General features: G+C 38.1%; 1 protein-coding gene and 1 pseudogene across 2 annotated transcripts; both read left to right on the top strand.

The window, feature by feature from the left end:
- Positions 1-32,647: 32,647 nt before the first annotated feature.
- LOC308348446 (heterogeneous nuclear ribonucleoprotein C-like) lies at positions 32,648-33,540 on the top strand (annotated as a pseudogene). Its single transcript has 2 exons — positions 32,648-32,937; positions 33,025-33,540. The product of its transcript is annotated as a heterogeneous nuclear ribonucleoprotein C-like (transcript).
- A 73,947-nt stretch (positions 33,541-107,487) lies between these two features.
- CHL1 (cell adhesion molecule L1 like) lies at positions 107,488-274,661 on the top strand. Its single transcript, XM_080826350.1, has 26 exons — positions 107,488-107,568; positions 185,787-185,967; positions 191,857-191,962; positions 195,290-195,477; positions 208,382-208,504; positions 209,642-209,812; positions 210,763-210,810; positions 212,526-212,646; positions 224,118-224,302; positions 231,219-231,350; positions 236,779-236,919; positions 237,473-237,584; positions 239,563-239,729; positions 242,426-242,591; positions 245,291-245,415; positions 250,682-250,783; positions 251,012-251,209; positions 252,697-252,767; positions 255,799-256,021; positions 257,233-257,348; positions 257,478-257,682; positions 257,903-258,025; positions 261,628-261,807; positions 266,158-266,289; positions 269,031-269,103; positions 273,296-274,661. Exons 2-26 carry the CDS (start codon positions 185,877-185,879, stop codon positions 273,510-273,512), a joined length of 3,516 nt encoding a protein of 1,171 aa, XP_080682476.1. The 5' UTR covers positions 107,488-107,568; positions 185,787-185,876; the 3' UTR covers positions 273,513-274,661.
- The last annotated feature ends 13,697 nt before the right edge of the window (positions 274,662-288,358 follow it).

The following is a 288,358-nucleotide window of genomic DNA, read 5'->3' as shown; positions in this document are numbered from 1 at the left end:
GAGCAATCAATGCCATCCCGATCGAAATTCCACTGGCATTTTTCAAAGAGTTGGAACAAACAACCCTAAAATTTGTATGGAACCAGAAGAGAGCCCTAATTGCTAAGGAAAAGATGAAAAAGGGAAACAAAACTGGGGGCATCAAGTTGCCTGATTTCAAGCTTTACTACAAAGCTGTGATCACCAAGACAGTGTGGTGCTGGTACAAAAACAGGCACATAGACCCACGGAACAGAGTAGAAAGCCCAGATATGGACCCTCAACTTTATGGTCAAATAATCTTCGACAAAGCAGGAAAAAACACCCAGTGGAAAAAAGACAGTCTCTTCAATAAATGGTGCTGGGAAAATTGGACACGTGTGTATAGAAGAATGAAACTCAACCATTCTCTTACACCATAGACAAGGATAAACTCTAAATGGATGAAAGACCTCAACGTGAGGCAGGAATCTATCAAAATCCTAGGGGAGAACATAGGCAGTAACCTCTTCCACATCGGCCACAGCATCTTCTTTCAAGACAGGTCTCCAAAGGCAAAGGAAACAAAACAAAAATGAACTTTTCGGACTTCATCAAGATCAAAAGCTTCTGCACAGCAAAGGAGACAGTCAATAAAACAAAGAGGCAACCCACAGAATGGGAGAGGGTATTCGCAAATGACACTACAGACAAAGGGCCGATATCCAAGATCTATAAAGAACCCCTCAAACTCAACACACAGAAAACAGATAATCACGTCAAAAAAATAGACAAAAGACATGAACAGATGCTTCTCCAAAGAAGACATACAAATGGCTAACACACACATGAAAAAATGTTCATCATCTCTAGCCATCAGGGAGACTCAAATCAAAACCACATTGAGATACCACCTTACACCAGCTAGGATGGTCAAAATCAACAGGACAGTAAACAACAAATGTTGGAGAAGATTTGGAGAAAGGGGAACCCTCTCACACTGTTGGTGGGAATGTAAGTTGGTGCAGCCACTTTGTAAAATAGTGTGGAGATTCCTCAAAAAATTAAAAATAGAGCTACCCTATGACCCTGCAATTGCATTACTGGGTATTTATACCAAAGATACAGATGTAGTGAAAAGAAGGGACAATTTTACCCCAATGTTCTTAGCAGCAATGGCCACAAGAGCCAAACTGTGGAAAGAACCAAGATGCCCTTCAACAGATGAATGGATAAAGAAGATGTGGTCCATATATACAATGGAATATTACTCAGCCATCAGAAAGGATGAATACCCAACTTTTGAATCAACATGGATGGGACTGGAGGAGATTGTGCTGAGTGAAATAAGTCAAGCAGAGAGAGTCAATTGTCATATGGTTTTACTTACTTGTAGAACATAAGAAATAACATAGAGGGCATTAAGAGAAGGAAAGGAAAAGTGAATTGAGGCAAATAGACAGGGGAGACAAGCCATGAAAGACTGTGGACTCTGAGAAACAAACTGAGGGTTTTAGAGGGGAAGTGGGTGGGGGGCAGGTGAACCCAGTGGTGGGCATTAAGGAGGGCACGTGTTGCATGGAGCACTGGGTGTTGTACATAAACAATGAATTTTGGATCACTGAAAAAAAAATAAATAAAATTAAAAAAAAAAGAAATTAGAGAGCGAGGCACATTTTAATAATGATAGTATGTTGAAAGGCACTAGAGTAAGTCTCAGCTTATCTAGAAATATGACAATTTCCATAATTCACATTGATATGTTATCTCACAAGTATTAGGAAAGAAGTCTTCATTTTTCAACATTGGTTGGTAGTCATATGTAAGGAATAAGTTATAATAAAATAATTAAGGAATAATAATAAATAAATAAATAGTAATAAAAGGAAACAGATCTAGCCATAATTTATAACAATCTTATTTATTTTTAATTCCCAACAGCAATTTATCACATCAAAAAAAGCTTTAACATTACAGAGTGGGTCATACAGTACATTATATAATGGGATTTTACTTATTAGAGCTTTGAAACTATTAAGAACTCAGTTAGCACTTTATATTTTTGCAAATATCTTTTTGTGTGTGCATGTGTGTGTGTGTGTGTGTGTGTGTGTTTCCGGTGAAGTGAATCTATTTCAATGTTTAATCACTGTCAGAATTTAGCAGGTACATAAGATTTATGATCTTATCTCATTTCTTTATATTTATGGAGGTTTTTTTTTTTTTCTTCTTTCATGAGTGCCCAGGCTAAACAAAATGGAAGAATAATAAAATCCAAAGTGGAGAGGTACTATCTTTTTTTAAAATTTTCTTAGAGTTAGCTTATTTCAGGAGGAAATTAGATTCTAATACTATTAGTGTCAAGTGTATACCACTTAAAAAAAGCGTTTATTATATATCAATTATAACTATTCCTCTCACAGTTGGGTTTTTGATTTATGACTTCATTTTATTGGGTTTGGAGACCCTTACCAAACATGCAATTAGAAGACCGAAGCTCAAATCCCTAGACCTTCTTACTAATGTTTTTCCTTCCAATTTAAACCCAGCACACAAAAGATCTCTGTTCTTCCACAAACAAGGAAAAATAATGACTTAAGATGAGTGTATTGAAAATGTGTTCATAGAATTAAAATGCTGGCAAGGTTTTCCTCCCTTTCAATGCACTCTGGCAAGTTTAAAGAATTCCCCAGTCATTGAGCACATTCAGTCACCTCTGGGCCTGTGCTGTCCCCCTCACAGCTTCCCGAGTTCCTTGTGAATTCATCAGCCGTATCTCATTATAGCCCCTAGTAGGCCAGAGTATTACTAAAGCAGTGCAAAATAATATTTGGCAAAATCACTCCCAAACGACTGAAATGATAGTCTCTATTTATGCAGATTTCCTGTACACCACCTAGTCATTGTTTCAATTTGAAACATTGTCATTTTACTAAAAAAATTTTTTTATTATGTTATGTTAGGTTACCATAAAATACATCATTAGTTTTTAATGCAGTGTTCCAAGATTCATTGTTTATGTACAACACCCAGTGCTCCATGCAATACACGTCCTCCTTAATACTCACTACAAGGCTCACCCATTCCCCTCATCCTATACCCTCAGCTTGTTTCTCAGAGTCCACAGTCTCTAATGGCTTGTCTCCCCTGCCTATTTGCCTCAATTCACTTTTCCTTTTCTTCTCCTAATGTCCTCCATGTTATTTCTTACTTTCTACAAGTAAGTAAAACCATATAATAATTGCCCCTTCTTTTCACTACATCTGTATCTTTGGGATAAATACCCAGAAATGTAATTGCAGGGTCATAGGGTAGCTCTATTTTTAAATTTTTGAGGAATCTCCACACTGTTTTACAAATTGGCTGCACCGACTTGCATTCCTACCAACAGTGTAGAGATGGTTCCCTTTCTCTACATCCTCTCCACCATTTGTTGTTTCCTGCCTTGTTAATCTTTGCCATTCTAACTGGTGTAAGGGCCCTGTGGTTTTGATTTGAATTTCCCTGGTGACTAATGATGATGAACATTTTTTCATGTGTCTGCTAGCCATTTGTATGTCTTCATTAGAGAAGTGTCTGTTCATGTCTTCTGCCCAGTTTTTGACATGATTATCTGTGTTTTGGGTGTTGAGTTTGAGAAGTTCTTTATAGATCTTGGATGTCGGCCCTTTGTCTGTAGTGTCATTTGTGAATATCTTCTCCCATTCCGTGGGTTGCCTCTTTGTTTTATTGACTGTCTCCTTTACTATGCAGAGCTTTTGATCTTGATGAAGTCCGAAAAGTTCATTTTTGTTTTGTTTCCTTTGCCTTTGGAGACCTGTCTTGAAAGAAGATGCTGTGGCCGATGTGGAAGAGGTTACTGCCTATGTTCTCCCCTAGGATTTTGATAGATTCCTGCCTCACGTTGAGGTCTTTCATCCATTTAGAGTTTATCCTTGTCTATGGTGTAAGAGAATGGTTGAGTTTCATTCTTCTATACACACGTGTCCAATTTTCCCAGCACCATTTATTGAAGAGACTGTCTTTTTTCCACTGGGTGTTTTTTCCTGCTTTGTTGAAGATTATTTGACCATAAAGTTGAGGGTCCATATCTGGGCTTTCTACTCTGTTCCATGGGTATATGTGTCTGTTTTTGTGCCAGCACCATGCTGTCTTGGTGATCACAGCTTTGTAGTAAAGCTTGAAATCAGGCAACTTGATGCCCCCAGTTTTTTTCTCTTTTTCAACATTTCCTTAGTGATTCGGGGTCTTTTCTGGTTCTATAAAACTTTAGGATTGTTTGTCCCAGCATTTTGAAAAATGCTGCTGGTATTTTGATTGGGATGGCTTGAAGGTACAGAGTACTGAAACATTGTCATTTTAAAACTAAAATCTTAAGTGTTTTGTTTCCTCTTCTGCACTCTCCCCCAAATCTTCTAAACTCATGCAAAAAATTTAGCCACACTGCAGCCTTCATTTAGTGTTTGTATTCTTGGTATTATTGGGTTTAAGAGATGAAACATGATCAGAGAAAGTAAGTGCTTTGTAAAACACTAGGGTTTTGCTAATCTGCAGCAGTGGAGAGGATTTGAGGTGAGGAAGATTGGGTGTTCTGTACTTGGTGGATGTAAATTATGGTCACTTGCTGTTGGGATATCCCAGGTCCTGATTATCCTAGCAATGTCCCTCTCTTCCCATTTCAGTGCTCCTTCAGCACCTAGGGAGGAATCGAGCCTTATTTGTATGTTTCTTATCTCTTCCACCAACCACTTGTTGAAATTCATGATCTATGACCCATTTTCTTTGGACACTGTTTTCTAAATCTGTGGACAGGTATTCCCTAAGGATGTGTTAATGGATGCCAGTGGATGAATGGATGATACTCTATTAATGGGGTTAGGTGCAAAGTGACCTCGCCTTAAATGTAAGAAGGGACACAAAGAGTGGGCATTTCAGGCCAGGTAGACTTAGAAGGCCAGCACTTAGAAAACAAGATACTTCTGATAGCCTCAATTATTCTGCTAGCAATGAAAGCCAGTCCAAGGAGAAAATACTTCTTTGTCCAAAAACTAACCGTCTTTATGTTTTTTTTTTTTAATTGTGGTGAAATACACACACATAGAACTTATGATTTTAGCCATTTTTGTGTGTACAGTTCAGGGATACTAAGTACATTCATACTGTTGTGCAACCACCACCATCCACCTCCAAAACTCTTTTCATCTTGCAAAGCTAAAACTCAAAAACTCAGTTTTCTTGTTGAGCAGAACAGATAGCCTTGTGTCCAACTGAGGCAGTAGAGACAGACTTCCAGGGTTCAAGTCCTGGCTCCCCACTTTTCCTAGCTGAGTGACTGAACTCATCCCTTTGGTGCCTCAATGTCACACCCCAAGATGCAGAATCACCAGACAAGTTGTATGAGGAGAATGTCAGAAACTATTGTTTTTAGTGGCAGAACAATGCTTTCAACAAATAAGGAAGATGGTAGAGGGGATGCTGGAAAAGACTGCCTGAATTTAAATTCTTGTCCATCCACTGCAATAAGTAAGGTGTTGGTAAAACTACCTCTGTAGTGCTTTAGTTTCTTCATCTGTAAAACTAGAATTATTATATCACCTCCTTCACGGGTTTACTAGGAGATTATGAAAGTATATATAAAAATACTTGACATCAGGGCACCTGGGCTGCTCAGTCGGTTAAGCATTGACTCTTGATTTTGGCTCAGATCATGATCTCAGGGTCATGCTCATGTGCTCTCTCTCTCCCTCCCTAGGAAAAGAAAACACTTGGCATCACCTGCCCCATAGTGGGAGTTCAAGGGACATTAACTGTAACAATGGAAACACCAAAATCAAATAATGATAGTATACTTCACTAATCAATGTACCCAAGCAGATGGAAGAGAGAAATGGTAATAAATATTGTCTATCTAATGCGTTACATTATCTTTTAGCTCACGCTTTGGGTGTCTTTTTTTTCAAAGCAAAAATACATCAAGCAAATAAGTTTTTTAAATGTAAAAGTTCTTTACAACAAGAGCAATGTTGATGAAGAAAAATGCATGTGAAATCCAAATGCATTAATTTCAGAATTGGTTCTGAAAGGGCCAATTGTAAGTCATTTTTCTACATGTGTTGTGTTCATAGGTGGTAAATGTGGCTTTAATCAAAAAAGACCACATGCAAAGCACTATAGATTCTCTGCCAGAATGAGTTTGTATGACCGTTGTAAGAGCCGAAATAATAACTTTAAATTTGATTAAAGTATTTAAATAAGGAGGTCATACAGTGAGGTGGCTCTAATGCCTTGCTAACCTATACAAGCTAACCAAAATCTAAGCCAGAATCAGTGCAATTGAATCTAAGAAAATAGAACTTAAGAGCAGCAAGTCACAAAATATCAATTCAAACAAGGCAAATTATTTGCCAACAACAATCAAATAATTGCTTTGCTTCCCTTTAATGTCTTCTCTGTAAAAACCTTGCCCCTTGCTTCTGTTGGTGGAGCACTCCAGATCACCTTGGGTTTGGTACTGTCCCAGTTCGAACTGATACATGCTTAAGGAAACTTAAAAATTTAAATGTGCCTCAGCGTACCTTTTAACAGTTCTCATACCTTGTTTGAAAGCAATGCTTTTCACAGTCGTTGGGCCAAAGGATATTTCTGTTTCCAGAAAGTAAATTATCACCAAAAAATCGGACTTTTAATGAAATATTTGCCATTGACATGAACCAAAATGTTGTTTTTTATTTTAAGTTCATTTGAGTGGTAGGATAGAGAAAGGCAGGGTCCTGCAATTTTAAGAATCTTGTATTGATACATAAACTACCTTGTTGGACTCAGGAAAGTAAAAGACAAAGTCCTATTGCTGCTGTTACTCTATTACAGCCATTCAGATCTCTTCTACCTACTATGCATTAGTCATTTATAATGAACTATATATTGTGTTAGGCACTTCACTCATATTAAATCCTTTAATTATTATATCAACTCATGATGTAGAATCCAGTATTATTCCCATTTTACAGATGAGGAAACTAAGAAATCAAAATCCAAGCATTGAATGCTTTGCCCAAGGGCCCCCATAAAACAAAATCAGACAGTCTGTGGATCCAGAGTATTTTTTTTTTTAATTTTATTTATTTATTTGACAGAGAGAGAGAGAGACAGTGAGAGAGGGAACACAAGCAGGGGAAGCGGGAGAGGGAGAAGCAGTTTTCCCTTGGAGCAGGGAGCCTGATGTGGGGCTCGATATGGGGCTTGATCCCAGGATGCCGGGACCACGACCTGAGCTGAAGGTGGATGCCCAACGCCTGAGCCACCCAGGAGCCCCTGATCCAGAGTATTCTTATGCTGTATTACTTCCCTACATTCAAGTTGGGACATGCTGAGTAATGAAATCTTCTACTGTCCTTGATTTTCTTCTCTTATTTTTTTCTAGCTCAACAAACACACTGTTCTTTCAAGAGTTATGTGCATGTGTATGTATGTAAAAATTTTATAGCTTATGACAATAATGTCTATTTGCTGTTCAATGGTATGTGAAATCAGCTGGTTGTCTTGGTCTAGTAACTGAGACACAGGTGCTCACATTACAAATAAATAGTGGCACAGATTTAATGGGCGTTTAAGTTAACAGGCACAGGGAAGAGGGGAAGAAAGGTGGGGACACTATAAATTGAATACTTTCACCCTTTAGCAGAGGTCTCTTGTCTGGAGCCACGAATTAGTGGAATAAGGCTCCTCTTCTTTTTGCTTTATGAAAGATTGCCTTTGTATCTTTCTTCCTTTTTAAATACTTAATTTTAAGAGTTTTTAGGTTTACATCAAAACTATGAGGAAGGTACAGAGATATCCCGTATGCCCCCTATCTTCACACATGCATGGCCTCCTCATGATCAACGTCCCCCACCAGAATGGTCCTTTTTTTTAAAACCAAGGATGAACCTACATTGACACATCATAATCAATCAAAGTCTACAGTTTACCTGAGAGTTCACTCTTGGTGTTTATATTCTATGTGTTTGGACAAATTTATGACATATATCCATTATTATACTATCATACAGAGTATTTTCACTGCCCTAAAAATCTGTGCTCTGTCTACTCACCTCTCCTCTCCCCCCGCCAACTCCTGGCAGTTGCTGATCTTTTTACTGTCTCCATAGTTTTGCCTTTTCCAGAATGCCATATGGTTGAAATCATATATTATGTAGCCTCCAAAATGGCTTCTCTTTTACTTGGTAATAGGTACTTAAAAGTTCCTCCAGGTCTTTTCATGCCTTGGTAATTGATTTCATTTTAGTGTTGAATAATACTCCATTGTCTAGATGTACCACAGTTATTTATCCATTCACCTACTGAAGGATATCTTGGCTGCTTCCAAGTTTTGGTAATTATGAATAATGCTGCTCTAAACATCCGTGCGCAGGTTTGTGGGTGAACATAAGTTTTCAAGTCCTTTCAGTATGTTCTAAGGAGTGTGCTTGCTGGAGCATATGATAAGACTATGTTAAGTATGGTAAGAAGCCTCCAAATTGTTTTCCATTCTGTATCTTACCTGATGTACAATTGTAATTATGCAAAAAATATGTCCTTATCTGAGAAAAAGAGTAGCAAGGTAGAGATGGGGGGTAGAAAAGCCTCTCTTAGAACCAATTAGTGTCTGATTAGTTTTGAACAGAAATATTTTGGTATCCAATATCTGTCTACTGCCCCATAGCAATTGGTATGACTATGACAGATTAGAAATAAAAACCTTAAAAAAAAAAAAGAAATAAAAACCTTCCGTTTGACAAGGAAGCTAATTGATGGTGAAGGCACACTGGCAAGGTATACCAATTCAATCTATGGGTTAGTTCTGAAACTCTCTCACCATCAGTGTAAATTTTTTTCTCCTGTAAGTCCCCACATTACAAAGAAAGCAGAAAGGGAAGGAAACAGTCTCCGTAGAGTAATTTCTTAGCATAGCTCAAGTCTGTGCAAGAATGTGAACTATCCCTTCTGTGAAATGTCTTTTAATATATTCAAGTGAGTTCTTCCAAATCCTCATGTTCTTTCTGAGCTGATTCAGTTGCACATTGCTCCTGGGAAAAAACCAGGAGGAGGGTTCGTAAACCACATACATCTCTATTCCAAATGATAGCAATTTGGTGTGAAATGTTTGACAAATACTGGCAGGCTGATTATTTACCAAAAGCTATTACTGCTTTTGGATCAAAAGGGGACAATTTATTAATTAAATTGGAAGACAAAGGCTTCATTACCCTGTTATTATTAAAATGTGAGAAACCACCTGTTTTCTTGCATTTTAATCTCCTCCAAGGTTCTCATTAAGAATAACAAAAGCATAAAAAAAACTGTACAGTTTTAACAGCAAAAAAAAAAAAAAATAGGAAGAATAACAAAAGCATTGTAATCAGGCTATGACAAAAGGGAATTGGCTGGTTCTGTATATGCCCTACAAATTATCAAATACTTGATATAATAGAAGTGTGAAGGTTTAATTCATGATGCTATTTACATACTTATAGGCAAGAATTCATTAGTTAAAAAAACTATTTTATTTTCAAAAGCCATCATTTGTCTCTATTTTTAATCCATTGACTAGATAGTATTATGAGAACAGCCAATACTTATTAATAAGCACAAAAGTCATGCCATGTAGAAGATTGACAGGATTAAATTCATTTACTCCTCAAACAATTGTGTTTGAGTAGTAATACTATTACCCCCAATTTTACAGATGATGACACCGTGGTACATGATAATTAAATAACTTGGTCCAGGTCACCTGGAAATAATGATCAGAAAAGGGCTTAGAACCAGTCTTACTCTAAGCCTCACCTTTTTTTTCCTAAGTAAATTTAGCTTGTTTGTTTTAATTTGAATATAGCTGACACACAATATTACACTAGTTTCAGGTGTACATTATAGGGATTCAACTTTTTTTTAAAAGATTTTATTTATTTGCTGTCAAATTTTATTTGTTTATTTGACAGAGAGAGAGATCACAAGTAGGCAGAGAGGCAGGCAGAGAGAGAGGGAAGCAGGCTCCCCGCTGAGCGGAAAGCCCGATTCGGGGCTCGATCCTAGGACTCCCAGATCATGACCAGAGCCAAAAGCAGAGGCCCAACCCACTGAGCCACCCAGGTGCCCCGCGATTCAACTTCTCTGTGTATTATGCTATGCTCACCACTAGGGTAGCCACGCCGTCACCATACAATGCTATTACAATATCACTGACTGTAATCTCTATACTGCGCCTTTCATTCCTGTAAATTCCATAACTAGAAGCCTCTATCTCATCTTCCCCTTCACGTATTTTGCCCCTCCCCGTCCCTCTGGCAAGCATCAGTTTGTTTTTTGTATATATAGGTCTGGTTCTGCTTTTGTTTATTCATTTGTTTCGTGGTTTTTGTTTTTCTTTTTGTTTGTTTTATAGTCCACATATGAGTGAAATCATGTGGTATTTGTCTTTCTCAGTCTGACTTATTTCACTTAGCATAATACCCTCTCGGTCCATCCGTGTTGTCACAAATGGCACCATATCATCCTTTTTTTTTGAGGCTGCATTATGTGTGTGTGTGTGTGTACATATAAAAAACATATCTTCCTTATCCGTTCATCTATTGATGAATACTTAGGTTGCTTCCATAGCTTGGCTATTGTAAGTAATGCTGTGATTAGTATTTTGGGTTTCTTTGGATAAATGCCCAGTAGAGGAATTATTGGATTATATGGTATTTATATGGTATGGTATATATGGTATTTCTATTTTAATTCTTTGAGGAAACTCCATACTGTTTTTCCCAGTGGCTGTACCAATTTACATTTTTACCAACAAGCAGGAGGGTTTCTTTTTCTCCACATCCTCACCAATAATTATTACTTACTATCTTTTTTATTTTAGTCGTGCTGACAGGCATGAGGAGATATCTCATCATGGTTTTGATTTACATTTTCCTCATGATTAGTGATGCTGAACATCTTTTCATGTGTCTGTTGGCCATCTGCATATCTTCTTTGGGAAAATGTCTATTCAGATCTTCTGCCTAGTTTTTGATCAAATTGATTCCTCTTTTTGTGTAAGTTCTTTACATATTTTGGATTTTGACCCCTTGTCAGATATATCATTTGCAAATATCTTCTCCCATTCAGTGGGTTGCCTTTTTGTTTCGTTGATAGATCCTTTCACTGTGCAAAAGCTTTTTATTTTGATGTAATTCCAATAGTTTATGTTTGCTTCTGTTTCCCTTGCCTTAGTAGACATGTGTAGAAAGAGACTGCTACCACTGCAGTCACAGAAATTACTGCCTGTGCTCTCTTCTAGCATTTGTATTGTTTCGGGTCTCACATCTTTGATCTGTTTTAAATTTATTTTTGTATATGATGTTGGAAAATGATCCAGTTTCATTCTTTTACACGTAGTTGTCCAGTTTTTCCAGTACCATTAGCTGGGAAAACTATCTTTTCCCCACTGTATAGTCTTGCCTCCTTTGTCTTAGATTAACTGACCGTATAACTGTGGGTTTATTTCTTGGGTCTTTATTCTGTTCCATTGATCTATGTGTCTGTTTTTGTGCCAGTACCATACTGTTTTGATTACTGCAGCTTTGTAGTATATCTTGAAGTCTAGAATAGTGATACCTTCAGCTTTGTTTTTTCATTCTTAGAATTGTTTTGGCTATTTGGGATTCTATGCTTTCACTCTTGACTTCAAGCAAAATGTTTTAGGCATTCTGCAAATATTTAATGAGCTCGGTTACTATTTTCTGAACATGGAATCAGGAATGTCAGTCATTATTTAGGACTCTGTTTAGATTTCTTCTGTCAACAGAATAATTTGCTTTTTAAAACCATATAACTATATTTTATTGGTTATTTCTTATTCAATGAAAGTTTCACAGATGTTTCAGAATAGTGGAGAGTAGATATTGGGCTAGCCCATTTTCTTTTTTTTCCCTTGAACACCAATTTCTTGAGAAGACATTGGTGTCCTTTTAGCAAACAATTAAAATATGATTCAAGGAAAATCGTTGTGAAGCACTATCAGCAATATTCTAAAGAAACCTTATCATATTGGGGAGATACCTTGGAAATGAGGTGTCTGGCATTTTCTCATGCTACATTTAATCTCTTAACATCTTTGACAAACTCATCAAGTCAATGGGGGCACTTCCCCATAGGATAGCCATTCCTTCTTTGAATAGTTGTAATTGTTTTAAAAATATCCCTTAAATGAAACCAAACACACCTCTAGTTTCTATCTGTAATGGAAAAAAACTCTAAGATAGTGTCCCTGATCCCATATCCATATTCATATCCTTCTGTAAATTCTCCCCTCCAGTGTGGGTGACACCTGTAACCTCTAACCAAAAGAATCCAGCAAAGGTTATGGGATGACCCTTCTGTGGTTATGTTATTTAGGATTGTAACTACTGTCTTGCTAGTATACTCTCTTCTATACTGACTTTGAGAAGCAAGCTGCCATGTTGTGGGATGCCCTATGGAAAGGGCCACATGGTGGCCTTTACCAGTAGCCCAAAAGAAAGAGAAGGCTGATAGGAATCCAATTTTGCCAACAAACACATGAACCTGGAAGCAGATCCTTCCCTTTAGACCTTGAAGCGGGATCCTAATCCTGGCCAGCAACCTCATCATAGGTTGTAAGAGACCCCAAAGCAGAGGGTCCTGTTAAGCTATGCCCTGATTCTCAAAGAATGCGTGAGACAATAAATGTGTGTTGTTTTTAGCCACTAAATGTGTAGTAATATTGTTATGCAGCAATAAATAACTAATGAACTACACATTTTGGTTTGAATGATAATCCATAAGAGGCTTCATGAAAAGTAATAAAAATATATTAGCATTATTAGTTTTACTACAATAACTACAGAGACTGTCCTTTATTGGTTACCTACTATGTGCCAAACATATTTACTTTACTAGGTTTGCTACATAAATTATCTCATTCATCTTCATAACAGCATTAGAAGAAAGGCATTATTATTTTTAGTTTATGACTCTGAGGCTGAGGGGCGCCTAAGTGACTCAGTTGGTTAAGTGGCTTCCGTCAGCTTGGGTCACGATCCCAGGATCTCGAGATTGAGCCCTGTACGGGCTCCCTGCTCAGTGGGGAGTCTGCTTCTCCTTCTCAGTGTGCCCCTCCCTCTGCTTGGGGTCTCTCTTTCTCTCTCTCAAATAAATAAATAAAATCTTAAAAAAAAAAAAATCAAAAGACTCTGAGGCTCAGAAGACATAGGAACTTGCCCAAGATCACAAAGCTAGTATGTAAGAGAGCTGCAGTCAAAAGCTAAGGTGCATTGACTTGTTCACTGTGGCATCCTTCTTCCTATTTCATTCGGTACGACAACAACAACAAACAGTTATTTCCTGTTTGTTAACATTTTTCTTTATGGCAGACATGGTTCTGGGACCCAGATGGCTACTGCCATATCACAGTCAGGAGACAATACATTTGGATCTGGATGGTTTCTTTTTCACCTTTCCCATCCCTTCACCTAGTCTTACCACCTATAAACTAAGTATTCCTAAGTCTTCACCCACTTCTACCACTTTACATACACTGTGTTTTTGAATGATTTTTACTTTCCTCTGCCTTCTCAGTGTTTTCAAGTTTTTGTTTTTTATATCCCATTTGTAATGCAGAATTTTAATGAACACATAAAATGGAATACTGATTGCCAGACTAATAGAAATAAAAGGACTTGACCACACACAATGAAAGTCATTTTCTTTATTAAAAAATTGACATATCAAGGTGACAATATAAATAAATAAAGAAAGTGAATATGAAAAATATGATCGACAAGCTTCATAAAGTTAATAGACATATCTAGATTTTTTTTTAACTCTAAAAAAGAGGCATAACATATTTTTAAAGACATGAAACATTAGCTAAGAAATGCTCTTAGGTCAAAAGTAAAAATCTCAGCATAGTCTCCAAAGCAGAAATGATATAGTCTAGGTAACTGAATCAAGAGGTAATAAAAGTGAAAAATTAAGAAGTAAAGAATACACAAACATCATGCCTTGGAAGATTATAACAAGCACACATTTGAATAAATCTTAAAAAGAGAGGATTAAGTATATATATATGTATATGTATACATATATATATACACAAAAAAATATGAGAGACACACCAACTGCACATTGACAGGTACAAATATCTCCAACTACCTACTGAATTTGCTGGCACTATTGTTCATATTTCTGTGAGATGTCAGGATATTGCTAGCCTATATCTCGTACACAGAAGCAAGCACAGTGACCACTCGCCTACTATTTCTTGCCATATTTTAATATCAGTATATGAGGAAAGCTTAGAAAACAAGTGTTCTTTGTGTTAATGACTTTTAAACCCTAGGGATTTCAGTTGCTAAAGACCTTTCTTCATTATCAGCCATGAAAATTAGCATTCAGAAGGAATTTTGAAAACCAATTATTCTTAACTTTGATAATTACAAATTGGAAAATGAATTTTTAAAAATCATTGTTCTTAAGATGTTTCTACAAAATACACCGGTGATATTAAATACTTCCATGGTTCTATTTCCTTTTCAAAATGTCCTCCTTTGAGCCTTTTTGTTCCTAAAAAGACATTTTACTTTAACATGAAAGTCATATTGTGTCTCATCTAGAATATTTGCAGATGATTGTCTTCATTTATCAGGAAGCACATATTTAAATAGTTTGCAGTATTTCAGTTTTCCTTGTGAAGCTGGAATATTCATCATACTAGTTAAGGTTTATATTACGCTGTAGCAAAGTAATTTATCATATCCCTACATCAGCAACTTCTTTGATTATTAAAATTCTCTTGCAGAGGTACACTTAGGAGCACACCAAGCTGCTGTCTAATGAATTTTCTTTATTATTTGACCTGAAGAGCAGGAAAAAGATATATTAAGACATATGACTTGAAAACAGTGATAGAGGATGCAGAAGCAGATTAATTAAGTTAGTATCTGGAAATAGCTTACCAGAATTTAACACACTGCATATGTCATGCAAACAACCCTCAGGAAGCACTTGCTAGTGAATCATTTTCCCTCCTTTAGAAAAGATTTTTATTTCCCCAATTCGAGCTGCTCTCACATGGTAATTTTGTGAAGCTCCAGAACCATCAGTTCAATTTTGAATAGTAATTATAATTAAGGAGATGTGTAATTGACTCAAGTTACTAATGACCACTTTCTTCCAAGTTTTTCAGCCATATTCCCATGAATATTTACTGAGCATTCTTTTGTTTGTCTGACAGTGCTGGTTTCTTTCACAGATGTCAAAGAAGTTTATACAGTGCTTCTGGCTTCAAGGAGTTTGCAGTCTAACTGGAGAAGGAAGATTTGCCCTTGTAATCCAGAAGATAACCATTTAAGAAATAAAGTAATTAAATAGCAAAATGTAACCTATCGGGAAGTCAGAAAAAGAATTATCAGAGTAGGGGCGCCTGAGTGGCTCAGTGGGTTAAGGCCTCTGCCTTCAGCTCAGGTCATGATCCCAGGGTCCTGGGATTGAGCCCCGCATCAGGCTCTCTGCTCAGCAGGGAGCCTGCTTTCCTTCCTCTCTTTCTGCCTGCTTCTCTGCCTACTTGTGGTCTCTGTCTGTCAAATAAATAAATAAAATCTTAAAAAAAAAAAAAAAGAATTATCAGAGAATGCTAAATATCAACTGCACAAAGAGGCCCTGGCAAGTAACCTAAACAATGAATCAGAAGCAGTCAAAGTGAGGGAAGTGGCAGGAGGGGAAGGGGCAGGATGTATGGACATTTGTTAAAAAGGGCTACACGGGGTGCCTGGGTGGTTCAGTCAGTTAAGTGTCTGACTCTTGATCTTGGCTCAGCTCTTGATCTCATGGTTATGAGTTCAAGCCCCACACTGGGTTCCACACAGAGCATAGAGCCTACCTAAAACGGGAGGAGAAATGGGGGAGGGGCTATAATTGTGGAAGGCTAGCTCCTGGCCAGTGGAGCTTTACCTCTACAACTAAGTGATTATACAAATGATTGTGTATTTCCATATCAACAAAAATGTCTTATCATTTAAGAGTAGTGGTCATTGATTTATGCTGCATACTAGAATCACCTGGGAAGTTTTTAAAAATTCTAATGGCTAGGATATAACCCTTCTCAATCATATAAGAAACTTTGGGGGTGAAGTCTGGCTATCGGTATTGAAAACCTGAAGTTGATTCCAGGATACAACCAAGTGGAAGAACAGATAATTTAGACCAGAGGTACTCAAACTATGCTGGGCATTAAAGTCGCCTGGAGAGCTTTTAAAATCCCAAATGCTTAGGTCACACCCTGTGTCAGTATTTATTGCTGCATAACAACCCATTCTATAACTTAGTGTCTTAAAATGAAAACCATGTTCATTTGCTGTTTCAACTGGGTTCACCCAGCTGGTTCTTCTGCTTCTCTCATCTGAGGTCACTCTTGTAGTCGTCTGGCAGAATGACTATATGGCCTCATTCGCACGTTCAGTAGTTGACAAATCATCAGACAAGCACACCTCATTCCCCCTGCACGTGACCTCTCTCATAGCCTCGTTTGGATTTGTTCACAGTATGATCTCAGGTTTCTGAAAGGAACCAAAAAGAGCAAAACCAAGGTTCAAGTTTTTCCAAGTCACTGCCTGTAGCAGGTTTCCTAATAACCTACTGGACAAAACAAGTCACGTGATAAGGCTGGGCTTTTACGGGTGAAAGCGTAAACTCCACCTCTTCCTGTGTGGAGTGGCAAATGATCTTGCCCTGGGGGGATGGGAGAATATTGCAGCATCTCTGAGAACAATCTACTATACCTTCTATTCCAACTGAATTAGAATTTCTGGGTGTGGAGCATGGACAGTAATATTTTAAGAACCATTTTAGGCAACTTCAGTTTGCAACAGAGCTGAGGATCAGTTTTGTCGAGTGCTTCTCAGATGTCAGTGTGCATCAGAATCACCTGGAATACTTGGTAACCACAAATCCGTGAACCACATTCTCAAAGAGACTGATTGAGCACCTCTGCAGTGGGGGCCGACACTGCAGTTTTAATAAGCTCTCACATAATGCTGATGGCGCAGGTCCTGTGTCTACAGTTGGAGTAGCATTAATTTGCGTAACAGTGAACATTAACTGTATGCGTGTGTGTATATACATTAACATATTTATATACATATGTCTCTGTGTGTGTTTATAAAGTGGTTTTTACTCATTTGGTTAGATCCATGTTCCCAGTTTGTCAATTCTGCTATGAGTTGGAACAGTTGAACTTCCCACACCTTACACTGGGACCAATCTCGCCAATGGTAAGGGGAAGAATAAAAAAATCCAAAGTCAGTAGCTCAAAGTTGAACATCCTGTAATCCTTGATACCATTCCTACTGTAACCTCTTGTCTGTTGCTTGTAACTCACTGTCCAAGCCCTCTCCTCTTTATCTCACCATTTTGGATCCTGCCCTGAGGATTTCTTATTCTCGGTACACCCAAGCTTTACCTCTGTCCCTAACCGGGCTGTTAGGATTTTGCGTGTTCCCCAAGTTCATTCAAAGAACTAAGCCTTCACAGTTACTTCTGGAATTCTTCCTGCTTTCTGCTACCTACATTCGTACGTGCAAACTTCATATTGTACAAACTTCATATTGTGTTTGTACTTTGGATTTCTTTCATGCTTGTTGATGGTCTCTCTCTGCGCTGGTTATTTTCCGTTGGCTCCCCACAGACTCATACTCATCTCTCTGCTCTGTGCCTGTCTGAGTTGGATGATTGCTTATGCAGTGCAGCACCTGGGCTCTCTTGCTGGCTGGCTTCCTGTAGCCCCTGTTCTCAGAGTAGGATCCCTACCGCAGCAGCATCACCATTGCCTGGGAACTCTCGGTTAGCACTGAAGGTTTTAGGGCCCCCCTCAAAGGCAGGTATATCAGAACTCTAGCCATCTGTATTTCAACAAGCCTTTCAGATGATTCTGATGCATGTTAATGTTTGAGAATCTCTGCCATAGGGTTTGGCCGGTGGCCAGTACTGTCAGGAAACCTATATACAGACAGAGTGGTAGGCTTTGTTCTTTCTGCATTTTACTCCTTCCCCTGAGCCGCATTTTTCGACAAAGGCTGCATGCCTCCGTAATTACAGTGCTCATCTTGTCTGGTGTTGCTGCGTGCTTGATCCCGCTCTGTTCTCCAACCATGTCATTTCCTTCTCCTCCTACTTCAAGCCTGCCTGTGCTAATGTTGTTGCTAAGTTTTAGATCTGAGCATCCAGTGTCCTTTCCCGTAATCTCATCTGTGCACTGATAAATAGCTCCTTCCTAAGATCATCTGATTGGCTTCTGTTTCCCACCGGGATCCCCAGAGAATGCTGCCTGTAGATTTCTCCTTTCTAGGTTTCAAAAGCTGAAGCCACCCCACCAAAGCCCTAGACCAGACCTTGACAGGTGATGGAATTGGAGTAGATACCACTTACTTGAAGATTTGGTTTCAAATAGAGTCAGTATCAAGAGCAGAAAGGTGTTGCAGGTTGTGATATCAGGAAGTCAGGATCCTTACTAGAGTTCCTGAAATTAAATGCACACTTCTCACCTAGTACCTACACATACAGTTACATACATATATCTGTGTATGCACAAAGTGTGTGCAGTATGTAAATAAATAAATAGCTCTTCTGGCAAAATGAGAAATGAAACTCTGAAAATCTCCTGGCAGCTGCTTCCAATGTCAGAATACATTTGTCAGAGAAACAATAGGATCCGGTTTGGAGAGCAGTTCTGTTTGGGGTGGGGAGAAAAAGTGAGATTTAGCAAGAATGTGAACTAGATCATCAACCCAACTGAATGTTAATCAGATGGTCTGCTTCCAAGTTCAGTGGTCTTGCCTAGTCAGCATTGATGTGCTTAGTTATTTGCTGGTGTCTTCGCCTATCCAGGCTGTTACAACAAAAATCCATAGACTGGGGAAAGAAAATTTATTTCTCACAGTTCTAGGGGCTGGACACCTGAGATTAGGGTACCAGCACGGTGAGGTGAGGGTCCTCTTCTGGGTCACAGACATTCTGTTGTAGCCTCATGTCCTGCAAGGGGCGAGCTCTCTGGTGTCTCTTTTATAAGGACACTAATCCCATTCGTGAGGATGCCACTTTATGACCTCATCACTTCCCAAAGGCCCCGCTTCCTAATACCATCACCTTGGGCATTAGGCTTTCAACATATGAATTTTAGGGAGACACAAATATTCAGTGTATAGTAGTTTATTTTGTTTTTAATCTCTTCTGTATGAAAGCACTCAGCACTGGTTACATGTATAATGAACATTCACACGACAGATTCTCTTCTCAAGGTGGGCCATCACTGAGCAGCAAAATGAACTTGACACCATATGTAGAGAATAGGCTTATACATACTCAAACTAAGTATGAACATGACCCTAGCCTAGGATCAAAGTAAGGAAGTGCTATAGGTACAGAAACAGTGTCTTGTAAAGTCTCTATATTCAAAGCAAATAAGACATTTTCCCCCCAAAAGCACCAGCAGTTCTTGCCATGATAGAGACCCATCTCCTAAGAATATAGGATAAATTTGTTGCAATTATGAATCTCATTTCCTAGGTGAGGAATCTGAGAGCAGACAAGGGAAATCCTAGTAGCAAACATTAAGCAGGAAATGCACAGCAGAAATTAATATCAGCCTATTAAGGACTCATATCTCTGATAGGCTTGCCTATAATTTTTCTGGAACAATCAGTATGTTTTTATTTTTGGTTTAATTTGCCAGGGTCTTTATTTTAGTTTTTCTCTGCAAATGTTTCTTATGACAATGTTCTTTTTTTTTTTTTTATTTTTTAAGATTGTATTTATTCATTTGACAGACAGAGATCACAAGTAGGCAGAGAGGCAGGCAGAGAGAGAGGAAGGGAAGCAGCCTCCCTGCTGAGCAGAGAGCCCGATGCGGGGCTCAATCCCAGGACCCTGAGATCGTGACCTGAGCCCAAGGCAGAGGCTTTAATCCACTGAGCCACCCAGGTGCCCCAACAATGTTCTTTTTAAAAAAAAAAATGTTTTGTGTGTGGTAGAAAACACCTGATATAAAATTAACCATTTTAATCATTTTAACTGTATGTTCAGTAATGTTAAGTATATTAACATTGTTCTACAATCAATTTCCAGAATCATTTTATCTTACAAAACTGAAACTCCATGCCCAGCAAACAATTCTCCTCCCCCACTCTGTTTTAAGCATATATTTTAACTCATATTATTCTTTAATTCATATTTTATGTTCTTAAATAACCCACCAAAATTAGGGCTGAGTTTTAAGTAAATATTTCTCTCTACTAAGATACATTTACTTTATAAATATTTTTTAACTTTAACTCTGCGAGACACCATGTCTACAATGGTGAGCAAAACAGATGCATTGCATTCCTTCTCATGATGGGGCAAAATCTAGGAGGCAGTGATGATAAAAACATTAAAAATGATAATTATATTGACTGACATAACAGTATAAATAATAGTGAGAAATAACAATATCGTAAATCCCAGCATTTGTTTTCTCAAGGGATGCTATGAAATTGTGCCTCTTAAATGTTGAAAGTTGTAATTGAACATATCAAGGGCAGATTTTGCCCATCTATTTTAATAGCTCTCGCCTGCTCTAGGGAACTGGTCCTGCATGACTCCTTGATCTGCACAATCGCCTCCTGTCTTCGGCAGTTCCACTTGCAAAGCTATGGAATTTGGCCCCTAACTGGGGCTGGCCGGAGCTGACTTGCCGGAAGACATCTCCACACAGGTATCCGATGGAGCCCAAGAATGTCAACATGATCCCAAAATGATTCACCCGTTTACCACCAAAGGCCTCTAGATCCTCTCATATCAGCATGGATAATGATTGCCTTGCTTCTCCAGACTATAACTCATATACCAATTAAAAAGAAAAAAAAAAACCAAAAAACAAAAAAACAACATTACATAAAGAACAAGAAAACCCAGCCTTGAAATGTGTAAGAGCATAAGATACTGGAGTGAGACAGGTTGCCACGTAGCTCTCACACTTACTAACTGTGTTACAGTGGACAAGTTGTTTAACCTCAGTTTCCCAAACTAGACTTAGGCTAGTTCATAGATGTGAAGATCTTCAAATAATTCCTGGAAGCAGTATGTAAGTATTTGCTACTGGAGGCTCAATGATTTGGTGAACTAGATAGCACTTTGTAGCTGGTGCCCAGCTATAATTCACCATATTCACCAATTCCAGTGCATGCCTACTTACACTCTCTTCAGATGCCTAAGTTTATATAGCTGTTCGTTCCACCTAGACAAAATTGCACTGAGTAGAAAGAAAAAGCTCCTAGCCAGTAAAAAAATCCTTGAGACCAAAAAGTTCTAAGTGGAGAAGGCCAGACCCCCCCTTCCAGATCCCCCTTAAAGCTAGATCACTGTCATAGAAAGGTCTTTGGAGGGACGACCTTGTTACCAAGCTCACAGTGTTTTCATATCTGTTTTTCTTCTAATTATCCCAGGTGCCTAGTAAGAAAGTTCTTGTGCTTTGCCACTCATTTCACTTTGCCACTCATTTCACTTTGTTCAGTGCATGACTGTGGTTACCAAACGTTATCTTCTGGACCCAGGTGTAATGTTCAAGATTCTCATCTATTATGGATGATCTCCAGCCTTTCTTCCAATTAAAATTCCTTTAATTTTAGTAATTCTTGGCATAGCAAAATGCTCCCACAACACCTGTGACTTCTGTATCTGTGTTAATAGCATTTTTGTCTTTGGATCTGAATTTAAAACCATATCCTCTAGAAAGCATATGCTAACTGTGCCCCCAACTCGGTTAGGTTTGGTTATTATACACTCTATAGCTAGCAGTCTGTGCCTCTTCATGGTTACACTGGAGATATTTGCATTATTTATTCTACTCTGTCTTCTCCATTAGAGTCTAAGCTTTATGAAAGATACCAAATTTGCTGGTTTTATTGATCTTCTGTGTGCTGAGACAACTCTACCTTTGGTAATATTTGCCAGGAACTAATGCTTACCTTAATTTTTATAAAATGTTGGCATTTTCAATATTCTTCCAATTATTTTTTCTTGTGATTTTTATTACTTCTTAATGTTCATAACACTTATCTCTAGATTAATTATGTAAGACAGTCCAGATTGTGGTTAATTTTTGAAGAAATATGAACTGAATTCAGGTAATCCTTACAGAAGGTTAGTTACCTGTGAAAGCTCCAGTGGTTTTGCTATTACACTATAATCTCTGTTAAACATCTTACTCTCCATTATGGGAAATTTGCTTTGGCAGAATCCAAACAGAATGAACATAAATCCTAATGAAATATGTTCATGGGACTCATTAGTCCAGCTCCCTTGCCTCACTTAAATATCTAGTATCTGTTAATTCTACTAGGTTTTTTCACAGTTTGAAAGGTATCTGTGGACTCTTACCTTAAACTGTGTACCATCTTCAAAATTCTTTATGGTTTATGCCCCAGTTTTAAATAGAACGTTTTCACATGGCAATAATTTCTACAAAGACATGATTTTTAAAAACGTTACCCCCTCTCTTAAGAGCTTTCCAGAAAATTAGAAATAAGAGGATTATTATTGTTGTTGTCCCTGGTGAGTTATCCATAGGATTATATTTTATGAAATTATTCTTTTTTATTAAAAATAAAACATCGATGATCATAACTGCAACTATCATTTCCTGCACATTGATTAAATGTTAAGGCTTTATTTGAGTTTTATATATATTTTTAAAAGATTTATTTATTTTTTGTTTATTTATTTGAGAGAGAGAGAAAGAGAGAGATCATGAGCAGGAGGGCAGAGGGAGAGAGGGAGTATCCCAAGCTGGTATGTGCTGTGCGGATGTGGGCTCAATGTCAGGACTCTGAGATCAGGACCTGAGCTGAAACCACGAGCTGGATGCTCGATGGACTGTGCCATTCAGGTGCCCCAGAGTTTTATATTTTTCTATGTTCAAATCTCATAACAATTCTGTTATATACATGTTATTGTTACTATTTATACATGAAGAAATTGAGCTGCATACAAGGAGAATTCACTAAATATGAGTTAGTTGATAAATGAACAAAGGAGAACTCAAAACCAGTTCTTTCTGGGTCCATAGTTCGTGTACTTGCACTAAGGGCAGCCTCAAGTGTATAATCTTTATTTAAAGTTAGAAAACAAACTTTGCCTGGGTACTTTGTAAACCTTCACAACTCAGAAAAACAGAGTGACTTAATGTTCACTGAGAAAGGAGAGACTCCATCGGAGCCCAGGATTGGGACGAACCATCCAGATGTGGCTTCTGTGGTATCTTTTTACAGAATGGAAGAGGACAAAGACAGGGTTTTAACTGTCATGATGTAGTGATGTAGTGCCTAATGTAGTCTTAGAACTTGACATTTCATTCTATGCCTATTCTTAACTTTAGAAGGATAAGAAAAGGAAGGAAGGAAGGAAGGAAGGAAGGAAGGAACATGGACCAATATAGCTGTTATGAGAAGTGAACAGTTTCTCCCCTCTTAAAAATTGATGTATTAAGATGAACAATAAGTGAAGAAAAGCAGAATTCTTACTTATAATGAGATAAGGTAACAAGCTAGCATAAGTTAAGCATTTTGCTAAATGAAAAAGAAAAATGAGAACTAAATTAAGAAATGATGGCTAACAAAATGTTTAATTATATACTTAACATTAGATGTCATACTAAGATATTTTTGAGTTTATTTGAGTTGTAATGGTTAGGAATCCATTCAGCTGCAAGAAGCAGAAAACCAACCACATAGAGCTTGAAGCAGTTGTCTAAAGCATGGCTGATTTTGGAGTTTCCCAGACAGCATTTAGAATGACAGTATTGGGCTCCAGTTCTTTCTGTTTCTGATGAAATTGGTCTCTTTCAGGACTACCGCATAGGTAGTTTTTCAAAGTTCCTTCAGGTGTTCTAATACCAGCCTATGTATCTGTTATCTATTGCTGCATAACGAATTACCCTAAAACTTAGCAACTTAAAACAATAAATATGATTATTTTGCATGTTTCAGTCATGAATTTAGGTACAGCCGAGCTTGGGTACCTCTGGCTTAGGCTCTGTGTCAAGACTCTAACCAGGGTGTCAGTTTGGGCTGCAGTGACCTCCAGCTTCAGCTGGGGGAAGATCTATTTCTGGGCCCACTCGCATGATTGTTGGGTAGCCTCGGTCCCTGTGGGTTTTTGGCCAGAGACACCTCTGGTTTTTGCCACGTGAGCCTCTCCAAACAGCAGCTCACCACATGACAGCTGGTTTCCCTTAGAGTAGGCGATCACAAGAGCAAGAAAGAGTACCCCATATGAAAGCCACGGTCATATGTAACCTAATCTTAGAAGTGACATCCCATCATTTTTAACATATTTTGTTCTTGAGAAGCAAATTCACTCTCAAGAAGAGGAGATTACAGAAGGATTTGAGTACCAAGAAGTGGATATCATTGAGAGACACCTTAGAGATGGCCTACCACAGCCAGGAATGAGAATTAGCTTAAATAAAGAGAGTTTCTCTTTTTCACATAAAAAGAAGCCAAACAGATTCAGTAGCTGAAAATTTTCAGGGCTGCCAAGAAAGCTGAATGCCACTCATCTGTTGGCATTTAATAGGGACAAGGGGACAGAGGAAGAAGGAGGTCTGTGACACCTATGCCTCTCCTTTTTATTAGGGAAATAGATATCTTCTCATGTCTTCCTAGAAGACATTTTTTTTGCCTCACCTGGGCTCCCCCAAGTAGAAATGCAAATGGGTGATGGATATTAGCTGTCAACGTTGGTGTAAGAGCAGTGGGGGAGCCTGGGGCTGTGAATAGCTTTTGAGTACCTGCCAATAGTGTTGTACATGCATTGCATACGTATCTTTGTATGTTACTCTTCACTGTATCTTGATTAAAGTTTGTAAATTGAGGTATGAATGAATGCTAGTAGCATAAATGTAATAGACAAACTAATCTGGAGTTCATTATTTCCCATAACTTCAAATGTATCAAAATAAACTCTTAAACCAGAAAGTAGCAAACACCTTTGAGCAGCTGAAAGAGCTCTAATCAAGCTCATGTCCCTAAATTTATGGAAAATCCCTCAGACCTTCACTTTAAGTTTTATTTATGACTTTTTAATTCATAATCGTAACAGATTTAATGATTAACTCATTCCACAGCTTGAAAAATACATTCATCTCAGTTTTCCCCAAAGGGTAATCTCAATATTTTAGCATTATATAAAAGGGCCTTCCTAATCCGGTCACCCTTGTCTGTGGCCTTACTCCTCTCTGTTCCTCCTATACTCTCTTCTCTCCAGCAACACGTGTTCTGAGCGTAACATCTTATTCTCGACCTTCCTGCTCCCTCTCTGCCTGCAGTGTCCTTCCTGACTCATCTTTCAAGGTCTACATCACATCAAAGGATCTCAGATGCCTACAGGGACAGGGAAACAATGGAAATGAGAAGAGTGTGCTGGTGGATGCATATTAAACACATGGAAATAACACTTCCAACAAGAGATGTGCTCCATCTGCCTTTTTAATATTTTCTCTATTCTTGGTTATTCTTTTAGACTAAAGAATTTTGATAGAAATATAATGATCAGCCTAGGTTCATCACTGACATGTGGGATACAGCTACAGTACTACCATATTTTCTCTTTCCTTTTTAAATTTTTATCAGGAGTGATGAGAAATCCATAGTTTAATGTGAAGCATCCCATTTTGAAATCAGAGTGTATGAATATACATATTTACTCATGTAATTATTTCAGTGGAGAAAGACAACATTCTACACAGCACATTAAATACATCTGCAGTCTGGAGTCAGCCTGCTAACTGCTAGTTTGCAAGTCTACGTCAAAATAACTTCCTTTCTGGAGTCTTTCCTAGATGCCCAAACTAGTTTCTTCCCCTGCCCCAGGAGTGGCAGGCTGACCTCCAAAATAACACTTTGTATACTATTCTACTATACCTGTGGTCTATATGTAAGTCTTTACCAGAACTGTAGTATTTAAGGGCTGGATCTGCACATTTTGATTGAATTCCCAGCATAGCACACGCTCTCCTAGTTGACACCTTGTAAATGCTGATGCAGTAATGTGACTTGAATGAATAAATGAATCTAATAAAGAAATGCAATTGATGTGGAAAGGATATAATGTAGTTAGAGAACAAATAGGCTCTGATTTAGCCACAAAATACTTGAAGGGGAAATTTCCTGGTTGGACTCTGTAGACAGAAGTTTTGGATAGTGGCCCAAGATTCATGCATTTCACATGTATGTGTTGAAAACCCATGATTCATCAAGCACTCTTCTTATTCACTGGGAATTCAGAAAACAGCAACACAGAAAAAAAAAAAATCTTAGTGGAAAGGGACAGATAAGAAATAAAAATAAAAAATAAAGCAAGCTAGCGAAATAAGTCAATCGGAGAAATATAACTATCATATGATCTCTTTGATATGAGGAAGGGGAGATGCAAGGTGGGGGGGTTTGGGGGGAGGTAGGAAAAGAAAAAATGAAAAGATGGGATTGGGAGGGAGACAAACCATAAAAGACTCAATCTCAAGAAACAGACTGAGGGTTGCGGGGGGGAAGGGGGACGGGAGAGGGTGGTGGGGAAATGGACATTGGGGAGGGTATGGGCTATGATGAGTGCTGTGAAATGTGTAAACCAGATGATTCACAGACCTGTACCCCTGGGGATAAAAATACATTATATGTTTATTAAAATAAAAAATTAAAAAAAAAAAAAATAAAGCAAGCCACGTTTTCAGTTGTTATCATGTGTTTTGGCGGGGATGGGGGTGGGGAATTAAACCAGAATGGAGGGATATGGTAGTGAGAACCTGATGAATGGGGCTGTTCACAGATTTAAATAGGCTACTCACAATCAGTCTCTGTGAGAAAGGGAACATTCTGGAAGAAATAAGAAAGCCATGCGAGTGGGTATCTGGGGGAGGAGTGATCCAGCAGATGGAATATCAAGTTCAAATCCTGAGGCAAAAGTAAACCTATTCAAAGAACAGCAAGGTGGCTGGGGTGGGGGTGGGGGTAGGGGGAAGAGAAGAGAGTGAAGGAAATAGAGAGGAAGCCTTACTAGATACATTAATGGCAGGATAGGAATGAAGCTCTCTTAGGACGTTAAAAGCATTTTGTGACAATTTTACGTTTTACTCCAAAGTAAATGGAAGCCATTGGAAGAACAGGAGAGTGACATGGTCTGACATATTTTAGTGGGATCCTTCAGGTGGTTCTATTGAGATTGAACTGAATGGGAACAAGAGAGGAGAAGGATGGCCACTTAGACACTGAGGTAATGCAGGCAAAGAAGTTGAAAACTTGAACCAGTGCTGTAGTCACAGAGGTAAAGAGGCTGATTTCAACGTGGTTTCCAAGCTCCTTAGGTTATTCACATAAGACCACTCTTCCTGTAGAGTAATTGGGTCACAGCATGACCGACCAGCTCAGTCCAAGTATATCTTCTCTGGGATCCTTCTAATTTCAGCACAACCAAAATGAGAAATGAAATTGCCTAATTACCATTTATTCCCCCCAACATTTAGCACAACGTCTAGCACACATCCATTGATTGGATGCATGGATGGATAGATAGATGGATGGATGGATGGATGAAAGGATGCATAATCCGATTGACTTAGAGTTTAAGCATTACTCATCTTGCTATTTCTCACCATTCAGTGCAATTTGTATTCTTGGAGGCGTGAATAGAGAACAATCGCAAGTGCTGATTGTTGCAAATGTGCTGCTGTAAAGCTGGGCTACAAAGACAGCCATTTTGTCCTGTCTGGTGATAAATAGGCATAGTTTGAGTAATGGCAATTAGCGCCAGAATTCAACTGGTGAGTCACAGCGAACACCACTTGAGTGAACTGATGGATTGTAATCATGACTGTTCCTCATTTGGAAGCCTGGGGACTTAATGCTTTTGTTTGCCTGTTTTCTCCCTGGCACAGTCTGCGAGCCTAGAATGAAAAGATTATTATCTTTAACCAACATCTCATATTCTTCAATTTTCATCAAGCTTTTCACATTTTCATATCAAGAAAGCTGAAAATGATTTATATATATCTAAGAGTAACTCACTGACATTTTTGCAATGTTGCCTTTAAAAAAATAATATACAGACCTTTTTAGAAAAGTAGTCTTGTGTTAACTTCATAAAGCAAGAATGTATTAGTTCTTTCTCTTCCAAAAATAAATTGAAGCCAGTGTTCCTATTTTGACGAAAATGATTTTATATGCACTCAAATACAATGTTCTCTAACTGGGGGTTAAAATAAAATTCTACCATAAATCTTGAAACTTTATAAATTCTGTCAATATTGGATCACCCGGTTGAAGAACAATGTCTTTTTTTAGACATTCCTCATAAATTTTATCTCTTAACTTTCCTATAAACAGGTTGGTGTTTTTTGCGATCAAACACCTTAAGTGTGTATTTTTATAGGTCTTGGGGTCATTTTAAAATTAGGCTAACAATCAGCAAAGGCAGTTGATGTGGATAAACCTTAGAAGAATAAATATAAGAACAAAGGGAGGAGAAAATAATGTGCATCTGCTGAAAGGAAAGATACTGCTGAATACTGATTAGGAAAGTGGTCTGGGAGTTGTTGGAGAAAACCTCTAAAGCATGCAGCTTAATGTACAGCTGCGTTGAAAGGGCAGGGACAATGCTAGATCATATGGCTGGGGAGAGACAATATAAATTAGATTTTGCATCGTTAATCTAAGCTCAAGTGCTAACGTCACCTAAAGAATTGTTCCCTACTTTGCTCCTGGTCAAAAGAGGCGCAAAACAATGCATTTGCTGCTGAAATGGTGTAGTAAAAAGGCAGCTACCTGAATTTAGTGGTCTGCGGTTGGCAAGTGGGGCAAGGGGTGGGAGGTGGAGAGGAAGATTCACAGCCCTGCTGGTAACTGCAAACTGAGACGGGTGTCGCTGCCCTTTCTCTGCAGATGGGCCACTGGGAGTTAAACAAACAAGAGATATCATCGAGTTCATATTAAACTGAACCCCAAGCCACTTGAGCCAGACTCAACAGAGACTTCCATTTCCCCAAACCCTCAGATTTCTACCCTTTCCAGTTTATCCAGTGTTTCCCCAGAGGATAATTTGCTGCCTCCCTTGACAGGTAGTTCTCTCTGTTTGGTTTTCTTTCTTTCTTCTTTGTTTTATTTGCCTCTTATTTGTTTGTTATGAGAACTAAACAAGATAATAAGTATTTTAAACATTAGCACAATTCCTGGTACATATTAAATGCTTGATTATATGCATTATTCTTCAAACAACCACTAATTTTTACCTTTTCTTTATCTCATTTCAGTCCATTTTACTCTGGCCATTCTTCCAGTGTCTTGTAGGACAGAAACAAAATTTCAGAGCTGAAAGCCTCTACTGATAATATGATTTACAGATATAAAAACCGAGTCTCAAGGGAAAACATAATGAGCCCAAAATCTCAGAGCTGGTGCTTCTATGAGAACTTTCTCTCCCATTTTCTATAACTTGAATCTTTAGTTTACGTTTTGTATATGGGGATAAAGACACCAGGTTCTCTGAATTCTGTCTTGGAAGTGTTTTTCCTATCCATCATGCTGTCATGCCCTCCAACCCCATCCTGCCGCCATAGCAACGTCATGCTTGGATCATTGCAATATCTTCCTAGGTCATTTCTTGGCTCTTCTCTCTCTTTGGATCTTACTCACCATGGAAGGTCACACTTTTGGAGCCATGCCACCTCTGCTGTTACTCCAATTGTTCATGAGTTCCCACCCGGACATTCATATAAACACAAATTCCTTTGCCTCTTTCTGAATACTCATCGTCACTGACTGCCTCTCTTCCTACTACACTCTCCTCCAACACATTCCTCAATGCCAGCTGGCCCACTGCTCTCCGTGTATAATAAGCAACAATTGTGCCTATTGATGTGAATGTGCTTAAGTGTTCCCACTGCTGGATTATGTTATATTTATTATAGTATAGTATGGTTTGGTATAGTTTACCACATTATGTATATGTATTATTATTATATTTCTTTCTTTTCTTTCTTATTTCTCTTGTTCATTCATCTTCAATCCAAGGTAATATAGAATTGAGAAATTGAGTGAAAGTTCCAGAAAACCCCAGAAAGTTGTTATGTGTTTCTCTCTATAAGCATATATATGCTTGTGAACAAGCATGCTAGAATTTTTTTCTCTGAATTATTATGCCAAAAGTAATACCCTTTTTTTAAAAAAAAATTATTTATTTATTTGACAGAGAGAGAGATCACAAGTAGGCAAAGAGGCAGGCAGAGAGAGCGGGGAAGCAGGCTCCCTGCTGAGCAGAGAGCCCAATGTGGGGCTCAATCCCAGGACCCTGAGATCAGGATGTGAGCTTAAAGCAGAGGCTTAACCCACCGAGCCACCCAGGCGCCCCCAAAAGTAATATCCTTAACCATTTTGTAAGTAAAAATTCATATGAGGGTAGGTTCAAAACAAAACAAAAATCAAAGGAATTCTTATCTCTGAAGTTTCCCTACTTGCAGGATCCATTCTTTGATATTTTAAAAAATGGATTTATTTAGCTTGATAAATAAGAGTTACTATCTGATATCCTCTCTGTGCTTGCAAATTGATTTTTTAATGAATTGGTGCAAAATCTCTTTGAATCTTTCTGGTAACATTACCCTTTTCACCTTTGTAAATCGGTGTTGACAGTGCTACACAATGCTGCGGACAGCAGGATGTGGAGTAAAAGATACAGCCCTTGGACTGGTGGTCATATCCATACAGAGCCAGAAGCATCAACAGATCACCAGAGATCTCCCCTTTTGGGAACTTTTGGCATATAAGTGCTTCCTAGTATCTTTATGACTATGTTTCTGGTTTTCAGGTATTATGCAAAATATCACAGCGCTGGATATATTCATAGAGGATGCTTTAGATATCAATGTACCTAACACATGGACCGAATTTAAAATGATCTTTAAAATATTGATAATATTGGCGGGTGGGATGGCAGTTAGGTGAGGCATGCCATGAGCGTCCAGTGCCTCTGCTGCCCCATGATCAAGCCATTGGTGTGGGGACGACCTGGTGCAATGCTCTGATTGTAGCTGCATCCACGTGTTATGATGCTGTCTCCTACCAACCTGGTTTCTGGAATCTCCGGTAGTTAAGTGAAATACTTAAGGCTTTCCAGCACAGATGATGCCTACACATTGGCCGTGAGTTTAAGAAGAAACACTCTTTTAAGATCCCATACGAAACCATTGCACTTACTACAGTGCTGTTTTGATGGGTGCCTTTTTCATCATAGACTCCCTCCTGCTGGCTATATCAACAAAGGGCAGGCTGGGCCATTCGGTCCTGATCATTGGCGTCCTGGTGTTCCTGCCAGAATTTTACCACCTGAGCATCTCCTACTATGCATCCAAAGGCTCCTGGGGTTACTCCTACCGATGACATTCCAGATTTTGACAACTAGTGCCCACCCTCAACACTGAGCAGATGAGTCACAGATGGGAATGAAGCCAGCTTTAAGATATCGAGCAGAAACGGTGGCAAAGGACTGAGGAATTCTGCAGTTTTCAGATGTTAAACAAAAGAATGGCCAGATTTTATGGGTCCATCCCCAAGTTATCACCTGAGCTTATAGTCACAAATTAACTAATCAGGACATGCTCTATTTTTCATCTCCTGGCCCTGGCAACAGCTGACAAGTTTTTCTGCATGCACATGTATCTTGCAAGAGTAGCAGTGTTAATGGTATGGGAAAGCCAGAGGTTATTCCATAGTGGAAGGTGTTATTACCTTTCCTATAGTTGAGCATTTCTTTGAAATAGTCCTCATTGTCAGTTTGTTCTGGTGGCAAATGGAAGAATTCAGTATGCCAATTTCATATTGCTGGTAATTTATTTTGAAACCTGGTAATTTATTTGAAATTTATACTTAGAAAACATCTAAGTATCTTATTCCTACACTCATCTCTAGCTTTGTATTCTAGCGGAAAACCTTGGCAAAATCAAGTACCAGTGTGCGTGTATCTGTAACATTTTTTACTTACTTTCTTACTAACAGCAGCTGGGACTTTTTTTTTTTTAAACCTCAGAGTGAGTTTCCAAAAGGTAAACGCTTCCTCTGTTCACTAGTCATTGGTCAGCTTTGATTTGGTCCACCAGTAAACTGGCCAGCATATAATTTGGGTCATTTTTTTCTTTGTAGATAGAGATGCTCGTGTATCATGCCTTTAAGGACTGGACTTTCAGATGTTTCCTAAGGGGGAAAAATGTAGATAAATCGTTATTATTTAGAGATTATAAGCCCATCATTAGCACCTTGTATCATGATGCCATTCTGCTAGAGATCGCAAGAGTTGTCCTGGATCCCTAGAGGACTAGACTGCTTTAGTTTGGTTCTGTCTTCCTAGCTTGCAAAAGGTGACATATTCAAAAGAAAGTAAAATGCCAAACTCTAGGCCATTTTGTGAAGAGACGAAGACTGAGCAGTGCGGCCGTATTGTCGGCCTCGAGCAGCAGTTGACTTGTCTACGTAGAACCTGGGAGCAGGCGATTCAGAATCCAATCTCTTCTCCCTTCCCTGTCCTCTGAGATTTTTTTGGTCTTCAGCTACATCTTTCGGCTTTGTGAGGAACCTTAACATCAAAGAAGATGGCCAGCAATGTTACCAACAAGACAGATCCTGGCGCCATGAACTCCCGTGTATTCATTGGGAATCTCAATGCTCTTGTGGTTAAGAAATCTGATATGGAGGCCATCCTGTGGGTTCATAAGGGTTTGCCTTTGTTCAGTATGTTAATGAGAGAAATGCCCGGGCTGCTGTGGCAGGAGAGGATGGCAAAATGATTGCTGGCCAGGTTTTAGATATTAATCTGGCTTCAGAGCTTAAGGTGAACTGAGGAAAAGCAGGTGTGAAATGATCTGCAGCAGAGAGGCACGGGTCAGTACCAGAACACCCTTCTCTGTCCCCTCTACTCAGCTCCTCTTATGACTTGGACTGTGACTTTCAATGAGGTTATTATGACAAGATGTATAGTTACCCAGCACGTGTTCCTCCTCCTCCTCCAATTGCTTGGGCTGTAGTTCCTTCAAGATGCCAGCGTGTATTAGGAAACACCTCACGAAGGGGCAAAAGTGGCTTCAATTCTAAGAGTGGACAGTGAGGATCTTCTTCCAAGTCTGGAAAATTGAAAAACGATGACCTTCAGACCATTAAGAAGGCATTGACCCAGATAAAACAAAGAGTGGGTTCTCTACTGGAATCCTGGAAAAAAAAAATGGAGAAAGAACAGAGCAAACAAGGAGAGATGAATGGCCAGTCAGAAGAGAGCAGAGCAGCAGCTCCCCGAAGAAAGAGTAGACCGACGTGAAGACGGAGTCTGGGGGCGGGTGCAGATGACTCTGCTGAAGAGGGGGACCTGCTGGATGGTGATGATAATGAAGATCAGGGGGGTGGCCAGCTGGAGTTGATCAAGGACGATGAGAAAGAGGCTGAGGAGGGAGAGGATGACAGAGACAGCGCCAATGGTGAGGATGACTGCTAAGCACATAGTGGGGTTTAGAAATCTTGTCCCATTATTTCTTTACCTTGGTGCTTGTCTAAGATCAAAATATTCACCAGATCCTCTCCCCTAGTGTCTTCTTCAGCACATGCTCACTGTTTTCCCCATCCTTGTCCTTCCCATGTTCATTAATTCATATTGCCCTGCGCCTAGTCCCATTTTTGGTTCCTTTGACATTCCTAGTAATTATATTAAGTCTTATTTGATACCTCTTTATGACTTACCAACAAAAAGGATGTGTGATTTTTATCAGCTGTCTCCAAAATAATCTCTCGTTATGCAGAGAGTACAGTTCTTTCCATTCATACATGAGCTCAGTAGTTGCTTCCCTAACTGCAGAGGCAGTCGCATTAGTCAAGTAGCACCTGAGAGCAGCTTTGAGTTAGAGGTATGTGTGTTATACCCCGCATAAGAGTGCTATGTGGGGCTGTTCAAAACAAGTGTAACAATGTATTTTTGTGAATGAGAGTTGGCATGTTGAATGTGTCCTCTAGAAAAATAATTAGTGTAATAGTCTTAAGATTTGTTTTCTAAAGTTGATACTCTGGGGTGTTTTTTGTGAATAGCCTGATGTTTGGGACCCTTCTTTCTCAAAATAAACAAGTCCTTATTAAACCAGGAACTTGGGGGGAAAAAACAAACCTGGTTTTAAAAAAATGCCTAAATCTAAAAAGTAAAATAATAAAATAAAATATTGTTAATATTAAAGTCATTATTGGGGCACCTGGGTAGCTCAGTTGGTTAAGCATCTGACTCTTGATCTCCGTTCAGGTCTCAATCTCAGGGTCGTGAGTTCAAGCTCCACGTTGGGTTCCACACTGGGCATGAAGCCTACTTAAAAAAAAATTTAAAAATAAAAGTAAATAATAAAAAAAATAGTTACTATTGACTTCTTCCTATGCAAAGACAGAGATAGCTTCACCTCACCTGAAAGCAAAATTTAAAGGTATGATTTGTTAAACTTATAAAATCCTCAAGTGTTATAAAGTATACTCTGGGATAGTGTGCTAACATAGCAGACCATTCAGTTTGAATCTGGACTGAAGTTCACTGCATGCGGTACTCTGTTTCCAAGTTCTTACTTGCCAAGTGACATGACCTTGAATTGTTCCTGGCTCCAATCTCACAAAGAAAAAGGACTAACTGATACCAAATGAACTCTGCGGTGATAAACTATAAAATAGTTTTTTTGAAAATTCAAAGGATGGTTCTTAACATTTTATCTGACACTGGAAGAAGTGTGCCACAATGTAAAAGTAGACCTTTTGGTCCTTAAATTTTGAAATAATATAAATATTTGGAATGATATAAATGTATCATTCCTATCAACTTAGCAAAATGTATTTTTATTTTGGTATATGATGGTACTTTCCAGGATTGTATTTCACACTGGATTGCAGCAATATCACCAGGATTTCATTACGTGTTCATTAATTTTATTTATAACTAATGCTGTTCTGGGCTTATATTTTCAATGTAAGGTAGAATATGTTTGTACATTTTCTGAATTGGAATTACAAATTGCAAATTTCCCGGATAATATTAAAGAATTATTTAATATATAAGATGTAAAGCATTTTGGTAGTTCAAGGTGTATTTTTTTTTCCTGAATTAAATTAAGTAAATTCTATCCATGTTCTATGTTATTCAGAATTAGAGCCCTCAGTAAGAGAATATCACAGAGTCTGATGTCCTGGATTGAAACCAGTCTCAATAATTTTGTAGCTATGTTACTTTACAGGAGTTACATATTTTAAGTCAACCTCAGTTACTTCTTCTGGGTAGTATATGAAATATAAGTATCTGCCAGGTTGGTTAATTGTGTGCTGCACATAATAGGTTCTCAATAAAATTGGCTACTATAATTGTTTTATTTCTATTGTTTTTTTTTCTATTGTATGCAATCTCAACCTTGTTACTTTTCATTTGCCCTTTGTTTCTACTCATTTTCTTATAATTCTGCATTTTTTACTTATTGTTCCTCCTCTTTGTTTAACTCCTTAAATCTAGAATACAAATTACATTCCTAATTTTTTTCTGCCTTCCTTGCAATGTCTTAGTTATGACAGTCAATGATTTGTTGAATTCAAGTTTAGCCACTGAAATTTAGATGTGGATCATGATGCAGTTCAGTTGTTAACCTGTAAAGGATTGGTAGTTTTAGCACATTTTCCTCTTTCAAGAATATTGCACATTTTCCCTGGTCACAAGGGTAGAATTTAAACTGGGCTGGACCTGCTATATGAAATCTGCCTTAGGTATAAATTTATGTCATGAATTTAGGAAATCCAGGTCGAATAGAGATTTCCCAGATTTTCTAATAGAGTTAGCAAAAAATAGTTTTTCTTCCCTCATCTATAAAATATGAAAAATAATACACCTCTTCATAGCATTCTTTGAATAGGAATGGATGTTAAACAACTTAAAAATGTCTTGGCATAAAGTAAATTTTCAGTAAATATGGTTGAATACCAGCTATTATTACTGCTTCTACCATTGGTATCACCTTTAACCAGGATTGCAAAGATGGCAGGTTATGCCTATGTAGCTTCAGAGACCATCTTGCTCATCACATAAGAAATGTCTGAACAAAAACGTAAAGCCAAGGAAAATAAATTCGTATGGATGAAGAAAGAGATAGTGGCCAAAGCTTACTGCCTGAGTCCATAGATCCAACCATGCCTGAATGCCAGGATATTCTATTGGAATTCTGAAATAAATGAGCCAATAAATGTCCTTTAAAAAAATAATGTGAGCTTTGTGTTTTCTCATTGTCACCAGAAGAATATTAAATGATCTTCCCACTAAACCACGTAACCATCAAATGAGCAATTTTCTGGCAAATTTGATTAATTTGAAAGACAAACTTGATATTCAAGACTGGATCTCTCTCTCTCTCTCTCTTTCACACACATACACACACACACACAAGCACATATGCAAGATATCTTCTGCCTACATTATCCAGATAATCTCTTCAGTTAAATACTTGACTCTATCTGCATAGCCATAGTGAATTAAGAATGGAAATGATGCTGAAATAGATGAAAATTTAGGATCATTACCATTGTTCCATGTAATTAGGAGACCCAGAATGACCAATCAAGATCTGCACTTAACTATCATTGTGACTTGATATTCTGGATGTTCACATTCAGTGTAAACAAAGAAAACAAGCTCCTTTAAAAAAAAAAATAAAACATATGGTGCTTATAGAGATAAAGAATTACAAATCTTCAGGTGCCTGGCTGGTTCAGTCTGTAGAGCGTGTGACTTGATCTCAGGGTCATGGACTTGTGAGTTCAAGCCCCACAGTGGGCATGGAGTATACTTAAAAAAAAAAAAAAAAAATTACAAGTTTTAATATCCCTAGTCCTAGTCTAAGCTTGAGGAAGTAAGTGGTCTGGGGCACAAAGTGGTGATTTGTGTCTTGTGCATATCGCATAACTTGGGTCATTAAACAACTAAAAATAAACCTTCATTTTTCCATTGGTTACTTGGAAATTTCATAATTAATTAAACTCAGGTAAGATATGTTCAGAAGTTTCCTAAATCAACAATTTTCTTAATAACTTCTACATGAATGCTGCTATATTTTAATTTGCATTTATTTTGATTTATGGCCACTCAAGGTAAAAATAGATGATTTGCCATTAGGTAATTTCCACTGTTAACAATGCCCATATTTTTGATTAGCATTCATATACCTTACAGATCTTTAATTCAAAGCTAATTTTACCAGATAAAGATCTTTAAATAGGAATATTTCTATTCTGTACCTTTTCTCAATAAAATTTTATTCATACATATTCATATAATGCCAAAAATTTCTTTGCCAGACATTTCTCTATATAACACTTGGACATTGTCTATGATCTGCTATAATAATAATCTGCTACATTATAATCTGTAATAGCCAATACTGTAAAAAAGCTAATATTTCTCAGAACATATCAGCTAGTTTTTCCCCAAAATTACAAATGATTTAAAAGTTAGTATTATAGGGATGCCTGGGTGGCTCAGTCAGTTAAGCATCTGCCTTTGGCTCAGGTCATGATCCCAGGGTCCTGCGATCAAGTCCCACATCTGGCTCCTGCTAAGCAAGGAGCCTGCTTTTCCCTCTGCCTGCCACTCTCCCTGCTTGTGTACTCTCTCTCTCTCTCTCTGATATATAAATAAATAAAATCTTTTTTAAAAGGTTAGTATTATAAATTGACATAAGAGGTAAATAAAGAGCTACTTTTTCCTAGTGAGTCTTATTTTACGTGTGTGTGTGTGTGCATGTGACTAGAATCAGTTGAGAGGTGGTTTGAAATATCACCTTGAATTAGTCCTTTCACATCTTCACAAATCAGCATGAAAAATGTTTCCAATTATTTGTGAAAAACTAGTCTGCATTTAGCTTGTGGATGCCAGGCTAGCATATTTCCCAAAACATGCAGGAGCTTTTGTTTTTCATTGCTTTCTTCCACGGATTCCCCTCTGTCTCCTTTTAATGCTGTTCTTACTCATTTCTACTTTTTTCCTCGGGTTGGTTCTCTTTCTTTTTCTCTCGCACTATATCATTTTCTCTTAAGACAGTCGGTGGCATTTGAAGACAGGATTTAACTATTAGCACAATCTTGCCTTTGCGTGGCCATCTTTCCCCCAAGGAATTGGCTTTCCTTTGAAATTGGCTTTAGATCTGACAAGGCCTCTGCAGTTTCACATTACTGCGAGCCCAATAGAGAAAATGAAGGCAAGAAATTTGATCAGGTTATCCTAGGGCAAAAGAAAAGGTTGGTTTGGAAAAATGCTTAATTTCCATGATCCAGCAGGGATTTATAAGCTGATTCTCCTGAGGAAATCAGAATCTGGTTTTCCATTTATCCATCCAGCTTTTCCGAATTACCAGCTCTAGGTGGTTTTAAAGATAAGGAATTGGAATGGATTCTGAATGTCGAATTCAATTCCTGATAGGAGGTTATCTTAAAACATGGGTCAGAGCAGCAAGCCCCTTCACCTCACCTCCCCCCACCACCACCTCAACTACCACCACCAAACATTCTGTATCTTTCTGAGGTTTTTAGTAGATTTACCCTAGAAAAATCTTGGAAGTAACTTAAACCCTTCAGAGTAAGAGACAATGTTAACCAAAGGTCAAAAAGGAGATACTAGGTTAATTGAGAAAGGATTTGCAAAGTGTTATTTTTTTTTTCTATCTTGTATCTTTTATTGTTTTTCTTGTTTCATAAGAGGAGTGTTGAACAACAGGCTGTTTCTTTAAAAAATAAGGAGAAAATAAATCTGCACCTTTCCTTACATCATTAAGTGTAAGATGAGCTAATATGCATAGACTCTTGGGGCCTGTTACTGCCTTTGAAAATGATCAACATTCAACACCATGATTTTTCTGCTCTGTGTTTCTTAATGTTATATTTCTGATGAGTAATAGATTCAAGAGTAAATAATTTAATTTTGTAAAGGAATTAGATGTGTTATGTTGTGTCCATTGCCTAGCATTCTTACAACCTTTTAATACAAATTTGAGTTACACGTGGAAAATTGGAAGCAACATCTCTTTCTTCATTTGCACAGAACCAATTTAAATTTGTCATTCTAGTGTCCTCAGTGCAGGAGTTTGCAAAAGGAGTTTGCCTTTTGCATTACTCAGACTATAAAGGCAAATGTGGGGGTGTCACGCCAAATGCAGGTGAAGAGGAGGATGCTAATTAAGAACCATCATTCAATGTCATTTCTACATTAGATTAAGAAAAATCCATTAGAACACTCTATCTTATTTTTCTGGAGAGGTCATGATCCAGGCTACTAACCTCATCAAAACAAACAGCCGTAATCACTCTTTATCCACTTCACCACCATTCAAGCTACATTTAGGTCTCATTTGCCTCTCACCAACATGTTTTCTAAGTGCATTGTAAGCATTTCTTTATTTTGAAGAACTTACCACAATAGCGTCATACATCTTTGCCCACATGCATTTTTGTCAAACTGAGACAGTTCATTGGAAATGTAAGGAAGGATTTTCTCTTTGGGCCCAGAGACTAATTTTCCTTCTATAGACTGCCCAGAATACACCCGAGGAGGAGAAGTTTTATGGATGGAGTCTTTAGCTCTCGTTAACTTGCTAAGATCTCCATGGAAAAAGTAAGATTCAACTGTATTTATGCAGATCTAATTTTCTTACTTAAACCAAATCAATTTGGATAACCATTTGGATTTTTTTTGTTACCACATTGATCATAAAATTAGTCTTACAACAGGGCCAACCCCTTAAGCACATGGTCACCACCTCACTGTGTAATTTTCTATTGAACTCAGAAAATATATTACTAATTAATGATCCAGACTTAATAGTAATATTGATTTAGAAATAATGCTATTTCTACACAAGTAAAGTGAAGTTCAGAGTACAATTAACAGGATCATTTAGAAAGGAAAACTGTTTGAATTTGGTGTGCTAAAATTTGGTATGAATTACTTAGATAACTACCTCTGTTATTTACTTGGTATAGATACAGTTTAAATCATGGCATTAAAATGAATGGCCAGGATTTTTTTTTTTTAAACGAGTAAAGAAATGTAATGTTTCAGATACTTAGTTTAGATAACCTCAAATTCCTAATTTTATGTCTATAGATAGTTTCTAATTTTATATATATGCATTTATATGTGTGTACATATATATGCATATATGTATGTACTATATATATATGTACATACATAGTCAAACAAACATGAATAAGGGGCGCCTGGGTGGCTCAGTAGGTTGGGCATCTGCCTTCAGCACAGGTCATGATCTCAGGGTCCTGGGTTCTAGCCCCACATCGGGCTCTCTGCTCCGTGGTGAGCCTGCTTCCGTCTCTTTCTGCCTGCCTCTCTGCCTATTTGTGATCTCTCTCTGTCTGTCAAATAAATAAATAAAATCTTAAAAAAAAAAAAACATGAATAGGTAATTTGTATAATTGGTGACTATAATACTTTATATAATCTGTTCACTCTGTAAAAAAGAAGCAAAACATTTTGATAGTCATATATGTCTGACATCGTATACAAGAGGAGAAAAATGATTGAGAGTGAAATATGTGTGTATATATATATGTGTGTACATATATACATATATATAATCCAAAATTAAAGTTTGTGTTCTATTTTCACTATATATATATACACATGTATATATATGTACACGTATATATATACATGTATATATGTGTACATATATATACATGTATATATATATATAGTGAAAATAGAACACAAACTTTAATTTTGGATAATTTTTCCTTTCTTTTTTCAGTAAATGGCTGTTCATCTTAATATGTGAGCATGAGGGGCGCCTGGGTGGCTCAGTGGTTTAAAACCTCTGCCTTCGGCTCGGGTCATGCTCCTGGGGTCCTGGGATCGAACCCCACATCAGGCTCTCTTGCTCAGCAGAGAGACTGCTTCCTCCCCTGCTCTCTGCCTGCCTCTCTGCCTACTGGTGATCTCTCTCTGTCAAATAAATAAACAAAATCTCTAAAAAAAAATTTTTAAAAAATACATGAGCATGATAGTCTTCTTAGATAAAGTTGGTAATAGTCACCATTTCTCCATTTGATTTGTGCATCATTTTGTGTAGTATGCACATATGCACCACACAGTAGGTAGTCAACACTATGTGTGTTACAGAGGGAACTGACACATGATTCTGTCATCAACTGAAGGTGAGCGGAACGCTGACAACACACAGAGACTAAGGTGAAACTGCCTCACATGCATCTGCTGGTAGCTGGCAGAACTGATGTGCTTCTGTTCTATGCAATGGCTTTGACTATATCCATGAAGTGCATAAGTGAGATGTTCATGGAGAGACAAATTTCCATGCAAGTATGCAGAGGTTATGTACTGTATGTATAAAATCCCTAGAATCAGCAGACAGACTCAGATTCCTGTGTGCTTTCCACTTTTTAGCTGTTGACTTTGAGGAAGATATGCAACTCTGTAAGTTTCTGTGTGTTTTGTTTTTGTTTTGTTTTGCTTCTGTAAAATGAGGTAAGTACTTGTAGGTATTAAGGATGAATTTGAAGAATAAATGAGGTAACATATGTCACACATTTAGCACAGTACCTAACATAATAATTATTACAGTCATGACAATACAAAACAGAATACAACTAGTATAAATGAAACCCAAATTGCTGTGGAAGTTCAGAGGGGAGTTTCTGTGGAACACGTTGGGAGATCAAAAGCATTCTAGTGGAGAGTTAAAAGGTACACTGACTGAAGATTAATCAATGTGACAGCACAGGTGTTCCAGAAGCAGTGAGTGGAGAAATTAAATGCTGAGTGAGTGTTAGGGAAACCAGATGTGATTTAGGGGACTAAACGTGGTTAAATTTGAATGAAAGCGAATATTAGGACAGAAGACTAGAAACATGAGTTTAAAACACAATCTTCTAGGCTCTTGAATGATAGGAATAAAGGTATGATCTTTATTTTATAGGACAGTTGAAAGACTGTTGATATTCAAAACGTTGGTAGGATGGATTGGAGATGAAGAGAAGTAGATACAGGAGGACAATTTAGAAGACATTTACTAAAGTCTACCCTCAAAGAATGAGGTCACGGACTAGGTGGCGATAGAAGTGGGAATGAAGGGACAGAAATGAAAGATAATTCTGGAATAAAGATAATCAGACTTGGCAAATATGGGAGGCAACGCAAAGGAAGGTAGCAAGGATTAAAGACTGGATGGTTCCTGGTGCCGTTTTGGGCTGGATTCATATTTTGAAGCTTTACCCCCAATACCACAGAATGTGACTATATCTGGAGGTAGGACCTTTAAAGAGGTCATTAGGTTAAAATGAGGCCACTATAGTCGGCCTCCATCCAGTATGACTAGTGTCCCTAAAAGAAAAGGAAAGTTGGCCACACAGAGATACCAGGAATGCACACACGCAAAAGAAAGATCATATATGAATCCAGCAGGAAGGCGGCTGTCTGGAAGCCAAGAAGAGAGGCCACAGAAGAAACCAAGCTCTCAACACATTGAGTTAGGCCTTCCAGCCTCCAGTACAGTGAGCCAACAAACTTCTGTTGTTTAAGTCACCCAGTCTGTAGTGTTTTGATACAGCAGCCTTAGCAAAGTCATACAATGTCACTCACAGAAATAGAGAAAATAGTTGTAGTATATATTCAGATAGATGTAGATAATTACTATAAGCAGAGGCATCTCAACATGACTCATGCTTTACATGTTAAGATATTGAATGACTCTCTTCTTATAATCTTATGGTTATATTAAAAGGTTAAAAGTATAATGCTGTCATTTTATTTTGGGAAGAATGCTTATCTTATAGGCAGAATTAGAGTAATTAATGCTAGCTAATATAACAAAGCTTTCTTCTCCCAATTGCTTCACAGAATAAAAAATCTATTCCTTGTTTACATAAAATCACTATAAATGTTCCAGGTTGGATTCCTTTTCTCTAAGGGTAAATCCAGAGATTGTAGCCCCTTCCTTCTTATAAGACTGTTTTCTTCTTTCCTTCCAGTAGTCTCTGTCTTATGGCCTACCGAACTTTTAGTTTGCAGAGTTATGTATAATAGGGAGAAGGAAAGAGTAGCTAATTTGATGTAGGATACATTTCTGTCAGAGTAATTCAGAAAGCCATCTGGACTTGGGGATTTACTCTTAACAATATAAATATTTGCTAGCAAACTCAAAACTCCAGGGCAGGAGTTAAGAAACAATAAGATAGCAAATATGTCAGGCCCTGAGTACCATATAGTTTCTGTTGAAACTACTCAAATCTGTCACTGTAGCATTAAACCAGGCATAGAAAACATGTAAATGAATGTACATGACTCTGTTCCAAAAAACCTTTATTCATAAAATAAGTAACAGATCAGATTTGGCCAGTGGGCCATGGTTTGTGAACTCCTTATAGAGCAGATTAGGTAATCTGTCATTTGCACGGATTTCAGTCTTATACTCAGCTAACTGTATATAGGCAGTGAGTCTACCTGACTGCCCAGCAGTAGCATCAAAATGGGTTTTGCTGTGCTTTAATTTACCTGGGCAAAGCTCATGGAGTACTACCTGTACAGTAATAAGAACAAAGATACTGTTTGAAAAGTGGCCTCCATAGAAAAGGTAACTACTTGAATTGATTATGAAAGTAAAGAGAAGGTGACAGGTCCAAGGCAGGATGGAATATAGATAGAAGATGCTATATTTGATTTCTGTTTCTTTGATTTGTCTTAGAGGAAGGCTATTTTTTTTTTTTTTTTTTTTAGATTTTGTTTATTTATTTGTCAGAGAGGGAGAAGATGGGCGAGCACATAAGCAGGGGAGCACCAGACAGAGGGAGAAGCAGGACTCTGGAATCATGATCTGAGCTGAAGGCATATGCTTAACTGACTGAGGCACCCGGGCATCCCAGGGCTACTCTTTTTTGATTTCACTATTTCTTCAATCCCAAAGACTCTCATATTCACCCCTGTTTTCAGCTATCATCTCCAGTTTGTCCATCTCTATTGGCCTATCTCCTTCATATTGCAAATGCCATCTGGGGGTATTGCTGTCTCTTCCAGTACATTTTTCAGATCTGCCAGATCATATACTGAAGCATGTGTGAATCAGATGCAGGTTCCAGTCCCTAATCTCTCACTCTCTAGCCATATGCCTCAGCATTTCACTTTGCCTCCTAGAGGCCTGGTTTCCTCATTCTTAAATTTGGAATAATCATGTATCTAACACAGGGGTTTTGTTTTTGTTTTGTTTTCTGTGTAGATTGAATGATTTAAACTATATAGACTACTAAATTCACTGTTTGGTACCCGGTAAGAGCTTAAAAATTGTTGAATAACATTTTAATCCCCATCAATAACTCCATCCATAATGCAATATGATTTCTAAAACCATAATTCTCCCCAAATTTCCCCAAAGTCAATAATTACTTTTTTTTTTTTGGAGGGGGTGTTCCTGAAGCCTTTTATTTATTTGATATTGTTAAACATCATTTTCCTCACATACTTTTCTGCTATAAAGTTCATGGCTTGTACTTTTCTGTTTATCTCTTACTTTTTGATACTTTACTCTTCATATCATTTGATAGTTTTCCTCCTCTGACTCCTAAAGTGTGATGGTAGATGTCTCTTATTCCTGTCCGTGTTTCCCCACATTCATAACCTTAAGGATCCTTTCATAGCAGCAACTCTCCTTAACCCCCAGAACAGTATAAAATAAAATCCTTCATTTCAGTACTTTAAAATCCCACATTTGCAACTCTCAGCCGCATGACAGCATGTCCAAACCCATGACATGGTCTAGAACTTGCCTCGTGTTTCTTACTTGTCGCCATTGCTTCAGCTTTCCAGGCTTCACATTTTAAGTCATTTTCTACTCTCTTGCTTCTTCTTCTCTCATATTTACTCAGTTCTCAAATCCTGCCCTTCTTCCAAAGTATCCTCTCTTCCCTGTCTCCTTTAGAAAAATCTCAGATCTTATCCCTGGATTCATTTGTGCCCTCAGTGTCTCTCCATTTCTTCTCCCATCTGTCTATCCATGCATTTATTCAACAATCATGGAGGCCCTACTGTGGCACCAAGTAGTTTTTGGTCTTTGCTCTGAGGCATACACAAAATGCCAGTCCCCTCCCAGCTTTTTAGAATGTATGCTCTCTTGGGGGACACTAGGACAATAATCATGTGTATATACAATGGAATCAAACTGTCTTATGCTAAAATCTTGAATCCATCACTTCCTGTAACTTTAGACAATTTACTCATTCTATGACTTGTTTTCTCATGTGGAAAATGTGAATAATAATCATACCTACTTGATAGATGCTTTGTGAGTATAAATTAAGTAGTGGCACATGAAAGAATTAACATTGTGCAACACATATAATAACCCTTTAATAAATGTTAGCCTTTATTATTGTCATTATTGTTATTAACAAAAACTGAAAGGAAAGTTGCTGCAACAAGGCTTCACATATTTAGAGCCAAGATGAGTCATCGAGGGTTATAGTGATTCAGGGAAATTGGACTGAGTCATCTAGAGTTAGAATGATTCAGGGAAACTGGGCTTTTCCAGAGCCAGGCTATTGAATACCCCAATGCAAACAAAGCTTCATGTTTTTGAATGTTGCTGGTAAGACTGAATATGGTAGGTAATGGCCTCTAATAATAAGCTAAAACATGTGCATTTCCTCCTGTTCACAATGTGGAGACGTTTTAGCTTTCTGAAAAAAGAATTAAGTAATATGAAGTACTCATGTTTTATTTATTTTTTTAAAGATTTTATTTATTTATTTGACAGAGAGAGATCACAAGTAGGCAGAGAGGCAGGCAGGGAGAGAGAGAGAGAGAGAGAGGAGGAAGCAGGCCCCCCCGCTAAGCAGAGAGCCCAATGCGGGGCTCTATCCCAGGACCCCGGGATCATGATCTCGCTGAAGGCAGAGGTTTAACCTACTGAGCCACCCAGGAGCCCCTCTGTGTTTTATTTTATTTTATTTATTTTTTTGAATCAATGTTTTAAAACAATTTGAAGTATTATAATGATCTTCTTATTTTACTCCTGTATCCATGTCTAATCTGACCTCTATTAAGGCCAATTATATAATTTTTCCCATTTATATATTGCATTGTCCCAAGTGGAATAAGAATGAACTATGTCTTATTTCAGGGTTCTTATTTTTGGTACATAATAAGTATTCAGCAAATACTCGATCATTTCATTGAAATACAACTTTCCTGATCAAAGCAAATGATTTAGAAATTTCTAGATCATTTTATGAAGATATACTCATGTTGTCACTGTATTCTACAGCGAACATTCTGTACCATTAAATCAAGGCTAATTTAAAATGCATGTGTTGTTTTGTCACGAGACAACAAGACTATAGATACCAGCCAAGTCATCTCTACTACTGTAAAATTAAAATACAAAATCAACTGATTAAGATTCTGAGATACGGTCTTCGTGATGATTAAGACCTTGATTATTCTCCTGGATTCTGCTTATATATGAACATCACAACTGTGCTTTCCATTGTGAGAATAAATCACTTAATTTAAATGAAAATATCTTATTTGGCTCCACTCGGGTGATTTTGCTGTTTTGATCAAATACTATGTTTATAAAGGCCATGGAGGTATTTAAAATTGTTTACCTCTCAGAAAAAATATTTGTTTCATAACTTGGCCAGCTACTAAGCTAAGTCCACATTTACACTAGCCCTTAATGAAATGGCTATTTGCAAGAACTGGACTATAACTGCATTGATGCATGAGGAACAACGCGTCAGCCTTGGGGGTTGCATTTTACGGGTATGAGTTTTATGTGCCAGTAATAGGAAAGATCCCTTTGTCTTTGAAAGCTTGGCATTGGCCTGGCAGAGTGGTGAGGATCCCGCCTGTGCATTCCTCAGAGCAGGACACTGCACTTTCATTTTGCACATTCATTTTCTGAGTATCCTGCAGGCAGTACTGTTATCAGAGCTACACTTGAGATGGAAGCGATCCCTATTATGGCCCATACTGAAAATCTCCTCTGGATTCCACTCTGGTAAGAATTAGGCTATTATGAAGGCATTGAATCATTCCAGCTTCAGCTATAGAAAGGAAGTTTCGCTTCCTTATGGTATTCAAGATGGTCTTTGCTATTCTCAACCTTACTGCTTTCATCACTGAGGACATTTTAAAACACACTAAAGTTCCATTTATTCCAAATAGTGGAAAATTAATTATACTGGTTCAAGGGGAGGTGCCATGTTTCATGTTTATCACATGCAGATTCTGTATGTATATACATATGTATGTGTGTATGGAATGATGATTCACGTGGCATTACAGGCTAGCCCTTTCTCCTAAGGTAATTTATGTGAACAGTGATAACAGTAACACAGTTTCATCTGATTCTTCACTTGCAGGGCCCAGGAAATGCCTCTAAACTCTGAGGTTCACAAAATTCATCTGGTTGTCAATTGCATGTGTGCGTATATTTTCCAGTTCCCTTTCAAACTCTTAATGATCTTTTTCAGTTTACCACTTTGACCCCAGAATACCACAGATTTTTACTGACAGGGCTATTTATTTCTCAGGGAATAAGAAATAAAGGTATAAAAATTTGTTTTCTGGATGAAGCCTTCTTTAGTATGCATTATGCGTTTTGTTTTTTGTTTTTTGTTTTTTGTTTTTCCTTTTCTCTCTCTCTACATTACATCTGTATATTTAGGGAAGCAATGCTAGCTCATGTTTTAGTCTTGTTATTTTTCTGACCTTATTATGCATTTTTCTTACTTTAGTATGCACCATAGTTTAACAACACTTTCTGTATCCTTTTATTGAAGTTCAATCTCTTGGGAATCAAGAGGAAAAACAAAGTCATCCATCTTCGACAAATATACAAGATTACACCTACCAACAGTAGTGAGTACAAAATTGGTGATGCTCTCCACGAGTAGAATTCCATTTAACTACCAATTCCCAAGGAAGCCAATGGTATGAACAAAACCACAGTCACTATTTCAGAGAACGTATTGCTTTTTCCTTCTTTGAGATAATTCTAACAAAGGACTGTTTCACCTTACATCTTAGATCACATGATGGTGAGAAAACTCTATAACTTAAAGGATAGGAGTTTATTACGGTAAGTATAAAATAGAACAAACAGTTGGGCTTCTACAGCCTTTTACAGGAAAACCTCTTCTGACCCTTCTATAAACAATCCCTTTGGTAAAGTCCCCATTTTATGTTGGTTTGCTCTGTCATCTGTGTAGAGTTATAGCTTGAATAAATTCTTCTTGAGGGTTTGAAGGTTGGCATGGGAATGCCTTTCTTTTCTAGATCTTATAATGGATGTGTGCAATTCGTCAAGTGTGGAACATATGCCTTGCTTTATTCGCAAACTTTTAGAGAAGTTAATTGCCAGCTATCACCTTCAAAAGCTGGCACCAGATTCTGATATTTAAATCATTTGAGGAAAAATTAGTCAGGAAGCCTTTGCATTTTATTCTTAGTAAATACATTAATTTATTATCAAAATGAAATTTATTTTAAGAGCATTTTAAGTTTTTCAGTGCTTATTATTTCGCTTCATTAAATATCTTGGTGAACATTTAGATTTTCACTGTGTCTAAATTTTGGAGTGGATGTGTGAATTAAAGACAAACAGGGCTGCCAGATAATAGCAGTTTATAAAAACTTTAGTTGCACTTTATTTGTGTAACAGAAATTGCGTAATGGAAAATTGTTTTCTGTATGTACATTAGATTTGTGGTATTTTTGTATATGTTGAAAAGCATACCATCTTACAAATGTTTACTTCATAAAGAAAAAAGTTTAGGACTATAAAACAAACTCACTTTTATTTATTCGGTCTTATTCTCTCTTTTAACTGGACTGTTGACACTTGTCAACACCTTGAAAACTCACTAAAATGCATTGTGCATTCTGTTTTTACAATTTCTGGTTATTAGATCATTATGAAAAATTAAAAATATCATCTTTTTCCTGTTCATGATGTTCAGCTGCTGCATAAAAGAACAGATATGATATTGGATGAAATACTATAAGATAAACCATTTCTTGCTTCATAGTAATTGTTTCTGGGGCTCATGTAATCATTAGTCTCATTTTGAGAATCAAAAATGAGCTGTCCTCAAATGTATTTTTCATTGAATAAAGCAAAGAAAACATGTCTGATGTACGAGAGTTATTGTTAATTACCTTGTATGTAAGATATTTATCAGTTAATCAGTCCTAGCTGTTTTCACCAAAAACACTTTTCCTCTGGGCACGCATAATAGAAAAACCATATTATGTTGGGCAGAGAGTTGTTTTGTACTTCTTCTTAAGCAATTCATTCAAATTTAGATAGATTTTAAATTCTTTTATTATTGAGTGGACTAGCTATATTTATTCCACTTTGTTTTCAGATGCAAATGGTTAACTATTCTGTATTCTAATCAGTAAAGGGCCCAGTGACTAAATCATAATTTAATGATCTCTTCCTAGAGAGATAATGATGCAAAATTTAGATCTGAAAAGAGGATTCTCATTTTTATCTAATTGGGCTGATCCTTTTGCAAAATCTCTGCAGGCTTCTGTAGTTGTGCTAATAATAAAACACTGGATGAAACTGACATAATGAAAGATGCTATATTTTATTCAGGAAATATAGATTATTAAAGCATATCTTCATATATGAGATGACATTTTTGTGCAAGTGGTAATGTTCATTTTCTATTGAATTAGGGGAATTGTCAGTTTTACTGGATGCAAGAGTTAGGCCTTTTGGATTTAAACAGTCTTACATACTCTGAGTAAATTGAAAGAAAAAATAATTTTTTATATTTACCCACTTATTTCCCATTTCTAGTGCTCTTTATTTCTTTCTAAAGATCTGAGTTTCATCTGGTATCATTTCCCCTTGGCTTTAAGAACTACTTTTAGCATTTCTTGTAGTGCAGCTCTGACAGCAATAACCCTCTTTATTTAGTTTCTTTTATCTGGAATTACACTTATTTTGCCTTCATACCTGAAGAGTATTTTCACTGGACCCGGAATTCTAGGTTGATTTCTTTTTTTCTTTCAGCACTTTAAACGTGCTATTCACCTGTATGTAATGTGCTGCTTTACCCTCTGTCTTCTTTTCAGGTTTTCCTTTTATCTTTGACTTTTTAACAGCTTGACTATTGTTCACCTGGGTGGGGCTCACTTTATATTTATCCTGCTGAATGTTCGCTGAGATCCTTGAATCTGTAAGTTTCCGGCTTTCCCCACATTTGGTAAATTTTCTGGCACTATGTCTTCAAATATATATTTTTATGTCTCATCTTTCTCTTCTACTGAGATACCAATTACACAGATATTAAATATTTTGAGTCCATATTCAATTTTCTGCCTCTCTTTCTCTCATGCTGGAAACTGTATATTGATCTAGCTTCAAATCCACTGACTCTTTTCTCTGCCATCTCTAAACTGCTATTAAGCAAATTGAAATTTTAAAAAATTATTTTTGATTTTGTATTTTTTTCAAATCTAGAATTTCCATTTGGTTCTTTTTTTTTTCAGAGATTCTATTTCTTTGCTTTGGTTTCCTAATTTTGTATTCATCATGATAATATTTTATTTCCATGAGCATAATTGTAATTGTGCTTTAAATTCCTTATCCATTATGTCCAATGCATGGATCACCACAGATCACATATATTTTATCATATGTTGAGCCATCTCAGATTGTTTTCTTAGTATTGTAGAGATTCTGGATTCTGTTATGTTCTCCAAATAATATCAATTTTTATTTTTCTTAGCAGGCAGTAAATGTAGCTAAGGTCAAACTATAGTCTCCTTTGTAGTGGAAGGTTGACGTCTCAATTCAGTTCTTTTGAAACCTCAGCATCATTGTTTGGAAACTGTCCTATTAATACATATTTTAGAGGATAGCTGAAGATTGAGCGTCATTAAAACAGAGAATGAGGGGCTCCCTCTCCCTGGCTCTCTCCTCCATGGGATTCCCCCTCTTATTTTTCAGTTGGTCTGGTTGTACAAAATCTGTTCTCTGTTTCTTCAAGACTGTTAAGTCTGCAACTTTTTTTTTCCCTATTTTACCCACTTAGCATGGATAGACTGGGTCCTGTCCTTCAACTTCAACTTGTAAATCAGTAAATTCATCCAGTGTTGTTTCCCTCTCCAAGTATCTACCCTCTCCAGTATCTGTCTGTTTGGGGTCACTACACAGTGCTTTCAGGTATTATATTTTGTCTATACTTTATAGTTTTGACCTGCAGGAGGGTTAATTCTGAAAGTAACCATTACTAGAAGTCTATAACTTTACACTGGAAAGAATTACAAATCCTTATGCTTGTTAACTTCTCTTTTTTTTAAACATTTTTTTTAATTAACATATAATGTATTATTAGTCCCAGGGGTGCAGGACTGTGAATCGCCAGGTTTACACACTTCAGAGCACTCACCATAGCACTTGTTAACTTCTTTATGTCTTCTTCAGATAACTGTTTCAGAATATTTTAGGGACCGTGGAATATTTCAGATTTTCATCATTAAATTCCCTCTTTTACTCATATTTGAGACATTAAAATCTGCTTAATTTTAAAAAACTTTTAAGATGGCTTCTATACACAACATAAGAAATTTTGCAAATGTGTTTCATATTTATATTTGCGTGGATGTACTGAGCTATAGGAAACAGAAGATGAGCTGATAAATTTGGCCTGCCTAAAGGAAACACTATATATGGGCATATAAGTGTTATGTAAAACTCATGCCTGGTGACATCCCTTAAATGTTTTATTATGAGCTGCCAAAAAACTATTTGAGTGAGATCCAGGTTGAAAAAGGCGGTGGAAGCTGGGTCCTGGGTTTCTGGGCTACTAGGTCCGTCTGGGACACAGCTGGGGTGCTCCGCGTCAAGTGTCCTCCACGCGAAGGGTGCTCCCTTGGCACGTGGAAGGCCCTCGCCTACTTCCTAGTGCTACCTGGTGCAGGAGTGAATATGTTGAACATCTTCTTGAAGTCACACTACAGAAGGTAAGAGAAACCCAAGTTCATTGCCTATCCCATCTCTGCCTCAGGTTCAAGCCCTTTCCCTGGGGAGATGGTAATCATATTCTCTTCCGTAACTCTCAATGTGATCCACTTCCACTGGCTATGAAGATGAAGAAAAAGAACCTGGACCTAACTCCCCAGTGGGGACCACAGCAGAAGTTTGGACCGTGAAGCTGCACACAGACCAGAGAGGTACATGGGACCTTAAGCTCTCCTTCCTTACTTGTATCAAATGATGACCAGTATACTGATCTTCTATTCCTTTGGTATGGCAGGAGATGGCTTAAATAAATAACTTAGATCGGTCCATGGGAAATAATAAACAAAAACAAATGCAAAAACACCAAATAACTACCTGAGTGAGGAACCGGCAGAAGATAGAGGAACTAATGCCTATAAGATAAGGCAAATAGTTCTTGTCGATACAAACAGGAGGTTCAGACCCCTTGCTGTGGGTTTATTATACTGTGGTATGGAGTTTAAATGTCTGATTAGATTTGTCTATTAATCATATTCTGAAAAACAACATAAAAATAGATTGATAAAAAATACTAATAATAAAAAAATAGATTGGTAAGTCTCATTTAACTCCTGAAAGACAATAAATTCAATGCAATGCCTGTAAACCAATTGATTTTTCGAAAGAGGGTTTTACCTCCATGTTGACCTTAGTCTACTTTCTAACAGATTAAGTTCTTTCCAGCTAATCTTTTAAACTCAGGCAAAGGACCTGGTGGGGAAAGTATCCCATGATGGGAACCAAAACTACCCCTCGAGCAATAATGACCGCCTTGAGCAAGACCCCACATGACTGACCCTGAGACAATGATTGACCTGACCTTTACTGCTCACCTGCAAGTACCCACTGATCTTTGCCCTATAGATTTCTTATAGAAACCTAGAAGTATTTTCAGCACTTTGGAGACAGTCTTGGGGACATTGCTCCACTGTCTTCCTGCTGTTGGCCTTGCTAAAATAATCCCTTTCTTGCTTCACCACCACTCATCTCTCTGCCTTTGGATTTTGTCAGTGGTGAGCGAATGAACCTGGTTTGGGATGCCCAGAACCAGGTGCTCTTGCCCCCTTGGGCCCCAGTTACATCTGGGTTTGATGTTAATATAGCATATCACATATTAGTGATTTGTGATTTAAATGCATGTCTGCTAATTAATTTGTTTTATAGGGAAATGTCAACTGAAAGCATGAATTATGACCCCTAAGCATTGCATGGAAAGGACAAATTGTTCCATGGTTCTTTTTAAAACTGCTAAAAATATGTTCCCAAAGAATGCATCATCATATTGTAATTTAAAAAAAAAAAAGTCCCTATGCATTGTCTAGACTTATGCCGCACTTTAAGAACGCAAGGATGGCAAATATCCAGCATGTGAGGATCATTCCTTGTGTAATATCACTGATAGACATCATTAATAATCACTTTGTCTTTTCCAGCTGAACTCAGATACAGGGTTGGAATCCTTTGGACATAGTATTTCAAAGAGTCACTACCAATCAGATGGGTTATCTCATGAAAGAAAGACTTTTTGTCATGCACATCTCTTTTACTAAGGAATCTATCCAAAGGGAATAATCTTACCTAGGAATCTATAGTGAATAGAGATGATATTGGGAGCACCTCGCTGACTCGTTCACCTAAGCGGCCAACTCTTGATTTCGGCTCAGGTCATGATCTTAGGGTCCCGGGATTGAGCCTGCGGTTGGGCTCTGTGCTCAGTGAGGAGTCTGTTTCAGTATTCTCGCTCTCCCTCTGTCCTTCCCCCCCACTCCTAAGCTTGCTCGCTCTCTCTCTCTCTCTGAAATAAATAGATTTTTAAAAATTATTTTGATGTCAGGAAACATGAAACTAACTTAAACTATTTTGCTATAATATTTTTTCACTCACCTAGCCACATAGTCAAGATGTATTTCAGTTTCAGCTTTTAATAAACAAGAAGCTTGGGCGCCTGGGTGGCTCAGTGGGTTAAAGCCTCTGCCTTCAGCTCAGGTCATGATCTCAGGGTCCTGGGATCGAGCCCTGCACCGGGCTCTCTGCTCAGCAGGGAGCCTGCCTCCCCGCCTCTCTCTGCCTGCCTCTCTGCCTACTTGTGATTTCTGTCTGTCAAATAAATAAATAAAATCTTAAAAAAAAATAAATAAACAAGAAGCTTTCATCTATTTGAAGACCTAAGTCTTCAAGTAAATGTCAAGTATCTGTCTTTTCTTTTCCCTGCGGTGGTTTTATTCTCAGGCATGCTTTGTCTGAGTGGGGATAAGCAGCCACCTTCCCCTACCTTACGTCACGCCTCCTGAGCAATCCTATGTTTTTTTCCTCATAGTTCAAGCACACATCCCAGGTAGGTCTTTCGTTAGCTCCTTTTTAGTCTGTTGCTTTTCATTGTTCTAATCACCATAGATAGATGGATGGGAAATATGGATTCTATACCTGTGTCACATTTCCAGACCAGTGGTAGATCGGAAGTATTGGCATCAGCCTCGACTCAGTCACATCAACCTAGGAGATGTCATTTTCTAGGATTGGTTACTGGCAAGCAAAAAACAATGGATACCCACTGTACCAGCCATTCTTATTTTTCTTGACTATTCTGAAATGACAGAGATTATAACTGTATTAATTAGGGAAAAGACTAAATAGTTACAATAAAGAGACCTCAAAAGACACTGTCTCAAAGAATAGGCAAGTTCAGTTTTCCATGGTAGTATGTGGGCTCTAATTCCTAGAGTCATGCGGGACTCAGGATAATGGGGGTTCTTTTGTCATCCTCCTATGAATATTTCACTGCTGTAGGCTAGCTAGAAGGAAAAAGAAGAGTGAATCTAGATTACCTTTAAGAAGATGAGCTGGTAGTTGCCAATAGCATTTCTTCTTGTGTCCTTTTGGTGAGAACCTAGCCATGGGGACAAACTTGGTCACAAGGGTGTATGTGAAATGTAGCCTTTAGGTAGGTGGCTATGTGGCCAGGAAGGAGGAAAAAAGAAAGATTGTGGGGTGAGGGGTCAGGGCAGGGAGAGAGGCAACCAGCAGCCTGCCACAAGCACTTATATTAAGAAGACCTACTGGGTCTCTTCCTGTTCTGTAACAAGTTTCCTTTATTCTGAGAATGGGAAAACCATGGGGTGCCTGGGTGGCTCAGTGGGTTAAAGCCTCTGCCTTTGGCTCAGGTCATGATCCCGGGGTCCTGGGATTGAGCCCCACATTGGGCTCTCTGCTCAGCTTCTTCCTCCTCTCTTTCTCCTCTCTCTCTGCCTGCCTCTCTGCCTACTTGTGATCTCTCTCTGTCAAATAATAAATAAAATCTTAAAAAAAAAAGGAAAGAATGGGAAAACCAATTTCCAAAATCAATTGGACAAAACAGACAGAAGAAAAGTATCAACTGAGACCTTTATTTTGACTATTTGTTTCTGTAAAGATCAGCGCTTATTCTCCTGGTATCATTCACCATTTCACTATTCAGCATTTATCTTGTTTGCTGTAGCAAAACTGGAATACATAGAGTTATCTTTCAAGATGATAGTAGTCTGTCATATTCTAAAATCATACAAGAATAAGAATATCTATATATTAATTATTGACAAGATTAAGAATATATTTAGAATTCGGAATATATGTATATTTAGAATTTAGAATATGTGTGTGTGTGTGTGTGTGTGTATAATTCTAGACCACTAACTTGTACAATCTTGAGAAAATTTCTGAACCTTGCCCTCCTCAAGTATAAAAGGAAGCTATAGGAGAATATGCTATCTGAGGTAAATTCCAGATTGAAAAGATTTTGTATTATGTTGGATATAGAAAGATTTAAATGAAATTTCCATCCTCCAAAACTATGAAGACTTTTCCCAACAAATGAATTCATACTATAAACCTATTCTCAGGTCTTTGAGATAAGACTTCACTGCAGAAGACTTTGGAGCAAACTGACCAGTAGGAGAGAAAGGTAGTTATAAGGGGCATTTGAGCATTTCTGATTGGAGGACAAGAAATCTTTCTGACTTTTACAAGTAATCAACAAATGCCTTAAAGCATGAGATTAGATAACACTTAGCATGATTATAGCTACATAACTATAATGTTGCTAATGGCCGTAAAATTACCTAGCCCTTAAAAAATCCAGTGAAAATATCTGGTTCCATGACCTCCTAAGGCTGAATCATTTGTATTAAAGATTCATGACATAGAGTACAAGATGTTACCTTTTTATTTGTTCCAGAATGATTGCCCTTTGATTTGTCATACATGGCCTTTTGTTCTTGTGTTAAAGGAGTATCGATACTGTCAGTTTAACTCTGCAGAATTAATATGATCTTTAGCTTTCTTGATATCTAAGCTGAACATAGCTGCTTTTGCCTTTGAGGACCTACCCCTCAGTGGAACATCCTGCCTTCCTTTAGGACAGTAGTTGGCCAGGAAATCCCTGTGGATCTGTGACTATTCAGAACTGCTAGACTGAAATGCCATTTTGAAAACTACAGCTCTTCCGCTAAACAATTTTTCTAGGAACATTGCCATATCACTAGCTACTCGGCTTTGCCAAAAGGCAATACTCCTCCAAAGTTCCTGGCTCTGGGAATGAAACCAAATGATGGTTCAAGCTAGGGATAGGCAGTAAATCAGCAGTAAAAGCTGAAAAATACCCCAGCTCTTAATACCTTTTCTCTTTCTTCCAGATGACTGGCCTATCTCTCTCACCTTCTGCTTCTACTCATGAAAGACCCCCTCTCTCCCCTTCATTCGTGGTTTGGTAGTCGTATTTTTATTTTACATGGCCTTCCTCAATTGTGAGAGATAAATTCACACCTTTCAAAGCTAATGCAACCAAATTTCCATGTGACTTGTAAGAAATGTAGTCTTTCTTTAGCACTCACGTGCAATTGTGTGATGCCTGATAGATTAGGATTGTTTGTTGAACAAAGTGTCAGACAGGAGGATGGGAGCCAAGAGAGGGTTTCAAAGCGGCAGCAGAAGGTAGCTTCACCGAATTTCCACTCCGGTTGAAGGCTGCCTTCTGGTCTCGGTTCCAGCCTTTCCGGAATCTGAAGCAGTGAGCTGTTTTAAATTCTTTGGGTCAGGAAAGCCTACATTTGTGGCCTGCCTTTGGAAATGTATTAAAACAAAAACAAAAACAAAAACCTATCCTTGGAGATAACATCTAGGAGGTATTTTTTGGATGTGGAAATTTAAGTCTGCTTCTATTTTGCATTTCTTTAAAAAGACTTATTTAGCTGGCCAACAGTCTTTCTCTCAAATACTTTTTTCCCTCTTCCCTTTCTCTTTCCTTTCTTCTTTTTTTTTCTTATGCACTTTTCCCTTTCTCCCTCATTTCAAATTTATTTGCCTGGGGTAGAGCATATTGTATATATACAGACTTAATGGCTGCCCCTAGTTAGCTCTGGGCTTACTATTGGGCTGTTAGTTCCTCATTTATATTCAGTGTCAGAGATGCAGAAGTATGCTATTTCCCTTTCAAGAAAACTCATATTTAAGAACTGACCCTCATCTCTTTGTTTCAGCTATTATGCATTGGTATTCTTTAATATGTTTTTGGATATTTGACTTAAGAAAGAAGCAGCTAGCCTTGTCTATTGTGTTTGCCACTGTACCCTAGTACCTTGAACAATGACTGATAAATACTAGGATCTCTCTCCCTCTCTCTTTCTATATATCTTTTCATAATGATCCTAATGTCAAACAAACAAATCATAGAGAAAAGAAGAGCTGTATATTGAAGAGTATTCTGTTGGTCTGGCCAGGAATGAGTTTTGACTCTTTTGGTCAGAGAATGTTTATCCAGAAATGTTGTCAACTTCTGAGTTCAACTCAGCTTTGTGTCTCCTTGACCATGGAAATGCTTTCTTGTATTTTTCCTGTTAGAATTTCATTCAATATTCTATCTTTGTTTCTACTTTAGAAAATATGCTATGTGAATAATGATGCCTCGGGCAAAGAAATTACTCTAGTAGTACAATTTAAACTCAGGGCAAATCCTGCCCTCACTTGCATTTGCAATTTGCAATGCAGTCAGTAAGAATTGGGCCCACACATGAACTGACAGAATTGGGACTCCAAGGTTAGCAATTATTAAAGTTTAAAAGTCCATTAATTCATTTTCAAAATATTTTATTTAGTTGTTTCTGAGGCAGAATTCTGAACTGCCTTCCCTCTAGTTGCTACTGTAGTGGTATCCAACTCTGAGGGGAGCTCGTAGCTCTAAATGTCCTCATTGTTCAATGTACAAGATGAGAACAAAACCAGACTGTAAAGTCAATCTTACTGCCTTAGTGGAGTAAAAATTAGAAGTCAATGATTCTCTTACCATCAAAGAGAACTTAAATTCAACAGAATTTTTTAAAGTGGTATTGTGTGAAAAATTTGGAAAATATGATCATTATGTGAAAAAAAATGAAAGGGGTATATAAATAACTGATTCTGCAAAAACCTGTAACTTTCCCATATTATTTTGGAATCCTAAAATGAAATTTACATGTTTTGGTGGAATTGACAAGGTATCAGAAATGGCCTTTTGCAGTGGAAATAAGCACACAGGGCTTTCTTCTATTTTATAATAGTGAATTAACGTAGAATAAATGAGAAAAACTTCACGGAACAATGTGGTAAAATTAGACTGTAAGTATTAAGACAAAAATTTTAAAAATGGCTAACAGCGAAAGGTGTCCATATTTATTATGTATGTAATCATTTGTTAGCTTATTGTAGTAGCATCTTTTGTGAATTAAATAACAAGCCTCATCACACCCATAAATAAGGAAGGAAAGCAAAGAGAATATTTTTAATAGGTACATGGCACCACACCCTTCTAACATGCAGCAATGAAGGAAAACCAGACCGGCGACCCGTGTGTGGAATATGTACTGAGTGTAATCACCGGGAGGGGGAGGTTTTTTTGTTTTTTTGTTTTTTTGTTTTTTTTCAGCTGAAAGGGACAGCGATCCTACCTCTTTTGACCATAGATGTTGAATATGACGAGGGAAGTTTTGGCTTCGTCCCTTGCTTTTCGCCGTGAGATAAAAGTCTTAAAAGCCTGTAGCCCTCCCGGTCCTAAAGGAGTGTGCAAAGGGAGGGAAAATAAGCGGCGTGGGTGAGGGGTGGCGGAACAGAACCCAGCAAGAGAGGAGAGGCGCTAGCCAGCCTCTACCCGGAGGGCGTGGATCCCAGCGCAAGCCAGAACAGGTCGGGCGTTCTCGCGGCCACCGCCAGCGGGCGGGAGGGGCCGGGCGGGATCTCAGCCGGCAGACCCGCGTGTGGATCAGCTCCGAGCTTCTGGACACCGCACGTCTCTCCCGCAGCAAGTCGGCTAGAGGGAGAAGTTTCCCTGGGGGAAGGTACGGAACAGATCCAAAGCCAAAGACGGCTCAGGTGTGTCTGGGTGGGGGTTAATTCGCATCTGTTTTGCTAGCCCTACGGCCTCTCGCAGTTCTAGGGGTAGCCAACTCTTTGGGCGTGATGGAAGGCGGGTTAAGGGTTTGCTGCTGGGAGGGGTCAGCTCACTGTGGATAATCAGGGCTCCATCCTTGCCTAAAGTGGGGTGGTCCCAGGTCCCTCAGCCCTAACCCGGGAAGAGACGCCCCCTTTCCCAGCCCCGCCCCCTGGTGGCTGAGTCTGGATTCAAACCCAGCTCCGTATCGGCCGGGTAGACTGAACCCGCTACACGAATCCTCCAGCTCCCACTTTCTCCGCATGGTTACGGGTAGGTTAACCTATGTCTTTTCTCCAGCAACCACCCCCACCCCCCCCGCGCCCCCGACCCTCTGGCGAGCATTCCAAACCCTCCTGGAGATGGCAGCCCTCTCTCCAGTAGGGGGTCTGAGGTCTACCTGGGTTTGGGGTCAGTCCTGGTGGCTCTCCTCCCTGCCCCTGACCATCTTTTGGGTCGTAGCGCTGTATTCTTTCCCGCACCCCACCCCGCCCCTATCTTGCTCCCATTCTCAGGGGGAAGATTCCAGGTACTGGTTGGGATTCGGTATACGCTGCCACCTTGAAAACAGAGATCTGTAGACAGCAGGTTGTGGGGGGCGGGGGGACAGCAAGAAAACGGGGAGGTTTGGGAGTTCCACCGTGGGGGCTAGAGGCCAGGCCGGGGGCGTGGTTGCCATGGCTCCTTGGTAGCTGAGCTGGGGGAGCTAGAGATGCCAGTCACGGATGGTCCCTTCTTTGTGCCTCTCTCTCCCCCCCCTTTTTTTTTTTTTGAGTGAGAGTGTGCGTGGGGAGGGAGAAAGTGATTAATTTGGAGAGCAGGGATTGGAGCCTGGAGGCTGGGAGGCTGGGGAACGCCGGCCCCTTGATTCCCACTCCTCTTGCACGCCGGGTGAGCCGCACTTTCTGTCAGGGGCAGGGCTGAGGAATTCCTGCGAAAACCCAAGGGCCGAAGAAGCCGCTGTAGCGCGGGCCCAGGTACCCACGCCCGGAACCGCGCCTTGGGGCGAGCGCTGGGTGGGTGGTCCGTCTGTCAGCTAGGAAGGCGGGCAGGGGAGGGGGTGGACGGCGAGCGGTGGAGGGCAGGTGTCTAGTGGCACAGCAGGGCGGCGCGACGGGGAGGGAGCCCCGCGGCTCAGCCCTATGCTGGGGGCGCTGGGGTTCGGCCCCGCCCTTGCAAGCTTCTGAGGAGCCCCCGGCCCCGGCAAGTGTCCCCCTGGGCACGCGCGTGCGCGACGGCGCGCTCTCTGGAACGCCCGTGGTGGCTGTGGGGGGCATGTGCGCGTGCGCGCGGAGGTGGGCAACTGGTGAGCCACCTGGGCTCACTCGAGGCAGAGTCTCTCGAGGCTCCCAGGTGGGTTTCATTTGCAGCTCCGGCGTCTCCGTGATGTGTGATTTTGGGCAGGCCGTTTAACTACTCCGTTCCTCGGTTTCCCCTTTTAAATAATAGCGGTAATATCATACCTTGCTTATTAGGTTTTTTCAGGACTGGAATGAGATAATCCTAGAAGACAGTTTAGTTTCGTGTTTATGCTTAATAAACACCCTGTTACTTATGGTTGCTGATGGCGTTACTGTTATTATTAATTAATGCTCAATTTAATTAGATACGGTGCATTCTCATTTCTTCGCATCTTTATATAAGGCAAAATACTATGTTTTCGAATTTTGAAGACTATCAGTGGATTTTAAATATTACTGCCCCGTACAACTCCTACATAGCTCTGGATGGCAGCAGATTGGAAGATATAAACTGACCAACTGCTGGTCATGTTGGCTTGTCAGTACATGGACGGAGAGAGAAGCTTAGAAAGCTATTTGGGGAATCTTAGTGATAAGGTGGGGAAAAAAGAGTTTATTCTGCAGCTTTGTGCGTGAGACTCTATTTCCTCTTTCACAGGCTGATGTTGCAGTTAGGTTTGTTTTAATTTCAGTCTCTTGTAATGAACCACCGTATGGCTTTCATAATTGAACTTGGTTCTAGAGTCTAGTGTATAACCCAGGTTTCCATTTTATGACCTTGAGTGCTGTGGTGTATTTACCTCTAGTAAAGGCAGAGGATAGTATATAATCATTCCTCCCGAGCTCCTGAATATTGTGAATGAATAAATGGAGACAAATAGTTATTTCTTGGCAGGTGTGAGTACTGGCTATGGCAGTTCGTTAAACATCTCTTTCTGGGCATGTTTTTACCCACATCACTGCAGAAGAGTAGGGCTGTGATAATTAATACATGTTTTTTATATTGTTCTCTTATATTGCATCTATGCTTTTGGGTCCTTTAGAGAAAAGACTGCAGGTGTTTATTGCTACCTCATGGTTTTATTATGTGCTCCAGCTTACCTGGTGATGAGCAAAGCATCCATGAACCTAATTGTAAGAATGACAGGATTTGATATTGCCCATAATGTATTTATTACCTTTAAATAATTAATTCCATATGCTGGATTGGTTTTAAGTACAGTTTAAAAATATCATTTGCTTATTAAAATATAGTCGTGTCTTGGTGGATCTGAAGCAGGTAAAACTGGACATATGTTCCCATCACAAAGTTCCTTAAGACTTTTACAAAATAGACCTGACTTCAGAAAATATTCGCTGGATAAGACATAGCTTACTTTTGAAAATTTTGAAGATAGGTTGTTTGACCCAAAATTGCTTTGTTGAAATAATTCGTCTGGTTCATTTTTTTAATGGCGAATTAAATAAGAGTAATGATCAAGACTGATTTATGATTCTGCTAGGTTTTGTTGTTGCTGTTTTTAATTTCATAAAGGAAAATTAAGAAATAGAGGGGGCTGGATGGCTTCAGATTTGAAGGAATGAGTGTCAGGAAGCCCTGTGAATATCAATTCAGATAGTATAGTATTGCTTTAAGTTTGACTTTTGCATGACAACACTCCCTTCTTCACAGTGAATATGTCATCTTTAAAAGGTACCTTGAGGAATTAGTGTGACAGCTTGCCTGAAATTCATGTGATCATTTACATATTGTTTCCCAGGAGCATTGGCATTAAATGTTTCATTTGTTGGAAATTATTTTGCCCTTTGATTTATTACAGCCAACAGTGCCATGGAGTCTAATACATTTTAGAAACAAAAATTTAGCTTTTCACTCTTTTGTATTTTCCCTGGAAAATCTAAGCAGTAATGCACATGGAAAGCTTCAGTTAGGCCAAAGACAAAGGGTGACATAGAAAACCCTGACAGATCTGGAGGAACTGACTCCTGAATTTGGGGAGCTAATTGACATGCAAAGGTATAAGCTAGAGGAGGAAGTTGTCTCTATACTAAGGCTGTTTTCCAATGATGTGCTGTATTATCTGATTCAATCAGTGTTGCTTGTTATTTTTTCAAACCGAGACCGAGAATACTATATTTTCAATTATGAACATTTTGATTACAGCTTCATTGTAACTAACTAATTCAGTCTGAAGAGAATGCAATTATTATGGTGATTTACATACAATATGCTAAGTTAACACAGCTAATGAGTGAAAGCATAATATTCTTTCTATTCATTGCTGGAAAAATATTGTGCTAAGCATTCTTTCAAAGAAAAGATTACATTATTCGCCAGCATTTTATGTCTACCTACAAGTAGAATTGGCATTGAGCCATTTTCTCTGCTACTGAAGTGAAATCTCTCAGATTTTGGCGACCATGCCTCTCCCCCTCTTGGGGTGAGAAGGAGAATGGAAACAGTTCCCAATTTAATTAGATATGGTGCTTTCTCCTTTCTCTACATCTTTATTGGAGGAAAGATTCTGTATTTTCTAATTTTAGAGGCTGGTTAACACCTTAAACATTACTAATTACTGCAGTTTATTGTATGTGTGTCGCAATAGTGTAGTTAGTTAATTATAGCTTTCTCATTAGCACCATGTAGAGAATAATGAATTAACACATTGCTTTGATCGAAAGAACATCTAAGTTTATCTTCTGAGAATAAAAGTGTTATTGTGTTACCGAAAGTCACTATAATTTTCCCAAGAAACAAATTGGTTGGAATTCTCTAGCACTAGGATAGGAAGCTTGATGAATGAGTTGAATTGATCACAAACAAGAGGGAGTAGAGCTGTGGTTGCTTGGCAACCTAACATTATTCTGCAATTTCTTCTGGTATATTTATCCAGTAAACTAGAAAATTCTGTTTTGTTAACGAATGTTTTTAGTCAGTGCACAAATAGACCATAACTAATTGAGATTTTATGTATTGTGGATAAAAAACGATCCTACTTACCTTCCTATTGTGTTTAGATAATAAAAACACAAAGAGAATGCATATTCTGTTTTCAGTTTTTAAAATTTTCTGTGAAAAAATGTTATTTTCATTTTCATAATAGCTTGTTCCTACCAAGAGATTACAACTTGTTTATCTCCTTGTAAATCAAATTATTAGGAATATGTTTGTGTTTATGTGTATATTTATACATAATTTTTCAGTAAGAATCAGAGAGTTTGAACTGAGATGAATTCTTCAGAAATTGTGGTTTGCTGGTTGAACTGACAATGTAGGTAAATTTAAAAGGTATAAATATCCAATCCAAATGATGCTGGCAGATGACGATAATAATAAATGTATTGAATAGGGCAATTATATAAATGCACTCTCTTCTTTAAGCAGGGTTTCTTTTCCTGGTGTTCTTAATTGTTCTCCTTTCTGATGTTTGGGTGCATCTTGTTTTCCCCATAGTTGCAAAGTAGGAACTTTCAAAACCATCAGCTGCCCATCTTCTAATCCAACTCTTCCTAACTCCAGGGACTATAATGTACCACTTTCCTGTCTAACCTGTGAATTTTAGTGTGCATGAAAATTCCCTGCTCATATCTTAACATTCTTTAGGGCACACATTTAGTTTTATGCATCTCACAAATCTTATGTTGTCTGGCACAGTGGGAAGCAAACTGGTGTACTGGCTATAGTAATCAGGCTACCTGGGTACCAAATCAGAGTCTGCTAACTCCTTGGTATATGAGCTTGGCTAAGTCATTTTAATCGAACACTGATTTCTTCTATGGAGTGGGGGTTAATATCCACGTCCAGCTTGTGTGCATTATTGTGAACGCTATATGGGGCAATCTTTATAGACAGCTTAATAGAACTTACTAAGCACTCAATAAATTCTGGTTTTAATTATAATAATTATGCATCTATTCCGTATTCAGTGTATGAATGGATAAAGATAGCCAGGTGTGTGTGTGTGTGTGTGTGTGTGTGTGTGTATCCCTATGCATGTGAATAAGTGTGTACCATCATCATGGCACAATCAAATGGAAAATTCTTGATACCTACATCAGTCATGCACTCATATAGTTGTAGGGATTTTCCCATGTATTTGAAAGATCCTAAGAGTACTTACTGGTTCTCAGGTTGGACTGCAAGGAGAATCACCTGTAGAGCCTTTTAAAACTACCAACCCAGATAAATTCCATCAGAATCCCTGGGGAGGTGACTAAGACTTGTGGATTTTTTGAAAGCTTCTGGTGAGAGTAATGTACCTGGGGGTTTGAGGATCGCCAACTTAGATTGGGGTAGATGTTCTTGAAGATCATGTTGGCCTGAGGCATTGACTTGCAGTTACCTTGGTGTCATGAAACATGGTTGGAAAAGATAAAAAAGAAAGCTTTGGCAAACCTCTAAGGTTTTTCTTACTAATCCCTTTGGTTTAAACACCATTTTATTCTCTGAAGAGCTCAAATGCACTTTTCATTTACTGTGTATTATTTCATTTCTCAGCCAAATGTCTCTGTGAAGATGGTAGGAAAGAAGTCATTATCCTGATTTTGCAGATGAATGGAGTGAGCTATACTGAAATTAAATGATTTGATTAGATTCATACATTTAGAACAGACCCAGATACCAAGATTCCTGTGACTTTCGAGTCTGAGTGTTTCTCTCTTTTGCCTTGAGATTTCAAGTGAGATAGAGAATTATTTTTTTAGAACTAAGTAGTAGTGTAAGAAAAAAGTTGTATAGATGTGAATTTCCACCTTTCTTATAAGTATGCATTGCAACAAAAAGCCAAACTTTTTTTTGTTTTGTTTTTTCCCTAACGAAGAGGCACAATAGTCTATTTAGGATCCAAACTAATGTCCTTTGGACTGAACCTAGCCTACATGTGTGTTTTATTTGGCCCAAGAAGCGTTTAAGAAGTATCTCAGCCAATATTTAAAACCCAAGGCTTTCACATAAAAATTCATACTTCTGCCTTATCTTTAAAAACTTGATGTTCTCACAGTATTGAACCAGAGTGTCCAGAGAGTGCCATTGGCTGGAAGTGGGTAGCGTGTACCCTTGACTGTTTTAAAGGACCCAGAGTTCTGTGTCTACTCTGAGTAAGAATTGGTTTCCTCTTGCTTTTACTTTTATTTTTTTCTTAACGTATAAGCATGCTCAAAGAGGCAATTGAAGGGAGTTTCAAGAAGGAACCACATCTTTTTGGACAGGCTTGAGGGAAACTGACAAGGGCTGCTGAAGAGCTGTTGCCCTTCATCCAGTGGGATGGTAGACAAGAGAAGTTACTAAGGAGGTGAGAGCAGGAGCCCTGGGAAAGGCTGCCAGCCAGGACCTGTAGAGAACAGCCACAGTTAAGTGGCAGATGCAGATCTTCTGCTCCTTCCTTGGAGTGGCTGAACTGACCAGGAATCAGATGGTAGGGGAGCCTGGTTGAGGTGGTCTGCGGAGAGGGTTCCTTCTGCATAGAGTAGGATGGAAGAAGGTGGAGAATGGATTGGAATCTGGCAGGTTAATGAAGAATATCCAGCACACACCTTGAGCCGTAAAATTTATGGAACGCAGGTAATGGGAAAGGAGAAAGTCTGAATTGCCAAAAGTAGGGCAAAATGGAAAATCATTAAATTTGTGTTCTGAACCATCTTCTACTTACCTTTGTCATTCTCTGTCCTTTCATTGCCCTAGATGGGTATGCTCCCATTCAGAGGTGGGTTTCAGGGGCAGTCTCCAAACTTCTAGACAGTTCTATCCATTCTCCTGTATAATCTCTGTCCGAGAAGAGAGCTGAGACAGCAGAGAGACTGATGCAAAAGGCATATTATAGCTTCTGTGGTAACAGGTTTGCATTTTTAGCAGAGGTTCTTCTCTAACTAAAGCTTTTTCTGTTAAGTGGTAAATCTGATGCTAAAGATTGCAGATGTTAATGCCTGTGAAGTGGAGATACCCTCAAATAACAGTCTGACAGCTTAAAGTCACTGTGACCTGGACGTTTGAATCTCCGGAGGGATATCCCTCTCCTTTGGCATAGTGGTATCAGGGTGGAGAGGATAAGGCAATAATCAGGCATGCATTGGGAGCACACTGATAATGAGGCATTCGTGTTCCCCGGGGCTAAGGGATGTAATTCACAGTGTAATGGAAGGCAAGTGGGTAAGAAAAATGTAGTGATTTTTGATCATTTGATACAGTTAGAGTTGATTGTGAATTCAGTTCGTTATTGCATCGAAGACCTTTGCTAAAGAATGTAAAATGACAGAATACAGCTTATTATGGGATGTTTTGTGTACTGATTTGTTCAAAGGAAACAACCCATCTCATGCAAAATTTCAAAAGGAAGACCTTTTCAGACGACATTCCGTCCATTCAAAAGGTTATTTTTGCAGATTTCTTTTAAAAAATTGTCATGTCTTGCAATATTTGGGTGTTTTCAGCATTTTAGAGATTTTTTTTTTTTCCATATCATCTTGCTTGACTTTTACAGTGACATGATGGACAAAGAGGGACAAGTTGTTAGCCCATTTCATAGATGAAATAACAAGCAGGGTCTAATAGCTGGGTAGGCAGTGGTGAAACCAGAATTAAGCCTCAGATACCCTGATTTGCAATCCAGCTCATAGCCCACACTACTGCTTTTGGATTTTCATATTTACTTTTTTTTTTTTTTTGAGATTTATTTATTTATTTGAGAGAGAGTGAGTGGACGGCGGAGGGGTAGAGAGAGAGTGAGAGAGAGTGCCAAGCTGACTCTGTGCTGAGCATGGAGCCCAGAGTGGGGCTCGATCTCATGACCCTGAGATCATGACCTGAGCTAAAACCAAGAGTCAGTCGCCTAACTGACTGCACTACCAGGTGCCCCTAGATTTTCTTATTTGAAACAAACAAACAAAAATAACAATAAAATATTTTTTAAAAAAGTCAGAGTTAATGTGTAAACTGAAGGATGTAATGAGTCTAGGGGAAATACTGAAAACATTACCAGTTATATTTCCAAGGCTGAATGTAGCCCTGCCCAAAGATAAGGAGATCTGATTTTCCATAAATTCTTAATTCTATGATCTATGGATTGACTGATTGATTGATTAATTGATGTAGGTCCTATGAGATAAGGACCAGTCATTTAAAAAGCTTTTATTGAGGGGCGCCTGGGTGGCTCAGTGGGTTAAAGCCTCTGCCTTTGGCTCAGATCATGATCCCAGGGTCAGGATCGAGCCCCGCATCAGGCTCTCTGCTCAGCAGGGAGCCTGCTTACCTTCCTCTCTCTGCCTGTCTCTCTGCCTACTTGTGATCTCTGTCCGTAAAAAAAAAAAAATCTTAAAAAGGTTTTATTGAATAATTAATTGTTTTATACTAGAGACAGGACTAAGGCTGTACCAGGCTGATGCTTAAGTAGCTGCCACTTACTGAATTTTATGATATATTTTGCGTTCTCTGCCTCAGTGAATTGTGTGAAGTACAATTCTTAGAATGCCCATTTTAAGCTGGATGACATAGACATAGTGGGCTTTTTGTCCAGGGTCACCCTCTATGGCTTAGAAGTGGCAGAGCCAGGACTCACCTGTACTCAAACTCAAAAGCATCTGAGTCCCACCCCAAGCCCCTAACTGCTACCCTGTGCTCCCTTTGAGTCTCTCATGCACCTTCTGCACCCTGGGTCAGTTCAGGGTGCGGTAACAAAGTACCACAGCAGAGTGGCTTATCAACAACAGAAATTTATTTCCTGTAGTTCTGGAGCCTGAAAATCTTGAGATCAGGGTGCCAGCATGGTCTTCTTGTGAGGGCCTTCTTCTGGGTTGACTTCTCTTTGTATCTTCCCAACAAGAATGGCAGAAGGAGCACGAGAAAGCTCTCATTTACGGGGTCTCATTTATCAGGGAACTAATCCCCTTCATGAGAGCTTTCACCTCATGAACTAATGACCTACCAAAGGCCATAGCTCCAAATATCATCACATTGGGATTTGGGTCTCAACGTGTGAATCTGGGGGGGGGGGGGGACTCAAACATTTAGTCCTTTGCATGTTCTTTCTCTTTTCTCTTGGACTCCATTTCCCAGGTGTGCAGCATCCATCAGTGTCCCCTCGATGAGCAGGATTCTCTCGTATAGTCCTTATCAGAGCTAGCACCTGTCTCTGTTGTTTACCCAGATTTACCTGTTCTGTGTCTCACTATCTCAGTCAGACATGTGGTAAAATAGCTACGAAGGATTCTTCTTAAGGTATCAGATGACGATGCATACTTACCTCAGGAATGGCAGCATTTAAAAAGACTACTTTTAAAGGCTTTAATGCAAAAGATTAATTGTGAGGGACTTCATGTGGGAGATACATTGGGAGAGGAGGACATTTGTGTTTACTCCAAAATCTTGTCGTGAAAACATTTGGTGCCTGATTCTTCCTAAAGTTGTCCCTGGGCACCAGTATATGTAAAATTCAACCTTTACCCTCCCCAAAGCTTTTGCTTGCCCTCATTACCATTTCTTATTTCTTGGCAGAAATGTTTCTGATGCTCTGTCATATCAATATGCATGGATTTCCCTCACGTCTGGGTGTTATATATAGTCAATTGCATTACACGGTTGGCATTTCCACAAAGGTGCGAGTATCTGCCACTCCAGATTAAGACAGAAATAGTTGGCAATGGCAGATGTCATATACCAGCCTGACTGTTCTTGAAAATGACACCTCTCATCATGATGGCACTATCTTTATTAACAGCTGTCAATTATGATACGGCTTTGAAGGAAAAAGAGATTCAATGCTATTCTAGGCATGGTCAATGTATTTGGGATTTTGAGAGGTATTTGATGTTTTGGTTTGGGGTATTTAGAAGTAAATGCTATTATTATCTTTTAATGTGCAAAATATAAGTGGCATTTTCAGATGCTGAGCAATTCCAGCTCCTTTTTCAGTAAAGGCAAAAATGTTTGCTTTCTGCTTTGGGTAGACAGCCAGTCTCGTTTCCTTGGACTTGATGGAATGGATTTGCTACAGGACTTTTGTCTGACCCATGTCTGCTTCTCTAGAGTGCGGTACTTTGCTTCTCAAGAAATATGTTTGTTTTTGTGTTATAAATCCAGAGACTTTCTAAAGTTGTTCTGTAAAATGGCATCTGGTGACATAGTGGAGAATTCATTTATTAGATTAAAATGTTTAAGACATTGTACAATGGCAAGAAATTGAAAACATTGCCCACAGTGGTAAGCAAATGAACAAAAATAATAACAATTTTAACATCTGTAAAGTACAACAGAATGAGTAGTAGACTCTTTGGATTATTTATTATTGTTCACTAATCTGAAATATATACTATTTTCCATAAAGGAGATCTGAGTGAATGAATAAAAATAGAAAGCCCAAATAAAGATGTTTAAGTTTGACCTTGATTCCATTTTGCTTTGTAACTTCTAGCAATTAATTCTCAGTGGGACTACATTTCAAAGGGTCTCAACAGACCACTTTTTCCATGCATAGAAGCTTCTGCATGTAATTGATTTGGGCTGAATTTTTTAACACAGTTGACTTGCTTGAAATAATACTAAAGGACCACCATTGAGCAATTTGGATACAACTCATGTGTGCTTTTGTGAATCAGGTTCAAATAAACTGGATTTGACCTTAACCACTAATCCTTCAAAAAAGGGCTGGCAGTCATCACAGTGAATGCCATCCAATTATGTATAAAAATTGCTTATGTGTCCACTCTGTGGAGATAGGAGCCATCACCTACTCGGCATCATGGCCACCCTCAGACTTCTGGTGAAGCCCAAGATCATTAAAAAAGGACCAAAAGGGGCACCTGGGTGGCCCAGGTCATGATCTCCGGGTCCTGGGATTGAGCCCCAAGTTGGGCTCCCTGCACGGCGGGGAGCCTGCTTTTCTTTTTCTCTCCCTCTACCCCCACTCCTGCTTGTTCTCTCTCTCTCTCTCTTCTTCTCTCTCCCTCTCAATTAAATACATAAAATCTTAAAAAAACAAAGAAAGAAAGAAAAAAAAAGGCCCAAGAAACTCATCCAGCATCCATCAGACCTGTATGTCAAAATTAAGGGCACCTGGGTGGCTCTGTCATTAAGCATCTGCCTTTGGCTCAGGTCATGATCCCAGGGTCCTGGGATCCAGCCCCGAATAGGGCTCCCTGCTCAGTGGGAAACCTGCTTCTCCCTCTCCCATTCCCCCTGCTTGTGTTCCCTCTCTTGCTGTCTCTCTGTCAAAAAAATAAAAATCTTAAAAAAAAAAAAATTAACCTCAACTGGCAGAAGCCCAAAGGCATTGGCAGTAGGGTGCACAGAGGATTCAAGGGCCAGATCTTGATGCCCAGCATTGGTTACAGAAGCAACAAGAAAACAAAGCACATGCTGCCCAGCGGCTTCCGGAAGTTCCTAGCCCACAAGGCCAAGGAGCTTGAAGGGCCGCTGGTGTGCAACAGTTCTGACCGTGCAGAGATGACTCACAATGTCTCTTCCAAGAACCACAGAGTCATTGTGGAAAGAGCACCCAGCTGGCCATTGGAGTCACCAATCCCAATGCCAGGCTGTGCAGCAAAGAAAATGAATAGACGGATAGCTTATGTGCACATATTGGTTGTGTTAATAAAATCAGAAAACTACAAAAAAAATTATATGAGTTGTTTGAATTGGAAATTGACCTCTATACCTGAAACTGCTTTTGGAAAACTTGATTACTACCTCTATTTTTCTGTTTTGCCAGCTGTAAACCGAGGGTAGAAACATTTACCACTGCCTCCCAGTGGCAGTTGGAGGATTAATGAGCTAATATTTGTAAAGTGCTTTGAAGATAAAAGTGCCAGCTATTATTATTACTAATAAACCATTTTTCTCCAGTGTAATTTTGGACAGCAGCCATTAAAAACTCATTACTGTATTTAACAGTAAAACAATCTGCTACAGCCTTGTATTTACTGCCTCAATTAAGCATGCATTCCACTTCCTTTGCCCCTCGAAATTCAGAGCTGATGAGGAGGGACAGAAAGGTGTGTGTCATCATTTCCCAAGTTCATTTAAATAATGGGTGTAACAGACTGGATGCTTGTAGTGGAGGTAGTTTGTTTCTGCTGAAAACTAGACTGTGTCCTTAAGCGGAGGCTAATTTGGGCTACATTTGCTTCCGTGCTCTGTGAAGGGACTGGAATGCCCAGTTCTAGATTTTTATTCAGTTGGATTTACCTCACATTTACTGCCTTTGAAGATTGTATTCCAGTGTCTTGATGGTTCAGACTGGTTCCACGAATGACACAAGTTTTTTTGCGTGGTTGTGTGGTGTATGTGTGTGCATGGTGAGCAGGGGGCAGGTGTGCGCTGTTTAGAACTCATGCTGAACATGAAGTGGAAAACTGAAGTGATTATTTCAGCTGCTTCTGGTCCACAAATATTAAAAAAAATAAAAGTGGAGGTCTTGAATTATATGGAGTAGTTTATTAATCTGTAATTGATGTGTTGTATTAAATCCCTTCAGTACTAATTTATTTTGATCCGTGTCCATGTTCTTAAATACTGCAGGATACAGGTAGTGTATTTCTCACCTATTGCCAAAACAATGCTTATTTTTCCCTACACTGTTTTACTGCTGCAAATAAGAATAAAAGATATAAAATAAATCAGTGACCATAATCACAAGTAAATATGAAGTCTATTCACTACTACCTCCAGTCTCTAAATCCTAAACCAATATCTAAAGGTTGAACAAAAGGGGCCTCATAGCAATATAAATTCACTGAATTCACTGCAAGCTTTTTGGTATGGAAAGACCTTCCTCACTCAGTTACTAATCACTCTTTTTTTTTTAAGAATTTATTTATTTATTTGACAGAGAGAGACATCGAAGGAGGGAACACAAGCAGGGAGAGGGGCTTAGGGAGAAGCAGGTTTCCCGCTGAGCAGGGAGCCCCATGTGGGCCTCAATCCCAGGACCCTGAGACCGTGACCTGAGCTGAAGGCAGGTGCTTAATGACTGAGCCACCCAGGCGCCCAGTGACTACTCACTCTTAATTTAGAACCTTTCTAATAAGCGTAATTCTGTTTTATTTTAGTGGATGACAGAGTATAAACTGCAAGTTAGAACAGATGATGGAAATTTTGCAGTTTCGTTCACAGACAAAAGAAATTACAGCTAGCATCTCTTCAGCAAGGGAGGAGAATGGAAAGGCTAGAAAGAGGCAACTCAGAAATCATGATGGCCTTATGGGTGGTCCTGAGTTATTAAGAAATTATGAAATAGTTTAAACTAAAAAAGATTTTGGTATATCACCTAGTATAGATCATTAATCTGAAAATCAAGTGAAATAATCTTTCCTAGTGATCTGCCTAAGAATGTTAGATGCAAGTACAAAACAGCAATATTGAAATTCCCCAAACCTTTTACAAGATGTCCTAATAGCAGCACACTAATAACTATCCAAGGTACTATTATTTGCAGATGAGATTTTGCACTGCAAGTGTATCCCAGTGTATTTTTTTTTATTACCAGCACTTAGGGAAGCCATGCTTTGTAAATACTATCACCATTCCATTGACTTCTGAAATTGAACTCACGCTATTTTCATCATTTATTTTGTTGAATCGTGCATGGGGAATTCACCATATGGCTTTAAACTGTTTAAGACCTCAGTAGGAATGTGCTTTGCATATTAGATTCTTGGGGAAAATGCACAGGTTGCTTATCACTTGGAAGAAAAGTACCTGGAGACTTATGTGTAGCTAAGAGGGGAAATGATGAAAAATAAGTTTGAATTGTGACTTTGTAGCAATTTATGTAAAATGTGAAGGGGCACTTTTCGGATCCCTATTTCTGGGTTACTAACCCATAACTGAAGCAACAGCCATTTTATGAAATCTCATGCTTTTATGTATCAGGAACTCAGGCAGGGCTAAAATGGGTGATTTCTTCAGCCCCACCTGGTGACAACTGGGGTGACATGGTAGGTTCAGATGGTGGCCGGGCTTGGCTAGTGCCTCCAGGTAGCCTCACTTGCATGTCTCGTGCTGTGCACGTACAAGCAGGGCTGAACTCAGCTGGGCTAGTCACTGAAGTAGGTCATTGGACTTATTACATGATGGCTCAGGCATCCAGGAGTCCAATTAGAAGATCGTCAGTTCTTGCAAAGACTGGGCTGGAGCAGGTTCAGCATCACTTCTGCTGTAGTCCAGACCATAACACACCAGTCCAGATATAAAGCGATCACTCCTCCGGCTACCCTGCTGTGCTGGAGGATTCGACTAGACAGGGTAGGAAGAACTTGAAAGACATGCTCATAAAGAGGATTGTTAAGCCCGCCGTGACACCGTGTCCTCACCACGTGACTGAGTACCATGTGGGAGAAAACCTGGAACAGGTAGAACACTGTGCTCCAAAGGGGCACTCCTTTACCTTCTTCCTTCCTAGATCTCTTATGCCCAGGAGCACATACGACTTAGAGAAGGGAGTGTGACGGGAGAGTGAACTTTGGAAAGCTGGCGGCACGCGTGTCTGGAGAGGGAGGCTAGAAGTGAGAGGATAGGCAGCTGAGGACACTTCAAGCCGAGATGCCTTAGCAGAATGGGCTTTGCTGATGCTCTGCAAATCCATTTGCATTTATCCTTACTCTTCCATTTAACGTGGACGTGGCTTGGCCTTGGGAGAACTAGGGCTCTCCCAGCAGAGTCCAAAGGACGCTTGGTGAAACTCAAATGCCTGGAAACCGGGAGGTGACCACTCAGATCCCACAGGCACCGGGCTTGAGGAGGGACAGAAAAGAGCCTCTCCTGTGTCCTTTATATTTCTGTTACAACCACAAACGAAAAAGGAAGCAGACTTCTTGCACCAAAATAACAATTGTGCATTTGGCTTCCATCTTTCTTTACTGTAATGTTCAGAAACAGGATTGGAATGCAAAGCGGACTCCTGGGTGGCGAGTGCCATCATTGTTCTCGAATCTTCCTACAGCACTGTGTGAGCGCAGAGCAAGAAGCAGGTCAAGAATATACAGCAAGGCAGCTGTCTTGGGCTGTTTCTTTTCTCTTCAGGTGTTCCCTGATCACGGATGAAGAACAACCGCCGCCGTGTATGCTGTGGGTTCCGTTCGTGCCCTCACCGCCTCTACTTCCTCACGCCTTCGCATCTTCTCCCTTCTGTGGCATGCCATCGTTCTCTCCGCGCCTGGGAGCCCCACGCACCATCATTCTCGTACCTCTGTTACATTATCCCATCCTTCTGATAAACACAGATGTTTTTCTCCCGCAGTCTTGCCAAAAGCATGTACGGAGTATTGCACTACATTTTTCATATCTCAGAAACTAATTCAGCAGGTAAAATGCAATATATGTAACCCTAACCTACTCTGCTCTGGTGAATTCTATAATGGTAGTGCTGAAAATTGCTTTTGAGAGACACACACGCATATATCATTTACTGTGATGCTTATAAGAACTCGGTGTTAAATAAATAAATACATAAATAAAAACTAGGTGTTTAAGCAAGGTGGGTATTAATTCTATTCAGAGAGGTTAAGGGAACTCTTGGCTCCATTGCTGTAGAGTGGGACTGGAAATCCGGTTGTCTGATTTTATCGTAAGTCATTGTCATGACAAACCATTTAGCTGTTGATAAAATATTCCTTTGTTAAATCTTAACATTTTCTGGACAGTTTTCATTTTTAGATGATACAGCCTCTAAAGCTGTATTAAGAACTGTTGGGACTGTTGGAACACAAGCAATCCTTGGATTTTTTTCCTGTGGTTTCTTTTGTTGTAACAAAATACATCTTTACTAGAGCAGAGAGCGCCTTCTGGCCACTGTTGCTTTAGCAGTTGTCCATCTTCTGTCCTCTGCATCCTTTCTTTATTTTTCAATGACCACAAAGCCTGCTTCAACTTTCTCTTTGACACACTGAGATTTATTTCTTATGAACCATTCTGGATAATTCCTCGTTTAGTCTTTTAATTAGTAGACCACTGCAACCTTCCTCTCATTGGATTTCTGCTTTTTGTCACTGCACTTCTCCATGAAGGTCTAAATGTCCCTGTTAAAATCCCCTTTCTCGCTTGTCACTGTGACCATGATGTCACTTACTTCCCGAAAATTTCCCCTGGCTTCCCACTGCTTTGCAGGCCAAGTAACTGTCACACTTGGTTTCCACATTCAGCTGGACTCAGCCTTCATTATTCCCTTCTACTTTCCTGTATCCTTAGAGACCCTCTCCTTTTACCCAACAGCTTGCTGTTCCAGCCTTCTTAAAGCTCCTGTCTTCTCAGACACATTTCCTGCTGTTCTTTCTTAAAATAACTGGTCACTCCATCATATCCTACTCTCTAAGACCCCCCCAAATACACCATCTTTATTATTTCTGTCAGAAGGTACTTAACATTTTTAATAGCACATTCAAAGAAAAAAAGTTTGCCTTAAAACGGGGATTTTATTTCATTACTGTGAGTGAAAGACCAGTGTCAGTGCGAAACAATGAAAGATAATTAAAAATGTTAATACAATGAAAACAGTCCAAGGTCATTAAAGCTAACTGGATACAAATTACCTGCCTACCTGCCAAAGGCTCTGGTTTGAAGTCCTGTTCCCTCTTTCCCGCTATAAAATAGCAAGATTAGTAAAGTTAAAGTGTTGTTAGTGATGCTTTAGGACCTACCTGAGACTTACACTTTTTTTTTTTTTACATTCGGAAGGATTGTAAGACAATTCAAAGGGGATGTTTGCTTACTACTCTAGAATATGCAGCCCACCTCAGGGGATGAAGACATCCCTTAGAGAAATTCATCACATTTCTCTGCCTTTACCCTATTATATTCCTGCATTTAATCATTAAATGAAAATTTGTGAAGTTCTTGTGCGTGAAAATCACTGTGCTGGATAGATAAACAGCAAGATGAATTAGACACAGTAGCCTGAAGATGCTTATAGTTACCACCGAATATATGCCTATAAAATAGTATCAGTATAAACATATATGTGTTTTGGGGGTCTGGCACTCCTGAAATGTTGTAAGCCTCCAGTCTAATTAAGGACATGTACTCAAATAAGAACACTGTAAAATAGAGGACCAAAAATGCCATAGGAATGTATGGATTATATATGCTCAGAATAGGAAAGATTATTTCCAGTTTGTGCACTATTAAAAGTGTCAGGGGGCACCTGGATTGCTCAGTCAGTTAAGCATCTGCCTGCACTGGGCTCGCTGCCCGATGGGGAGTCTGCTTCTCCCTCTCCCTCTGCCCCTCCCCACTGCTGTGTGCGCTCTTAGCTCTCAAATAAATAACATCTTAAAAAAAATATGGTGAAAGGGTTGGGAAAGAGGTAGAATTTAAAAGGCAAAGAAGAAATTCCATTGCAATTACCGTTTCTCTGAAGCAAAATAAATGTGCAAGCCCTACTAAATGAGTAATTAATTTTTAGCAGCATTTATCACACCAGAGTCTAGTGCCATTAGAGAAAAACTTTTTGTGATAAAATGTGATTGATTTGATTACCTGTCTCAAGTTCCAAAAGGCTTTTCCATGTATTATATAAAACAGGAGTCTTCCCCAATTTGGCATAGGCTTAGAGAAAGCCAAACCTAGGTAGAACCAACCTAATGCCTACTTGACTGAGAAGTCAGGGGGTGTGGACATCCGGAGCCATCGTAAGGATGTTTGAGTTCTATGACCTTGGAAGGTGCTTTCCTATTCTGAAATGACCAGGAAATTGATGTTCCCAGCAGAAAAACACAGTGCCTTCCCTGTTTTTCTTTTTTTTTTTTTTTAAAAAGATTTTATTTATTTGACAGAGATCACAAGCAGGCAGAGAGGCAGGCAGAGAGGAAGGGAAGCACGCTCCCCACTGAGCAGAGAGCCCGATGTGGGGCTCGATCCCAGGACCCTGAGATCATGACCTGAGCCGAAGGCAGAGGCTTTAACCCACTGAGCCACCCAGGCGCCCCGCCTTCCCTGTTTTTCAAGAGGTTTTTTTTTTCTCCTGTATGTCTCAGAGTACTGCTGACTCTCTGTTCTGTAGTCACTTCTAGGACCTGGTTCTCAGTCCTAGAAGCTCAGATAATGCAGATCAGGCTATTGTATATTTAGTTCTCTATATTTAATAGGCTTCTGAAATGAGAAGAGAAAAAAAAAAAACAAAGGAAAGTAATGATAAGTTCATCAAATACTAAGAGCTGACTATGAAATACCAGGATTTTCTTAATTATTGTTTATATTTGTATAATATTCATATATTTTTCAAGTGAAAATGTTTTGTGCTTTTTTTCCCTTAGAGACATTGAGGTCACGTGCTATGTTATCAATGTCACTTCTTTTTAATTTTATCTTTTTTATTTATTTAGAAAATTAAAGTTTTATTTATTTAGATAATCTCTACACCTAACCTGGGCTTGAACTCCTACCCCAAGATCAGGAGTCATAAGCTCTTCCAACTGAGCCATCTAGGCACCCCCCCCTTTTTAAAATAACACTTTCTTATTGGCCATACTAAAGCTTACATAATTGACTTATTGAATATTCTGTAAGTTGCATTTTAATTACATCAGTAATTTTACTTTTTTCTTTTTTTTAAAAAGATTTTATTTATTATTGAAGAGAGAGAGCATAAGCAGGGGGAGTGGCAGGTAAAGGGAGAAGCAGACTCCCTGTTAAGCAGGGAGCCCGACATGGGTCTCAATCCCAGAACCCTGAGATCGTAACGTGAGCTGAAGGCAGACACTTAACTGACTGAGCCACCCAGACATCTCCAGTAATTTCACTTAAAAAAAAAAAAAGGTAGGTAAATGAATATCCACAGTATTGCTTAGTGATGGATATTCTTGCTTTTGATAGCACCTTGAATAATGCATCCCTCCTTTTGATTACTGTGGCTATTTCATTAATACCTAGAAATACAGAAAATACAACTTTCCGAAGTTCAAAAGGAAGAAGCATTTGTGCGTTAGTAGAGTTGATAAGGCGATAGTTGCAGTGATGTGAGATATTCTAGCTTTATTTTCTGAGGTTTCTCTTTGCAAATATGAATCACATGCACCTAGTAAGTAACAGTGATGAGGCATAATTTAGAGACTATAAAATGGAGCATTTGAACACATAGCATGTACGGGCATACACATACATATACATAACTGCTCTTTGGTTAATCTACATAACCTCACTTCTGCTGAATTCACTCTCAGGACCTGCTTTCTCATCAAGCATTTATCAGCACAATGAAAAACCTCTTAGAATTGTCACGGATTTGCCTGTACTACCATATGTTAAGTGCAAAAAGTAGCATTTATTTCTTGGCCTCATACTAGGGGACTATAAAACTCTTCTGCGCATTGGAGTACATCTCTCAAAAGCTTTACAGTCTGACTTTTGCTGAAGATGCCATTGACATCTATTGAAGGATGCAGTAGTAAAATTTACTTGAGGTGACCATTCTGTGAATTCAGAATTTTTTTTGACTTTCAGCATTTCTACTCATTTTTTATTTATTGGCTCAGTTTCATCAAATTTGTCAACTGCCAGCCTAAAGCTTTGGAAATTGGTATGATGAAAGTTCTAAGTGGGAATAAATGTCTTTAGAGATATTTTAAATGCAAGAATGTGGGAGGGATCTGAGACCTACCTGCCCAGATATGGCAGAAAATATAAACAAAAAAATGATGTTTAAAAAATACTACCATATTTTATTTGTTTTTTTTTAAATTTTATTTTATTTGACAGACAGAGATCACAAGTAGGCAGAAAGGCAGGCAGAGAGAGAGGAAGGGAAGCAGGCTCCCCGCAGAGCAGAGAGCCCGATGCAGGGCTCGATCCCAGGACCCTGGGATCACGACCTGAGCCGAAGGCAGAGGCCTTAACCCACTGAGCCACCCAGGCGCCCCAAAAATACTACCATATTTTAGAGGAACAGTACTAATCAGATAATATTTAAAAATTCAGGGGTACCTGGATGACTCAGTCAGTGGAACGTGTGACTTTTGATCTTGGGGTTGTGAGTTCGAGACCCATGTTTGGTGTAGAGATTAAAAATAAAAACCTTTAAAATAAATAAAAACTCATGACTGGTGGTACAATTTTGCGTTGAGGTATTATGGGGAAAATATCATTACTGGAGTTTGAAGTTTTCGCTTTTTGAGGGTGTTTGGCAGAATAATTTTAAATGCTACAGTTGTTCGTTTGTTTGTTTTTCTTTTTGATTTCCTGTGAATCCAGGGCTGACTCTCCTCTATGACAGTTGAAAAGAATCTTCTTACTTTTTGTGTATTCTTTTTAATGTGGCCAGAAGAAAGATTAAAGTGAATACTCCCTTTCATAAACCAATTGAGAGTTGATTCTGAATATACCAGACAATGCTTTTAGAGTGAAAGAATAGCCTTGGAGCCCTAAGATAGTCAACATATACCAGACCTGTCTATAAAAATGACATAAAACAGTTTGTGCTTATAGATGCCTTGTGTAAGATGCAGATTTACCAGAAGCATTTGAATTTCCTATTTCCCTATGACTGCTAACTGACCATTGGTGTTGGTAATATATTTAGGAAGTTTATTTCTTCCTCAAGCGTAGGATGCCATTGGACATTCAAGGAATATTGCTGGGGGTGACTTTGCAATTGACAAAGTGGAACATACATTTGGGAAAGGGCTGCTAAATATGACCATTCGTATCCAGAGACCTAGCATTTTCCCATTTGCTAGCAATTTCCTAATTTAATCCAGTGGTTCCTGGATGCCACACCCAGACTTTCTTTAGCAATGTTGATTTATGGAAATGTTTTGATAGAGGCTCAAAAGCTAACACCAAATTCAGCAGTGCAGAAAGACTCCAAATCATATTCTCCTCTTTGTCAATATTTTCACTAGGGCATAAGATATTAAATCACCTGGAATTAGATATGTGCCATTTCAGCAACCTTTTGTGCTCAGTCTGCTACAAGCTGTTTGTGCTGATTAGCAGTTTAAAAGTCTGCAGAGGAAGGAAATTTTCAGTAGCTTTCTTTTTTCTTTCTTTCTTTTTTTTTTCTCTTCAGTCCTGTGTGCACTGGGGTAGGAATTACCCTCTGTGCAACTCCTGAATAACTTGGTTGAACAGATGCATGCTGGAAAGGAACGATATCGGAAAAAATTTACCTATGTGTCTGTAGCTATGCTCCCAGCTACAAAAGAGGAGAAGAACCAGTGATTCCAAGTGGAGTATGTGCATGTGTGTGTGTGTGTGTGTGTGTGTGTGTGTGTGTATGTATGTGTATAGCTCTGATTCCAGGGAGTCCTTCATTCATTCATCAAATATTTATTGAGCTGTTTATAAATCCCAGGCACTGTGCTAAGCATTAAGATGAAGACGAATTCCCTGCCTTCCGGAGTTTACCATTACTGAGAATGTCAGCCAATAAATAAGTAAACAAATAAAATCATTAAATTAAATAAATAAATAAAAATTAAATAAAAAGAAACAAAGGGTGATGGTAGAGAAAAATGAAAGGAGGAACTTACTTTTAGAGAGGGTTTTCTGAGAAGGTGACTTTCAAGCCAAGCCAGAAAGGAAGGAAGGCTCACAGGAAGAGAGCCAGAAGAGCAGGGTTCCAGGCAGAGGGGCAGCAAGCGGAAAGCACTGTGGAAGACAGGAATTTGGCATGGTCTTGAGCTGACAGAAGGCTAGAACCTGGAGCGTAGAGAGCTTGGATGTGATTGGCACAGGAAAGGTTAGGGCAGATCTTGTGAGGCCTCCCAGGTTATGGATAAAGAGAAAATGAATTTAAAGCACAGAATAGAACTTCAAAGGAATCCAAGCACTTAAAGCAAGTGGATCTGATTTATGTTTAAAAAAAAAAAAATCACTTTAGCTGTTGCATGAAGAGGGAATTGCAACAGGGAGCAGGGTCTGTTGGTATTCCACATGGGGAGTGAGAACAACTTGGACTTGAACTAGGGTGCGATAAAGGGGATTTGTGAGACTGTTTATTGTACTTTTAATAAGATGATATGGGTGGTTTGGGGATTGTTGTGAGAAATAGCACACATCCCCTGAAGGCAGAAACCTACAAGAGGAACAACCACAGAATATGGAGCTGTGAGACAAGGAGGTTTAAGATATGTGTTGCCATGCTGCCTCACAGCAGAGGGATTTGGATGAGCCCCAGGAGGGCTCAGGACTGGGGTGAGTGACATTTAGTGAGCTTCCAGTCTGAAAGAGGGCATGCGCTGCTGAAAGAAGGTGCTGCAGTGCACTGGGGGATCCTGCTCATTAATTCTTTCAGCACTTTTGTGTTGGCTGTAGAAGATGAAAGACATTTTCCATTCAATTATTGATCATAAGCATGATATGTGTTGATTAAAATGGCAAGATAATTTGTATCAAATAGAATTCGGTTATCTTTTTTTCCCTTGCTATATTTTAATAAATCATATTTACGTTTCCCCAAGTGAGTAGAGAACACAGTATCTGCCTCCCCCTTTCTAAGGAAAGAACTATTCTATTGTTAAAAGGGTTACTGAATAGCAAGTAAATTATGTTGGTTTTAACCCAAATGCCCGCCCTAATTTTGGGCATATACCTTATTAGTAATATGAAATGCTTCTCAATGTGTTCTTCTAGGAAGATTAAAGTTTAGGCTTTGGAAGTTTATTTTCGTATTTATGTGAAAAAGATACAATTTATTTGTTACTTAGATAATGACAAAGAACAAAGAATAATTTTTAAATTTATAAGAAAAAAGGCAACAAACACAATGGAAAAATGGACAAAGAGAAAGAACATACTTTAGAGAAAAGAAACTCAGTCAGCTAAAAATGCATGTAAAAATACTCAGCCTCACAATAATCAGGGCAGGGCAAATTAAAATATCCTTGAAAACAGACTAGTTCCTCCATACCATGGAATACTACTCAGCAATCACAAAGAGTGGACCATATGCAATGACATGAATGACTCTCAAAAGCCTCATGCTGAGTGAAAGAAGCCAGACACAAGAGGTTAAATACTGTGTGTTTCCATTTGTAGGATAGTCTAGAAAAGGTAAAACTGGAGGGCTAGAAATAAAATCAGTGATTTCAGGGACTGGTGGGTGGGGTTGGGAGTTGAAGTGATCTAAAACTTGTTAATTTTACTCTAGGTAAATTATACCTTAGTAAAGCTGATTAAAAAAAAAAAAGTGAGGATCTGTGTAACATTTATTGGGCTGTAATAGTGAGAATATCTAAACTGAATGTTGTGAAGATATCAGGAAATGGAAGCATTCTTGCTCTGCTGGTGTGAGTGAAAAGTGACAAAAGAACCCCCTTTGGGAGGAGGAATTCACAACAGCTAGGAAGGTTGAAAATATTTATGCCCTGGGATGCCCCAGCCATTCTGCAGCTGCATGATTACCCAAGAGAAGTCTCGCACATGTGCTCAGGGGGACTATACAGTCAGGGAGGAAGAACTTCCTCTGTCATTCAAGGTGCTCCTAGCTGGACTAAGAATCAAATTGACATGAGACAGACTAATGGGAGAAGATCAAATTTAATTTCATACACATGAGAAATCCACACAAACATGGAAATTCCAAAGATAGGCAAAGTGAGGTATATATGTCCTTCTGACCAAGGAGAAGGGAGTAGGGGTTTGCGACTTCAAAGGGAATGAATGCAATCCATAGGAAGATGAAAAGATTAAATGCTTGGTAAAGAAATGCTTCTGGGCCACTCAGAAACAATGGATGTAGAGGACTTTGATCAAACAGACCTTGCTAGTTTTCCCCTTATCTACCATAGTAATTCATATCATAATGTAGTTATGTATGGTGTGGCTCTCTTGGAACAGGTCCTCTATCTGAATTATTATTAGATCGTTGAGGAGGGAAGTAAAGAACTTTTCTTGAATGTGCTGGGTTTTGATTGCTTTTAACTCAGAATAATCTTTATACCAAAGTGGCCCATCTTGGGACAGCCTGCCTTTATCCCCTACAATACAAATACGTTCCATGCAACCATTTGTTCTTTTTTTTTTTTTTTTTTTTTTAGTGGGCTCTACACCTAGCATGGGGCTTGAACTCATGACTCCACAATCAAGAGTTGCATACTCTCCTCACTGAGCCAGCCAGGTGCCCCTTACCTTTTGTAAGAGTAAAAAATGGAAACAACCTACATGTCCATCAAAAGGGGTTAAATAGGGGTGCCTGGGTGGCTAGGTAGTTAAGCATCTGCCTTCAGCTCAGGCCATGATTCCAGGGTCCTGGAATTGGGCCCCACATCGGGCTTCCTGCTCTGCAGGAAGCCTGCTTCTCCCTCTCCCTCTCCCACTCCCCCTGCTTGTGCTCCCTCTCTCTCTCTCTGCCTCTCTGTCAAATAAATAAAATCTTGAAAAAAGGGGGGGTTAAATAGCTTGAAATATTTAAATATACATGTTGACTTCTATGGAACAGTTCAAATGAGTGAACTAAATATAAATGTAGATTTTGAAAACACTTTATGTGGAAAAAAGGAAGTGTCAGAATGACACCTTGTGTATGATATTGTTAAAAAAATAAAACTCAACTGAGTAAATTTTTTAAATCTATGGGCTTTATTCAGTGATTCTTGAATCAGGCAGTATCCCATCTAGCAGATAGAAAAGAGCTCTCAGAAACTGTATAAAATCAAAGACTACTAGGGGCAGAAGGCAGCACATACAAGGATTAATAGCAAAAAAGTGAATTGTTTCAGACAAGGTCACTTTCCTTTAGAAGACCGTAGGGGGTCTATTGGGCAGATTAGCTCTCTAGTGCTGACCAGATGATTCTTGATGACTGGTTAAGATTCAATTTCCAGGATAGGCTGTAACTGTAACCAAGTTAAGTCTTGGTTTGGTTAAGCTCAGCAAAAGCAACTCCATTTGGGGCTTCTTATCTCATTGTTAACAATTCCAATTATGTGAATTAAAAATACTAGTGCAACATTATATTCTCTTTATAGAATAATATAAAAGATGTGTTGCTTACACGTTAAATTAAATATATTGGTTCTTCCTAGGAGTAAAGGGAGATGGAATTTCAAAGAAAAATTTGAGCGACTTTCAACTTAATTTTCTTGTATTTATTTATTTAAACAGTGATTTCTGGGGGTGCCTGGCTGGCTCAGTTGGAAAAGCATGTGACTCTTAGTCTCTGTGTTGGGAGTTTGAGCCCCATGTTGGGTTTGGAGCCTACTTAAAAAAATAAATAAAAATAAAAACTGAGTTCTGAGGCAAATATAACAAAATGTTAATATTTAAAAATTCTAGATGGCAATTACATACGAATTTTTAAATTATATATTCTATATCTAAATTTCTTCATAAAATAAAACCAACTAAGCTACATTGCAAAATTGCCAATGTAGAATTTGTGATTTTTGATCAAGTGGAAACGTTATCACCAAAGACTGATAAATAACTTTGTTTCAGCTTTTTATTACAATGTAGGTCTATCAGAGTGTTCAGAGATAACAGACCCTAAACTCTTTCAGAGATTAACTTGTTTAGATCTAAAAGAAATCTCATATCATTCCACTTTTAATTTCACGGTAGTTGTCAAAGACTAGACAAAAAGTCAACTCAGTCTCCTCTAAACAAGAGTAGAGGTAAACCACATAGCCACACTCTGGTACTTAAGATCCGTACAAAGAATTATTTGTACATAAGTAATACTTAGTATTTCAGGTAAACTTCCTGATGTTTATGTTGGTTCTATAAGTGTTCTTGCTGTTGAAATATAGATGAGCACCCATTCAAGAGGGAGTTTAAATTATGTGTTTAATATTAAGTTAATGAGACAGTAGATAGTATACTTATACAAGATATTACTCTATTGTACCTTAATTTATGAAAATATATTTATGAAAATATATTATAAATATATATTATATATTATATTATATAATTATATTATATATAATTATATATAATTATATTATATATAATTATATAATTATATATAATTATATTTATATTATATATAATTATATTATAATATATATAATATAATATAATAATTATATTATATATAATTATATAATTATATTATATATTATATTATATAATATATAATATTATATAATTATATAATATATAATTATAATATAATTATATAATTATATAATTTATATTATATAATATATATATTATATAATATAAATATATATTATAAATTTATATTTATATATATTATATATTTATATTATTTATATTATATTATTTATATATATTATTATATTATATATATATTTATATTATTTATATTTATAAATATATAAAATAAACACATAATATTTAAATTATGTGTTTAATATTAAGTTAATGAGACAGTAGATAGTATACTTATACAAGATATTACTCTATTGTACCTTAATTTATGAAAATATATTTATGAAAATATATTATGTGCTCAAAAAAAATTTGACACATATGACTACATATGTATCAAATCTTATTTAAAAATTTAGGTTCATTTTAACTTAGGCTTATAATATTATTTCATCTCCTTGCAAAATAATTAGAAAGCTGCGTATATTTTATATCAACCTAAAGGAGTACCAAGAATTGGCCCCTGAAATGAAAATCTAGGTTCTTAATCACACATACCTGTATTACTTGACCTATATTCAATTCTTCTTGTTGCTGTAAACGATTACTACCAAATTAGTGGCTTAAAAGAACATAGATTTGTTCTCTTGAAGTTCTGGAGGTTAGAAGCCCCAAAACAAAGTGTCAGCAGAACTACTTCCCTTTAGACCCTCTAGAGGAGAATCTGTTTCTCTGCTTTTTCTAGCTTCTAGAATCCACCTGCTTTCCTTGGCTTATGCCCCCATCCTTCATCTTCAAAGCCAACAGTGTAGCATTTTCCAGTTGGTCTTTCTCTGCTCTGCTCTTACATCACCTGTTCTGACTCTCACCCTCTGCCTTCTTCCTACAAGGAACCTGTGATTATATTAGACTCATTCACATAATTTAGGATAATCTCTCTATCTTGAGATCCTTAATATAATAACATCGGCTAAGTCCCATTTACCATGTAAGGCAACATTCTCACAGGTTCCAGGGATTAGGATATAGGTTAGGATCTTGTGATGTCTTTATTCCAACAACCACACTGCCCTTCACACTATTTTCTGCTTGACATAACAATGAAATTAAGTGAACTTTTGGTGAAAACATTTTGGTCCATCACTATCACTATATGATACAAAATAGTGATACTTAAGTGGAGTGTTATGGGAACACAAATCTGCATTACAAAGTTAATATTAGAAAGTAAAGGTTCTCTAAGTTTGACCCATTGAGTTAAAATAACTTTTGTGTGGGCAGTATACCATCTTTTGTTTTTAAAGGTGTAATCTGTTCAGAATGTGGTATTTTTGTACTGTAACTACATTGTATCATGGATAAAGAATAGGACATATTTCAGAGTATTGTTGCAATTACTAAGTGAGTTATTTTTAAAACTGTTACAACAGTGACTGGCGTGTAGCTTTTGCTAAATACATCTTTGTTGCAGTTTTTAATACTACTAGATTCACTGGATTATCAAAAACCATATTGGCAACATTAAGTAACAGAATTTAGTGGGAGAGAAAAGTGCAAAAATTGATCAAAATAACTCAAAAGGAAAAATATTTTAAGGAAAAAAATAAAATAGCTCAAAAGGAGTGGTGCAAAAAATTGATTAAAATAACTCAAAAGTAAAAAAATTTGAGGAATAAAATAAAATAACTCAAAAGGACTGTGTCAGGTACTGATTGACTAGAGGGTTAAGTTCATAAATCCTTTATTCGTTCAATAAGCGGTAGTGAGCACTTAGGATACCAAGTTGTCTATTAAGCTCAGAAATAAAGGTGAGCAACTAGAGTGCTATCTACCCTTACAGAGCCTACAGTCTACCTCAGGAAGACTGTTAATAGAGGAAAAATAAGCGTTGGGATGGAAATTGTACAGGGTATCAGATTGTATTTTATTTGATTTTTAGGGTTAAGCCAAATTTAACATCTTTGAAGTCAGAAAATGAATATAAATTAGAGATTCATCCAGTAGAATGGAGTCTAAATCAATTCGTAAAACAAATATATGTATATATTCCCCACCCACCCCCCCTTTATAAGACAGCTTATAAAGCCAAAGTGAAAGCTGGGTCAAGCATGAAACAATTCAGTTTCTTATTCTTGTGCACACACTGATAATCCCATACTCACCACCACCAATGTCTAGGAACTCAACAGTGATTGTGCTTCTCTAGATATCTAAAATCAAGAGAGTGATTGTGAAATAGGTAATGATGGGGTAATTAGTGCTTTTCAGTCTTTTCTGTTCTTAAAGATTTTATTTATTTGTCAGAGAGAGTGAGAGTATGAGCAGAAGCAGGGAGAGTAGCAGGCAGAGGGAGAAGCAGGCTCCCTGCTGGGCAAGGAGCCGGATGTGGGACTTGACTCCAGGACCCCAGTATCATGACCTGAGTGAAAGGCAGACGCTTAACCAACTGAGCCACCCAGGCGTCCCTTTTCTGCCTTGTCTTAAAGTAAAAATGACTTATTAGAGAAAAAAAAATTACCTTATAGTGCTCTTAGTTTTTATCTTTCCCCTCATTTTCCAAAATGCTTCCTCCTCTCCCCAGTGTTTAGTAGACAATCTACTATAAGTAGATCCTTTCTGATAGACTGCACATAGAAGAGTTTTGAAAACATAACAAGAAGGGTGTCTTAGTCCTTGTCAAAATATTTTCCTGTTGAAAACAGAAAATTTTTGGTGAAAGCTGAAATGCATGTCAGTTTAATTCATGCCTATTACTTCAGGTAAATAATTTCACCAGGAGTTCTTCATTGGTAAAATCAGTGTTTATGTCATGTAAGAGAGTAGCAGGTGTAGTTACTACCAGGGTTGAAAATGTGTAAATGTTTTCCGCCTCCTCCCACCCATGTCCATCTTACTTTTACTTTAATAACCACCACCTATGAATTCCCATCTGTTAAAACTAAGCAGGGGTGGGGGCACCTGGATGGCTCAGTGGGTTAAAGCCTCTGCCTTCGGCTCATGTCATGATCCCAGGGTCCTGGGATCAAGCCCCACATCGGGCTCTCTGCTTAGCGGGGAGCCTGCTTCCTTCTCTTTCTCTCTCTGCCTGCCTCTCTGCCTACTTGTGATCTCTGTCTATCAAATAAATAAATAAAATCTAAAAAAAAAAAAAACAAATAAAACAAAACTAAGCAGGGGTGCCTGGGTGGCTCAGTCATTGAGTGTCTGCCCTCGGCTCAGGTCATGATCCCATAGTCCTGGGATGGAGCCCTGCACAGGGCTCCCTGCTCATCGAGAGGCCTGCTTCTCCCTCTCCCACTCCCCTGCTTGTGTTCTGTCTCTTGCTGTCTCTCTCTGTCTCTGTGAAATAAATAAATAAAATTTTTTTAAATGTTAAAAAAAAAACCCAAAAACCAAACTAAGCAAGAAGCAGACATCTATGGCCACAGCATCCTGAATGTTCCCGATCTAAAACTAAGCAGGAAATTGTCTTGTAAATCATTTAAAAAAAAAAAAAATTTCCTGCCTCACCTTTTATAGGAAAGTAACATGAGAAGAAACATGGGAAGACAGGAAATGATCTATTAGTCCCACAAAGGTAGACCTGAATTTGGGGCCCAGAATAGCACTGCATATGTGTGCAACAGTAAGCAATGCTCCTTAGGACGGATTGGGAGAACATTATGCTTCTGAGGTATTCAAGATGGCATGAATTGCATGGAGCACTGGGTGTTGTACATAAACAATGAATCTTGGAACACCGCATCAAAAACTAATGATGTATTTTATGATGACTAACATAACACAATTAAAAAAAAAATAAAATGATAAAAAAACAACAAACAAAAACCCTCTTTTCTCTAGCATTCTTAATTATTTTATATGGAAATAAGGGCAAAAATGTTCATAACACTTTGAAATACAGTTCGTGACATATGTTTGGAGAGAGGAAACAAAAGGCATGGAATAGAAATCAAAAGTTTTCAGAATTAGGGCGAATTCTGGAGACAATAGCATGTGTGGGCCCCGACGATAGCTTTAGTGTGGACGAGTCACAGCAGAAATGTTAGTTTTTTTAGTGTGTAGGGGCTTTCCAGTCTTTTAGATAAATTGCTCTCCTTTGTGCATCCACGGGTGTTTTCTCTTCTGGGATTTTCTTTTTTGTCTCACTTCTCTTTTTACTCTCTGTCCACTCCTGGAGATACCTTCCCTCATTACTTTGGGCCTCCGGTTAGTGATTTTGTTACAGTATCTGCGTTCTGCTATGTTTGCTTCCAGCTGTGAGCCAAAGGAAAGGAAAGCAGCCAGTGCTCATCAGGCGAGGTTATGGACTCATGCTGGGTTCCTTCAGCAATTGACACGGACTCTAGGAAGATGATTGGCAGGACTTCCCATTTTCTCTCTTAACGTTTATCGCAGCTAACGTCCTGCTGTATCTGTCCAATGACCAATGGATAGATCGATCCATCCGTGCATCTGTTTATTTTGGCATGCGGCTTTGCAGTCGAAACAAACAATACCTGAATGGATTTGATCTGTCACAAGACTGCTGTTGAGATTAATGAATCAGGATTTAGAAGAAGTTGAGACCAAGTTTAATGATGTTTTTGGCAGGTGTAGTTTTAATAATGATATGTTTTCTTCAGTGGAATTTCAATTCAGTTAAGTATGTAATGAAAGCACAGGGGAGTGTTTGAAGAATCGTTTAGTCTCTGTCCAGGTGGCATGCTTCTGGATGGAATTACATACAATCTAAGAATTGGAAAAACAAAAGAAGTCCCTTAAAGGATTACCCCAATCACTAAATAAACAAATAAATAAATAAATATTATTTTTGAGAGAAAGAGAGTTTGTATGTGAGCTGGGCAGGGAAGGTTCAGAGAAAGAGGGGGAGAGAATCCTAAGTAGGTTCCACACTCAGCGCTGAGCCCATCATGGGGCTTAATCTCATGACCCTGAGATCATGACCTGAGCTGAAGTCCAGAGTCAGGTGCTTGACTAACTGAGCCATGCAGGAACCCCACCAAACTGCTTAAACTGTGCAAAAATGTGTATTTAGATGTTAAATATTCAGTGAGATACCTACACATCAGTAAGACATCTTTTACATAAACTCGGTTGTGTAAATATACATACATGTGTAACAGGGATAGTATTTTTATTTTTATTTATTTGTTTAAAGATTTTATTTATCTGACAGAGATCACAAGCAGGCAGAGAGACAAAGGGGGAAGCAGGATCCCCACCAAACAGAGATCCCGACACGGGACTCGATCCCAGAACCCCGAGATCACAACCCAGCCGAAGGCAGAGGCCCAACCCACCGAGCCACCCAGGCACCCAGGGACAGTATTTTTAAAGCGATCATACCTAAATAGTTACTTTATTTCTATTTCTTTTTTTTAAATTTTTAGAAGATTTTATTTATTTATTTGACAGAGAGAGATCACAAGTAGGCAGAGAGAGAGAGAGGGGGAAGCAGGATCCCCGCTGAGCAGTGAGCCCAATGTGGGGCTCCATCCCAGGACCCTTAGATCGTGACCCGAGCCGAAGGCAGAGGCTCAACCCACTGAGCCACCCAGGTGCCCTCTATTTCTTTTTGTAGTAGAATTAAGCAGATTATAATTTACATAAACTGGTAGCACGTGGGACTCCATATCTTCCCATAGTGTGTTGTATGGTAATACAATTTTAGAATGGGTCATTAGCCCTTCGAGGTCCAGGGTCATAGGATAGCAATAGATTGCTATCAAAGCCAAGAAGAAGATAAGGTGGCGTCTTTTTCCTGTAGAGCCCTCAATCCTCTATTACTTTGAAATTACCTCAGTAGCATATTTTAAACTCTAGATAGGCTGTCTTTCTGCTTCCTGATGATTGTTTTAGTGGTGGATTTGACCATATGTGTATCAGATATGGAAAGTAATGTCCATTAAATGGAGCAAAAATGTTCTTTTAGAGGGAAAGAAAGTGATTTAAATTTTTAGATTCTCCTGGGATCTCATTAAAGTTCTCTTTCTTTAATAGATTGTGCAGCCTAATAGTTATCAGGAATCCTGCAGTGCACATGGCTGATAGGTTAGTTTACACAGGATTAATTGTGTAATTTTGCAGGCAACCAGCACAGTGAACATTGATTTTTGCATTAGTCCTGTGTGTTGTTTGTAAGAGAGATTCAGCTTTCTATTTTAAGGTGGTGTAACATTTCACTTTTTATTAATTATAATTTCTACCAACATGTTTTATGCCTGATATAATTTATTATAAAAATTTTTCCTAATTTTTTTCCCTAATTGCTCTGTCCTTCAGAAACTTCATTAATTTTGAGCACTGATGTGTAAAAAAGTGACAGGAGAAAATGCCTTTCACAAAACATTTTCTGACTGGCCAGTTTCCCCGTGCCTCCGTCGATAAGTTGCTCAAACCTTTTCTTAGAAAACAGAAGTAATTCAGTTGCATCTATTCCAGCTATACTGTGAATAATTAATGCAAGAAATAACCTGACAGTATTAAATTTCTCAAAGCCCAAAATATGAATGTCCAAAGGAGAGCAGGCTATTCAGAACAGAATCTAGTTTCTAGAATATGTAGATCTCTAGAGTCTCATATTTCCTGAAATATTTCTCCATATGGAAGGAATACAGAAAAGGGTTTTTTGCTTGAATTTTCCAGATAATTAGGTCAGCTCTCAACTACACAGTGTGTCCACTCTCTGTGGGTATAAAATGCCTATTGGGATTTCAGTGGGATCATTATAACTGGGTTTAGAATATACTTTGTTATAATCTATGCGCTTTGAGAAAACAGAAAATGATGTTGATTGCATGCAGTTTAGGCCTTAATCTTTTCTTGTCTTGAACTAGCAAATCAATTACTTGCCTGTGTCCCTCTTACTCCCCCCATCCGAGGCTCCATTTGATAAAATTTTCCTCCCTTCATATCATTGTAGTTCCTCCAGTAAAAGGAGCTGAACACCTCTTAGCTTTTGCTGCTTTTGTTTTGTTTTGTTTTGCTTTGCTTTGCTTTGGGCAGATCCTCCCCCTGCCTTCTCCCCCACCGTGAGTGTCTCAGCATTATGAAGAGCCAACGGGAGCTATACAAAGTGAGTACTTGAAATGTGTGCTGAGTGACCAACTGGCCCCTCCTGGAAGAACCCTGTTAAACACTTCCTTACCACAGCTTCAAAGAGGGGCTTGCTTCTGAAGGATCAAAGGATCTCTTGTATAATAAATTTGGAGCATTCACGATAAAATGAAGAGAATAACATGTCTTTTAAGCTCCTGTATGACTCCCGGATTATGTGGAGGGACTAAGGAAGTGGTGGTTCTCTCAGGCTTTTGTGTCACGTTAAACAGAAATAGATGAAAGCAAAGCTTAAAACTGACAAAATCCCAAGTAGGGAAGCTCTGGTCCACAGCTCGTTCACTGGGTTGTAACAAACCACCGGCTGATGATTTGAAAAAAATAAATAAGTAAATAAATTAAAAAAAGGAAAGAAAAAAGAAAAGCAAGCAAGAAAGAAAAGATTTCCTTTCCTAGTGAAGGATTGAGTTTGCTTTGTGTCATTTTAAACTGCGTGCCTCCACAAAGTATGTACACCACTTGTTTTTCTGACATAGACATTGGGTCATGACATTTCTGAGAAAGGACTGGAATTGGAATCACAAGTACGGGTCCTGCACTTAACCTTTGTCACTTGCTACGTGTGACATTAAAGAAGTAACTTAACCTTCCTCATTTTTAAATGAATCTAGCAAATTAACACAAACTTGTTTCAAGGAGTAAATGAAAAAAATATCTTTGTGAGAGTGTTATAAAATGTAAGGTCTCATATTGTTATAATATAGGTAGTTTGCAATAAAATTCGATTAAACAATTACAACAGATTTTAGCTCTCTGTTTTGAGGCCAAATAGTAATTTTTTACATTGGACTTTGTCTTGAGTAGTTTGAATAATGTTTGAAACCACTGTAATTGTGTTCAATATAGTGGATACATGAAGATGCGTGTATGCTTCTGGAGAGGGTCCTTAGCTTTCTCCGGATTTTCAAATGCATCGGTGAGCCTCATGGGGTTAAGAACCCCTTAACTAGATAAATCATCACCAATTTCCATTTCACATTAATTGGTAGTACTGGTACTATAGTACTGGGCACCTGGGAATGAGTTTAATGTATTGGTTTATATTTACTAAGAGTTTTTGTCTACTGGAAATTCTACTGGGGGAGAAAATCAATGCAGATTGGAGATCTAAATGAACTTTCCCCAGTATTTCTTTAAAAATTGTTTTTGTTATTTCCCATAATTAAGGCAGATTCTTTTTCCTTTCCTCACCACCACAATCACCACCACCATCTATTCCTCTTTTGCTTGAAATGTGTAGATAACTGCAGATGCACAATTTTATGGAAAACTGAAACAGACCTAGTCCACAGGTGAACTTTTACATTTTGTAAAGTAGGACTGCATTAAATATGGTATTTTTCTAGATGCTGACTTTTAATATCTCAATCTTTTAATATCTAAATAAAGAACGTTTATGTTAATTGCAATTTTCAACTGACAGTGTATCTTTAGACTTTATTTTTTTTTTAAAGATTTTATTTGTTTATTTGACAGGGAGAGAGATCACAAGTAGGCAGAGAGGCAGGCAGAGAGAGAGGGAAGCAGGCTCCCTTCTGAGCAGAGAACCCGATGCGGGGCTCGATCCCAGGACCCTGAGATCATGACCTGAGCCGAAATGAGAGGCTTAATCTACTGAACCACCCAGGTGCCCCAATATCTTTAGTTTTTTTTCTTGTTCTCTATCACCCCAAATGTATCTCACTGGATATGTGTTGGTGTAATCCTTAATTATACTTTCAACTTACCTAGTACAATACAAATTTTGTTATAATAAATACTTATCAAAAAATCACTAATGATATTCTACCCTTAACATCATCAAAAATCTTTGGATCACCTTATATTTCTGATTGATTTGCTGATCACTTTTTGACTGGAGTAAAAAACATGGTAACCCCTTCTGGTTGGCCACAAGGTTAGGCTTAGAATTCACATATTCCTCTCTTTAACTGAGAGTAGTTTGGCATCTACCACGTACTGAACTCATTGTGAAGGCACTGGGGAGTGATGGTCTCGGCCCATATACTAGCAGGTTGTTTCACATTATTAATTTGGTCTTTTGAATAACACCATTATGTTTGTATATGATTCCTCGTGCACACAGTTTCCTGGAGATCTTCCTACAGAGTCATTTTGATTTGATCCACATTAAAGATACTTTGAGAGTTGTCACTGAATTTGCATATTCTGTTCTGTATTACAATTAATAGGATTATTGTATTATGATAAATTAAAAGTTAAATAGTCTGTTTAGACCATTTAGTTTATTAGCCTCTAAATGTCTAAATGTCCTTCAGTTTTTAGACGTCTTATGACATCTCTTTGTAGTAGTTTTCAACTTTTTTAAAGTTTATTTTTTAGTCATCTTTATATCCATCGCGGGGCTCAAACTCACAACCCCAAGAGGAAGAATTGCATATTCTTCCAGCTGAGGCAGCCAGGTGCCTTTAGATTCTTTTTAGTTACTGAGTAACTTATTCATGCTCTGCTGGTTAGCTATTTATGTTCACAGTTTTACAAGTTAGATTTTGCACTTAGATTATTTCTTACCCAACAAACTTTCCATTTGCTAGTGAGTGTATGTAAAACAATAATTATGTTAGACATTGCCGATTTTTTTAAAATTTTATTTATTTATTTGACAGAGAGAGAGCGAGAGAGCACCAGTAGACAGAGGGGCAGGCAGAGAGAGAGGGGGAAGCAGACTCCCTGCTGAGCAGAGAGCCTGATTTGGGGCTCAATCCCAGGACCCTGAGATCATGACCTGAGCCAAAGGCAGAGCCTTAACCCGCTGAGCCACCCAGGAGCCCAACATTACCTATTTTTAATTGAAACTTTTTTTTTTTTTAGCTTTACTGAGGTATAACTGACACATTTGTGTATTTAAATACACATTGTGTGTATTTAAAGCGTGCGACATGATTCTGTATACATATACACCGCCAAATGATTACCACAGCCAAGCTAATTGACATATCCACACCTCACATAGTTAACCGTGTGTGTGGGTCAGTGGGAAAGGATCTACTCTCTTAGCAAATTTCAAGTACACAATAAAGTAGTATCAACTGCAGTCCCCCTGCGGTATATTAGCTCCCCAGAACTTAATCACTTTGTAACTGAATGTTTGTACCCTTTGACCAACATCTCTGTAAGTGCCGCCACCCAAGTCCCTGGCAGCCAGCACTCTATTCTGTGCTTTTTCAGATGACACAAGCATAAATGAGATCATACAGCATTTTTCCTTTAGTGTCTGACTTATTTCCATAGCATAATGTCCTCTGGGTTCATCCATGTTGTTGCAAATGGCAATAATTCCTTCTTTTTTATGGCTGAATCATGTTTGTGTGTGTGTGTGTGTGTGTGTGTGTGACTGTTTCTTTATCCCTTCATCCAACAACAGACACCTAGGTTGTTTATAGCTTGGTTATTGTGAATAATGCCTCAATTAACATAGGAATGCACATATTGCCTTGGCATACTGATTTCATTGACATTATCTCTGTTATGTGGTTTACCATTTATAAAATCTTATTGCCACACTGTGCGGGTGGTGAGGCAGATTTTTGGTAGCTCTAGTTTAAAAAAGGAAGATGCAGAAGTTCGTGGTGGCTGTGACCTACTTAAGGGTGCAGCTAGTGAGGACCAGAGTGGGTGTCTGTGTTCCCCGTCATAGAACTTTATAACATATCTAGAATTTTCTAAGCTGCTTTGCTCCCTTCTCTGCACAAAGACCTTCTCTGAAAAGAACCAAGGAGCACTTAAAATTCTTCCTTTAAGGTAAGGGCTGAACTTGACATCTTAGGCAAAATCAATTCTGTTGCTTCTTTTCTCCCCCTTTTCTTTGCTTCCTAATGAATAAGACATCCAGTATCATTGCAACCTTGAGTTTATCTGAAAATACAAAGATATGAACCGGAGTTATCATCCTGATACATAATTTGAGCTTGTCATTTCCTTCTAAAAACCCACAATGGTCTTCTGTTCCAAGATGAAGTTCTCTAAACAAGACATCCAGAGTTCTTCACACCTTTATCGCAATCCAACCTTTTATATTTTTATTTTTTATTTTTTAAAGATTTTATTTATTTATTTGACAGAGAGAGATCACAAGTAGGCAGAGAGGCAGGCAGAGTGAGAGGGGGAAGCAGGCTCCCTGCTGAGCAGAGAGCCCAAGGATGCAAGGCTCAACCCCAGGACCCTGGGATCATGACCTGAGCTGAAAGCAGAGGCTTTAACCCACTGAGCCACCCAGGCGCCCCACAATCCAACCTTTTAGCCTCGAAGTCTCTTTTATCTACTCTTTGCCCTCATCTTCAGCCTCTCAAACTTCAGGGGTCTTGTTGACTATGCCCGGATTTCCTAGGCTTCTTACTTTCCTCTCAGGCTATCCCACAGCAAGCACCACCCCCACCCGAATGCCATTCTTTTCTTTATAGCTTTATAAACTGAGCCATTTACTTACCTAGCTCAAATAACTATGCAGGTTTGGAGAAAAAAAATAAGGATCTTGATTTCCTCTCTTGTTTATTTTGATAAAAACAAATTCATGATCATTAAAAATTATTAAATTAGATCATCTTCAGTCTCTCCTTGTCTCTTCCAGTGTTACTTCCCGTGAAGCTATAGAATCATACTTTTTTAAAATTGGCAAAATTAAGCTCATACTTCTTATAAAATTTTGTAGTACTTTATTTCATCTAATTTTATAACATAAATTTCTCTCAGCTTTCAATATTCTTTGCAAACACAAGTTTTTAAAACTACGAAGTTGTCTAATACAGTCTTTTCTAGGTACTTATTATTTCTCTATTACTGAGCAATTTAGGTTATTACCAGATTTTATTCTTATAAATTACAGTGACTAAAGATGATTTTACATTAATGTTTGAGCATATGTCAATGTGTTTAAACTCAGGCTAGTTTTCTACTTGTGTGAAGATTGGCTTAAGCAGAACATAAAATGGTGTGTTAGATTATTCAATCAGGTACAATGTTTGTAATCTTATGTAGAGATATACAGTGTATGACTTTTCATATTTGTATGTATATAATGTGTGTGTGTATAGCACTAGTCGAATATTGATAAATAACTGGGAAGGAAATGCACTTAGTAGTTTTTACCTTTGACAGATGATTTTTATTATATATATGCATATGTGTATGTGTGTATATTTACATAGACAAGTATACACATACATATGTGTGTATATATGTGTATATATTAGCTCTTTGTAGTTTACCAGATCTCTGCAGTTGGGCCTTTTTTCTTTTTTTTAAGATTATTTATTTATTTATTTGACAGAGAGAGAGAGAGAGAGAGAGAGATCACAAGTAGGCAGAGAGGCAGGTGGGGGGGGGGCAGGCTCCTGCTGAGCGGAGAGCCCAATGTGGGGCTCGATACCAGGACCCTGAGATCATGACCTGAGCCAAAGGCAGAGGCTTTAACCCGCTGAGCCACCCAGGCACCCCGAGTTGGGCCTTTTTTTACTCATAGTAAAGCCCCCCCCCCAAAAAAGCAAAAAAAATGCTAAAAACCTAACCCATGAGTTATCTACCTTAACCAATTGCCATCTCCTTCAAAGCCTTTCTCATATGACATCATAGGTAAAAAAAAAAAAAAATGAGTTTCTCATGGGTGGAATAGTAAAACCACTTGAAAATTGTTTGTCTCCTAAGGTTCCCTGTGGTGTGAGACCACTGCAGTATTGTTACTGTAGCTATCGATACTAAAATACAGACAGTACTGAAAAATATTAGGACTGTATACTGAGTACAGAAACTTAGCCTTCTTTTGAGGAAGAGTTAGAGAGCATAGCCCTGCGTGTGCTTTGGGGAAGATGAGAGGAAAGCAGGGATTCTAAGGTCCATAGGACAATGCAGTAACAACCGTGGAGCCCGGTCCGGGGTTGAAAGCTGTTTGAGCAAATACTCTGACCAAAGCGGCAGGTGGAATGGCTCAAGCGGGTAACTGGGAATAATATCCTGGGATAGGATTTGTTTAAACAAGTTCTTATTTCAGGGATACAGGGCTCTCCATTCATGGGCGGGCCTTGACCACAGTGCTGGACACAGAGTAGTCAAGTAATAAATACTTGAATGAATGAACAAAGATGCCCTTTTACGACGCTTTCAGACAGAAAGCCCTAATAATAGCGATATTAACTTGTTTTCATACCTAAATGTGCCTCAAAGACTTTCAGGCAGTTTTCATATATACTTTAGTATGACTTTTAATGACTGGGAATTCCGTTCTTTAATCATGATTGAAAATATGAAAATAGGGGCACCTGGGTGGTTCAGTGGGTTAAAGTCTCTGCCTTTGGCTCAGGTTGTGATCCCAGGGTGCAGGGATTGAGCCCCGCATCAGGCTCTCTGCTCAGCGGGGAGCCTGCTTCTCCTTCTCTCTCTGCCCACCTCTCTGCCTACTTGTGATCTCTGTCTGTCCAATAAATGAATAAAATCTTAAAAAAAAAAAGAAAGAAAATATGAAAATATGTGTGGTCACTAAATTTGCAGCCCTAAAGAGCAAGAATTGGTTTAAAAATGTTCTGATGCTGTGACAATACCTTTGGCAGTATTTAAGACTATCACAGTTATAAAGCTGTATCCTGGAGAAATGGTTTTGTAATCCTAGGCAATATGTAAAATCATTGTGCCTCGTTGTCTTCGTATCTTTAACATGAGGAACTTAAAAACAAAAAGTGTCTACCTCATAGTGCTGTAAGGATAAACTGAATTCATAAAATATAAAACAGAGCAGTGCCTGGCATACAGCAAGCCCCACATAAATGTGTCCTATTATCATTACTAAATGAGCCTGACCTTCGTATTAGCTTGTCTGCAACCACCTGGTTTGATCAGGCTTTAGTCAAAAGGAGAGCTTTGCTTTTCTGATATATGAGATTATCATCACATATGTTTTGGATCATATACAAAAGCAAGGTGGTCCTCAGTCAGTCGTGTTGAGAATTGCAGATTTGTTATGGACATTTATACTTCCTGGGGAGACAATCTACAGTTGCATTAGAAAGTAATATAAAATCAGAGCTAGATCCTGTTTGAGATCTAAAAGATTATCTATTTATTCTTAACATAAAACACTGGCAATTTTGCTTACTACTTTCAAAACCATTTAAACACAATTTCATTTGATGTAGCACAGTCAACAAAATAGAGAAAATGGAGAATGTTCCTCCCTATCACACAGCAAGGTGATAAACAGGGGATGAGCAGGTACATAAGAAGGACACTGGCCTCTGGTAGGTGGGGCTTTTAAGTTGTATGATTTGGAAAAACAACAGCTTCTCTCTTGGCATCATGGGGGTCTATCTAGTCCAAGCTTTGTGGTTAGACTAGGCAATGTGATGGAATCTTGCCTCTCCAGGGTTGATCACAGTACTCATGGTTGGAAGACTAGAGATGGTACCATGAGGGGCCTGTGCCTTGTAGATGTGGCCTGTGGCCTCAGGACCTGCTCTACCACTGGTATTTTGCTATAACAAACTGCCATAAACTCTTATGAGAAAGCTTCCTCTCTGAGAGGGATTCCTGTAGGGGATCCTGTAGGAGATTAGTCACGTTGATCCTCATCTCTCAGAATAAATCCTGCCCACAGTTGATTGCAGAGAAAATGAGGAGTTGCATAATTTTCCTAAGGTGACACAGCTAGGAAGTGGCCGAGCTCATTCATTCAAAAAAGTTTTTATTGATCACCGCTGTGTGCTGCACACTGGGACTGGCTCAAAACTCCAGTTCTGGCGTGTAATTGATCGCATTGGTCAGATCCAGGTCCTTCTAAGAGGTCAGCGATCCATAGAGAAGGGAAGGGTTTTTGAGAGGTATATTGGTTCTCCATGTTGTTCTTAAATGCAGAGTCTCAAATACTCTTAAAGTAGGGTATAAACCCTGCTCTCTCTCTCTCTCTCTTTTTTTTTTTAAGATTTTATTTATTTGTTTGACAGGGATCACAAGTAGGCAGAGAGGCAGGCAGAGAGAGAGCGGGGGGGGGGGGGGGAGAAGCAGGCTCCTTGCTGAGCAGAGAGCCCGATGCGGGGCTCGATCCCAGGACCCTGAGATCATGACCTGAGCTGAAGGCAGAGGCTTAACCCACTGAGCCACCCAGGTGCCCCAACCCTGCTCTCTGTTAATAAACTCTTGAGTTCACTTGCCAAAAATAGGTCTCAACCTTTCCGGAAGCTAGGTATTTCTTTGACATTTATGACCTGTCATGGTAATGGAATTCTATTGTATAGGATTTACTCTCAATTTATTTCTGAGGGAATCTCTCCTCCTTTAAGTTATGAAAGTCCAAGGTCATAGAAAACTTAATCATATTCACCTCATCTGTATCTTTCAAGATTTTATTCATTTTGATCTATTTGTTTTGTGTATTCATCTTTCCACAGTTTGGATTTCTAATCATTTAGTCTTCCCTTATATGAACATTGATGACCCCACCTTCTCTAATATTTTATTTGCCCTACTCTTTCAGCTCCATTATCCGAGCAATTTTTTCCTGTAATTGCAAGCTTTTTTTTTTTGTTTTAAGATTTATTTATGTATTTATTTGAGAGAGAAAGAGAGAGCTCAAGCACACATGAGCAGGAGAGGGGCAGAGGGAGAGGGAGAATCTCACGCAGACTCCCCACTGAGCATGGAGCCCAACACAGGGCTCCATCCCAGGACCCTGCAGTCACCACCTGAGCCAAAATCAAGAGTTGGCTGCTTAACAAGGTGAGTCACCCAGGTACCCTTTACTGTAGTCATAAACTTTTAAGGCAAAAAGAAACTGTAAAAAATAATTGTCAGCATTCTCATGTTGTAAATGAGGCTACTGAGACCTAAATTGGTTAAGAAAATTGCTGTTAATAAGCAGTGTTAATGATAGAGCTAGCAGTAAAATTCACAGGGTCTTCTGACTTGCCCTGGAATATTCTTTGCAAATTTATCTACATGATGCTATTAGCCTCCTTATGATAGATAGATGTATGACTTCAAAAAGTATATATTTTTTATTTATTTAAAAACATTAAAAAAAAAACCCTACCATGTAGTCCTTTTCTCAAAATCAAGGTATATTACATGAATGGTGGAAGAAGGAGGTCAGGCTAGTGTAGATAAAGCCATGGGCTTCCAGTTACATGGACAGGTTCCCATCATGACTGTGCCACTTGCTCTCATCATGACCTTGTACAGGCTCCCTAATCTATTTGAATTCAGTGCATCTTCTATAAAATTAAAGTCAGTCGTACCTACCTTAGAGGGCACTTGTGAGTAACAGATCAATTATTTAGTACAACGTGCAACACAAAGTATGTCTTCAATTAATGTTAGAAGAAAAATCATATATGACCCTTAGCAGGGGGTCAGTATTGTTTTGAGTAAACACATGCTGAAACAGTGATCAGAACTATCAGGGTCTATTTTCCTTCCGAGGATTCCTTCAAAGGAGCAAACTCAATATTTTCCCCCAAGTTTTTATTTAAATTCTAGTTAGTTAATATATAGCACAAAATTTAGCATTTTCATATTGCTTGTATAAGGATTTGCTTATAAATCATTGTCCAAAGCAACTTTTGCTGTTGATTTAGTTTTCCCAATTCTTATTTTATTGTGCATCATTTTATGTTAAGCATATTGAAGAATTTCTGTTGTGTGCTCGTTTTTACTGTACTATCGGTTTTATTCTAAGGAATATCATATGCATCATATGTCATTTTCTTTCTAAAAGGTACTATGTTCATTCAAAAGAATCAAATTGAGCATCTTGGTACATATTTTGAGCATATGGACGTCAACGATTTGAATCAAGAGCTCATTCCTGCCAGGCACATGCTAGTTGATGAGAGAATGAGAGGTGTTTTCAATACCTATTTTTTAAGAATATTGACCCAAATATTGACTGAAAGCTGAGGTGCTCTCAGTCTGTGTAAAATCACTAAACCATCTCCAGTGTTTTGAAGATTAATTGAGATTAGGTGCATTTTTAAAATAAAGTAAAATAAAAACAAAAAAATAGCCACTCTTGACTCCAAATACATCATACATATACTGTACACACGCACATACACAACACAAATGTACGGAATAGGTATTTTCATTCAATGTACATTTATTAAGCAACCAATATTTGACACTATGACAGCTACTGTGCTTGAGTACTAGGGAGGCAAAAATTAAAGAGTTCTCCACCCGGGCTTAAGGAACTCACAAGCTTGAAAAACATTATTGAATAAATCCTTTTCTGTCTTATGAGAATAAGACCTGTAATTGCTTGCACATTTAGCTTATAGAGCATTTGTCAAGGCTCCTGTGTCACCATTGGGGGCAGTATGGTTTCTTTTCATTGGCTGAGTTTCAGTGATGTCTGATCAAGTCCTCCTCCCAGCCTCCTTGACTGCCTCTGGGTGGTAACAGGGATCTGTGCTGCCTCTCTGGTTACTGCCCTTCTAGATCCCTGCCCTGAACTAAGCATTTTATACAAGCTAGTCCTTATCCTTCAAACCTATCCTGCAAGATAGGTACCATTATCCCTTATTTATTTATAAGACCGTTGACATTTCAAAAGGTTATGTCATTAGCCTGAAGTCACACAGGGAGTAAGGACACACTCACTTTATTTTCAGCTTCTCTGTCTCTTTTTTCTGTATGTTACAGTGTCCCTTTTGAAAGGCACAGTGGCGGTAGGGTGGTGACTCCTCCCCTAATGGTGTTGTGACAGTCACACCCATGACGGTCAGATTGAGTAACTGTGAGTTAGTGCTATTTTTTTTTTTTTTTTTTTGGTATGTGTGGCTTTCATACATTCAATCATTAATTCACCCAAAATATATTTATTAAGCTTCATTATGGGGCCAGGCAGTGACCCTGGGGTTACAGTAATAGTCGAAATGTGCCTTCATTGAACTCAAGATTCATTGTGTAAAATACAGAGTGAAAACTAGCAAGAATATTATGACAACCATTTGGTCCTTAGTTAATTTTGTCTAGAATGCCTTTGCAATTTACATATAATATGTTATAAATTCAGTAAGTAAAGAGAATTCACCTTAAAAATATGCTAGCAAGGTGCCATGTAGAAAAGTGATATATTATCTCCAAGTAATTCTTATGCAGCCGACTTTCACCACTTCTTTTGCTAAGCACCTGATGAAGTCATTGCTTTGCTTTCAGGGGCCACGTTGTGTGGAAAACACTATTTTCAAATACTAAATAACCCCAGGAGTAAGATGTCCATATTAGGAAGGCTTGAGGACCTGAGTTTAGCTGATTCAGAGCTTTTGCCACAGGCATGCTATTCACTGAGTAGACCAACCTCATCCACTTTCCCACCTTTTTTTTTTTTTTAGTTTTTTAAAAAAGATTTTATTTATTTACTTGAGAGAGAGAAAGTGAGAGAGAGAGTGCAGGAGGGTCAGAGGGAGAAGAAGACCCCCGCTGAGTGGGGAGCCCAGTGTGGGACTTGATCCTGGGACTCCAGGATCATGACCTGAGCCGAAGGCAGTTGCTTAACCAACTGAGCCACCCAGGCACCTCCACCTTCCCATCTTGAATGCCTTTTGCTTTTGAGGAAGTTCCATTTCTCCCTCTAGCGTGCTTTCTCTTTCTTTCTGTGTTTTGTTTCCTTAAGTGAGTGCAGTTTAATTTGATATACCTGCACTGTGTATTTATATATTTTTTTCATTCATGCTTTTTTCTTCCCTCAGTAAAAAAGCAACCAACCAACAAGGGCCCAAAGGCCCATTTTGCTTTAATATACTTCAAAATTCTTTAGATTTTTTCCCATCAGTTTTTCTATTCCCCCCCCTTTGCATTTTATAGGTATATTTATTCAAATCTCTTAAGTAGAGGAAACTTAGGGACTTTGGAAAAAGAAACAAACAACTATTTGCTAAGAAAAGAAAATAGGATATTGCTATCTATCAGTGATGGTGGGAGAAAGGAAGAAGTCTTGTAGATTAAATAAATTCAAAGAATTATATATCCTGATAAATACCATAAAAGTAAAATGAGAAAGACTTTTTCTTAGACTACTGTATGGTTGTGTGTGTGTGCATACTCTTATCACTTAAACTGTTTGAACCTATACCTCCAATATATGCATATCCCAATTGTCCAGACACAGAGTGTGCTAAATATTACTATAAGAAAACAGAAAAGGAATCAAGAATTAGAAGTGAGATAAAATGATTTTAAAATAGCATGTGCACTCACAGGTGTATATATAATTATTTTAAGGTCAACATAAAGGTTTTAATATATGTTATAATTTCAAATATGTATATGTGTATATACACACACATATATAAAAATGTTGCATTCTAAAGTATTGTCTGTGTACCCCATTTTAGAGATCATATACCTGTAACATAAAATAATGCAAGACCTAATAATAAGAGATAATCCTTTATATTCACCAACGCCACACATACACACACACACAGACGGGATTAGTTACAAAGAACTTACATCCATGATTAATGGGAATGCTTTCTCAACCAAAGTCGAATGAAGCAGATGAGAGCTCAGCAAGCATATGCTGTTGCTGTGAGCATACAAATAAGTTTGATCAGTAGCTACAGTCTTCATGCCTAATGCCAAACAACAGTCTTGAAAATGCTCAGTGAGAGGGTGGCTAATTCAGCATGGGCACTGATCCCTGTTGTCATGGGTGTCCCTGAGAGTGTTAAGAAGGTGGGAGCCATTGGGAAGAGCCCCCTGCAGAAGCTGTATGACATGGATGGGTTTTGGAGAGACGTCTCAGAGAGATTTAATATTGGAACTATAAACATGGCCCCCTGGCTATACAGTATACCTGACGTGTGACATCCCTTATCCCTGGCATAGATAGAGGACGTTCTACATCACATCATTTAAGTTCAGCCTCATTCAGTGGGGCAGGACATCAGCAGATCCCATTTGTAATCAACATGGGGAAATATTTCATTTCTTCCTTTCCCTTTTAAATGACGGCTGTAACACATAGAAGATTCTGGACACAACAAAATGATGGTGATTTTCTGTGCTCCTCTAGTAAGGTCAAACTCTTCTGTTAGCCTGTAGAACTCAATAAACACAGTAATACCCTAGCAATGTGTGCCATGGACCCACTGACTAGGAGCCATAGTAAATGTTGTTTTATGCATTGTTAGTCTTCCGTAAACAATTCTCTGTGTTACAATAATGCAAAAAATAATGGTGTCAAAAGTAGGCCTAAAGGGTTTGCAATGAGGTCACTAAACCAAAGTAGAGAGGGCACAGTCTGTGCAGTGTGTCACTTGGTCAATTGGACAGCAGTAGGGACTGTTCTTACGCTTGCCAGGGTAGAATTTGTTTTTCAGTGTATTGGTGTGAAGTTCTCTGTGAAGGATTACAATCTGTTTATAACTTTTTGGCAACAGCTTTTGGATTAAGGCCAAAGATACTGTCAAATAATGCAAAGAAAGGGAATTGAGTTGCTTGGATATTTTAACCATTCTTCTCTTTTGTAGAGCCAAAAATATTGTAGTTTTATAATTATCTTTAATTAGTAATTTCTACCAGAATGAGTTAGAATTACCGGATAGAATTTAGCTCTTCTGAATGATGCTCGTTAAGTTATGACAACTGGTATGCAAAACCAGTTCTTTGACTTTTTTGACTGTCCTTATGCTCAACAGAACGGCATCTGAAAAAAGGCTTATAAGCAATCTCTTAGGGATTGAGAGCCAATCCTCAAATCATCCAGGAATTAACAGTAAACGGATTGTGTGTATTGGTTGAAACACTTCTCTTATTCCTTATGTTGATTTTTTAAAGAGATGGGAGCCTTGGAATTAGCACACCTGGGTGAAAGCTGGTCTCTTGAATTGAAGGCGTATGTTAACTGTGTAATTCATTGAGTTCTGGTCTTGGAGAGAGCTTCCTGAGAGACCACTCGTCGTTTTAGGCTCTACTGTTCTATGTTGACACATTGGTTGCAGCCTCAGACAAAACCAAGTGGCTATTACGAAGAACAGGTCAGGGAGGAGTGCCAAGTAGAAATTCCTGTATACTGTGGCCTGTTGCAAAATACTTGAATTTGTGAGAGAAGACATGTCAATAACTTTTTCAATGAGAAGTGTAATTACGTGGCTGTTTTCTGCATCTCTGCCCTCTCTACTTCATTCATTCATAGATCAGAATCTGTAGGGTGTCTTTTTATAGCACCAGAACAGTGTTATTGTTCAGGCGTTTGGGAATTTTTTTGGGGGGGTGGAGAGAAAGAAAAATTAAACCAATATTTTTTTAACTGAGAAAAGATAAACATGAATTTAAAAGTGTTTTTAAATTTTTTTTAAAGAAATATTTTTTTATTTTGGAAAGAGGCAGAGCATGGGTGTGTGCAAGCGGTGGGGGGCGCGGGGAGGAGAGGGAGAAAGAGAATCCTCAAGCAGAGTCCCAGCTGAGCATGGACCCCTATACAGAGCTCCATCCCAGGACCCTGAGGTCATGACCTGAGTCAAAATCAAGAGTCAGCCGCTTAACTGACTGAGCTACCCAGGAGCCCCTAAAAGTGGTCTTTTTTTTTTTTTTTGATGGAAATTATCTCCATAAATACAACTTTCCAATCTATCTCTAGGTGCTCTAAAACTGCAAACAATGGCCCTGTCTTAATACTGCAGACATATCCTAGTGCAACTAAGGGGAACTTAACTTACCGGTAAGGATATTTTTCTTAATTATTTGCTTTATGCATTTTTGAATGCATTTAATTATTGCAAAGCATGATAGAAGAGTGTAGCCAGAGGGAGGGACAGAGGGTATGGACAGGTATGTAACATGTGAGGATGGTGGTGGTGGTTGTTAAGGTTCATTAAAATGCTGGCTTATTTTTGAAAGGGCAAATCCTTAACTAAAAGTTATTTTTCGGTGAGCTGACCTCTTGGCATATTTGAAGGTTGAATCCTGGTATTTATCTAAACATCATTTTTTATAGAAAATGAATTTAACCATTGGGGTCTGAGAAGGTCAGCTTCTTCTCGAAGTTTTAGTGAGAAAACCTGTATTTTCATGGTCCAAAGGGCTTTCAGCTTTAGTAACTGTCCCTTGGATTTGGATCAATGTGAAATCTGACCTGAATCCTCCTTTGGAGTTTTTTGTTTGTTTGTTTGTTTGTTTTTTAATTCTTTGTGCAGTACCAGGCTGAATTGTAACTAATTTCAAAGAGTTTGGAGGAGTGAGAAAAATCCACTTTCCAGGGCCAGACAAACAGCGATGTGGTTATAGGGAAGCTATTTCAGCCCTTTCAAACCTCCATTTCTAGTTCGTAAAATTGAAATAATAATAATTATAATTGCCTATAGGTACAGGTTAAATTGGATTATTTTGGTAACACTTAGTAGCACTGTGGTTAGTCCATAATATTGTTTGGTAAATGTCAATAATTCGTATCATTACGAGTTTTTAAAGACAAAGTGATTAAAGAAAAAAAGGTAATTTTTTTCCCAAATGACATGAATGAAAGAAAAATATTCTTATTTTCTTGAGAGCACATATCATTACTAATAGACTGTACACTCCTGAAGAATTAAGATATTATCTGGTGCATGCAGAATCTTTCTAAATGCTGGTTGTAAACTAGGATCTTAGTAACTATGAAATAATGAAGAAACAGGTGAAAATAATGTGGAAACAGATGAAAACACCTTGACTCTGAGTCAGTGTTAGCATACTTATTGCCTGGTAACCAGGAGGAGCTTTCCAGATGAATGGAGGGCTACTCCAAGAATAAGTCTATGAGGGAACTCTATGTGTGTGTGCTTTGAATAAATATGGTCTCTTTGTCTCATGCACTGGAGTGGTTTTGTCCCTCCACTATATTTAGATCCTTCCTTTGGGTCTGGCTCCAAGAGGGCTACCCTGCACAGGGTTTCCAATTTTGTCTGACCTGCAGGTCTACTAGATGATTAAAAAGCATTTCCAATATACACTCATATTCTTGGAGAAAACCTTTCTTGAAATCTGATTAATCAGGTCTTTTGATGATGATTGGTAATGAGGGGTACATTGTTGTGTTAAAACACTACATGATCTCATCCTAAATAAATTTCTAATTCACAAGAAACCTACAGAAGTCTTTTCAGAAATTAAAGGATGAAATATAATGTTTAGGGCATAAATTTTTTTAAAAAGTTGTTATACTACTACTATGAGAAATCTTAATTGCGGTTGTGTCATGATGTATTAATAATTGTGTCTTTTGACATCATGAAAATGGATGGCAACCTGCAAAACATCTGTTTACTCTAACAGTTCACTCCTTATTTTATTGAAATACATTCGTTTTCTTGTGTTTTTCTTGATGACTGGTCAAATTATTACTTAGTTCTACAAAATCAGTTCTCTTGCCATCAGTTTTCTTTGGGGTGTTTGAGAAATTTAGCTTTTGTATTTTCCAGGAAGTGTTTATGGAGTCATAGTCGTTGGATATCTCCTCTCCCCTTCCACACACATTCAAACATCCATTTTCTTCTGAAAATTTTTCATTTGGAGTCTTCCCTTCCCTTCCAAAGAGCCTCTCAAAAATTAAAAAAAAAAAAAAAAAGTGGAATGATTTCCAGGGCTCTGATTAGACTGTAATATATGAATATGAATTTTGTCCTTTTTGTTGTTTTTCAACACCCAGATTTATCTGAATTTTTTCACAGCACAATCTATAATTTAAGTGTTAGAAATTTTATGAGTTTGAGTTTGTGCATAGCAGATTAAGTTCACCTATGCAGGGGCGCCTGGGTGGCTCAGTGGGTTAAAGCCTCTGCCTTTGGCTCAGGTCATGATCTCAGGGTCCTGGAATCGAGCCCCACATCGGGCTCTCTGCTCAGCGGGGAGCCTGCTTCCTCCTCTCTCTTTCTGCCTGCCTCTGCCTGCTTGTGATCTCTCTCTCTCTGTGTCAAATTAATAAATAAAATCTTAAAAAAAAAAAGTTCACCTATGCATTTCAGTTGCTATATCTATATATAATTTATCCAAAGATAATATTATCCATACATCTTAACAGAAGGCTTAAGCAGTTGAATGACAGAGACTGTATTTTTGTAGCAGAAGGTCACATAAAAAATATGGGCTTTGTTAAATATGGTGTGTCACCTTGGGTCACCTGCTGAGACTGGTTGATGGTGCTTATCTCTACACACTGCTCCTCCCACTGATTTATGGGCTCGGGTGGGTTCTATTATATCAGAGACTAGGCTGCATGCCCTAGGAGGTAAGAGAGAGAGTAGTGTTTTAATTTGTCTTAGCAAAGTGCTATTATGTGAGAGAAGATTATAGCTGCCTCCTCTTGCTGGCCTGTGAAATTTCCATAAAGGTGTTGATTATTTTCCAGTGGCATCCAGATCCACTGTCAGAGACCACTCACATATTTAGTTATGTCAGGGCTTGGCTCCTATACTCTGGAGAGGAGAAGATATAACAACCTTTCGTTTTTGAAATGTTCTCAGTGCAGTGTGCTGTAGACACCGCATATGGTGGTGAAATATCTGTCGGCTTGATGGGGGCTAAGGGATTCCCAGACAGCTGGTACAACATTATTTTTGGGTGTGTCTGTGAGTCGGTTTCCACAGGACATTAGCCTTTTAAATTGGTAGGCTGAATAAAGAAGATCTCCCTCACCAATTTGAGTAGTCACCATCCAATTCATTGAGGATCTGAGTAGAACAAAAAGGCAGGAGAAGCGTGAATTTGTTCTCTGAGCTGGGTTGCCCCTCTTCTGCCCTATCTTGGTTCTTGAGCCTTTGGAATCATATTGAATTGCACCACTGGCTTTGCTGGTTCTCTAGCTTGTAGACAGCAGATCATGGGATTTCTCAGCTTCCATAATATCATGTGAGCCAACTCCCTTATATAATAAATTTCTTTGTATCTATCTATCTGTATGTCCTGTTTGTCATGTTTCTCTGGAGAACCCTATTACTCTGCACAAATGCAACTCACTTGGCTGATCCTACCTCTGTCTTGTTTTAATTGTGTTTATATGCCCTCAGCTCTGTTGCAATTAACTGTTTACATATTTGTCTTATGAATATGTCTTTGAGGGCAATGTCCAGTTCAAATACATATTTGCATTGTTAACCCTGAACATTGAACCCAGCATATACTAGATGCTTTATAAAGATGGGGGCAGAAAAAAAGGAGAGGAAGAACGAAGGGAGGGTAACATTATCCTGATGGATTGCTCCTGGGACATCTTTTTTTTTTTTTTTTAAATTGCTTTTAAAAATTTTTTTATTTGTTTACATTTTATTTTATTTACATTCAATTAATTAACATATATGTATTATTAGTTTCAGAGATAGGGTTCAGTGATTCATCAGTTGTATATAATACCCTGTGCCCATTACATTACATGCCCTCCTTAATGCCCACCACCCAGTTGCCCCATTACCCCATCCTTCTCCCCTCCAGGAACACTCAGTTTGTTTCCTGTGATTGAGTCTCTTTTGGTTTGTCTCCCTCTCTGATTTCATCTTGGTTTTTTTTATTTTTCCCTCTCTTCCTCTATGATCCTCTGTTTTGTTTCTTAAATTCTACATTAATTGTCTTTCTCTGACTGACTTATTTCGCTTAGCATAATACCCTCTAGTTCCATCCACGTCGTTGCAAATGGTAAGATTTCATTTTTTTGAAGGCTGAGTAGTGTTCCTGTGTGTGTTTGTGCGTGCGTATACATACGTATGCATACCACTTCTTTACCCATTCATCTGTGGGTGGACATCTGGGCTCTTCCCGTAGTTTGGCTATTGTGGACATTGCTGCTATAAACATTGGGGGGTGGTGCTCTTTTGGATCATTACGTTTGTATCTTTTGGGTAAATAACCAGTAGTGCCATTGCTGGATCATAAGGTAGCTCTATTTTTAACTTTATGAGGAACCTCTATGCTGTTTTCCAGAGCGGTTGTACTAGCTTGCATTCCTGCCAGCAGTGTCGGAAGGGTTCCCCTTTCTCCACATCCTCACCTACATTCATAGACTCCTGTCTTGTTAATTTTAGTTACTTTGACGGATGTGAGGTGGTATCTCATTGTGGTTTTGATTTGTATTTCCCTAATGCTGATTGATGCTGAACAGCTTTTCATGTGTCTGTTGGCCATTTGCATGTCTTCTTTGGAGAAATGTCTGTTCATGTCTTCTGCCCATTTCTTGACTGGATTATTTGGCATTATTTGGTTTTGAGTGTTGAGTTTGGTAAGTTCTTTATAAATTTTTGATACTAACCCTTTATTTGATAACACATTACAAATTATCTTCTCCCATTCTGTCGGTTTTCCTTTATTTTTATTGACTGTTTACTCACTGTGCAAAAGCTTTTTATCTTGATGAAGTCCCAGGAGCTCATTTTTACTTTTGTTTCCATTGCCTTCGGAGACTTGTCTAGCCAGAAGTTGCTGTGGCTGAGGTCAAAGAGGTTGCTGCTTGTGTTGTCTTCTAGGATTTTGATGGATTCCTGTCTCACATTTAGGTTTGAGTTTATTTTTGTGTATGGTTTAGGGAAATGGTCCAGTTCCAGTCTTCTTCTTTTTCTTCTTCTTTTTAAAGATTTTATTTATTTACTTGACAGACAGAGATCACAAGTAGGCAGAGAGGCAGGCAGAGAGAGAGGGTGGGAAGCAGGCTCCCTGCTGAGCGAAGAGCCTGAAGTGGGGCTCGATCCCAGAACACTGAGATCATGACCTGAGCCACCCAGGCGCCCCCAGTTTCATTCTTCTGCATCTGGCTGCCTTGGCTACCTTCTGTGCTAAATTCCAGGCTTGCTTTTCTAGGTTCTATAATGTAGACAATCTTCTTAAGAGTTTCTAGTCTCAGACTTGGTTTCTGATCAATTTTAATGTTCCCTTAAGTCTCCTCTCTCTGATTTCCTTACCTGGCTAAGTGGGACCTGGTCTCATCATTGGCATATGGCTAATTCACTTTAGGACCACTAGGAAGTAGAAGCATGAGGTTTTGTGGAAAGAGTATTCTGCAAAATGGAAATCTCTCTCAAGAAAGTCTAAGTGGTAAGGCACTTAGTCGGTTAAGTATCTGACTCTTGATTTCAGCATAGGTCATGATCTCAGGGTCATGAGATCAAGCCCCAATTCAGAAGTCCAAGTATGACTGAGATCCTCTGTCCCTCTCCTCCTCCCCTTGCTCACACTCTTTTAAGATAATTAATTAATTATATATTTAAAAAAAAAAAGAAAAAGCCTAAGTGGAAGATAAGTAAAATTAACTTCTTCAGAAAAAAGTTCTCTTCTTTTGCATAATTAAGTATTAATTTCTCAGCATCTTTTGAAATGGGATATTCAAAAGTGATAAGATTCCATTAGATGCTAGAATATTTTGCATAAATAATGTTTCATGTTTCAAAATGATACTAAACGTATCCTTTCTTTTCTTTTATTTTTCCCCCCTTTCTTTACAATGATATAATCAGAACTACCTCTGTGCCCTTGTCCAGAATTAATCATCCCTAGCCATATTTGATGTTTACACCTTTTAAATATTTATGAGCTGTTATGTTCCTTTTTTGTTGTTTACCCACTCTGGGACATTTAGAAGCCTTACATTTCTTCCTTAGCCAAGCACTCCATTCCCTTCACCATTCTCTTGGCTGTTCTTTGGACCATCTCCAATTTGCATACATAATTTCAGTATTGAGGTGCCAAAAATACGTTTGTTTCAACTGAAGTCTTATTGGATTTGCTTTCACTCAAATCATGTACACAAATAAATGTGATCTCCAAGGGAGGAAAACTCAGTGAGGGCTCCAAAGGGAAGCTAGGATATATAGATAAGCTGTTAAAATGCTTTAGGAAGATTTTAAGTCACTAGGGAAATGGCATCTGAAAATCAAATGATCACAGAATGAGTAGTGTATGGAAAATTCTGTTTGTAAGCCCAGGTCTGTGATCGTTTTGCAGACTTTTGTTGTAACTGCGAGCCTGTTGGTTTTTAAGATTTTGATGGGGATGGATTCAGTCTTACAGCCATTTCTTAATTTTTAAATTTACTGTTTTGGTAATTTCAGAAGGCAGAGTCCTTTATCAGTAGGAAAACAGTCGCTATTTCATTGTAGAGGGGAGACTAAAGTAAAATGACCATTCTCATATTCAAGACAAAGACACTGAAACCCAGGACAACTTGCATGATCTTTTTAATAAATGGACACTTTGGATCTTATATTGTTATTTAAAAGGATTCAAGTAGTAACATGACACACTGCACAAGTAAGATATCCATGAAATTATGTAGCACAACCAAACAAATGACTTACAATGAAATCCATTGAGGAGAGAAAATTGTGTTTTCTCAACAAAATGCCATTTTTGCCCTAAGGCAATTCATGTTGGGGAAAAATATCATGTATAACATTGACACAAATCATAGGCATCTCCCCCTAAACAGCATTTTTTTATTGAACTGCACACGTGTGCAAATATTTGAGGCCTCAGAGAAGAAACAAACCAATGACATACATCACTGCTATCACCAGCTGAACTGGGGAGGGTAGTGGGAGCAGACACATTTCAGAGCCCAGTGATGAAGCTGAGAATCAAGAAGTAAATCAGAGGTTCTGATCAAAGGCTAATTTAGCCTATCATAAATGATCCTACAGTAGAAGGAAGCCTCATGCACAGCATATCAAAGGTTAGTGCCTCTACATACACCGCAACACTCTCTGCAAAGAGGCAAGAGAAAGCAGGAGAAGGAAGGGGAAGGAAGAAATACATCAAAGCATCTTAAGCATCCTGTGCAATACAGTCTCCCTTTCTTAGTACAGCAGACATTGCTGCTCTAAACATGGGGGCCAGGTGCCCCTTCTGATCACTCCATTCGTATCTTCGGGGGAAAATACCCAGTAGTGCAATTGCTGGGTCTTAGGGTAGCTCTATTTTCAACTTCTTGAGGAACCTCCACCCTGTTTTCCAGAGTGGTTGCACCAGCTTGCATTCCCACCAAAAGTAGGAGAGGACTCCCCTTTCTCCACATCCTCACCAACATCTGTTGTTTCCTGACTTGTTAATTTTAGCCATTTTGACTGGTGTGAGGTGGTATCTCATTGTGGTTTTAATTTGTACTGGGGAAGTGGGCTTGGAAGAGAAACACAGTTCCACTTTTTAGCAACTTGACTTACATTTCTTTAATCCACATTTAGAAGTTTCTATTATCTTAGATTAAATATAGCACACATTTCTTCTGCTAAAAGGCCTTTAAAGTGTTTCGGTGGGACATTTAATTTCCCATTATGGCTGGTTTCTCAAATCATTCCCTTTGTAATTGTCACAATTTTACAGTCCTATTTAAAATGAATTTAGTGGGGCACCTGGGTGGCTCAGTGGTTAAAGCCGCTGCCTTCGGCTCAGGTCATGATCCCAGCGTCCTGGGATCGAGCCCCGCATCGGGCTCTCTGCTCAGCAGGGAGCCTGCTTCCTCCCTTCTCTCTCTGCCTGCCTCTCTGCCTACTTGTGATCTGTCTGTCAAATAAATAAATAAAATCTTTAAAAAAAAAAAAATAAAATAAAATGAATTTAGTTTTCCAACTAAAAATATCAAGCTGAGTTAGGAATTGAAATCTAAGATCTGTAAAATAAAATGATAAAAAACGAGGTTTCAAGCCAAAGTTTTCAACCATTACATCTAGAAAGACCACTAAGAACATGTTTTCTACTTCCCTTATTAAATACATAAGAATTCTTCTAAACTTATTTTGGTCAAAATAAAATTTTATAAAATTTCTAAATCCAGAAAGGGGAAAATGATTTATTTTATACCTTGTTAGTTATTTAAATATATGTAAATACTTGTTTTGATTGGGACATCTTTACGCTTCACTTAAATTACAGTCGTTTCAGCTTTGCGAAGTTTACTATTGACCATATTTTGTTAAATGTTTAATCTTTTTTTAGTGTCACAGATGAAGAAAGAATACAGATATGTATTTTTTCTGTTTGGTATTTTAAAACCTCACTGCTTTGTTTTGCTTGATTAACAGTCTAAGTGCTTTTGTGTTTACCTATATCTTTACCCTTAAAGGATACATATTAAATGAATTAACTAGGTAGCCTAAGTGCTCCTGTCACCACACTACAGGTTAGAAAATGGAGATGTGGACCCACTCAAGGTCAATTGCATATTTATTGAATTGGAATTTCATTTTCTTCCTCCCAACTTTTGGACTAGTACACACTTCACAGTGCCTCACAGGTTTTCAAATGTACTCTAGACCCCACTCAACTGAAAGGAAGCATGCAAACCCCGACATGAATTAGGTCTGGTTAAATTGGTGAGTCATTATCTGATTGGTTTCAAGGATTGTAGCATTAAATAGTATTTCACGTTGATTTCCCTTGTTATTTTTTCTTACAATATTTCCCATTTAGTCAGCCTCTCTATGGATATACTTTTCATTTGTGAGTGCCCAATTAATCATGCCTTCATGTTGGATGGAAGACCGATTAGCATGGATTAATTAAGGTAATGAAATAATTATAGTTATTATGATACAACTATATAGTAACCACCATTAGTATGGACTAATTATCTAGTGGTTATGAGTGTGTGGTTTGGAGATCTGATTTAAGTGGGCTTGAATTTGACCTTCAGTATATATACTATTAATGGGTGCTCTTGCAAGTTAATCTCCTCAAGCCTTAGTTTTTTCATCAGTAAAGAGGAGATGATAATACTTAGAGTTTGTTTTTTAGTAGATAAATTATTTAACTGTATTAAATTTTATGCATGGTAAAAGCTCCATAGTTATTACTAACATTACTGTTATTGCCCTGGTCATAAGGGGGTGTGTATATCAAATTATGAGGCAGGCATGTTCCCATAGCCAGCCCCATAGCTCTAGAGGTGGGACAGTTAATGCATATTTGGTCATGAGGAGTTTTTCGCTGGAGATTTAGTAAACTCAAGCTGGAATAACAGCTGGTCACAGCAAATGATGACGCATACAAGCAAGACAGAAACAAAGTAAAGCAAGATAGCTTTGATGGTGTTTGGGTTCCAGAATCCAGAGGTCCGTGGGACTATTTCTCCCTCTGCTTTTCCTCTAGTTTTTGTTTGTAGGCCAATAAATTCTGCTTAATTAAGTTAGTTTGTTTTGGATTTTTGTGACCCACTAATGGAATCCAATAATACAGTATCTTAAGAAACACATTTCTTCATCCTTCAGTTAACATTTAATACTCCCAACAGTCTTATTACTTTTTTATTTACATGCTTATTTTCTCTCTTCCCCTTACTAAAATGTAAGCTCGATTTGGACAAAAACTTGTAACATTTTTCTTCAGGTATTAGAAAATCCCTACCACCTAGTAGGTGCTCAGTAATTATCGGGTGAGTGAATGGATGAAGGGAGAAAGGAAGGAATAGTCTTGAAAAAAAAAAATGCTCTCTGATCAAAACTGTATCCATATCCTTTCCTGAATAGATTAAGCATCCGATGCAATTTTAACATTTTTTGAGAACTTTACTTTGAGCCAGTCATCATGCTGGATATTGTATACCTTTTAAGGTTGTTAGTATCATCCCCATTTTACAGAGGAGAAAATGGAGGGACAGTGAGATAAAGTCACAGTGGTGGACTCTGCAATGACCTGTCCCGATTAGTCTTTGAGAACCAGTTGCTCCCCATCCTGCTTGGAGCTCTGCCAGCAACCATTCCTCACATGTCACCTCCCAACCCATCAGGTTGCCTCCACTGAAGAGAGTACTCCCTTGTTCAAGGTCATGTCTCCTTTCCAGGGCAGCCCACCTCTAAGGTCTGGTGTGGAGGGATAGAGTCCCAACTCAGGACGGCTGTAAGGATCATGCCCACCCCAGAACTCCCTGTAAGGTATGCTGAGACCTCTCTTGACTCTGTATTACAGCTGTACTTATCCCTTTTGTCCAGTTCACCTTCCTTCCTATCCGTTCCCCATCTTTGATCTCCAGTCCCTTATTAACAGACCAGGGTCTGCTTCTCAGGGAAACCAGCTTGCTGTGGTGACTTGTGATGAACCCTGCCCCAGCTCGCGAGGAGGCCTCTCTCTGAGGACATAAAGTGGGGTGAGACCTGTCAGAGCTGGGAGAAGTTGAGCTCTGAAGTCTGAGTGGAGAAAGGGCTAGGCCTTCTCTAGGGTCTTGAGGATGACAGCTTATAGCTGGAACACAGAGAGCTGGAAGGAAAGAGGCCTGAGCAGGTGGTGGGCACCACACCATGCAGGGCTGTGTAGAACATGCAAAGAAGTTAGACTTGTATTTTTAATTGTTTCTGCTCTTCTTTCTGCTCATGCACCAACATCTGCCTACTGCTGTCTCTAGCTAAAATGGGTCTGCCCTTTGGGGCCCATTTCTGCCCTCTGAAATTTTACCAGAATTTATTTTTTCCTTTCAGAATGCTATTCATAGACCCTTTCATTCTTAACCTTCTCACTGGCTTCCTACTATAATTACGGTCTCAAAAAGCAGTTGTTTTCTGGGAAAAAGGATGTTTTGAACTACTTGTTGTGAGTTAGTTAATTGTGTGTAGTTTAAAAAATTCTTTCTTTATCCACTGAAAAGACTACAGTTCCGGTTGTTATGATTCAAAGGCAGCAGGGAAGATTTCCTAGAGTTTCATACGGTTGTGAAAACATTTTCAGACATTTTCAGTGATCATGGTTTATACCACATTGATTTACTATGTGGGGTCATTCAAGTGGCCCTTGAAATTCAGTAACTTCTAGGTCATAGAGGAGCACAGATGAGCACCATACCATCTTTGTGTTTGGTAACCGGTGGGGTGTGTGTGTGTGTGTGTGTGTGTGTGTGTGTGTGTACACACACACACACTATCTTGGTATCCTGTCTGGAAGAAGTCTAAATGCTAAGGGTTTTCATTTGTTTGGGCAAGTGTCAAAGTGTGGTGGAAGCAACGTGGTATCTGCAGTCTGGAAGATGCGGAGATAAAGGGACCATACATGTGCTGCAAGCTTTCTTTTCTTTCTTTTTCTTTTTCTCTTTCTTTCTTTCTTTTTTTTCTTTTTCTTTAATTTTTTTTTTAAGATTTTATATATTTATTTGGCTCAAAGAGAGACACAGAAAGAGGGCACAGGCCGGGGGATTGGCAGGCAGAGAGAGAAGCAGGTTCCCCGCTGAGCTGGGGGCCGACACAGGGCTCCATCCCAGGACCCCAGGATTATGAACTGAGCCAAAGGCAGACACTTAACTGACTGAGCCTTTCAGGGGCCCCTCAGGCCATATTTTCCTGCATGATTTTTCCACAGTGTTTCTCGACAGTTTAGAACAATAGTTCTCAGCTTTGACTGCTTGTAATAATTACCTGTGGTACTTTTCAGATCTAAGGTTCTCTGGGACAATCTTACAAAACTGTAGCTGGAGCCCAGATAGCTATTTTGTGATGGTGGTGGTGGTGGTGGTGGTGGTGGTTGCTCTTTTCAACGTACACCTGTGATTCTTTTGGACTGTGAGGGTTGAGAAGCATGAGTCTGTTCAAATGTCTAAAAAAAAGGTGTCTGTGGATCAGGGAGATTTCTTCCTTTGTCTACTGACACACTCACAACTTTCAAAATTCCGGAGATTCGTGTTCTCATTTCCTGAAGATCGGTGAATTATCTAGAATGACAGAGCAACCATTCATCAATAATGCTTTTGCCTCATTGCTTTCTTTGGGCTGCTACTTACAAGTAAAGACATGTTGAACAAAGGAACAGGGTTCCAGACCTCTGTGTGTGTCTGTGTGTGCATGACGGAGAGAAGAACCCACAAAGGAGAAGCAGTATTCATGAATGCAATTAAAAATGCAGTGGAACTTTGATCAGTATTCTCTACCCTCGTTTTTTGTTCAACTTCCACATCAGCATGTCTCCCACCAGAGCATGTAATTCCAGCCATAGTACAGCAAGGCAGAGCTGCTCCTTCTGACGGATGTATGGTTGTTTCACGACTCTGAGGGATTACTTCACGCAGAATTACAGTGAGCAGTCCTCCCTCGAGCTGTACAGCACGGCACTCTGGCTTTGGATGTAGGGAAGAAGGCCTCAGAGCAGTGATTTTCAACCAAGGGCGATTTTGTTCACCAGGGGACATTTAGTAATATCTAGAGAACATTTTTGGTTATCACTACTGAGGTGGGGAATGGGACTATTGCTACTGTTATGTAGTGATTAGAGTCCTGTTTTCTGTGCACAGGACAGCCTCCTACAAAAAAGGAATGATCCTTCCCAAAATGTCCATCATGCTGAGGTTGAGAAACCTTGGCTTATTTGTATTCACTGTCTTGCCACCATGACCCATTGTAATTATGGAGGTCAGAGCAGGAACCTTGTCTGTTTTTTTGGTTTTGTGTTTCCAGTATCTAGAACAGCACACGGTACATAGTCATTGCTGAGTATATTTTTTGGATGACTGAGTGAGTGAATTGTTTGAGCTGGGCAACCTTGTATCACTGCCCTGGAATCTAGGTGAATGGGAACTGCACTGGGAACCAGAAGTGAGTCCTGCCTATCTCTGTGGTTGTCCCTACATGGAAATTCTGTTTCAAGGGGGGCCTAGGATATAGGTGATTAAAGATGTCTCTGTGGATTTTCCATGGTGCCTGCCATTCTCTAGTTTATTTTTCCTTCAGGTTTTGCCTACTGGGTAGCTTCAGTGTCTTGAGGCTTTGTGTCCCTCTTAACATGGGGACATTATCTTTGATCAGTTCAGTATATCCGAAATTATGGGATAGATACCACTGATGGGATATAAGGTGATCAGAGGTATTCTACAATTAAATATCATTAAATAGTAGACTTAGTGTAAAGCAAATATTTATTTCATTTATATTTTTTTCTGGTACTTCAGGTTAAGTCAAAGGCTAGTTTTGTGCTCCCATGGTTTTATACATTTTTAACACTTTCCTGTCTCTTTTCATGAAGAGAGTCCAGACCTCAAAATCTGGGAGTCCTCTGGTCACAACGTCTCTTTAAAACTTAATTGGCTAGGTTTCATTGTGTTTATTTTCATGTAAAATGGTGATGATTTCCCATTTATAGTTGTGAGAGAACATACTATCTTAAGATTTTTTTTTAAAAAGATTTTATTTATTTATTTGTCAGAGAGAGAGAGAGAGTGAGCACAGGCAGACAGAGTGGCAGAGGGAGAAGCAGGCTCCCTGTGGAGCAAGGAGCCTGATGTGGGACTCGATCCCAGGACGCTGGGATCATGACCTGAGCCGAAGGCAGCCGCTTAACCAACTGAGCCACCCAGGCGTCCCAAGATATTTTTATTTAAGTAGGAAAGTCAGCTAAAAATACACACACAAGTAAGGCATGTTTAGGGAACACATCATGAGCATATCATTCAAAGGGATTGAGAAACATTGAAGTTTCATTAATTCTGCTATCTCGTCTTGGAAAAGATAGTTTTGGGGAACACCAAGAGCCTCGGAAAGGAGCAGGTTGTTCTAGGGGTGGGTGGACAGATCGGTGGGGGCCTCTTGGGAGATGACTAGGAATGCTAGAAGGGGGCAGCCCCCCAGGAGGGATCAAGCGCAGAAAGGACATGTAGGGCCCTTTGAAAGGCCACCTGCCGCTGACTTCTTCCCACACAGCTGACTGTCCAGGCAGCACTAACGTCACTTCTGGTTCCAGAGGCTTGGGAGAGTGAAAAGGAGTATTGTTTCAAAGGGGCAGTCAGTCTTTCTATCATGAGTCATGGAACGTGAATTGTGCGTCACAGGTTCTCATAGCAGGCCTCCGCGGTCCTTCAGTGCCACCGTGCCTTTGGGTCTTGAAGACTTTCGCACCGCCACCCAGTGTGTGGTCACCAACCTCTCCTTCCTCTTCTCAAATAAGGGAGGCGTCTTTCTCCTGAGGCTTTTGAGTTTATGTTTCTGTAATTGCAAACCGAGGGTTAGGAATGCGCATCTCTTTCTCTCCCTTTTGCCTTGTGGGACCACAGACAACAAAATCTCATCCTTTCCCTATGACCTTCAGATGTTTGAAGACAGGTTTTATGTCTTACTTGCGTCATCTGTTTCCAGGAAGACAGAAACATCCCTCGCTCTTTCAACTTTTCTCTCTGTGATTTAGTGCTAGTCCCTCCTCCCATCTTGGGAGCTTGCCTCTGAATAAGCTCACTTGGTCTGAATCAGTTTTAAATCCAAGCACTTAGACCTGGATAAAACTTAGGAGAGGTTTCCTGAGTGGAATAAAATAAAGTGTAACAATCACATCCTGGATTCTAGGTGCCATACTTCTTTTACCTAGGATCACCAAATTTTTGGCAATTTCATCACATTGTTTGTTAACAAACTCTTTCTTTTTCATACTACAGTTATGCCAAAACCTTCTTTATTTTAAACTTCTGGCAACAGCTTTCTAATAACGTGTGATTTGTGCTATGTGTGTTATGGGGGGGGGGGCAGGGGAGGGGGCAAGGATTGGAATTCCAGGGATGTAGGAGAGAACTGCTAAGTACCAAGAGAAGTAGGAAATTTGAAAATATGAAATAATTTGACACAAAGTTCAAGATTGGCACAGATTGTATTTTTCCTTAGCCTGTGTAAAGGGAGTGTTTCTCCAGGTTTCATCTCTGAGTCACTTAATATCAGCAGCACCTTATCTGAGAGGCCCCGCCTGAGTACCACCCCCCCACCCCACATGTTCTCGCATTCACCTTTGCTTGCCGTTGCTCTACTAGAATAGATTTCTATTCCTAGTTCTTATCACTATCTACATTTTATATATTTTTATTTATGGATTAAAACAACTTATAAAAGCAGGGACTTTTTTTTTTCCACCACTATAGCTGTAAGACCTATCACACAACATAATATTTGCCACAATGAGTTTACTAAATGAATAACTGAATAAGTAAAAGAATGATTTGGATGTTAATTACATATGCAGATTCCTGGACCGCCCACTGTACCTCCTGAATTAGAATTTCTGACAGTGGGGGCCAGGACTGTAGGGATTCATCTGTATGCTAAAATTTTAGCATGGCTGTTTTTGCATAAGTTCACACAACATTCAGTACACCAGACCCAACAACAAGTATAAAGAGCACTTTTTTAAAATATTGAAAAATGGCCATCTACCTTTACATTCTTTTTTTTTTTTTTTTAAGATTTTATTTATTTACTTATTTGACAGAGATCACAAGTAGGCAGAGAGACAGGTGGGGGGGGGGGGGGCTGCTCCTAGTTACCCTGAGATCATGACCTGAGCGGAAGGCAGAGGCTTTAACCCACTGAGCCACCCAGGCACCCCCTACCCTTACATTCCTAAAAGAAGACATGTCTCTATCAAGGCATTAGTATATGACCATTTAGATCTTAAATTTTAAGGCATTTGCACGTTACTGAGCACTTGAGGATCACTACCTCCCAAACCATAATATTTGCTATAATGTAGGTTTGTTATTTAAGGAGATGGAAGGAACTTAGTAAAATCTTGTTTTGACTCCAAAGCCACTGTACCTTGAGCATTCATGCTAACGTCTTAAATCCCATTCCATTGCTAGTATGACAGCAGAGATCTGTACATACGTGGATATTGCAGACTACTGTAGCTTACGGAACAAGTCCCAGGTAGATCACTTTAAAAAGTCACCTCATAGACAGAGCTGGACTGTTGTTTGTGAAATTCGTTCTGAATGCTGATCTCAAAAATCCAATGCACAGTGGGAAGAAAAAAATCTGCTTCAAGCCTTTTCATGGAAGGAGAAATTCTTATTTTCCTATAAACTTCATTACTAATAAAATAAGGGAGAAGAGCAATAAGAAACAAATAAGATTAAGAAAGCCAAAATGGTTTTTTAAATTAAGTTATTCTTCTCAGACTTTTCTATGAGACAGCAGCAGCTCTGCAACCACCAGTTTATTGGAAGTCAGCCTGGGTTTTTTTGAGTTTGAGACAGTTTGAGAAGCCTTTCTGTCTCCCCCACTTTTTACTTATTAAATTAATTATACTTAATTTGTTTTTCAGAAGTAAATGAGAATCATATGAATGACGAGCTAAGCTGTTAAATCCCACAATGGTTTGGTCACTTAGTTCTGCCTCCCAGATAGCTGGACAAGGGCACATTCTATGTTTTTACCTTTGATCATTGTACAAAAAGAAAGTCCAATATTGCATAATATAAGCATAATGAAGAGAAAATTGTCTACACAATTACTCAGTGCAGCTGTCCACTGAAACACTGTCTGTTGAGCATGATGTTTACATAATTTTTACCTTCAGGTGAACTATTGGGTCTTAACGAAGTAAGGAGGAAGAGAAGCAGGGAGAAAGAGGAAGGAGAGGAAAGTAAGTAGGGAGGGAATAAGAAAAGAAAGAGAGAAGGAAGGAAAAAGAAAGAGGAGAAAGAATACAATATTCAGAAAATGGTATTATTTTTCCTTCATGGAGCATCATGTGATAGGAAAAGCCAGTTACTACTAAAATTAAGCATTGAACTGAGGTTAAAAAAATCATATTCCATCCTTGGATTTCATATTCACTACATGTATGCCTTCAAAAGGTCACAAATTTATTGATTACTTACTTGTAAAATATATGATTTGGAGCTAAATGATACTGAAGAAACATTCCATCCTTAAAACTCTGTGGCCCTTTGATTTTTAATATATCTGTCCAATTTGAAACACGATCAATAGAACATTTAAAATATAAGTCACAAAGTTAAGGGTTGGCTGTAAAGGAGCTAAATCAGTATTTATAAGAAGAAATAATTTTGAATAAAATGATAATTGTGAAGAACAATTATTGTACTATAATTCAATCTTTAGTATTTTTTACATCTTTTTTTTTTTAAGTTTTTATTTATTTATTTGACAGAGATCACAAGTAGGCAGAGAGGCATCAGAGAGAAGAGGGGGGAAGCAGGCTCCCTGGTGAGCAGAGAGTCTGATGTGGGGCTCAATCCCAGGATCCTGAGACCATGACCTGAGCTGAAGGCAGAGGCTTTAACCCACTGAGCCACCTAGGAGCCCCTAATCTTTAGTATTTTAATAAGAAATTAGGCAATATATGTTATAAATAAATTCTTTAAGTCAGTAATTTAGTTTGAGAGTTTTAACAGCTTGAGTATATTCACAGCCAAGATCTATGGTAGATATGGGGCTGGTATCACGCATTTACTTATTTTTTTATTTTATTTTATTTTATAATTTTATTTTATTTACGTATTTTTTAAATTATGTACCCCAATGTTCATAGCAGCAACGTCCACAATAGGTAAACTGTGGATGGTATCACACATTCACATGCGAAGGAGCGAGGCATCAGGAGAGGTACAAGACAATAGGGAGTGGTGGAGACTGGGGTACTGGCAAAAACAGCCTCTTCCAAAACTGGAATGTTCTGCTCAGCTCTGGAAGATTGGTGCCATGTGCCAAAGCAGGACATGTCTTGTCAAACTTTCTATGTTTTTAATAATAAAAAGGACAAAAATCTGAATTTTATTGCCAATGCTCCTAATGTTTAAAAAATGGAAGCTGGGGAGCCTGGGAGACTTGGTTGGTTAGGCATCTGACTCTTGATTTCAGCTCAGGTCACGATCTCTGGGTTGTGGGATTGAGCCTCCAAGTCCGGCTCTGCACTGAGCAGGGAGCCTGCTTGCGAGTCTCTCTCTCTCTCTCTTCCGCTGCTCCTCCCCCTGCTTGCACTCTCTCTGTCTCTCTCTCTTTAAAAAAAAAAAAAAAAAAAAAAGAAGGAAGGAAGGAAAAGGCAGATAGAAATGAAGGTAGGAAAGGAAAGGAAGGAAGAAAGAAAGGAAGAGGAAGGAGGGAGGGAAAGAAGAGGAAGGAAGAAAAGAAAGAAAAGGAGGGAGGTAGGAAGGAAAGTAAGAAAGAAAGAAATGGAAGCTAATGGGACGCTTGGCTGGCTCAGTCGGAAGAGCATGTGACTCAGTCTCACTGTCATGAGTTCAAGCCCCACGTTGGGTGTATAGATTTCTTCAAACAAACAAACAAACTTAAAAAAAGGAAGGAAAGAAAAGGAGAGGAGAGGAAGACGAAGGGAAAGGGAAAGGAAAGGAGAGGAAACTAATTTAAGGCTCCGTAAAAGCCAGTGTGCAAGCTGAACAAAAGGCACCTATGTGCAGTTTGTCGCCTTGGGTTCTAGGGTCTGTGGAGGTGCCTTCTACTCATTCAGCTACCAGGTGAACTACTGCCAGTTGTCACCCTTAAAGACAGCTTTGTAACGATCTCAGATATTTAAAGTGTGGCCGTCCCTGTGGACTTCAGAATGACCGAGACGTGAAGATAGTATAAGTGCCATGCAAAGTGAAGGAAGTTTGGAGACTAGATTTTTTTGCAGATTTCTCTGCTAAATGAGTTGCTCCCAAGCAGAATCCAGAAGCTCTGGGACCAGAAATGAGCTGCTCCATTAACCTGCTTCTGTCCACTCTAGTGCCCGGAGACTAATAGTGATTCATCACATGAACTTCTAGCCATCTGAAAGAGCTAATTCAGACTCATCCCCAGGGTGGTATTGATGCATTAAGAGGTTATGGCTCTTGGAGTAGTTAATAAAGGAAAAAAAAAAAAAAGGTAATAGACTTGCTGAACTAATAGTTAACTAAAAATTTCTCATTTATACCGTGATGGTTCTGAATTTTGCCAGCTACTTCTCTGTACCACTGTGTCGTCTTTCTTGTTTGTTATTTTGTTTTCTCTTAAGGAAGAATAATGTTAGAGGAAGGAAACGTTCATTTGTTACTGGAAACCTCCAGTAATAAGATGCGCTACATAGAACATCATGAGAGGTCCCTTGTTTCCAGCTTGGATTTGTCACTGCTCCAAATCTCTCACATATCTATATATTTGTTTTTCTGTCTAGCTAAGATTTACTCACATAATTGGTTTATTGAGTCCATTTTCTCAAAGACGAGAATTATATGACATTTTTGATTTATGCATGTATTTGCTTTTCTGCATCTTTTGAGTTTTTACAGTTCTTGGAACATAGAGAATGTACGCCACGTTTGTGTTGGCTTAGTGGATGTCGAAAGATGATGCCAATATGATGCCACATATTTTTTACTTTGTTCGTAGCTAAACATAATTGTGTAAAGCACGCCGTTTGAATGGATCCATGTGCAGTGCCAGACAGGGGTAGCGCAAAGTGCTAATATTGATTTGGAAAGAGTGAACTTTTCTTATGTGTTCCTTTCCATTCCAACAATCGTCTTATCTAAGATAGATAGTATCAGTAGGCTGCACTATCACTGTCTAGGACCAACTTGCAAAAATGCCCCACAGTTTTTTATTTTAGTTTTTTTCCCTTGGGTGCTTTGCTCTAGCTCTGTCATTCAGACCTTAATATAAGGATAACCAATTAGTAGTTAAATGAGTTGAATGAGTCTTTTTATGTACTCTATTCAAATGGCACTAAATTCATTGCCACATGAATAGGACATGTGAATTATTTCTTTATGCACTTTTAAAACAAGCCCACACAGTAAATGATACCGTTCACAACCCCTGCCTTTATTGCTCTTTACTATACCTTGGGAATCATTCTGAAAATGAACTTGTAGAGCTCCTATTTGTATTGCAGGAGAAAAAAGAACTCAGAAGTAATAAGAATGTATAGTTTTTCAAATAAATAGAAAGGGAGAAGTAGTTTTGAACATAATACTCGAATGGAACAACAATGAGAATACTTGCTGGCAATTTACATCTTTAATAATGCATGACTATTAGACTAACAAAATGGTCCTGTCCTATATCATTTCTGCATGGTATAGATGTATGTTGTGGACCTACTATGTGCCATACATTAAGATTGCCAAGGTAAATTCTCACTTCCTGTCTTTGAGATTCAGACTTGGGATCTTTTTGGGAGACTCAAAGTCAATGCTCATTATTTGACTCTCAGAATGAATGATCCTTGGTCTTTTAACAAAGGACATTCTGATTAATAATATAGTCTTGCGGTTGTAGGAAAAATGTGTCATTCTGGAAAACAAAGACCTTCTGTCTCTTTTCATACAGGACCATTTGCATAAAAGAGCAGAGCACTATGTGAATTACACATCTACATCTCCATGTAAACATTCCTTTCCAGTTATTGCTTCCTGGTCAGCAATCCTGAGTACTTTGAAAAGTCTTGAGTTTGGGTTTTGGGAAAGAACTACAGGGAAATACACCTTCCGTAGTTGTTATTTAGTCAATTTGCCACTTAGTGACATTATGGTGTTTAATGGAAGCATCATGCCTAATGTTTACTGTGACTACTCTGACTCCTGCCTCTAAGACAGCCATTTCCTTGGTTCATTTACCTTGTGCCAGAAACCGTGTTGATCTCTTATTTGCATAACACACCATTGTTTAATTGACCAGTGGTTTGGCAAACTAGCTAAGAGAGTAGCCTGCTGAAGTTTATGTTCTGCCTCCCATACTTGCTAGTTGTGTGAACTTGACCAAATAGGTTAACATTTCCGTGTCTCACTAACCTCATCTGTAACATTGAGACAGTGGCGATATTTCCCTGATAGTTTTTTATGAGATTAAATCAGATAATACCCATTAATGCAACACACTGTAAGGATTCAAAGTTTGCTATAACATTTATGTAATATCACTTGATTAATATTTGCTATGATATTTTTACATCACTGGTCACCAAAGAATTGTCCTTTTTTTATTGTTTACATTCTCTAGATAAGGAATTGAGCTTCGCCTAACTTCTTTTATCAAAAGTATTTGATTTTCTGAGTTGAAATGCAAATCTGACTGACCTGATGCAAGCCCAGAAGAATGATGATATGTGGTGGGAAGAGCACAGGCCTGTGCCTAGATGTTTCTAGAATTCCATACAATAATATATTATGCTCAGACTCATTCAACATCTGTTGGGGGAGGTATGGGAAATGTAATGCCAGAATCTTGTAAGTATTCAGAGTGAAGCAGAAGATTTAATGAGGTGGGATTGTAAGGTTTTTAAAACTTGATGGTTGCTGTAAGATAGGAGTGGAACCAAATGAGAGGTGGTAAGTTTGGATCAGCATTCTAGAAGTCTTCTAGAATGGAAGAGATTTCTCCTCAGGATTCAAGGTCCTTGAAATCTCTTGAAACCTGATCAAAATAATATGCCTTCTAAGAAAAACAAACAACTTCATGCAGAGAAAAAGAAATGAAACCAGTGGGTATTTGAAGTGGAGGGTGGTAGTTCTGGGTCTGTGTAGCTTGACTGCTAGGAGCAGATCATATTCTTAAGGGCATTTGTGAAAAGGTCTATAAAATCTGCTAAGTTCAGTAACCATGGCCAGCTGTGACATACAGTACCCTTGGTCAAGTATAGATGCTTAGGGAAAGATCCTTCTTTCTTACAGTTGGAAGAATTATGTAGCTGAATCAGGACTTGGTACCAAGCGCTGTGTCCGCAATAGGAAAGCAGGCTCTGCTTAAACCTCTGCCCCTTTGAACCTATAGGTGGCGCTGATGGGCACCTTTAGCAATGACACTAGCGCAGGACAAATGGAGCTCTGTCTTTACCAGGGACAGCTTTGGAATTTCTACTTGGGGGAGGTTCAGTGTCAATAATCTAATGAGGAGGGGTAGGGGCTGACCTTGAAGCTTTATCTGCCTAGCAGGCATGCTATTTTTACTTAGATTGTAAATTTCTTTGGGTTGCCTGGTGGTTGATGGTGATTGTGGAACTAATCCCTTTCTTCAGGGTACAGGTTGGCATCGCAACTGTTTTTTCTTTATTTGTAAAAACATTAAGCTCTGGCTTTCGTGCCAGTAACCTCAGGATGGAAGCTTGCTTTGTGGTGTAGGAGCTGAAAACTTTCCCTTTCTTTTCTTCTCGGTTCTTTGGCTGGTCTAATAATTAAGTTGAGCTAAGATAGATTAACAGGAGAAAAACAAATTTAACTTCATACATATGGGAGCCCCATGGACAAATATGAGACTCACAGGCAGTCAGACAGTTGAGGCTTGTATGCCGTCCTGAGTTGGGAGGGGGTCGGGTTCTGGGCTTCAGAGGGGAGGAAGGCAATTCACAGGAAAATGAGAAGAGCAAATGTTTGATAAATAGATGTTTGCCCCGTCATGCATGTTAGTCTTTCTGATATTGGAAGTTTCTCTGACAATAACTCTCTCTTCCTGGTACAAACCTTCTATCTAAATTCTTTGAGGCATGGGGTGCCTGGGTGGCTCAGTGGGTTAAGCCTCTGCCTTCGGCTCAGGTCATGATCTCAGGGTCCTGGGATCGAGCCCTGCATCGGGCTCTCTGCTCGGTGGGAGCCTGCTTCCTCCTCTCTCCCTCTCTGCCTGCCTCTCTGCCTACTTGTGATCTCTGTCTGTCAAATTAATGAATAAAATCTTTAAAAAAAAAAAAAAAAGAAAAGAAAAAGTTCTTTTGGGCAGTTAAGGGAGAGGCAAAAAACAAAACAAAAACAAAAACAAAAACTCTTCCTGAGGCTGCTGGGTCTCCATGGTGTTTAGCTCAGATTAATCCACATGCCACCATGGTACATTTTGGGGTGGTATGTGCTACTGGTCCTCTGTGGCAACCTATCTGATAGAGACTGTGTGGTTTTGCTGCATCAGGGGCTTAGGATGGGATCAAGTTTTATTTTCATTTAGACAATAAGGTAAGAGCAAATGGGATAGTCTTCGAACACATGTGAGCCGGTTGTGGATTCTTTAACCTATCAGAGGTGGGCATGGATGTGTTCTAAATCTGCAAGGCAACACCTCCAAAGTTTACTCGTATCATAACACACAGTTACTTACTCCCATCATAACAACAATGGTTATTAAAACAATAGTTACTAATCAGAGTTGTTCCCTGACTGTCTTAGGATCCAGTGATGTAGAATGATTATTTGAGCCCCCCACCCACTAAACTCATATGCTGATAGTATTTGGAGGTGGCACTTAGGGAGGTGGTTCAGTCCTAAGTGGCAAGCCCCCATGAATGAGATGAGTGTCCTTACAAGAAAGACATTCAAGAGCTTGCTCGCTCGCCCCTTCTGCTGTGGGAGGACCCAGCAAAAAGACAGCTAACTGTGAACCAGGAAGCTGGTTCCCACCAGGCACTTCATCTGCTCATGCCTTGATCTCGGGCTGCCCAGCCTCTGGAATTGTGAGAGGTACATTTCTGTTGCTTATAAGCCACCCACTCCGTGATACTCTGTTGTAGCAGCCTGAACAGACTGAGACATCCAGGAGAGGATCTCAGCCATCCCCTACTTGAAATGGTAGGAAGTGAGTCTGCTGGGAGCTGGCTGATAACAGAGCCCGTGTGAGCATCCCTGTAGCATTTACCAGCATAATTTGTCCTCATTCCTTTGTTGGGTCCCCAGTGTTGGGTCCCCCAATAATGGGTCCATGGTCAAAGGAACGAGACTGATAAAAAGCGAAGGTCAAGCAAAGCTTTATTTCGCGCCAAGCATCAAGAATCAGACCAACCGTTAAACGGACCCGTCGGGGCTGCCACTTACAGAGAGGACGGCCCCTCCCTGCTTTCCAGACTAACTTTTATGGAGCAAAGGCCATGTGGTTGGGCCTGGCCACACACAGGTGGCCAATGAGATTGCAATACACAGAGAAAGCTGCACAGTCATGCTGGGTCACACTTGGGTGGCCAATTGAATTACAATTTTACCCTAGTAGACATTTGAACCAGCCTATCACCTTGGTCAGAATTGGCGCCCAAAAGGTGCCCAAAGGGCGGGGCCCATACCCCTTGGTAGCTAGGAGGCAGCATGCGCCCCCACTGATTGAATACCTCCACCTGGCCTGACCCACCCTTGTATTTGGACTTTGTTACCAGGAACTGGTTTCCAGGACTTGTTTTTAAATAAGTTCCCCTGGGGGGCAAGGTCAATTTAAGTTTTACAACAAAATGGCAGTTCAACCAGTTTGGGGCTGCTCTGGCTGAATAGGCCCTCACACCTTTTCATATTGGCGAATCTAGTTCCTTGCATTCATTCATCTGTTACTTCTAATACATAGTAAGGACTCTGCTCTATTTATTTTGTGCTCCTTTGCAATATACAGCAGGATGTAAAGAAGTGCCTATTGACGAACTGAACAGTTAAGTGATACCATTTTGGTTAAGGCAGTTTTACTTGGCAGCAAGATCTCTTTTTGAAATTAAGCTGAGAAGGACTGACTTGCCATTATTTCCCTGGTGATCTCTGGGCACCGAATATAATGAGAATTTCTTTCCTTGCCCTGGTAGCAACTTCCTTTGCATAGGATCTATAAATTAACCACTGGGAGGTGATTTAGGCCTTAGGGCGGGTTGAGATTATTCATTTTCCTCTCTTTTGTGTTCATGTTTTAGTTCCTGTTTACCTCTCCTTAATGTTGGATGCCCTCCTTAAGACATTTTTGGTACTGAGATGTTTCTAGTGGCTGATACTACCTTAAAATTATGAGAATTTTTTGTTATTATTTTGTGAGAAGAAAATTAAAACTAAAAGCATGATCTGTAAAATCTCTTCTCTTTACATGATATGTAAAATCCTATAAAAGGATGTTGAGTGGGACTTCATATTTTTGTTGTCGTGGATCCCAAGTTGGTAATTAGAGTTCACAGCTCAAAACATAGAGACCAGTTAATCTTTAGTAAGAGAGGAACAAAATCTTAGTAAAGAGAGAAATAAAATCTTAAGAGCCAGAATCTTCCTCAGAAGCTTCCTAAGAGCCCAAAGAAGTCAGAGTTCCCCAGCATTACCAGCTGCCCTGCTTGTGTCCACAAAAATTTGGAGGCAGGAAGATGAGAGTGGCTCTCTGAAATTGTGCAAATTATGCATTGTTTGTGGTAAGAGGGGCCCCCTCTGTAGCACCTTTCCTTATGCGAAGCCAGGTGAAGGGGTCTGGCTTGAATCTTTGAACAGGTTGATGTGCCTGAGAGATGGGACCCTGGTAATGTGTTCCCTGAATCACTGGTGGACTTCCTGGCCTGTGGCTGTGTGGATATGGGCAGGGCAGGAGATATCTGGGGAGTGGTCATAGGATGGACCAGTGGAGCAGCTCATACTTTTACCTTTGGATCCAGCAGGGGTGCATGCAGGTCCTGTAGATCAACTAGACCCCGGAGTAAGTGGCTGGTTGTGAGGTCTTCTTGTGGGTGCCTCACCTAAGGGGATTGCTAAGAGTGCTGTGACACTCTGGGACACTTTGGGATCATTCTGGGATCAGGAGTGAGGGGTAGAAATGGGGTGGGAGGGGATGGAGGTGAAAGTGCCTGGGGCTGGTGCAGCGGCCGACCCAACAGACCATCAGGCTAGAAGTGATAGTTATAATTCCAAGATGCTACAGAAAGAGAAAGAGGAAGAATAAAACAGGAGACTGCATTCTTTTCCTCATTTAATAAATTCCATCCAGCCTTAGTTCTGGACAGAAAAGAGGAAGGAGAGAGCATTTTGAATCAGCCTAAATTTTAGTGATAAAAAGTGACATGAGGCTTATGGAATGACAAGATATCACAGAAGGATGGGAAAGGTGAATTTGGCAAAAGAGTGTTGAAGGCCACGTTTGACGAAAAAAGGGAAATCATTTCATGCTAATGCTCTACCTGAGACAAGGATCCTTGATCAACCAGTTTCAGTGGGATTGGTGAACTCCATGAGTCCTCCTATTTATTTTCCCTGAATGTCGACCCTTGTGCCCACTGATTATTTCTAGCCAGTCCTAGGCAGAGAGGTTGTCAGGGAGATTGCAGAAACCTGCTTGATACATTTACCACATGGGAAATTCTCATGAGATGAAATGAAGGGAATTTGTGAGGGTAGAGAAAAACTGTCAAAATTTTTAATTTTGAATGGACATTGGCATCCATTGAAGCCAGGGATGCAGAGCTGCAAAAGCTGATATATTCATGCTAAGCTGTGGAAATCAGGAAACATGCGATATGGTTATCTGACAAATAGATTCAGAGGAGCAGTGGAGAGAGGAAAGGGAAATCAAAGTGAACATTGATGAATGTGGGGAGGAGTATTGTGCATCGAGCATGCATCCTGCTTCTTCCTTTTAATATGCGTGCTGTGTTTGAAGCCCACTTATGAAAAGTCATCTTTCATGTTAAGTGGAGATCATGTTTTTGTGACAATTCTATTTGGTAGTCATATCTCTAGCTATTAAAAATAGCATTGTGATAAAACCCTGTTTTGATATCTGCTGACTGAAGTCATATGGTAGATGTTTTCTGCATTGTAGCAGGATTTCAAAAGAATTGGGGAAATGAAATTTTATACTCCTAAATAGCGTGCATGTAAATAATTTTACCAATTGCTATGGATACAGGGAATTCTTATATCCATTAATTACTTTATTAATGGATTAATGAAAATTAATTTTCATTGTTTTTATGCTTTACCATAATATTGCTACTGTTATTTAAAACATGTTTTCATTATACAAGCACATGTATGCAATGTAAAAAATATTGCAGGAATTACTTATGCTTTTGAAAGTCTCAGAGTGTGTCTACATTTCTGTTATAGTTGTTGCTGCAATTCTCTTATTACATTGTTCTTTGCAGAATTTGCACAGACTCTTCTGTCCTCTTCAAGTCTTAGGAGTACTGAAAGACACATTTCCAGTTCATAATTTTGTTTGTTTTTCTTCTTATCCACACACTGTTCTTTGTCATTTCTGAATGGACTTTATGATCTTCTTCCAAGTCCTAGGGTTAGTAATTTGTGCATTTCTAGTTCATAAATTTTAAGCCTTCTTCCATTATCCTTTTCCTCTTTCCTCTCAGAAACATTTCAAGAGCACAGACTTCTTTTGTTACAAGGCACTATTTTTTTGGTTCTGTGGAAATACGGAAGATGAATTGGACGTAGATTCTTCCCTCGTGTAGCTTATGTAGTAAGTTAGTGCATTAGCCATGACACTTTCAATGTCAAGTAGCCCTAAGCAAAAGAGAATTTTAGGTCTCATAACTAGAAAGACTACAGAGTTGTTTACATTGTGGAAACAAATTACAAGATCAGGTAAGAGTTTATATTGAAATAATTCAAAAGCAGCAGTCAACACATTTTGTGGCATAAGCTCCAAAGATAACTGACTGCTGGGCTTCTACTCCCAAGCTGATCTGTCCTATCATTCATTTAGTCATTCTTACACCTATTACTTTCTGAACTCCAATAATTGTCAGACATTTGGTGCTGGGGGTATAGAGGTAAGTAAGACAAATTTCTGTCTTTAGAGGAGTTATAGTCTGATATCGGGAGGTAACAAACAGCCCAGCCAATAAAGAGGTAATAAAGTGTCAGGTGGTGATAACTTCCTGCTAAGTCAAAGTGAGGACATGGGCCATTGTTAGGCTCGCCAAGGAAAGCCTCTCGGAAGGGGTGACATTGGATCCGAGATTTGAATGAAGGGCAGCTCTGTGAAGATCTGGGAAGGAGCCATTCAAGTGAAGGGACAGCAGCTGCAGAGCCTGTAGGAAAGCAGGAACGTAGCAAATATTCTAGCGACAGCGAGGAGTTCATTGTTTGTTTTCTGTTAGTTTTTGCTTTTGACTGGGTATAAAATAGCTAGAATATGCTTGGTGGATTTTTCATGCCCCCCCCCAAAAAAGATTTTGCCCCTCCTTTGACCATATTACTGTACCCTCTGAAAGTGGTTACCTTGCTCCACCCTGGCCAACAGAGAATTTCTTGTCTAGGAACCTGAATCAATGTGTTTTTAGTTTAGTTGTCTCCTACACAGGTATTTAAGCTCTTTAATTCCCTAGAGGAAATTACCATTCCCAAACTTAATTACTTCACCTCTGTTGCCTACTTTTAAAAAAAGGATTTTATTTACTTACTGGAGAGAGGGTAGAGAGAGGAAGAGGGAAAGAATCCCAAGCAGATTCTGTGCTGAGCAGGGAGCCACAGAGCTCCGTCTCACAACCCTGAGATCATGACCTGACCGGAAACCAAGAGCCAGACACTTCACGGACTGAGCCCCCCAGGCACCCCTATTATCTCCTTTAACGTTATTCAGACCTTTATTGTTTTACCATTAAGTGTGATCAATATTGGCTTGGCGCTAAATGCAGCATATTCCCATTCTTCCCTGTCTGTTCCTTCTCCTATTGCTTCTATGGATAGAAAAAAAAAAAAATCACATATGTTATGAAATTATCATGTCCACAAATTTGAGGTCAAGTTTGTTTTCTATCATAGTAACTCCTTTAAAAATTTAGCCATGTTAATATGGATGCTTTTTGTTGTTAAATTATACTCTTCCTGTCTATATTTAAACTAGATGTGGCAGGTGGAGAGATGGTAACATGCCTGGATGTGTCTCCTAACTACTCCTTACTACTCTTGCCCATATGGTAGTTCTCCATACTGTACCCAGAGAGTCTTTCTGAAACACAAATCTGACCACACCACCTTTCTGATTAAAATTACTTTCTACTTCTTTTTGGGTAAAGACAAGCTCTTTACATGGTTTACAAGGTGTCAATAATACGGACCAGGCTCAACTTTGACCAAATTCCCCCTCTCTTTATCAGTTCCATACACTGACCTTTTCTCCCTCACACTCTCCAGGCCCTCCGAACCACAGAGCCTTTGCATGTGATCATCTTTCTGTTCACTACACTTTCTTCCCTCTTTGCTGAACCACCTCCTGCACAACCTATATCTCATGTCAACGGTAATTTCACTAGAGTCATCTTTCCTAGGTAGATCAGTCTTCTCCCTCTAAAATTATACCCCTTGCCTCTCCTTCTTAGCACTTATCATATTTTCAGCTTTAACTTTATTTGTGTGAACATTTAGTTAGTGTCTATTTATCCCATGCGAATGTAAGTTTCATGACAATTGGAATAATATCTATATTTGGTTATCATTTTATCCCATGGTTTAGCCCAGGGCTTGGCACATGGTAGGTCCTTAATAAATGTTCATGGTATAAAGAAACAAAAATAAATGAGTAAAAATAAATGTAAAAATGCATGAATGTCTATACCAGATCTACTCAATAAAACTTCATTCAAAGATGGAAATGTCCTATATCTGTATTGTCCATTATGTTCATCTCTATCCCCATGTGGCTGTTGAGTACTTTCCATGTGATTAGTGTGACTGAAAAAAAAATTAAATTATCTTTCATTTTAACTAATTTAAATTTAAATAACTCTATGTGGCTAGTATACATATATACCATATACATATATACTAGTATACATATATACCATAGTATACATATATAGTATATATATACATATATAATATGTATAGCTAGTATAGTAGCTAGTATACATATATACCATATCATAAAGGGCAAATCTAGAAAGAGTATGATGTCACATGTAATTTCTAATCCCTGTAAAACATTGTGCATTCACACACACACACACACACACGTTAATATTCAAACATATTACTATTTCAATATAAATACGTTTGCTTAAGATAAACCATCCTCAAATTAAAACATTCAAAACTATTGAGCCAACTAAGGCTGTCTTTAAACAGAACAGATATGCCCACTATTCAGACAAGTTAAATGAGAAAAGATGTGACTTTCAAGTTAATCTACCTACAGTCCTCTTAACTCAGATACTGCACTGGAATTTCCTGCTATATTATTTGTTGCAATTTTTTACTCTAGTGTGAGTTGGGTTGCCATTTAAATCACCAAATAGTTCCCTTTTTGTAAGCAGCACATTGTTTGGTTTCTCCTAACGTGATTTTCAAAATTTAAATAGAATATTTTTGACCATTTTCAGGAACATTTAAGACATCTGCATTGGAAAATTGCTTCCCTTAGTTTGTGAAGTATAAGGTATATTCTGCCTTAATCAATGCACAATTTTTTCTTGTTTCTTTTATTTGTATGAGGATTTGCCCAATTTGATAATATGCAAGAAATATTATTAATGCTATATTGACTTCATATGCTTTCCATATATAAACCACTTTGATCTTTACAGTGTCTTCATTTATCATTCTGGTGGGCCATACATATTGCATATCCTCAGCATTTTTATGAAATAAGAAACAGTATCTTCCATTTCTAAGTAAGCAACGTAGACCGTGAATTCTGTTAGCATGGACTCTAGTCTAGTCTTGTTCGCCACTGTATCTTCAATGCCTCCTGGCACTAGGCTTATAGTAGGTGTTTAATTCTTAAACAACTTGTGGGTTGGAATTATTCTATCCACTTACTAATGATGAAACTGCCCCTTAGATTGGAGAGGGTGTGGGAATCAATGACTGCCCAAGTTTACATAGCCATTGAGTGGTAGGGCTGGGCCAAACTCTTAATCATTGTGTGACTTATCATCTAGTATCATACTAACATCTTATGGATATATTTTTCTATATCAAAATGATTTGTTATTTAAACTTTATATTCATCGGTCAGATATCCATTGTCAGGTTGAAAAAATAAATCCATGAGGTATAGGACAGAAGCAAATATCCTTCTTATTTTCCAGTTATATTATAGGTGCTTTTAACTTACGTATTATTTCTATTGCTGTGTATTGATGACAGTAGTGGTTTATGAAAAAAAAAATTATCTCTGTGGAAAAAAACATATCTTATAAATTGTTTTAGTTGCTATGTAGAATGACAAAATTTTGCCCATCATAGTGAAATATTTAGTACTTTGCTGCAGAGAGAGCTAGCAGATGGTTTCTAGGATGTTGTGACAGGGAACAGTGGATACTTAGGGACCACGTGTTTGCCTTTTTCCAGTAGTCTAATTTTTTTATGTATTAGTAGTCTAATATTTTTCTGTATTCATAAAAATATTGAATGGAAATTTGAACCTTAATTTGTTGTAATTGAAAAAAAGTCCATTACTATTATTCAAAAGGATAGTTCTTAGTCTGAAAAGAACACTAGTGTAAAGATAAACTTGTGTGAAAGGAAGGGTGTGTAAAATATAAACACTGTGAGCAATTATAAAGATAATTGCTAGTGTAAAGATAAACTTGTGTGAAAGGAAGGGTGTGTAAAATATAAACACTGTGAGCAATTATAAAGATACTATTAGTTGAGTGTAGATATTGTATGCCAGGCAATTTTGTAAGTATTTTGGTTGTTAACTCTTTTAATCCTTAGAACACTATTCCTTTAATCCTTAAAACACTATTCCTAATAAAAACATTATTCCTTTCTAGTAGATTTTTTAAATGAGAATTTAAAAGTTTAAGAAAGTAATTCATGTTCTGAAAACTACTAATCAGAGGAGTTGGGGCTGAAGACTTACTAGTCTCCAAATCTAAATCATGATTTATACCATTCTTTTAAAAATTACTTAAATAATCACATATTCATTGACATGATTACTTTTGTAATATATTTTCCCTACCAATCTAAAGTATTGTGAAGTTAAGATTATGTATGTTTAATTCACCACTCTTTTTTTAAATAAGATTTTATTTATTTATTTATTTGACAGAGATCACAAGTAGGCAGAGAGACAGACAGAGAGAGAGGAAAGGAAGCAGGCTCCCTGCTGAGCAGAGAGCCCGATGCGAGGCTCGATCCTAGGACCCTGGAATCATGACCTGAGCCAAAGGCAGAGGCTTTAACCCTCTGAGCCACCCAGTTGCCCCTTCACCACTCTTTTTAACATACACATATACGATGTGTATACTTCATAGATACTCAAGAAAAGATGTTGAATGAAACATCCTGAGTTCTGAAGGTTGACATCATCAAAACATTAACAATATTAGAGACTTTCTGGGAAGTTGGGGATGGGGAAGGGCACAGTTTAGCTTGCTTAAAAGACAGTTGGGTAGTTAGTGGTATAGTACAACTAAAGGAATCCGGTGACTCCATTTTCTTTGACCATGAGGTTTAAATAAGAGGCAATAGCAAGAAGAACGGGAGTCCCAAGGGAAACCTCATGCCTGGAAAGTCTGTTGTACAGTTATGTGGAAAGGACTTCCAGAGCATCATGGAGGTTAAAGATGATGGACTCTGGTCCAATTCCAGAGTATGTCACTTACCAGCTGTAGACTTGTTAAATGACCTATCTTCTCTGTACCCACATTATCTCATTTGAAAGTTGGAGATAGTCATAGTACCTATCTTATAGGGTTGTTATTATTAAGGTTAAATGAAGTACTTGTAAAGTTCTTAGAGCAGTGCTTGGCACATAGTATTTGTTATATAGTGTTTGTTACATATATAGTCATTTTAGGAAATCACTTTCTATATATGCTAAGTGCTTACTGATCTTAAAGAATGTATTGAACATCTGCTTAGAAATTGAAGGATGTTATTTGGTAACTATGGTATTCGTAGTCCTACAATTAAATGATAATGTCCATGTGCTAGGATTATAAAGGAATTCTGGAAAAAATTTATGTTGAAAAAAAGCAAAATAAAGAACCAGGAGTTAGCTTCTAGTGCCCAGATTGTGAAACCAGAGTTAATGGTCTTTATCTGTATACACATATAACATTAATACACGTAACTTGTCCGTTGGCAGAAGAACATAGCATTGAATCCTGTGTAATTTCTGATTCTCTACCACATTTATAGTTACATGTTCCTTTTATCCTTTTGAGGACTAACAGTTGCTTGCATTTCAAGCTGTAATCACTATACTTGTGATTTCTCTTACCTTATACTGTGAAAATTATGCAAAAAAGTGGCAGTCATGACTTGCATTTTGTTTTTATATTAGGAATTCAAAGAAAATAATGTGTTTATGTGACTTTATTTCTAAATGGGAAATTTGCCTATACTTCCTTTTCCCTCTTTGCTCCTTTCCTCATATTATCTTTGACATGGCATTTGGAATTGATATAGAAAAGGCAATTAACTCAGAAGTCAGTAAAGTAAGCTTGTGACACATTTATTTCTTATATGATGCAAATGTTTTGCTTTGCTCTTTTAACATCTATCTTTTCTATAACAAAGAGTTTTACAGTTACTGTTTCCAGAATTTACGTTTTTCCATGTAACATAATTATGAGATTTAGTTACAGTGTGGGCATTGGTGTTTTATTTTGCATGGTACAACCATAGTGTGTGTGTGTGTGTGTGTGTGTGCACGCCTGCGCACTCGTGTGCTGCGAAAAAAGCATGTTTGCTCCAGTACTTCCTCAGCTCATGACTGAAACCCTTGTTTTAATTCAAGGAAGAAATAAAGAGCTCTTCAAAATTATAATAATGGATACTTTATTCATCTTCTCTGTGGAAATTAGTCCAGGAAGCAAATTAAAGTTACAAGAGTATCCAAAGCAGAATTATTTTTGCTTAACTGCTACATATTTGAGCCCCACCTTCTATAATTTTAACTTTCTCCACATTTTCTTGGGGGGGAGGATGGTTTCTCTTATGGCCCTTAGGAGATCCCACTGAAATCATTTACTAGATGTCGCAGTTCGTCCCACAATCCCCACTGTGCTAAGTGGCAACTATTCTGGAAGCTGTCATGTTTGGAAAATACCATGATACCACAAGTTAATTTCATACCTGTCATGAGATCTTTGCATGAGATCCCAGGGGGCCTTTCAGTGTGTCACTGTACTGCAAGCCATTCGTTAGTTCCTTTCAAAGCAATGACCCATGGCCAAGAGATCTTGTCGCAACACATGGCGACACCTGTCACTAGGTTTTGTGATTGGCATAAAATTAACCTGTTTTCCTCTCTGATTTGCTGCTTTTTTATAAGGCCCATAAAAGGGATGAGAAGAAATTGTATTTGGAAGCAATTTATTGTAGCTTTCAAGAAACATAATGGTAGATTTGGGATATTGGAGCTAATGAGTAGATAGACCATTCCTTGCAGAGGTATACACACAGTTTTTCAGTCAAGGTAATATTCTGTGAAGTTCTGAATGGCAGTCTGCAAATTTCAGACAGGAAAACGCTTCAGTATTTGAACCTCATCTAGGATTGGAACAAAGCTAGGAATGATGTTGTTTCAAATCTTGTTGTGGAAGAAAAATCTGGGAAGCTTGGGTTTCAGATCTGGGCTTGTCCTTGGTTTTCCATGGTTTCAAGCAATTTGAGATTCCTCTGATTTCTCACTATGTATCTCATGCCCAGATCTTACTATTATTATAGAGGCATGCATAAGATGGACCTATAGAATAACAACCTTTTTAAAAAATTTTATTTATTTATTTGATAGAGATCACAAGTAGGCAGTGAGGCAGGCAGAGAGAGGAAGGGAAGCAGGCTCCCTGCTGAGCAGAGAGCTCCATGCGGGGCTCTATCCCAGGACCCTGAGATCACTCCCTGAGCCGAAGGCAGAGACTTTTAACCCACTGAGTCACCCAGGTGCCCCAGAATAATAACATTTAGAATTATGACAGATACCTGAGAAAAATAGATCCTTATCAATTTATCAGTTACTTTTAAGAATAAGACAGAGAAGAAAATAGGCAGCCACTTATCTGTGCCTTTCCACCTCAATGAAACAGTAAAACTCTATTGATCAAATAATTTTTTTCCGTGGAGAAAGTATCTGGCTCTATGCATTACCATGTTTTTTGATCTTCTTATACATCTTTAATTTCTTAAAATGTATAGCTGTTGTCTTTCCCTCTTCTTGATTAAGTTAAGTGCTGCTTAGATTCTGTGAGTTTTAATATCCAAATACAATAAAGAACAAAGATGGATTTTAGTCTTTTTTTTTTTTTTTTTCTCTCTACAAATTCTTATGTCTAAATGGTGTTGTTCTCCAGTCTGGACTGGTTGCTCTGTATTCTGGAGTAATCAATTTTTCCTGGCATTTCTTAAATGGTCTTTATTATTCAGTGAATTCCCTTTGAAAGTATAAACATTAGTCCTCGTTGTATGGCCTTAGAAATTGATGGCTGCTGTTCTCAAAGGATGGTGGACTTGGGATGATTGAAAGTGCAGGGCAAAGAGCTGAACTAAAACAATGGAATCAAGAGAAGATGGTACTAGAGACAAAGAGAGAAGAGGACAGCAATTGTGAAATAATCTGAAGTAGGGATTGGGGATTTAAAGCCTGCTTAGGCTTGATTAATAGATGCTGTAAAAATGAAATGCTGAGCCAAGGGGAAAAAAATGCACTTGAAAAGTCCCTTGAAAATGTGTTAATGCCTGTACTTAGCAAGCATTTTTTTTTTTTTAATATGGAGTGTAAAACCATTGCATGAAAATATAGATTTTTTTCCCCACATTGTCCGGTGTTTTTTTTTTAAAGTGCCAATTAGGGTTATTTTGGGATAAAATCAAATTTCTACTAAACAGAAAAGAAAAATAAAAAGATCTATACTGATACTGTATTGGCCTTAAGGCATATCTTTGCTAAGGGAGGATCAAGATAAAATGTAAAAATAAAACATGTTTAAAAATGTTATTCATAAACTAAAGGTATTTATTTTAAAGCTAGAAACAGCGATGACAGGAATGGGAGATTTTGCAAGCAATGTTCAAGAGACTGCCGTGTTGACATCTTGTATCTGAACCATTTTCCAACAAAATATGTCAAGAAAATTAAAAAGCATTCTTCTTAAAAAAAAGAAAACAATTTGTGACAAATAATTTTATTTTTAAGGGCAAACTGAGGACCTGCAAAATAACTTAAGTAAACCTTAAAATGCTGGAACATTTTTATTACTGATAAAGCTGATTTATAACTGCTTCTGGTATGTTTACTACATGTGAGCAGGATCTGACAAAAACGCCTGCATCAGTTTAAAGGTGAGCATTTAAGAATGGACACTAGGGTGAAGAGCCAGGAGCTTCCACCACTATAAACCATCACCTTGACTATAATCAAGTAAATCACTTTTTTTTTTTTAATAAGTGTAAATCACTTTTTTAATATGAGGAGTCAGTGAAGGGTAAAGAGATGAACTAGAACTTTTGTTGGTTGGTGTTTAGTTCAGTAAATGAATTTAATGAATACTCTTGTCTTATGAGTACTAGAATGGAAACCTTTCCTCCCTGGTTTTATGAGTTAACTATTAGTAAGTTCCCCTGTCAACACACACACACACACACACACACACACACACACACAATTGGCTAGATACTTTTCCAATTAACAATATCACAATCTCTAACCTAGCTGTTCTCAGCTGAGCTGCTTGTGTGCCCCAACCCCTGAACACCTGACAATGAATAGAGATAGTTTTGATTGTCATGACTTGGGGTGACGGGTGCTGCTGGCCTCTCCTGGATAGAGGTCAGTGCTCCTCCTAAAAATCCTACAAGGCACAGGAGATCCTCTCACAACAAAAATTTATTCAGTCTAAAATTTGAATAATGTTCATGGTGAGAAACTCTGCAACCATTTTAGGTAACTTAATCTCCCTAGTTTCTCAGTGTTTTAGAATTACTCCTTTTTCTACTTCTATACCCCAAGAAATTGCCAAAGAGCTTGGGAATTTCCATGAATCAGGAGTGCAGTGGAAGGAGACTCCTGTGTGAATATTCAGTCTTGTGCTAGCTTGTAGTTCCTTGCTTGCCTTCAGGACAGTCCTTTGCCATTTGCATTTAATGTCAATCACCCAGTTATGACCGCCACCTTCTGTAGATCGTGGGACTGGTAAAATTGTGATCAGGCTGGTTCACCCGGACTACCAGGGTCCCCAAACCCTCCCGTTTTTATTGTCTACTCAAGTCTTGCTCATGCTGTTAGACCTCTGTCAGTCTTGGCGACATCATGTGTCCAACTCATCATTGGAGTCCTGTGATGGCTCATTTTATGTGTCAACTTGTCTGGGCCACCGTGTCCAGATATTTTGTCAAACATTATTCTACATGTTTCTATGAAGATTTTTTTTTTAAAGATTTTATTCATTTATTTGACAGAGAAGTCACAAGTATGCAGAGAGGCAGAGAGAGGGGAAGGGGGGAGCAAGCTCCCTGCTGAACGGAGAGCCTGATGCGGGGCTTGATCCCAGGACCCTGAGAGCATGACCTGAGCCCAAGGCAGAGGCTTAACCACTGAGCTACCCAGGCACCCTCTGTGAATATATATTTTTGGGTGAGATTAACTTTTAGATTACTGGACTTTAAGTAAAACAGATCTCCTTCTGTGATATGGGTGGGCCTCATCCAGTCAGTTAAGGCCCTAAGAGAACAAAATCTAACTTTCCCTGAGGAAGAAGAAATATTCCAGCGGACTGCCTTTGGAATGAAATTGTCATTCTTCACTGATTCTCCAGCTTGCTAGTCTACCCTGCAGATTTTAGATTTAAGAAGTCTCCACAGTTGTATGAGATAATTCCTTAAAAGAAACAAGAAACCTCTTTCTCAAGTCTGCCTATATAGTTCAGTTGGTTGGGTGTCTGCCTTCGGTTCAGGATTATGATGCCAGGGTCCTGGGATCGAGTCCCATGTTAGGATCCCTGCTCCTTGGGGAGCCTGCTTCTCCTCCTTCCTCTGCTGCTCCCCCTGCTTGTGCTCTCTCTCTGCCAAATAAATACAGTTAAAAGAAAAAAAAAAGAAAAGAAACCTCTTTGTGTCTCTCTGAATGTGTGTACATTTGTATGTGTGTACATTTATGTACAGATAGATATAGACACACACACACACACACACACACACACACACACACTTGTTTCTGTGGAAAATTCTTACTAATAAAGGTCTGTTTCGTCTTGGTACAGTGGCCCTGTGGCTTTTATCTTGAGCAATTCCTGTGCTCTCCCACAGAAGTCCATGGAAACTTCTGGACCTCTCTAAGCCTTTCATTTCTTTGTTGATCTTCTGCATAGTTGTTCTGTCTATTATTTAAACAAGATATTGGTCTTAAACTATTATTGTTGAATGCCTATCTCTCCCTTCAATTTTTTCAGTTTTTGTTTTGTGTGTATTTGGGAGCTTTGTTTTTAGGTAAATTTATTTTTAATCATTATATCTTCCTGACTGACTTTTTACCATTACAAAATGTCCCTTGTTGTCTCTAATAACTTTTTTTTTTTTCCTTAAAGTCTGTTTTGTCTAATGATAGTATAGTCGCCCAAAATCTGTTTTGGTTACTTCTTCCAAGGCATACATATTGTTTCCATCCTTTTACATTTATCCTGTAAATATCTTTGAATCACAAGTTTTTCACTTTAAGGCAGCACCAATTTGGGTCATACTGAAACTATTCTGGCAATCTAATGTAATTATTGATGTGATGGAATCGACATCTATTATTTTGCTTTTTTCCCTATATGTCTATATTTTTGTTTTTCTGTTGCTGTCTTTCATTTTAAATATTTTTCTGGTATATCATTTTATAGTTCTTGTTTCCTTTTCTGTATTAAATTTTTTTCTTAGTGGTTATGCTGAGGATTACAATTAGCATCTCAGGTAAAACAATCTAGTTCATATAAATACTAACTTAACAGAGTAGTATATAGAAACTTTTTTCTTTTCTCTCTTTTAAAAAAAAAAAGATTTTATTTATTCATTTGACAAAGAGAGAGAGACAGTGAGAGAGGGAGCATAAGCGGGGGAATCAGGAGAGGGAGAAGCAGGCCCCCCACTGAGCAGGGAACCAGATTGGGGGCTTGATGCAGGCTTAATCCCAGGACCCCAGGACCACAGCCCGAGCTGAAGGCAGACGCCCAGCAACTGAACCACCCAGGTGCCCCCTAGAAACTTTTTTTCCAGTATATCCATTATCTCCTCTGTCTTTTGTGCTATTATTGTCATACAAATTGCATTTTTATGCCATTGTTTTTCATCATATAGGATAAGAAGAGAGTTACAAGAAATGCATATAATGTCTTTTATATTTTTGTTTACTAGGATTCTTTATTTTGTGTGTGTGTAGATTTCAGGTGAATGTCTAGTTTTCTCTCATTTCAGGTTGAAGGCTTTACTTTAATGTTTTTTGTAGGGCAGATATGCTAGCAACAAATTCCCTTGGTTTTTGCTTATCTGGGAATGTATTAATTTCTCCTTAATTTTAAAGGATAGTTTTGCAAGACATAGAATTCTTGGTTGACCATTAGCACTTTGAATATGTTATTCCACTGAAAAATATTGAAGACTTTATGGATTTGCCTGTCATCCTTATATAGAGGCCATGATATTCTTCTCTACATCATTCCAATTTTAGTATATGTGCTAATAAAGCAAGCACTTTGGATCCCTCCATACTGCAATAGAAATGAGGAAAATTCGGAAGAAGCAACCTCTGTCTTTCTCAATAAAACTCCTGCCTTTGCCGCTTCTCCCCTATTTCATTGAACACACTGCATTCGTAGAATATAGCACCTCTTCTAAAAAAAAAACAAGATTTTTTTTTTTCCATCCATTGATCGAAGGGTAAGTCCCACTATTTAGGGCCTCTGAGTGTTTTCTAACCAACTCTGTCAAACTCTTTTGATTTCAGTTTTCTTCTTCCTCACATACTGTAATAACATTCCTTCCACATAGTTAATACAGATCTCACTTGACAAGTGATTTTCATTTATGGAAAGGAGACACATGCCTTTTATTGGAAGGAAAGCATTATTATATTTATTTCATAGCACACTTAACTAAACCCTGGTGACTAGTTCTCACTTACAGCCATTCTGTTCACAAATGTCATTAGCATTAAGGAGAGCATGTGATGTAATGAGCACTGGGTGTTACATACAACTGATGAATCACTGAGCTCTATCTCTGAAACTAATAATACACTATATGTTAATTAATTGAATTTAAATAAAAAGAACACAAATGTCATTAGCATTTAATGCCATGAAGTTAATTGTATCTTATTACATAGTCCAATACTTTATTATGTAAAAAGAACAGGGGTGGGACGCCTGGTTGGCTCAGCTGGTTAGGCTGCTGCCTTCGGCTCAGGTCCTGATCCCAGGGTCCTGGGATTGAGTCCCGCATCAGGCTCCTTGCTCGGCGGGGAGCCTGCTTCTCTCTCTGCCTCTGCCTGCCTCTCTGCCTACTTGTATTCTCTCTCTCTCTGACAAGTAAATAAATAAAATGTTAAAAAAATAAATAAAAAATAAAAAGAACAGGGGTGCCTGGGTGGCTCAGTTGGTTAAGCATCTTGCCTTTGGCTCAGGTCATGATCCCAGGGGCCTCCACATCTGGCTCTGTGCTCAGCGGGGAGTCTGCTTCTCTCTCTCCCTCTGCCTTCCACTCCCCCTGCTTGTGTGCTCTCCCTCTGTGTCAAATAAATACATAAAATCTTGAAAAAAATCAAATAAAAAATAAAAAGTAACAATTCTGTGGATACATGATTAGATGATAGCAAGAGGATAAGTTTCCTGCAATTAGCCATCACATGGTTTTAGTCCTATACAGTGTTGGGATTATCTTTCTATTTATGTATGCACATATCTGTCTATGAAGTATCCATTCATCTATCCTGCCATCTAGCAGTCTAGCCAGCCAACCATGTATTAGTCAATCTTTATAATACATTTATAACATGTCTTTTTCTTCACAGGAATTCAGTATTAGCAAGTGGTAGTTGTGTAATAAATAAATAGGTGTTAAATACATATGAGGAGTGAAAAATAGTAGAAAGCGGTGGCATTATTAAATGTCAGACTGGATAATTCCTCTTCTTTAGGAGATGATCCTGTGCAATGTTGGAGCCTTAGCAGCAGGATCCCTGACCTCCCAATGGATGCCTGTATTACCTTCCCAGTTGCAACAACCACAGAACATCTCCAGACATAGTGAAATACCCCGTAGAGAGAAAATCCCTCCCTCCCTCATCTGGTTGAGAATTTCTGGTAGAAAAGCATCCCCCCACCTTTTTTTTTATCATAATACACATATTCATAAAAATTACTGTTTAACAGTGACTAAGGATGGGGCTAATTATTTGATAAATTAATGTATTTACATCTGTGTTTTCCAGGTCTTCACTCGTTCACTCATTGATTGATCTACTCATATCATTCAGTAAACATTTATTATATACCTATTATGTGCCAAGTACTTCATTAGGAGTTGGGTTACATTACGGAAATATAAGTCCCTGTCCTTATGGGGCATACCAATTTTGGAAATAACCAGAGGGGGTGGGAGGAGTTCAAATAACTAAACAAAAGATATCACTAATAAGTGTTTGGTTGATAATCACACACACAGTTGTAGGGGAATGATTGGGGTTACACTGCATTAGTGGACTAGCAAGGACTCTGAGGTGGCGTTTCATGTGAGCACTGAGTAGTAAGAGGACATCAAAGCAAAGAAGTGAATGAATCATTTATTCATGTTGACTTATTTTTTATGACAAACAAACTCTATTATGAGTGTAAAGAGATAAGCATTTTTTGGCGTATTGATGTACTTATCTACCGTCTGTATGTGAACAACACTGAAGTGTTTGTGTACAAATCATTAGGAATTGTTCCAAACTAATTGCAAAGTCCAGCAAATTTTTTAATGAGAGTATATAGTTCTGTCAGTGTAATGTTTTCATTGCTTTAAGGATACCATGACAAGTGGACCATAAAAACCAAATGTGAGATATGCAGGCCTTTAAATACCCCATGTGTCAAGAACTAGACACAACAAATATCATTTCTACCTTCACAACTTGTCACTGGGGAGATGGGCATGACCAGAAAAAGCTACTCGAAGGAAAATCCTGACCTGAAATCAATATTTAAAAGAAAGAGGGGAAATTATTTTTATCTTAAGAATGTCTCCTCTTAGGTGCCTGGGTGGCTCAGTGGGTTAAGCCTCTGCTCTCGGCTCAGGTCATGATCTCAGGGTCCTGGGATTGAGGCCCGCATTGGGCTCTCTGTTCAGCGGGGAGCCTGCTTCCCCCTCTCTCTATCTGCCCGCCTCTCTGCCTACTTGTGATCTCTCTCTCTGTCAAATAAATAAATAAAATATTTTAAAAAAATGTCTCCTCTTAGGGCACCTAGGTGGCTCAGTCAGTTAAGTGTGCAACTCTCGGTTTCAACTCAGATCGTGATCTCCTGGGTTTTGGGATCAAGCCCCACTTTGGACTCCATGCTCAGCTCAAAGTATGATTAAGATTCTCTCCCTGTGTGCCTCTGCCTGCCCCCACTCGCATGTGCAGACACTCACTTGCTCACTCTCTCAAATAAATTAAAACAAAACAAAACAAAACAAAACAAAACAAATGTCTCCTCTCTCTGACTTCAGTAGATTCAAAGACATTACTCAGACCTTTCTAATTTTTCTGTAAATTTGAATTAGATTGAGGCACCCATTTTAAGGTGGGGATAACAATGGATAAGCTGAATTGTAATAGGGATAATTATATGCATTTGTGGTAAAAAATCCTATAAACTTCTGAGTATGTAGATTCATTTATAATTTCATTGGTAGTAGATAATGAGATTAAATATAAAATACTACAGGAGATATGCTGTCATTCTTTGACCAATCACATGAATGTTTTCTGTATACATAAAAATCCTGAGTAAACCATTTGGCATATGCTTGGATTTTAAAAGCAGATTTACCTACCGGAAGTAAAAGTCTATTTACAGGGATGATTGAAAAATTAATTAGAATAAGGGTTTCATTATCAGGTCTTCACCTTTTATGCCAGTTTCTGGATCAAGTCAAAGCTGCAGCTGTAAGTCACACGTGTTGTTGAAAGGCAGAATTCTACAAAAGGAAAGAGATGAATTACAAAATAAGGTAGTTCTCATTTGATGAAGACATCATTACAGCTGCGTGAATTGAGCATTCCAGTGAACTTTGAAGAAGCCCACCATCTTCTTTACAAATATCATTGGCCTTGAAAAAGTAGTGTCACCAGAGAAGCCAAAGTAGGTTTTTATACTGCTGTTAAGTAATTGAGTACAAAGTTCAGCACAGTGAGATGAATACAGGGCGCCAGACGAGGTGATGATTTCCATTTTTTCTTTAATATTCCTTTCTAACATAGTTGAAAATTTCAAAGGTCCAACTGTACTCTGGAATACAAGCCTGACTCCCCCACAGTGATGTAATCTTGGACAGATTATCTACACTCTACCTCAGTTTATTCAGCTGTAAAATGTGGATAACAACCCTTGTCTTCTATGGTTTTGTGAGGATTAAATGCAATATTCTATGTAACATACATAGAACATAACCATTGCTTGATGAATCAACTGATTCAATTATCATCAATTGTTATGATTAGCGATTATCAGCAGCAATGTTTATTCCCTTCAAAAGTAGTTTAAAAACAATTAAAACAACAAAGCCCCCAGGGTTTTCCTATAGCTTCTGTGGTCGCTGCTAATTATGAACATATTGTGACTCTGCCTTGGTGTTTGAGGTAGGAAAGAAAAACGGTTGCCGTGGGGCTCCTGGGTGGCTCAGTGGTTAAGCGTTAAGCGTCTGCTTTCAGTTCAGGTCATGATCCCAGGGTCCTGGGATCCAACCCTACATCGGGCTCCCTGCTCTGTGGGAAGCCAGCTTATCCCTCTCTCACTCCCCCTGCTTGTGTTCCTTCTCTCTCTCTCTCTCTGTCAAATAAATAAATGGAATGTTAAAAAACAAAAAGAAAAAAATAGTTGCTGTGAGAGGGGAGCCGTATTTCTAGTCTTGTGATGCTATCGTTTAGCTTTCCCCAGTATGGTTGTTTCTGGTAGTTTTTTCTTCCCACTTTTATAATGGAATGTAATTAGAATAAACAACAAAGTTTATAGTGGAAATAATTTATAGAATTCATCACCCCCTTTTTCGTTATTCTGGTTCCAGCTAAGATACTTCCATCTAAGGGAGGCCTTCCTGAGTCCCCTTTCTGAGATAGCCACGTACGCCCAGTGCTAGACTATAGCACCCAGTTGGTCTCCTGCTTGGCAGTTAACACAATTGCTTTTTTTTTTTTTTTTTTTTAAATTTATCTTTCCTTTTTCCCCATCGTTGAAATGTAAATTTTAATAGGTCAGCCATGAAGTCTATCATGTTCCTCCCTCTGGTCCTGGACACATACAGACTCTCAGTGTATAGTAGGTGTTGATGATCTTTTTTTTCCTTCAAACCATAATTCTCCCCTGGCAGATTTACATCTTGGATTATCTTCTCATGTTCTCTTGTATATACTTGTACAAGCTACTAAAGACAGATGTTGTGGTAGTAATTTGTTGTAATGGGGATGTGCTTCGGGAAAGATGAAGGAGCCATCTCTTGGTGATCTTAGAGTCAATCCTAAAATTTCATCTACAGAGGTTCTAATTGCCAGTCTTTGATTTGATATAATTAACCCTTTAGATTACATTTATAATACACGGAACTAACTGGATTTAATAAGAATCTTTATTGGTGTCTTTTAGCTGGCTTTTCTCCCCCCATCTTGGATTCTGAATTATCTCCTCCTCAGTATACAGAACAAAACAAACTAAAATTAAGGTGCTCAAGTACATACATTTAACACAATTTATGTATTTTCCAACAGAAAGTTGGTAACTACTTCAAGATTTCACCTTTATTTTCCATTAGATGGTGATGGTTTATCTAGTATCTCCTTTCCCTAAGTCTAATCATCACGTTTGATTCTTGGGAATTTTTGGTGCCAAACATATGTAGAATTTACATACACAATTTATATATATACACACATATCAGTTTACTTACACACGTATATAGTTTACGATACAGCCATAAGGTAATTAGCAATTGGTTACAGTTTGCTGCTAATGAGGTCAAGGGGACAGGTTTACTATTCCTTAGAGTCTGTTTTTTGGCTCAGTTCCATTTCTACAGATTTTACCCTGACCCCTGGGCTGCTGATTCATAAATGCTGTCTGTCACTGGAGGAGGCCATGTAGGGGTGTGAGTGGTTCCCTGACAGCCCCGCACCTCTACTGGTCAAGGCTCTCAGCATTTTCCTGACAAATGGCACGTGTGTGGTGTGTTATCTTCCTATTCTCTTTATGTCAGGCTTTGTCCACGGGGATGGACATTAAAAGTTTTTTAAATCAACAGGACCAGGAACACCGTCTTTATAGAGAGAAAACGCTTATTATTCAGCATATCTTGAGACAAACTTGATTGTGAAACTGAGAAGTATTTAGTAATTGTGTTCCCTATATTCCATCCTTTTGAAAGCCTTTAATCAATATCTCTTCTATCAGAAAACAGATCAAATGACACAATGAAGTGTGATCTAGGGGAAAATGTGTGAATTAGAAGCCTAGGATTCAAGCAAAAAACAACAACAACAACAAAAAAACCCCCCAAACCGAACAAACAAAAAACACAGACCATAGGTAGTTCAATAGCTAGGTAGATAGACAACATCATTTATTTTTGCTTTAATTTCTTGGTCTTCCTTAAGAAAACACCATTCTTCATTTAAAAGGGAGTTGTGGAACAAATACACATAATACTTTGGGGATTAAAAATGCACTTGTTGCAAAGTTTATTTCTTTTTTTCCTAAAGACATGAAAACTCAGTATCCTATTTAATTCTGTAAATGTACTGATTAATAATGTTATTTAATCTTTGGGGTTTTTTTTGCTTGATCTTTTATTGATTAAGATAAAAGGTTTTGTTCTGAAACTCAGATATATGAGAGATGTTATAAAATCTAAAAACAAAAACATTTACAGCTGATTCTCATTATTCATGGTAGTTATATTCTGTAATGTTGTCATAAATGCTGAATGAATGCTGAAGCTTGGCTCAAAAGGGAAATACAGGGTTAGGTTTCTGTTAGCTTCTGGTCACAGCATTCCGTCAGCTGATCAGTTCATAACCTTGTTTTAAGTGTGTTTTTGTTTAATGACATCTTATTTAATATATATAGTTTTATTCACTATCATTGGACTCAGGACCAACAACAGTATAACTCCTTCCTGAATGAAACTTACTATAACTGTTTTCTCCACAAGACATTTCTCAGCCTTCTGCACTTAGAACACAAGGCAGTGTTTCAGCGATTCACTTTTAAACAGCAAGCTATTTTAAATAGCAAAGTCACCAGTGAAAGGCATAAAAATGAGAAAAACAAAATAGACTGTGGAAAGAACACTCACATGCAGTATAAGAATTGAAAGAAGAAGGTGGACGATCACCATGTTTAACTTCAGCTGAAACAGGTGTGTTAGGCAACTCGAAATTCCCTTGATCTCTACATGTTTGTATATGACCTTAAAAGTGCCTCGAGTACTGATGTGGGGGGAAGAAGTCAACTTCAGCAATTAGGTAAGTTTATACATATGGTGCCTGCAAATAATGAGGACCAGCTGTATAAGCATTTTAGGTTAGAAAAAAGACTAGTTACTCTTAGTCACTTAATGAATCAAGCACCTTGGTTTAGTATATCCTTTCTTCTCTTGATTTCTTACTGGCTTATTTCAGTGTCAAATTCTAATTAGTTATTCCTGACTAATGGAATTTGGGAAGGAACCATGTCTTCCTCACTTTCTGCTTCCAGCCCCTGGACTATTCCTGGAATATAGTAGGCATTCAATTAAATCTTTTCAAGGATTGTACATACCCCTTCCCTCATTTGTAAGAGGACTTTTGTGGAATCATTGTGAGCATCAAATGCCATTAAAATGAGTACAGCTGTAAGCACACACAAAAATGTTAACTATGATGATAGTTGTAATTATTTTTTAATAACATAGTAATTCTCATTTGTGTTAATTTATAAATGATATTGTATGGTTTCATGCATTAATATAGGGCCTTTTGTAAAAGGAAGATTGCCTGTTTAATACATGTTTGAAATATAATAATAAACTAGTGGCTCCCTTAAGGCAAGGACAAGACAAAAGATTTGTTAACAAATGAAACTGTTAACTTTGCAGTTAACAAAGAATGACTTTTGAATATTTTGATCCCCTGGACGTATAAACTGTAAAATTATAGCAGTATCAGTCACATCAGCCTAATTCTGTTTCCTTATTTTTATAGATATATTTACCTGCATTTTTCATTTTTGTGCTCAGTTGCAAAAGAAATTGGGGAAGTACCCATACAGTTTTCCTCATGTTGATTTTGGTCTTGTTTTTTATTCTTTGTTCCTCACAGAGAATTAAATATCCAGCAGTGGGAAGGAGCCCTACCATGCTGGCCATACACTTGGTTTTCTTGTAACAGCAGTTTAGGACCATCAGTATAAACTTACAGTATAAATAATTTGGTTCATACAAGCAGTCATGGAAGAAAAAAATTCTGGACGTTGATAAATGCAATTACCAATACATAATTATTCTTCAAATAGGAGATTTTTAAAGGACCTTTTTCTTCTTTTTTGAAATGTTGACTGATCTGTATTTGCACTGGCTTCCTTGGAAGTGTTCAGTCTGTGCTTTTTCAAAATGATTGTCAGCAAGCATAATGAGCCTTGGACCCATCCGGTAGCTTTGCTAACATATGTCTGCAGAAGGATTTTTAACATCCTGCTGACTGTGCTGGTCCTGTCGAGCCTCACAGCAGGAAAATTGTCTTTCGCAGCTCAGCTTATGAATATAACCTTTGCATGTTTGGAAATACTTCTTCTGAGGCAGGATTTATACTTATGCCTTGAGTCCAAGTGCTTATTTTGGTATCAGTGTTAAACAGGAGAAGGAAGAGCTGACAGTGGTTCACCTTGTACTTTTCATTATGTTAAAACTATCTGTTATCAGTGTCTCATTCTCTGTTGCATTTACTACTGTGTATAAAGCTCTGGAAATGATGAAGGTATTCCTTATAAGTTCACATGCCAGATATGCTGACTCTGTATTTTAAGTACCGTAAACATATCTAAGTGGCAGACATATCATTTTCATTAAAAATGTGTAAGTCAGGACCATAAAGGTTGTGTTGTTACTTCAAACAGGGCAGCTATTGCTTGAAGGGGGTTCTAATCTTTTAGGCACTGAGGGGCTATCTATGGTAAGTGTATATATTTAATCACAAAGTTTTCATTGCCGCTACCATAGACTTATTTAATTTGCTATTTTACTTACGGAAATCAAGAGTCAGCTTGTATAGGCATTCAGTATATCCTTTTAAAATAGTTATTTTCTAATAATAAAAGTATTATATTAGAAACACTGTCTATAGCACCACAGTGGAAATTAATATAGCCAACATAATTAGTTAGATTCCTCATGCCCCAAGAGGTAAATCTTGTTAGGGGGAAAAATTGATGTTCTTACCTAAATGAAGTACCAGTGCTTTTTAATGATTATTATCAACCTGACTTATGGGCTTGTGGTGAGACCAAGTGTTTATTGACTAAGTTTGGATATAAATATGTAGATAGAGCACAGTGCTTTAGGTTAGTTTAGAAAGTAAATATTTCATTTCCTTTAAGTAATGAACTATTGTGCAGTTATTAAAGTTTAGAAATGCTGAGGTCAAAGTTATAAAAGAAAACTTGCTTAGCTGGGAAAGAAGTAGATTGGATTCTCAACCAGCTGGATACTTCCCTGTTTTTTTGAAAAAAAAAAAAAAAAAAAAAAAAATAAGTGTTTATGTAAACCAAAACAAAACGAGGCCAATACGTAAATATAGAATATATATTGGGGAATCAAAGATCAAGCTGAATATGTTCTAATGTTTGTTGAGATGCTGGTGAATGTCCTGCATCTTTTACCCCTATGTTCCTGTCAAAGATAACAAGTGATGATTCTGGGACACTGACTTGAAGACATCATTGAATACATTTGTGTGTGTTACATTGTGCTTCCTACTGCTGTTATGTGGAAAGGCTATAAAAGATTTTTAACAATAAAGGTTAGAATCAAGCAGATTACTTTTGAGTCTTAACTAGAAAAATAAATTAATCAGAACTCATATCACTCATGTAATATTTAATTGCATGTGCTTAGAAAAACAAACTAGGGTTACATTTTGAGTGATACTTGAAAAACAGTGACCACATACAAAAGACAATTTGTTGTTGAAAATGGCACATTTTCATTCTTCTTTATGGCTGGATAATATTCTGGTGTGTGTGTGTGCGCACATGCATGTGTGTATCACAATTTCTTTATCTATTTGTTCATTGATATATGCTTGGATTGTTTCTGTATCTTGGCTATTGTAAATCATACTGTAGTGAACATGGGGTGCATATATTCTTCTTTTTCTAAAAATGTGGTTATTATATTAGCCAAAGTATACCACAGTGAAAACTAATGTAGTCAACATAATTAATAAGTTGGATTCACCACATCCCAGGATGGAATGTATTTTTACTTTCAGAAGTGAAGTTAACTAGAATTCAGCTTTCAGACTACTCACTGTGAAAATGCATGATAATATATGCCTAACTGGCATAAAATTACAGGTCATTAATTTATTCTTCTTTATTGGTTTAATAAACATTTATGGAATGCTTGCTGTGTGCCAGAACCTGTCAAGCCATTCTAAGATATTTTAGATTACTGTTATTATAATTATACTTACTAAAATGATGATTTATAAACAGAACTTTGGCCTTTTTCCTCCTTCTTCCTTCCTGTCCTTCCTCCCTCCTTCCTTCTCTCTCCCTCCCTTTTTGTTTCCTCCTTCTTTCTTTTCTTTTCTTTCTCTCTTTCTTCCATGTTTGCCATAAATATGATTCCACCAGTTCATTTTTGTTTATAAGACACAATTTGCGCTCCAGTCCCCATTCCACATCTAACAGAGTGTAGAGACAAAGCTGGACTTCATGTATTTGGGGAGGGGCTGTTAGAATAAGAAGGAGCTAAAGGTCCATGCAGAATTACTTTCCTTACATAAACAATTACTGTACCACAAAGGTTAGGGTAGAAGTCAAAGAGCAAACAGCATTTAATTTGTGAGAGTTTCTAGTGCTCCAAAAGGACAGAAGGAGCAGCTGCTTAAACATTGTTTGCCCTTTGACTAATGGGCAAAGGCACTGAATGGGACTTATAGGGGTAATACTTAAACAAAAGTAATACCACCAACCACCACTACCACTACCACCAAAAAACATATGAAAACGTTCCTTGAAGTTATAATAAGAAAGAGATCATGGATGCAGAATTACCCATTGTTTTGTTCTTTGAATGTGTGGATGTGGAAAAATAATTTTCCCTCTACTCTTCTTGGTTCTTGACTGAAAAACCTTGTAATAAAAACAGATTAATAGGAGAAAAAACAAACGTGAGTTTCATAATATGTATACCTTCTGTATATATGGGAGATACTCAGGAAAGTTGAGGAACTCTCCAAAATCGTCCAAGTCATCATCTTAAGTACCTTCTTTCCTTTAAAGCAAAAGAAGAGTTGGGGAAAAGAGGAGGCCTAATATGGAAGGTTACCAGGAAAAGCACAGTAAACAAAGGTTAGGTTGTTACATAGATTTAGGTTGTTGCCTTCTTATTGAGAAGAGCTTCTAGATTTAGAGTCTTCCCCCCACCCCTTTCTGGTACAGTCAGGAAGACACCCTTACAAATGGAGATTTCCCTTATAAATGTAAATGTCTTTTACAAAAGGATAACTCCAAGTTTCTCATATGCCTTCTGTTTCTTAAAGATAATAAGCCTATAATAATCCTTTTGCCACTGAGTCGTATTTTAGCTGACAAATTCTACTTCTCTTCAAAAGTAACTCTTTTTTTTTTTTTTTTTTCCCTTCTGTTCTGAATCATCCACTTCTACCAGGGTCTCTAAATAAAAATGTAAAGGGAAATCTTAGGCCTATTCTAAAACAATGAAAAATAAATTATCTGCCTTTGGGTATGCAATTTGAATTGGAAGTATTATAATGTCAATGAAGGACAATTTGCTAAGCAAATGAAAAAGGCTGATAAAGCAAAGCAATGACTGTCTTTTCTTTTGTAGTTTCTTTACTATTAGCTATTTGCTGCTTACCAAATGTCAGGCCACTTATCTGGTGAAGAAGTATGCTCTGTTCCACTGATCCCAGGCTTATATTTTAAGAAATGATTGTAAATTTTATAAAATCATCACTAACTCTTAATTCTCTCTCATTTGATATGAGTTTAGAAGATAGAGCCCTAGCATGTCTCCTTCCTGGGGGTGGGGGTGGGGGTGGAAGTGGGAATGAGTTTCATAACACAACTATCCCCAAGGAAATACTCTTCTAATTTACATTCAGTGTTTCATTTTTTAATTTTTAAAAAAATCTTTGATGTGGTAAGGAGTTTCACCTTTCCCTGGTGATTGCTGCATTTTGTATAGTGTACTATTTGGAATAGTTTCTTTTTGTCTCAGCTGAAACTTCTATTTTTAACACCGCATTACACACTTAATTTCTTAATTGACAAATATTTACTTGGTTTTTCTCCAAATTGGAAATTATTCCTGGCCTATCACTGGGTTAAGATCTGTACTCAAAATATATACATTTTTGTATCTTTTGTAGATACTGCAAGTGACAAAAACTTAACTCAAGCTACTTAATACCAAATACAGAATTCATTACATCATATATGAAAACCATGTGAAAATATGGGTGGGCACGGCCTTAGAAATACCTGGTACTAGGACTCAAATCTCATACCCATCTCTGCTTCTCTTTGTATGAAGAGCACACAAAGAGGGTGTGTGTAAGAGTACCTGACTCCAGAGATCCCAAACAGACAAGCTCAGCTGTGCAGCACTGACAAAATCAAAAAGCAGAGAGACAAGTGATGGTGAAGCAAGAAAGGGATTATTTTAGTGAGGCCAACACTAGGAAGATAGTTGGACTAATGTCTAAAAGGCTGTCTTCAGAGTGCTGAAAGTACTTCTAAGTTCATATAAGGAAACTGTGGGCCAACGGTCAGTGGATACTGCAGCTGGGTGGTGATGGTCAGGTCAATCATTTTTTTTTTTTTTTTTAAGATTTTATTTATTTATTTGACAGAGAGAGAGATCGCAAGTAGGCAGAGAGGCAAGCAGAGAGAGAGGTGGAGGCAGCTCCCTACTCAGCAGAGAGCTCCATGCGGGGCTCGATCCCAGGACCCTGAGATCATGACTTGAGCTGAAGGCAGAGGCTTAACCCACTGGGCCACCCAGGTGCCCCCAGGTCAATCATTTTCTTGGAGTCAATCATGCAGTCTTTATTGCTTGAGGGGGTAGTTTGGGTTCCCATCATGGGATGATTTTTTCCTCTGGTCTTTTGCCAGAGTTAAACAATAAGCAGGAAAGGAGAACTTAGAAATATACAGACTAAAAAACAAACAAACAAACATACAGCTGAAGTCAAAATGGAGGTGGTTGAAGTCCTCTTTCATTTGTATACATTTCTTTCCTTTTTTCCTTTCCTCTTTTCTTTTCTTCTCTCTTCTTTTCTCATTTACTTCTCCAAGAGTTTAGAACCATGGTCACTGGCAGTTTCTGACTCATGCTTTCATAGATTCATGATGCCAAAGAAAAAGAGAGTTTAGAAATTCTATTTCACTGCCCCCATCTGGGTCACAGGTTCATCTCCTGTACCTGTCACAGTGACCTGGAAAGGTTAGAGGTTCTAAGTGCCCTACCTTAGACCGTGAGCCCACACCTGGGAAAAAAAAAATCTGTGGGAAACTATTTTAAAAAATGAGAAGAGGTGGGAGGCAGACATATAAAAGCTGCCTATCCTACCAAGAACAGAATACTGTAAGGGGGATAGTATAGGCTTAAATTAGAGCAAAGCAGTTAGACCAATGTACCTGAGGTTATTTTTTTTGTTATTATTATTATTATTTTTTTTTATTGGTGGCTTAGCTTCCTTCAAATATATATGCATATTATTACAACAGTAAGGTTGATGGTGAATTCAGGGGAATAGGTTGAAATGATAGGAAGTATGGAGAAGAGGGAATGTGCATTAAAGAAGAGTTAAAAGAAACGTGGGAGATCTTGAAATTAATATGTGAGTAGGGCGTAGATTGGAAATGTTTCAAGTGAAAGGAATATAACAGAGTCCCACTTAGAGGATGGGGAAATAAGTATGAAGTAGAGAATCAGAAATAATGAAAGAAAAGGATCAAAGAGTACGTAGGTACAAGAATAGAGGAAGAGAAGGGATCAGAAAAGTGTAATTTGTGGTGAGAAAATTAAAGTGATGTTATCATTCTTTTAAAAATAATATTGTTAACTTTGCATTTGCTCTTTTTGGCCAAGTAAAACATTTTGGCTTTATATGGAGGCATATTATAATTTGAGTATTGTGAGTAAAATTAACTTTATATTTAAAAGTACCTTTCAGTGTGGTATGAACAAATATAATAATTCTAAAAAAATAGTGCCATTTTCAGTCCATGGAAGGTAGAACGTTGTATATTTTAAAACCATAGGATACTTCAAACATTGTGGAGAGAGAACAAAGCTGTCTCCAATAATGCATGAATGATCTGTATTATGGAAGTACTTGTTCTGATAGAACACTTCAAATACCATTTGGCTGTCAGTTCTCCCCGGTTTGCTTTGTATCCCATGGAGATGATCTGACCTTAAGCTTTTGTTAGCTTCAAAGAGAGCTCCATTCTTGCCTCATCTCTGCGGGACTGAAGAAACAGACCCTTGGTTAACAACAGGAACGAAAATTGATTTTAATATTGTGAATTCTTTACTCTGATGCAGGAAATGTTATCTGGGCCATCTCTGTGGTCTAGTGATTATAGGGTTGGATTAGAGTTCAAAATGCAAATCGACTCTGTAGATCTGGTATCACTATAAGGTCCAGAGGTAGAGTGTATTAGGTGGCCCTCTTGATAATTCATCTGTGATTATGTTAATAAACCTCCTGAATGGACTTGTTACTTCCATCTCAGTGTATACAGTCAGTCTTCACCATTTTCAGTGGTTATAATTCTGGAAAGGAGACTATATCAATAACATAATTACCAATATATAATTCTGGAAAGGTACAAAATATGAATGTTCATCAGATATATCCAATGAGCTCTCACTCAGAATTTCAGCCCACTATGTTCAATAGACATAAAAATGTGTTCTTTCAGGAGATACTTATTAGAGGCCAAGATAATACAATGTATCAAATTATTACAGGCTCCTGTAAATTATGGATCTGACCGAATATCTAGTTTTACTAAAATTTTAATCATGAGGCACAGGAAGCCCTGTATAAAACTGGTCTCAATGCATGGTTTAATGTAAGCAAAACCTGGGAATTTCATTCACTGGAGGTCAAGAACTTCCTGTTTTCCTGTGCCTTATGATTACCCAAGGGGGAAGTCCTGGAATTCCAGGGAATGAAGCTTCCGGGTTCTTCTTGCTGCATCAGAGCATGTGCTGGGCCTACTTTTACAGAGGAGATCTGCAAGTGATGTGTGACATTTTCATTATTTGCACAAATGGAGTATAAATTATAAAAATATCATTTTATATTCAGATAATTGCGTAGCTTTTTCCAAAACATCGTTCCCCATAAGCCATAGATTCCAGGTTTGTTTGCCATAGGCAAAGTTAGACCGTCAACATTTCATAGATGAGGGCTCTTCCATTAGTGCCATTACCTTACATTCCAGGAGGGTTGGTCCCTCTGTAAGGGGATGGAATGAAAGACAGATCGGCCGTGTAACTGTATTTTTTCTACATGTCTTCTTGGTCTTGGGGGATACAGAGATGAGTAAAACACCCTTTGCCCTCAAATATTTTTATAGTCTAAGAAGAGAAGCACAAAACCAATGCCACAGTTAATGAACCTGAAACCCTGAACATGGTACATGCACATAATAAGTCTCTCAGTAGATGGTAATATATTAAAAAAAAAAAGTATTATCTAGGCAATTGTGAAGCTTTAGCATGGTTGAATGTTATGAAAAAGGTAGAGTCTTAGTCGATAATGTAATTGATACAAGTTTCAAGTTTACCCATTCTGCTGACATTTACCAAAGAGTTTCTCATGTGCCAGATGCCCTATGGGGATAAAAAGAGAACATTCCTGGGTTCTGTGAGCTTTGCGTCTTGGAGGAGATACAGCCAGATAAACAAATGGTACACTGTGGTATTATGTTAAGTGAAATAAGTCAGACAGGGAAAGACAAATATTGTCCCAACTTACATGTGTATATTCTCTTGTATGTGGAACCTAAAAAAGCTTGAACTCAAAGATACAATAGAATGGTGGTTACCAGGGGTTAGGGATGGAGGCAGTAGGGAGATATTGGTCAGGTGTTCCAAATTTGGAAAAAACAAACAGTATAACCGTAGTCCAGTGATACTGGAAAGCTTTTTAAGAAAGTAAAGCTAGGTTGAAACCTGAAATGATCTGCAAAAAGTGAAAGAAGTGAAGAGTGCTCTCAATTGAAGGAAAGCATGTGGCAAGAAATCATAAGGAGTTTGAGAGCAGTTATGAGCAAGGGGAAGAGAGTGAGAGAATGTGTGCAGGGGCGAGACCATTTAGACTTTGTGGAACATAGAAGGCTTTTGATCTGTATCCTAAAAGTAATGAGATGATGTCAGGGATGAAAAATTGCACTTTCCCTTTAAGGCCCTTCTAGCTGGACTAAGGATCAAATTGACATGAGACAGATTAATGGGGCAAAGTCCAGTTTAATTTTGCATGTATTAGGAATCCGTGCAAATGCGGAAATTCCGAACAAAATCAGGCAAAATGAGGTATATACATCATTCTGAACTAAGGAGAAGGGGTAGGGGTTTGGGACCTCAAAAGGAATGAATGCAATCCTCAGGAAGATGAAAAAGAGTAAATGTTTGGGGAAAGAATGATTGTGGGCCACTCAGAAACAATGGGACATAGAGGACTTGGATCAAATAGGCCTTGCTAGGTTCTTCCCTGTCTACCATACCAAGTTCATCTCATAATGTAGTTATCTATGGTGACAGCTCTCTTCTTGGAGCAGGTTCTCTATCTAAATTATTTTTAGGTAGTTGAGGGCTGAGGTAAAGAGCTTTTTCTGAATCTGCTGGGTTTTGATTGCTTTTTAGCTTAAAATAATCTTCATTCCAAAGTGGCCCTTTTTAGGGTGGCCTGCCCTTAGTCCTTACAATGCCACTCAGGGTTTTCGTTTTTAAAATATTATTAACTTAGATCTTTTCTACCTGTGTTAACCTTAAAATAAAACCGCCAGCTATTTTACCAGCAAAAGATAAGCTTATTCAGGCACAGCAGAGAATGACCCTCCAAGACAATCAAGATATGGCAACACCCTAGCCTGAGGAAAAGAGGAGAGGAAGGATCTTTTTACAGGAAAGGGGGAACTGGGGTGGCTGCTCTGACCAAAAAGTCCATGGGAGTAAACCGAGAGTTAGAAGTATAGCGGTTTTTCATAGGCTAAGTCATGACTGCCTCTCACTGGCTGGGCTGTTGCCAGGGGAGGAGGAAGCCTTCCTTCCTCCTGCTGAGGTAGGAAAGTACTGTCCAAGTATACAAGATCTGCCTCTTCCTATTGGGTGTGCAGCTGACAAAAAGAGATAGGACATGAACGTTCCCCCTGCCAAACCTCTTGATTTCATTCTAGTAGGGCTTCCCTTTATTATCGCACCCGGACAATACAGCCCAAATAGGAAGTGCTGAGGGACCAGATCACAAATGTGGGATTCATTATCTTCCCAGACGATCTATATTAGGAATGGGTGGAGCCTCATGAAGCTGTCTGACAGTTTTTTAATTCATGCACAAATACGCACGGCTTGCTTAGTCTGCAGACCACTTTTTGGTATCATGTAGTGCCTCAGATGGCAGATGACCCATCTCTGGAGAAACTAGATTGTTCCCGCCTTATTAAAAACAAACAAACAAACAAACAAACAAAAAACTCGGGGGGAATGCAAAAAAACACTTTTTCCTGCTTAAGAGAATTCATAGCCAACCTCTTACTGGCAATTCTAACCTGATAAACAAGCAGAAGTGACTTGTTAGAGCCCGCGTTTATCTTCTAAGTACCATTATCCTCCACTGGGTGACTCAGCACTTAACAGAGGTGATTTTTGATGGCTCAGAGAAGGGATTCTTCTTCTGCAATTATATAGCACTTTGCTGAGACTCAGTATTGTCTAGTTAAAAGTGTAAGGAGCAAAATGCAGAAATCTTGCTGAGAAAATCACTTCTAAAGAAATGCTTCATTGCCATATAATAGTTGTCATTGTTGTGCTTTTACTTTGTGGAAATTGCATCCCTGCCTGGAGCTCTTCTTCCAAAAAAAAAGTCCCTTTGGGTGACTGGATGGCAGTTTTTTATTTACTAATTATTCTGTCATAAATTACGCTGTAATTATACCTGATCATGGGTACATTTTACTTCCTTTTTTACTCTGTTAGCTGTATTGAATTCAGACTGCATGACAAACCACAGTATTTATAAAAACAAACTATTTCTACAACTGTCATTTATTAATGATATGTTAGTAGCAAAGAATGATAGTTTGAGTTTTCTCATTCAAGGGAAAGAGCTCTAGAACAAGGTAGAAGTACTAAGTGGCTAAAAAGTCACTTTTAGTTCACATGAAGCTTGATCCAAACACTTACATAACACCTTTTTTGTCACTGTCATTTGTTAGTGACTCAGGATGTATCAATGAATATAGTATTGTCTTTGGAATTGCAAAATATAATGCGAAAGAAAATTGTTCTAGAGTGTTCTTTGTACTCAGGGACAAAAAAACAAAACAAAACAGAAGTCCCACTTGAATAAATTTAAAGATCAAATTGGCTTTATGTAATGATTCATGAATCGGGCAGCATCTCATCTATAGAGCAAATAGAAAGGAGCTCCAAGGGACACCTGGGTGGCTCAGTCGGTTAAGCCGCTGCCTTAAGCCCAGGTCATGATCCCAGGGCCCTGGAATCAAGTCCCACAGGGGGCTCCTTGCCCAGCGGGGAGCCTGCTTCTTTCTCTGCCTCTGCCTGCCTCTCTGCCTGCTTGTGCTCTCTCTGACAAATAAATAAATAAAATCTTTAAAAAAAAAAAAAAAAGAAAATGTGATCTCTCACATAGCTCCAAAATGCTATAAAAAATGAGACACTTGGGATGCCTGGGTGGCTCCGTTGGTTAGGGGTCTGCCTTTAGCTAGGGTTGTGATCTCAGGGTTCTGGGATGGAGTAAGTGCTCATGTGTCAGGCTCCTTGCTCAGAGGGGAGCCTGCTTCTCCCTCTGCTTGTGCTCTCTCTCACTCTCTCTGATAAATAAATAAAATCTTAAAAAAAAAAAAAAGGGAGACTTAGAGGCAGAAGAGCGTAGGAACAAGGAAAAAGTGGATTTACCTTATCCGTGTGGGATAGAATAGGTCTGTCAGTCCTCTTTCCCTACTACTACTGCTGACCAGGAAATTCCAAATTAACTGCTTTAAGATTACAATCCTGGGAGAGGTGTTGAAACTGCGGTTTCCTTAAGTATTCTAGTCTTGTTTTATTGATGTGAGACTTATAACAAGTAGCTCCATTTGGGGCCTTTAAAAAGATACAGTAAATGAATTAATGGTGAAATGTTGATGAACTTAAGACCATTCATAACACTGGAAATGTTCTCTATCCTAATTGTAAATTTATAGCCAGATAAGTTTGAAATCTGTCACAGTATTCCTTCAATTATTATTTTCCTCAACTGATACTAGAATAATAACTTCTGATTTTCCCAGGAAGAGCCCCATGACCCTTACAAATTAGTTCAGTGAATATCACTTTATAAATTGCCTTTTTTACTTAACAGAATATCATAGATATATGATAGCATTCATGTAACAATCGATGAATTATGTACAGTATTATGTTTCATATATATTTCTATAGAAAAGTTTCTAAAGTATTCAGGAGTGGGGAAGAAGTGGGGAAATGTGTAATCTTTAATTATTGTTATTAATTAATAAGCTAATTATTATATTTAGTGTTTTATATAGTAATACATTTCATTATTTTCTTTTGGACTTTTCCAGAGATGTATTTTTATTGTAAAATAAATAAAAACTAATTTAAAATGGTATGTGATAAAAACTTAGTACAATTTAAAAAAATAAGTTAGTATTGGAATCAAAAGTCATAAGATTATTTTATATTGTTAACATATGAATTTAAGTAAACTGTATAATTTTACCCCAGAAAATTGTATCTAACTAGTTATCATACAAACAAAAGAAGGCAATCAGTTCAGTATGACATATAAATCTGATACTGCTTTCTCATTCTTATTTTTTTTAAGATTTTATTTATTTATGTGACAGAGGGAGAGATCACAAGTAGGCAGAGAGGCAGGCAGAGAGAGAGGAGGAAGCAGGCTCCCCGCTGAGCAGAGAGCCCCAACGCGGGACTCAATCCCAGGACCCTGAGATCATGACCTGAGCTGAAGGCAGAGACTTAACCCACTGAGCCACCCAGGTTCCCCTTCTTATTCTTATTTCTTATTTGTGGAAAATTAGTACAAGGTAACAGTTCAGGGATCTAAGTCATTGGTCCAAGATTTTGCATTAATTTATCTCATAAATGTACAAAGGATGATCAATCAACTTTGTCATCTCTAATGCCATCATCAGAGTGATGATGAGCTAAAGGGAATTATAAGCTATTTATAAATTTCTCTTTACTACCTAGAAATATTACTTTGGATTTTATGACTCTAAAAGAATAGGATTCCTTTTTAGGATTTGTATAGTGGCAAGCTTAAATTTTCTAACATACCTAGGAGTTCATGCATCTATTACACTAATTTTAACAAACTGCTTATGCCTTTATTATGAATTTAAGTAAAGATATACTACCTGGACAACACCTAGACCACGATTATGCATAAGTGGTATTTCTTTAATGTGCCCTGTATCTCATTGATGACAGCCGATTTCCTTCATTATGTTCCACCTGTAAGGTTTGGATTGATAAGAGAGAGATTTTTATGAACGCCAAATTTCAAGGGGAGAAAAAGTCTAAAGTTTAGTATATGGCTTTTAACATTTTTTTTTTTTTTAAGATTTTGTTTATTTATTTGACAGGCAGAGATCACAAGTAGGCAGAGAGGTAGGCAGAGAGAGAAAGGGAAGCAGGCTCCCTGCAGAGCATAGAGCCGGATGCAGGGCTCATTCCCAGGACCCTGAGATCATGACCTGAGCGAAAGGCAGAGGCTTTAACCCACTGAGCCACCCAGGTGCCCCTGCTTTTAACATTTTTAACTGATAAATTGCTTTGGACGTTGCCTCAGAGAATGGAAAAGAAAATGTGGTGATAAAACAGAACAGAAAAAATAGTAAATTGTTGTAAACTAGTATAAGGACAGAAAATAAAAAATAAGATACCCCAAGCTATGAACTAGTTATCTTCATCATACAGCCTTGTCCTCCCTGAAGGAATATATCAGCTTCTTTGGTTCATGTGTTTAATATTCACTATAAGTTGTTAATGATGGTGGCCCTCTTAGTCACAATATGATCCTTAACTGTCTTTGGCAATTAAAGAAAAATAAAACCATACTCAAGTACCATCAAGTACCAGTTGTTGATTCATTCTTTAATGCCTGAAAAATGACCCTGTGTTTTTGTTTTGTTCTTTGGAGAGAGTGAGAGAGAGCTCTCATGTATGTGTGCCTGTGTGGAATTGGGGTTGGGGCAGGCAGAGGGAGAGGGAGAGAACAAATTCCCTGGGCTAAATGTGGAGCCCATCGCTGGGCTCAATCTCACCCCCACTGAGATCATGATCTGAGCTGAAATCAAGAGTCAGACACTTAATGACTAAGCTGCCCAGGCTCCCCCGTGACCTTAAGTTTAAGGTTAATGGTGTGTAACTTTTTCAGATTTGTAACAGTATCTTTTTTGAGACAATGCCTCCAACAGGCAGTGTAGAGCACATAATGATTTCTTAATGTTTGTTGCATCCTGACCTAATCTAATTTGTTCATTTTTCCATCATTAGGTTCTTTTTGTAGACATTGGTAGTTTCCAAGACTCAGAGGAAGAGGACTATCTTAGTTCTCTCTCATAACCTGGTTACGGGGTATTGCGTGACAAGGGCAGTGTTAGGCTGACGTTCCCCAGATGAACAAAAATTTAGTAGCTGTCGGTTGTATGCACATAGGTGCACACACGTGCAGATAGTACACACGCAGCTATACCTCTGTTCTTTCCTCTCAGTGGAGTCCCAGATGTTAAAACTTTAAGGAACTGTGATGGAACTCTGTAAGAAAGCTTCCCTGGAGACAGATACCATCACATGCTAGCTGCAGAATTCAGCTATCCTTCCAACGGGAGTCAGGGGAAAAAAAAAAAACCTCTCATTGCACAAATGAGTGGAATCCTAAGCCTGGAATGCAGTCAGAGTGTCTGTAGGTGTAGGGCTTGCTGGATTCTTATACCCTATTCATGAAAGGGCGTTTGTGGCTGGATATATTTTTAGTGAATCCACCTATACCCTGAATACCACTGTTTTTACTGTGAAGCATTCTTCTAACATTAAGAAGCCACCTGGTATTTTGCATCATGAAGCTAGCTGAAGCACTTGAGGTAGCCATTTCTGCTCCATTTGATGAAAAGTTTAGCAAAGTCTTGATTAAAACCTTAGAAATATTACCCAATCACACCAAAGGGTAGAATAAAATTCAGTCGTACAGTTTATGATTTAAGTATTCTAAAGTAAATTTTAGAAAATGTAACGCTTTGCTCCTTTTGACACTTGTCAGAACCATTAAAACCTATGAATATAGTTGGCTTCAGGTAGACACTGATAAAATTAATTATGTTTATTGAAAGTTCTTTTTTTTAATTGTTTATTATTGCAACAAGCCTAGCAATATTCAGATCAATGTTTTACATATTCAGACCCACATTTCCTTTAATAAGTAATGCAGAAAATTTAATTTCTGAGTTGTCTTTGGGAGACCGAGGGAGGAAATGGTATTTCAAGTTTATTGACATTCTACATTTAATATGTGGAGTATATTCTTTTGTGGACATATGTATGATATTCATTTATTCAGAAAAAATTAGCAAGTATCTCCTATATTTTAGGCAGGCACAATAAAGGTAAATAGGATCTGGATCCTGCCTCAGGAAGTGGACAGTCTCTTATAAATACATGTACAAGGCAGGTGCAAACACAACCCTTAAGCCCTTATTTTATGTTATAATTGGTGTGTGTTCATTAAAAGCATTTGATTAATAGAGGAAAGGGGAAAACTCCATTAAAATCGTCTAAAACTTAGGTGTATTTTTAAAATCAGTTTTCTGTTTTTTAAAAATGTGATTGCTAGTTGTAATCAAATTTATATATAATTCATTATTTTTCTTTAAAAAATTCCAAATTTCTTGCTATGGTTGACTTTATCATTGATTTCTAGACTCATTGAAACCTGTTTTCACATGTGTTTGTGTTATTGGTCTATTAATAAGGAATAAAAGAAGAGCTTTTAATTTATCTGAAAGTACTCCCATCTCCTTCTTGAATTTTTTTTTTTTTTTCTTGATAACGGAGCCAAGTTGAAAGATATAAGGAATAAAGAGGAAGTAAGTAGAGGGAATAGTATTTAATGACAGGAAAAAAAGTAGAGAATGAGAAAAGAAAGTCTACAAATTGAGCTTTGATCTAATTGCCAGTTGGATATCAATAGCTGTATTTGTTAAAAGCTGTTGACAATTTTCTGTAATTATAGGCATTGTGAAGTCGGGCTGGGAGGTGGAAAAAGAAAAAGGATCTAAGAGGAATCTTTCTTTAACTTAAGAACTCATTTCCTGAAGTTAATTTTTGGTTATAGTTCAAAAATCTCTTATAGTCTCTTTCTCCCATGTATTGCAGTTCTTAAATTTTAGGAAGTTTGTTGTTTGATAATTTCAGATGAGAATACAATCCATGAATGCCTTCATTCAGATTAGAAGTGATGGGACCTTCTTGGTTGAGACAATTTTGAATGGTAAAGTTTTAGATTATCCAGTTATAGCTATTTTTTTTCCCCTGAAAATAATGTTCCATTTGTATATTTAAACCAATTTTTGTAGGAAGTCTTTAAGATCTGGTGGAATTAATCAGCAGGAAATTTTCCATAGTTGCTTCATACATTTATTATTTGATTATTTTGATGTGTTATATTATAGTTTTATTTTGATAGTTAATAAATATCTTTAAATCTCGAAAATTATTTTTCCCCAAATTGTTGTAGTTATAATAATTAAGAACAGTTTCCATTGTTTCTAGACTGAGGTCCATTCCATTTAAGTTCAATTCAACATTTTATTCGTAAGACTTTGGGGCATTTTATGTTTCAGTTGCCCTGTATTTAAATGGATGTTATTATTATGATATTATTATATCTATATCATGAAGATGTAAGAATTAAACAAGTTGTTCTTATGGAAAAGCAATTTATGGCATTTAGAAATTGCTCAATAAAGGTTAAAGGCTGATAGCTATTATTGATATTTCAGTTATTGTTGATGATGACTCATAAAGCAGTTTCTTCCACGTGTGAGTTTTGTTTAAAATTACACACACACACATACACACACACACACAGATTTTCATAGTCTAATAAGTTTATGAAACCCTGGATCAGGTGAAGTAAATTTCTCTGCCTTTATATGTTAGCATGCATTGAAGAATTTTCAAAGCTGTATATAGTAGTGTGTATAGCCTATCCCTGGTTTATTGATGACACAACCTTTCATTCACTGAGCTTGATAAACATTGGTATAGCTCACAGTGGAGATCAGGAGACTCTTCAAGTAGGGCACTTCTCAATTGGGCGGGACTGTGCTGAGCACTGTAGGTCATTTATGGTCTATGGTTCCTGCATTCTTGCATACTAAATGCCAGTAACAGCCCCAGACATCAAGACAACCCGCATTGTACCCCTATAATCCAGACATCAGCTGTAGGGAAAGATACCACTCTAATTTGGATCCAGTAGTTTGGGGGAACGCAAACAGGTTTTGCTTTCTTATTAACTAGTCATTTGGAGTCCTGTAGGCATAAAGCTGGTGGAGTGTTTTTGTAAGCAAAACTCCATTAAAAGGTTTAAGAAGTGGTTAAACAGATTTATGTATACATGTAAAAATTCATTGAGCTGTACACCTAAATTTTGTGTATTTCAGTACATCCAGGTTATTCCTCAATTAAAAAAAAAATGTCTGGATGACCATCAATGGTATATATAATCTGTGTTGTGAGAAATGATTGAGAATTTTACTTATATGTTGGGATGTGAGATCATTTTCTCCATCCCTGCAGTCAAATGATCTTGAATTTTGATGTTTTCTTTTTCTTTCTTTCACTCCATTATGAAGGAATTCAAATTAGATGTCATTGCAGTGTGCTACTTAGTAAGAATTTAGGATGCATAGGTAAAAGAAGGTAGAACAAACAAACAAAAATATTGATTATATCCAGTTATATTCCTGTCAGAGTTCAACCACATTATATTGTGCTATTTAGTTAAATAAATGGTATTATTAATAATATCAATTTATCCAATATAATTATTAATTAAAGCTGACATTTTTCCAATAAAATCAATTTGCTTATAATACAAATCTACATTTCTTTTATCTTCTGCAGGGAGGATGAATTAACACTCTAAGCAATTCTTTTGTCTTGTCACTTCAGTGACATGAAACAGAGTTTTAATGGATATGGCTGTAATGTACAATATTTCCTTTGTTTTCAGAGCGGAAAAGCCATTAACAGTTATTTCAGGATTACTGTGTTTATGACACTTGTAAATTGATTTGTGGTATTAGCTAAGAAGATGATTGAACAAAAGCCTTTGAATTTCTTTGTGTTTATCCTTTCCCAGTTTCAAGGTGATGAGTGATTCAGATCACACTTCGGGCTTATGGAAATGTGCTGGACTTCCTCCCCATAAGACCTAATTCCTGAATCAAGGGAATAGTTTACCCTAGCCTGACACTTGCATGAAAAGGAGTTTTATAAAGGGACAGCCGAGGTCAGAGGGAAGTGAAGGTGACATCTATCCCATCATGAAAATGTCAAATGGCCTGATATAAGACACTTGCTTGTTGCAGCTCAGTGATTCTTAAGTCCTTTTAGTGTGAAGAGAAAATAAAATTTAAACAATTCCAAGTTATAGCACTGTCCCAGACTATTACACAAATCCATTGAGTTATTTTTAAAAGTACAATTTGGATGTCAGTGTCATAATATATCCCTTCCTGCTGACTATAATAAAAGTTGCTGATCTATTTCAAGCTTCCCGAGTAGAAAAATGTTGTTTAATGGTTTAGCATGCATGAAGTTAATTCTGATCTCTAGAATTCATAGTGGCTGAAACAACTTAATGCTGTTTCTTAGTGAACAGGAATGTCAACACAGCATTTTTGGGGGGAGCTGTTTACATTCTGAGCCTTCTTTAGAAATGGCAGATGGACTGTCGCTGACATGACTACTTTGTGTAAGCTGCTGCCATAGAAAAGAGAGTTTTTAAAATAGTGATCCTATGAGTTATTTTTTTTTTTTCTTTAGACTTGCCTTGTTATATTTTCTCTTGAGAAATTTGACTTGAACATGTTTGTGAATAAGTATTGATGGAAGATGCCAATGGTGTGAAAAATATCACCAAGATGAAATTTACTCTCCCAAACTGTCTACTTTTCTAAGCTGCTTTTGGTCCATTCACTGCACTATCAGATTTTATTCTTTTTACAGTAAAGTAGAAATCTCCTTATTTTGGAATTCAGAAGTATAAGTTTGTGGCATATTATTTGCTTAAAGAAAAAAAAAAAAAGATTTACAATACAATGGGACCATTAGAAAACCATAGTGTCAAAGGTTTTGAGTAAACATGACACCATTACTGTCAAGTATAAAAACAAGTGGTTATTAGGAATGATTATTATTCAGAATATATTAACAATATTTAGAGACCTTTACACTTACTTTAAAATAATTTGTTTCTGTTAAAGTTTAGAGGCATGGCATATATACATAAATATAAATAATAGTCCAAAATGACTGTGTACTCTTACCATATTTTCTTCCTTTTTCCCCTTCTATACTTTATTAATGGAATTTAGCAGAATCTACTGGAAACAGTCTATAAAATGAGTGAATTGAGAATCAAAGCATGACATCGAGAGGTTGTACTAATAGCTACCCAGATTTAAGTACTTACTATAAGTTGGGCTTACTGTAAGTTCCTTTGGACCATGAGATTCCAAACACATAAAGCAATAAGGAACAAATACTGTGTTTAATTATGGACTTGTGCTAGACATGCAGAACACATACACAGAACACAGAACACATTCAGAGGGACCTCAACTTTTCTGAATGTAGTTCAGACAGAAGGGATCTGATAGCATGGTAGTCTTAAGAGAGACTTTCTGGCTATTTTCTCTTTTTATATTAAAAATATGCCAGTAAGGGTTGGTTACCATTTGCTAAAGGAATTTCCTTATTACACTGGAATATTTCAGGCTTCTTTCTGATTTGAACAGACTGAATAGCTTCATTATAAATGTCTTTATTATAGAAATGTTAAAACATACCAGAAAATAGAGACCGTAATATAAAGAACCTCCGTATATATCCATTACGCAGCTTCTGTAATTATCAGCTTGGTAGGGATTCTTGTATCCTTTTGTCCCCATATCACTTAGCTGTGCCTGCATTGCAAACCATGCTGAAGCAGACTGGTTTAACACAAGAAACATTGACTGTTGTTTCTAAGTCTGCTGGGTCTTCGTGTGCATAGAGAAGGAGAAATACCTTTTTTCCTTCTACGCTTCTAGGTTCTTGGCTGGGTCTCTATAGCAAAAGACAGAATAACAAGGAGAAGCATACAAACGTATGTAATGTAAGTTTTATGTGACATAGAAGTCTTCAGAAGGAAATGAGGACCTGAAGAAGCATTTTATGCTAGACTTTTATAAAGAGCAGAAAGTTGTGGAAAATGTGATAGAACAAAAGGAATCTGGGCCAGATGTAGTCAGCTGTGGAAACCATAGCAAGACCTGCTCATTCAAACTCATTTCAGTGTCCCTCCATCTTCAGAGATAAGAATGCTCCTTTTCCTCCAAGTATGGGGAGCACATCACCTAGAAGGGTAGAAGGAAGGGACGTATCTCTCATACGAGGGTTTTAGACCTATTGCAGGGGGAGGTCAGAGACGTTCTTGCACTTTCCATTTCTGAATTTCTTCAGCTTAAAATATCCCATATGCCAAAGCACTGTGTTTGGGGGTGGCATATCCTGAGACTTGTCAGACGGTTCTGCTGATCTTAACCAGTCTAGATTGACACCGACCGGGCTGGCTATTGTAGCTGTGTTCAGCTGGTACCACATCTGGGACTGGCTCGTCTAGGTTGGGTCACCCATTTGGTGGCCGCCTGCCTGTTGGCCAGGATTACAGAGGGTAATGGAGTAATGTCTCTCCTCTTTCAATAGACTTGCTGAGTGCAGACCGAGTAGGGCTCTAGAAAGAGACAGAGATACTGAGAGCAAGAGTGTGCAATTCTTCTTGAGGCCTATGCTCAGAGCTCATTCCATTGATTGAAGACCAGCCAGATTCAAGAAGTCAGGAAATAGCTTCTTGGTGGGAGAACCTGTAAAGTTAGATGCAATCCCTTGGAGACAAGAGGGGAGAAGAACTGAGGACTTTTTGTCATCGGTCTACCATATACCCGACCTTAAAAGAAATTTTTTTTAGAGTATTTTAAATCAATACAGTTTCACCACTAAATACTTTAGTGAACAGGCTTTTATTTTTTTAAGTTGTTGGATTTTGTAACTATAGTATAAGCCATATAAATTAACCATACTCTTTGGATCAAAAAATTATTACTGGAGGCTATATCCTACTTATGTTTCGGTAATGACAAAATTATCATCACTGTCACTACGAGTAGCATATTTCATTTCTTATTCTGTGCTAAGCATACATTACCTCAGTTAGCCCTTCTAAGTGTGCTGAAGGGCTGAAACTCTTCTATTCATTTGTAGAGATGAGCAAGAGAGGTTAGATAAACTGCCCAAGTCCACATGGTAGTAAGTGATGGCTTTGAACCTATGCTATTCTAACTCTATTTTTCATGTTCTTATGCACTCTATATCACTGTTTCCTGTTAGCTGACCCGTGGACTCTAGTATCTTTGCATGTACTTGGAATGGATAGGCAGAATGGACAGAGGATAAGCCAACTCTCTTTTCTATTTCTAAAAGCAGAAGATGAATTTAAGTTAAGGGAGTAAGTTGTTTCTAGATTTACCACGGTGCAGCTTTTAAAAAAAAAACATCGGGGTGTGGGGTACTCACTGGTGGCTCAGTCAGTTAAGTGTCTCCCTTTAGCTCAGGTCATGATACCAGGGTCCTGGGATCGAGCCCCACATCAGGCTCCCTCTGCTGCTCCCCTTGCTTGTGCTTTCTCCCTCTCTCTCTGTCAAATAAATAAACAAAATCTTTTTAAAAAAAGATTTTATTTTTTAATTGACAGACAGAGATCACAAGTAGGCAGAGACGCAGGCAGAGAGAGATTGGGGAAACAGGCTCCCTGCTGAGCAGAGAGCCGGATATGGATGCGGGGCTCAATCCCAGGACCCTGAGATCATGACGTGAGCTGAAGGCAGAGGCTTTAACCCACTGAGCCACCCAGTGGTTTTTCACCCAATAAATGAAATCTTTAAAAAAATATACAATAAGAACATCGGAGGGATCTGTGAGGTCATTTTATAATATTAGTGATTATATATGTTAGAAGCTATTATTTGGGAGAAACAAAGAGCTTTATTTTCTTATTGTTGTATTAGAACTAGGTCTGTGCATGTCCATGTTTCTGTTCTGTCTCAGAACCATTGTGTTCTTAATCCTTATCACATTATCATGCTGGACAAGCTAAGGCAGTCGGGAAGGGTCAATTGTATATGACATCTGTTTTCTTTTGAGTTAGATGTCAGAGATGGTTTTCTCCTTTCTGAGGATGAGCTGGGATAGAAGGAAGATTAAATCCATGAAAATTCATTGATTCTTTTTTGGATCTGAGTTAATGTCATTAACATAAGCAATCAGACATCAGCTTTATGTGACTAAGCCTCAAAATATTTTAGTGTTACTTTGTTCTTGTCTTACTGTCGTTTCCATCCTAAGTTCCAATAATTGCTTTTATCTTTGAGGTCTGGTATATGGTATTAAATTCATTTTCTTTGAAGAAAGATAAATGGGAATATAATTTTATTGCTATCTTACTGTTGCAAAACATAATTACTAAACAGTATGCCCTTTTGCATTCTGACAATGAAATTATGACTGACATTCTCTTTTTAATATGAAAGCTATTTTGGGGCTGTCATCATCACCTAATGGAGTCTTACTTGCAAGGAGTCACATTTTAACTTCCAATGACTTTTATGTAACAGCCTCTTAACATATAAGTCTCAGGTAAATTGACGCTAATCCCTGCAAGAGAATAGGTCAGATGTAGAATTAACCATTCCATATTCTGGAAACTGTTGGTGTTGTCAGTATTATGTCCTTTAATTTATAGCCTTATTTTAAACCAGGGGTTCAATGTGGCATCCTTTTATGGGAGAGAATTTCTCTCATCAAGACCATTTAGTTAAAACCATTAAAATTCCAAAGTCAGATCATCGCTATTAAACAATTAGTGTCTGCAATCTATTTTACTATGGCAATTAGAGACCATTGGGCTCACTAGCCTAAATCAGGAGATTAATTGAAATTGAGTCTGTGGTCAGTTAGTGGGCTATCTAGTGTTTTTATTTTCTATGACACTATAGCTTGATGTATGAATCTGGAAATATTGTTTCCTAAAACTATCATGGTTTTGAAAGGCCTTTTCCTAACAAATAGAAGATAGGATCATTAAACAAATAACATGAAATGTCCTTAAAAAAAATCAGCACTGAATATTAATGGGATGGAATATTAAGTAATAGATTATAGGTAAAGAGTGACATGCAACTATAAATAATGAATTGAGAGGACTATTATCAAAGTGTTCAAGAAGAGAGAAGGGGGGGCCTGGGTGGCCCAGTCGATTAAGAGTCTGCTTTGAGCTCAGCTCATGATCTCAGGGTTCTGGGATTAAGGCCCTCATTGGCCTCCCTACTCAGCTTCTCTCCTCCCTACTCTGCTTCTCCATCTGACCCTGTGCCCCTCTCCCCCTGATATGTTTTCTTTCTCTCTAATAAATATTTTTTTTTAAAGGAAAGAAAATGAAAATTCAGAGGATAAGATATTTATATTTTCTTTCAATTTTTCACCTTAGAAATCTCTGTATGGCTCAGTATCTCCCAACTTTGTATAAATGTGCAGAATTCAGGTTTTGTAGTTAAGCAACATTCTGATTTTTATAAATTTTCCACATTTGATTAGCATAATTCTTTTTTTTTTTTTTTTAGAATAATTCATTTTATCAAGAAAGTAGGTGTCAGTCAGCAGTGGTACATTTGAAAATATTTTTAATTACCATTGTAAGTTATTTTTCATTTGAGGAAATTTTCTGAACCACATAATGATAATTTTTTTCCCAATTCCTGTTTCTACTGATGAGTCAGTTGAGATCAGAGAACGCAGAATAAAGCCATTACTCTAATTCAACATTTTTTTTTTTTTTGAGGGGGTGGGTGGATGAGATGGGAATATTTTCCTTTATGATCCATATACAACTTTTCTCAAATTAAAATGTAAATGGGATTTTTGTCTCTGCATTCTCCAAGTTAAAAATAAAACAGCAGAATAGCAGCCTTAGTTACTATTTTAAATATAAAGTATTTTATATGTATATGAAAGATGCCAGTGCATAATCTCTTCAGATAAAAGTTGAGGTGACACAAAGGAAACAAAAAGCCTCAATACTTGGAATGAAAAATAAATTTGAGAGAGTCCTAGATGGCAAAGGAGTAGGAGACCTTTGCATCTGGTCCCAGAAATTCAGCTGCATAGGTATCAGAGCATTTGGAACACTTGTGAACTCCACTGGAGATCTAAGAAAAGAATAGCTGCAACTCTGCAAATAGAAAAGACACCACTTTCTGCAAGGTAGGAGGTGAGGAGAAGTGAATCTGAGGCAATATATGGGAAGATAAACTGCAGGGGAAAGGTAACCTCCATAAACTGGCTACTGGAAAGTGATATAACAACGGAGCACAAAATCAGAACGTTTAGAAGTCTGCTCTGGTGAGGAACGTCCCTGCATGAAAGGCGCTCAGGCAGTGAAGCAGGGGCAGAACCCTAGATGGGTCAGTGTGGTCTCAGAATCCTAGGAAGACTGGGGGTGCTTGAGTGTGGCAGAGTTTCCAGGCATTGGAGTGGGGAAGCCAGCTGCTATCAGTGGGCCCAGGAGTGGGCTCTCAGTTTGGGGTTGCCATAAACAGCCAACCCTGGCATGGGCAGGCAACTGCTGTCTGAGCATGGGCCTAGCAAGCAGCAGAAACAGTGAGACTCACCTTCTTCGTCCCCCTGGATGAGGGGCATGGGTGTGTGGTGCAGGAGTCTGCAGGGTTTGGAGATTCAAAAGGGGGTCCCGTTCCTGAGATACAAACGCTCAGTCACAGGCTGGGTGAGCACGGAGTACGGATGGAGACCAGGGAGATAGGAATGATTGACTGCTTTTCCCTGAGGGCACACTGAGGAGTGGGACCCCGAGCTTTTGGCTCTGTGGCTGAAGATTGGAAGACCGCCATTTTCATTCTCATCCTCTAAAGCCGCAAAAGCCACATAGAATAATCTTAGCTTGGCCCCACTGGCAGGGGTGGTGCAATTCAGCCTGGAGCAAAGACACTAGAATCAAGGCAACAGGCCCCTCCCCAAAAAGGTGCAAGAACATCCAGCCAAGACCAAGTTTACTGATCACTGACAACTGACTCCAAAGCTAGAGGAATATAGCATATAGAATTTATGGGGGTTTCCCCCCATGATTCTTTAGTCTTCCAATTTTATTTTTTTTCTCTTTCCTTTTTCATTCAGTTTCTTATTTATCAACTCTTTTTTAAAAATCTTTTTTTTAATTTTCATATTTGCAGTTATGTTTATTCTTTCATTGTACTTAATTTTGTTTTTGTAAACGTATACATTTTTCTTTCTTTAAGATTTTGGGATGCAGTTTCTTCTAACAAACACAATACACCCAGAATCTAGTGTATGGCTCTGTTCCCTTTGCCTGCCTGATCATTCAGGGTGCTAAATGAGAAAAATAGGCAGCCAAGAATACTTTATCCAGCTAGGATGTTATTCAAAATAGAAGGAGAGATAAAAAGCTTCCAAGACAAACAGAAATGAAAAGAATTTGTGATCACCAGACTAGCCCCACAAGAAATATTAAAAGGGATTATTTAAGTAAAGAAAGAGCCCAAAAGTAACAGAGACCAGAAAGGAGCAGAGACAATACACAGAAGCAGTGACTGTACAGGTAATACAATGTCACTAAATTCATATCTTTCAATAGGTACTCTAAATGTAAATGGGCTAAATGCCCCAATCAAAAGACACAGAGTATCAGATTGGGTAAAAAAGCAAGACCCATTGATAGGCTGTCTGCAAGAGACTCATTTTTATATGCAAAAACATCTTGAGATTTAAAGTGAGGGGATGGCTGGAGTGCCTGGGTGGCTCAGTGGGTTAAAGCCTCTGCCTTTGGCTGGGGTCGTGATCCCAGGGTGCTGGGATCGAACCCCGCGTCGGGCTCTCTGCTCAGCGGGGAGCCTGCTTCCTCCTCTCTCTCTGCCTGCCTCTCTGCCTACTTGTGATCTCTTAAAAAAAAAAAAAAAAGATTTTATTTATTTATTTGACAGAGATCACAAGTAGGCAGAGAGGCAGGCAGAGAGAGAGGAAGGGAAGCAGGCTCCCTGCTGAGCAGAGAGCCCAACTCGGGGTTCAATCCCAGCACCCTGGGATCACGACCCCAGCCGAAGGCAGAGGCTTTAACCCACTGAGCCACCCAGGTGCCACCAAATAAATAAAATCTTTTTAAAAAATAAAATAAAGTGAGGGGATGGAAAACCATTTATCATGCTAGTGGACATCAAAAGATGGCTGGGGTGGCAATCCTTATACCAGAAAAAATAGATTTTAAACCAAAGACTGTAGTAAGAGATTATGGACAGATACTATATCATAATTAAAGGGTCTGTCCAACAAGAGATCTAAGAATTGTAAATATTTATGCCCCTAACATGGCAGCAGCCAATTAATAACAGAATTAAAGAAATACATCAATAATACAATAATAATAGGGGACTTTAATACCCCCCTCACTGCAATAAACAGATCATCTGAGCAGAAGATCAACAAGGAAACAAGGGCTTTGAATGACACATTGGACCAGATGGACTTCACAGATATATTCAGAACATTCCATCCTAGAGCAACAGGATTCACATTCTTCTTGAGTGCACATGGAACATTCTCCAGAACAGATCACACACTAGGTCACAAATCAGGTCTCAACTGGTACCAAAAGATTAGGATCATTCCCTGAATATTTTCAGACCACAATGCTTTGAAACTTGAACTCAGTCACAGGACGAAAGTTGAAAATAACTCAAAAACATGGAGGCTAGGGGAGCCTGGGTGGTTCAGTGGGTTAAAGCCTCTGCCTTCGGCTCAGGTCATGATCTCAGGGTCCTGGGATCGAGCCCCACATCAGGCTCTCTGCTCAGCGGGGAGCCTGCTTCCTCCTCTCTCTCTGCCTGCTTCTCTGCCTGCTTGTGGTCTTTGTCTGTCAAATAAATAAATAAAATTAAAAAAAAAAAAAACAAAACATGGAGGCTAAAGAGCATCCTACTAAAGAATGAAAGGGTCAACCAGGAAATTAAAGAGTTAAAAAAAATTCATGGAAACAAGTGAAAATGAAAACAAAACCTTTGGGATGCAATAAAGGGGGTCCTAAGAGGGAAGTATAGAGCAATACAAGCCTTCTTCAAGAAACAAGAAAGGCCTCAGATACACAATCTAACCGTATACCTAAAGGAGCTGGAGAAAGAATAGCCAAAAAAAGGCTAAACTCAGCAAAAGAGAAATAATAAAGATTAAAGCAGAAATCGACGAGATAGAAACAAACAAAAAAACAAAAACCAATAGAACAGATCAATGAAACTAGGAGCTGATTCTTTGAAAGAATTAATAAGACTGATAAACCCCTGGCCAGACTTATCAAAAAGAAAAGAGAAAGGACCCAAATAAATAAGATTCTGAAAGAGCAAGGCAAATATATGCCAACAAATTACACAACCTGGAAGAAATGGATGCACTTCTAGAGACATATAAACTACCAAAACGGAATCAGGAAGAAATAGAAGACCTGAACAGACCCATAAAAAGAGCAAGGAAATTGAAGCAATAATCACAAATCCTCAACAAACCAGAGTCTAGGGCTGGATAGCTTCCCAGAGGTTTTCTACGAAACATTTAAAGAAGAATTAATACCTGTTCTTTTGAAGCTGTTTCACAAAATAGAAATGGAAGGAAAACTTCCAAACTCTTTCTCCAAAGCCAGCATTACCTTGATCCCAAAACCAAACACCCCACCCAAAAGGTGAATTACAGACCAGTGTTCCTGATGGACAGTTGCAAAAATTCTCACCAAAACACTAGTGGATAGTATCAAAACAGTACATTAAGAGGATTATCCACCATGACCAAGTGGGATTTATCCCTGAGCTGCAAGGATGGATCAACATCTCCAAATCCATCAATGTGATACATGACAGAAATAAAGGATAAGAACCCTATGATCCTCTCAATTGATGCAGAAAAAAGTATTTGACAAAGTACAGCATCCTTTCTTGATTAAAACTCTTCCCAGTTTAAGGATAGAGGGAACATACCTCAATATCATAAAAGCCTTATATGAAAAACTCACAGTGAATATCATTCTCAATGGGGAAAAACTGAGAGCTTCTCCTCCAAGGCCAGAACACAGTAGGCATGTCCACAGTCACCACTGCTGTTCAACATAGTACTAGAAATCCTAGCCTCAGCGATCTGAAAACAAAAACAAAAACAAAAACAAATAAATAAATAAACGACATCTGAATCGGCAAAGAAGAAGTCAAACTCTTTTTGCAGGTGACATGATACCCTGTGTGGAAAACCCAAAGACTCCACCCAAAAATTGCTAGAACCTGTATAGGAATTCAGCAAAGTAGCAAGATACAAAGTCAATGCACAGAAATCAGTTGCATTTCTATACACTAACAAAGAGACAGAAGAAAGAGAAATTAAGGAGTCAATCCCATTTATAATTGCACCCCAAACCATAAGATACCTAGGAATAAAATAAACTGAAGAGGCAAAAGATCTATACTCAGAAAACTATAGAATATTCATGAGAAAAATTGAGGATCACACAGAGAAATGGAAAAACATTCCATGCTCATGGATTGGAAGAATAAATATTGTGAAAATGTCTATGCTACCTAGAGTAATATACATATTCAGTGCAATCTGTATCAAAATACCATCGATTTTTTTCACAGAATGGTAACAAATCATCGTAAAATTTGTACAAAATCAGAAAAGACCTCAAATAGCCAAAGGAATGCTGAAAAAGAAAGCCAAAGCTCGTGGCATCACAATTTTGAACTTCAAGCTCTATTACAAAGCTGTAATTATCAAGACGATATGGTACTGGCACAAAAACAGACATATAGATCAATGAAACAGAATAGAAAGTCCAGAAATAGACCCTCAACTCTGTAGTCAACTAATCTTTGACAAAGCAGGAAGGAATGTCCAATGGAAAAAGTCTCTTCAACAAATGGTGTTTGGAAAATTGGACAGCCACATGCAAAAGAATGAAACTGGACCATTTCCTTACATCATACACAAAAACAGACTCAAAATGGATGACAGACCTAAATGTGAGACAGGAATCCATTAAAATCCTTGAGGAGAACACAGGCAGCAACCTTTGTGGCAGCCGCAGCATTCTAACTAGACAGACACATCTCCAAAGGCAAGGGGATAAAAAAAGCAAAAAAGGAACTTTTGGGACTTCAGCAAGATAAAACACTTTTGCACAGCAAAAGAAACAGTTGACAAAACCAAAAGACAACTGACAGAATGGGAGAAGGTATTTGTAAATGTCTCATCAGATAAAAGGCTAGTATCTAAAATCTATAAAGAACTTATCAAACTCAACACCCAAAGAGCAAATAATTCAATCAAGAAAGGGCAGAAGTCATGAACAGACATTTCTCCAAAGAAGACATCCAAATGGCCAACAGAAACATGAAAAAATGCTCCATATCACTCACCATCAGGGAAATACAAATCAAAACCACAATGAGATATCACCTCACACCAGTCAGAATGGCTAAAATTAACAAGACAGGAAATGACAGATGTTGACGAGGATGCAATGAAGGGGGACCCTCTTACACTGTTGGTGGGAATGCAAGCTGGTGCAGCCGCTCTGGAAAATAGTATGGAGTTTCTTCAAAAAGTTGAAAATAGAGCTACCCTATGACCCAGAAACTGCACTACTGGGTATTTGCCCTAGAGATACAAATGTAGTATTCACCTGAAGAATTCATCTGAAGGGGCACTTGTAACCAATGTTTATAGCAGCAATGTCCACAATAGCCTTATTATGAAAAGAGTCCAGATGTCCGTTGAAAGCTGAATGGATAAAGAATATATGGTAGCAATACACAATGGAATATTACTCAGTCATCAAAAAATTAAATCTTGCCATTTGCAACAACAGGGCTGGAAATAGAGGGTGTTATGCTAAGTGCAATAAGTCAGAGAAAGATAATAATCATATGATCTCACTGATATGTGGAATATAAGAAACAAAACAGGATCATAGGGGAAAAGAGGAAAAACATGATGAAATCAGAGAGGGAGACAAAGATATTCTTAATCATAGGAAACAAACTGAGGCTTACTGGAGGGTGTGGGGTGGGGGAATGATGTAACTGGGTGATGGACATTAAGGAGGGCACATGATGTAATGAGCACTGGGTATTGTATAAGACTTATGAAAAACTGACCTCTGCCTCTGAAACGTAATATATTACATGTTAATTAATTGAATTTAAATTAAAAAATGTATAAAGTTGATGGGTTATCTGACTCTATATTCATTAATTTTTTGTACCAGTTGTAATTGAATAGAGTAATTGGTTTTTATGGAAAAAGAAAATTAGGCACCTGAAAAACTATCACATTTTAAGCAAATTTATTTTAAATATATGTTATAAACAATGTTTAGATGTCTATTATCACAGTGTTTCATAATAAAATTGAAATGATCTGAGAACATTAAGGAAAATTGACATTTTTTATTTCTGCACAATATGGAGTGAATGAACATTCTGCTTAAGTGCAAAGTAACTGAGGATAATTATTTTCTGCTTCAACAAAACCCAAATTTATAAATGTTAGAGTGGCTGATCCTTATCCATTTGTCTTTCATGTCTTCCACTCTTGTATCTTGCTGCTCACTTTCTATTAGTGTCATAACTTTGGACATGAAAAGTTACTTTGTCAAAAAAATCAACAGTTAGGGGTGCCTGAGTGGCTCAGTGGGTTAAGCCTCTACCTTCGTCTCAGGTCATGATCCCAGGGTTCTGGGATTGAGCCCCCGCATCGGGGCTTTCTGCTAAGCAGGGAGCCTGCTTCCCCCACCCCCTCTCTGCCTGCCTCTCTGCCTACTTGTGATCTATCAAATAAATAAATAAACTCTTAAAAAAAAATCAACAGTTAGATTTGTGATGCTTCATAAATGACTCAACTGGGGCTAGTTGCCCAATCCAAAGAATTGTTTGAAAAAGAGCTACATTTTGAATGAAATGGGGTAAATGAAGTTATTCTCATAGCACTGACACCCACACCTGATAGAGTGTACTAGAGTGCCTTGATGCAAAAACTCATCTGGCCAAAAAATACAGTTCACTGGAATGGGTCATCGTTTACACTGTAGCATATATCACCTGTCCTTTAATAAAGCATATAGAAAGAATAATTATATTTATGTGGAGTTACTAGTAAAGTGTTTCATCAAGAGGAAAATTATTGCAGCAGAAACATTTGTTTAAATTTTATTGTCAGGGGTGCCTGGGTGGCTCAGTAGGTTAAGCCTCTGCCTTCAGCTCAGGTCATGATCTCAGGGTCCTGGGATGGAGCCCTCATCTTGCTCCCTGCTCAGTGGGGAGCCTGCTTCTGCCACTTCCCCTCCCCCCAGTAATCCCCCCCACCACCACCTCTGCTTGTGTTCTCTCTCAAATAAATAAAATCTGTAAAAAAAAATTAAGGGATCATTTCAGAGTCTATGAACTTAAAATATATGTCATTTTGTTTGTTTTTTGAATTCCCAGGTGAACTACATTCTTCTCAGCCTTAAACCAAAAGTAAAAGGAAACATTACGATTTTCATTCTTCTTGAGTTGCCTCCGTCCTGAAGAGCAATGGAGATGCTGTTAGGAGGAAGAGGATTAATTGTATCTCTAATTTGTCTCCTGTTAAAATTCTCTACAGCCATGGATATACCACTATCAGGTAAAATGACAGCATTCAATACCTACTTCATGGAAATTCTTACTTGCATTTTCATTTTTAAGTAGAATACTTGTAGTTTGAAGGTGTGATTTTTCTACTATATTTCTATTTATTTTCCAGCAATCTGTCATTAGAATTCATCATTCCCTTATAAAAAAATTGACTGTCTTGTCTTTGGCTGCTTTCTGTAATTATTTTACAGCTCAGGCTTTTTGGCTCTTCTTATGCAAATTTGGCACATAACAAGAAACATGACTTACAGATCAGGTGTTTTGCCACGTAAGATACTCTTCAATATTACCAATGGCTGTTATTTATATACTCCGTTAATTTATTTTAGGGAGTGTTATGATTCAGAAATTAGTGGTATTCAACCAATTATGATAAAAAGGAAGGGAATACATTTTGTATCTTTTTTTCAAAATGGTTGTATATTTAAGAATGAAAACAATGAATTAAGAAAATATTAAAGAGCCATTATTATACAACTAAAAATATAAGATGATAACAACTCTGAAAATCTAGACATTATATACTATGAATTCATATCCAGAGGTTAGTCATTGGTTTTATGGAAATACATATCTTGACATACATAAATATCTATGACATACATATCCAGAGGTTAGTCATTGGTTTTATGGAAATATATATCTTGACATACATAAAGTAATAAAAATAATACATTTACAAATAGTTTATTTAATACTGTATCAGCTGTGTAACAGAGATTTGGGGAATTTCCCTTGTGTTATTAGGACAGAGAATATAAAAGACCCTTGAGAGGTTATTTAGATATCTTTATGCATATGTATCCTGTATTATCCCTTTCTTTTTTTTTAGAGATTTTATTTATTTATTTGACAGAGAGTGCACTAGCAGGGGGAGGAGCAGGAAGGGAGAGGGAGAATCAGGGAACCCAAACCTGGGCTTCATCCCAGGACCCTCGGATATGACCTAAGCCTAAGACAGATGCCACCCACACACCCTCCTCCTGTCTTTTCCATATGTAATTTGGAGATTTATAATACAAGAGACAGTGCTCGTTTATTTGAATCTTAGCCTTGGAAATGACCTTTGCATATCATCTAAGCTCTAGACAATTAGACTTGAGCTCAACAACTTGAATAAACATGAGGAGACTTGCTAATTCTGAACTGAAACTTTTCTTCTGAAGTACTTGATCTGAAAGTGAATAGAAAAGAAAGTAAGTCTCTGACTATACAATATAATGTGTTTTTGAACCACTTTTCTGAGGACCACCTTAAATTACTTCATATAGGCGTTTCACATCATACACTTTGGGCAGCCATGCCCTTTGATTTCACCCCTAAGTGAGAATCCCTTCTCCATTGTCCTGACAGAGTCTCTCTTGGATATTCTTTCTTCTTGAGGAATTTCACCTACTTGTTCTGTAGATGTACAGATTTAAAGTTCTCTTTAAATCAAGCTGAAATCTCTTAGTCTACACACAATATATATTAGCCTAGTTGTAGACATTCAGGTCAAGAACTGGAAATTATTCATCTTCAGTATGTTTTTTTGGTTTGAGTGTGCAGTGCCAAATTGAGAGCAAAGTTCTTGGTGATCCTCGTGAGAAAGAGGTTAATAGTCTTACATTTTTCCCCAGTAGCAACAAAGATGCACTGGGATTCCTGATTCAGATTCCTGACCATGTTCCCTTAGAATATACATTTCCTTTCCTTCTTTTCTCATTTAGTTCATCAGTGGTAAAAAATTTAAAAGTTTATATTAATCCGTAACATACATTTTTTGTTCTGGATGTTGTCTCAGTTACTTAGTATTTTCATTCTGTAATGTCCTTGGACAACAATTGTTATAAAATATTAACGATGTTTTCAGAGCAACTAAATATTAACCATTCATTTCAGTGCTCCAGAGCACTCACTAGTAAATGCAACTAAGGCAGGTATCCAATGTGAATGTCAACGAGTCTGGTGTCTCTGTAATTGGCCTAATTATGGAGGAAAGGATTTACAATGTAGAATATATATTCTTATAAACACTCAAAGGTTATTAGTTCCATTCCCTGAGTAATTCGTTATTGCTGAGACTGTACAACCTTAGCAAATTTAAGGAAGAATTATGTTCTAATAAACAAGTTGTTCAAAAGTTATTAGCTGATATCTTAGGGACTGTTACTATTGTGCGTCATCCCTCATCTTTTATAACTGTAATAAAATTTAAATAATGTGAATTTGCAATAAGCTCAAGACTTCTTCTACTTAGAAGCAGTAGCAATCAGAAACAAGGTAAATGTCCATGAAGGTATGACTGTTTTTTGCATGTTGTTAAAATGTTTATGAATATCCGATGGATAAAGACTGAACTTGGGCTCATGTACCTAAACTAGTAAAACTCAATGATCAGATTCATTAAACCAAAATTTTTTTTAGAATTGGAAATAGCCTTCAGTTATTATTCTAGGCTGGCCATCAATGCTTAAAATGTGATCCATGGACCTCTCCGGGTCCATGAAGCAGTATATATATATATTTTTTCCTAAATGATTATTGCATAATGTTACAAAATTCTACATGGTGAAAAAGAAGCCATGGATGGGGCACTTAGCTGGCTTAGTGGGTGGAACATGCAACTCTTGATCTTGGGGTTGTAAGTTTGAGCCCCACATTAGGCATAGAGATTACTAAAAAAAAAACAAAAAAACAACTCTAAAAAGAAAACTCATGGGTAAAACATGTTAGTATAATAGAATATGAAAAGTTCATTGATATGATTTCAGATTCTATATTGTAGTAAATATTTAAGAAACTACCACATATTGAGTTTTGGTGTACTATTTAAGAAGCATGTCCACAATCATCGGAAAGGATGATGAAGTGTCTCATCCTTTTTCAAGTACCTATCTGTGTAGAGCTGGATTTTCTTCATATATTTAAGCAAAACAACTTTTGTGACAGATTGTATGTAGAAGTAGATGTGAGAATCCAGCTGCCTTCTGTGAAGATATTAAAGAGATTTGCGAAATGTAAAAACAATGCCACTGGTCTCATTATATTTCATGTTCTTGATAAAATAGGTAATTATTTTAACATATAAGATTATTTAAAATGGATTATTTAAAATGGATTAATAATAAAATTTTAAAAGGTTTCTCGGTTTTAATTTCTAATAAGGTAAATATTGTTAGATATAAATCAAATGAACAAATGCCCTTTGGAACTTACTCTAGTTTTTAAGAATGTAGAGAGATCCTGAGACCAAAAAGTCTGAGAACAATTTAGCCTGAATTCCTAACTTTATAAGTGAGAAAATACAGTGGTTTAGGGTCTGGCTCGGTGTAACTGGGTTTAGGGCCCTATTTGTAACTCCACTGTGGAATATACTTACCTAATCTGGCTCAGTGCATTTCTGCAAATTGCTTTTCTCAAAACATATTTGCTGAGGGGCGCCTGGGTAGCTCAGTGGGTTAAGCCGCTGCCTTCGGCTCAGGTCATGATCTCAGGGTCCTGGGATCGAGTCCCGCATCGGGCTCTCTGCTCAGCAGGGAGCCTGCTTCCCTCTCTCTCTCTCTCTGCCTGCCTCTCTGCCTACTTGTGATCTCTCTCTGTCAAATAAATAAATAAAAAAAAAATCTAAAAAAAAAAAAAACATATTTGCTGAAATCAGCTTCCTGCTGCTGAATCGCTTATACTTCCTTACGAATTCAGTGCTGTCCCTTTCCTTCCTTGAGGTTGTAAGAATGATACTAAAATGGTAATGCATCAGTTTGAAAACGGAGTGTTCACGGATGGTAGATCTCTACCTGTCCTCTGTGTCCCTCTTCGAAACCTAACCCATGTTCGTATCTTCACCATTAGTACACTTATTTTATGAACACAGTTCTCAAATACCATCCAGGTGCTTCACTTAGTGAGAAACAAAGTGACCCGCCTACTTTTTAAGTTTGTGTTGAAGGTTATTTAACTTTGAGACACTAAAAAAGTTGATTGCAAGATGGGGAGATATTTGAATATGTAGAATCCATTTAAAAATACCATTGTTTATTTTTATTACTGATTATGACTGTTAAATTCTAAGGGGAAGAAACTAACCCCAAGCCCCCAGTAATACTGAAAGGATAATTTATAAATGGGGAATGACAAATAATAAGCTTAGGGAAAAGTGTTTATTAGTAAAAGCAATAAGTAGAAATAAAAATAGAATGAGGATGTTATAATTTCCTTTGTAATAATTAGCAAAGTATTTTTATCATTTTTAGGTTGGTGTTCATTTGTGGCAAGGATGTTGGAAACTGTATACTCATGTGTTGTTTATAGATAATATCCTCTTGTGAAATGATATCATCATTTATCCAGAGTAAATACTATTTGGAAATTTATCGTAAGTCAGTAATTCAATAAAGGAAGAACTTATATGCTTGAAAAATTTAAATGCCTGTAGAAGTACATGATACCTGGAAAGAAAAAAATGAAAGAAAAATCAAATGTCCAATAATAAGAAAATTATCCAAGAAATGATCACAAAACAATGGGAATAAATAATGGAAAAGTGGTAAAATAATTATGATGTCTTAGGAAACTAAGACATTAAATTAAAAAAACAGAACTGTCAAAATGACTGAACTAAATAAAAATATATATGCATATATCAACATAGAGTAAATGTTAGTAATTTAAAAATAGAGATTTTAAAGTTGTAATGATATGGCAATTTTTATTCTGCTCTACAAATTGTTTCTTTATCTGGGTTTAAATGAACACTTTCGGCAACATGAAATGAAACGGTATCAGTGAAGTATGTTCTTTGAAATTAAATACATTTTGCATAATCCAATTAAAAATGGGCAAAAGACATGAACAGACATTTCTCCAAAGAAGACTTACAGATGACCAACAGATATATGAAAAGATATGCAGCATCATTAAACATCAACACATTAAAAACCACAATGCAATATCACCTCAGAGCTCTCAGAAACACAAGAAACAAGTGATGGATGTGGAGAAAAAGGAATCTTTATACACCGTTGGTGGGAATGCAGCCTTGTGTAGCCACTGCAGAAAACAGTATGGAAATTCCTCAAAAAAGTTAAAAATGGGATTACCATATGATCTAGCAATTCTACTATTGGGTATCTACCCAAAGAAAGCACAAACTTTAATTTGCAAAGATTATGCACCCCTGTGTTTATTGCGACATCATTTACAATAGCCAGATTATGGAAGTACCTAAAGTCTCCATTGATAGGTGAATGAAGAAGTGGTATATATATATATATGGTGGTATATATATATATATATATATATATATATATATAGTAGAATATTATTCAGCCAGAAAAGAATGTAACCTTGCCATTTGCAGTGACATGGATAGATGTAGAGGATATAGGCTAAGTGAAATAAGTCAATCAGAGAAAAACAAATACCATATGTTGTCCTTCTTAAATTCCAGAATTTAAGAAGGAAAACAAATGAACAAAGAAAAAAGACACAAACCAAAAAACAGACTCTTAACCATAGAGAACAAAGGTATGGTACCAGAAGGGCAGTGGGTGGGGGGGATGGGTGAAATAGATGAAGGGAGTTAAGAGTATACTTACCACAATGAACACTGAGTAATGTGTAGAATTGTTGAATCACTGTATTGTATACCTGAAACTAATATAATAACTATGTTGACTACACTGGAATTAAAAAAAAAAAAAGACCCAAGAGCAAACCTCAATTAACTAATAAAATACATTTTTCAATGAGGAAATCAGATTTGTTCTATACTTCACACTTTTTTTATAGTTCTCTTATCAATATAGGAAGAATGTTTCAAATGTTTTTGTTATAGCTAAATTCAGCTGACCTAATATTTGGAAGACCATGCTCTTCATATACATATTTTGATATTTAGTTCAACAGGTTCCAACAATCATAAAACAGTCAAAAGTGCAAGTTGCCTTTCCCTTTGATGAATATTTTCAAATCGAATGTGAAGCTAAAGGAAATCCGGAACCAATGTGAGTATACTTACAAATGAAATAATTGTTTATATGTATATAATCCCTTTGTAAAATTTTTTTGTATTCTGACCATCATAAGCTTGTTGAACTCTAAAACTACATATGATTAAAGTTAAGAGTTGCCAAAAAAAAAAAAAAAGAAATACTAGCTATGTTTATGAAAATAAAGTTTGGTTTACGTATGTTTTTCTGCAAGTCGAAATCATTTTTACCATAAAATAAATTGCCTTATGTTAAATATTTAGCATAGGTTTTAGCACCATGGAAATAGTTGATAATTCCTTACAGGTGAACAAGGTAGCCAAAGTCCAGAAGATCCTTTATTCTGCTTAGTGAAAGGTAGCATTTATTAAGCTGAAAGTTAATACATTTTTTAAAAAGATTTTGTTTATTTATTTGACAGAGAGATTACAAGTAGTCAGAGAGGCAAGCAGAGAGAGAGAGGAAGAGAGCCCAATTCGGGGCTTGATTCCAGGACCCTGAGATCAGGACCTGGGCCAAAGGCAGAGGCTCAATCCACTGAGCCACCCAGGTGCCCCTGACAGTTAACACATTGATAAATGACATTCTGTACATATTTACTATTGCTTATCTTTAAATGTGACACATTTTTTTTTAAAGTGACACATTTTATTCAGTGAGTACTTGATTTTTTTAAGGTATCATAGAAATATTTAGTCATCTGAATGCTAACCGCATTGTATATTTTATCTAGTGTTCTATTAATTAAATAATTGTTAATGTAGGTGATCATAATCAGTGATGAAGTTCTTTCAAAATACCTCCCACACTTTGGAAGGGAGAAAGAAAGGTGTGTGTGTTGGGAATGAAGAGAGAGAAGCTGTAGGGAGAATTTTAGATTTTAATGTAGGTGATTCCAAAATGGGCAGCAAAGCTACATACTTCTACTGATTTGCGTGATTCTTTTCCATGTACTAAGGAAGCACATATTTAAGGAAAATTAATTATTTGAAATTGTATTGTGACTAACATTATTATTACCTGATAATTTGACATTTTAAAAATCATTCTTAATGAATCATTGATGTTTTAAATTATCATTATTATCTATAGTTTACCAAATGGAATATATTCAATTAGTATATGTAAATGTGGATAGAATTATATGAAGAAGAATTTAGTTAATCATTATGGCTGGATCAATATGGATCAGTCAATATTATGATAAATAGTAATGAACTGAGTTATATATCAGAAGATAATACCCTACAATCGTCAGAGATGATTAATGATCAAATTTGTTTATTAGGTCTATAGCCAGTATGAATTTAATTATGAAATACCACTAGCATTTACAATAAATTCAGAAATAAGAATAGAATGTCTTCTGGTAACACTATTACTTATTTTCCTAGAACCATGTCTAATATAATTATGCAAGAAAATAGAATCTATACATATGAGAAAATATGATTAATATTATTATTATTATCATAGAATTTGTTATTCTATCTATTCGCTGGGCAAAAACAAGCTTTTATAAATACAAAGGGCTACACTGAAGTGGTCAATTGTAAGTTGATTTAAAAATTAAAGATAAATTTTAAAAAGCTTAATTAGATGTCCATACAAGGCAGTTAGAAAATAATTGGGAAACAAGAAGGAAAAATCCCATCACAATAGCAAAAGGAAAAAATCCATCAGTCTTAACAGTTAGTGGTAGCAACATCGACAAAAACAATATCAAGTACTATGTAACAAGAACTATATGGGATTTAAATTGGGGGCAGTGTCTATAAAATTTTGCCTAGGATCAGGAAAGAAGATTTCAATGAATGAAAACACGTAACGTATTTCCAAGTGGAAATGTTTAATTCTGTATAGGTGAAGTGATCCCATTCAACATACTGTAAGTAAAGCCGGTAAAGCATAAAACACACATAGAGAGAAGACATAAAAGAACTAGGATTGGGGAAGAAGGTAGATATGCTCCTAAAAAAAAAATGTGTGTCCCACGAAGGTTTGTTATTCCTGGTGAAAGAATAATCAGATAGTTTAGTGTAAGAAAATGGTGTCCTGAAACATTCCACAATTTGCATGGATAATTCATATATGAAATGCTGAATAAAATCAAGTTGGAAAGTCATTATTAGATTAATAACATTTTTTTAAAACTTTTTATAACCTCAGCCACAGAAATGACATGGTTCCACACTGGGGTGGGAATTTAACTCTGTATATTTTTTTCTGGAATACAATTCTGCAACATTTATCAACAGCTATAAAAATTTTCTTACGTTATTGTTCTGTCATTCTTACTTTTAAGAGATTGGTCTCATGAAATATTCGGATAAGTGCCAAAAAAATAAATTATGTTAAGGTTGTTTACTGGTTTGTTTATAAAAGGGGAAAAATACAAATTGTTAAGTAACTTCAATAGTAATCATATGACAGGAAATAATGTTGTCATAGAAACTGTCTTTAGTAGCATTGTAATAATTGGAAAAACTCAGTTTTCAAACCTTTATATTTTTGTGGTCTCAAATATGTTACTAATATAATATGTCTAAAAATCTAGATAGGAAATGTGACCACTTTTAATGGTACTTGGTTTTTTTTTCTTTTTCTTTTTAAATTTTGAGTGAACTCTTCACATACACATATGATGACGTATTATATGTTTTTGGATTAAGTAGTCTTCAAAGTGTTAGTGAAAATACCTTTCCAAGTGGAAAAAAAAAAAAAAAACTTTAAAAAGAACAGAACAAAACCTGTCTGCAGTTTTTGTTTTCTTAGTTGTTGCAGCTTTTTTATGGGTTGGTCTTAGTTCAGCATGCCATAATAAAAATGTCACAGACTGGGTGGTTTAAACAACAAATGTATATTTGTCACATGGTTTTGGGGACTGGGCAGACCAAGATCAAGGCCTTTACTGATTTGGTGTCTGAGGAGGACCCACTTCATTGGTTATAGACAGCTGTTTTCATGTTATAACCTCACATGGCAGGAGAAAGCAAAAATGCTCTCTGGGGTCTCCTTAAGGGTGCTAATCCCATCCAGGAGAACTCCACCCTCATGACCCAATCACTTCCCCAATCCTCTACCTCCAGACACTGTTACATTAGGGATTGGGCTTCAACATACGAATTTGGGGGAGACATAAACATTCAGTATATAGCAACTTGTAAAATTTCTCGGACTCTTCTGAGGCTTTTTTGGTATTCTGTTATATAGTCAATTAAAAATATTTTTTTTACCGTAAAATGTTTTGGTTTTATAATTGCTGTGTATTTGTTTCTCACTACTTTAAAAAGAAATATGTTTTGATTTTTCAGGATTGTTTACTTTAGTTTTATCTTACAGATTTACGTGGACTAAGGATGACAAGCCTTTTGATCTCTCTGACTCTCGGATAATTGTATCTAACAACTCAGGAACCTTTAAGATCCCAAATGAGGGGCACGTATCTCACTTTCAAGGAAAATACCGTTGCTTTGCTTCTAATAAACTGGGAGTTGCTATGTCAGAAGAAATAGAATTTATAGTTCCAAGTAAGTGTAACAATGGAGGTTTCATTTTACAAATATTTTAGTGTTGAGTAAAATAATGACAGATTCTTAATTTAATTACCAACTTACATATGTCCTATATTTTTTCCTTTTTAAAATTTAAATATAAATTAACATATTATTAGTGCGTTATTAGTTTCAGAAGTAGAGTTCAGTCATTCATCAGTCTTATATAATACCCAGTGCTCATTATATCCTGTGCCTTCCTTAATGTCCATCACCCAGTTATCCCATACTCACGTTCCCCAGTGAAACCTATATTTCATTTCTAAGTGAAACTATCCTCTAGGTCTTGATACTTAAAAGTGGGTGATATATTTTTTTTAATATTTATTTGTTTTAGAGAGAGGGGCAGAGGGAGAAAATCTCAAGCAGACTCTGCACTGAGTGTGGAGCCTGACTTGGGGCTCAGTCTCATGATGCTGAGATTGTGACTTGAGCCGAAACCAAGAGTTGGACGCTCAGTTGAACCACCTGGGTGTCCCAGAAGTGGATGATCTTTGAGAGCAATATAAATTTGTGTTTCAGTATTCTTATATCTAACCTCGGTGGGGGGGGAATAGTGTCTGCTTTGCCTCATGGGATGAGAATTAAGTTAAATACATTGGTTGGAAGTGGCTTAATTATACTGCAATAACAGGTATTCTCCAGGCCCCTGTGTTTATTCTTTGATTATGCATTTGGCTGTGAGCCTCAGAGCTCTTCAGGGCATTTGTTCTCAGTGAAATGTCCTGGAGATCCACGCTGATGGAAATGGCATTATCCTGTGGCTATACCATGTGAAACGTACGCCTCCTTGGTCAAAAAGTCTGGGGCAGAGAGCATGAAGAATTACTTCCTACAAGAAATTGTACAGGCACTTTCTACTCATAGTTTGTACTCAGAGGTAGATCCTACCGTCCTGCTTAATTTCAGTAATGAATGCCCGTTAGAGAACGAGCAATTGATATATATTAATGATGTTTTCCATAAATAATAATCATGGAAAACCATAAACTACTTTACTGTTAAGGGTGTTATTTATCCATAACTGTGATGAAAGATTAAATGACTTCCTCATTACTGTATTTTGCCTGCGCAGCGTGGGATCACAGGCGACCAGCTTCCACTTTTGGTATCTTGTTTTCCCTAATCTTAAGGTATCCAACATCACATGATTGTAACCAAAATCTCTGTAGAGTAAATTCTTATGTAGAAAACTGTGGACAGCTTCTTTTTGGCAATATCTTCTTGCAGGGTCTCAGAGTCATAGACCTTTGAAGATATGGACCCTTTATCCTGGGGTCAGTAGGGGTGGGTCAGAATGTATACAAACCTCAGAAACACAAATACTGAAAAGCATGTGTACCTTATCCTAAAAATTGAGACAGATGACTGGATTTAAATTATTCTAAAGTCCTTGTATAATTCTAGAGGAGAGAAGATGAAATTTAGAGTCTTACAAGTAAAGTATGCATCTTAAGATTTATAAAACAATTACATTAAAAGTATAGAGTAAAATATGAATGATTAACAGACTATGTTTGAGGGAGAAAAAGAAAAAGGTAAGAATTGTGTGAAAATGAAAGAAAAAACTGTATAAATAAATCCCTGTAATTGAAGATGAAAGTAAATAGATTAAATGCTTCAAGTTTTTTGTTGTTGTTGCTGTTTTTAAGAAAGGTATAAAAGGTATAAAGGTATAACACATCTAAATCATAAGAATACAGAATTGTTGAAACTGAAAGATGGAAAATATGTTCCAGATAAATGCTATTCAAAACAAAGTAGGAATGGCTGAATTATCAGTCAAAACAGAACTTATTTTTTAAAGGCCTGAAGATTAATTCACTAGGCATATATAATATTAAAACATATGAAACAGAAATAGATTATAAGTGGAATGGGGTATCTCATAATAATCTCATAATAATGTGCAATATTAACATATGTGTTTCATTTTTTGGTAGCTTAAGCAGAGAAAACATGAGTAAGCTTGTGGAAGATTTTAAAGAACCCAAATATGAGGTCCATCTAATGAACATATGATGTTTTTCATCCTAGAAATGTATCTTAGAAAATATGAAAATGAATAATCTAAGCTTTTTAGGTAACATAATTTTAAGATGAAAATGCATGAGCTGATTTAAGTTAACAGAATAAAACTCAAAAGAGGTTGAAGGGATAAAATAATACAGAAGCATAACATAAATCCAGCAAGGAGGTGTGAAACCTTTATAGTTGAAAAGTATGCACAATTATTAAAAAATATTTTCAAAAGATCTAGATAAATAGAAAAAAAAAAGACCTTTTTCCTGGATTTGAAGAGTTAGTAAAACTAAAATGTCAACTCTTCATGACTTGATATGTAGAATAATTGAAATCCAAATCTCTGGTTTGTTTTTGGTATGTTTATGGACTGTGACCAGGTGATTCACAATATATTGGAGGAGTAAAGGGCAGAATTTGGTACAAACACTTGAAGAATAAGAACAAGTCAAGAGAACTTGACCTTATCAGATAACAAGGCTCAATGTAAAACTTTAGTGATTAAGCCAGTATGGCTTTGAATAGGATTAGATAGATAGATGGAACAGCATAGAGAACCCACAAACAAACCCTTGTTTGTGAAAGCACTATGAAAACTAGCGTGGATTCCCTCCCTCCCTTCCTTCCTTCTTAATTTAATGGGGTGGAACAACTGATTGTCCATGTAGGGACATGTTTATTTGGAGTCTTCTCTCACATTATATAAAAATCCATTCCAGGTATATTAAAGCCTACACTTTGAAAGGGAAAATATATTTTAAAAAATTAGGAAATGATTGGGGCCGTGTATTTATGATTTTAGGATAGGGATGTTTCCTAAGTAGGACCTATTGTAGTTCTGTGAGGAAATCACTAAGGATTTGATTTTTAGAACCCCTTTTTATCAAAAGACCTAAAAAGAAAGTGAAATTATAAGCCACAACCCAGGGGGAAAAATCATTGCCAATGACTATAACTAAAAATAATGTTATGTATTTGTAAATAATTTAAAAAGAAAATTTAAAAAATAATTTAAAAGACATAAACTTGTACCTCAGACCAGAATGGCCAATGAGATTAGCCAATGAGATTAACTGTAACCTAAATAATGAAAGCATTTGTTCCCACAAAATTGGGAAATACTATGAAGTTTGAGAATAAAAATTTTATGTGGGAACATACAGCTACTGTAATACGTATCTACCACTGATGCAGGTGTACCTTCCCACCTGGTCTGTGGAAAATACTTGTCACTGCCTCCTTAATTGAAGATGCTCTCACCCGGAACCCTGCTATTCCGTTTCCTTCATCAGATGTGGGTACCACTCCTCTGTGTCCGTTGGGACTATTTGTGGTACCATTGCTTGAATTAGGACTACACTGGAGAAAACATGAGTCTAACGATGATAAGAATGGATAAATCTGTTGTGGTATAGTCATACAAAAATAGTTTCAGCAGTGACAATTGATGCATCTTAGGAATATATTGAACAATGAAAGCAAATCTTGGAAGAATACATACAGTATGATTTTATTAATATAAGTTCAACATAGGGGCGCCTGGGTGGCTCAGTGGGTTAAAGCCTCTGCCTTTGGCTCAGGTCATGATCCCAGGGTCCCGGGATCGAGCCCCACATCGGGCTCTCTGCTCAGCGGGGAGCCTGCTTCCCTTCCTCTCTCTGCCTGCCTCTCTGCCTCATTGTGATTTCTGTCTTTCAAATAAATAAATAAAATCTTTAAAAAATACACATGTTTAAGTTCAAGATATGTAAAGATAAAATATTATTTAGGGGTATGGCTGTATGTGGTAAAATTACAATGAGAAACAAGAGAATGTTGAAAACAAAACTCAGGATCGTAGTTAACTCAAAGGGAATAGGCGAGTGGATGGATTCTGCAGCAGAGAGAAAGGTAAAGGTCTTTTTTGTATGATGGGTGGTGGATAAAAGAGTGTTAGTTGTATTTCTTTGTTTCTTTTTTTTTCTATAGGAACATAAATAATAAGTAGCGTGTTTATTTGTCTGAATTAGATATACTGTGTTATTAAGTAAAGTGTTATAGCATAGTAGTGGACAAAGTACTGTCAGCAAACTTGGAAACTGGCCTCAGGAGTTTAGGTTTGAAGTGACATTCAATAGGAGATGTTCATGGGGCGCCTGGGTAGCTCAGTCGATTAAGTGGCTGCCTTCAGCTCAGGTCATGATTTCAGGGTCCTAGGGTCAAACCCCAGGTAGGGCTCCCCGGTCAGCAGAGAGCCTGCTTCCCCTTCTCCCTCTGCCTGCCACTCTGCCTACTTGTGCTCTCTATCTCTCTGTCAAATAAATAAATAAAGTATTTTTTTTTAAAGATTTTATTTATTTATTTGACAGACAGAGATCACAAGTAGGCAGAGAGGCAGGCAGAGAGAGGAGGAAGCAGACTCCCTGCTGAGCAGAGAGCCCGATGTGGGGCTCGATCCCGGGACCCTGGGATCATGACCTGAGCCGAAGGCAGAGGCTTTAACCCACTGAGCCACCCAGGCGCCCCTAAATAAATAAAGTATTTTAAAAAAATAGATGTTCATGAGTTCTGGATCAGAAAGTATTACCATGATATTTGCGGTTGTGATCATAAAACTAGACAGATATATTGTCTCTTAAGTATATAACTATAGTCATATTTTATTTTATATTATAAAACTATATATTATAGTCTAACTATAACCATATAATCTGCCTATCTAATTAACTGAAATAACTGAAAAAAGATACGTGTGCAAGAGAGAGGTATTAAAAATCTGTTGTAGAAGGCAAGGCATCAGCGTGATCCCTACCCTGAACTCTGATGGTTGCTATGGATACACAAAGGCAAAGGCAGTAGCTAGATCTGTTGCAGAGAAGCCAATGGCACACATTAGTATAAGATTCTGCAATTAAAGGGTTTTAAAAAATATTTTCTCTCGTTATCTAAGCAGACCAAGTGATGGGGTGAACAATGTGAGGGTAATTCTGGCCTGAATCTGCTAGTATTGCAGTGAAGAGATGAGAGTCACATGTGAGCTATGTAGTGGGTAATTACTCTGTTTTTCCGCTGCTATAGAAAAGAGCAAAATAAATTAGGTTTCTTATGCATCATTTCCAGTCCCTCCTGAAATTACTCCATCGTCTAACAGCTTTCTGCAATCATTTCTATGTTGAATAGGATCGCTACCCCAATTCTTAGGGGTTTATAAATCAGGGACCATTTAAAGCTTTCTACAATCTATATCAATTGATTCTTTTCTTAAGCTGTAGAGTGTAGAGAATCAATTCTTCTACTATATCGATGGAAACTTTGTGATTTGGATATTAGAGTTTCATCTAGTTTCTTGAAGTTTTCATTAGACTAACCTTAAAGGCTTTAGCCGCCTAAGTTTTCACATGCAGGCAGTAACTGAAAATCCCATTATTACTCTCTACAAACGGAAACCTTTATACCCCATGTTCAGTTTTCTGCTTTCAATAACACTGCAGTTGAGTTTGCTAGGGAACGAAAGAGTAAAAGAAAAACCAACCAAACAAACACAATGCACTGTTTTCAAACATGGAAAAAATCATTTAACTAAATGGATTTTCCACAATATGGCTTGGAGAGTTAGTCAGTGAATTATTCAACACATCTTTATTAAGCTCCCCTCATGTGCCAGCCTCTTTTCTAGTAGTTTGAGAGCCAGTAGTGAACAAAACAAAAACTGTCCTCAAGAAATTTCTATCCTATGAATGTGGTTAGTGAGTTAGGGGTGAAGGTAAGATTCTTTCTAGCCTTGATTTTGACAACCATCAGCAGAGTTAAAATGATGATATACATGATTCCATGTGGGCTATTTCAGTACTGCCTGCCATTCAGATCAGCCTTTTCCAATTAGCATCCCTCCTCTGTCTCAGCCTCTAGTGATTTTTTTTTTTAAGATTTATTTATTTACTTATTTGACAGAGATTACAAGTAGGCAGATAGGCAGGCAGAGAGAGAGGCTCCCCATTGAGCAGAGAGCCCGATGCGGGGCTCGATCCTAGGACCCTGGGATCATGACCTGAGCCGAAGGCAGAGGCTTTAACCCACTGAGCCACCCAGGCGCCCCTCTAGTGATTTTTCTTTCTGACTTTTTAAAAATTTATTTTTGTTTTGTTAAAGATTTTATTTATTTATTTATTTATTTATTTGAGAAAGTGAGAGAGCACAAGTAGAGGCGAAGGGCAGAGGGAGAGGGAGAAGCAGACTCTCTGCTGAGCAGGGAGCCCAATCTGGGCTTGATCCCAGAACCCTGAGATCATGACCTGAGCCAATGGTAGATGCTTAACCAACTGAGCCACCCAGGTGGCCTCTTAATGATTTTTTTTTTCAAAGATTTTATGTATTTATTTGAGAGAGCGTGTGTGTGAGCAAGAGAGCACAAGCACAGGGAGCAGCAGAGGAAGAGGGAGAAGCAAACTCCACGCTGAGCAAGGAGCCTAATGTGGGGCCTTACCCCAAGACGTTGGCATCATGACCCAAGCCCAAAGCAGATGCTTAACCAACTGAGCCACCCAGGCACCAACCCCCCTTTCTGATTTTTTAAAACAACGTTTGGGGCATCATTTATATATCATAAATTTTATCAGTTTTGAGTGCAAAATGAGTGAGTTTTTAAAATCAATTTTTAGTACATCATCATCATCTGATACTAGAACATTTTCATCATTCCCCCAAAGACTCCTTAAGCCCATCTCTCTTCCCACCCCTAGCCCTAGTTAGTCATTAGTCTGCTTTCTGCCTCAGTAAATTTTTTTTCTGAACATTTCATATAAATACAGTCATACCATACATGATTTTTTCCATCTAGCTCCTTCTACCTAGCGTGTTTTCGTGATTTATTCTCATTTTAGCATATATTAGTAGTTTGCTCCTTCTTATGGCTGAATAACATTATATTTTACGGATGTACCACTATTTGTTTATCCTTTCACCAGTTGATGTCCGTTTGGATTGTTTCCAACTTTTGGCTATTACAAATAGTGCTGTTAGGAAATCCACATGCAAATTTTCTGGAGTTTTTGAGGCATTTATTTATATACTATTTGGGGAGTCTTTTGGTTGTCATGTGTACTAATTGGGATGCTTGGAAATGGTAAAAGATATCATGCTATGCTATTCTTCCTTCTTTGCATGCTTCTAGATGCTGCTTGAATGCATATTACCAGTGACTGATTTATTGTTTCATAGGCTAAAGAATAAAAGAATGAATAAGAGTACTAAAGCAATTTCCACACACTATTAAAATAATCTAGGAAATGGCAGGCTTGAAGATGCAATCCTCTATATACTGTTTTAATGGAAACCAATTAGAATTTCTGGTCTGCTGGGTTCTACATTTGTATAGCTTCCTCAGATTCCTGAGGACAATTCCCTTAAGACACACTTTGGCTATTTACTGCTCAGATCTGGGAGGGGTAGGGTAGCAAAAGCAGGGTCTGGTAACGTATACTAATTTCTTTTACTGATCTATGCAAACCAACTAAAGAAGATCAATTTGTTAAGTTGAGAGTGCAACTTTGAGTTTTACAGGTTTAATTAAGACAGAGGATTTTCCTCTCATCTATCAGATTGTGCGAATGACTAGAATGAAATGGGCTGGATTGGGTATCCTTCCTTAGCGTGAATTCATTACAAGCTCATAGACTGAAAGGCAATGTTATTTCTGAGTAGTCCTAAATGGATTAATGGGTTACTCTATAGGAAATGGGAATCAATTAAATTTCTTTGTAGATGGAAACTAGACTTGGGGATGATACAGCATGTGAGCTCAGTGGCATGCATTCATGATCATCATGTCAGACTGTATGCAATTTGCCAAACACATTCAATAGAAATGTAAGAAACTCAAAAAGCTCATCAGTCCAGTCCTGTGAATAGAGAGATAAGTCAAGATAGATAAAGTTCTATGACATAGGAAGTTTTGCCCAGTAATGTGGGTGAGTATCATTAAACCATAGGATCTACATGAAATGCATACCGTTTCTACCCTCTGTTCCCCTCCCTACCTCCTCTGTAAAAGCTAATTGCAAATATTTGCATAAAATTACGAAGTTGTTACAATATAGGCCACAGGGAAAATCAGAAGGCACAGCAGAAGAAAGCTCTATGCCCCTTTGCCCATCTCCTCTCATACAGTGTGCCTGGGTGTACCGTGCGGAGTGAAAATACTTGACTAATAGCTAACATGTATTGAGTGATTTTTTTAAGTGCCCCACGCTATTTAATTGACTTATATAAAATGATTTACTTAAACTTTGACACAAATCAATAAATGAGGTGTCAATTACAGTTTGAGTGAGGAAAGAGAAGCACATTAAGTAACAGGTTCAGATCACACTGTAAGTGAAGAAGCCAGGATCCAGCCCCAAGCAGCTGGGGTTTATGTGTATAACCTGGATGCCGGCAGTGCATCATTTATCGTCCAGGTAACACGTCCTCTAGATGAGCTGAAATACATTGTACTTTTTTGTTGGAAATACCTTGGCTGTCAAGTATCAGACTCATGGGAAGACAGGAGTGTAAGAATACTTGATGTGATTTCTTGAGTTTAAGGGAAAAATTGTAGTTACATAACTTCATAGTAGTTAAGTCACCTGTACCTTTGTCATTTAAGTGGTTTAGTTAGCACAATTTGTATTAAGTTTAATTATCCTGGTGCTATTTCATTATTACTTTTATTATTAAGCATGTTGGTGTGGTAAGACCATACAACTTAAGTTTTATAATATCATTGCCCTTAAGAAACTCCTAATCTCGTGAGACTTCTGAGGAGCCTAGAGAAATGATTTTAAAGGACTCTGTGTTCCCAAAGAAAGTAAATGGGGGCACAGAAGGGTGAAAATACTGGTCTGAAGCTACATGGCCAGTTAGTTTTAGTGCCCGAACCCAGTTTATACTATCCTATAAATACAAAAAAATTTTTTTAAGTCATCTGTATTTCAAGGACCAAGATGTTACTTTTTCAGTATATTAGTTTGAGAGAATTGAAAGGATGAGTTTCAAAATTCATTGTCACCATTTGAACTTGTAGAGATCCTAGAAAGTTTGTATTTGCAGGTTTGCTTTATATTGATAATTCCAGTAAGAAGACTGCTGTCCCTCCGTCTAGTTTCTAGAAGAGTTTTTTTTCATACTAGATTCTGGCTGGGTTTTAGGAAACTGTGCCACTGGAGTTGTAACTAGAAATTGTCTACAACGCTGAATAAGAAATGTGCAAGCCTATTGGAGAATAGTAAACAAAGATGGGTGCTATCAACTGCTTGATTTCCTGTTAGATAGACTGGGAGGGACATTATATATAAAGGAAATTAACTTCATCTAGACGTGGTTACTATGGGATTTCCAAAGATTCTTAAACTTCTGCTTACGTAGATGCTGATGAGCAAGTAGTTTCTGATTCCTTGGTGAAAAGGCCATTCATGGTCAAGTCCCTTGTTAGTGAAACATAATTAAATGATCGTGTTTTTGCTTTTGATGGAGAACTCATTTAAAATATGTTGGCAAGGGCGCCTGGGTGGCTCAGTGGGTTAAAGCCTCTGCCTTCGGCTCAGGTCATAATCCCAGGGTCCTGGGATCGAGCCCCACATCGGGCTCTCTGCTCAACAGGGAGCCTGCTTCCTCCTCTCTCTCTCTCTCTCTCTCTCTCTCCCTCTCTCTGTTTGCCTCTCTGATTACTTGTGATCTCTGTCTGTCAAAAAAAAAAAAAAAATCTTAAAAAAAAAAAAACAAAATATCTTGGCAAGTTAAAGCAATGTTAGTTGCCTTACACAGAAGAAAAAATGATTGTTTACAATTCACTTTTTTTAAAAAAGATTTTATTTATTTATTTGACAGACAGAGATCACAAGCAGGCAGAGAGGCAGGCAGAGAGAGAGGGGGAAGCAGGCTCCCTACTGAGCGGAGAGTCCCTTGCGGGGCTCGATCCCAGGACCCTGAGATCATGACCTGAGCCGAAGGCAGAGGCTTTAACCCATTGAGCCACCCAGGTGCCCCTACAATTTACTTTTTTTTTTTTTTTTTTAGATTTTATTTATTTATTTGACAGACAGAAATCACAAGTAGGCAGAGAGGCAGGCAGAGAGAGAGGAGGAAGCAGGCTCCCTGCTGAGCAGAGAGCCCGATGTGGGGCTCGATCCCAGGGTCCTGGGATCATGATCTGAGCTGAAGGCAGAGGCTGTAACCCACTGAGCCACCCAGGTGCCCCTTACTTTTAAAAGTATTTTATCCAGGCGCCTGGGTGGCTCAGTGGGTTAAAGCCGCTGCCTTCGACTCAGGTCATGATCTCAGGGTCCTGAGATCGAGTCCCGCATCGGGCTCTTTGCTCGGCAGGGAGCCTGCTTCCCTCTCACTCTCTCTGCCTGCCTCTCTGCCTACTTGGGATCTCTCTCTGTCAAATAAATAAATAAAATCTTAAAAAAAAAAAAAGTATTTTATCCGTCCAAACTCAACAATGCTAATGTTTATCACCAGAGAAACACAATTAACTGAAGTCATTGGTTGGAGTTATTTTTAAATGGAGTCATTTCTTTATTTGAATCAAGATAAAATTCATGCTTGCTATTAAGTTATAGTAATTAAATTCCACATTTATCTGTGGCCATTAAAATTGTTCTCTTTCTACATGGAATCAGACTTGCTAAATTGTTTCAAAGATAAAGAAGAAGACCATAAAAAAAATACTGACAAATTAATGCTTTTATAATACCTATTCTCAGACCTTAAATTATTAAATATATAAATATTCTTCCCTTGTTTCCTGAATTTCATTTCATCTTAGCTCTGAAACTATTCTGAAAATTTATGGTATGTCATAAAGGGTTTGATAGACTTATAAATTTTATTTTATTTATTTTTATTATTGATGCCTTAGAAGCCAGTCGAATTACATATTTACATCTTTGGAATTCGAATTTTATAATCTAGATTTAATTAATGCATGGATGCTAGTGCTTCATGGGCAGTACTATCTGTTTGAATTGTTAGATTTTTCTGAATACTCTGAGGGGGCAGCTCTCCAATTAAGGCTTTATATATCTTATTAATTAGCTACTTTACAATAGATATCACCCAGGGAACTGTGTATTCCTGTAAGGCGTGATAAAGTTCGCTTGTTATGAAACAGGATTACAGGCTCTTTCCATTGTCTATGTTTCTCTTCCTCTGTTGCCCCTTTTATCTGAGTATGAACAAATTCAATAGCTATCCAGTAGCACCGTTAACTTCAATACTGAAGAACACAGGGCTTCAAGTGCAGCAAGTTACACTACAAGTGATTTGAATTTGGAGCTTTGGGCATATAATTATTTTGTAAGGTTCTACACATTACTTGCGTTAGGTATACTTTCTACAAAATGACGTGTATAGCATTTGCTCTCAAAGTTAAGGCATTACCGAAGAGGTGGCATTGGTATTTTATCTACAAGATCTTCCCATAACGAACGCCCTAAACATGCTTTCCTGTCTTTTGGTGGAAATTTCATGCTACCTAGAGCAAAAGCTTGATTCCAAGATAGTTGCCATTTCAAATACGTTTCCAGCCTTGCCAAAAGAAATCTGCTACAATGAGTTGAGCAAGAGGGAATCAAGGATTGTCACATGGCTCAAGCCTGCTTTCCAAATTGGCAAAGGCGCTACATATAACGCACTGCCCCTGCGGTGCTAAGCCTTGAAAGGTCCTTGAATTTAGACAAAAAGCAATTCATTGTGACTAGCTGGTGCATCAATAAGAGAAATGTCAGCAAATTCCTTCAACCACTCAGGAGTCGGGGTCAGGGTTGACGGGCAAGAGAACAAATACCTAGGAAATGCATGAAGCTTCTCAAGAAGAACTTTATAATCAATGAGTAAATCCTTAGATTTCCAAGAATAATGATAATCTTTTGTGAATCACCATTTAAGAATGCAATACAGAGATGGAATACCCTCTAATGTGTTCCGTCAAGCCAGCAATATTATAAATACCTTCTTAAGGTCCTTATCTTTCGTAAGAGCCCGAGTAATTTTATCATTCAAAGTCCCCTATTAAAATCTAAACGTATCAATATAGTGTCCAAGCAGAATACATTTTGAACATTCTTAAAACTATCTTGTAAATAATTTCATAAACATCACCCATTCGTGTTGGATTTCCAGTTCTACGTAGTTGTGACTTTTATTCCCATTGTAATTGTGTTGCTCTTTTAGGAAAGTGTCTCCAGCATGGGAAAGAAGGAATATGTTAAAATACTGCAAAAGTCTCCTTTCCTACGTCAGTTCCATTTCATTTGAAATTTCATTTTTCTGGGAGTGATTCCAGTGTGGAAGTTTCTCCTAGCAACTTAAAGTGGTCATGTTTCTCTATTCATTGTTATTTGTACCATTTTTCCAATGTGGTCTTTGAATTTTTAATTTAGTTTGGTTACACTTTGAATAGAATGTTTGCCCATCACATTCAAGGGCTTCACAATAAAGGCAAAGACAGAGGATATGTATCTGCCTAGAAAATAAATCATAGTGTTTGAAGAAAAAAAAGTATGATATCTATCAGAATTTAAACTCAAGAGAATCCTGTAACTCAGAACTTGTATCTCTGTGCAGAGAAACATGCACAGGCCTATTGTTGCCTGTCCATGTCACATAGCAAAAATATTTGTTGTCTACACTTGTAAAATGTAGGAGCATTTTTAAAGTTATATAATTGTACCCCAGATTCTTAACAGTATTTTGTTCTGCAGGGGAGATATGAGAGCCAAGATTTGGGGCATTGAATTTGTTAAAAATACTCTATTTTTTAAAAAGAAGGTTTTAATATATTTCTTGTAACATTAAAAGTTAATTTTAAAATAATGTCTTAAATGATTTTTTATACTAGATGTTCCAAAATTCCCAAAAGAAAAAATTGACCCTCTTGAAGTGGAGGAGGGAGATCCAATTGTCCTCCCGTGCAACCCTCCCAAAGGCCTCCCACCTTTACACATTTATTGGATGAATATTGGTAAGTAACATTCTGTTCCATCCATAGAATTTTAATCTCATGCATCATGTCCAATAATATAGGGAAACACAGATTAAAAATAATCTAAGATTATCAATGTGGGAAAAAAAGTGGAAAATTATCATTATGGAATGAAATAGATTTAAAAAATGATATCCATCTATATAGTGTATTCCAAGTTTTAAGTACTCTATTAAGGATATATGAGATATATATATATGTTAAACTGTTCTATTAAGGATATATAGAAAGCCCCTAAATATTTATCTTGATTTTATCATATCTGAAAGAGTAGAAGCTATTGAGATGGTAACATATGTCTATGAAGGAAATACTTTTTATATTCCAAACAACTTAGTCACCTTTGGAACATTACCTTTGGAATATCCTTGTCAAAGTTTGTTTGTGTTGCTAGCTTTATATTTCTATTATTATTACTATTATATTATATTTTCTATTTTAATAATGTTCTACTCACTACATATGACCACAGAAAAATTAGTGTTAACCTTAGTGTTTAATTTGCCAGAAAAAAGTTGTATTAACACTGAAGTTGACATTCCAGCTTCTTGTAAAGTCCTTCTAGCATATGCCTTCACTACTTGCCCTAAGTGTTTTCTCATTGTGATCCCTAGAGAAAAACGATAATATTTCTACAGTACTTGGAAGAAAGTGAAAGAAACTATTCTTAGCCACAGGCAAACATTCCAGAGTCCAGTCACCCTAGAACATTCCAGACTGTATTCAGGAAAGACAGATTAGTATCGCTCTCAGACACAACTTTTGGGGAGATCTGCTTGGACCAATTGGACCAGTTTGCAGATAAGCCAGTTTCAGATAAGCCAGTGCCAAAGTAGAGGCTTAGATGGTAAAGAGAGGTAGAATGTGCAGACTGGTTGTCCACCAGTGGGCCTCTTTGGTTAATGGTGGAAAGCACGCTCCCCGGTTTTTGTTTGTTTGTTTGTTTGTTTTTACTTCTCTTTCACTGTTCTTATTGTAAGACTAGACTTGTGAGGAATAGAGAGAACATGAAAAAGAAAACAAAATGAAATAATAGGAAAGAAAGGAAAATGAAGGAGGGGGATAGGCACAATAAAGGACAGTTGCCCCTATTAATGACAAGATGTTTCTTTCCAGAATTAGAACACATCGAACAAGATGAAAGAGTATACATGAGTCAAAAGGGAGATCTGTACTTTGCGAACGTGGAAGAAAAAGACAGTCGGAATGATTACTGTTGCTTTGCTGCATTTCCAAGATTGAGGACTATTGTGCAGAAAATGCCAATGAAACTAACAGTTAACAGTTGTAAGTCCAAATAATTTATCGTTCCATCGTGAATGCTGAATACAAATGTGCCTGTAATTTCATTCTGGCTGAAGCCAGTTAAAGCTGGGTTGATATTTTCCGCCATTGTTTAGTTCAACTCTAGAGACTTCATCCAGATGAAAGAGACATCTGCAGCTGCACATCTACAGTAGCTCTGTCTCTCGGAGCCAGAAAATCAAATCTCAATTCACAGTACAAGTATATTTCATTTGACGTCTGCAGGATCTGGTCTTGGCAGTGGGTGAAATACACAGCAATCTTCCATGGTTTCTGAAGCAAGTCTCAGGCTTTGGTGCATTGTGGTCTTGAATAACCAGCAGGCCACCAATGTGGAAGAAAACGAGAGTCACAAATAAAATGAATGAATATTATAATTTTTATCACATCCAGCTTTGTCGTCCTTCCCAAACTGGCAAAGTTACGGGAATCGCTTCTCTTCCCTCCTTGATTCTGCCGATGCCAGTCTGGGCTCCCAACTGGGAAAAAGTCATTAGTGGGAGAAAGAACTGTCTAAGATTCAAAGGGCAGAGATAATCCCTGACAGTTTACTGACTGAATAATTGGCTCTCGTAGAGTCGCAACTTGGCATTACCATTCCATTGTCTAATTTGATTCATGTTTTTTTCCATTGTTACATGTAGATACGCTATGCCAGGACTTCACTATAACATCCCTGTTGGCAGCCTCCATTCTCTATAACAGAGCTGTAATTTGTGTCCACGCAACCTGGATTCATCTGTGATAGTTCAAGATTGAGCTCATCATAATTTTTTTACCGAATAGATCCCCAAAAATGATGTTCTAGTGAAGCATGGTTATATCTCATTTTGTAATCTTTCTAGGAGAAAACTATGACTTTTCATTCATTATTGATATCAGCATCTACCATTATGTTTGTGAGTTTTTTCTTTCATTTTTTTTTATTTCAGTAAGGCATGCTAATGACTCAAGTTCATCCACAGAAATTGGTTCCAAGGGTAAGTCGATCACATGAAGAGTGCTGGCATTTATTTTTGCCTTTTGTAGCTCACTGTCATCTCAATATAAATTTTTCCTTTAGTATCTTCATGAGTATATTAAAATACTAATATTTTTATAAAGGAAACCCCTGAGCATAGAGCTAATACCCCCTCCTTCCTTAAATATGTGCAAAAGAGTGATATTTATAAGTTCATCACTTTGTAAATATATATAATATAATTCATATAGATAAATACACATATACTCGCATATATATGTGCATAATTTTTAATGGGGTAATTATTTTGCCTCTCCCAAAATGTCTGCCATGGTTAGTGACATTTTGATTGATAGCTGTTACGTGCGGAAAGGAAAAAGAAATGGTTGAGAATCAATAGAAGTAGCGAAATACTAGATTTAAGAAAGTCAAATGGTTATTTTTCAAATAAAACTTTTCAGAATACTTAACATGGGACTGTCCATTGTAACTCTGAGAAAGGATACAGTCTGCAACATTTTCCAAACTCATTTGTCTGTGAAATATTTCATCACCCCTCCCAGAACATCTACTAGAACTAGTGTTTTATGGAAGATGCTTGAGTAAACCTGAATTCTGTAGTAAACTAGTTCTCCACAATGAGAAGAATCCTTTACTTGAATGCAACACATGTTCTTTATACTACTGGAACCATGGGCTTCGTCTAGATATTTGGTACACCGGCAACACCAGAAGGTCTGAATGAGGGCTCTTTTGGGGGCACCCTCAGTTTGACGGTGGACTGATTAAGTATATGTCCCCACCTGCATTATCATAGAGGTTGATAACTCAGTCATGTATATTGTATCACTCAGTGAAAAATAATTACATAGAATGTTCAAAAGCTATTTTTCGATAAACACGTGTAAGGAAGCTGTCACATGTGAACACTGCTACCAGTGCCCTTCATTTCTCTTACTCTGAATGTCAGCTGTTTACACTTTCCACATCATATCAAATCCCACTGACATTGGATGGCCGTGGGGGGGAAATTTCTGTGAACATTTGGAAATGCTTTTAAAATTTACATTGAAAATGGCAGTCCTCATTTGTCATTGTGTTTGCAAAGTACTCTTGAGAAGTGACAAATGGGATGATTCCATATGTAGTTAGAGTGCTTGCTAATCATTTCCTACAACAGTGTTCTCTTTGAGGGGCTGAGACTGTAAACAGAGTCACCTTAAAGAGCTGGGTGACTTCATGGATGCGTGGGTTTCACCACAGACTTCCGGAATCAGAATTTCTAGGAGCAAAGCCTAGGGAGCGGTCTTACAACAAGAATCTTACCAAAGACTTAGGTGCATTAAACTAAATAAAAGTACATACACAGCCATTAAACATGGCCAGGTATGATTAAAGTACGCAATATAAAATCATAGACTATCAGTTAACGTTTAAGGGCTTTCTTCAAGGAACTAATTATCTTGAACTTCTGGAATTTAAAGATGTGGTTTCAATCACAACCTTCTTAAAACTTGGGACTCCACTAAGTTAATGCATCTGAGGGACAACCCATGCTTCATGGTAGGAATGAGTCTGTTTAAATGGTGATATATTAAAAGTGTGTCTATGTATATATACATAGGTACAGCTAGGTGTATGTATGTCAGTATGTTTTGAGGAAGATTTAGTGCCATGGGATTTTAATGCTTTTAGTCTGGAAGAAGTATGTGATTTTTCTTTTCCGTGTTATAGCCAATTCGATCAAGCAAAGGAAACCCAGACTGCTGTTGCCTCCTCCTGAACGTGGCAGCGAATCGTCTGTTACCATCCTCAAAGGGGACACCCTGCTGCTGGAGTGTTTTGCGGAAGGCCTGTGAGTAACTTGACCCCTGTTCGTGACTTTGTCCATCCATGTCTGTGAAGAAGAATGCCTCAGTTAAGCAGTTAATCCTAGATACACATTTTTAAATGATTTCTTTTAAAAAAAAATTCTGTTACTACATTTCTGGAGGAAGCAATTTGCACTTCACTCTACAGATTTCAGGCTGTGACTGGGATTGATTTATAATTAGATTGTTCTGTCAGTTTGTGATAGTGTGAATGGAGGTGACAGTGACAACATTCTCCTTACCTAAGTTGGTGGGGAGATGCCATCCTTAGAGCTCGAGGTTTTGAGTGATCAGCCTCCTATTGCCGCTGGGTTTTTGTCTCTCTGCTATCACGTTTGTCCCCCTCCTTGTTATGCAATGAGCTCTGATTCCTTTTCAGGTTCCTCAGAGGCTTATCTTTTATTTCATCCTGTTGCCCTTTGCGCACAAGGACGTCTGGACCATATAATTTTAGAGAGCTTCACCCAATAATATAGTTAACTCAGCTTTTTCGTATGTGAAAAATCAGGGCGTGCTTCCAAATCCTCCAAAAAATACCTAAGGACATTTCAGTGGGTCATCTCTTAAAATTGTGACATTGGTTGAATAAGTATCCTAAGCCTATGCAAATAAGGGCCATCTTATTTAATTCCAAGTCACGAAAGGTTGCCTTTTTCCTGCCACCCTCCCTCTATGCTTACCACTGCACGTCCATGGCTACCATTGGGAGTACCGGGAAAATACATCCCACCATCCCAGTACCTGAGTTTACATAATTAGCTTGTAAGCTCAGACCTTCTTTTGGCTGGGCACCTGGTTAGTGAAGTAGAACTTGAAATTTTAAAAATTGTAGTCATTCATAATTCATCATATGTTCTGAATGGGTGATTTTAAATCGGTTTTTGAAGAAAAAGAGTCAATCGTTTTGCAGCCCCTAAGCTTTGCAAATGTCTCTTCCATCCAGCAAAGACACTGCAGGTTGCAGGGCACCTGGGTGGCTCAATTGGTTCAGCGTCCGACTTACGATTTCAGCTCAGGTCGTGACCTCAGGGTCGTGAGATTGAATCCCATGTAGGGTTCTATGCTCAGTGAGAAGTCAGCTTGGGGTTCTCTTTCTCTCTCTCTCCCACTGACCCTTCCCCACTACGTGTGCATTCTCTCTCATATAATAAATAAATAAATCTTTTTTAAAAAAGAGGGTGGTATGTGAGCTTATGTATTTGTGATTGCCAAAGTGTATTTGATGTCAACTAGTTAGATAGGCCTTGTGGCCCACAGCCTCTGTTCTAGAAGTTTAGTCTCTCTATTATGTGAGGAGATGAAAGCCTCAGGTTCAGTGTGAATCATGATGGTAACCACCTGCTCTGTTGTTGTTATTCATAGATGTTTACAGCAGCAGTAGCAACTTAGTTCTTTCAGGATCTGTCACTATTCTTGGTTGACGCTTTGGGCAGGGTGAACATTTCAGGAATTCTTTCTTTTTTTCTTATTTCCCACAAATGCCATAATTTACCTCTTGAGTTGGCTGGGAACTGCACGGATTTTCAAAATAACAGAAATGCTCTCATGTGCTTTTTGGAAAATGCAGTGTCGTGAAGTAATATAGAAAAAGAATATGGACATAAATATCTGTGTCCTCAGGACAGGATGATTCCTGATGGATTGTCAAAGAGTTTTCATCTGAACTGGCTTCATCTTACTCACATTGGGTTTGTGTTGAATAATCTATCTTACCTGGTTCTCTTTCAGATTTTACATTGTAAAATTGTTACAGTTCTTTAAAATGGTTTTCTAGGAAGTTTTTAAACCTTTAGTATTCTGTAGTAGCAAGTCGTTATAACGAGGACATTATACTCTTTATTATGTATCAGGTGCTCTGTTTTGCGCTTTACCTGCATTAGCTCATTTTATCCTCACCACATTTCGGGGCTACTGTTATTCCCATTTGCAGTTTAGGTAAATGAAGCCCCGAGGCTGGAATTCACGTCTTCAAGCTCAGCATAAAGTGGAGCTGGAACTCCATTCTTTCTGCCTCCAGACCTTAAACTACCTCTAAATTTAATGCGTTTCCCTATATTTCAACCAAATGAACTGTCCATTCAGTTAAGGGAAAGGGGTTGGGTGGGGCCACAGAGCATGGTGGTGTTTTCTGAATCGGAAGAGGCCTGCAGTAGATATTTCAGTAAATGGTTAGTCACAATGAAAATGTTGACACTATTAATTAAAACGGGAAAAACTAAATAGGGTTTCGATTCCACAGAATCTGTGAAGAAGGCAGAAATGTTGAACAGTTAAAGTGACACTGTGAATCTCCTTTGGAAGAAGAGGCAGTGAGTGGAAAGCACACGTTCATGTGCCAGTTCACACTCACTCTCACCCCAGAAAAGCTGCCTTAGGATTAGAGGGGGATATGGTCGCTTCCCTCTGGCAATCATTGGGCTCACACTGTTTCTTCTCTCTCTCACCTCTCTGTTTTGTAAATTCATAAGCTAGGTGTGATTCTATTGCAAGATGCTACATTGTAAAAATGTAGGAACTGTAAGGAAGTGTACAAACAAAAATTGGCGGGACAAGGACCTGAACAAAAATTTGAGATTATGAGATAGTGCAAGTTTGTATATTAAAAGGGATTAAGCACTATATTTTCCCTCAAAATCTCATGGCTTGGGGTGCCTGGGTGGTTCAGTGGGTTAAACCTCTGCCTTCAACTCAGGTCATGATCTCAGGGTCCTGGGATCGAGCCCTGCATCAGGCTCTCTGCTTTGCAAGGAGCCTGCTTCCCCCCCTCTCTGCCTACCTATGGTCTTTATCTCTCTCTCTCTCTCTGTCAAATAAATAAATAAAATCTTTAAAAAAAAATCTCATCGCTCAAATACTGTTAGTAAATGTACCTTAAATTTATAAAAAAGGGGAAAGAAAAAAATTTTGACAAGAATATTACTGGACATCCTTGGAATGGGATAGATGTGTCCCTAGATAAATGAAGTCTCATGTTCACCTGATTCTTAAAATCATTTTATTCTGTTCTTTCAAGAGATAGATATAGAGAATTAGACTAGTTTTTGAGGACTGGCCAAAAAAAAAAAAAAAAAATTCCTGCAGAAAGTGAGATGCTTTCACTACTGAAGCCAGGACTCAAGGAAAAACTGGTTTGGAGGAACCAAGGTCCAGAGCAGCCTTTAACTTGGCAAACTGCCATTTTGACAGATGGCATGGAAAGCAAGCACTTAAGAGTCTTGAGCTCTGCATCCTGTTAGGTGGTGTGCTCAGGAAGCCGGCAGCTAATATCCTCTCCCAGCTGCCCGTCTGAGCTTCATTGCTGTTCCCCTCAGAAGTGTGCCCCGTGCTCTCAGCCTGGGCAGATACAAAGTAGTGGTTCAGCATCTGAGTGGCAGGTAAGCACTTGAGCCTTGAGTGGAGGAGGGGAAGAGGGTAAATGTGTGTAAACTAAAGGACCTACATATTTACCTCCAGTGTATGTTTTTGCATGATAACGGGATTATTTTAACTGTTGCCTGATCAATACATTCTGAGATAAATGACAGACAATATGAGGTAATTGTTCAGTTATCAACTAATAGCTAAGTAATTTGGCTTCCAGCACATATTCCAAGAATACACAATTACGAAGGAAAAGGGGATGGAAAAAGCACAAATATAATAAAACACAGTGATAGAAAGGACAAGTTTAGTATTGGACAGACTTAAGTTCTAACATGTTATTCATTACCCTAGTGACTTTAAGCAAATTAATTAACCTCCTGGAGCTTCAGAATCCTCACTGGTAAAGTGATGATAATAATGCCCATCTTTAGAACATATCAATGTCTTGTGACTATTAATAATAAAAAAACAGAGTGAGGAAGGAAAGGCAGCATCATTAAAAATAGCAAAATAAAGTTTATTCCATTCACGTAGCCCAACTAGAGAGGAGAAATAAAAACATGATCAGTTAAAATCAGCCATCAGTGCTTTCCACATAATTTTTTTTTGAAGATTTTATTTTTTTGAGAGAGAAAGAGAGACAGAGCAAGTGGTAGGAGGGGTAGAGGGAGAGAAAGAATCTCAAGCAGATTCCCTGCTAAGTGTGGACCATGTCAGGGGGCTCGATCCCACGACCCTGAGATCATGACCTGAGGTGAAACCAAGAGTTGGCAGCTTAACCCACTGAGCCACCCAGACAACCCTCCTCATAGTTTTTGAATCACAGTAGTCATAGATGGCACCTGTTGGGTCCCCCAATAATGGGTCCGTGATTAAAGGAGTGAGACTGATACAAAGCGAAGGTCAAGCAAAACTTTATTTCGCACCATGCATCAAGAATCAAACTGGCGGTCAAACAGACTGGTCGGGGCCGCCCCTTACAGAGAGGGTGACCCTTCTCTGTTTCACAGACTAGCTTTTATAGAGCAAAGGCCATGTGGTTGGGCCTGGCCACACACAGGTGGCCAATGAAGTTGTAACACACAGAGAAAGCTGCACAGTCATGGTAGGTGACCAACTGAATTATAATTTACCCTAGTAGACATTTGAACCAGCCTATCACCTTGGTCAGAATTGGTGCCCAAAAGGTGCCCAAAGGGCGGGGCCCATAGTCCTTGGTAGCTAGGAGACAGTATGTGCCCACAGTGATTGAATACCTCCACCTGGCCTGACCCACCCTTGTATTTGGACTTTGTTACCTGGGACTGGTTTCTGGGACTTGTATTTAAGTAAGTTGCCCAGTCAATTTAAGTTTTACTGCATAAACAACAAAATGGCAGTTCAACCGGGGTGGGGCTGCTCTGGCTAAATAGCCCCTTACATTCCCCCCTTTTCTTTGGAGATTAGTCAAATCTTTTACTTTTTTCAGCCAGTTCTATGTCCCTTTTTAATGGCTGCCAGACTGTTTTAATGACTCCAGTGTGATTTACCCAGAAACAGCATTTCTCTCTTAGGGCTACGCAGAGCCCCCCCTTATTCTAGAAATAGTATGTCAAGCCCTAATTGTCTATATTTCCCACCTACATTTTAACAATAGGAGCAACAATGAACTCAATGAACTAATTGTTTCCGAGTCTTAGCTTTTAGTCCACAATCGGCGGGGTCCATCAGCAGCGGCATCCATCTCTAGGGGGCGTCCTCATCCTTGGCTGGTTTGACGTGACCTGCGCGAATCCAGGTCCCGATGCCTTCTACTTTTAATGCCGTGGGGGTGGTGAGGATGACAGTAAACGGTTCCTTCCAGCGAGGCTCCAAGTTTCCCACGTGGTGGCAGCATATCCAAACAAGCCCCCAGGTTGGTAAGGATGTGGCTCCACATCCTTACCTGTCTCTGTCTCAGTGAGGGCAGTCCGGATCCCTGCGTGGGCTCTTTTAAGACAGACTGTAATGCCTGCAGTGATCTTGGCCATCTGTAGTGCCTTGGTGAGTGCAATCAGCTCCGCTTTTTCTGCCGAGGTTCCGTGTGGCAGGGCTGTCGTCCAGAGTTACTGCTCGGGAGAAACCACTGCAGCTCTCGCATACCTCTTTCCATCGACCATGTAGCTACTCCCATCTGTGAACAGAGTCATCTCCGCATCCGGGAGGGGAGTGTCTCTAAGATCCAGCCTTATTCCTGCGACCCGAGTTAGGACCTCCCCGCACTCATGTGGGTGCTCAGCCAGCACCTCTGGTAGCAACGTGGCTGGATTTAGCACCGCCGGAGGCTGGGAGGTCGCTTTTGGTTCGTTGAGGAGGGCCTGATACCCCGTCACTCGGGCGTTTGTCATCCACCGGTCTGGTGGAGTCCGGAGAACGCCCTCGATAGCATGGGTGGTGGTCAAGATGAGATTTTGACCCAAAGTCAGTTTGCTTGCATCCTTGACCAGGAAGGCCGTGGCAGCAATTATGCAGAGGCAAGGGGAACCCAGCCGCTACTGATCTAGTTTTTTGCTAAGATAGGCTACTAGCCTTTGCCAAGGCCCCAGAGTCTGAGTCAAAACTCCCTTGGCCACCCCTGCCTTTTCATCCACATACAAGTGGAAGGACTTGGTAACATCTGCGATGGCCAATGCTGGGGCACTCAGTAAAGCTGTTTGTAAGATTCCTCCCTTTGCCAGTTCATAGAGAGGTTGGGCTATCTCCGCGAACTGCGGTATCCACAGCCTACAGTAGCCCACCGTCCCAAGAAACTCCCTCTTGGAGATCAAAGCCTAAATAAGTGGTGTGGCTCTGGCAAAGCCATACTTTCGTTGCTGACACCTGATTCCCTTTTCCTGCAGAGTCTGTAAGAGAGCTCTTATACCCCGCAAGCATGTCCCATAGTCCTCAGCGGCTGTTTCCACTATTCCCACTAACTCAGTCAGATTCTTCCTTTCAAATCCTTTAATTTTCTGAAGTTTCCTCCTTATATCTGGGGCTGACTGGCAAAGAAAAGATCGTCTACACTAGTTATTGTGCAACTTCTCTGAAGTTTACCTCAAGTTACCTAGCTTAGGTAAACAAACATTTAAAGACAACCAAATCTAGAATTTAACATCCATAAAGGTGTGTTATTAAAACACAGTTTTTCTCTCTAAGATAACCCTCATTTCCAGAGATAGTCAAATCAGGACTAATTCATTTGAAAAACAAGTCCAGTTTTAACAAACTTGGCCTAACTATTTACATAAGCTCAGCAAGAACAGTAAGTGATCATATAGATCTTTTAGAATCTGCTTTGCTGGAACTTTTTATAAGGAATCTCTAGGTTGAACTTTTAGTAGCCTCTCCGGGCCAGAAGCCAAGTCACGTACTTGCCATCAGACATGCCTGCAATACCTGTCAAATTGGGCAAATTACTCTTCCTGAAGTCCTGCCCCTCCCAGGGAGTGACATTCTTTACTCACCTGGTGAGGCTGCCGGGAACTCTGTAAGCAAGGTATCAGGCCAACAGTTCCAAAGGGCTTTACGGCTCCAGGTTTTATAAAGTCAACCTTAGTTCCTTTAAACTGCCTGGTCATATCTGAGTCTTTTCAAATATGACATTCCAGTCAAAGCCTTGGTAAAATAACCAGTTTCCAATGGTGTCCTGTTACAAGGAGAACAGATTCTTATTGAACTTATGCAAATGACTGATTGCCACGGAAGAAAGAATACTTACTGAGACCTTTTGGTTTCAGAGGGTTCAGATAGAAAAGTTGGAATGCCTTGATACGTTTACAAATGAATACTTTTACATCTCTGTAAGTTACAGATAACTTAAGAAAAGGTTTCCCTAGTCTGGAGGGGCAAACATTACAGAACCAGTCACATTAAGAGACACAACATTACACCCTTCCAGTTCATCTAGTCCCGTGTTACTAATTCTGGTTTAGTCTGAATGCAGCTTTTACTTCTGGAAATTCTTACCCATTTCAGTTCCAGGATTTTAACATATCAAAGACCTGTATTTGTCCTGAAAGTCTCCTATATGAATTTCCTTTAGGGCGGAATCCATCTTACAAGAGAATTAAAACAATTACAAATGAAAAAACTCAGAATAGATATGGTTAAATATCAAGTGATGACCCTTATCAAAACATTAAAACTTTAGGAAATGTATAGAACCTTTAGAGTAGTTACAGCATTTACCCAAATGTAACCCAAGGTGTATCATTGTTTTAGCAGTACTCCCTGAGTAACTTAGCATATCAAGGAAAAGCCTTATGAGTCAAAGAGCTCTCATTTACAACTCTGGGCAGGCAAAGAGAAAACCATTTACATTTTTTTTTTTAACAGATCAATTAACTAAGAAAACTTTGCCCTTTTAAACAGAGAGAAAACCAGCTTTTTTATACCAATGTCCTTCCTTTTTTTTTACCAATGTCCTTCCTTTTTTTTTATTCTTAAGCATGCAGTCTTAAGATAGTGAGTTTATGGGGTTTCCCTCCCATCGTGAATGTTGTCGCAGACAAAGGGAGGGGAATCTTTCAGATGCTGTCCTGCTCTCGTCCCTCATGGGAACTTAGGAGCGTCTTAGCTAAGGTCTGTCTGTATAAGCCTCAGACCAGGCTACTCCATGGAGTAGATGACCGTTATGCCATATGACGCCCCGCGAGACTCAGGGTGCAGCCCGCTCAGACTCCGTGGCTGAAGCGGGGGAGCCATACAGACACATTCACATAGTCAGGCACTCTTCAGATTCAAACGGTTTGGACACCCCACTCTGGGTATCCCTGGCTAATGGGAGGTGATCAGTCTCCCCTTCCATTCTTTAGGAATGGAACTAGCTCAGACAGTGGCCATGGGGCTGTTTTTCTTTCTTTCTTATTCGAACAGGATCAGGCACTAGTCTTTTTCTCTCTTTTTACATATCTCCTACTTTTCTACATACAGAGTTGCTTCACTTATTTCCATCAGTCTTAGTTACACTTAGCAGAATTTTGTATTCTTAGAAATACTTAACCTCTACTGAAGACTAAATATAAACCAATTATGAACTGTTACAACAGAATTCTTTGAAGGCAAATTTATGAATCAGTTAAGCACAAAACATGTTTACCAACAGATTTCAAAAGCACAAACCTAGTTCCAGCAACCAGCGCTCTAGCATTTTATCCCATTTGGTTTAAAGTTTCAGGTTACCAAAGACTTTGAAAGCTACTTTAACAATTACCCCATTAAAACTTTGAGACAGACAATTAACCATCAGTTTAGTCATCTCTTTGCTAATAGATTTCAACAGATTTTAATACAGATTTTAACAGATTTTAACAAATAGCATGAGCTTATTTGATCTTAAGTAAAAAAAATTGTGAAGTTTCACATTTACTACTGTTAACTCAAAAGACATGTTTATCCTAATTAACCCAACAAACTTAATTAGGTCAAATACTGATTTGCATTCCACCTGGGCCCACTCTGCTTTGAGTGTTTACCTGAGACCAGGGTGGGAAGATCCGGAGTGGGGGCTGTTAGGTCCAGGTCTTCTTGTTTCCCAGCAGTGAAGAAAAGAACAAAGTGCCACCAGAGGGCAGAGAAAAGGTTCCCAGGTCTAGAGCTCATCAGCTCCAGGAGAGGAGCAGATGCCACGCTTTCCTGCCAGCAAGCGGGAGGGGCTAGGCAGTCCACGTCAGGCCAGAGAGGGCAAGGAATGTCCCCAAAACAAAGTTTGTTTTGGCAGCTGCTTGGGAATATTCCTTAAAGTCTCTGTCTCGAGTTAGACTAACCACAGTTGGCTCCAGTTATAACCATTAACACACGAAATGAGTGAGGGAAAAGCCCCACATCTATTAGGAGGAACAGAGAGATGAAAGTCAAGAGTCCCCTTACTCTCTGCTTGCCCCATTCCTTCAAACACAACAAACAACACAACAGACTACAAAAAGACAAAGACAACCGCAAACCCAGCGGCCCTCACCCAGAGCCTGCTGCTGGTGGGGGTTTCCTCAGCCCCCTAGGAATGAACAACAAAACAGGCAACAAAAAGACACGACAAGAACAACTGCAGACCCAGTGGCCCTCACCCAGAGCCTGCTGCTGGTGGGGGTTTTCTCGGCCCCCTACAGATGCTTGCCAGTGGGGTTTTCTTGGTCCCCTAGAGATGAGCCACACAGACCCAGACCCAGTGGCCCTCACCCAGAGCCTGCCACTGGTGGGGGTTTTCTTGGTCCCCTAGAGACGAGCCACACAGACCCAGACCCAGCAGGCCTCACCCACAGCCTGCCACTGGTGGGGGTTTTCTCAGCCCCCTACAGATGCTCACCAGTGGGGATTTTCTTGGTCCCCTAGAGACGAGCCACACAGACCCAGACCCAGCGGGCCTCATCCAGAGCCTGCCGCTGGTGGGGGTTTTCTTGGGCCCCTGACCACCTGGGTACTTGGACCCCTAGGCGATCTACCAGAAGAGGGATGGGGCATCCCCGCATCCACTCCAGCCCTGGGGAGCATGGCTGCATCCAGCTTTTCCCCGGTGGGCCATACCTGGTGCTCCGCAACCAGACAGACATACAGGATCCCGAGATCTTACCTCTGGAGGCTTTTCCCAGAAATTCTGATGCTGGCTCAGTTCTCGTCATTTAATCCCGGACGAGCCCCCAATGTTGGGTCCCCAGTGTTGGGTCCCCCAACAATGGGTCCGTGATTAAAGGAGCAAGACTGATACAAAGCGAAGGTCAAGCAAAACTTTATTTCGCGCCATGCATCAAGAATCAAACTGACCATCAAACAGACGGTCGGGGCCGCCCCTTACAGAGAGGGTGACCCTTCTGTTTCAAAGACTAGCTTTTATAGAGCAAAGGCCATGTGGTTGGGCCTGGCCACGCACAGATGGCCAATGAAGTTGTAACACACAGAGAAAGCTGCACAGTCATGGTAGGTGACCAACTGAATTATAATTTACCCTAGTAGACATTTGAACCAGCCTATCACCTTGGTCAGAATTGGCGCCCAAAAGGTGCCCAAAGGGTGGGGCCCATAGTCCTTGGTAGCTAGGAGACAGTATGCGCCCACAGTGATTGAATACCTCCACCTGGCCTGACCCACCCTTGTATTTGGACTTTGTTACCTGGGACTGGTTTCTGGGACTTGTATTTAAGTAAGTTGCCCAGTCAATTTAAGTTTTACTGCATAAACAACAAAATGGCAGTTCAACCGGGGTGGGGCCGCTCTGGCTAAATAGGCCCTTACAGCCCCCATTCTCCACTTGTCTAGTTTTCGTGAACTGGGATTTTTCTTAAACCCAGCTGGCTTGATTCCGCACTTCTGTTTTCCTCCCTAAAGTGGAGAAAGTTATGCTCTTGATGTGTGACAAGTTCAGTTTGGTTTTAGTTTTGTTTTGTTTTTGCTTTTTTGGGTTTGTTTTGATCAGGTGATCTCATCTTTCTAAGCAAAGGAGATGTGGTCCATTCCCTCTTTGCTCCCTCAGCAGAGGGAGAAAGCCACCTGGGTGGCCGTGTCTGTGCAGAGCCCACCTGGACCTAAAACAGGCTGTTCGAGGTCCAGCGAACACATTTGGCTGTCTCATCAGAGCCGTGTTCTCCACTGTCAGCTTCATTAGGTTTAAGAGGATATCATGGCTTTCCTCTGCTTACTGTTGGGTCCTACTTTATCTTGTCTTTCAAACTCATACAGGGAAGAGGGCAGTGATTATTATCCACTTCAGATCCCCCACAAGGAGATTTCACATTTGAAGTATATCTTGTAAATATTGAAAATTTGAAAAATACCTTATGTTATTTCTGTGAGTCCAATTATCCACCCTTTAATCTAGCCGCACCTATTCAGCTATTGTAAGTAGTCAGCCCTCTTAATAGAAGCACCTTGATTTCTGTAGAAGCAGACTATTCAAGGGACTTTCAGTAGAGGAGACCTAGTCAATCTGATGTTCGCCATCGGTGGTGGGGTGCAAGTCTGTGCACTGGGAAGGCAAATTTTTATTTACTGGAGCTCTGAGTGCATACATAAAAACAATGTGTTAGGGGGTGTGTCCTGTGGGGCTCTTTGAATTTAATTTTGCACTTTAAAAAATATTTATCACTCATTTATTGTTTTGCAGACCAACTCCACAGGTTGATTGGAACAAAATAGGTGGCGATTTACCAAAAGGAAGAGAAACAAAAGAAAATTATGGCAAGACTTTGAAGATAGAGAATGTCTCCCACCGGGACAGAGGAAATTATCGGTGCACAGCCAACAATTTCTTAGGATCAACCACTCATGATTTTCATGTTATAGTAGAAGGTACATTCCCCATTTATTTTTCTATTAAAAAAAAAAAGGTGAATTGCTATGTGTAGTGGACCTACACTTCAAAAGCTTATATGTTAGAACAGGTAAGCCATTTGAACTTCTGATTTTGGTGTAGGGACTAGATTATATTACACTCCAATGAACCAGATTTGTTATCTATCCCATAGAACTTTATAAAAGGGACAAATGGCAAGAAAAGATGTCATGTTTGAGATTAAACACAGATGACTTACATATAGTTTTTATTATAATAAACAAATAAAACACATACTATTAAATCATAGTGTTATGCCCCAATAATGGGTCCGTGATTAAAGGAGCGAGACTGATACAAAGCGAAGGTCAAGCAAAGCTTTATTTCGCGCCAAGCATCAAGAATCTAACCGAACGTTCGGGGCCGCACCTCTTACAAGAGAGGGCGACCCTTGTCTGTTTCACAGTCTAGCTTTTAAGGGCAAAGACCATGCGGTCGGGCCTGGCCACGCACAGGTGGCCAATGAGATTGTAACACACACAGGAAACTCCACAGTGATGTTAGGTGACCAATTGAATTATAATTTACCCTAGTAGACATTTGAATCAGCCTGTTACACCTTGATTAGGATTGGCGCCAAAAGGGTACCCAAAGGGCGGGGGCCCATACTCCTTGGTAGCTAGGGAGACAGTATGCAACCCCCTACTGATCGGATCTCTCCACCTGGCCTGACCCACCTTTGTATCTGGGCATTGTTACCCGGAGCTGGTTTCCGGGATCTGCCTTTAAGTGAATCCCCTGGAGGAAGGGGAGTGAGGACAGTTCAAGGGCTAAACAAGGTTTTGTTTAACCTCAATGAAAGCCTCTTGACAAAATATAAACATAAAATAGGTCCTTACAATAGAAGTAACATTACAAAGGAAGGAATTATTATGATGAGTATTATGATGAGCTTGTTTCCCAGGCTTATGGTTAACTTGCTATGTCCTTGATAAATTTGTTTCACCTTTCTTTTTTTTTTTTTTTTAATTTTTTTAAAAGATTTTATTTATTTATTTGACAGACAGAGATCACAAGTAGGCAGACAAGCAGGCAGAGAGAGAGGAGGAAGCAGACTCCCTGCTGAGCAGAGAGCCCAATGCGGGGCTTGATCCCAGGACCCTGGGATCATGACCTGAGCTGAAGGCAGAGGCTTTAACCCACTGAGCCATCCAGTCGCCCCTGTTTCACCTTTCTGTACCTCAGGTTCTTCCTCAAAGAGAGTGTCAGACAAATTATCTTAGTTCTTTTCTTGGTGCATTATTATTATTATTATTTGTCCTTATCTTGGGTGCACATGACATTCAATATATTACTTACTAGGAAAGAGTAGATTGGGTGCTAAAGATACTAACTTTCTATCAAAAGATGGAAAATACACATTATATTCAAGTCCTCTCTGTAAATCCAAGCCTTTTAATCAGTAGAGGTTTAGCTATCATCTCTTGTATTCACAGAAACAAGTAGGCCATGATGTCATCATTTAAAAACAATCTACATATCATACCGTGTAGATATAGGAGCTGTTCCTGCCCTGAACCTGAAAGTTCTCCAGGCATCTCATGAACCTGATTGACGCAGACCGCTTTCTGTGGGTCTGATTACATCGAAGTCTCCTCTCTATGGTTTGGTTGACTGTATTGATCAAATTAATGGATTGATTACTGCATTTGTACTTCCTTAGTACTGTGTAGGCTTAACTAGTGAAAGGAATTGTCTCTTTCAGGATGCTATTTAGTGGACTGATGCTCTAGGGTTCCCATTTATATTCCAGTAAAGTTCACCTCTTAAGCCTTCAGTTTGTGCAGGGAACACCTAAGTAAAAGACTGACTGTTTTAATTAATGGGGAAAAAAATGGAGACTCAGACACAAATTCCACTTACAAGTAAATGTTAAGATAATTGTTTTAGTCGTGCTGCTGTTTGGAATAACACTGCGTTTCCATGATCTAGCCCATGATGTATATGATTAGTTAAGTTAGGAAGAATGGAAAACCAGACATGAGAATATCATTTAGTTTGATTGAAAAAAAGCAAAACCTATGTAGGAGAAATATTACTCATTTTTATTAGTATTACGTGTAAATATCAACAGCTGCTAACTGATATATTCCTCTGACTTTAAATTTTTCACAAAGAAATTCAGAGAGGAAGAGTTTGAGAAGTTTGTGTATATATTTTTAATAATCATTTGGTGCTCCTATATAATTCAGCTACGCCATGCAACAGGGATATTTTTCTGTAACCTTTTACCCCTGCCCCAGCGCAAACACATAACCACAAACCAGGCATATTTAATTGTTAACTGCTCCTACTCCAAGTTGCTGACTATTAGAAATCCTTCCAGATGGCTGGAACATTGCTATGGTAGCTGAATATTTTAACAATCTGGCCACGGTTTTCTTGACTGTAGGACTGAAGCTTTCAAAAGAATTGCAAGGGTTGCAAAAAAAAAAAAAAAAAAGAAAAAAGAAAAAGAAAAAAGAAAAAAGTCAAGGATGTAAACTTAATTACGCAATTTAAAATGTTGACTATAGGACTCCAAAGGAATCTCGGTTTCCTGAATGAATTGTCCTCACTATTCATAAAACAGCTATTAGCACTATTGAGATGTAAATTATGTTTTTATCAGGAACATTTAATCTTTTCTCCTTAATGAGAAGCTACTAAATGTGCCCTCAGTTGTATGTTTTTAGGCGTTTCTCTTCACATATGCAACTGAAAAGCAAATTGGGCTCAAGAAGTCAGTTTTTCTTTCTTTTTAAGTGTGAAAGCAGTAAATATAAGCCTCATTAATCATAAGCATAGATGAACTTACTTTTATTCAGTTGTCTTCTGCTTTCCTGCACCTTCTTCCCCCCCCTTTTTTTTTTTTGGTCTCTTGTTTAGAAACTCAAATGAAATAACAAGGGTTACCGTAGGATCACAGAACGATGCTACTGTGAACCTTGAAAATCAATTCCATTCTGAAAACACCCATTTGTGCTTAAGCATATATTATGTTGTATTCTGTCTATGTGATATTTTTTCTTTATTACTAAAAAAACCAAATTCTGCAATTTAAGTTACAACATCCTAAATATGAAAACCATGTGCATTTTCAGATTCTGTAATACTTATAATAAAAACAGCCAGGATGTCTTGACTAGGCACAGCTTTCCTTTCTAGGTATCTATGATATAAACATTACACATCCAATAAGGAGATATATTAAAATAGCATCTAAAATATTCTAAATCCAGAAATCAGAATATGACCATAATCACATTTTTAAAAAGATTTTATTTATTTATTTGACAGACAGATCACAGGTAGACAGGCAGACAGAGGGGGGGGAAGCAGGCTCCCCGCTGAGCAGAGAGCCTGATGCGGGGCTCCCAGGACCTTGGGATCATGACCTAAGCTGAAGCCAGAGGCTTTAACCCACTGAGCCACCCAGGTGCCCCAACCATAATCACATTTTAACTAATTATTTAAAAAGACTCTCACCAACAGCATTCATGTAGTAGACTTTGGAATCATTTAAGACTTTTAAATTTTAGTGTAATAGGAAAATATTTGTATATAGTTACATACCCATAATGATCTTAAGAAGATATCATGAACTCAAATGTAATTCATTGATATACTTAAGAAAACCTCCTTTTCAAATAAGCTGTTATTTCTAAAAAGTTACAATTAAGTCCAAGTTTGATGAACCTAGCAATTTTGATTTAATAGAATATAGGTATTTAGTAGGAATCTGTTAACTAAGAAAATAGCCTCCGTGTTGTTTCATAGATACCAAATTTCCTATCTTATATTACTTCATTTTCCTTACAGTGATAAACGTCTCTAATTAACTTGCTTATTATATTCTGAATGTTCAGTCATTTGCATCTCAGTTTTTAACAGCATGGAGAAATTATCATTTTTTTATTTACAATTATGACAAAATGAGTAAAGTTTCAACATAAGTAGTTTTTATCAGTTACCACGTATCATAGGATAATAGAAGAATGGGATTCAGTGATGATGTTGTCTCTCAGAATTTTCCAATTTAGCCTCCCCCCACCTTTTCTTGAGCATTTTTTTCATCGTTTCAACCAGATCTTACCTTTCAGGAATTGAGTTACGTGTTCTAAGCTTGGGAAAACATTTGTTCTCTATTCCTGCACGTCCCTAGCGTTACTTCACTCACCAAAAATATCCTGACCCATAGCCAATGCCCTCAGGCTCACTGTGTGTTCTTTTGTGAACAAAATAGCAACTAGCTAAATGTGTGCAACCAAGACATGAAATTATGAGATTGTGAATTACTAGAAGTGAATGATTCCCTCCTATCCAGGACTCCTTCTTTCCTCCCTGTGCCTTTTTCACTGTAGCCTTTAGGGATCTATCATTTCCGTTCAACTCATAATTATCCACATGTGTCTGTTCTTACGGTGCCAAGCAGAGGTGACACAAGGAAGACTAAGAATCCACCCTGGCTCTTCATTTATCTGAGAAGTATAAAAACAAATGCCCAAGCATTTATATATATATAAAAGCTTATCCAAAAGGGAGAAGGTTTAATGATGATTTAGTGATGATTTCTAGTGAATATATGAAATCTTGGTATCAGCCTCCAGGGGATAGATGTTGGAGCAGCTTGGATTTGGAAGCACAAAGTTGAAGTTGGTAAAGCAATATGGCCTTGGTTTCTATCAGTGGTCCAAATTAATAAAATAGTAATTAACTAGGAATAACATCACATTTATACTGGATCTCAGCGCTGCTCAGTTTGTAGGTCTGCAGATCCATGGAGTGTCAAGAACACAGAATGGGGCTTCTTGGGGTACCTGGGTGGCTCAGTTGGTTGAGCGGCTGCCTTTGGCTCAGGTCATGATCCCAGGGTCCTGGATCAAGTCCCGCATCGGGCTCTCAGCTTGGCAGAGAGCCTGCTTCTCTCTCTCCCTCTGCTTGCTGCTTTGTCTCCTTGTGTTCTCTGTCTGTATCTCTCTGTCAAATAAATAAATAAAATCTTAAAAAAAAAAAAAAAAAGAATGGGGCTTCTTTTTTTATTGACACTGAGCAAGTTAGATGGCATCTCCAAGGCTCAGTCCTTGGTCTGCAAGGAGAGTTGGATAGGCTGATAACTTAAGCTTAATGTGGACACCTAGGGGTTAATGATATTTGTAGGGTGACAATACAAATAAAATCCTGATTTTCTTATGTGTGTATATTTAAAGAAATGTCATCATCACACGATCTTCTTTATTTAATTATTTTAAATATCATTGATAACATTAATTTCAGGTGTACAACATAATGATTCGATATTTGTATGTATTAAAAAATGATCACCAGATTAAGTCTAGTTAACATCCATGGCCACATAGTGACAAATGTTTTTTTTTTTTCTCTTGTGATGAGGACTTTAAAGATCTATTCTCTTAGCAATACAAATATACAATATAGTATGTTGACTATAGTCAACATGCTGTATATTATACCCCTACAATTTATGCTCTTACATTTAATTTTTGCTCTGAGAACAATAGTCTTAGTTTGCTGTTGTAAACAAGGAAATTTTCATGTTCATGAAACTTTTTTCTCTAGCGCAAATGCTTAATTTTATTGTGGTTGTGTGAAAAGATAAAAGTAACAATAACATCAAAAATGAGCATAGACCCCGCACATACACACACATCTCAGAGAGTCATATACAGTTTAAAATTTGGATGTTTACATTTTAACCTACATGACTAAATATTTGCAGATTGTAGATTATGAATACACAGTTTTAATTTAAGATTTTGTAACTAAGCCCACACCCCATGGAATAATTACTAGGGCAAGTCTCTCGCTCGGACTTGAATTTGCTAGGGTTATTTGTATATTTTTGTTTTTCTTGGTGCATTTATAGGCATTTTCATTTCAATAATCTTTTTGTTTCCTCTTTACTTTAAAAAAAAAAGCCGTTTAAATGACATTTTTTCATTTTACACATATATGTATCTCTAAAAGAGTTTTCTTTTTGACAAAAATGGAAATCCGAAAATGTCTTGGGGGAAATAACCAAGCAACACTTAATGGGAGTTACTACCCGCAGGTATTGTGCAATTTTTTTTCTGGAATCAAATTATCCAAACCATCCACACTTTAATCTAAATCTTTTATCCACTCCTGACATAGTAATATACTTAAGGTGACACAGTAAGGCAGTCCTGTTTGCACTAAAGACAAGTGTCTCATTCTGTCCTGAAACACCACTTAGAATTATACTATTGGAGCATTAGGGCATGTGAAGAAGCAAGTAACTTAAATACACCTTTTCCCCCATTGTTTTGAGGACAATAAGCTAAATATTGCTTTTAGGCTTCCTTCTCCCTGCCTTACAAAAAAATAATCTCTAGGAAAATCATGTTTCCCAAATTTTTAAGATAATTAAATATGGATATATAAATGCTACAAGATCATTAGGCAATATTTAAGATAAATGCTGAACATTTTAATTTCATTTAAAAATTCTGAAAATTCGTTTATCGAATATCAGCCTTTTTGGATGCCTTGCTGCAGCTTGAAAATAAGCTGTAGCCAGCACTAAATAAACTTAACCATCTGCTTATCCCTCCTTCATTTTCTGTTAATGGGATAGATACTTGTGTTGCCGAATGAAGTGATTGTATATATGCTGATTTTATTATACATGCAAAAAGTCCAAATTAGATCACACATGCACACATACACACACACCCTATAACACACAAACAGTGCCCACCTTGCCTTACAGAGCAAGTACCAAAAAGAGCTAGCGTGGACCACTTTATTGTGTCTGCCATCTGCTGGTGCATTATAGAAATACAGGCCTTATCATGTTTGGACCTTCTGATACAGATAAAATCACTCATGATCTCTTCACTTTACTTCCAGAGCCTCCTCGCTGGACAAAGAAACCTCAGAGTGGTGTGTATAGCACTGGGAGCAGTGGTATCTTGTTATGTGAGGCAGAAGGAGAACCTGAGCCCACAATTAAGTGGAGAGTCAATGGCTCCCCGATTGACAGTGAGTGAAAACACTTCTGATTCAGTGCTGAAGGCAATGGTATGCTGGGATGGTTGATAGTCGGACACCCTGCGTTTGTGTAAAAAAGCAGGTGGGAAGTGGCTGGACCATCGGGACAGAACTACTTAGTGAATCCATAATTGCGTCTTTCGAAGCAGTTTGATTTATGCTCTGATTTATGGAGAAGCCATAAATAATATTTGTATTCATTGGGTCATTACATTAATTGTATATAAAAATATGGTTGAGAAAATAAAGCAGGTATATGAGAAAGAGAGTCCACTTTCTTTCTCCCTGAGGAGAAATAGGCGTAGCGACTTAGTGGTTGAGAGCATAGGTTGGAAGTCAGGACTTAACCGTAGACAAAGGCAACAGCAGCCCTGCCCTGGATTCTGCTCTTTACAAGCACCTACTTTGGCCATCCTTTGGTCATGCCGGCCTCCTCCATTATCTGAGGAATTCATGGGCCAGTGAGACCTGCAGAGCTTGGACGCACATCCCCTGCCCCTGGCTCCCTACATGTTCTCAGTGGAGCTCCAGTAGTACCCAAGACCAGAAAATCCCCTGTCCAGTCAACTCTGAGCCCTCCCACAGGGGATGCATAAAGGCTGAAGACTGATTCTTGTTCTACCATTTCAAGCTAAGAACTCTGCGAAGTCCAAAAATCTTCAATTTGAACCTAGAGGTCTGGTCAATTTGAATGTCTTTGTGAAAGTAGGATAGAACAAATTTGTCAGTTGATTATCTTAATTTTGAGTGTTTACTTGTTATCTGTTGCTTTCATAAGACCCTTTTGTCCTGGACCCACTCATGTCAAGGGTAGACATCCAGGTGGTCCATAGACCTAAGGTCCCATCTAGGCTGTGCACCTCCCCAGGTGTGTGATCTTGAGCTGTTTACTGAATCTCCCGAAGCTTTAGTTTTTTAACAGCACGACAGAGCTAATGGTAGTTGGTTGTGATTGGATGAGGTAAATGAGGTCAGCCCCCTAGGATAGTGGCTTATCTGTAGAACACTGTGGTAGTTTATAAACTCTGGGGCCAGAATGCCTCTGTTTGCTTCTAGGCTCTACCATTTACTAGTTGTGTGATGGGGCCTATTACTGACTCTCTTAAAACCTGCTTCCTCATCAGTAAAATGGGCGTGAAAATTGCAGCAACTCTTGGGTTGCTATATGGATTAAAGAAAATACCATGCAGAGAATGCTCAGGACAGGGACACTCCTAAACTATTGTTTACTGTTATTGTTGTCATATAGCAAGCACTCAGGAAACCTTCGCCCTCATTATTAATATCCTCAAATCTGAGATTTTTTTGGTCATCTCCTCAAGAGAGCAGACTAAGAAATGAGAGAAAAGACTTCAGGTAGATACGAGGGAGATGAAAACAACTGTTTATAAAGAATGTTGAGGATGCTGAAATAAGGAATGCAGATTCTCTGGACCATAAAATCATAAAATTGTATATCTGAATGGCACTTGACTGTTTATGAAGGACATTCACATATTGCTTTGAATCCCCAAATGAACATTCTTAATGGAGGTACAATTATTCATATTTAGCCGATTGATTCTTTCATTCAGTAATATTTATTGAACACGTTCTTTGTGCCAGGTGCTGACTGGCCTTATTGCTTGGGAGGTAGCTGTGAATAAAATGAACCTAGCTGGGAGAGTCAATCAATAGACAAATAAGCACATAAACGTGTGCTTAGTGTGGAAATAAAAAATAGCTGAGTAAGGACTGAGTGTAATAGTTCAGGACCTAGAGCTGCTACTTTATTTTAAGATAATACTAGTAAGCCCCCTGTGGTAATTTACCTTTAAGGAGAAGGCCTAAAGGAGGTGAGGGAGGTGGCCATGGAAATATATGTGTGTGGAAGAGCTTTCAGGGTAAAGAGGTCAGTGAGTGCAAAGACCCTGAGGTGTGTTCAGAGTGTTGATGTCAAGCAAGGAGTCCGGGGTGGTTGAAGCTGAGTGAGTGGGCAGTGCTAGGATGTGAGATCAGTCAGCAGGTACAGGGGCCCTATCATGCATATCAAGGTGAAAACCTGACTGGAGACTGATGATTTTGTCACAAATAAGATGGGCAGCACATGGAGGGTCTTGAGCAGAAGAAAGATGTGGTGTAATCTATTAACAAAAGATTGTTCCGACCACTGAATGGAGAAGCGACTGCATGACTACTCCAGCTAGAAGTGGCCTGAAAGACCCTAGAGCTGAGGGCTGGGTTGGTGGTAGTAATGGTTAGGTTCTGGATGTCTTCTCAAAGTAGAGCCAGTAGGTTTGTTCCTGGATGGGGAGGTCAAGGCTGAAAATAAACTTACACGAGGCAGCACAGCTGAATAATGGCAGGTATAGAACTGAAGCCACATCTTCACAGTCTAAGCTCAGTGTTCCTTCCACAGCTCTTGACCACAGCTCTCCTTGCTCCCCTGCAAATGGTTGTAACCATCTATAGGTTGGGATGCTTGGTGATGGTGGGCTAACTACAGGATCTGAAATCTCTCTGAGCTTACAGGTCTAGCAATTCTGTATCCTTTATATGTAGTATTTCAAAATTCAATGAAACAGGTTACTAGTATTGGTAACAGTCCTAACCTTTTTTAAATACTTTGCATGCAGTATCTGCGAGCTTTCTTACAAGCCCTGCAGAAGAGATTTTTTATTTTTATTTTTTTTTATTCTCCAGTTTGCACGTGTGGCAACTAAGGTTTCAGGGAGGTCATGCTACTTGATTGAGGACACAACCCCAGTATATTTAGAGCTAGACATGGAACCCAGAAATGATTGTCAGAGCTGAAGTTTCTCCCACCATATTTATTGCATTATCACCCACTGAGCTGACCAAAGACAACTGATGACAGCACTAGTGTGTTTTGCTTGATGTTGATGCAGAACTGACTTTCTTGAATACCAGGAGCTCTTGTTATCCTTGACCCGTATGCAGCAACGCTCTCTAGTTGCCATACCTCTCCTGAAGGGCAATGTGGAGCCATGCATATTAGCTCTGTGTCATCTCAAATCTGAGGCTATAGTTTCATTTCTTCTTTTTGTAATGCTGTTGAATCAGGGTTTACCATGGGCAGATGACATAAGGAGTTTAAAGATAACGATGGGGTGAGCTCTGAAAGTTGTAGATCTGGGTGTCCATGTGGGCATGCAGAATCAGGTCAGAGGTTCAGTCCTTTGCAGCCTTAAAAAACTTCAAAGAACAACTCATCCTGGCCATTCTCAAGAGATAAACTACCCTGCAGGTTTGTCCCAATTTTCTACTCTTGCTATACAAATGATCACTAATTTAGTGGCTTGAGACAGTAGACATGTATTATTTTACAATCTATAGATTAGGAGTCTAGCCAAACCTCCTTGGGCTGAACTCAGGGTGTCAGCCATGCTGTGTTCCCTTCCTTCCCTTCCCTTTCCTTGCCTTTTCCTGTTCCTAGAGACAGACCACAATCCTTGGCGCATGACTCTCCATCTCCAAAGTCAGCATCATTGCATATCTGACCATCCTACCCTAGCCCCGTCTCCCTTTCTCTGGCCACAGCCAAGGAAGCTTCTCTGATTTTAAGGAGCCATGTAATTACATTGGGCCCACTTAGATTATCCAGGATAATACCTCCATTGCAAGGTCCTTAATCATCTCGGCAAAGTCCCTTTTGCCATGGAAGGTATAATATTTTGTAGTGGTAGAAATTAGAACATGGGTATCTGTTGGAGGCTCTTACTCTGCCTACCACAAAGACCTTCTAGGAATAAAATGCCACCCAACATAAATGGTTTTCCATCATTTCAGGAAATATTTTCCAGCTGCCTCCTCTGTGCCTGAAAAGCAGGCACTGGGGACACTGTATACAATGCACAGACGAGGTCTTGTCTATGTGGAGTTCACAGTCAAGTGTAAAATTTTGTTCATTTTTGACTACCAAATGTATACAAAAAATCTTCTATTTTAATAAGCAATGCTCTATGTTTTCTATAAACCAAAACTTAATACAGTCACTATTTTGTATAATAGAGACACAATAAGGGCTCCTGGGTGGCTCAGTCAGTTAAGTGTCTGCCTTCGGCTCAGGTCACGGTCCTGGAGTGCTGGGATAGAGCCCCACATTGGGCTCCCTGCTCAGCGGGGAGTCTGCTTCTCCCTCTACCCTTTCCCCCCTGCTCATGCTCTCTCTTTCAGATAAATAAATCTTTTTTAAAAAAATAGAGACACACACACACACACAAAATAGAGACACAATAAGGAAAAAAATTAGGTTTCTTGATAATCTTGTAATGTCATTTACTTTTTTCAGGTTTTTAAAAAATTTTTATTTATATTTAGAAAGAAAGTGAGAGCAGGAAGGGGCAGAGGGAGGGAGAGAGAATCTTAAGCAGGCTCCACGCTCAGTCCAACGTGGTGATTGATCTCACGACCCTGAGATCATGACCCTAACCAAAATCAAGAGTTGGACGCTCAACTGAGTGGGCCACCCGGGTGCGCCTTGTAATGTTACTTAAATTAAAAATTTTAACATCTGTGCTTCTCAGTTGTCATTCCTAGCTAATATTTCCTTTACACTGCTCGTTTGTAGTGTCATAGCAAGGCCACGGGATTTGGCATGTGTCATTCATTTCTTCAAAATCCAGTCCCTCCTTCTACAATGGCCGTGTTAGTGCTAATCTAGCAGGTTCTGAGCCGTGTTTGTGAGAGCGCATATGCTGTTTCCAACAGAGTTCTTTGACCCTTAATAAATGTACTCGAAATATTAGATTTTCTAATTTCCCAAAGATATTCCCAGAATTATACCTGGGTCAGGATTTATTGGCTGGATTTTTTGCCAAAACATAGAAAATCTAGCCCCTGATCTCAAGAAGTATTTACCCTTACTGTGAGAAAACAAAATACATGAGCTGTGTATCCAAGTGGTTAAATGGCAAAGCAAGACAAGTGAAACGAATGATATAGATCAGAAAATGGCATGGGGAAGAACAATCATATAGAGGAACAGAAGTGTCAAATGGGAACAAAGGAGCCAGTGTTGGTGGACTGGGGGGCTCGCTCCATGCTGATCATGTGATTTGTGTTGGCAGTATCAGGACCTAAATATATAAGAGTAAGTGAGGTTTAGTTATAGTGGGACTTGAGTGCTGAACAGAAAATCTGAAATTTTATTTATGGGTTTGGATAGGGAGGGGCAATGAGCTAGAGATCAACAAATATTTTAGCAGTAAATATTAATTTGAAGGAAGATTGAAATTGAAGGGTCTGGAAAGAAAAGCCCATGGTTGATGCAAAGAAATTCTACAAATTGGCTTCAGTGAACTATTATTCACCTAAACTGGTCTTAAAATATAAATACTGTGTGACACATTTAATAAATGGCATATAAATATTTTATGTCCTATTTTTTATCAAACTGACATTCTTTAATCTCTTGCAGAAAATCCATTTGCTGGTGATGTTGTCTCCCCCAGGGAAATCAGTTTTACCAACCTGCAACCGAATCACACTGCTGTGTACCAGTGTGAAGCATCAAATGTCCATGGTACTATCCTTGCCAATGCCAATATCGACGTTGTAGGTAAGCAGACTGTTTACCTGCTGTTTCCTAAGGGAAGACGTTCAAGGTCATGCACACTAGTAGGCTGAATTCCAGACACATAAAACTTGGGAGGAATATCATCAAAGTACCTTTCACCTTACATTTGGACATTGGCCTCCATACTAAAATTATACTTTTTTTTCTTTATATTTTTGAGAGAGAGTGTGTGTGTTTGTGTGAGCGCGTGTGAGCACACAAGTCGGGTGAGGGGACAGAGGGACAGAGAGAATCTTAAGCAGACTACCCACTTGGCACAGAGCCTGATGCGGGACTCGATCTCATGACCCTGAGATCATGACTTGAGCCAAAATCAAGAGTCAGACTCTTAACCGACTGAGCCACCCAGGCGCTTCTAAAATTATACTTTCAAAAATGGACTGAATTTGGATATTTTTCTAATTCAGGAATCTATACTGCAGTATTCAGCTGTCTCCCCTTTCTGTTAATATGACTAGGATACAGAAAAACCTAAGGTGTGCACATTATTTTTTACGTGAATGTTGACAACCGTATTTATGTCATTTTCAAATAGATGTCCGTCCACTGATACAAACCGAAGATGGAGAGAACTATGCGACGGTGGTTGGGTACAGCGCTTTCTTACACTGCGAGTTCTTTGCTTCACCTGAGGCAACGGTGTCCTGGTAAGCTGGTACAAGGTTTTCTTGAGAGAATGTCAGTGGTGGATTTCACCTTGTGTCTTCATCCATCATTTGACAGGCTACTGTTACATGTGGCCAGTGCCTCTGAGAAATAAGGGAGCAAACTTAATTACCTACCTCTCCTGAAACTGTTGACTAGATGTGTAGGATTTTTCTCTCCTGGGGAGATTAGGGAGAGCCATTTCTGCTTACAAAGGAAAGCAAAGAATTGAAGTGATTACCAAGACGATTTTACAGATAGGTTTGGTTTTTCATTATGGGTATATTGAAAGTCATCTATCACAGCTGACCCTTGGACATTGTGGAGGTTGGGACTGATCCCCCTTGCAACTGAAAACTTTTGTCTCCCCCAAAACTTAACTACTAATAGCCTACAGTTGACCAGAAGCCTCACCCAGAATATAATTGATCAATACGCATTTCATATGTTATATGTATCACATACTATATTATTATAATAATAGCTCTTTTTCTCAAATGTTTTTCTATATTTCTAGGCCTACACAGTTTGTGAGTTCTTTCAGGTGGTTGCATATTTCCAAAAATTTCTCCAGTATATTTAATTGAAAATAATTCATATACAGGTGGACCCACACAGTTCACACCTGTGCTGTTCAGACTTAACTGTACTTTTTTGTTGTCATTTTGGGTCTTTCCCAAATAATTATCTAAGCATGCATTTGGCTCCAAACACATATGCTTAAAACTTTTCCAACATGTTTTTTGAATTTTATTTCAATTTATCAATTGGTGTAATAAGTCCAGATACCTCTTGTGGATCTGCCATATTTCTTACTTCACCAGAGAAGCTTGGAAGAACTGTTCTGAAATAAGCCTGCCATGGCTCTGCAGGGCTGAGATTAGAGTGAGGAGGGAGAGGCAGGGTGACGCAAGTACAGGTCAGATCCCATCTTTATTTAAAGATTGGATATTTTGCTCATCGTGGGTTTTTAAAATGCTTTTATTTTTAAAAATACTCAAATAAAATATTATTTATCTTGGGACCCATGGGTGGCTCAGTTGGTTAAGTGGCTGCCTTCGGCTCAGGTCACGGTCCCAGGGTCCTGGGATTGAGTCTATATCGGGCTCCCTGCTCAGCGGAGAGCCTGATTCTTGCTCTGCCTGCCACTTCCCCTGCTTGTGCACTCTCTCTATGACAAATAAATAGAATCTTTAAAAAATAAATAAGTAAAAATAAAATAAAACATTATTTATCTTGAGTCCTGAGATTTTTTGGCAATCCTTACATTTTGCCTCTGAGGCAAGTGCCTCACTGGCCTTACCCTAGTCCCGAGCTCTGGAAAGTCCTACGTGAATGGCAGCCAGAGTTTACCCTCTGATTTCTTTTTTTTTTTTTTTTTTTTGGTTCCAGCAGAGCCTCTTATTGTGCAGTGTACTGGGTAAATCAAGATTTGGCAGCAAATGCTCAGAAAATGGATGAATGTAGGAGAAAATGACTCTGGGTTGATAAGGGCAAATGTAATCCATGTCCACAGGACAGGAACTACTTCCTGGCCTGTAATATTTCTGAATGACCAATGTCCCCCCAGGACGGCAGGAGGTTCAGAAGGTTCATTATCTCTTTCAATTACTAGCTTTCCCATTTAGTACCCTGAAGCGATCATTAACTAAAGAGTTCACCATCAATACACCAGAAAATATTTATTAAGCTGTGAGGACAGATGCAAAAACGGTCCTTATAGCTACAAGAAATACAGCAGAAGCATAGTGTATGGACCTGAATTTCCTCTACCTCTAGCCACAGTCTGTCTGGGCACATCAGATATACACCTTGGCTAGGACCCATTCTGGGAAAAAGATAAATTCCAGTGGAACATTTCATAAGGTCTCCAGAGCTCCTAAAGAAAGGGTAAGCTTGAATGACATCAGCAACCCGTTTCAGAAAGTCTACAGTTCTGTCACGTCTCAAATTGATTTATGCCCCTTTCTGTGTTCATAGGCAGAAGGTGGAGGAGGCGAAACCTCTTGAAGGTAGACGGTACCATGTCCATGAAAATGGCACATTGCAGATCAACAACACCACAGAAGATGATGCTGGCTCATACTCTTGTTGGGTTGAAAATGCTAAAGGAAAAACTGCAGTCACGGCCAACTTGGATATTAGAAGTATTTTTATTTTGGTTTTACTTTGCATGAATTCTCACGTGGGTTCAGGTTGTCTTCCTTTTCCCAGATGAAACGATATGATTTATTGAGTGCCTGTTAAAGTTTGTAGACTGTATTTCAAAACTCCCAGATTGTGTTTCGTCGATAAGACCGTCACAAAAATGATAGGATATGCTGATGACGTGTTCACGGCTTCTTACAATTTTAAGAGGGACTTAGGTATTTGGGGGATGACTGGCAACAATTTAAAATGCACTATTTGAGGATGTTTCTCTGACTGTATTTTGTTTCAGTAACCCACGCAACATAATGTCACCAGCGATCAACTCTTGGAGCTAAAAATCTCACAAACCCATAAAAGTTCAACTTAATAAAGACCGGGGCATGATAGGGTAGAAAATTTTTTTGTCCTCTTCTTGCATCATAAACAGCTTTGCATTTTTTTCTCTCTTCAGAACAAAGTCCTGGGTTTCACTAGTATTTTGCTTTTAAAATTGCTCCAAAAATCCTTTTCAGGAAAACATAGTAGAGAGACCCTGCCGTGATTGTAGGGAGGATCTCTATTCTCTGTGACATGTCATTATCATAGCCGGCTCCTGCTGCTACTGAATGACAAGTGTATTTGTTGAGTCATCGTTTTCATGGGTATCCTGATATTCTTCTCTCTCTCTTCACACACATGCCCTCCGTTCCTTGTTTTTCTTCTTATATTCTTCTACAGTATTTGTTTCTTTTTGTACCCTAAGTTATCCAACATGCCAGCCCCATGAACTATATTCTTTCTTTTTTTTTCAAAGATTTTATTTATTATTTTGACAGACAGAGATCGGAAGCCGGCAGAGAGGCAGGCAGAGAGAGAGGGAGGAAGCAGGCTCCCCGCGGAGCAGAGAGCCCGATGCGGGGCTTGATCCTAGGACCCTGAGATCATGACCTGAGCCGAAGGCAGAGGCTTAACCCACTGAGCCACCCAGGCGCCCCCATGAACTATATTCTTAAAGCACAAAGATACTCTCTTCAGACGTCTGCCTAACTCTCATGTCTGCCCACATGTTTATATGTCATGGACAATTTTCAAAATGCCCTTGTGAAGTCCGTGAAGATGATTCTTTTTTAGACTTTATAAAACCAACCTATATGAAAGTTTAGTGACTCAGTCAGATTCGGAGTCAAAGAGAGAGAAGCCTGGAATCCAAATGAACCTTAACTTTCCCATCACCCTATGCAGGGTTTGGCCCAAAGTGGACCTCAGAACTGTAATTGACAGAGAGATGGACAGGGTCATGAATGTTTCATCTGCTCTAAACACCCACTTTATATGTAAGGCATATATAGGAATCTTATCTGTGAACGATTAAAACACAATTTTTGTATATAAAAAAGAAATTTCTGGAGTAGAGTTGAATGAGAGGCTACATCTTACAGTGTTTGAAAGCAAGAACTTTGGTCGCCGTCAAACTTAGTTTCAGATTCTAGCTTCAACCCCTTACCAGTTGGGAAACTTCGGTGTTGCTTAAGTTCATTTTAGCCTTATGTTCTCTGGAAGGTGAAAATAGTAGTATTTGTAGAGGTCCTGGTCAATAGGATAAGTGGTTTATTAGATGGTATCAGTTATTATTAATAAGTGCATTTCTGACTTTAAATTTAGAAATAGGAGTAGATGTTTAATAAGTCACTTAAAATGAATTCAGTTAAATAATTTCTAAAAGCTTCATGCTTGGGATATTGAATAATCAATTTTTTTCTCACTTTCAATTTTCAATCAGTGCATGTAGTAACATGTAGATAGTGAATATTAAACATACTGTGGAATTGCACTAAACATATTGTGGAATTGGAGGTCAGCTCATGAGACTTGATCTCTGAGAGGGTTACCAAGTGGTACAGCAAGGTAAAGTGTATCTACCCTTAATATAGCCTCTAGGAGTAAGGATCCTATATTTTGAAACAGTCATAATGAGGAAATGTTTTTTAAGACAGCCCAATGTGATTCTTTTTAATTTATTTGATTTATAATTGAATTGAATTTATTTGATATATTTGAATGTGACGTTAGATTTTTGAGCTACATATTGTGGATACCACTAATTTACTTTTAAAATATCACTCTCTGTACCTCATTCAACAAGAATTTCATCAAATATGTGTTGAGTACTTGCTACATACAGGGTCCCTTCTGAGCTGTGTGGATACTTCATGTAACAAAACAGACACAGCCTCTTCTTCACCGGGCTTATGTCCTAATTTCCCACCTTCATGTTGATAGATCACCTACGCATGGGCTTTACTATTTAACCTCCAGTATCTGAATTATTAATAAACACATTAATAGAAGATCAATTAATTTCCTTTTTTTCCCTTATGGTGGTGTGATCCCATGACCAGAAATAATAGAGAGAGAAATTATTTTTTTCAACTTCTAGAGACATTTGTTTGCTCCCACTCTTCTTACTCCTTTTGCCCCAGAAGTAAGGGGAGTTTCTAAGATATTAATTAGTACTTTCACCCTAATTTCTAAGAGGTCCAGACCTGATGGAAAGAAAACAGAAATACGATGTCAGGAAATCACAGCGCAGCAAACACTGCGTGAAGACATGACTATTCCGTCGACAATTGGGGTTGATTAAATTGCAGGCACTTGATTGCAAAGTAAGCGGGGATGTATGTATCTCACTAGTCTCTTTGTTTGGTAAAAACAGATGCTACAAAACTTCAAGTTGCTCCTAAGAATCCTCGTGTCCCCAGATTGCATGCACTTGAATTATATTGTGAGAGCACGTGTGACCCACATTTGAAGCAGAGTTTGAAGCTGTCCTGGAGTAAGAATGGAGAAGCCTTTGAAATTAATGCCACAGAGGATGGCAGGTAGGAAAGGGGTTATGCTCTGTCGTTACATGGGCTTGGGATTGATACTGAGCACTTGAAAAAAATAGTTGTGAAAGTGTTCACACGGAATTAAAATACAAAAAGTGATGAATACGTTTCGGGCTTCACAGCAGGATTTAAAAGGTAACGCAGTGCACAGTTTCACTTTTCTCCCACATGATTAGCTGCTTCTTTTTGCTGCTGACTTTTTATAGAATGTGTACCCTCCTGTTAACTCATGAAACAGAGCCCACTCGGGTGCGTGAGGGGTATCTGGAGGGGACCCTGCCCATCACCTGTTCCCATCCCAAACTCAGTCTACCTCATGAATAGGCGGAACCCAAGTCATACCTCCATTCCTTCCAGTTAGGAAGTACTGACAAACACACTTTTCAGCCTCCTAATCTCCATAGAGAATACAGAAAAATATATATAGAGAGAGGAGGGAATGTGAAAGGAAGTGTCAAAAGATGCTGACTAGCATTAGACAATATTAAGTACGTCAGAGAAAGAGAAAAGAGTATTTACCGAATGCCTGTGCTGTCTTTTGAAAGCATACAGAGGGTAGCTCTCCCGTGTTTTGCATCGTGACTGAGTAGGGGTTAGAAATAGACTGTTCTTAGCCAGATCTCACCTGCAGTTTCATGTTGTTACTCATCATTCTGAGAAAGTAAATCTGAAGATAGGAGATGCATTCCTTTAGTGAGACTGTGGCAGGACGGTAGATAAGAGCATGGCCTTGAGTCCAGTCGCCTGGATTTAAATCTCAGTTTGGTTACTTCTTGTGTCTCTGACTTTAGACCAGCCGCATAGCTTCTTTATGCCTTAATGTTACATTCTTCAGATACCTTCATAAGGTTATTATGAGTATTAACATACCAAGCACTTAGAAAACACTAAGTGCTCAGTCCAGTTTAGCTCTCATGATTTGTACTAATGTCTGCAGACATGTGACGGCTTATCTCATGTCTCGTACCTGCTTGGCCCCTGTCGTTTGTGTGTGTGTGTGTGTGTGTGTGTGTGTGTGTGCGCGCGCGCGCGCGCTTGCACCACCTCTGTGCAGTGGCTTTGGTCTCGGCTGGCTACTTAATTGATTGCGTCTCATCCTTCCTGTATACTTAAGAGTTTGTGGAAAGGAGCGTAGCTATTAACACCTAGTTGTCAATGAGACAAGAGAAGATTAATTATTGACCTAAAAGACTACACATTGCAACAGTGATCTTCACCCTTAGGTTAGGTCTTAGTCGATCTATCAACTGCTGGGATCTCTCCATGCTCTCCCTCTTTTGTCACGACTGCCTAGTTGCCTGGCGTCTTGCATATGATCTCTGGCCTACAGCCAAAAAGAGAGTCAGAGACTGGTGCCTAGTTAGTGATGCGACCTTCATATTTAGGCCTTGATCCCAGAAACTCCAAACATCCTCTGTGTGGCCCAGTTGAATAGTTTCTGTAGGATACTAGGGCTGACACTCAAATGAACCTCTGGCTATCTCAGGGAACCAAGCAAGTGACACAGATATTCCACCAGTTTTCCCTAGGGTAGGGGTGAGGAACAATAACCTTAGCTAGAATGTCTTAGAAGAGGTCTCTGGAGTAGGGAAGGCTGAGAGTAACTCTTGCTTCTGGGGTTGACTGGGGGCCCGAGCAGGCGTGGAATTATAACAGGGAGCTGAGATCACAGGTATCTGCTGATTTTCTAGGGAACGATTAGTAAGCTCCCGTCTCTCACCTTCTGCTAGGACACCTTCTTATTGGTAGGTAGGCTGGGGGCCAGAGGCTTTTACCTGGGAAGAGATAAAGTGAGTTTTACATCAGAAATGTCATTTATAAAAAAAAGAGAGAAAGAAAGAAATGTCAATTATATAAGAGCGTCTCTTCCTTTCTGCAAGGACATTATTTCAACTACATAGCAAACACGTTAATATATTTCGATTTAGTGGAACTTCATTTTCCTAAAAGTGCTTAAATAGTTAAGTTGACAATACACTGGTATAGGGTAAAAGGTTATAATTTATAGTAAAGAAATTTTCATGTACTAAACTGGATCAGAAATTGGCAAAATAGAGCAAATGACAAAAAGCTAGTGGCCAATGATTTGCAAAAAAGAGGTCCTAGTCTGCCCTCTACTGTTCAAATACATCACAGTGCAGTTGTTATCAGATTTCCCAGATGGGTGTTCTGCCTGTGAAGTAGAGGGATGGAGAAAAAGGACCCTTGTCAAAAATACAGATTACCAAACTCCAGGTCAGACAGTCTGGCTCTGTAGATCTGGGGTATGATTCAGGAATGTGCCTTTGTAAGAAGGACTTTGGTTGGTCCTATGTAGGTGATTCCCTTACTTAACAAATCTTAAGAATGAAGCAAATGTATCTTAACTATTATAACATAGTATAGTCTTTAGAAACACCAGGCAACACAGTTCTGTCACTAACCCATGCATCACAGATGGTTGGACTGGTAATTAAAACAAAACCAACTGATAGCTTTCATGACTGTGTAGACAGTTGTGTATGTTCAAGTAACATTTCATCTTCAGTTTCAACTCTAACACTCTCTAATAAAATTTGCACTATGTGAAGCTGTGTTTTGTTTTGTTTTCAATGCTTCCTTGATTTTTTCCCCATGGGGAATATATATTTTTGAATATATGTTTCTGTTGTTTTCACCTTCATCATGTACTCTTTTTTCTTTACTGGCAGGATAATTATCGATGGAGCTAATCTGACTATATCTAATGTCACCTCAGAGGACCAAGGTATTTACTCCTGTTCAGCTCACACCGCTTTGGATAGTGTCACTGATGTAACTCAAGTAACTGTCCTCGGTAAGTGCACTAATGAGGAATCTCTTCATTTCTTCCCCACCACTGATTAAATTCTGTTGTTCTTAGGCCATTAAAGCCACAATTATTGGAGTCCCTGCATATATACCGTTCTTTTGAATTTTTCATTTAAATAGTCATTCCACGTTCAAATGCTTTCTCCTCTTCTGGCTTTAAAGAAATTAATTAATGCTTAATTTCTTTTCACTGCATGGGTAATGTTGCCAAAAGCTGTGGGAGGCAGGCAGTGTTATCAGCAGAGAGAGAACTGAAGCATGCTTGAGTTGTCAGGGTGCCTGAGCTGCCCTTTCCTAGCTTACAGAGAAATAGAGCTGAGGAATGGAGATGGGGTAGGCTTAGAGGGGATCAGGCTGGGCATCCCGTGGTGGTGGTGGCTCAGTGGTCATGCTCTAAACCAGAGAGACAGACTAAGTTCTCAGCATTTCAGGAAGGGAGCTGAGGAATTTCAAGAGCTCTGCAAAGGAATGACTTTGATTTTTTTTTTTTTTTAATGATAATGTTAATTAGAAAATAATGTGCATACTTCACTAGTGTAGTCAACACAATTAGCCCTGCAATCACCCACGTTTAAAGCTCTTAGACCAGCCTGGAGCATCTCTTAGACCACCATTAGCTCTTGAACCGTCTTCTAGACCATCTCTCCTCCAGTTTCCTTGACAGATTTGCTCTCCACAAGCTATCTGATACGGAAATCTGACCGATGTGGATACCACCAACAAACCACTCACCCTCAAACTTCCATTTGGGTCTGCCCGTTTGGGGAGCCTGGCAATAGAGGAGGGTGGGTGTGTTTGTTTCCATATTCCCTCCCTGCAAGCTGTGTCTGATTTCTCCCAGGGAGGCTCCCTTCACAAAATCCTCTGGTAAGATTCTATTAACTGCTCCCTCCACCCCCAACCCCAGATATTCTGCCAGTGATCTTTTGAAAGAGTTAAAAACAAACAAACAAAAAAACAAAACTCTTGATACTATCCAAATTGTGTGAACTTTTTAATTTCTGCTGGGACCCTGACTAATACAGGCATTTGACCTTTTTTTAATAGTTTTCTCTTAATAATTTTGTTTCCATGGGCACTCCTTAGTCTTCCTTTTAATTTTCTGATATTCCTTAGAAGTGTTTGATTTTGCCTAAACTCCTTTATTAGATGTGTCAATTAATCGTTGTTATCAACAGGCATTTGTATCTTTAGCTCTCTTATTGCTGGGATCCACAAGTAGGTTGCTAACAAAGATACAAGCTGAGAGGAAATAATTCAGTTTCTTTGGCGGTAGGATGTGAAAAATGAGTAAACGGGCTGGAGCTCTTCAAGTGAAGCAGATGGTCACCAGACTGGGTTCTACACACACACACACGCACGTGCACACACACACACACACGGTAGAGGGTATGAACTTGGTTCAATAAATTGTACCTTTAGGTGAGGTTTTGGGCCATAGGAATTCAGCTTTTTCAGGGGACTACAAGCAGAAAGGTTTGACCCCCTAGGAATTATTTCACTAGTAAGTCATCAGATAAAAGAGTGGAGCTCCAGGTAAACTGGAGTTTATTCCAGGCACCACAAGTGTAGGGGCCAGTCTCAGGATCCATAGACTTTTTCCCTCCGTATTTTGAGCCCTGCAGCCAGCAAAGGGATTGGGCGCCCAACTGCTTGGTTCATGCTGTCAAATGGCCTTGTAAAATTTAATATTTCATTCTTGTGATTAGGCTACCATCTCCTAGAACCATTAAATTTTGATGATTTTAAATAAATGGTTGCTATGATTATATATAATATTTATAAGTGAAGTTTTGTTTTTTTGTTTTACCAATGTTTTAAGAATAAAAATAAACTAATTTAAAAAATAGTCTGTGATGCAGATTTCATTTTCTTAACTACTTCTTGGAGTTTAACTCCTAATTTTTTAGGCCAATCCCTGGTCTTAGGAAGCATAGCTCATTAACAGACAATAACAAATAGATCCCTGTGTAATTTCTTTATAAAACTCTTTTCCTGAGAAAACAATTTTTGCACATACATGTTTGACCCATTTCACTTGCTTTAAGAGTATCAAGTGCAGGGGCGCCTGGGTGGCTCACTGGGTTAAAGTCTCTGCCTTCAGCTCAGGTCATGATCCCAGGGTCCTGGAATAGAGCCCTACATCGGGTTCTCTGCTCAGCAGGGAGTCTGCTTCCTCCTCTCTCTCTGCCTGCCTCTCTGCCTACTTGTGATTTCTCTCTGTCAAATAAATAAATAAAATCTTTTAAAAAAATGCTTTAAAAAAAAAAAAAGAGTATCAAGTGCAGCCCCTAGTTCCATATGATTCTTGGAAGGAGCGCATTCTAATGTCAGATGCTACATAAGGCTGTATTGGTTCCTTAAGGTAACTTTAAAAATGAGTGAGCTCTTAATCAGTGCTGAAGACAAATGTAAATTCTCTGTGTGCACAGATCTGAGAACTGTTGAGAAAATAATTTCTTATTTAAGGCCCCAAAGTTTATGTACACTCAGTGACCACATTTTAAAAATAAAATAGAGTCTTTTGAATTGGAAACAGTGTAGTGTGTCTTTTACCAGTGTAAATTTCCAGCAGTGAGCAAGTACTCAGCATGGGCAATAGATGTTGCTTCCCACTGGGAGAATAAAGAGCCCATGGGAAGGCCCTATGAGATATTACTTAATTGTTTCCTCTGAGAAAAGATAAATGTCCCTGAATACAAAAGAGCACTGAAACCAAATTTGGGAAGTAAAGACCATTAGGGATAAGTTTTCTTTGTTTGTTTCATTTATAGTTGCTTTTATTTTATTTAATTTTTTAGATTTGATTTATTTATTTGACAGAGAAATAGAAGGAGAGAGAGAGAGGAGGAGCAGGGAGGAGGGGCAGAGGCAGGGGGAGAAACAGGCTCCCCTGTTGAGCCAGGAGACCCACGTGGGACTCCATCCCAGGACTCTGGGATCATGACCCAAGCCGAAGGCAGATGCTTAACCGACTGAGCCATCCAGGCACCCAGTTGTTTTTCTTTTAATAAAAATTTCCATGGACTTTAACACTCTTAAAGTCATTACCTACATAGTATCCAAAATATATGAAGAACTTATAAAACTCAACACCCCAAAACTGAATGATCCAGTTAAAAAATGGGCAGAAGACACACCTATACATTTTTCCAAAGAAGACGTATAGATGGCCAATTGACATATGAAAGGATGCTCATCATCAGGGAAATGCAAATCAAAACTACAGTGAGATATCATCTCACACCTGTCAGGATGGCTAAAACCAACAACACAAGACACAATAGGTTTTGGCTAGGATGTGGAGAAAGGGTAACTCTCTTGATCTATTAGTGGGAATCCAAACTGGTATAGCCACTGTGGAAAACAATATGGAGAGTCCTCAAAAAGCTGAAAATAGAGCTGTCCTACAATCCAACAATCACACTAGTAGGTATTTACCCACAGAATACAAAAATACTAAAGTAAAGTGATACATGCATCCCAACATTTGTTTATAGCAGCATTATCTGCAATAGCCAAGTCATGGAAACAGCCCAAGTGTCCATCTGATTAATGGATAAAGAGGAAATAGTGTGTGTGTATATATATAATAGAATATTACTCAGCCATGAAAAGTAATGAAATCTTGCCATTTGCAACAACATGGGTGGGCTAGAGAGTATTATGCTGAGCAAATTAAGTCAGAGAAAGACATACCATATGGTTTCATTCATATGTGGAATTTAAGAAACAAAACAAATGAGGAAAGGAGAAAAAAGAGAGAGAAGGCAAACCAAGAAACCAAGAAACAGACTTTTAACTATAGAGAACAGACTGATGGTTACCAGAAGGGAGGTGGGTGGGGGTGATGGGTCAATTAGGTGAGGGGGATTAAGGAATGTATTTGTCGTCATGTATACAAATGCTGAATCACTATTTTGTACACTTGAAACTAATATTACACTCTATTTAACTGCAATTTAAATAAAAACTTAAAAAAGTCATCACCTACTCAATCTTCTCGTTTCCAACACATTTATCTGTGCCAGATTTTTCCCTTCCAATGTAAACTGCCTTCCTACTCTTTCAAAACTCTAGCCAAGAGAGTATAAAAATTGCTATAATGTACTGAGAATTCATTGTTGGAAATTTCAATAAAAATCCAGAGCATGCAGAAAAGAAAGCCTGAGTTCATGTTCTTTATCTTATTTTCCTGTAGTCATAGGACCTAATTTTATTGCTCTAATATGTTAATTCCATGCATGATTGAAGTGATAATGTACTTTTCACTTATTCATTTAGTCACAAAACACTTATATTCCAAGCACTGTTGGTGATGCAAATATTAATAAATGCAGTCGCTACTCTTGAAGATCTGTCATATACAGGAAATGAACCAGGCATATAAGTAAGCATATGAGCTGAAAGACACTGATCCACTTGAGATAGATCATGTTTCTCAAAATTGTGCATAATTATAACCCAGGGCAGTTGTTTAGAAATGCAGGTTCCTGGGCCCAGCTCCTTCCGTATGCCAGAGAGATAGGGCCCAGAAATATACCCTCATTTATTTTTAAAGATTTATTTATTTATTTTTGAGAGAGAGAGAGCGCGAGCGCGAGCGAGCGCAGGGGGAGGGGCCAGAAGAAGGAGGAGAGAGGAACTAAAGTGGACTCCATGCTGAGCACAGAGCCCAAGCTCAGTCTGATGACCCTGAGATGGCTACCTGAGCTGAAACCAAGAGTCAGTTGTCCAACCGACTGTGCCAGCCAGGTGCCCCAAATCTTCATTGTTAGTAACTACTCCTAAAAGAATTTTGATATTCATGGTCAAAGATGCCCTTTGAGAATGGGAATCAGTGTAGAGGGAGAGAGTACTTAGAATAGGTTATAGATGTGCAGGAAGCTGCATTTGAAATAGAACCAGAAGGGTGGCTCAGTGGGTTGGGTGTCTGCCATTGGCTCAGGTCGTGATCCCATAGTCCTGGGATCAATCCTTGTGTCAGGCTTCTTGCTCAGTGGGGAGCCTGCTTCTCTCTTTCTCTCTCTCTGCCTCTCCCCCAGCTTGTGCTCTCTCTCCCACTCTCTTTAGTAAATAAATAAAATCTTAAAAGACGGAAAGAAAGAAAGTATCCAGAAGGGCTGCTGAGATGTGATTGGGTGTGGAGACCAGGGCCTAGAAAGTGCGGCGGCAGTGTTCCTCAGTGAGGAAATTGGGTAGACAAAGGCGTTGTCTGCATTCTCCTTACTTTTATTTTTATTATTAACTAGATGTTCCGGATCCACCAGAAAACCTACAGTTGTCTGAAAGACAGAACAGGAGTGTTCGGCTGACGTGGGAAGCTGGAGATGACCACAATAGCCATATTATCGGTAGGGGGGATGTGGGATAACTATGCTCCTTACACTCCTGAGTCAAAATTAATGTTAAAGCCATTTTTTTCCTTTTTTTTTTTTTTTTTTTTTTACCACAGTTGCTAGATTATCCTTCTTAAAACATTCTTTAAAACTTTTTATACTGTGTGTAAATGTTAGGATGACTTAAACACACTAAATCCATTCTAACGTGTATTTTTTTTCCCCTTGTTCTTCTACTGCCAGAGTATATTGTTGAATTTGAAGGAAACAAAGAAGAACCTGGACGATGGGAGGAACTGGCTAGAGTCCAAGGCAAAGAAACAACAGTCATGCTATCTTTGGCCCCATATGTCAGATACCAGTTCAGGGTCATAGCCGTGAATGAAGTAGGGAGAAGCCAGCCTAGCCTGCCATCCGACCATCACGAAACCCCTCCAGCAGGTATGTGGCTTCTCACGTCAGGTTTCTGAGAACATATTTTGGTTTTGCTCCATCTTTCAACATCTTTAAAAAAAAAAAATCAATAGTATGGGTGTAGAGTTTTAGACTTCTCCTACTGGAGAGCTTGAAAAGTTCTGTGAACTGATAGCACACAAATATTCAAAGTACATCCGATTGATAAGTAGTATATAAACATTTGATAGAGAGCAGGAGATTACAGGGAGGTATATGGGCAAACATTACTCTGAGTTCTTGTGATAGCTAAGTATCATGTTAAAATCAGATATCAAGTATGTTATAAACTGAGGTTCAATATAGAGAAAGGCAGCTTTCTCCCTTTATTTTTTTTTCAACTTTTTGAGATAAAACATTTTATTCATTGTAGGTGCCTTGTTAACGCTTTAAAATATTTAATATCATTAATTTTATACATATAGTGTATTTATTGTCTCTCAATATCTAAACAGATATCTGATAACTATCTAAATTTCCAGGATATTTTTTTTAATCTCAAGAATGATTAATACTAAAATTTGTGTTACTTTACTGTCATTGGTCAATAGTGTGATCATAGCATGGTATTATTGTTTTTTTTTTCCCCTGGCTCAAAATACATAAGCTAGGGTATAATTTCCTTTTTGGATTGAGGAAAAAGCAAGAAGAGATAGTAACTGAGTCAGATACTTGTGTGATTGAAGTGTAAGTTGCATTTGGCATGAAAACTACACTTAGCCCTTTCTTATTAAATGGATCCATTTGAGTATATTTCGTGGACACATAACCTGCTCTTACCTGTTTGTAGTCCCTAACAGTTGGCTGTTGAAATTAACAGATGATGTTTAATTTTATTAGCTTAGAGGCAGATAATCACAACACACATTTCTAACAATAATTCTAATAGAAAAAGGGAGGCAAATTTAAAATTAAAATATTTATTTAAAAAGTAGGTTTAGGATTTTTTAAAAAAAGGTTGAAAAATTTAGAGAGCAGGTTTAAAATGGAGATACTAAAGTAAGTCTTCTACTTTCCACTGAATAGTAATTGTATCACTTCAAGCATGTGATTTTACTCCTTTAAAAAATATATATATATATTTAAAAGCTGCCTTTTAGGTCATGGATAGGTTAACTAGCCTTATGGTGGTAATCATTTTATAATATATATACACATAAATATAAAATGTGTATCTATAGATTGGATACATATATACATACATCTATGTATGTACACACACACACACACACACACACCCCCCGAAATTATTACACTGTACACCTTAAACTTACACAGTGTTATATGTCAATTACATCTCAGTAAAGTTGGTAAAAAGATAACTCCCTTAAGTCTTTACAAGCTGGGCCAGATAGAAATGAATGAATATAATCAAAGTTGTTTAAAAATCTGATTTAGGGGGAGTGGGGTGATATTCTGATTAAGCTGTGGACTATAAATTGGAAAAAGTAATTTTAATACTTATAATTTTTCAGCCCCAGACAAGAATCCACAAAACATAAGGGTTCAAGCCTCTCAACCCAAGGAAATGATTATAAAATGGGAGGTATGTATTCTCTAATGTGTTACACACTACTTTGTGTTCTTTTTTGTGTTCTTTTAGGTCTGCATGCCAAGTGTAATGATAGAAAAATATTTTTTAAGAATGAAGATACAAGATTTTTGTGTTTTATAAATATATCTCATTTGTATATTTTGCAGATCATTGTGATTAGAATGTTAGGAGATATGGTTAAACAGTGGTAAGTAATGTCAGGAAGGGTATATAGGTTGACTTAGTTGTGGTCTATTATCAAAAGTTTTAGATTCCTAGTATTTTTATAACTAATATCCTACATCGTCTCTTGTTCAAAAAAATACTAAAAAACTTCCCTAAATTTTTGTACATGGTCTAATAAATATTATGCATATCGAAAGGATGTCTGCCAAATAATAGCCACTACTTATTAAGCCTATTAAGCATTTTGTGTGCTCTTTTCTGAGAACAGTTGTCATTAATGTCTTTTTCTGGATATAGGGACTGCGGTCAGGGTGGTAGGCAGTGTTACCTGCCACCGTACCACTAGAATACCACCAGAAATCAACAAACCTACTAGATATTTTAGATTTCAAATTGCATTTTTCACCCCTTTATATCTTTCAATGAAAGGTTATGAATTAGAGCTTTGTCTATGAATTTAGTGTAAATTTTTACACCTGCTCAGAGAAGTTTAATAATTGTTTTGAGTGTTATTTCTAATTCCTTCTGTAGTAGAGGGTAACTTTCTCACCTCTCTGTGTGGACCTATTCATGAACAGATAATTTAACCTACTTGAAAGTAGATTACCCATTCAGACATTCTGATGAATAATAGACTTCCAACATTAAATTCATGAATTCTGCATAAATGTAGAACAGTTTTGAATGTGGGAATATACTAATGTATTTTTTTTTTAGAGATTTTCTTTATTTATTTGACAGAGAGAGCAATCACAAGTAGGCAGAGAGGCAGGTAGAGGTGGGGGGGGAAGCAGGCTCCCTGCCAAGCAGAGAGCCCGATGTGGGGCTCGAACCCAGGACCCTGAGATCATGACCAGAGCCGAAGGCAGAGGCCCAACCCACTAAGCCACCTAGGTGCCCCTACTAATTTATGTCTAAACCTCTTTCCAGATAATGATTTTGGGAAGAATTTTAGGATGTATAAAGTTTAGTCTGATTTTTTTTTTAACTCAATATTGTTATATCAACACTAACCCATTATTCCACTACAGTGAAATTAAGTTTTGCAAATTTTAAATTTTAAAAAAAGTGGTAATACACAGAACCTGAGTGTAGTCAAGATTATTATTTCTTTCCTTGAATTTGTGGCCATACATATTTCCTACCACATTGTCTTCATAATTACTTAATTTTTAATCTGAAATTATGTTAATATCTTATTCTTGTAGAGTATCTGTCTTTTTCTCTCTCAAGTTCCCTAGCAATTTCCATAAGACAGATGATATAACTGGTTAGATGAAGATAATAGTATGTAATTATCGGGTCAGTTCCTCAGAGAAGCACACCATGTTCCAACAACATCAGCTCATTAATCCTCACCACTCCTTCAGAAGGGAGACAGTAGCTGGATGGTATCAGCCCTACATTTCACAGAGAGAAGCTGGGACTCTCATTTTAATGACCTTCCCCAGATGTCATGCACTCAGCCAGTGATGAAAAGAAGACCCCCACCTCCACTTCCTCTGATCTGCTATCTTTGTAGGGGGCCTGTTTAAGAATTTACTGTGGTTTTATTGCCAGTTGTCTGAAAGCCAAATACAAAATAATCCTGCTGTCTCCTCCAGAGTCTAGGCACCAAAGAGCCTAGTAATTTAGATAAGATTTTTCTTGAAAGTGCTAAATGTGGTGGCAATTTATTTTAAAATTTGCAGGAGATCTTTATTAAATGTAGCTGTTTTCCTTGGAACAAAACATGTGTAAACTGAATAATTTTGTTTAAAGATTTTATTTATTTATTTGACAGACAGAGATCACAAGTAGGCAAAGAGCCAGGCAGAGAGAGAGAGGGGAAGCAAGCTCCCCGCTGAGCAGAGAGCCTGATTCGGGGCTTGATACCAGGACCCTGAGATCATGACCTGAGCCGAAGTCAGAGGCTTTAACCCACTGAGCCACCCAGGCACCCCTAAACTGAATAATTTTACTTGTTGCTCATTTATTGTTGGTAGAAACTGAAGGAAATTGTAATTCCAGATTACAATCTGACAATAAAAGCTTGTGGCCTGATTCATCTGGGCACCGCTCAAGCCCTTGGTGGATTAATATCCATATGGTAGTAAAAATTACCTTGGTGCAAAACTTAGAATGCAAAGTAAAAACAATGATTGTGAAATCTCAGAAGGTTTTGTTTTGTTTTGATGTTTTTTCTCATAGTTAATTTAAGTATTCAACTTGGAGTTAGTGTAGACTTGAAATTGTTCTGCTGATACAGCACTACTTTCAACTTAGTTCCAACCAACCCATCTAAAAAATTTTAGTAAGTTTGACTGTGTTAAGAAGCACTGAAAATTCTGTAAGAAGACATTTTATATGACATTATTTTATTTTACTTTATTTTTTGGGGAAGAGACAGCAAGCAGTAGGAGGAGGGGCAGAGGGAGAGGGAGAGTCTTAAGTAGGCCCCACGCCCCCAGTGTGGAGCCCAGTGCAGGGCTTGATCTCATGACCCTGGGAACATGACCGGAGTGGAAATCAAGAGTCTAATAACAGACTAAGTCACCCAGGCACCCTGATACATATGACATTATTGAATACTCATACATACAGACAAAATTACCATTTATATAAGTGAGCCTTATAATCTAGGAGTTAAGTCACATTTTCTTATGTAGTTTATGTAACTGATTCATTTAAGTGCACATTCCCATTTTTGAAATGAAACAGGTGATTTATATTACAATATATTTTTTTAATTATTGAAGTATTGATTGATAAAAAAGAAAAACCAGAGTGGATATAACTGCTTCACTAAGTGGCTTGCCACCGTGTCTTACTCAGTGTATCCACGATCACACTTAATGAATCTTGCCTTCTGTCTTAGCCTTTGAAATCCATGGAGCAGAATGGACCAGGACTGGAGTACAGAGTGACCTGGAAGCCACAGGGAGCCCCTGTGGAGTGGGAAGAAGAAACAGTCACAAACCACACCTTGCGGGTGATGACGCCAACTGTCTATGCTCCTTACGATGTCCAAGTCCAAGCCATCAATCACCTTGGCTCTGGCCCTGAGCCCCAGTCAGTGATTCTCTATTCTGGGGAAGACTGTAAGTGATGCACCTGAAACTGCTAAGCGCTTCAAGAGCAATTTCTTTCAAGTATATTGCATTTCAGTTAATGACCATTTTTGAGCAGCCACTGCATGCAAAGAGGACGTACTAGCTGTGCGAGATAAAAAGAAATATAGCACATGATTCCTACTTTCAGGTTGACTACAGGATAGCCGGTCACTATAGAGTGGTAAGGAATTATGTGAAAAGTTTTAATTTTATTCAATTTCCCAGTAAAGCTATTTCTATATGAAAAATCAAAGACCAGTACTCGTCACTACAATTAGTTCAGCAGCATAACTGTCGTAATGTTTCCAGTTACATTTGTCCTTACTTGTCGAAGACTTTCTAACAGCCACCTGTGCCATCCCTGGCCTCAGTTGTACTTTTGGAACCTCCCTAATGCAGATGAGATACAGACTGAAATTTGTCTATAGAATTATGGACACATACAGACTGTTTTGAGGTATTAGTGATATGCTCACTATTAAATTCTTAGACCATAATAACTGCTACAGATAGATTATTAAAAAAAAGGAAAGATGGTATATTCCATGTCACTACACAGGAGTTATTCTCATTGTTCTTCAAGTATCCAAATAATATTTTGATCTGAAAATGGAAAAAGGTTGAGCATCTGAAATTACTAACTCCTTATTCACCTACTATCTAAATTCTTCTACCCAAATAAAATTACACTGGGCATATCACTGTGAACTAAGATATTATTAGTCTTGGCTGCTCTGCATTTGGTTTATTCTTCTATAGTTAGTTCCCTTGTAGAATGGGGATGATAATACCTCTTTATAGGGTTGTTCTAAGGATTATGTGAGCCAGTCCACTGAGACAGTCCCTTAGAATAGTGCCTATACATAGCGTATGCTCAGTTAATGGTAGCTGTTGTTATTAATAGACCAATCAAGCTCTCAAGTAATTTGTTAAATTGTTTAGTTCATTTGTTTCTAAAGGCAAGAAACCCACAGGATATTTCACTGGACCCTGGTTCCAGGGGTAGACTGTCCTCTTCTAGAAACCTGTTTGGGCTCTGAAACTCCTCTGTAATGAGAAACTCTTAAGTTCTATTTGGAATCGATTTCATGAGAGTGCTTTGCTCAGATTAAGCAATATGAAAAATCACCTTTTGAAAAGGATCCTAATAATCACATTTGAGGGTTTTGAGAAGCTCATCATTCTTATGTGCTTAACAGATCCTGATACGGCTCCAGTGATCCATGGGGTGGACGTTATAAACAGCACATTAGTTAAAGTGACCTGGTCAACCATTCCGAAGGACAGAGTACATGGACATCTGAAAGGATATCAGGTTTTTATCATAGATTTTCTTGTTGCTGAATTAATATCTTAAATGCAAATAAGAACTGATCTTAGAAGAAGTCAGAGGAGAATCTGCCACCGTGGTTGATATGTTAAAGGGATCCTATTTCCATTGCAGATAAATTGGTGGAAAACAAAAAGTCTGTTGGATGGAAGAGCACATCCCAAAGAAGTAAACATTCTGAGATTTTCAGGACAAAGAAACTATGGAATGGTTCCTTCTCTAGATGCGTTTAGTGAATTTCACTTAACAGTTTTAGCCTATAATTCCAAAGGAGCTGGTCCAGAGAGTGAGCCTTATATATTTCAAACACCAGAAGGAGGTAAGAATAACAGTGAAGAATAATGCCAACAATGGGAATTATCCAGTGACCAAATTAAACATTTACCTCCATAGTGGTAATTAATCAATATATACTTCATATGAGTTAGCTTCTCAATTGCTATAGAAAACTGGAATCTAATGGAGCTTTTTTTTTTTTTTTTTCTTTTAAAGAAATCTACCAATTTATGAGTGTAACTTCTTGGTCTTGTGTTTTCTAGTACCTGAACAACCAGCTTTTCTCAAGGTCATCAAAGTTGATAAGGACACTGCCACTTTAACCTGGGGACTACCTAAGAAACTGAATGGAAACTTAACTGGTTATCTACTACAGTATCAGATAAGTAAGTAAAAATCTGAATTGGATCCGCCTGGTTTTTGTTTTGTTTTGTTTTTTTTAAGATTTTATTTATTCATTTGAGAGAGTCAGCACAGAAGGAGCAAGAGAGTGAGAAGCAGGTTCCTGAGCATGGAGCCTGATGCAGGGCTTGATCCCAGGTTTTTGGGATCATGACCTGAGCCGAAGGCAGATGCTCGACCGACTGAGGCACCCAGGCACCCCTGGATCCACCTACTTTTTTTTAGGACTTATTTATTTGAGAGAGAGAGAGCACGAGCAGGAGGGGCAGAGGGAAAGGGAGAAAGGGAAAGAGAATCCCAAGCAGACTCTATGCCAAGCACAGAACCTGATGCAGGGCTGAATCCCATGGCCCGTGAGATCATGACCTGAGCCAAAACCAAGAGTCAGATGCTCAACTGACTGAGCCACCCAGGTGCTCCCGGATCTAGCTGTTAATCCTTTGTTTTTGGTTTGCTCTGCTGAGATTCTGATGATCACGGTTTGTAAGTCGGCTTACTTCCTTACAACAAAGGGGTCTGCAAAACGGCTTGCAGACCAAATCCAGGCTGCTGCCTGTTTTCATGAACAGGCCATACATGTCATTCACATTTGTCTATAGCTGCCTTCTTGCTACAGTGGCCCAAGTTGAGTAGCTGTGACAGAGATTGTGTGGCTCACAAAGGCTGAAATATTTACAATCTAGTTCTTTTCAGAAAGATTTGGCAATCCCTGTTTTAGAGGAAAAGTCAGTAGGTACCAGAAGACATACGTGTAATACTTACATATGAGTGGCCTTGAGAATTAAGAACATGCCAAAGAAAAGAGTAAGTGAATGATGTCAGGGAGATTTGAAGCTCACGTAACTTCCACACTGCCTCTTTTGTCTCCGACACGTGCTTCTGGTCTCAACCCTAAATGTACTTCTGTTTGTAGAATCCTCTGTGGGCATCCCACTGGCGTAGGCCCATTGTTTTGAGAGCATTAAAAAGTTTTCTCTGGCCCATTACTCAGGATGGACTCTGCTCTTGTGTTGCTGTGCCATTGGGTTGAAAACAACATGTTTAGAGGAAACGAAGTAATTTTTAATCACAGTGCCTTCTGTGTCTAACAGTCTTCACATCAAGGCATCATCTCAAAATGGAAATTAGGGAACTGAAATCACAGAAATGTTTAGACTGTGAGGACATGCATCCCAAACAGCGGAAACACTAGGACTATGCTGCTTGCAAAAGCCACTCTGCCTCCATGTAATTCAAAGCTTGTCACAATCCAGGTCATGTACGAGTTTTGGCTTCTGATAGCCCATCTGAGTTGGGTCATATGATTAAACAGATACAGGCATCATTGTAATAGAGGTAGCACTTTAGCATTTTTTGAGTGTTTGCTATATAGCAGGATCAGTACTAAGTACTCTTACTGTATTTTTTCATTAAAACAGAAAATCTAGGGGCGCCTGGGTGGCTCAATGGGTTAAGCCTCTGCCTTCGGCTCAGGTCATGATCTCAGGGTCCTGGGGTTGAGCCCCACATCGGGTTCTCTGCTCAGCGCGGAGCCTGATTCCCCCTCTCCCTCTGCCTGCCTCTCTGCCTACTTGTGGTCTCTCTCTCTGTGTCAAATAAATAAATAAAATCTTAAAAAAAACAAAACAAAAGAGAAAATCTGTGAAGGATGTATTTTCTCTATTTTGTGGATGTGAGAATTGAGGCATACAGAATTCACTTATGTAGAGCCATGTAGTAAAATAAGTATTAAGCGAGATTCACACCTAAATCAGTCTTATTTCCTATGCTGGGCTCTTAAGCCTACAGTATTCCATGAACTAGTTTTCAAATGTGTAGAAAGCACTGAAGAAATATTTGAAGACTTTTAAAATGTTAATTTGTTTGGTAAAGCTATGATTTTTCTTTGTCTTAACAATAAAGAAACTCAACGATAATTGCATTCCAACCTTTGTGTTGATCTGTATGTAAGATTCAGATTATTTTAAAAACAAATTCCTAGAATATAGAGAGAAAAGTCTGGAACGTTAACAAGGACAGTGATTATTGTATTGCCTAATATACGGATTTTTTAATAAAATGACATAATTGTACACTTACTTTGCTTTCTATTAAATGAGGGAAATATTTTTGGATAATTTATCTCTTTTAAAAAAAAACTTTTAAATATTTATTTGAGAGATAGTGAGCACGTGAGAGAGAGCATGGGTAGCGGGGAAGAGGAGAGGGAGAAGCAGGCTCCTTGCTGACCAGGGAGCCCTGAGGATGCGCTTAATCCCAGGATCCTCAGATCATGACCTGAGATGACAAAGGCAGACATTTAACTGGCGGGGTCGCTGAAGTGCCCCGATAATTTATCTCTTTTTATTGCTTTGTATGTTCTTAAACAGCTGTTGAGAGCTCTCTGTATACTTCTCCCAATTTATAGATTGATTATTGTAGTTTTTCAACTGACTTTGTGGTATTTTTACCGGAATGCTCTCAAATATGTAAAGAGTGATATTTCTTTCTAATTTTCAACATTTGGATCTTTAGTTTGTTCATTTTTCATTTTTGATCTAATTGCATTAAATAGACCAAGGAAGGCATTTTTATGTCAAGAGTAAGAGTTTGTTTGTTTGTTTGTTTGCTTACCTGTATGATATCTTGGACTGAGGGTCAAGAGGATTTATTCTAGCCCTTTCCTTGCTACTAATGGCTGCCCAGTTTTGGGATGTGTTTCATTTCTTGGACTGTTCTTACTGTAATCTTACAATACATTGTGCTCTTACACAAATCCCATGGTCTGGCTGGTTGCAAATTCTTTGAAAGGCACTGTCTAATTCATCTTCTTTCTGAATAATTCAGCTCTTGCCATAGTACTTAGTATATGGCAGACATTTTAAGATATGTAATTTATTAATCAGTTTATTGATTTTACATATAATAAGTACTTATTTGGTGCCTCAGATTGAACCAGAAATCACAGAAGAAGCAAATTATTGTCCAAATTATTACACCAAAAGGTTAAAAGTGAAGGATCCAATGAAAATATAATAGAGGGAGAAGTCCCTCACTTTCAATAGATATGATGAAGGTGGAGCTCTAGTATGGCATAGTGATTAAGAACATGGGCTCTGGGGGCGCCCGGGTGGCTCAGTGGGTTAAGCCTCTGCCTTCGGCTCAGGTCATGATCTCAGGGTCCTGGGATCGAGCCCCACATCAGGCTCTCAGCTCAGCGGGGAGCCTGCTTTCTCCCTCTCTCTCTGCCTGCATCTCTGCCTACTTGTTCTCTCTCTCTCTCTCTCTCTGTGTCAAATAAATAAATAAATAAATCTTTAAAAAAAAAAAAAAAGGAACATGGGCTCTGGAGTGGAAAAACTGTGGTTGGATTCAAATTTTGTTTGGCCAGTTACTGGCTCTAAATCTAGACCTCAACATTCCCATGTATGATACTGTAATAAAATTATGTCTCCGTCACAGAATTGAAGTTAGTTAATGGCTGTGAATAATTAAGATGGTGCCTTGCATAACACAAGCATACACAGAGTCAACAATAAGGGACATCATAAGTTGAATTGTTAAGGCATGAATTCTGAGGCATTGCTGTTTGTGTTTCTTTCTTTAGTAAATGACACCTATGAGCTTGGAGAACTAAATGATATCAACATTACAACTCCATCGAAGCCCAGCTGGCGTCTCTCAAACCTCAATGCCACCACCAAGTACAAATTCTACTTGAGGGCTTGCACTTCAAAGGGCTGCGGAAAACCAATCACGGAGGAAAGCTCCACGTTAGGAGAAGGGAGTAAGTGCAGGAGGCTTCTGCATGCTGTTTTTAAAATTGCTCCGAAGGGATTGTACCAAGCTAGTCATTGTAAATAAGAAATGATTGTGATCTCCATCTATCTGACCTTTTGTTTTTCACTGATATAGATAGAGAATTTATTTCTCTTGTTTGTAAAATTCACATTGACTCAATTTATGGATCTCTACACAACAGCTACACAACTATAGCCTCAGTGTATATAAGTATCTCTACACAACAGCTACACAACTATAGCCTCAGTGTATATAAGGTCAGGAGCTATAATTTTACTTAATTAAGATAGGAGTATATAAGGTAATGAAGTTATTCATAAGGTTACTAGAGAAGGATATTTTTCTCTTGGAAGTGTTTTCATACAGAAAAATATTTGGCTCTTGCCCTGGTTGATGTTTTGTAAAAATGATCTAATACATTTCACTTCCATGTCTTGGTTCATATATATATATATAGAGAGAGAGAGATTTATGTATCAATTTTATTTTGCTGTCTACTGGTTGATGCCAAGTACTGGCTTGGAAATGGCCCATCAACCTCTGATTTAATTTGTATAATTATCCAAATTCAATTGTAGTTTTTGGTTTTGTTTTTTGGGGGTTTTTTTGTTCTTTTTTTTTTTTTTTTTCAACCTAGACCTATTTCTCTTCCCAAATTATTTTGACAGTTATGATTTTAGCAGTGTTCTTGCTAAACTTAAAAGGAGAGAAATTCAGAAGGCAGAGCATAAAAAGGAATTGAATCAGAGGAACTGTTGCACACGTTAGTAAGTTAAAAAAGTTTAAAAAAGTAAGTTAAAAAAAAAAGGTTTTAAACTTGAACTTGAACAGATTCAAGTTGATTAAACCTAGAAGGATATTTGAGGAACGGAACAAGGAAAAGGAGTTGGTAGGAAGGCGAATCATTTGCTTATCATGTACTATGTGTCAGAAACTCCCCTGGATGGGTTTCCAAATTTTAGATTAGAAAAAAGATTGAGTTGATGGAAAAAGAAAATAGTAATGAGAAAAACTAAGTTCCCACTTATAAAATACACATATTATTATAAAATACATTCAAGTATATGTGAATCACTGGCAAGTCAGTGTGTGTGTGTGAATGGTTATGCTCTGGCCTTTACTGTCTGTTTCTCCTTCTTTGCCTACTGTGTCTACCTAATGAAGGGGTTTATGTTTTCCTCAGATACCCTAAGTACTCAGAACTCCCCTTTATGGAAAAAGTATGTATACTCAAAGAGTTTCTTCTGAGAAACCCACACATTATTCCCAGGGACAAAATGAGACACCAAGTGAAATGAAGAATTCATTTACCTACTCAAAAGAGAGATTTAAAGATGATAATTGAAAACTTTTTAATAATTAAAAGGATCTTATTTCTTAAGAGTTCAAAGTGGCATCAAGTGTTCAATACAAAGAAGTCAGGATAGTAGTAATCTAAATATGCAACTTCCGTATTTTTCAAAACAGGGTTTGAGGCTTGGAGAGGGTTGCTATTTTGTTAAAACCAAGACCATAATATGCATGAGATATGCTAATCCCATTATTGCTAATTTGTAGCAGGTAAGGAAAAAAATGCATAGAATTCTTTTACAATAGTTATAGTTACCATATGCATATATGGAAGTATTTAGAAAATTTGGGTTTGGTCACCTTCATGTTGGAAAAACTGTTTTTTAGCAGATGGAAAGCACTGTGTGGTTTTGTAAAAGATGCTGCATCTTCTTTGCAAATTAAAGATGCCGCTAATGTGCTTAAGTATCTTACAGCCTATTTCTTCCCTACCCTATGTCTCAGGAATTTGAAAATGTTTCTTACTAGTATGTTTGTGCTTTCTTTCAGGATTCTGCATTTTCAGCTACTGCCCCTTCCCCTGTTGACACTGTTTTCTCTTCTGTAGGCATATCTTGCTGTATTTACAGGAAAGAAACTATAATCTCTTTTTGCCTCTGGATTTCAGCATGATCTTTGGAAAAGGAAAAACACAAATATATTTTCACTGAGGAGATAAATCTTGATATCACAAAAAACTCTAAAAGTAACTTTTGTGAAAATTGGAATCTATCTCTGCGTATCTTTCTTTTCCTGGGTCTGCCTAGATAGCACACTTTAAGGTCATCTGGCATTTATTCAGAAAATAGGATTTGATACACAAGCTTCCCCCCCCCACCCCGATTATTTCCTGGTTGTCACTCTGATTTTCAGGTGGCTCACATTCCATAGTCTAAGAGGGGGGAGATGATGGAGCTAATAAGAAATATTTGTGTCATTCCTGGTTTGAACAAAACACTTGCTTTGCTCTATTTTTCAAAAGCTTGCACTATTTAATGTTATACTAATATTTCTGTTTTTCAAAGTCAAAATTAATTGTGTTCTATTTCAGTGGTGCTCAATCTTAAAGGCTTTGCTCAACTAATACAATTAGCCTTATTTCTCCCATGGTGACATTTTTTTTAATGAAACCCTTCTGTTATCAGTAACTATATCATCAATTTCTATTCTGTGGCTAAAAGTTATAACCAAATTTTAATGTGTGACATATACCCATTGATACAGGGTTTCATAACTTTTAATATCTCAACATTGCATAAATTATTTTTAGTGTACATTATTTACATTTATTACATTGAGTTGATTCTCAGCAAAACTACAGATCAAATACAAAAATATTTTATATATTTTGTTGCAACATCAGAAATTAGGTGTATATTTAATTACACTGACTCATTTGAGATTCTATTTGAGATTCTGTCACTATGAGATTCTATAGTTAATATATTGATACATTCATGTTTCTTTTTTTAAAGTATTAATGTCTCAGAATATTTTAACAATCTCAGTGCATTTCATTTAAAGGTACTTATAAACTGTACTTTATGTACCTATAAACTTACTTATATTTCTATAAATTTCAAGTATTTAATATATTACCATGTTATGATACTATTCCATCAATATTTATAGAGAAGACAAAGACAAAAAAAAAGTAATATATATTTAAAATTATAATGTCATTTGCCTTCAAAAATAAGCCAAAATGGCCATATTCAGTTTCCTGCTAGGTCTGTGAAAATTCAAATTGTACAAAATGATACTGTAATTTTTTGAAGTCTGTGTTTGGTTTTGAAACATTCATGTGACTGGGCAGATTTATAGTACAATTTCATCAACAAGTACATCATCTCTAAAGGACATGAATTAAATTCATTTCATTTCCTCCATTTCAGGATATTAAGAAAGAAAATCTTGAAATGTTGATATTCTTGATCTCCTGATAATTCAAAAACTATGAGAAAAAAATCCTGCAAATGGCACTCCTCCCAAATAACAGTGTTTTTTTGTTTGTTTGTTTGGTCATTTGTTTTTACTTTTCATGTCCTGCTTTTCAATGATTGCAATTTATATGATTTAACTGTGTACATTTCTTAGGTAAAAGTATCGGGAAGATATCAGAAGGAGTCAATCTTACTCAAAAGACTCACCCAGTAGAGGTATTTGAGCCGGGAGCTGAACATATAGTTCGCCTATTGACTAAGAATTGGGTTGATAACAATAGCATTTTTGAAGATGTAATTGAGACAAGAGGGAGAGGTGAGACATGAGATTGTATTTGGGGCCTTCTTAGACAATAAATCTGCTTTATAGATTATTTAATTTTACACACTTCCTGTAGTAAAGATAAAAATACGGAGTACGTTAGTTACAAAGATAACAGTCTCTGTGTGTTTTGGCATAGCATTTTTAAATTATTATTATGTTCAGTTAGCCATCCTAGAGTACATCATTCGTTTTTGATATAGTGTTCAACGATTCATTAGTTGCATATAACACCCCATGCTCATCATAGCATTCTAAAATTATCGAAATGAAAAATGTTCCACAAAGATCCAGCATATCCTTATTGTTTTCGCCAGAGCAGCTGTAAAAAAATACCTCCTGCCAATTAACACACGTTAATAACAAAAACTAAGCAGAAAACCGAAACAATAAAACCTGCAGAAACTCCGCCGCAATCTGCATATAACCAAGGCAGCTTGTGCTTTCGCTTGCTTGTGCTGCTTCTGTGTTTCACTTGCTCTGCCTCCCCTGTCCCTTTTTGGTTTTCATCCTCAGAGTCAGATGCAACTTGAGAGGGCCCTTTTAAAAACAGAATGAACCATTTATCAGTATTTTTTGCATGAAATGTCCTTTAAGTCACATTCCCTCTAGGGTCACTGAAAGGAAAAATAAAATGGATGCTATTTTGTATGTTTAAAAATGATGTTTCATTTTCCCAAAGGGGGCATAATCCCAAAGACTGTTTCTAGCATGCAACGTGTGACTTCTCTTTGTACAACAGAATACGCTGGTTTATACGATGACATCTCCACTCAAGGCTGGTTTATTGGATTAATGTGTGCCATTGCTCTTCTCACGCTAATCCTGTTAACTGTTTGCTTTGTGAAGAGGAACAGAGGTGGGAAGTACTCAGGTAAAGCTGTTTCTTAATATAGTAATATACTTTCAGTTTATTAAATAGTGTTTCCCAGGAGGCATTCTTCAGAGACATCTTTTATTTTTTTTTTAATTACGCACTTAAAGTCAGTGTACTGAGAGGGGGGAAAAAACCTCTTGTATTAACTAACCAAAAGATGTAAGGTCTAGAATATTATTTTCACGTGGTTACTAGTCTCTAACAAGGCATATAATACTTCTAACCTTCTATTTTCTGTCTGTAAAATGTCATAGTTGTTAAGAACACTAATCATTAAACCGCACACACATATTTTAACATCTTAAGAGGAAGGACTTGTTTAAACATGCCTTGTCATGTATTTGTGACCCAGAGAATGTTTGTGCTAGTAACTTCTAATGGTACTGGCTGCACTAGTCTAGAGTTAACCATTGCTGGGAATGCATTTTTTTTTTTATCATGACGTATTAGATATGCTGCCTTCTGAATTAATGTACATAAAATATAAATAAAAACCATCGGAGTTAATATAACAGTTGGCTTTAATTTAACTTCCAAATTTATCTTTTAGATATGTATATTGTATTGTTGCTATTATTATTGTTAACTGCTTAGTGTTCAAGATGCTTTAATATAAGGGGAAAGATTTAGATCCCACTGACATTAGTTTGATGATGTTCAGATTAGTTCTTTTATTGGCTTATTATTCATTTAGCAAATATTTATTTATTTATTTTTAAAGATTTTATTTATTTATTTGACAGACAGAGATCACAAGTAGGCAGAGAGGCAGGCAGAGAGAGATGGGGAGGCAGGCTCCCTGTTGAGCAGAGAGCCTGATTCAGGACTCAATCCCAGGACCCTGGGATCATGACCTGAGCCAAAGGCAGAGGCTTTAACCCACTGAGCCACCCAGGTGCCCAATTTAGCAAATATTTATTGGGAACCTATATGTGTATTGATCAAAGAAGAGCACAATTTTTAAATTTTTTAACATCTATGCATTTGGTGCGTGGAAATTTATGCAATCATAGATCTTATTTTTTTTTCCTATGAGGACTGAATTATTATTAATTAGATTTTCAATAATTAATGAATGTCCTAGTTAATTGGAAAATTTAAAGACATATAGCATTCCTTTTTGAGGATCCCCAACCAGTAGTCACTTGTGAAGTGTGACCCTCTCCAAATTCTAATGATGGAAAAGAAAAAAAGTCAGCGTTTTACATTATAGGACAACTACAAGAATCCCTCGGTTCTCTGAAAGTAGTAGTAAAAGATGTCACGAAGAAGGATTGTTACAGGGTTGCTGGGTTCCTCTTACGGAGTCAAAGAATGAATCTTTCAGACACAATGGGTGAAGTGAAGTGAAAGCTTATTAAATGAAGCTGAGAGCAGAAAGGAAAGAAAAAAGCTCTCTAGGGTGAGAGGGGTCCTGAATGGGTTGGCACTGAGGACTTCTAGTGGCAGTCTTTTATTGAGAACTGCCTAGGAAGCTCGTGGCCTTGAGAGACTTCTGCCATCTTGCTTTGTTCCCTTATCTCTTGTTCCTCTCTGTCTCAGCATCCACCTGCCAGGCATAGTTTCTGAGCCTGGTCAGGGGAGTTGGGGCCTCCTGTCTCTCCCTGCCGATACCTTAACCCTTTCCCTGCTCACGGGACAGGACCTGTGGGCAGAAAGAGCTATACTGGGATTGTGAGGAGTGACTGATTGTATACTTTTTAATTCATGGGGGTGAGGGACAGCACAAGTCTCCAAAGAATCTGGAAACAAGGCTTTCAGGACCTTAAGGGCCAGCTGCTGCCAAGATGAGGTTACTTTTAAACATTAAGGGACTAAAGCAGCCATGAGTTCCTTGAGGAAGGTCCTGTTCTCCATGTTTCGGGTTATCTATCAGTGGGCTGTAAGCACCAAAGAGATTTTAATGTAAGCTACATTTCTTTTGCCTCTGTTTCCCATATCAAGTAGGAAACTTTTTCTTTTTTTTTTTTAAGATTTTATTTGAGAGAGAGAGAGTGAGAATGAGAGAGCACAAGTAGGGGGAGAGGCAGAGGGAGAGAGAGAGGGACAAGCCGACTCCTTGTTGAGGAAGGGAGCCCATCACAGGGCTATGACTCAAGCTGTAGGTAGATGCTTAACTGTCTAAGCCACCCCATCCCCCACATCAGGATTTTTGCTTGAGCCTAGTAAAGTGAAATAAGAGCCCCCTTGTTCCTTGTCCCACTATTTGGAATAAATCAAATTTAAAATGTCACTATAAACCTGAGTATTCTGATTTTGGGGGCAATTATGAGTGAGAGAGAGAGCAGAACAGCCAAATGGTTGACTCTTAATCACTTTAGTTTAGTGACATAGATCTGGTATTAGCCTATACCGTCTTCAAAAAGTTTTGGGTAATAAACTGTGTATCTAGTAATTTGGTCTCCATTAAGAAACCATAACTAAGTTTGACTCTTCCAATAAGACTTGTTGCCCACCTAATACTGAGTAATCACATGAAGACCTGCAACATGCTGTAATTCTGATGACGAATCAGGAGAATCCAGGAGATCATTTTCCTTTTTTTTCTTAAACAAAGAGGTAACTAATGGGTTGTAGATACAACCACAAAAACAATACAACACAAAACAAAAAACCTTGACTCACTAGTATCAAAAAGTTGGAGCATTGCTGTTCTCACTGATTATCCATCTTTAAAAACGCTGTTACTATGTCTTTAAAAATGATTTGTGTTACTTTCCCCGCTATTTGTTTTTTAGTGAAAGAAAAGGAAGATCTGCATCCAGATCCAGAAGTTCAGTCGGTGAAAGATGAGACCTTTGGTGAATACAGGTAAACAGTGTTCCATTTTAAAATGCATCAAAACACATACTCATCAGGTTATAAGCCTAAAAATACAAAACAAACAAGTGTTTATTCTTAAAGTAAAGGTTACACTACTACATCGTAATGCCTTTTTGAAGAATAGTTTGCAAAAATAGGGCCTGTTTCAGAGAAAGCAACCCACCTCCAGGTGCAGGGGTGTGTGTGACCATACTGTAGGTAGATGTGTGTGCTGCGAGACTTGTTAAAGCTCTGTGTTCTATGCGAAAGGACACAATTTCACTATTTTTATTGAAAGTGAATTATTTAGAGTATTAAAACATCTTGGAGTCTGCAGCATGGCCATTATGGGCCCAAGTTTTATGCAGTTTACATCCATAAACATATATTCTGTGCACCTTCTATGTAGACTTGGCAAAGGTAAGTTACAAATCCTGTCCTCAAGAGGGACCTAGTCTTCAGAGGGGAAAAAAAAAAAAAAAACTTACCTCTGCAAATGACTGTAATTAGGTAAAGAGAATGAGAGAGAAAAAGGGGAGCGAGTCTTGTGGGCCTTGAAGGGATGCTGATAAAGGATCATCTGAAGAGATAAGATAGGCTGTAAAGAACGAAATGGATTGTGTTACCCTTAGCTAGTGGGTAGAGCAGGACCAAACTTCAAGGTAGAGAGGAGTGTCGTACCTGGGAAGAACCGCAGGGTATCTGGAGGAGGGAGGTAGCTCTTGAGGATGGATTCAACTTCTCATTCTCCCATTGCTCACCATCTTCCCCCTTCCACTACCATCTCTGTTTCTTTTTCTTTCTTTTTTTTTTTTTTTTAAAGATTTTATTTTATTTGTCAGAGAGAGAGCACACGTGAGAGCACAGGCAGACAGAGTGGCAGGCAGAGGCAGAGAGAGAAGCAGGCTCCCCGCTGAGCAAGGAGCCTGATGTGGGACTCGATCCTAGGATGTTGGGATCATGACCCCAGCTGAAGGCAGCTGCCCAACCAACTGAGCCACCCAGGTGTCCCACCATCTCTGTTTCTTAGCCCTTCCTGTTTCAGATGTCCTTGTTTTTCATCAGGTCCTCTGTATATTGCCGCTAAGAGAGCTTGCAACTCCTGGGCTTATACAGCCTTTAGCACACAGGAGGCCAGAATTCATTTGGAAATAGAGACCCTGATTGACTCTAACCAGTCCATCCTTGGATCCATTACCGTAATCAGTGACATGGAGCATGATGATGAGCTGTTCTGGGTTAACTGATGTACATCTGAGCCCCATTATAGGCTCTACTTTGCTGTATACTAATTCTTCTTTTTTCCACTTACTCAAAGCTCTCCTTATATTTTTATATTTCTGATTAATCACTTGAAGTTCTTTCCAGAATAAGGATCATTAGAGGGAGAAGAAGGAAAGAAAGAGGGGAGAGAAGGAGGGAGGGAAGGAAAAGGGAAGGGAAGGAGACAGAGAGACTGAAAGACCGAGAAACTTGGGACTTCACAAATTTACAAATTGTGGCTCAAATTTCATGAGGCAAGAACCATTAGGGGCCTATGGAAACTTCAAAATATATTTGAAAGACAGATATTAATAGTTCAGTTTTATAGGCACGAAAACTATAATAATGCCTTGTTCAAAAACCCGTTCCCCCATACCCTGCTGCCTCTTTAAAAAAGAAAATCATCCCCTGCGTTATTTTGCCTGGCATCCCATTAATATAATTATTTATTAATAATTTAATTAAATCCCTTTAATCTCTTAATGTTTCCCGTCATCTCTTCCCAAAACTACATGCTCATCCAGAAAATTTTCTAATCTTCAAGTTATCCCAAGAGACAGTTTTATTGGGTGCTGTTCTCGCTCATGATGTGAATTGGCATCCTTCCAGCTTCTGGTAATAGTTTCTTCACTCTCTGTTGCCCGGTCCCTAACCTAATGCCATATTTCTGTTTTTGTTTTGTGTTTCTGTAACTGTAAGCATCCCCCTCCAGGAGCCGATTACTCTATGAGTCAGGATAGCCCGGGTTATGCTGCTGTCAAAAACAACTCCCAAATCTTTTTCTTTCTAAAGTTATGTGTCGAACAGAGATGACTGTTCATTTTGATCACTTTGGAGCCCTGGATGGGGGATGAGCATCCAGGATCACCACAGCGGGAGAACTATAACAGCAAATTGAGCACGGGCTCTATAAGTGACACTTGCCAACTTTGCTCACTTTACTTGGGCCAAAGCAAGTCACATGACAATGTATAAGTCAAGAAAGGCAGAGAATTGCCACCCTGCCCTGCTCCCAGGAAGCTGAGAGATGGACCTATTTGATGAGCAACACCGATTACCAAAAATAATACAGTGCTAATCATATTCGAATTATATATATAGCCAAATTCATCCTTTTTAAATTTTTATGAAATCATTTAATTTGGTGTACAGATTTATAGTGTGTATGCAGTTTACATAGTAATAGTAGTTAGTAGTTAGTACCTAAAAAAAATCTTGAAAACAAAAAACCAGACCCTTAAATACAGAGAACAAACTGGGGGTTGCTGGAGGGGTGGTGGGGGAGGGTTGGGTGAAATAGATAAAAGGGATCCAGAGCAGACTTATTGAGCACTGAGTACTATACAGAATTGTTGAATCATCATATTGTATACCTGAAACTAATATAACACTGTGTGCTAATTGTACTTCAATAAAAATACACATTGGGAAAAAACAAAACAAAAAACAAATCTTGATCCAGAAATTTAGAAGACCATACCATTTAATAGACATTTTACTAACTCAGGAGTTATTTTTGTTGAAGAATAAAACTCAAACCATAAATTTAGGATCCTTGTAGTATTTAGGTTCTAAAAATGCCAGCCATCTTTTAAAAATTCAACAAACTTGAGTTTATAAACTATATTAAAGAAAGTTCTTCAGTTACCAGAAACAAAATTTGAATGATTAACCTAATCAAAGGGAAATTTGGGGGCACCTGGGTGGCTCAGTGGGTTAAGCCTCTGCCTTCAGCTCAGGTCATGATCTCAGGGTCCTGGTATCGAGCCCCACATTGGGCTTTTTGCTCAGCAGGGAGCCTGCCTCCTCCTCTCTCTCTGCCTGCCTCTCTGCCTACTTGTGATCTCTGTCTGTCAAATAAATAAATAAAATCTTAAAAAAAAAAGAGAGAGAGAGAGAGAGAAATTTAGGGAAAGATTAAGGGGTATATGCAGGATCAAAGGTAAAGACAAAAGATCATGACTTGATGACTGGGAATTCCAAAAATTAATGAACTCAAAGGGAATAACATTATCCCTTATGTATGTCAGCAGACTGAGTATCTCTGCATGTCTCAAAGCTCCCAATTTTAGAGGGAAGCAGAAGTATTGTGAATAATAGAAAGCAGTTTCTCATTTACTCAGTATAATGCAAATTGGTTATGACTTTTTTTTTTAATTTTTCAGAGTTTATTAGAAGCCTCCTGTTTTTGTTTTGACACCTTTCAGAACGATTTCAAATGATATTTCTAAAAAAAAAAAAAATTCTGTTTCTTGTCTTGGGTAATTAAAATGTAAAAGATAATGACTATTTTAGTATCATTTGTAACACTGTACAATATCAATAGTAAGAATAGGAAAATTGTCTAATTTTTAATGATACAAACATATTCTAAGAATTGTTTCTTAGATTCACTAAGAATTTAGTGAATCTCTGAGATGAAAACGAATTGTCTTTGTTTCTTCTTTTTTAAAAAAATTTTTAATTTTTTATTAACATATAATGTATTATTAGCCCCAAGGGTACAGGTCTGTGAATCACCAGGTTTACACGCTTCACAGCACTCACCATAGCACATACCCTCCCCAATGTCCATAACCCAGTGACCCTCTCCCTAACCCTCTTCCCCCAGCAACCCTCAGAGAAAGACAATTACCATATGATCTCCCTGATATGAGGAATTTGAGAGGCAACGTGGGGGGTTTGGTGGGTAGGGAAGGAAAAAATGAAACAAGATGGGATCAGGAGGGAGACAAACCATAAGAGACTCTCAATCTCACAAAACAAACTGATGGTTATGACTTTTCAAACACTTATTTGTGCAGGGGTCATTTAGGGTTTATGTGTCTGCAATGCTGATGTGAATGTCTTGAAAATCTTAAGACCTATTAGCACTTATGCATGCGTCTTGCTTTCTGTGACTGTTTCAGATTTTGTTGAACGATTCTTTGTTTTGTAGTGACAGTGATGAAAAACCTCTCAAAGGAAGCCTTCGATCCCTTACCAGGGATATGCAGCCCACAGAAAGCGCTGACAGCTTAGTCCAGTATGGAGAAGGCGACCATGGTCTGTTCAATGAAGATGGATCATTTATTGGCGCTTATGCTGGGTCTAAGGAGAAAGGATCTGTTGAAAGCAATGGAAGTTCTACAGCAACATTTCCACTCCGAGCATAAATGTATCCCATGTAAACATCCATGGTTCACACCAACCTTCCATATTTATCTGTTCAAGGGAGCAAGAACTTTCACGTAGGAATAGAAACACATCGGCAAAAGATTTCATCCAGAATCCGAACATCTTGCAATTATGTTGAGAAAAATAGCACTGCCTTGAAAAAATAAAACACTAAGCACTACAGGCCTATATTGTTTGTTTTGTTTTGTTTTTCAGGTGCTGAAAATGCAGAACACAAAACAAATCCTGTATTTAGATTCACCTCAACTGAACCCAAAGTATCCATTCAGTGTACTCCATTTTTACCTGGTTTTACTGTTCACAGTGTTTGCCTAGTTGTTGCTACCTTGTGGGTTTTTCTCTTTGTGCCCATTTGTATTCAGTCTCTGAGAACTGTCTTAATGACTTTGCTTCACTGCAGGTAAAAAGATGGTAAGCAGACTGGTTATTTAAAATGTAAAGAGGAATATGAATGTCTTATTAAAGCAGTTCATTGAATATATACAGTCTAAATCTATTATTTAAATTTTTAGTAGCAGGAGTCTTAGGTGAACAATCAACTCATATTTATTGAAGGTCTAATTGTTTGCCCAGAGAAGGTCATGTTTCAATAGGGTTCTAACTTTGTCAGTTTCAACACGAGTTTTTTTTTATGTCTATCAGTTCTGACATCTAGAACCATCTTTTTGTTTGTTTGTTTGTTTGTTTTCTTGGACTAAATTCAGCTGCAAAGGAAGTGGTGGTCAGAAGGTTATCTTATGAAAAGAGCAGGCCAAGGTATCTGTGATGCTGGAGTCTAATGGCTATTTCTATTTAATATTTCTGTTTCTAAATTGACTGCTTTTACCTTTTTTTCTATGTTTATATAATGGCAAGCTCGCATATATTTCATGAATGCATTGTACATATTATGTTAATATTTACACAATTTAAAATATAGATGTGTTTTATTTTGAAGTGAGAGAAAGAACATTAACAGGCATGTCTGTACAGCTAGAGTATATAGTGAGAAAACGTTTTTCATGATTCCAGAGCTGCAACCAATAACATGAGGTTCCAAAACTGAAGACTTTGTATAAAGCATTTGGATTTTGTTCTTATATTGCTTTCTCCGACAGTCTTAAAATAAAAATATCATATAAATATTGAGGGAAATGTTCTCCTATTTTTCAAAATAAGTTTTTATTGTTCAGTATATTCTTACCCCTCCCCACCTCCAAAAAATGTTTACAATAGAAATTTCCATACATATGTTTGCCTTTCACATTTTAAACATCTTCAGGGTGGGATCACTCTGTTCTTCTGTCAAAGTCAGTATAAATTCAGGGAATTCATTTCCTGGTGTGTGAGCTACTAGTCCTTCTAAAATTGTACATGAAAATGGTTTAAAAAATAGTATGAAGGACTGTGCATGCATGCCAATAAAATTCAGTGTTCAACTTCTCACTTAATGGAAGCATTTTTGACTCTACCATGAAATTCTTAATTATGGTTAAGTGAAAGTGACTCAGATTTTACTTTATTTTTTGAACTGTAGCTGTGGCCATATATTGGTAATCCTGACTTTGATTTATGCAGACCACTGTGTTTCTTGTGGACCAAAATTAGGGATGTTTTTATAATGGTCAATGCATTAATCTACGTGGAGTATCTAATTGTCATTTTAAACCTGTGTGTCCTCCAAAATACATAGGCAGCAAAAGAATGTCTGATTTAAAACAATGTGTCCCGGGTTCAGGACTTGACCAAACTCCCAGAAGTCAGAGTTTCCAAAGGGGAAGGTATCTTGGTCCTCACCCTGTGTATGAGGACCCACACATCCAGCAGTGCACCCTGAACTTCATCCTCATCTGATTTCTAAAGCACTTTTCTGAAGAAGAATCATCATGTTTTGACTTGTCTGGGAGGAATTTCTAGTACTCGGCTACTGATGAGACCAAGATTGGGACTTTTGAGTTTAGTTCTGCTGTTTTTCTAGTTCCTCTTCTTTATCCTCAGCCAAAAAGATTTTATGAGAATAATGCATGTTGGAAATAATCTCCGAAAAGCATTAGGGTATAGATTTATTACAAATTTCACAATCTTTAAGTTAGAAGTTAACACAAACACTGAATTGTTTCATTTTCCTAGACTTCAGTGTTTCCCTTTAGCAGTCTGAGTAACAGGGATGTTTCTGCTCATATTTTCTCAATGACCAAAACTTACAGATATGATCAGTGACATTGCATTGTGACGGCCTTTTGCTATTATTCTTCCTACCTTTTCTAAATACCACTTGGCTTCTACTGGGAATCCTCAGTGCAGAAGGAATTTGTTCATAACTAACTTTCTCTGTTAAAACTGTCAATATTATTTTAATGTAATAGATTGTATATAATTTCAAGGATTGTTGGTTGGGGGGGGTGGGGAGTTCCTAGAGAATTGTCCATGGGTTGGGAAAATCCAAGTTCTCTTCCTGGTTCCAGCACTGATTTTGTACATAAACCTTAGGCACGTTGCTTGACCCCTTTGCTTCATACTGTCTCAACTACAAAGTGCTAATGATTATCTCAGTTACCTTATCTTTGTCACAGGGTGTTCTTTTTTATGAAGAAAAAATTTGAAAACGATAAAAGCTAAGATGCCTTTTAACTTCATAAACAAACCTTTAATCTAACAATGTATCAAAAAAGTCACCCCACATATACCAACTCAACTTTTTTCCTGTGAGCACATAAATATATTTTTATAGAAAAACAAATCTACAGGAAATAAAATCTACTGTTCAGCGAGCAGTATGATTTGCACATGCCATCAAAATTACTAATCAGAAAACAATTAAGCAGGGTCTTTGCTATACAAAAGTGTTTTTCACTGATTTTGCATGTGTATTTGTAAGAAGATGTGAATTTGGTGAATTATTCTATTGGTATAAAGGCATCTGATATTTTAGATGTACCCATGTTTATAAAAGTGTAAAGCACAATGAAATTATGCTGGAAGTCTCAAATAATATTTTTTTCCTATTTTATATTCATGGAAGAGATGAGATAAAGAGAGAACAATAATGAGAAATGTTGGTGTGTTTTTCTAAGCATTTAAAACATAATTGCCAATTGAAGCGCTAAATATGTTTACATGCCATTAAGATATGATTCTTGTAGCAATTTTAAATTGATTATAAAGGGACTGGGTTTGTAATCTGTGGTAGTATATATCCTAGTGTTCCCATAGTGAAATAAGTAGGGTTGAGCCAAAGCTTACTTTGTTTTGTGTCTTAAACTGATTACATCATCAAAAGAGATAAAAGGTATGTAGAACTGGTTTACCTGATTACTTTTTTTTTTTTTTTGGCTTAGATTAATACTCTTGGTAGAACTTTATTAAAATGTGTTTGTATTGTAGGTGGTGTTTGTATTATGCTTATGAATATGTATGGTTTAAAAATATTTTCATTATACAAGAAATTCAACTTTCCAAATAAAAGTTCAACTTCGTGTACTCCAAAAATGTTTGTATTCTTTGCTATCCAGACAAGAAGAATCAGAATTTATAAATCAGCCTTACCTCCAGTTGCCTCTGATCCTGGAATATCTATAACCGAAGCATAAATTAAAGTATAAATGACATAAATAAAAGTATTTCGATTTGAATGACTATACTTACAAATAGACCATTTAATAGCAACATCTACAAAATGTAATTTACCAATAAATTCAGTGCTTAATGATAAATGTAAAATTAAGATGAATGTGTATTCATTTGATTGTTTTTAGCACAATGCAGAAATGTCAATTTTTAAGAAAATGTCCAATATAGTTTCAAATAAGGCTAGCGAGTAATTGGGACACCCAATCTATTGAACATTGTGATTTTTGAAAAGTGTTTTATGTGTATTAAGCACTTTACATACACTATCACATTTAACCTCTGAAACAATCTTCTGTTTGTAGAATTAAGGCACAACATGGTTAAATAATGTGGTAAGTGTAAACAGCATGGGCTAGAGCTGGAAATTAAGCCCAGTGCTGTCTGGCTTTAAGACTCAGAATCTATATTAGTATGTATATACATACTAATATATATAGAATATATATTTTTTAATTCTCTCACTCCACATTATCTTAGAAATGCTAAAGAAAGGTAAGTCTGAGTTTAATGTTGACTTAGTGATTATGTTTAGAAACTTCTTGGTTTTAAGATACATGATCAAAACATACAGTAGGGGAAAACAATATATGTATAAAACAACTGAATAGTATATACTAAAAAGTAGTAATTGAAATAAATTGAAAATTTGTCACCTTATGATTCAGTCAAGAGGAAGATATGGCATCTGAACTTGTTGGACTCTGGAGTTCTCTGCAGACTAAATCTTAGGTTCCTGTCCTACTCTACTGTTCCTCAAATGTGTCTTACACATCAGGCTTGATTGTCATGTGCAGACATATGACCTCAAGGTATTTTTAGCCCAGAATTCTCCAAATATCTGATGCTTTTTATTTATGACTTCCTAATTGACATCTCCTTTCCTGATGTTTGAAGGATATTTCAAACTCTGTGTTTCAGAAGTGAATGAATAACTTTCCCTTTCCAAATCCGTCCAGTGCCCCACCCTGTCCCTCAAATGTACCTACAGTTAAGTGATTTTCAGCAATAGTATCCATCCAAGTACTCAAGCTATAAATGTATCTTCCTTACCAAATTTCTCCCTTTCCCCATGCTCAATCCATAATTAAATTCTGTTGATACTATTGCCTGTATATCCCCTGAATGTATCCACTGCTCTGTACTGTCATCATTTGGCTGGACCACTTTCATGCTAACTGGTCTTTCTGTGTCCATTGGCTCCCTCTCCAAACTTCTGACCAGTATACAGGCAGAGTGATACCTGAAGTGCATATCTATTCATACTGTTTCCCTATGAAAACTACCCCCCAGTGTCTTGCCAATGACTTTCTTTGCTCTTAAGGTAATGTCAGAAATCTTCAATTAGTCTTCAATGTTCTGCATGGTCAGACCTCTACTAAGCTCCCAGTCCCATCATTTACCATTCTCCCCTCCCTCTCTCCAGTCCTGTCCTAATGGTCATATCAAAGACTTCAGATTCTCTACGCCTAGTCCATCTGGTTCCAGCCACTGGTGTTGGAACAGCTCCATTCCGTAGACTACAACAGATGAACTCAGATGGGAAATAACAGTAGTGCTCATGATCGGCCTCCTGCTGAGGGCCTATTTCCTGAGCACTGTGTCATGAGGTGCCAGGAGACCCTGCCTTGTGCCTATTCATGCTCAATATGGAAATATGGTGGAGTTAACACCCTCTGGAGCAAATATTTATCCAATGAGAGAATGGAGCTGGTGGATAAATTCCAGCCCTCTCTTACGGCCCCTCTCCACTCCCGTATCCTGGATGGTCCCATAGATTAGAACAAACATTTGCATTTAACAGTGGCCAACCCAATACTGCACCGTCTGCTGGTTCTTCCTCTTTGTCTGCCTCACTCTCTTCTTTCCTCATGCCTAATCCTAACTTACTAGGACAGCACTCCCTAATAAATTAGTAGCCCATATACTGATTGCTGTAGACATAGCTGATGAGGACTCCAGGCTGACTATTAATCTTTTATCAGTTCCAAATATTTGGGACATTCCTTCCTATTATAAGCCCCTTCAGTTTCTTCTTCACAGAATCCCTGATTTGCTCTCAAGTTTCAGGTTTCTTTAGGGAAATCCCCTAAGACTTCCATAACTAGGTGAACTCACTCTATTTTAGTGTATCATAATATTATGTACCTCTTATTTTTGTGCCAAACACTGTTGCAATTTTGCTTTTTATTTTTTTTTTTGGCATGGCTATTTGATTACTGTCTTTATTTCTCCCATAAGTCTAGAAATTCTATAGGGACAGGGGATGCATCTTCATTTTTACTGGAAATGCCAGCCATCTAGCATAGTGTCTGGCATCTGATGGACATTTATTAAATATTTGTTGAATAAAAGAATGAGAGTTACAAAAAGATATTCCAAATAATGAATGCATTTAAGAAAAATGCAGTCCAGATACGGAAAGAAGTCTCCATTTGTACCCCTAAACAAATTTTTATCCAGTGTTATCCATCTTAACAAAGGACACACTATCCACTCGATTACTCAAGCCAAAGCACTTAGAATCATTCTTGAATACACTTTTCCCCCATTGTTATTTTTTTTCTTTCTTTCTTTCTTTTCTTTTCTTTTTTTTTTTTTGGTCAGAGAACACAAACGGGGAGCAGCAGGCAGAGGGGAAAGCAGACTCCCTCCCCGCTGAGCAGGGACCCCAATGGAGAACTCAATCCTAGAACCCTGGGATCATGACCCGAGCCCAAGGACACCCAACTGACTGAGGCATCCAGGTGTCCCTTCCCTCTTTGTTCTACATCACCTGTCAGTCCTAACTCCAAAACATATATTTAAATTTATTTATATTTCTCCTTTTTTTGCTCTCCTCTCCAGTCTATAAAGTAACCAAGGGGGTGGGGGGCGTGACACTTCGGTGGTTCACTCAGTTAAGCGTCTGCCTTCAGCTCAGGTCAGGATCCCAGGATCCTGGCATCGAGTCCCACATCTGGCTCCCTGTTCAGTGGGGAGCCTGCTTCTCCATCTGCCTGACGGTCCCCCTGCTTGTGCACTCGCAGACTCTCTCTCTGACAAATAAATAAAATCTTTAAAGAAAAGCAAAACAACAGGGAACTGGATAACATATAAATCAGATTATACCAATAGTTTCTCAATAAATTTAGTTAAAATCCCTAATTCCTAACCACATGACCATCTCTGAGTGAGACCCTGCTACCTTACTGACTGTATCCCACGCAGTGTTCCTCCCAAAGGTATGCTTTGGCCATTCTGACCATCTCTGTTCCTAGAGCTCACTAAAACTGACTCCTGCCTAAAGACATTTGAAATTGCTGTTCTTTTTTCTGGAATGTTCTCTGGAATCTCATATAAACTGGTTCTGTTCTGATTAAATGTCATTTTTTCAGGAAAGATATTTGTGATTGTCAGCTATAAAGCAGTCAGATGCTGTTTATATTATTCCTTTATATCAGTCATTACTATAGAATTGGCCCCAGCATGTAATACATTCCAAATAAATGTGTGTTGGGTAAATGAGCTAAAGCACCAAATGGGGAACAATGCAACAATTAAAATACAACAAAACTAATCTGCTTATCAAAACATAGGGAGCTGAGTTTTACATTTTAAAAATAGTCAAATATTTAGAATATACTAGACTTACTGTGCTGATCATTTTGAAATATATAGAAATATCAAATCATTACACTGTATACCTGAAATTAATAGAATGTTATATATCAGTTATACCTAAAAAAACAAAAACAAAAACAAAACCCCACAACTAGGGTGCCTGGGTGGCTCAGGCAGTTAAGCCTCTGCCTTTGGCTCAGGTCATGGTCCCAGGGTCCTAGGATCAAGCCCCACATCCAGCTCTCTGTTCAGCTGGGAGCCTGCTTCCCTTCCTCTCTCTGCTTGCTTCTCTGCCTACTTGTGATCTCTGTCTGTCAAATAAATAAATAAGATCTTAAACACACACACACACACACACACACACACACACACAATTATGTCAGCAAAAACACAAAACTGTATACAGAAGATCTGACCATAGGAGAAAAAAAAATTTTTTTTTCAAAGCTGATACTAAGCCCTCTATCTTCTGCTTTTAGGAAAGGAAGTCTTCAATGTTTTGTAAAACAATTTTGTAACTCAGTAATTAACTTAGTAATTCCAGTTATAAGAATCACTACAAATTTCCTTTTGGATAAACTTCAATAAGTGACATACCAAGACGCTAACTCCAGTACAACATATATTAGAGTAATTATGATGATTAAAATGTTTATAATGTATGTTTGTAATTCTATGGGGAATATGTTTATATTATGAAACAGTAAATTGCTATGTAGAGTATGAAAGTTAACTATGTTTTAAAATGAATTTACAAAATAGCAACATGCATTTTCCATGAAATTAAACCGTGGAAGCATTTTATAATAATTGTACTGCTCTAATCAAATCTGTAATTAAAAGACTCAACCACTAGATGGAAGTGTTTCAAAGTAATAGAAACTGTGTGTACAGAAAGCACCCTATCGCCAAAGTGTTTTTTTATCTTGGCAGTTTTCAAGATTTAAATGTCTATTATGTGTGTATTGCTTAGGGATTTTACACTTAATCCTTCACTTCTAAATTGTGTTTTCATTATAATTATTACTGGCCTTCATTATTCAAGCTTTGTGCATTACACAGGTCTTTCCTAATTTTGAAGGGATCAGTATTTTTCAAATCGTACCAAAGTGTGATAAATTATAATACTTAGGACATGAAAAAATAGTTTCTTAGTTTAACCTTTTTCTTTCTGGTAGGAACAGATAAAAATGATCTCTAAATGATTTATATTATTGTCTATTTCTAAACAAATTGATACTTCACAACTCTTTTCTTTAATATATGAATAACCCAGGTATGGTGAGTGATAAAATAATTTCTGATGAATATACATACAGCTAAATATTAATAATAGTACCCATATCATGGGACAACTGTAAAGATAAAAATATTTAAATAACTCAGCTCTGTGAAAAGTGCTAATTACACATTATGATGTACTGATTAAATACTTTCACAAAACTACCTGTTAATGGAGAAGGTATGGTTATATTCATGTTGATAATTCTGCAATAAAGAATAAGATATCATTTAAAATAAACTGTTTTGTCCAGAAAGGTCATTGGGTGAAACTGAGTTGACATATAACCATATGAAGCATTAATATCAAAGTCAACTTGAACTATAGTACATAAAAGTTAAATACCTTTACATAATTGGCAGCTCTCAAATTAATAGTCCCAAACTTCAGCAAACATCAGCATCCCCTGAAGGGCTTGTTAAAAGCATGAGTGCTAGATTCTATCCCCAGAGTCTATGGTTCTGTAAATTTGGGATAGGGCCCAAGACTTTGCATTTTTAAGTAGTTCCCAGGTGTGTTGTTTCCCCCGCTGCTTCGGAGGTAGCACCTGGAGAACCACTGACCTACAACAATGCATAAAATTAAAAACAATCAGTTGAACCTGAGAAAAATTCCAAAAGAATGAAATGTTCCATCAGCTTTCTGGATATTCTTTTCATAGAAGTAGGACACTGACTTTCAGAATGAAAAGTAATAGCATATCCTTTCATGATTTATGGATTAAAATCAACAACACAGTAGTATCTATTTTCAATGTTTTGTAATATCTGACAAATGTTTAATTTTTTACCCCAAGAAATGCTGGTCCAGGAAAAATTGCTCAACTCCCTGTTTTATTAGATTTTTTTTTAAATTAAGCAAATTAAGCAGCTCATCTTGATGGACTCTGAGAAGTTACAAAATGGTTGGAAAATTGCTTCAGCATCTATTCTGGTTTTGTGGCAGAGCAATCTCACATTAGGTCCTGGTTCTCTCCCAATATGAGCAGAAAAGTCCCTCTGTACTGGGATAAGCAACACAGAACTTCCTTAAATCCTTCAATAATACCCTTAATCAGTTCCTACACCCTCCATCTGCTATTTCTTTATCCCCCCCAACAGCTGTGGAAGTGCATGCCTACAACCTAAACCTCTTCTAAATGAGCCTACTTCCCAGGATTCTCGAAACTTCTCTGTTTCACAAATATTTGGGATTTTTTTGTGTTCATGGGGGTACCTAGTGTCCATGGTAGGATAAATAAAATGTGCAAACTACTGTGCAAAATGGACTTTGCTAGAACTTTGCTCTCTAGAGAGAAAGCACCTATATTAGTGCTTCTGATAAGGAAAATCTGTGTGCCAAGGTGGCCGACCAACCCAGCCGGGGAACCCCCGTCCCGGCCTCAGAGCCATTCCGGGTTTTCCCTCCTGCCCCGCCTGCCGGGGGCGCTAGAGTGGCCCAGATACGGAAGTAAAAGTGTGTAAAATACCCGCTCTGTGCTCAGGTCTCAGACTTTGGGAGACTACTCTCCTCTGAGACCAGGGCCGTTAAATAAACCTTCAGTCCTCCAAGGTCTCGAGTGCCACTTGGTTCTTCCGTGAGGATCCAGTCCAGGTTCCGTAACACTTCCCGAAACTGTAACTTATCGGAGAGGTAATATTCTTCATTCTCTGGTTTTTCCGTGATGTTAGAAAAATGTACATCCTAGGTTGTAGCTGTGGCAAGTTCAAATGTGACACAGGTAAGCCCGGGGCAATAATATAATAGAAGAATTAAAATTTAAACAAACAAAACACTATTAGTTCTCATAGAATTGACAAAAATAAAAAACGACCCTAAACCTTATGGTTGGCAAGGGAAAGTAGTAAACTGTTTATAACTCCTACTGGTAGCACAAATTGGTAAAAAAAAAAAAAAAAAAAAAAAAAAAAAGCTGGTGATAATATTAAAACATAGAGGAAGCCCTCAAAATATACTCTAGGAATATAATTAAGTATTGGAATATAATTAAGAATACTGCATTTCCTACAATTTATATTACACTGTAATGGGAAAAATATCAATGTAATGCAAATTTGAAAAATGGTATTTTTGAAATAACACCTGTTATGAAGATAGCATTTTATAGTGACAATGTCTGAACAAAAACTGCTGGAGCTCATAATCAAGGAGTCAATACTCTGGCATATATATATGTATATATGTGTGTATATATATATATATTTACATATATATATATTTTTATATATATATTATGCATTTTCCCCAGGAAAATATGTATGTGCACATAGATGGATACATATCCATACATCCATACATATCCATACATATCCATCTATGTGCACATACATATTTTCCTGGGGAAAATGCATAATAACTTTAATCTGATTCTCAAAGCTGCTCATATGCAGCTTGGCATTTAAAAGGAGGTCTGCGAAATTCTTTGAAGCCCAGTTTATTCACCATTCTTAGCTTGGTTATCTAGTAAATCCCACATCTAATACAAGAGGAAACTGGACTGTAAGAAAATTAGTTTCTCAAAGGCACTGCACTAGTTATAATGTATGGTACAGTGTATGGATACAGCAAAGGTCCCTATCTTCTATTTATATCCATATATATCTATAGATCTCTCTATATTAAAATATATATATAAAACTTCTGTAACACATTTTGATGTTTGTGCTCTTATATTTGTCATTGTTCAAATTAAAATCCCTTTTCAAGAAAAAAGGGTATCTAGTTTAATAACATTATTTTATAGAGTGAGTGAAAGAGACATGCCCAAAGTCACACTGCTTATCTGTAGTAATGAGAGCCAAAAGGCAGTTATCCTCTGATTTTTTAAGTAGACTTGCATCCAATATTCCAGATTTCAAAGCCTGGCTCCCCAACTTTTTAGTTGTCTGACCTAGAAAGCCTCTTAAAATTCCATTTTCTCCTCTGTAATAATAGCTAACTTTCAGGTTTGTGGGAAGGAATGAACGAGAAAATTAAACTAAAATAACAATGTACAAAATTGTCTCTTACCAAATGGTTGATGGACACTGTAAAACAAAGATAAATACTTGTAAGATATAATGATTGTCATGTGTGAAAGCAAGTAAGATAATGACTATGACGGTTAAAATGGAGCCTTCCATAACTGGTTAAAAAAATATAAATGCCTCATAATTTATGTTATGGATATTTATAAAATATTTTAACATCTTAACTACCATCTGTACCACAAATTACAGGAAAACATTTTTTTAGTAGGAACTATTGAGTCTTTATCCCCCCAGAAGTCACACATCTTTCTACTCAACTGCAAGAAGTAAAGCTTCTCTAATAGCCCCTGCCACCTCCCCAGTACAGCACCCTCCCAACCATCCACAGGGGATATGTTCCCAACACTGCCAAGGTTGTGCCTAAAACTGCAAATAGTACTGAACCCTGTATATACTATGTCTTTTCCTATACATACTTAGGAGAAAGTTTAATTTGTAAATTAGAACAGTAAGAGGTTGACAATAATAACTAATAATACAAAAGAATTATAACAGTATACTGTAATAAAAGTTAGGTAAATATGGTCTATTCCTCTCTCTCACAATACTTTATTATACTGTACTCACTTTTCTTCTTCCTGTGATGATGTGAGATGATAAAACACCTACCTGATGAGATGAAGTGAGGTGTTTGAACGTAGGCATTGTGATGTAACATTAGGCTACTATTGACCTTTTGATGATAACCTCAAAAGGAGGATCATCATCTTCTGGACCTCAGTTGACTGCTGGTAACTGAAACCTGGAAAAGCAAGACCCAGGGGGACTGCTGTACTCCAGTTGAAATCATGATGTCAAAAGTGATCACTGCCTGCAGCCTTTCTCAGAAAATTGTCTGAGAATCATTATAATTGAAACAAGTGGTAGAGGACGGACTCCTAATGGTAGCCCACTTCTGGGCTTCCCTTGAGTGGGTAGTTCTCTATCTTTATAGTTTAAGTGGCAATTTTCAGAAACTAATGAAACACTGGCGATCTTAATCTTCTTTAAGGATTTCAGGGCCCCTGTACTTTCTTTGGGACTATGGGCATGACATCATAGCATTTATGATCCCATCCATTAAAAGTATATATTTTTCTTTATTCTTTTCCTTAGAAAATTCTTTCTTTCTCTGCCAGCCTTGCTGAAATCAGAGGACACAAAGAATGCAACTAATTGCCTGTACAATTCCCTACTGTATAGTTAAGTTCATTGGGACACACATTACACTGGAATACTGCAGATGGTTAGACACATGGTACCTAAAATGTTATTTATACTTTGGAACTACTCACAACGACTCCACTTGCCTAAATAATTAAAATGCATACTCCATATCAAACAAAGTATGTGATCATCACTCTCATGCTGCATGATTGCAGTACCAAATTAATAATCATTCACTTTATTTCCTACTTGTCAACAACTAAAATATGTATATAAATAGCATTATATGATATTAACAGTGACAGGGTGATAATAATCAATGATAAAATATAAGCTATTTTTTTTTTCCCTCAAAGTATGTGCTAACACTTTAGAGTGTGATTTGTGAAGTCAGTACAGTTAAGGAAAGAATGGAACTCATTTCACATGCCAACTCCAATTCCACAGTCTTGGCTGTCCGGAAGGGGAGGTACATTGACGTAGGCCAACAGAGAGTGCCACGATCAATTAACAACATCTGCCATGGACAGAGGAATGGTCAGTGGCAGCACGAACACAGGGCATTTGCCTTTCCTGAGTTTGTGGTAACTAACCATAGGTTTTAAGAGTCAGAGATTCCTGTATTAATTCCTGGCACCATCACTTGCAAGCTAGATAACTAAATGATCTTGAGAGAGTTCTTTAATCTCTCAAAGCCTATAGCACTCATTTTCATCAACCTGTAACTGAGGAAACTCTCTCTCTCCTCTTTATGCTTACAACTATGAAATGCATGTCAAGTGGTGCTGGTGTATAGTCGACCATTCAATAAAGTCATGTAGTGCTCTTACTACTGCTATGAAGGATATTAAAAAGAAAGAACAGGGACTCCTGGGTGGCTCAGTTGGTTAAGCGGCTGCCTTCGGCTCGGGTCATGATCCCAGCGTCCTGGGATCAAGTCCCGCATCGGGCTCCTTGCTCAGCGGGGAGCCTGCTTCTCCCTCTGCCTCTGCCTGCCACTCTGTCTGCCTGTGCTCGCTCGCTCTCTCTCCCTCTCTCTCTCTCTGACAAATAAATAAAATATTAAAAAAAAAAAAAAAAGCTCTTAAAAAGAAAGAACAGTTATTCAGGTTCATCACACATTGAAGAAGTAAGTAGTCAGCAGAGACATTAAGAACTCACAGTGATCCCTTATCCTCTTAACTCCCAAAAGTCATCCCGTTCAAGCAGGTCCAGAACTAAATACCTAAAAGCATAACCTTTGCAGGAGATGCTGTGGTAGAGTGGAAGGTGTGCTGAACTTTGAAACATAGAGCCTGAAGAGGAACCCAGGCTCTGCTATTTCAGCCACTGCTCTCGAGCCATTCACATGGCTGGATTTTAAGTACCTCTTCCCCACTAGCTTGTCTTGAGATTTCATCATGACACAGCAAGCAAAGGTAATTTCTAATTGAAAAAGTGTGAACTTTTTAACTTAAAATGTACGTAGTAAAAATAAAGACCTTTAATGTCATTAAAATTTTCAGAAAGCTCAAAGAATATCATACACAGATTTACACAATATCTGAGATTACTAATATTTTTATATCTTGTTGCATCTGTTTAAGATGATTTTATTATTAAAACAAAACTTCTTAAAGAGGTAATCCCCTGGGTTGGAATCCTTTAGGTTCAGTGGGAAAGAATTCATGCTGTCAGAAATCTCAACAACCATGTCCATGAAGAATTAAAAACAGATTTGAAAGTTGACGGTTGCAGTGTTTGCTAAAATTGTGGGGTCATCCACAAAGATCAGGAATGGCCAAGTGACTTACTTGAGAACTAGCTTATAAGGGTCATGGCATAAGGCTGTTCAGTCTCTGAGCTGTCAACAGGAGCCCTCGATGGGTGACAATTTTGTTGGGCTTAGCCATGTGGAAGGAGGGTCTGGAAATCCAGCTTCTATGAAAGGGATCTTAATGACACTATTTTCCACAGCAAAAGAGGTAGCTTCCTTCTACCAGAAGAGCTTATCTCTGATTCCTCTAAAGCAAAATGAGATTGATATCACTCCTTTAACACTTTGGGATGTAAAATAATAAATAAATGAGAAAGCACTGTAACATTCTTCTTGCTAACATCTGTTCTTCTCTGGTTTTTACTAAAAGAAGCTGCATATTGTAGCCACAGTGCCCTCCTA

This window comes from Martes martes (assembly GCF_963455335.1).
Source record: "Martes martes genome assembly, chromosome: 1".
Taxonomy (NCBI): Eukaryota; Metazoa; Chordata; class Mammalia; order Carnivora; family Mustelidae; genus Martes; species Martes martes.
Note: the sequence above shows the minus strand (reverse complement) of the source record. Positions and strands in the feature narration are given on the sequence as shown.

Coding starts and splice junctions, on each gene's coding strand:
- CHL1 (XM_080826350.1), top strand. CDS start 185,877: ATGGAGATGCTGTTAGGAGGAAGAGGATTAATTGTATCTCTAATTTGT. Junction 242,592..245,290: donor AATGCCACAGAGGATGGCAG/GTAGGAAAGGGG, acceptor CTTTACTGGCAG/GATAATTATCGATGGAGCTA. Junction 258,026..261,627: donor TCTACTACAGTATCAGATAA/GTAAGTAAAAAT, acceptor TTCTTTCTTTAG/TAAATGACACCTATGAGCTT.